The sequence below is a fragment of the Talpa europaea genome (assembly GCF_964194135.1).
Source record: "Talpa europaea genome assembly, chromosome: 3".
Lineage (NCBI taxonomy): Eukaryota > Metazoa > Chordata > Mammalia > Eulipotyphla > Talpidae > Talpa > Talpa europaea.
In genome coordinates, this window is record NC_140069.1 from 30,591,449 (window position 1) to 30,845,917 (window position 254,469).

The 254,469-nt window shown below is 40.5% G+C and overlaps 1 protein-coding gene across 1 annotated transcript; it reads right to left on the reverse strand.

The window, feature by feature from the left end:
* Positions 1-1,237: 1,237 nt before the first annotated feature.
* Positions 1,238-106,419, reverse strand: SDC2 (syndecan 2; the record flags this gene model as incomplete). The annotated part of the gene is made up of 5 exons (XM_084229362.1): positions 1,238-1,401; positions 2,766-2,901; positions 7,555-7,688; positions 14,598-14,709; positions 106,360-106,419. The coding sequence occupies 5 exons, from the start codon at positions 106,417-106,419 to the stop codon at positions 1,238-1,240; spliced, it is 606 nt and encodes a 201-aa protein (XP_084085488.1).
* Positions 106,420-254,469: the final 148,050 nt, after the last annotated feature.

Sequence of the window (254,469 nt, forward strand, 5' to 3'; positions counted from 1 at the left end):
TCTTTGGTTTTGATTTACGGATACTCTGGAACACACAGAAATCAAACCCACATCATCCTTGAAAGCAGACGGTCGTTAGTAAAGGGTAGATGTACATTTGATCGAAAATGTATAGAATTTATAACAGTGACATTTTCAATATTAGGCCACATGATTTATTCAGTAGTTTTTAAGTTCCCAAATTACAATTTATGTCTATTCGTAAGACTACAAAAGTTACCATTAGAATTGTCTGTGCTTATAAAATACCAACTTTTTAAACTGTTATATATACTCATTAACACCAGTCTGCGACGAGTTACATAGAATCATAGGCACTTCAAAGGCTTAAAAAGACGTTTACAACTTAAATGCATTTTTAAGAACAAAAACCAATTTTCCTTAAATCCATACTCGTACCTTCAAATTACAAGAAATTAACAAATACAGTGGCCAAAGGAATCTGCAGCAACTTCTCAAAATACTGTTAGCATCTTTGGGTTTGCTGAGGCTTGTCAGTAACTCACATCAAATCCTCCCAAAAGAAGATCTGATTAGATAGATATGACTAAACAGTTTTGTGGTAATAATCCAATTTTACACATTAACTTGCTATTGCAAATCTGTCTGAAGCTACAGGTAATGAAAAACAAAGCGAGTGTAAAATGGATAGTCTGACACTTAAAAATTTATACAAAGTGGAGGTTAAAGTTTACATATTTGAAAATCACATATACACTAAATTACCATTATCTGAATTATCCAGAGACAAATTGCACTGTAACAGCTACAAAAGGCATAGAGTTTTGTTTTGTTTTGTTTTTAAGGGGACAAGAGGTGTTGCAAAGGAGAGGGGAACAACAGATAAATTAACAGAGTAAGACCAACTTGGTAAGGTCAATTTGAGACATGCTGACACAAATGAAACAGCTTTCTTCTTGGAACCATTGAATAAAAACAATCCTTTTGTATTTGCGCATAAAAGCTTAAACCGATTCCATGAACATTGAGGATTTTTATAACATAATATTTTGCCACTGCTATTCACAGAACACTGCAGATGTTAAGTTTTTAAATTTTATGTTGTTCTAAAGAAATACATGAAAAGTTTTAAATACAATGGGGTTTTATCATTAAAGTGCCAGGATGGCTCTTTAATGAAAAAAACAAAAAAACAAAGATCTTCGTTATTCTATGCAAAAGCTTTATTTTTTTCAAAGTTCAGTGATCTCATAAATAGAGACACTAAATGGGAGTTTCACGCATAAAACTCCTTAGTAGGTGCCTTCTGATAAGCAGCACTGGATGGTTTGCGTTCTCCAAGGTCATAGCTTCCTTCATCCTTCTTCCTCATGCGATACACCAGCAGCAGGATAAGGAAAATTGCAAAGAGAAAGCCGATAACTCCGCCAGCGATGACAGCTGCAACACACCAAAGGAAGATTACTTTTAAAAGAGATTCGAGGGTTGCAGAAATTAGCTTTGTCAAGCCCAATCTATTTACACATTTTTAAAAGGCTTAATTTGAAAACCCAAGAAAATGTAAAAACTGCATTCAATGAAGCAACCAGGTAATTATGCAAATACGTCATTTCTCAGGAAGGTACAATACTCCTTTGATGAGTATTAATAATATCCCCCAAAGCCTCAATAAGAAAAATCTGGCCATGACCTCAACTAATTCCTCACTTTAAAATTCTCTAGTCTTTTCAGTACTCACATTTCATGGTCTAATCTTCTAATTGCTTTTTCAAAGAAAACACAAAACACACTATAATTGACTTAAATTTTGTCAGAGTAAATACGAAGAAAGCATGCAAATTTTTCTCTCAGTCTTAGATTTGGGACCATCCTTTCAAGGCTAACATGTTCTTAAATATTGCAAGTCTTGGGCCTAACCCACATGGTGCAGCAGACCTCTCCTGTCTTACCCACTGTTCTCCTTAGCAGTGTATTTCAGTAAATTCACCTGTTTTCTCCTCAGTCTATCTCTGGTGAATCCTCTCACCCTCCTGCCCCCACACCTCTGGTCTACACTCCAGTTCTTCTATGCATAAATAAATAAATCTTAAAAAAAAAATCTTGCGGGCCTCCCCAGTGGTGCAGCGGTTGAGCGCTGGGTTGCGAAGCTGCCCGCAGCCTCTGCAGCGCCGGTTTGATCCCCAGCTGCTCCCCGGCCACTGGAGGAGGGTCCCACATGGCGCGCAGACCTCTCCTGCCGCCTGCTGCTCCCCTCAGCAGTGTACTTCGGTCCTTCTGCCTGCTCTGCTCCCCGCTCTGGCTCGGTGAATTCTCTCACCCTCCCGTGCTTCTGACTGTACCCAGTGCTTGTATAAATAAATAAATAAATAAATCTTAAAAAAAAAAAATCTTTCAAGTCCTCCTCTTTAAAATCAAATGCTAATTCTTTCATCAAACTACAATTAGAGACAATCTTAATGCCATTGTGCATTATTTGTGTCAAATGCCCTCCTCCCTGAAGAGCTTTTCCTTCTCTTTAAGTTTAATTAGAAATCAGGGATGATTTCAAGCAAGACTGATTGATCTGCACCTCCTACCACACCACTCAGTTGTCCCCCCCAAAATGCCTAGCCATTTCTGTCAGGGGCCTGACAGATAATAAAAACATCTGTCTAAACTCTTGCCTCTGTCTGAAATGAAACACTCAAGCCTACTTTCAACAGGAAGGTGACATTCAGCAAGCTGGGCCTAGATCTCAGAATATTATTCAGGCAAACAGAGGCCTATTGAAGGCCCCTCCCACCTGACCCCCACCAGCTACCCACCTGCCAGCACTTCTGTTCGTTTAAACAGATTGTCTGAATGTTTCTCGGTATAAACATTTGTATCTTCTTCAGCTGGGTCCAATTTGCGTTCAGAATCAGAGGGGAGAACATTCTCTTTATCAATTTCTTCAGGTGTCTGAATAGGAGACAGGGAAAGATTATAAAGATATAAAAAAAAATGTGCTGGCAAGGAACAATACCTAATTTTATACCAAAGTTGGTTTTCTTCAAATAGTGAGTTTAGGAAATCATGGGGATCTTCACTGTGTGGTGTTCACACCGATGGGTGTGTCCTATGAAGGACCTGTGGAGCTCAGTCTTGCGTAACACCCATCACACATCTAGACAAGAGGGCTAGTTAGTGAGTTCACAATAATTCAAATAGCACGGTCAGGTGGTGTTAGCTGATCTCTACTTTTTAGCCACTCCACTGACTTCAGGCAGCACTGATGATTAAAAGAAGTCAATTAAAGATCTGTGTAAAGGGGCAGGAATAGACACAGTGCAGGTTTTCTGATCCAGCAGACCGGGTAAAGGAGGAGTCAGAGTCCTTAGTGGCTTTTGCAGGTCTTTTATTGGGGTTCACCAGGCATATGGCAGGCAGGGGTGCTGGGGGGCAGGGAGGCTGGCAGGCCTCCCAGCCCCCAGCAGGTCTTCACTCTGTGGGCTCTCCGGCCTTCGCTCGGCTTCTGCTGTTCTTGCTTCTCTCTTGGCTTCTCCTGGCGTCCCCGTGACGCCACCCTTAAAAGCCCAGTCTCAGCCCAGGTGAATCCCATCTACCTATGCCCACACCCTACTCCAGGTGTCCGCCATCAGGCATGCATTCAGGACCGCAAGGATCCATCATCTATCCTGAAGGCGGGAGGGCAGAAAAGCCTGACATTTTTCCTTACCCTACAATCTGTCACATCCATGTTGGGTTGTTTGGATGCCACTGAAATGTAATGGAAGTAAAATGCTCTGTTTGAACAAATAACTTTTTTTATTTTTTTGCGACATAAATTTACAACAAACAGGACTGACTATCTAGAAGAGTGACATAAATGCCATTATGAGACTAGACAAAAGCAAAGTCTACTTTAATGGTATCCTACAATGTTTAATTTAGCTGTGTCAAATAATTATAAAATAGAAAATTTAATTGCTATTATTTTAAAAATTATTTATTACCAATATTCATCATTATCTGTACCTAGAACAGCATTTGACACATTATGAGCAGCACTCAACAAATTGCCCATAAATGGATGAATTTTTTTATTATGACATTGAACGCAAACAGATACCAGGAATATAAATATATTACGGTGTTTTGGGATCCTTATTGTTTGAGTCCATCTACCAAACAATTTATCTTCTTTATCTTGAGCTAGCACAATTACTTCCTTAAAGTCAGTTTTTAAAAGCCTAAATCAATTTTCAATCCATTGCTAACAATTGACCAGACTCTATGTCAAATTAGGTTTGAAAGCCAAAACTCGCCTGTCTCAAGTGCGTGAGTTCTGATAGTCACTGACTACAAGAGAATAAGTTATGAGAAGTGACCAAATGCAAATGTGGTAGATCCAATGCCCCTTTCAACAGCCACAGAGAGTAACTGTGCCTCACACAGATAGTGTTCAGTCACCCTACCATCAGCGGCACCTGCCACTTTTCATGTCCCCCCTTCTCGCTTCTTTCATTCATTCATTCAACTTAATAGATGTGTGGAGCAGTTACTACACAGGGAGTCTGCTCATGCCAGATCCGTGCGCCTTGTTGCTCACAGAACTTCTCCTTTCTTCCTCAAGACCTGAACTGTGACGTTAGTGCACCACCACTGGTCACTGACTCTTCTTAGTTCTACAGCCTGGAGAGTCTTGACTTGACTGGCTCAAATCTGCAGAAACCCAGCCAGCCTTGTTACTCACCACCCTGTTCACATGCACTAGCAGAATGGAGGAAAGAGGAAGAGGAGGACAGCAGGGGAGCAGGAGCAGGAAGAAGCAGGTACTCTGGTTAAAGTGGGGTAGTTGCAAGTGTTCCTGCCTGCAGGGGGTGCTTCTTGCTGCAGAGAAGTCCTGTCTCTACCTTCAGGACATAGCCTTCCACATCCTATCTGCTGCTAAGGCTGGGCAGTGTGCCATTTGTCACCAAACAGATGGGTGCGCTCCAGAAGGAGACACTTGTGTTTCTAAGTCCGTAAGCAGCAGGTTACTCCTGCTCTGTCTTTGGCAAAGTCTGCCACCGCAGTTACGACACACGCTCATCTGGCGAACTGGATTGGTCTCTATTGCTTCAATGAAGGCTTCCAGAATGCTTCCTGGGTCTCAGGTGCCCTAGTATCTGGATTCACACTTAATCTTTTCAGTGACCCATGAGAAATAGGCTCAGAGAAGCTAACAAACTTGACCAGATCCAGGATTTGAAATGTAGGCTTTCAGCAGACTTTAATGCGCATTTTCAAACTTAAACAGCTTACCTAGTAGGGGGTGGTCAATTAATTGCAATATAATGCTAATAAAGCCAAAATCTCAGGGTTCAGAGTTTTCATTAGGTACTAGCTTTGCTCTGTTCTAAGGTCAAAAACTTTCTTTCTTATTAAGTCTGCCCTCAAAATGAAGATAGGGAGATTGTATCCAGATTCATTATTATCATTAAAGAGGCCCAAGTTTACATACCACTGGTGGAGAGCCTGAGGAGATTCTGAGAAATACCTTACTGAGACTAATACTTGGAGTCTCCTTATTTCATGGCTGTCAGCATATGTAAAGTGCACATTAGAGACAATTAAAGATCTGGCTTTAACTCTGAACAATTTCTTCATAAAATGAAAACAAACTATCTGGGCTGTGATTTCCTGTAAAAAATATGCAATAAGCTAGGCCTGGGTGATAAAACTCGTAGGTAGAATGAGCTATATCAAGGCATGAGAAGGAGGATTCCTAAATGCATATTACTCTGTGAAAGAAACCAATTTGCATAGGCTACATTCTACATGCTACTAACAATGTGACATTCTAGAAAAGACAAAATTATGAAGACAGTAAAAAGATCAGGCACTGGGGGACAGGAGACATAAATAGGCAGGGGCAGGGCATAGAGGACTTTTAGGACAGTAAAACTATACTGTGATACTATAATGCTGGATACAAGTCATTATACATTTTTCAGAACCCAGAGAAAACACTAGACCAATCAGGATGTTGATAGTAGGGGAGGCTGTACATATATGGGGCCAGAGAATGTATGGGAAATCTCTTCAATTTTGCTGTGAACCTAAAACTCTAAAATACATCTATTCAACAACAAGTAAATGTCAAAATAATCATAAATGGAAAAGCCATTTATAATAATACCATGAAAGACTAGTTGTCCTAACATTTTTTTTTTTTTTTGCAGTCAGATGCAAGAGGCTTTTGCACTTTTTATTTATTGCCTTCACCATGGCACAAGAGGACTGTTCATTAACAGTATTTAACTGACCGCTTTGGGCCACTCCATACCCTGAGCCGAAAGCATCTCGTTCCCTCCTGACCTTCCTTCTCTTGGGCTGAAGGTCCAGACAGTCGGCTTGGACCGGCCATCGCTGGCTGACAGCGGCGGACCGCCCCAGGAGCCTAACATAATTTTAAATGGTGCTCTGAGACAATAACAAAAACAAAGAGAAACCCCACTGACTGGGAGAACATTTTTGCACCCAACACTAATGATAAAGGACTGATCACAAAAATCTGCAAAGAGCTGATGAGACTCAACAACAACAAAGAAAATAACCCAGTCAAAAAATGGGCAGAAGAGCTAAAAAGAAACTTCTCTGAAGAGGAAATGCAAATGGCCAACAGGCATATGAAAAAATGTTCAACATCACTTGTAATCAGGGAAATGCAAATCAAAACTACCATGAGATACCATCTTACACCAGTGAGAATGGCACATATTAAAAAAACTAGCAACAACAAATGTTGGCGAGGATGTGGAGAAAAAGGAACTCTCCTGCACTGCTGGTGGGAGTGCAAACTGGTCCAACCACTATGGAAAGCTGTGTGGAGATTCCTCAACCTACTAAACATAGAGCTTCCATATGATCCAGCAATTCCACTCCTAGGTATTTACCCAAAGGACACAGAAATATCAATTCCAAAGAGCACCTGCACCCCTATGTTTATAGCAGCACTGTTTACAATAGCTAAGCTTTGGAAACAGCCCAAATGCCCAAAATAGATGACTGGATCAAGAAGATGTGGTACATATATACCATGGAATATGACTCAGCATTCAAAAAAGATAAACACATGCAATTTGCAGCAACATGGATGGCACTGGAAGGGATCATGCTCAGTGAAATAAGCCAAAAAAAAAAGAAAAATACCGGATGGTCTCACTCATAGCAGGAATCTAGAAAACTTAAATAAGGGACCAGGAAAATGAATAACTATAAGAAAGTGAAAATCAAAATCAACAAACTATGAACCAGAGACACTTTTTGGGGGGTGGGGGGCGGGAGGGGAGGGATTGGGGTCAGAATGGGGGGGGGTTGCAATTGTATGGGGAATATAAAAATAAAATTTATTATAAAAAAATAAAAATAAAAATATGATAACAAATGTGTGCATTTATGTATGCAAAATCCTGTCTGTATGGATATATGTGGAAACTGAATTTTAAAAATAAAGAAGAAATACAAACACTTCAATTCTTACAAAAAAAATAATAAAAAAATAAATGGTGCTCTGAAAAGGTCCATTCTGCACATTTTCAAAAAGAGCATTTACAATAATCTGATCATGCAATGCAAAACAAAACACACCTTCGTCTGAGCAGGTATCTTGTTCTGTACCTTTGGCGCTGTGGTTTCCACTTTAGGAGCAGCACTGGTGAATGGTATCTTTGGAAGTAGTCGAGATGTTGTCAGCTCTGGACTTTCTATGTCCTCATCGGCTCCTGGAAGGGGGAGCAACAATGAGCTGAGCACATGAATCATGACAGATTCCTGCATTATCAGACAACATGAGACTGACACAGAAGCAGCGAGTTCTCTCAAAATGTCTGCTCAAAAACTCAACACAAACCTTCCTGTAGTGTCACTGCATTGAAGAAGTGGTTTTGAATGGGTCTGTGGGTAGCTAGGCAAGTTTTCTATAATATTTTCCTGGACATTCTTGAGTTTCCCTGGCCTATTCAGTCTCTCCTCAATGAGATTTCTTCCTTTCTCCACTGCAACATATACTCCATTTTCCATTTTTAAAAACACAATAAACAAAAAAGGAAGAGGCCCCTACAGCTGACCACTTACCTGAAGGGAACTACTACCCCTTTTTTGCCAGAGTTTTCCAGTGGCGTTGGGTTCTCACTAGCTCCTTTCCTCACATCTACTCCATTCTCTGCTCTACTTCTTCTCTTTAGATTTTCCCTGTCATCACACTATTGGTACTGTCTTATTAAGGTAACCAATGTCCCCCATGTTGCCACAATCAATGACAATTTACAGAATGGTCTTCATCTACTCAAACCACTGGACACTGGCCCACTATCATCTGCTTACTGATATGCTATCTTCGCACTTCCATGACTGACTGCCTGGTTTCCCCCTAACCTCTCTGGATACTTTCAAGTCTCCTTTGCAGGTTCAGTCCCTTCTGCCTGGACACAAAATACCAAGTTTCTTAAGGTTAGGCTTCAGGTTTCTTCTGACTCTACTCTTTCTCCCTCACCCATGTTCATAGCTTCAATAACCATCTAAATACAAATAAAATCTAAGTTGACATCATTAACCTCTATCACTTCTCTGAAATTCAGACCTATATATCCACTGGCCTACTTGACATTTTCATTTTGAGTGGGTTGAAGGTATTCTACACCCCTAACATGTCTAAAGTAGAACCCATGGCTGCCCTCCCTTTCCCCAAGAACCTGGTCCCTCTGTTGCCTTGTAACCCTTCATTCCCATAAACCACAACTCTGACTTCCTCTTCTTTATCACCACATTAAATTTATCGTCCAGTTCTACTGATGCAACCCTTGGGTTTCTCCATTCTAACAGCTTAGTACAGTTCCAGGGCCACCACCCTCATCCAAGGCCCTGTAATCTTTCTATGAACCACCACATTTGCCTTTTTCCTAATGCTCCCATTCATCTGCTGTCCACAAATTGGCTGTGATCCCACCATCATCTTATTTAGAACTATTACAATGGTACTCGCCTGCTCTTGAGAGAAATATAAACCACTCAGCCCAGTTTTGAGGGGTCTAGTACAGGTCTACCTTTCCAGCTTCCTCCAGCCTCATTGTCCTTACTGTCCCCTGGACTCCAACTGGGGCTCCTGGATCTTCTGCCAGAAGCCCTTGCTTAGTTAATTCCCAATTTACCTCCAGACCTAAGTTCAAAGGTCACTGAAGGTCTCCCCTGCAAATTAGGTCAGAATCTTCCAAAGTGAATTTTTAGCACCTCCTTCCTTACCCAAACTGCATGAATCACCAGTTTGTGACGATGCATTTATTTGTGTAACTGCTGATTGAAGTCTGTCTCTCCTACTAGATTGGAAGCTCCATAAGGCTAAGGGATTGCATCTGTTCTGCTGACTGAGTGCCTGACAGTCCCAAGCATGCCCAGGCTCCCACCCAGCACTGGTTCGGATAATGACTCACCACCAACTGCCATCTGGGTACCTTTTTATTTTTTTTGCTTTTTTCCAAAATAGCATTTGAGCATTTCTGACATTCAAATATAAAATTTCAAGTCGATCATTTGTCAAATTTGTAACAACCCTAATACTTTCAAATTCTAAATCAAACTAACCTACTGCCTGAGAGAGGAACAAAAGATGACTAGTTTCAAATTCCTCACAGATTCATGTTAATGTAATAAGCAGTTTGGAAAGTTAAGAGGTGACACACTGGAAACAGTAGAACAGCTCTGGCTAGGGTTCATGTTTTAATAGATTAACTGTCTCCTTTCACGTCAGCATGTATACTCATACTATACAGAAGGAATGGCAAGGTAAATTGGGATAAATACAGGATTTGACATTAAACAAAACAGCAAACAAACCCAGTACAACTTAGGGTATTTATCAGATCTATGGTGTTGGGAAAATAATGCTTGAGCCTTAGTTTCTTCCTCTGTAAAATAGGGATAATACTAGCTCGCTCTCAGATGTATAAACATGCCATATTTGGTAACATAATGTGCACATCAGATGTGGTATGAAATTAAGTCATCAATCATGACAGCACCAAAAATACATTCTTTTTCATATCAGCCTAGCTGATTTTCCATCAAAGTTTTACTATGACCTACTTGATTTGTCTCTATAACAAACGATTTTCTAACAAAAAACAAAAGTTCCAGGAGAAATAAACACTTTTCAATTGAGGGTTTGTAAAACCACCTTGGTTCACAATAGGTACCAATATGAAACACCAAAGCAGAGGTGTGGACAATCTGTTGTGAGAGAAAAGAGATGTGGAAAGGCAGACTGTAGTCGGGAGGTAGCACTTCTTAACTAAGAGACAGACGAGTCTTTAGCTCATCATGTGTCTCTTTGACTGTATTTATTGACTATAAAAAAGATTTTACCCAAACCAGGAAACTAGGAACACTGCTGATCACCTCTCCCTCATCCCTAGCTCTCCTTGTGCTCTCCACCCGAGGCATCGGAGGCCCAAGTGCTCAGAGCTATGAGCCCATCTCCAACTGGGAAGCTCCTACTTATACTATCCCACCCATAATCAGTGGCATCCATTCTCTGAAGCTCTCCTTGATAGCTTAATTGTGGAAGTGTTTCTTTATGTTTTCATTGAATCTTTTCTCTTTATTTTTAAAATGACTTTTTCTTCTACATATAAAATAAATAATGTTCTTTTTAAAAAAAAATACAACTTCACAGATAAATTTGGACACAGAAATACACAAAGGAATAAAAATTATTCTACCACCAGATAGAATAAATACACAAAGGAATAAAAATTATTCTACCACCAGGGAAAGCATTGTTCAAATTTATTTAAGTATTCCTAGCACCTAGCATCCGGTACCTGTTCTGCCATGTAGTTGAGGGTTAATCTGATGAATCAATAAATATCCTCTCTGTATCTTCTCACCTTCTCTAGCTTTTCATCTCTGACATGATAGTTCTAATCTCTAAGGACTCTTTTGTACTTTCAAAATGTTCCTTTTTTATAGTGTCCTCTTCTTGTTTCAGCATTGAAGAAAACACCTTCCTTCCTATCTCTCCACATTTAATAAGTTTTCCAGTAAGTTCTCTTATCCCTGTGAGTTTCTGTCCTCTCCCAAACTGGGGATGGGAGTGGTTTTTAGTTCTATGTTCTGAATTTTTCCATAAATAGGGAACCTTGGGACATGTAAGAAGGTAATGCTGAAAAGCTGATAAGCTGCTCTGGGCATATAGGAGGCTTGTGAAATGTGGGTACCATCAGAGAAGAAAATGCTTTGTGTTCTGCTGGAGAGCTTCCAATGCCAGGATCTTTGAGTTGCTTCCTTTGAGTTTGTCCAGTTTCCCAGAGAAGGCAAAGGTCAGATTGTCAGTGTTCTGGGAACTGACTGGGAGAAGACAACTGGGGATAACTCAGCATTAAAGAACTCTTAATCTAAGAATGCGTTCTGTCTTCCATAGGGTTCCCTTACCCCTAGCCCAAAGACTCTCTATTTTATCACCAAATAATAATCCTCCAGTTTGCTTCCATGGTTGGGGGCATGAGTCTCTTTGCTGCATTATGATGGGAAGGCATCAAGGAATCTACTTACTTTTTAAACAGACTTTCAACCAATCACCCTGAATTTAGTACCACTCTCACCTTGGCCCTAGTGACACCAATTCCCGGGCCCTGGAGGGACTCCGCTATCTTCACTGGGTGCTCCTGACTCCCCCACTTCCAGCTAACTCAATTTTTCATGTCTGCCAGGTCTGTTACTATTAGACCATCTGCTTCCCAGCTTTCAAAACACAGCGGCTTTTGTCTCCTCACTGCTTTGTCCTTGTGAGTTTATGCCCAATTTCTTTAATGTTGGTTTAGTTGGATACTGGAAAGTATGTGTGTTCAATCTGCCACTTTAACCAATATTTTTTATTTATCTCTTAAATTTTTGTTGCACAGTACTTTCCTATGTTCTATCACCCATGACATGGTGTTATAATTTTTTTTTTGGTCGTTTCTACATTTCTCTCATCAAATTCTTATTTCCTTGAGGACAGTGACCGGGTCTTTCTCATTTCTGTATTCCAAGGATAGGGCAGGAGCTGGCACACAATGAATACCTATGAGAGACTTAAGTGAACGGTTGAAGTTTTCATGTCAACAATACTCATCCCTCAGTCCACACATAAAGCATGCCCCATTTCCTCATCTGGGAAGTACTCTCTGGGTCTTGACCCATTCTCCTCCTGTCCATTTGCTTTTCTACAAGATATTCTGAGAAGAGTGAGGACAGAGAGAACAACGGCCAAAACTGGGGGCTCCCAGTTTGCAGCTGGGCCTGGGCATTAGCGAGGTTTTAAATCTAGAGTGAGTTTTTATGATGCAAGGAGACAGTATAGCAAAGGCCTGAGAAAGAATCCACTCTCAAGTCCGACTTCCTGGTTCCTGCCCCAGCTCAATTACTTTCTAATAGTGTGATCGAGGCAAGTTACTTACTCTCTCTGTGTCCCAGGTTTTCTCACATAAAAATGGAAATAACAGAATCTGTCCTTATAGAAATGTAATAAGGATAGGAAAGGTATGGACCACACAGTAAACACTTTATTCAGTTTACTTATAACTTCTACTGCCTTTAAGCTGAAAATCAACATCCCTGGTGCAGCACAAGAGGGCTTCCAAAGTCCAAAACAATGCTCTTCCACTTTGAAGCAATGGGCTGCCCCAGGCTAGAGCCAAGGCAAAAGCAATCTGGGCTCATATTTAACCATTAGCTCCATCTATACCATTAGGGGGTTCAGGATTTCAAATGGCCCACCCCTAACCCATTTCACCTGAATTGGGGGGTATGCGGCAGCAGAGGGCCAGGACTCTGGACCTGCTTTCTTTGTATTCAACTTAACAACTCTGGCAGAAATCAGCAAGATGACTTGGATAACAAAACCCTACAAATCTCAAACATCTCTTAGAGTCTAAGAATTGTGAAATGCGGAACCAAAATAATATTCATATTTATTATATCCTGGGACATTTTGAAGATGACAGTTACAAAGCACTTTTGAGGTGGTAAAAAAAAAAAGAGGTGCCATGAGTGAGAGATATTAATAGAGTCGTGGGCTATGGAGAACAACTCTTTTCACACTCATTCTGCGTGTGTGATATATATCACTCTCCCAAGAATAACTAGGGTTATTTTTACATTAGGATGGCATTGTAAGCTCACTGTTACTAGGTCAATCACCACGTCTCTTGTCTTTCTCCAACTTGCTGTTTTCTAGCTTTTAAAACACTGACTTTTTTTTATTGTGAGATTGCCATCAAAGATATAATTTAATTTTTCTAGGTCATTCTGGAGCCCAGACCAATCTGATTGTCAGACATCTACATTCAGCATGAACTCTGACCATCTCTGGAACCTACAATGACTATTCTAAGCAAGGAAGATCTTGATAAGACTTTCCTCGCATTCTGCTTACCACAAATTCCTAATTTGACCACTAGTTAAGTATACACATAGGCTCTTGCTCTTTCTCGGCTTCTTGGGACCAATCCTAGTGCATGTGAAGCATTTACCAGGTAGAACAGATGGCAAAAATGGCCCAAACACTTTATTGCCTCCTTCTACATCCCCTAGTCACATCCCCTACAATGTGGCTTTGCAGCTCCTTCCATGAAGATGGGGACGCTGGGATGGCCACATGGCTTGCTTTGGCTGGTAAAATTTGGTAGCAGTGGTACCAGTTCTAAGCTTAGGTTTCCAGTTCTAAGCCTACCAGTTCTAAGCCTAGGTTTCCAGAAACTCTGCAGGATGCTTCTTGCTCTTCTGGGATCCCTGCCTCCTCCCTGGGAACAAATGGTTGGCAAATCAGAGAAGTGGTGTGGCCCAGAGCCACATCTGTGCAGTGGCCCTAGAGAAATGACAGCACTCTGCCAACATCAGCAAAGCTGCACCCCAATCTGCAGCTAACCACTGATGTGCAAGGGAGCCTGCTGACCCAGCCTAAACTACCAAACTGCAGCATAACAAGCTAAGTAAATAACTGTTGTTTTCAGTCACTGGGACTTGGAAGGTTTGTTATGCAGCATTTCTGAGATAACAGGTAACTGATACACCACGAGAGCTGCTATCACTACACCATCATTTTACTTGGCTGCTACATTTGCCCTCCAAATTTTGAGCAAGACACCATGAGTAAGAAAGTATAACTCTTCTTGGTCTCACCTACAATCTTTACCACATGGCTGGCGGTTTTATAAAATGCATGTTTAGGAATTCCTTTAAGCATGATTTCCATGACATCACTCTGAAAGCCTTAAAAATAAATTAAGAGTTACAGTTGACAGAACACTAACTGCAGCCAAGCACCAAACTCTAAGAATTACAGATCTGTCAACCACCTTAATCCTCACAACAAGCCCATGTGGGAGGAACTCCTATCATCCCTGTTTTATAAATGAGGAAACTGAGGCTCAGCCAAGTTAAATACTCTCCCCAAAGCTTATAGCTTAAATGGTGGAGAGCTAGAATTTGTACCCAGACACTTAGACTCTGAAGAGCATGCTTTTAACCACTGTGCATTCCGCCAGTTTCCTTGAAGTTCCAGCACAGCATACATGTGTGTATGTGAGGTGTGCACATGTGCACCTGCAAAAGCAAGCATGGAGAATGGATGCAAACATGGGAGTAGCCAGACTTACCTGAGCCTGATGCAGAAGCGTAGTCATCGTCATCAATAGGATACACTCCCGAAGCTTCTTCAATGGAGCTGTTGTCAAGGTACATGTCTTTATCAGACGTTAACTCTGCTCTCTGCATAGGATAGAGAAGAATTTGAGACAGTGAGTGATCGGGAACATGTTTATTTATCACTGTTCAGGTTTTTACTACCTCTTTTTCCTCCATTCCTTTGAACTACATTTCTGGCCCAACCCTTCCTCAGGAGACCCCGACAACTTGACTTAATGCAGAGGCTGACCATGGACGAATGCCCCCCAGGGGAAGTCTCTGCAGCCTAATCCAGTAGAAAGAAGACAACTCAGAGGCTCAAGCACCTACCATGAGGGTATTTTGTTACATTCCACTAAACCTTTTTGAGTTTCAATTGTCCCAGTGCTAGTTATAAGCCATCTCAGGCATTCTCTTTATTACAAAGTCACCGTGAGTCTCCCTTACTGGAAAAGATACAAAACACTGGAATCACTTAAGATTTTCTTGGGGATCTATACAAAAGTATTATGGTGCTTAGGCTAAATCATCACCCAGGGATCCATCCAGGTCCACCAAATGTTAGCATGAGCTAATAACTTTATCGCTCCAGTCAAGAGCTCCCCAGTTACACAGAGAGCCCAGAGCCTTCAGCCATAGCCCACATCCACGCAGATGCCAAGCATGGCACCCTGCGTGTCGCAGAGCCTACGAGGTTCATCTGCCAAGGGTGAAAGTCCACTGTAAGCCTGCTTCTAGGGCTCACTGGCTTAGCAGGGCCTTAATGACAAATGCAGATAAACCCACAAGAGCACATTCTTTTTATATTACTGGCACTGGGTAACAGCAAATCACACGCTTAATATGAAGAGGGATCATTTGCTAAGTATACCAGTTCCACAGCTTCTTAGCTGTTCAATAGACTTTTAGTATTAAAATTCAAGCTAATCCTGCCAAAAAAAGTAACTCACAGGAATTGGAGGCAGAGTAGATGTATAATTTTTTAAATGGTTTTAGTAAATTGATATTTTACCACCAGTATCTCATAAAAGCCCAGAAACAAACAAAGCAGACTGTCAGCTTCTAAACAACATTTGTGTTTGAAAACAGGCAATACTCATTATCGTCCTATTTTTAAAAATCAAATTGAATGTTTGTTCCGAAAAGGAATTATAAAAAATGTTTCCCTCACTCCATTGGCTTTCATTAGAGTTCCTCTTAAAATAAAACTTTCTGTTTCATCAGTCAGTATGACTGGAACCTTCCTAGGAGGACAGACGGGTGCAGCCTTCCATAACAGTACCACTTTATTCTCTCAAGTTTCAGCTGCTGGCTACAGAAGCTGAAGTATTTTAAACCTGAGCCCATAGTCTCCACCAGGTTTCAGTGCCAACTGACAGAAAAGTATGGGAACCCATTTTGTTTGAGCTAACACACTAGCACATTTTCAGAACTGAAACCTCAGGAGTTGGTTTTCCAGTGGGCAGGCTTGCAGGCATTGAATGACCACCCTGAGCCAAGAGTGTGCTGGAATTTTTCTGCAAGAATGGTCAAAGCTTAACTCTGCAATCTGAGGCCGTGCTGTATTATACGGTTTCCAGGGTTCTTATCCTTCTAGGCCATAATTCCCAAAGTTTGTGAACCGTATCAGGAGCGTTCCACAGCTCCACCATCCACTTAACTGACTTCTATCAGACTCATAGCCCCTTTAGGGGCAAAGACTATACCTCATCCATCTTTCATTCACCCCAACTCCCCGTAATCATGGTGCTTGGCTGAGAGGAGGTACTCAGTAAAGATTGCTTGAGCTGTTTGAGCTCCATCTTAAAGCAATTTGCTTTCTGCAAGTCTTGAATACAAATCTTGCTGGTATTAAAATCAGGGTCCTCTCATTCTCTCTCTCGAATACCATCTACTCGAAAACAGGCTCTGACTCCACTCTGACTCCACTGGTCCTTCTATGTCCCTTATTATAAACTACTATTTTGGATTTCATAGCATTTGAACAGTCTAAGCTATAAACTCTCACTGTTATTATTATTATTTTTTTAAGATTTATTTATTTATTTATTTGTTTGTTTGTTTATTTATTTATTTATTTATATAAGCACTGGGTACAGTCAGAAGCGCGGGAGGGTGAGAGAATTCACCAGAGACAGAGCAGGGAGCAGAACAGGTAGACCAATGAAATACAATGCTAAGGGGAGCAGCGGGCGGCAGGAGAGGTCTGTGCGCCATGTGGGACCCTCGCCGTCGGCCGGGGATTGAACTGGCGCTACAGAGGCCGTGGGCAGCTTCGCAACCCAGCGCTCAACCGCTGCGCTACTGGGGAGGCCCTCACTGTTATTTTTAATCATTCTGTGTGTCTTTACCATTCAGCAAGAATATCTTGCTGAAGGCAGGTCCTCAACGATCCCTGTGTGCTTGCTCCCTGCCCTCTCCAAGTACGTGAGTACTCAATAAATATTTGTCCATTAAGATTACCTAAAACAAATTGGCCTTGACTCAGGTTTCAGAGTGAGCACATGTCACAGGACCTCCAGGATTTCTATAGTTGAAGTCCCTCAATTTCAACCATCTATCACAATCCTCCCAACCAGCGTGTAGTGTATGTACTCAAGTGATCTAGAGTCTTAAAAATAGTACAAGACTCCCTTTACATATGAGAAACCTGTCTGCTTTTTAAAAACATTGAATGCCTTTCATTTTCCACTTGGCTCTGTCAAAGAAATTTGATGTGGCATGGGTCACACTGAGATATTTAATCCCTATGTGTAAATTGAGTTTCTATTCATTAGGTGACTCGGTTGTCCAGACTGACACATCTGTCACACTAATAGGCAGATGGGCCAAGAAACATCTCCCAGAAAATTCTGGCCTCCTGACAATTAACACAGGCAGCCTGACAAGCAAGCTCCCAGGACAGCCAGCTCCTTCTGAGGCAATTGTCAGCCCTGAGTTACTCTAAGAACTTGGGGTGGAGGTTAGGGCAACTCTGGAGAAACTGACTTGCCCTCTGCCATTTGGGGTGTATAGGACTCCACAGTGGCCCAGGGCCTGATGGGATGTTTAATGCCCTACGAGAGCATCTAAAAATATTTGTTCTCTGTCCTCTAGTATGGTGCAAATAGTTTTGATATCAACTGAAAGTCATCTCTGCTCTGATGTCAGGTGCAACAGGCACACAGGGGGGATTACCTGCCAGAATCTGATTGAATAATGATTACGGCCCTTTTCATTCCATAGCAGATAATGCTTGAAGAATACCACCCTTGTCTTTCTATTAAACAAAGATGCCTTTCCAAACACAAATTCCTTTTGCAAAAACTCCACACTCCATGCTGAAAGGATTTTTGCAGTTAACATGCCCGGAGAGGGAAATGAATTAGGCGCCAGCATTCCCTCTGGACAAGATGTACGTCTCTTGAAAGTCAGGAAAATGGAGACTCGAGATGAGTGCTCGTACACCTAGCCAAACTTGGCCTGCCCGCTGAGCAGAAGAAGCTCTCCACCTCCCTCCCGCCCCTGACATACACTCACATGCTCTTGCTCAGTGGGCAGAGCTGCCCAGAAGAAGGTACCTAAGAGGAAAAGAGGAAAGGCGCAAGGTCTAGGCCAGAAGTGCACACTGCAGCCTGGTGCAGGATTTCACAAGGAGGTTGTTTAATTTGGGACTGACCATTTCTGTGAGCCAGAGCCAAAGCTCTTGGCTAACAGGGCTCAGAGTACAAGCTGGAAGAAAAACAAAGCTGGTCTTTCAGACCTTTTCCCCCTTGGCTGATGCAAGAAGTGAATACAAGGGAGCAAAGGGAAGCTGTGGAAGGCAACCAGGTACCAAGAGAAGGAAAATCTGCAGACCAAGAGAAACAAATTCTGTAAGTCGGAAGGAGAAAGACAAACACCATATGATTTCATTCATGTGTAGAAGACAAAAAAACAAAAATGATGAACAAAACAAAGCTAAACTAAACAAAAAACAAAATGCTGGTCACCAGAAGGGAAGGTTGGGGGCGGGGGGGGGGGGTAAGTTAGGCACAAGGGTCAACTGTATGGTGAACATGGACGCTAGATTTTTGGAGACCAACACAAAGTAATATATACAGATGTTGGTATGTATGTCTGTACACCTGAAACCTATATGATTTTTTAAACTCATTTTTATTGAGCTAATATCACATAACATTATATAAGCTTCAGGTATGCATCATAAAAATCAACATGTGTATACATGACATTAAATTCACCACTGAAAGTCTAATTCTATCCTTCACCATGTAATTGTCTCCTTTGTACCAAAATATGTCCCTATCTCCTCCCCCTTTAATAGCCACCAATTGGCCTTATAGTCCAAATGGTTATTTTTGTTTTGTTTAGTTGATTTGTTTGTTTTGAAACCTAAATAATGTTATATAATGTTAACTTATGTAATATTATAAGCCAATGGTATTTCAGAAAAATAGAGAGGTCTCTTTTCATGCCATGTTCAGTTACAGAAACTGAAGCATTAAGTGGGTGGTTCTTCCCAAAGCACAATGCACCTGACTTGATTTTGCATCCCCACAATGCCTACAAGGAAAGCAAAAATACATATTTGCTGCCTAACCCCCTCCCTCCTTCTCTGGCCCCAAATTCCAGTAGCAGCAGGACATTGGGGCTGCACTACTAATAAGACCTCCTTACTTGGCACTGGTCAAGTCTTCATCTTTGAATCCATCCTGACAGAAGGACTGTTTTCAAGTGTCAACTTGACCACATCACTCCCCTGCTAAAAACCTGTTACTGTCTCCCTGTGACCTAAAGGATGAAATAAAAACTGAACATGGAAAGCTCTTTTACCACGATGGCTCACCTGGATTTTCAGTGCCAGTTGCTGCCACTTCCTCTACCCAACCCCCATGCTCTATGACAACTCTACCACCAGACCTGGTGATACCAATTTCCTTTCTATCAAATCTTTCAGAGTAAACAAACTCCTTTAAGGCTAGAAAATGGAGGAAGGCAATAGTGATCTAAAGCTTACATACTTGAGGATGATGGAAATTAGTATCTGACAAAATGATTTTGCCCAAACTTACTGTTTGCAATAAAAGCATACAGAGAAAATGTTGATCCATTTTGTAAAAGACCATCAACTATATCAGTCTAGGTTTTAGAAAGAAATATCACAAGCCTGTCCACTCTCTTAGCAAAGAAAATTTGTAAAATAGCAACTGAAGTTGTTGGATTTTTCTTGTGCTGGTAAAACCTAAATTGAACAAATACCATATTTCAAACTGTTGCTGTGTAATCTGTATTTAGATATCCAAAGTCTTCCCTGAAAAACACACTAACTTATCTACAAGATAAATGTCCTCTAAGTGCCCTAAAGAAGTGCAACCTATAAACAATGGTCAGGATAATTAAAGTTCAAAGCATTAGGCATTAAATTCACTGTGTGGCTTAAACCTGGGTTAATAACAAAGTCGGAAAGTAGAAAACCTATCTATGGACACATATTCCCAACCGCCCCCTACACCCAGCCTTCAGAAATAAAAGTAAAGTCCTTGTGTGGCCTGAGATTACCTTTCATATCACATCATAAAAACACATACCTAGATGATGCCTTAGTTTTAGGATAAAGACACACCCTTGTCCTGATATAGAGTCAAACATATATTGACTCTACAGAGGTGACTTAATAAACTACTTGATGACTAGCTAACACAAATTGTAAATGAAATAATAGTTAAAAATTTCTCCCACACAGTCGAGCAGAGATGATATAATTACCCTTAAGATGAACTTGCCAATTCTGGCTTAGGTATCATCTTAGGGCTTGACTAGATGTGATAGGCATCAACATCACCTATTTATTTCAAAAGTGAAGAAAGAGAACACCACAGTTGCAAAGTAGCTTAATATTATCCAGTCTGTTTGGCGGGCAAACTGGAGCCCAAAGCTCTCATCACCTAATTCTGGGGTTTCTGTTGTGTTGTAAAATACATGAAGATATCAGAGCCTTCAACCTGGGGTTCAAAAGGATTAGCTGTCACTAACTGTTAAGTGTTTATTATGTGCCAGGCATTTTGTGCTAAGTGTTTTATAAGCACTGCACATTTAATCATCTCAACAACCTCTACTGCAGACTGAGGAACTGAGCTTTGCCTGAAAACACAGAGAAGTGGGGAGCAGGATTTGTGTCCAAGTCTGTATTTCAAAGCTTGTGCTCACTGAGTACTGGTCATGCTGTGCCTACCTCTCCTCCCTTTGCTTGTGATTCACACATAATCATAATAAAAGCCCAAGAAGAACTCCAATAAAGTTAGGTTGAACTCTGCTTGATCCAGCACTTTTGAACTTTGGTTATGGAAATTCTGCTCCCAGAATATCTATTTAACATCTTTCAGAACTAGTATTCTCAGCATCACAGATGGGAAAAAAATGCACTGGGTTCGAGTTCAAGTTCCATAATTTCTTTCCTGAGTGATGTCCTGGAAGTCCCCCTACCCCAGCTCCCAACCCATCCCATGGAGGTTGCCTGGAGCCTGTGTGTCAGTGGTCCTGTCACTCATTTTAGTGATACCTTCCTATCTCTTAGGTGTCCCTTCTGAACCAAAGAAGAGAGAAGGCAAAAACCCTGTATTTATTGTTGGGAAAAGGTACTGTTGTCCTGGAATATGTGAGTTATGACTGGGTTATATAGGTTTATAAGCAAATACTGTTGTATTTGTATTTTAAGCATTTAAAAAGAACTATCACCTGTGTCCTGTCTACCAACCTGTATACAATACACACAAAAGCCAAGGGTAAAGGAGAGTCACACATGAAAGATAATTCTAAAACGCTCCACGTATATTCTTAAGAAAGGTCGTTAGCTCAGAATTGCTTCAAACATCTATATTAATCCTTGATTCATTAAGGAAAGCTAAGGTCTTTTACTTTATTTATTTTATTTTTATTTATTTGTTTATTTTTAAAGATTTATTTATTTATTTATTTATACAAGCACTGGGTACAGTCAGAAGCGGGGGAGGGTGAGAGAATTCACCAGAGCCACAGTGGGGAGCAGAACAGGCAGAAGGACCAAAGTACACTGCTGAGGGGAACAGCAGGCGGCAGGAGAGGTCTGCGCGCCATGAGGGACCCTCCTCCAGTGGCCAGGGAGCAGCCAGAGATCGAACCGGCGCTGCAGAAGCTGCTGGCAGCTTCACAACCCAGCGCTCAACTGCTGCGCCACCAGGGAGGCCCTAAAGTCTTTTACTTTAAGAAACATTTCAGCATACCTTCCCTAAAGTGGGGAATGAATTTAAATTATTGTGTTTTGATTATGCTCAGTGAAATAAGCCAGAAGGAAAAAGAAAAATACCAGATGGTTTCACTTATAGGAGGAATATAGGGTAACCAACTAAGGGATCGGGGAAAAAAAAACAATAATAATTAATAAAAAAAAAACAGGCAATTATAAATCAGAGACATTCTACAGGGGAGGGAGAGGGATCAAGATGGGAGGGAAGAGCACAAAGGACTATGGTTAAGGTTGCACGGGTGACTTGGTGGTGGGAATTTTATGGGGACTACACCTGAGAGGAGATAGCAAACATTGCACAAAAATGAACCATAATATAAAATACATATAAATAAATTCGAAAAAAGAAAAAGAAACCCAATCCTGAAAAGAAAAATCACGGTATTTTGAAGGTAGATAGAATCACATTTGGGTGTGCAATAAAAATTGCCAAATAAAAAAAAAATTAATTGAAGGTAAAATCATAGGCAACGATGGTAAAATCTGACTGATATCATGAGCCTTTTGAAATATACCAAGGCAGATGACAGAATTCCTAATTATCTCTTTTCATTCCTTCAAGTCTGAGCCACTCATTAAGGACTTACCACTAATACTGGATTTCCCTGTTGGATTTCTCATACAGGGTGGGAATCTTATTCTCAACCCTTAGTGCCTTCCTGGAAAAGGCTCAAGAATCAGGATCAGGTCTGGTATTTTCTGCAGCCCTACCAGGACTACAATGGAGCTCTGAGAGGCAGCCTATGATAAAGGACTTAACACATACTAAAAAGGTTGTAAGGCCATTTGGTGAGTGGACATAATCCAGCATCTTCAGGAAGTTACCTGGTTACCAAACATTTGGGAAAACTACATCAATGTTCTCTTATCTAGTCTCTTTTAAAAGGGCAATGAAGAGATGGCCACAAAGGTAAGTGTGAACCAAGAAGAAACTTCCAACCCCTTAGAATGCCTCTGATGCACCAGGCACAACACTAATCTTTGGAAAAAATGCAAAAGGCTGAAAAGCATTTGCAAAATAATTCTGTATTTGTGTCCTTAACAGTAGAAATTTTCCTTTTTTAAAAAACAAACTTAATGTGGTTCCACGCCTTTATAGATCCTGGCCAAACAAAGATGAAATAAAATCTTTAATAAAATGCTCTGTACAATAATCAGCATGTTGACAAAAACAACAAAATCTTGCTAAAGGATGACTTGGCCTGTCTAAATGTGTATTTATGATTCAATAGAATCAATATCATTTTCAGAAAAGGCACCTGATGATATGTATGTTGGTAGAGCTGGTGCTTCACAAATATTTTTCTTTCTACAGTGTTTACCTGTTGATTCTATAGAACAGAGTATATGCAGAGTATGGTGGGTGAATTTACAATCACATCTCAGATATGATGGCCCAGAAAGGTCGATGTGCTTATTTAACGGAATGGTGCATTACTTCCACACCCATAAACATTAGGCTACGTGAAACAGGATGTCTGTCCCTCAGTCCCATTTACTTTCAGAACTTGATTACAACAAACCCTGATCACACATGCTCATTAATCACCTACCAATAATCATATCATGGGCGCATTACTCTCCAAACTCCAGGGAGCCAAATCCCTTTGTTTTTATAAGCCACCACTTCATGAAGAGCCCTGAGCTAAATAAACAGAGGAGAAAGAAATCCAAACCTTATACCCAAATTCTTGACATACTTCATACTCTGTAACCTGGAGAATTTACAGAGAAAATTAAGTAAAAACTAAGTATTTCACCTGGAGAGAATTTCCACTTCCTGTCCATTGTATCTTTTGAATTTTGAAACATGAGAATTATAAATTTTCATCAACATGCTTTAAAAAAATTCTGTTCTTGAAACTGGTTTATTGCTAATACTAAAGGAAAAACAGTTTTCCTCCTTAGCAACAAGGGAAAAGTCAACTGAGCGTGTGGTGGGAAAGCAGAACACCCCAAAAACTCTTCTGTTTGCACAAAAGGTTTAGGATTTCTAATCTAGAGCGAAGGGAAGCAACCTTTGTCTTAAATTAAATTTGTTAGCAACAAAACCAGGGCTCTCCGAAGCAATGTATATGAAAGTGACTCTGAGACTCTGAGTGGGGTCCTGCTGAATATGTATGACGCACGGGGAAATGTTCATTACTTAGAGGTGTGCTCCAAGTTGGCCTTTCTTCCTTTTTTGGAATATCAAACAGAGGGAAGCAAGGGGTTTGTAGTCATGTTATTATAAGCAATGCTGCCTTTCCCCCTCCCAAACTAGAATATTCCAGTATTTATTTTGCTATCCGTATGACCACAGTTTAGACTAGAGTAAAAATAGAAACTGTGTGAGCCTAACCTGAAAAGTCCCATGTGCTCGAGCGGGTCAAGATTAATAAATTCTAACTGAAATAACGAGATTCTGTTTCCTGGTGGAGTTTGGCAGGAGAGGGGGGAAAAACGGGATTTGGAATTTATTTCTTATTCAGAAGTGTTTTGTAAAAACTACCATAATGGAACAGATTCCAAGTCAAGCACAGGAAGCCAACAGGCTCTGGTTTAGATTTAATAATTCATTCTAAGGGTTTTTTGACTGCTACAATTTTGGGCTCCAGGCACAACCACAGAGATTCCCCACCCTATACAGGGGCTGACAGCATGCCACAGCGAAGCCTCTGGGCTGGGAGAATGGGGGGAAGCTTAGTCCAGAGGGCAGACCACACCCCATGGAAGATGCAGAGGGCCTGTTGTCTGCAGAGTCCCTGTCCAAGGCTGGAAATACCCCCTGAGCTTGCATTTCAGAGGGCTCAGCCAGGACTCAGACAGCACTTAGCGTGACTATTAACAGGAATATGGGACACTTTAAAACTGTCCTGTAATGAGAAGCGCCGGTTCAATCCCCGGCTGCTCCCCGGCCACCGGAAGAGGGTCCCACATGGCGCGCAGACCTCTCCTGCCGCCCGCTGCTCCCCTCAGCAGTGTACTTCGGTCTTTCTGCCTGCTCTGCTCCTCGCTCTGGCTCTGGTGAATTCTCTCACCCTCCCGCGCTTCTGACTGTTCCCAGTGCTTGTATGTATAAATAAATAAATAAATCTTAAAAAAAAAATTAAAAAAAAAAAAAGATGCCAGGTAACTGAAATTGACACTAGACCTTCAGAAAACACACTGGTAATGTGTTTTAAGTACATAGGAAATATTTATGCTGTCTGACCAGTATATCTGCACTCAGAAATTATCCTAAGGAAATACTGTAAAGAGAAAAGTTGGGGTGTTTACTAATGCATTGTCACTGAGACAACCTAAATGCCAGCCCTCGAGGGGTAACAATATAAATGATGCATGATACATTAGCTTTCTCTATATAGCCATTAAAAATCATATGCCATAGAATAAGGAAAATGTTTAGATGACACACTAAATTTAAAATTTGATATTTTCTAATATTTCAACTCTATTAAATGTTTCATATCATTTAATGTATCATTAAGTGTCAGTACTTACCTAATGAAAAGGGGAATAAAACATGAAGAGAATTAACTGGTGAGAGTTGGTGGGCTTGTGAAGGATTTCTTTCCTAACTGATATTATAGCTACATATACATACATATCTATACCTATATCTACATTTATATGACCAAGGAGTTCTGGTCACGAGGCCAGGGGCCAAGTTCCAAACATCAACAGTACAAATGAACTATGTCAACAAATTTAATAATTATTTAACAGTTAATGGTTCCAAACACAGACAAGTATATATGTATACATGAAGAATCTAAAGAAAGCATGATGAAGGTAGATGGGTGTGTAAGAGACAAGCATTATTAAAAGGCTCACACTTTAGGAAAGTGCTACATCTAATGAACATATATGACAAAACTGTTCTTGACTAAACCTTTTACCCAGATAAAATAAGCAACGAGGGCTAAGCAGCTTTTAAAGAAATGATTTCCTTGATAGAGAACCAGGAAAGATTTAGAGGTATTAGTCTATTATGAAATGCATCATAGCCACTACATGAAATTCTCCAAGAAATGGAGGCTCCCCCTTGTGCCTCCCACCCCTGCCTGTACTGGAGGCAGGACCATGAACTCCCATCCCAAAGGGAGGGTATAATATGAAGTGGCCTGTGCCACTCTAAGCACAGATGGCCTGTGCCATCTCTAAGCAAACACATTAGAACATGCTCCTGTTGGTGTGCTCAAGTGCTGTGTGTGAGTAATTTGTCTGAAGATAACATTTACAGTCTTTCCAAATGATGAAGAGAGGAGACCTGTGGATAACAATATTTTTTCCAACAAAGATAAACATTGGATGTACAAAATGACATGTGGCCAAAGATTTAAAAAATTCAAAAGGTAATCTAATCCTCCCCAGCTCTGCCTCTGTCCTCCTGATCTGCCTCCATCAGAGTTTATAGATGAAGAACAGTCTGACATTCTGCTAGTAGAACTATATACACCAAATCCTCACTTTCTGTTAGTGACTGGTTTCTGGAAGCCGTGACTTTAAGTGAGGTGATATATAATGAAAGCATGTCCTCAATTTATGTCTTTTTGTCCAACGCAGCCTGGGATTTCTTTTCTCGTCATGTTATAATGAAATGCCATTGAACGAAAGGTTGTTGCTTAAAGGGCCAGCTCTGCTCTGATTCTTATGACGTGAGGGTGTGGAGTGTGAGCAAGAAGAGAGAACTTGCAAGATGGTAAAATTCCATACTCAATTAAAAAAATAATATTGAGTGATTTCGAGGTTTAATTGGAAAGGAGCCTATCATTGTTAGGTTTTGTTCCATGTGAGACTGATTTCACTGGGGATCTGTAAGTCTCCATACAAACATCCATCCAGAGGCATCACTGCATAAAAGACATAGCACTCAGTTTTCTAAAAACATGGAGATGAAGAAAAGCAAACAGTCATGAGTCAAAAAGATACCAGTCCATCCCAAAGAACTGTTTTTTCTTCAAGGGAATGCAGTAATAAAAGCAGCTTACTAGCTAGCTGATTCCACTAGCTTGCTGAAGCTAAGCCAAACCAAAGGCCTCTGTGGCAATTTAGCACCCCTGAGTACTAACTAAAAACTGAGGATGCTAAACCTAATACTGTTTTCCAAAAATCCTCACATTCCCCAGGATCTTTAATTCTTTCTAAATTAATGGACTTCCCCATTCCTATAAATGCTTTTTGTAAAGCAATCAAGAACAAGGTCGATTTAAAAGCCCTCTTTTTGGGAATAAAACCACCGAGACAACCTGTTATATCTTCATTTTTTAGAGAGCACAGATTCTGAGAACTAAAAATCCTGGAAGCTCACAGAAAGGGTCTCTCATTTGGATCCTGTAACACACCTTTGGAGATTGGATATTTCTACTGAACTGGAGAACAGAAACAAAGTAATAAAATCCTCAAATTCTATATAGACCAAACCATACAAAATTGCTGATTTTTCTGACCTGCAAAATGGTTGTTTCATCTGATGGAGCATAATATTGTGTCTGTAGTTTTGGGGTTTGATTATTTCACCAGAACATGCCCAATCTACTAGCAAAAAACACCCTTCATAGTTTTCTATTTATTTGTTCCTTGGTGGGTACTTAACTGCTCCAGGAACCCCACCTCCAGACAGCAGCTCTGCCCCTAGTGTAAGTTTCTTATTTAATTGGTGCAAGATCGGTATGCAGTTATTAGACTAACTCGGTCACAGCAATGCCCAGTGAAGACCGGGCCACTCCTCACAAGCCTTGGCCAATGAAAGCTGGGGAGTGATTTGTTGATTATTCCTAACTTTAGCTGGACATACCTACCTGCCTTTGGCCAGCGTCCTGGAACAAAGACATACTTCCAACACTCGCTGCTGTTTAACCTTACGCACCGCTTGTAAAAAAATTACTTGCTCCTCACTCCTTCTTTTGGAGGCTGACGAATGTGACTGAATGATTGCAGCTGCCAGGGCAACCTCTTTGGCATGCATGCCAACAACTCCCCACCTAATAGCCTTTCCCCTGCCTCGCTGCCCTGGCCCACCGGTGAGGACCACAATCCCTTCAAGTGGTCACATTGCTGTGCAGCCCCCATGGAAACCCATTTGGAACTGTTCAAGCTCATACCAAAGAATGATGTTTTTAATACAGATTGTTCTTTTTAAATCCTTTACAAAAGCAGCTGTAATCAATCGTGCTGGGGGGCTCTGTAAAAAAGCTGCTACTTGGAAAGCCCTAATATTGATTCTCTTCCCTTTCACGCCTTTTAAGAAAACAATCCCATGCTAAGAAACCATAATCAATTTCTCTAGACTTTGCTAACATGAAACAGTATCTAACTTAAAATGTATTTTTAAAAATTAAATTAAAACCGTAGCAGAGAGAAGAAATCCAACCGTAATCCTGCATTTCAATTCAAGGGACAAGTTTTTTTTTTTTTTTTAAAGAAAATCAGTTGGACAAATTCAATAATTATTAAATACTGATTAAACCTCAGCAGCTCCTGTAAGAGCTGTTTAGCAGGTGACACTAGCTTAAAGATTAAAGGGAAATCTGTCTTCATTTGAGAGCTGGCATTTCCAATTCTTCATTTGCAAGATAATAAACTATTTTCTCTGTGCCTATTCTTTGAGAAAACTATCAGTTCTAAGCTTGGGCTTACAGACAATTATGATTCGAAGTGGTCCCATCCTCCTGACTGAATTCCCAAATACCAGAATATTTTAAGTCTTTTCACAGAAATTATGGGAGATATATAATTCTGTCAAATTTGCCTGTCCACATGAGGTCTTTTAGAAACTCAGGCATTTCAAGACAAGAAATCAACATTTAAAGCAATATGGCATGTTTATTTAAAAATTATTTTAAAAATCTGCACCAGCATCAACAGTCAATTTTCTGATTAGACATTTAGCAAAAGCACAATTTATTGTAATGCCTGTTATCTGTGCTTCTGTTGAGAAGAAAAAAGCCCTGAAGACTTCATTAAAATGCCACACTTATAAAATGAAAACAGTAGTAGTCTAAAAGTAGAAATCTAAGTAGACTGACAGCCCATAATACTTTGTCAGCATGGCACTCACCATGTGAAGGAAATTAGAGCTGACCAAATCCACCAGAAAACTTAACTACCATTTGCTTGGCTCCCAAATGAGAGTTATTTTCATTTCAAGGGAGTGAGCTACAATTTCTGTGGCAAATATCTGATATTCATTCAGGTTTCCCAATCCTGACATCCAAAGACCACAGGAGTTTACTGACCGAATAAGTATATACAATTTGCAAATTTATTAGTTGAGAAGTTTAAACTCCCTCTCCACACCCAGCCCCAACCCCTCAAATTAGAGAAGACCTCTACTTTTTCACCAACCTAAATAAGCAAGATTTGAGAATTCTGTAAAACTCCTTAACACTTGCTGATCAAGGGCCTCAACCTTTGTCAAGGCGTACCTCCTGGGGCTGTCACACAAGGAGGATTTCACAGCTTCACTGGCTGGGGCAGCCTTTTTATCCCCAGTAAGTTATTTTAAGCAATCTTTCTCCAGCAAACAAATCTCTGGGATTAGTCTCTTCCATTGTAAAACTGTTGCAGCACAAAACAGCTAAGCATTAAAGAGAAAACCAGAGTAAATCTGGTCAACTAATTTCAGCTCAATCCTTCCATTGGAATGTTCTAGATGAGGGCTATCTGATGAAATTTTCTGTGACAATGGAAATGTTCTGTATGTATCTTGTCCAAAATGGTAGCCACTAGAGATATATGGTCACTGAGTACTACCACAGCAAGTGCAACAGAGGCTCTGAATTTTTTAATTGTATTTTCATTTTAATGAATTAATTAAACTAGCCACTTGGAGTGACTACTGTATTGGATAGTTCAGTTCTCGAGGGGATTTAACCTGCTTTTGGAAACGTGGGCTAAGCCACTGCAGGGTTAAAAGCTCTGATCTTAAATGCACATTGTCAGAAATCAGTGCATAAAAACCTAATTGCCTTTCTCATCATGACTCTTCCTCAGTGCTATCCTCCTACCACAAAAACTAAGAATTCAGTCTATTTTATCAAACATCTACTATGTGCTGAAATATGCTATCATTTGCTTAAAAATAAAACAGCAAAGCTTGTAAATGGATAAACAAAATCTGATACAGCCACAAGGCAATGTTGTTTAGTGATAAAATGAAATGAGCTAGCAAGTCACCAAAAGTCACAGTGAAATCTTAAATGAGTATTACCAAGCCAAAGAATGCAATATGAAAAGGCTACATATTGTATGATTTCAACTCTATGGCTTTCTGGAAAAGGAAAAACTATGGAGACAGCAAAAAGATCAGGGGTTGGAGGGAAGGTGAGAGTAATAAATAGGTGAAGTACAGGAGAGTTTTAGAACAGTGAAAGTCCTGTATGAAACACAGATAAGGTAGTTACATGGCATTACGTATTTGTCAGAATCTATAGAATTGCAGGAGTGTGAACCTGAATTATGGATTACAGCCAATAATAATATGCCAGTACTGGTTAATTCAGTGCAATAGATATAATAATAAACATATACAACACTAAAATCTGTAAGACAATAACAAATATCATAATAACAAGGGAAAGAGAGTATATGAAACTCTAGGTACTAAGTGTCTAATTATTCTGTAAATCTTAAAGTGTACAAAAAAAGGAAATAACATTGTCTATTAATTATCATGAAGTCCAAAATCCTGGAGAACTCCTGAGACCTGCCCAAATATTCTGCCCTGAGCTATGCTCCCTGCTAGAGTGACAACAGGTTTTTGGCAAGTCAGCGCACAAGAGATGGCTCCTAGTAGCTAACAGAGTGTGCACTTGGCTGCCTCACTCCCATGGCATCAGACTCAATTAGCTTCACCAAATAAATAAGACATTGCCGGATTTCTAAAAGTTATTAAGTGGCCCATTCACGGTGGTGATAGGTCTTATGAGTTCTCATTCATTCTTGCCCACACTGCTGCGTCAAGCAAGGAAGGAAACTGCCGGCAGCAGATAGGCAAATACAGGCTTCTGGGAAAATGGCTCATTTGTCTTCATGTATTAAGTAACAAGTTGCACCATTGTTCCTGTAAGTAACGATCACAATTGCTGGGATTTTTTTCTGATGGATTCATAAATTGCAGAGGGTAAAGACTGTAGTGTGCTCTGGTCTAAAAGAAAACAATTAAAAGGCAATATTGGGACAACTGGGGAAATGTGACTATGGACTGGCTACTAGAAAGCAAGATGTAATCATTGTTGACTTTCTTTGATAAGATATTGTCCTAACTCCTAGGGGATGAGCACCTAAGAATTCAGGATAAATCAACAGAACAATGATGAAAAATCTCTCTATGGGATAGAATACAGTAAATATGGTAAAATGCTACCAATAATTGAATTTAGGTGAAAGAGATTGTCCTACTCTTCCAACTCTTCTGTTTAAGAACTAACATAATTAAGAAGTTGGGGAGGGAGAGAGGGAACTCCAGCTGAATTGTCAGTGAAACCAAGGTGGATTATTAGGCAAACAGTTTGTTGGTAATGGAAAAGACAAAAAAAAAAAAAAAAAAAAAGCAACCTTTTCATGCTAGGCAGATGATTGAGTTAAACTACACTGGAATTATCCTTGACTTATTAAAAAGATGCCCAACAAGAAGTGCTGGTAAGGATGCTAAGAAAAAGGAACCCAATCACACTGTTGGTAGCAATATAAACTGGTGCAGCTATTTTAGAAAAAATCTGAATTTACCTTAAAAAGTAAAAGTGGAAATACAATACCTTTGACCCAGCAATTCCACTCCCAGCATCCATCCAAAAAGAACTTGAAACCATCAACTCAAAAAATTACATGTTCTTCAGTGGTTTTTTTGCAGCATTATTTACAATAGCTAGGATATGGAAACAACTTAAGTGCCCACTTGGGAGAGAGGACTGGATCAAGATGATGTGAGTGTGTTACAGCCACACAATAGAATACTATTTCAGCCATAAGCAAAGATGAACTATTGTCATTTATGGCCACATGGAAGAAGTTTGAGAGAATTATGTGTAGTAAAGTCAGTCAGAAATGCAAAGACAAATATTGGATGTGTATATTTTCAACAATATGACAAAACATAATACTTATACAAACTGGCGGATACTAATAAAGAAAGTGAGGTATGGGGGGGGCAGGCAGAAATGGTCAAGGGGTATAAGAGCTGGTGGTGGTGGGGAAAATAAAACAATAAATGCCTAGCTATCATCTAAACATATTTAGATTTCACATATCTTCACACTTGCGGTGGTCCTGGATGGTGAATTTAAATCTACTTTTCTCATAGATGGGAAAAAGAAAAGAGGATTAGGCTACCAGTTAAAAAAAATATATACCATCCTGTGTTTAACTGGCTTATAGTCATTGAGTCCACAAGTCTGCATAGGGCAGGGGATGATGATCAGACGGTGTTCTCAGAGAAGAGAGGTTGTGAACTCTATTTTTTTTTAAAGATTTATTTATTTATGCTTGCAAGTCCTGGGGTACAGGCCAGAGGTGTGGGGAGTGAGAGGATTCACCAGAGACAGAGTGGGGAACAGAACAGGCAGACTGACTGAATACACTGCTGAGGGCAGCAGCAGGCGAGTCAGAAGGGGTCTGCTGTGCCATGTGGATAGCTCCCTGTCCGGCCGGGGGATCGAACTCATACTGCAGTGGCTGCAGACAGCTTCATAGTGCTGTGACTTAACCCCTTGCACCACCAGGGAGGCCCAGAGGCTGTGAACTTTAGATACAACTTAGAGCCCTAAAGTGAGCAGGTTTCTCCTTTGAAGGCAGAAAAAGGTAGACACAGGGATAAGCAAGCAGAGAAAACAAATCGAACCAAGAAAGGAACTTCTTTATTAGACCACATGCAGCTAAACTCTTTGGCATCTTTCTCCTCGGCCAGAGAGACAGGTGAAGATCATTTTTATATGTGTGCAGCTTAATGGAATTTATGTATGTATTCAAAAGGCTAAAAAAAATGGAATCGGCAGCAGAAATTATGAGCTGTGAATGCCTTAGACATTATCACCAGGAAAACAAAACTTTGCCTCCTTGTATGTAAGAGGAATGGCTATTAAATAGCTATGTCAAGAGAACAAAATTCAGAATTTCACTCCTATCACCAGCCACACCAAGCCCTTAATTTAATTAAATAAGACCGTGGTGGTAGTGCCAAATCCCAATAAGTTGATTTTTTTCAATGATTTTTATTCTCCCACCATCATCCCTTACACTCCTTGACCCTTTCTCCCACTCTCCTTTCTCTTAACCTCAGAAGCCAAACTTCCTTTATTAGTGTCCACTAGTTTTTGTAAGTACTGTGCTAAGTCAAATCTGCTGCGTAAACATCCAATATTTGTCTTTGTCATTCTTGACTTGTTTTACTAATTCCCTCAAATTCCTTCCATTTTGCTATAAATGGCCAACATTTCATCTTTCCTTATGGTTGAAATAGTGTTCCCTTCTGTGGGTATACCCCATTGTCGTGATCCAATCCTCTCGCCTAAGTGGACACTTACGTTGTTTCCGTGTCCTAGCTATTGTAAATAATGCTGCAAAAATACTGTAGAGCACGTAATTTTTTGAGTTGATGGCTTTGATTTCTTTGGGTCAATGCCCGAGAGTGGGATTGCTGGGTCGTATGCTATTTCCACTTTTAGTTTTTTAAGGTAAATTCAGATTTTCTCCAAACTGGCAGCACCAGTCCCTATATTAACATATCATATATTAAATCTATTAAAAGGGCAATAAAGCTGTACACTTGTGACTGGTGTTACTTCTCTGTGTTGTATTCCACTGAAAAGTTGACTAAAACAAACAAACAAACAACATAACCTGAGTCTTAGTAAACAACCCTTTCCCTGGTCACTTTACATGGGTTTGCATTTGTGTGTATTTACATGACACACAGCAGGTAGGTCATGTGGTGCTCCTGCAGGCACAGCTGTACAGCTGAGTACTAAAGTCAAGGAGATGTTAACATTCAAGTATATTTAGCAGGCCTTGCACTTCATGGGAGGAAATTAAATACCCATATGCTCAAGTAGGAGAAAGGTTTGGATTTCCAGTTACTTAGAACATACATGAAATGTGATAATTTTTCCAAAGTTCTTGAATTTTTCAAAGAAATGAAAAGCATCACAAATATGGATGGTGTTAAATGTCTCTCACAGAACAGTAAGATTAGACTGGGCCACAAAATCTTCAGTGGAAGGCTGTCAGATGACTGTGGACAGGTGTGATCCCTATCTCTACAGGAAATCTGCAACCTGTGTGTGTGAACAGCAGGCCTGGCTTTACTGATTTACAGCTAATGCAGATTTTGCATCTGGTAACCACAGATAACCACTGTGTTGGTTGTTGCTTGGTGGGAAGGACTGTTGCTTGTGCAGGGAATGCTTAGGGGCAATTATGGTTTAAATTCTGAATAGCTAGCTAAATAGCAGCTCAAGATAACCTCCTGATGGAGCAGCTGCTGTGATCCACAATCCAACTCAGATAAATCATGTAGGACTTGTAGTGACAATGATCTTATTTCTTTTCACCCCACGTTCCCAGGTATAGAGAGTCTTCTGGTCACTCAGCTACCAATCCAGGGACCTGAGATCCTATTGGGTCCTGCCTTGCCACCCCCCAGAAGAGTTATAGACTTGAGAGCCCCCCTAGGTAAAAGATGCTGGCCACTGTGTATCCACTTAAATCAAGAATTAATGTGTGTACTTATGAAGCATCTACTAGGTATAGGATGCCCTACTAGGTGTGGGGTGCCATACAAGGGGCTAAGACCACAGTTCTAGGCTTAGAGGAGAAGATGAGCAGGGCAAGGGAAGGATAGGGGAAATTAAGACACAGGGAACACTAGCATTTATCAGGGGGTCAAGGGGGAAATTCAGGTGAGTGAGTCCTAGGTTTCTGCTCAGGGTACAGTGTGTGACCAGGAACAGAAATAGCAATGTGAGATGAGACTATGAAAGGGTCAGATCCAGAAGGACCACTGGAGGGAAATCGGGGTAAGCAAATGAGGGGTTTTCAGGAGAAGTTCAAGTGTGTGTTTTTGGAACTACTGGGTTGATTGCAGTGTATATAATGGACCAAAGGAACTGGGCTAGAATCAAAATGATGAGTCAAAATCTGGTATAGGAGCCTCCCTGGTGCCACAAGTGGTTAAGTTGCAGCACTGTGAAGCTGTCAGCAGCCACTGCAGCATGAGTTCGATCCCCCACCAGGGAGCTGACCCACGTGGTGCAGCAGACCTCTCCTGTCTCACCCGCTGCACCGCTCAGCAGTGTATTTCAGTCAGTCTGCCTATTCTGTTCCCCACTCTGAATTTGGTGAATCCTCTCACCCCCCACACCTCTGCCCTGTACCCCAGCTCTTGTATACATAAATAAATAAATCTTTTTTTAAAAAAAAACAAAATCTTGTATAATTACATAAGAAGTCTAAGGCAGAGGGATTAGAACTGAGAGCATGGAGCCAATAAAAAGTTGTGTTGACTTTTCTTTTATATGAAAATAGTAGCTGCTTTTCTTACAGAACATTTGTGTGCTGGGAACTGTTAGCATTTTACATGAATGAAACCCCAACATACTCCCAATGCCTAACAATGCAGGTATTATCCCGATTTTATGGCTGTGGAACTTGAGTCCTAGTGATCACATGAATGGCCCACTACCACCCACACAGTAAGTCTAAGAATAACACCAGTGTTTCTGATTTGGGTCCTGGATGAGGGCAGAGTTCTTCATTTACTCAGGAAGCAGGCGTGGGGTGCAGACAATGAGCTGTGTTGGAGACAGGACGGATGAGTTTGAAGAATGAACAGCAGGACATGGCAAGAGGAGTTACTAAAGCGAGACACAGAGGTAATATTTGATAGATGAGCATCCTCCCCCCTTATGATGAATGACTGGATTCTTGTAGCCCTTTTGACCACTTGCCAGAAAATTATGCATTGAGGTAGTTGGCAGGCGTGGTGAGAGATTCCAACCTGTACAATTCACCTAGACTGAAACTCTGAGGTTGAATCTCTTTATCTGTAAAAAAATACCAATCTCTCAGGTAGCACATGAAGACTAAGGGAAACAATGTGCGAAACAGTTAATGTAAACTGGGAGCTAAAAACCCAATATAAACAATTATTTATATTTGTGTAGCAGCATTTGCCTTTTTCAACAGGTCATGTTCTTAAAAAAAAAAATTGTTTCTCAAACTCCAGTCACCTCAAGGCTGGCACAGAGCTTTTTTATAGTCGGTCATAACTAACCCAGGTGGTCACAATAACTTGGTTAACCCTGGAAGGAACAAAACAGATAAAATGAAAATACAGTTGGTCCTCGGACAACACAGGTTTGAACTGCAAGGATTCAGTTATATGTGGATTTTCTCCACCGTTCCTTTCCCTCCTCTCAATATGAAGACTTAAAAACAAAGACCTTTATGACAATTCACTTGTGACTTTTTCTTTTTTTGAGATTTTTTTTTTAAAGATTTATTTATTTATTTATATAAGCACTGGGTACAGTCAGAAGCGCAGGAGAGCGAGAGAATTTACCAGAGCCAGAGCGGAGAACAGAATAGCAGACTGACGAAGTACACTGCTGAGGGGAACAGCGGGTGGCAGGAGAGGTCTGCGCGCCATGTGGGATCCTCACCCAGTGGCTGGGATCGAACCGGCGCTGCAGAGGCTGTGGGCAGCTTCGCAGCCCAGCGCTCAACCCCTGCGCCAACGGGGAGGCCCTCATTTGTGACTTTCTAAACATTTTCTTTTTTCTGGCTTACTCTACTGTACGAACACACTATAAAATACAGATGACATACAAAGTTACGTATTCACCAATAGCTTACTTATTGTTGAGGGTTGCAGTCAACGGCAGGCTATTAGAAGTTAAGTTTGGGGAGAGCCAGAAGTTAGCTCTTCAACTGTAAGAAGAGCCATCACCCTAACCCATCAGTTGTTTAAGGGCCAACTGTAAATGAAGAAGGATGTGCAAGTAAGCCTGACTCCACCTTCATAAAACCTACCAAAATTAAGGAATTCCTCCTGAAGTTAAAAAGTGTTGAGTTAATGTAGTTAATGACTTGACAATCAGAACAGATGACACAACAGTAACCCCCACTGCCCTCTCCAGAGATGGAAACAGCATATGTAGAGCTGAGAAACCTACTAAAAATTGTGGATGGTTTCTGGGCATGGATTTCTGATTGGTGGCTCAGATACCAATAATTACACAACATGGATAGAACAACCTTTTATTTTTTGAAAATTAACTTGCTTAGCACCTAGCTACCAGGAAATATCGGTCATCCCAGAGCAGTTGAGTCAACTTGTGAAATCCAAACAGCCTGGAGAAGCTGAAGTCCCTGTGCCTCTCACCACCCAAGAAGCTGAGAGCCACTAGAACAGTCTCTTTGGGGAGTTCAAATATGACATGAACACCCCCACCAAGGCAGTAGCACCAGACTATAATCATTATCGCTGGCAGAACTCACTGGTCTCAGCAGGTGGCCAAGGATGTTTCAAAGCCCAGAAAATGTTTTCACAAAATGAAAGATTTTAGGTATTAACCACCTTTCCCTTTAATATGAGCAAACATTTTCCACCAGGGCTCTAAAGTCAAAGACTATTAAGAAAAATATTTGTTTCACAGCACGTCCTATGGGGTTGCCTCTCATTGTCTCAGGCTCCTGCTCCGTGAAGGCAGTAATAACACACAATGAGGCCACCAAGGTGGATTCTGAAAACAGAAGGCATACATGAGATGACCCGAGACAGCACTGATGATGGCCTTTAATATAAGGATAAACAAACTCCAGCTTCCCTTTCTAACAACCCTACCCTACCAAGAAAGCCAACCCTTCAATTTACTTGTCCTGAGCCAAGACCTTTCCAGAAGGAAGTCTACCTGTGCAATAATAGTAAATGCCCCTGGTCACTTGAGCGAGTCAAGATCCAAAGGTGCTAATGATACTATTATCTCTCCCTCTGGGTTCCAGAAGTCACCAAGCTGACAAAGATGAAGGTTTATGAAATAGGAAATGTTCAAAGTACCGCCTTCAGGATTTTTTATTATTTGTGACAGTTTTAGTTTGTGGTCCGCTAGGTTTTCTTCCATCTCAACACAGATTTGTCATCAGGTATTGTGTTCTGCAAGCCAACAGGACCAGACTGTCCTCTGAGGTACCCACCAAGGAACAAATAAATAAAAAACTATGAAGTGTGTTTTTTTGCTAGCAGATTGGGCATGTTCTGGTGAAATAATCAAACCCCAAAACTACGAACACAATATTATGCTCAATCAGATGAAACAACCATTTTGTAGATCAGAAAAATCAGCAATTTCATGTGGTTTGGTCTATATAGAATTTGAGGATTTTATTACTTTGTTTGTGTTCTCAAGTTCAGCAGTAGTATCCAATCTTCACCACAGCCAACAGAAGTACATGATCTGCTCCTTACCTTCTTCCATCCTCACCTCATCCCACCACCCGAAACATGCAAACTTGTTTCCACCCCAGGGTCTTTGCACCAGCTCTGCCTGAATCTCTTCCCTCAAGCATGTATGTGGTCACTTCCTTCTCAAATTTGTCTTTTTTGAGGGTCCCCTAAAAAAAGCCCATTCTTGACCACATTATCCACCCCTCGCCATCCCAGTGCAAGTTAGATGGACATATAATGAGAGCCACACATGTTCCTCTAAATTTTCTAGGACTCAAATTTTTTTAAGTTAAATTCATTTTATGACTTCAAAAAAATGGTGATAAAATGGATGCCATATATTTTTGCCATTGTTGCCATTTTAACAATTTTTAGGTGTATAATTCAGCATTAAGTACATTTATACTGTTATATAACTATCACCACCATTCAACTCCAGACCTTTTTCATCAACTGGAAGTGAAAGTCTGTACCCCCATCAAACAGTAACTTCCCTGGCCCCTGGTAACCACCACTCTACTTTTTGTCTGCATGAATTTAACTAGTCCTCATATATGTGGAAATATACAATATTTGTCCTTTGGAGTCTCGCTTACTGAATTTAGCATTCACTTAATATACTTTATTTGATCCAATAAATTAAAAATTTAAGGTACAAACAATGTAAAAGAGATATTTTATAATTCTCTTTGTATTCTAAGTCTGAGAATTCCACTGTGTATTTTATACTTACAACACTACTTAATCTGGCCTGGCTTGCACTCCATTGCCTCCAGTAACCGGTCTAAATTCCCCACAAGGGTGAGCTAGAGGCAGGGAACAAGGTGGGTGGGAGCAACACTCCAAATTTAACAGGCTAGAGTTGAGTCTGGCTCTGAAATAAGCTGTGCAACTTCTGAGAACACATTCAATATTTTGTGGTTCCCTATCTATGAGATGAGATAATAATAGTATCTACTTTATAGATTGTTGAAAACTGCCTGAATTAATAACACATCAAGCACTTTTTACCAAACGTGGCATATAGTAAGCATTCAGCAAATATAAATTATTATTACTGGGTTCTCCACAATGAGAGTCAAATCTTTACAGCTTCATTTCATTTAGTAAATACTTAAGGACCTACTACTACTTGGCTCTTCCTCTCTTAGAACCATAAAGTCAGATGGGCGAGGTAGGTGAGGGGAAGTTATAATCCAGGGGTAGATGGTCTGCTAAGGATTGTACACTGCCCTCTAGCACCCCAAAACAAGGGAACCTAACTGATCCTGAGATAGGATTTAAGGGCAGGGTTTCATGGAAGAAAGAGTATCTAGGCCGAGACATAACAAGGAAGAAGCGGTGGTAAGCATTAAAGAATATTCCACCATTGTTTCCCAAGCACAGTCACAAGAAACTTCTCATCCTTCCCACTGTAGAATCACCTTTCATTAATCTCATGCCTCTTACTTGTATTACACTCTTACTGCTGTCTTCCTAACCCAAACAGATGTAGAGTTTCCCACGTCACCTGTTTCTGTGCTACTAAGCACAGAAAATATTCAATAGATGTTTACTGAATGAATTTACTTTGCCCCTATGTTTTCCTACTTTCCCTTATGATTAAATAGTTACATTTCCAAAGTCGTGGCCTAAGTTATGGTCCTGGACCAATCACCTACCAGCTGCTGGCTTCAGCCGTCCCAAGCTCAATTTATAGTATCTGACCAGCTCACATTCTACAAACTTGTAGATACAAGAAAAGATGGCTCCAACCCAATTTCTGGGATATTTATTTCCACCTACAAAGCATGAATTTCAACTGAGAGTTCCACCTCCAGCTTTTCCCTTAGGCAAGTCACTGAAGCCCTCGGACCCACTTAAAATCCCCCGCACACTCCAGCCACCTTGCCTATCAAGCTAATAAAGCCAGAGCTTCAGGGCTCCATCACCAAATACTATTGAGACCATTCTAGCTCTGAACAGTTTTTTAGAGCCCAACAGGTTTTAGTTATATTTTAGAGGTATATTATGAAAAAACAAAGCCCTTTCAAGCTTCTCCCCCTTCTCTTTAAACCAACTCTCTGGGTTGGCCAATTTTATTCATTATAGTTAACGTTCCATTCTCCACCCCCACAAGATGTATTCTTTCACCACAAGATGTGCCAAGAGTAATTAAGAACTTCTGAGGAAGAGAGGAAAAACCCACTGGTTTTGTTGTAGACAGAGGGGTTTACCTGGCTCCTACCTCATATAACTTTGCAAAACAAAGTTAAAAAAAAAACACACAAACACAAGACCATTTTCCTTTAAGTTCATTGATGCTAAAATACAAGAAAAGACTTTACTGGCATGTTAGGTAAAGAGTAATTATGTCTCTACAGGAAGCAGTAGGAAAAACATGGACTTTCCAGTATGTGGCACACCTGGATTCAAATAACAGCAACACTTTATAGGAATCTCCTTCTTTAAAAAGTGAAGATTACAACACCACCTTCAATACCACTATTTTCAAGGGTGATTATAATGGCCACCTGCACATAAAATATTTAAATATGCCTGGCACATAGTAGGTGCTCAAAAGATGTTACTCTCACTCCACTTCTTAGAATACTAATGGGTAATGAGGTTTTTATGTAAAAACAAGTTCAGGGAAAAAACTATCTATGACAAGTAAATTATTCTTCTGAACTCTCAATCAGAATAAAGATGTCAGAACATGCCAAAACTTCAAACTTTTATGATGACATCATTTTCTCTTCAAACTGTAACTGAGAAATGAGAATTCATCCCTATATTTTTGCTCCCAGAATTCTTAGACTTTGATGATGTTTGATAAAAATCATTTCATTAATAAATTACCACAAGTATAAACTTTAGAAAATAAATACTTCAACATATACACTCAAAGACACACAGAAATCATAAACACCCTGCCTAAATGTCAAGAATTATATGGAGGGGGGAAGCAAATATTGTTTAAAAATGAACAATGATGTAAAAAACAAATCAAAAATAAATAAATAAATAGAATTACATTGGTATTCAAGTGTGAAAATAATGCTCACCTTTCTCAAATTGCAAGGTCAGAGTGACAAAAAAAAAAAAAAAGACCGCCAATCGTGAGAAAATTAAGAACAGTCAGCAAAAATATTTTTTTGTTATACATATATGCAGTTAGTTGCATTTCACATAAAACGAATAAGCACAAGAGTTCTTTCAGACATGCAAAATCTGCCCAATTACAATCTGTGTGGTCCACATTTCATTATTTTCCCAGAAATGTGAGCACAATGCTTGAAAGCCCTTTCACAATATTCTCTGACATTAGAATGAATTAGCTGTAGTCTCTGCTTCCTGAGCTATAATATCATTAGTGGTTTTATCTCCACAGCATTAATGAATTAAATAGTCAAGTCACTCCTAAATAGTCAAGAAATATTTAAAAGCTGTGAGTTTAAACATTTCAATTCATGGATTTCCCAAAGTCAACTCCAATGTTCTTATATGAAATATTTTTAAATTACAATTCCATATTTCTTTTAGAGAAGCATCTACGAAACCCGTGATAGAGTCGGCCAGCATGATGCACACTGTAACGGCAGTGACAGAACATGCTGGATGTCTATGATGAACACTCAGGTCATCCAGAGCTAGCGGATGCTCGCTATACCACCGTGTGAGGTGGTTACATTTACTAGACCTCAAGTAGGGAGACCAGGCAGTGGGCAGCATCAACATCAAAAAAGATGCCAACCTAGGGTACAAAAAAGATGCCCAAGAGCACACAGCTAGTAAGTGGTATAAGGGGTAGTAAGGAAGACAAGTTGAGCTGAGCCTAGGTCTTCTGGGAGGCATGTCCTCTGTAGTTAATACTAATGGTATGAAGCTTCTGTAAGGTAACACCAACTAGATATTTCAGCTGGCTGTCGAACCTCAATTCCACCAAGTCTGGGCAACTGAGTCTTCAATTATCCATCCCTGGATGCTTCACCTACCCTAAGGAGAAATGCCATTACTTTCCAAATGTCCCCAATGTCTTCATGGCAGTTTTCTATACTGTCTTTCCAGTCAGACATATTTAGGGATGTCAAAGGAAATGCACTTTCCCAATCTGTGTGTGATGCTGGTAGGACTCGTGTAAGGGAAACTGAGACAGTCATAAGGTTACATCCCAACACCATACCCCTAAGAGACAACACTACATGTCGTGTAGAATTGGGATTGATCTATGTTAAACTCTACCCCAAACCCTATTAAACTAAGACTCAAACTAAATTCATGTCTTCAGCATGGAGCGACATCTTTTAGTATGATGAACCCATAAGACACTGAAATATCTTCTGTATCAAAGATGAAGTCAGATTGGCTTCAGTAATCAGGACCTCACTGCGCTCACCTTTTAAATGAGAGATTGCACTAGAACATCTCTAATAATACTTTAACCTCCAGAAAAAAATTGTGAGAATATTTTAAAATTAATAGTTTACAATAGCAAGTATACTCATTTAACCAGACTAACAGAAACCTCACTTCTAAAACAAACTTCAGAAATTAGAGTTTAGGGTTATTTCTGTATAGCATTTGTTCATATGATAATTAATTTATATACTATTATACACTATAATGGAAATATATACTTTTTTACTTTTAATGTACATGCCTAATGCACTGTAATTTTCCTAAAATGCACCTTCTTCAACATGCATTTTTTTTTTAGAGATTCTTTTTCTTTTTGATAATTTTTTTTAAGACTTATTTATTTATTTATACAAGCACTGGGTACAGTCAGAAGTGCGGGAGGGTGAGAGAATTCACCAGAGCCAGAGCGGGGAGCAGAGCAGGCAGAAGGACCGAAGTACACTGCTGAGGGGAGCAGCGGGCGGCAGGAGAGGTCTGCGCGCCATGTGGGACCCTCCTCTGATGGCCGGGTAGCAGCCGGGGATCGAACTGGCGCTGCAGAGGCTGCGGGCAGCTTCGCAACCCAGAGCTCAACCGCTGCGCCACCAGGGAGGCCCCAACATGCAATTTTTAAAAAATAAAAAAATATACCTGGTAGAAAAGGATATCCCATTGTTGACTTATCAAAGTTTATGAGGCACAGTAAAAAGTGCACAGAGAATGACTAAACCTCAGACAAGTTAGTTTTCTAAAAGATCACAAAGCTCAATCCCCCCCTCAAAAAAAATAGGCATGGTGCTTTCCCAAAGCACTGGCAGGGTTGACTTCATTAGTTACCTGTAGAAGATAATAAAATGTGTCTAATGAAGCCCAGAAAAATCCTGACTCTTAAGGCATTTCCTTGGAAAGTTTTATTTCAGGTTAGATATCAAAAGTCTAGAGGTGTAGAACAGAAGCAGTTTAGGTATATTCATTCACCAATCAGAGAGCACTTTTCAAGGTTTCACTTTAGAATCCTTCACAAAAGCAGCCCCATGAAATTAGAGGTCCTTTTCTTCTCTGTGTGAAGCTCGGCCACATGCAACCAACATGTAAAGCTCTACGTTCAAGGGACTGCAGTCTAGACCAGTAAAAGCAAGCGTAATGAAAAGAGAAAAATCTTCCATTAGATCCTGATTACCTTCTAAGGAGTTCCAAATGCCCTGCTCAATCACAGTCCTCTTGGACATGCCCTTGCAAAGTTAAAAGCACTAAAGTGCCTCTAATAGGGCATACACGTGGGCAGAGGCCGTGAACCCATGACCACAGCATCTGCCCACTCCTCTTGCCCTACCCTCACTGGTGGTACGCTCCCATTTTGAATGAGACAAGGAAATGATTTCCACATTTAAAAAGAAGAATGAAATGTAAAACCTCATCAGGACAACTGGAAACACCTGAGTCTTTAAGCGGGTCTAATTCCCAAGCCACCCAAACCATTAAGACTGCCTAGACCTGGTGAAAGAAGGAATAACCAGGATGCCAGCAGAGTTGGCAGAAACACTTCCAGAATACAGGCCTGCGGGTGGTAGTGGGCAGTTGACCAGCTGTAGGGACTGTTGGTTGGTAATGACAAAGCGTGGCCCACAAGGGCTTGGGGTGAATATAGCAAGTGTCTTCATTCAGTATGTAGAGAGGAGACAGGAACTACTCTCACTTCAACAGTGGCCGCACAGGCCAAAGTCCTGTCAGCTGGCATAGAGGAAGAGCAGAAAGTAGGGTTTTCCTTCAAAACTATTTTAGCACTGTTGGTCATAAAGTCTAACGCTTAGATCAAAGTCACTAATGCTGCCTTAGGAAACAAATGTATCTTTTAACCCCAAAATGGACCATCATCCTTCCACGGCACTCTGAACAGAGCTTAGAAGACTGGTTCTCAAGGCAAAAGGTGGGGGTCCCTGGACGACCAGCATTAGCATCACCTGGATCTTGCAAAGAATGTAAATTCTCAGACCCCATGCCCCACCCAAACCTACTGACTCAGACACCTGGGGGTGAGGCCCAGCGATCTGAGGTAACAAGTCTTCCAGCTGGATCTGATGCCTGTTAGCTTGAGGACCACAGGCTTAGAAGTCTGAACAAAGACATAAAACTGTAAAGGTATAAGATATTGACAGGAAAAGGGGGTAGGGTGGGGAAACACTCAGGTAACAAAGAACAAAAGGGAATGTACTAGAAATAAATTAGATATTTAGGTAAAAGGCAGGAAATTCAAGACACTGAGTGTTCACCAAGGACGCCGAAATTCTTAACTAGAAATTGTGAGCTCTTGTGAGCAAAAAATGACGCCCTGACAAGATGGGTTAGGAAGAGCCAGGAAACTACATTGAAGGCTGTCAAAGGCTAATCCAGAGCAAGGTAATACAATACGCAAAGGGGGAAATTTATGAACTGAAACTTGAACAAGATGTGGTAACAGAGACATCTCCCTGACACCATTTATAGAACTAGCAATGGAAAAGTTAAGTTTGTGAGAAAACAGGCAGATTCTACTTTTGTGTATCAACAGGATGTCCGAGGGGAAAATGTCGATCAAGTAGTTGGAATAGTGAAAAAGTAAAGGACACAGAGCCAAACAAAGAATTAGGGGTGATCTGTGTGAAATGGTCTGAAGCCACAGAGTTAAGTGATTTTGAGAGAGGGTAGACTATAAAGGAGAAAGAAAAAAAAGGGGGGGGGGAACTGTACTGTGAATGTGTCCTCTCTCACACACTCATTAAGTTATCACTAAATTAACCTCAGCTTCCATGGGAGAACCATCCAAGTCTCCAAATGGGAAAACTGAAATTTGGCTCAGCAGCAAATATATATAGAGAGAAATGTGGTAATTTAAGCATAAAAGCTCTGCTTGAAAACAACCCTAATTTCATTTTAGGTTTTGCCAGAATGAGGAATTGAAGGTGAGGATTACCAATTACGTTTGTTTCAATGGAATCCCTTGTTCTAGCAGTTACACAAAATTTTGCTCTAATTATTTTATCAGTTAAAATGAGTATGTAAGGAATGAGGAGCCTGCAGAAGAGGAAATGAGGATCAGATTCATTGTTATTCCACTAATGCAGAGCCTCTCACTTTCACTCTGATAACAATGAGTTCTTTCCTCAGAATCTCCCATAACTACAAAGACCCTGAGGGAAGAAATGTTCCTTGACAGCCTGACTCCACAGGATGGTACCCAACCATGTTTTTCAGAAATCCAGCCAAGGGCAAAGCAAAGGATCCACTCTAGCGAAAGATTCCATCTCTACTTATCATCAAGTCTCTACACTCTTATGGCCCAGAAATAAACACATATAAACATAGCCAACCGATCTTTGACAAAGGGGCAAAGACAATATGCTGGAGAAAAAGTGGTCTGGATATCCACATTAAAAAAAAAAAAAAAAAAAGAGCATCTAAACCCAGACCTTACAGCCTTCACAAAAATGAACTCAAAATAGACCGCAGATATAAATGAAAAATACAACTATGAAATTCCCTAGACGATAACATAGGGAAAAAATGTACATGTCCATGAGTACGAAATGACTTTTTAGACACCCTACCAAATCTACAATTCATGGAAGAAATAATTGATAAGCTAGACTTCATTAAAATTAAAAACGTCTGCAATGCAAAAGACACTGCCAAGAGAAGACAAACCAGCAGCTGAAAATACCGGCAAAAGACTTAATTGATAAAGGACTGTTTTCTGGGGCTGTGGAGCAAAGGATCCTCCTTATCTGACAGGGACCAGCCAGCCACTCTGCTCACTAGTGTCCCTCGGCCTGCACACTTTATTTCTCTCCCTGTCCTTACCCTCTGATTTATGTTCTTACTTGGATCCTTTTCCCATGGGTACCCAACTATTTTTCCACAATAAAAAATGTTTCAACTCAAGAAAAATAAAGAGGGCAGCCAGACTGGGTAAGGAAGAAATTTTCTTTTCAGACACAGTAAGAACTTCTAACAATCTATTGAGGGATGTTACCCCAATGTGCCATTTAACCACCCTGTAATAAACAACACTGGTATCAAGTGACTGATGAATAACAGCTACCTGGAGAATAAACTCAAGCAAGGCCATCCCATGTACCTTGTACAGTAGGGCTGCTGTGAATTCCCACCTGCCCCCGGGGCCATTGGGAATCCAATGCTTGTTTATACAATGGTTCTAAAATGGGCAGGCCCAAGGGGTACTGTTACAACATTAAAAGACACTCTGGTTGTTTGTTCTTCCTCTCACCAGCTCTGTCTTTCAGGGATAGCATCCTCCAGTCCCTTCATTTATTCTTGATGTGAGGTGTATGTATATTCCTATATGCAGAAGAAAATTCGCTTTCCTTGGGCAAGTACACACTTCACACACTTTCGCAGGTAAATTAACAACTGGAAGGTAAAGAAATGCAATTCAGGCTGATGGCTGTTGTGCTGCCAGTGCATAGGACCACTCACTATGGCCATCAGCTAATTCATCTCCTTTTAGATCAAGGGCTCTTAACCTGGTATCAGGAATGTATGGATGGCTTTAAGGGATCCCTGAATAGTCTGATTTTTTTCCAAATAAAATCAAATGTATCTGCAAAGTTTTCATCAGATTCTCAAAGGTATTTGTGATCCAAGAATAGCACAAGTGCTATCATACTAGAGTCCACAGGGACAACCAGAAAAACTTCTTCCATCTTAAAAGTCAAACCCTAAAGCCACATACACAATGAGACCACGGCCTTAAAAACACAAAATCTGTTCTTTCATATCCAAACATTTGTAATGCATTCTATTACATTCCAACTATTTTAAAAGAAGGTATCTGAAACTCCTTAATAGTTTCACATCTCCTGTGGAACAACTAACTCATACAGCACTTCACAGGACATTTCTACATAAATATTCTTTCACCTTCGCAAAAAGCTGTGAAGTTGGAATTATTATCCATGTTTTATAAAATTGCAAAGTTAAGAACATTTCTCAAGTTCAAGTAAGCAGGGGTTTGAACCTAGGTCTGACACCAAAATCCATAGTAACTGTCTGTAAAATATTAAATTAAAAAAAATTGACTATAGAGGTAGAAATTAGATTAGTAGTCGCTGAGAGAGGGAGAGAGAAGGAGAGCAAGTTACGAGCTCAGGGTAGGGAGATTGAGTGCAAATGTATACAGGTTTATGTTTTGTTTGTTTATTTTTGTTGTTTTATTTTTTCAGGAAGATGATGAGTAAGTTCTAAAATTAAATGATAGTGTTGGTTGCATAGCTCTGAATAAAACCAAAAAAAAAAAAAAAAACAAAAAAAAAACCATAATGAACACTTTTCAAATGGATAAACTGTATAGAAAATGAATCATATTTCCTTAAAGCTGTTAAAAAATCTAGCGAAAATGGGGATAATGCATTTTTGACATTGTCATCTTTAACATCAAAATGAATACCAATTGAAGAACTAAGAGTGAGTCTTATAGAAAGCTTTCAAGCTTCATATGGGCTTAAGAGTTTTGTTTCTGCCAAGTCTTTACAATGCATCTCGTATTGGGAAGTTCAGTAGTACCTGGGAGGAGAAAATTGGTTTACCACTCCTGGATTCACTGCAACGAGGTTAGAATTCAGCTGAACTTGTGTTTCATCTACCTTCCTTCCTCCAGTATGGGGCTCACACTATTATTTGCACCCTAACTAGGGTATAAACACTGAACAAAAACATAATACTTAGAAAGGTTTAGTCACTAAATCATTATTGGTCATTTGCTTTAGGCTAAAAAGGAAGGCACAAAACTCACTGGAGAGAATATTTGGCATATGGCTATACAAACAGCAAAGTCCACTCAGATCATGGGAGGTATTCATGGACATAGCAAATCAAGCTTATCTTTAAACCAGTTTCTTTCTTCCACTTCTCTCTTCAGAAACGCGCAATGGTTTCCTTTTTTTTTTAATTTTATTTTTATATTCCCTATACAATTGCAACCCCCTTATTTTGATCCCAATCTCTCCTTTCCCTGCCCTCCCCCCATAGTGTGTCTCTGGTTCATAGTTGTTGTTGATTTTGATATTTTCTTTCTTATAGTTATTCTTTTTCCTGGTCCCTTATTTAAGTTTTCTAGATTCCTGCTATGAGTGACACCATCCGGTATTTTTCTTTTTCTTTCTGGCTTATTTCGCTGAGCATGATCCCTTCTAGCTCCATGCATGTTGCTACAAATTGCATGTGTTCATCTTTTTTGATTGCTGATCAATGGTTTCTTATAATTTTTCTTATTCAAGTCCTAATTCTCAGCCTGGTCCTAAACTCCCTCTCATTTACCAACAAACTCTAGAACATGGGTCACCCTCCTCAATGTCCCACACTCAACTGTGACCCCAAATTAAGTGAGATCCTCCAGCAATCTATTCCTTTTTGTCTTCTAGCTGTCAAAATTGTAAATGCAATTTTCACCCAGCCATTTAGCCTTGACTTTACTCTCTCATGCCATCACACCCCACCAAGCTCCTAGTAGCCCTTGTGTGAAATGTGGCATCTCCCACTATTCCTTGGGAGATGCTGTGTAGCCAGCACTTAGCCCATATTTGAGTAAAAAGCAGGTATTAAATTACCATGAGCAGATTTATCCCCAATTCCAGCAAGACATGCAAAAACATTCTTAAATTAAACCAGTTCTTCTACTAGCAATACATGCCTTAATCTGGAAGTTACCATTACGTGTGAATTTTAAGAAACTGCATGATTTAAGAGTTTTCCATTGAGGTGCTTCATTAATATGTATCACATATCTTATTACAAGGTAACAATCAAATTTCATTTGACTTATGGAAATCTTTCCAAAAATGCATATTTTATTCATATGCACTTACCACATTTAAAATTCACATTTTGTCATTCATCCATTTAATAAATATTACCGAGCATCTACTACCAGGAACTTAGTCACAGAACCCTAAGTCAACCTCAGGAGGGAAAAATTCATGAGATTCTTCGTTGTTACGTTTGCATGGAAAAATTTCCTCTAATCAAGTACAAGGATGTGATTGGAGCCAACAACCCACGCAAGGACCTATAGTGACAACCACCTGCAATGGAGGTTGTCAATTGCTTGCCATGAAACCAATACCAGTCACCTCTTTTGCTTGAAAATTCATTCTTGGTTACCCAAATCTTGAGGCATAATCAAAATTCCTTTCTCCAGTCCCAAGAACCAGGGCAAATCCAGCTATTTTTCTTTCACGCCATCTCCACCCACCAGAAAAGAAAAACCCTAGCAAGCCCTAGCAAACCACTTCTAAATGATACACAGCTCTACCCTCCACTTAGACGCTCCTCAACCACCAAGAACAGAATGAGCCCTTCTCAAAGACAGGTTTCATGCAATTAGAACTGCTCTGACTACTCATGTGTACCAATTACAGGCTTTATTTACAAAGGACACCGAATGTACACATGGTGCAGGCACGCCCTGACATCCAGCCTCAGGATCAGTTTAATGTACTGTGTTCCTCCTGTACTTACGTATCTTCTTTAAAAAAATCAAAATAAAAAATCCAGCTCAGTTTTCCAGGAACTGCCTTTTGCACAACAAAGCTACTGCATTCTTGGGTTTGGGGCCAGCACCAAAAAGATAAAACTATTACTCGGTTATAAACAAGACTATTCTTATATAAAGACACCAACTGACCAGACAAATGGTAAAATATTTCATTAAAACAACCCTAAATTGGTTTATTAAAAGCGGAGTGCATGTGGTGAGAGCTGTGGGGTAGCCAAAAAGGAGAAATCATTTCCATGTTTAGCTTATTTCTTTTCATATAATAAATTTCTTACTGAAGCTATTTTACATCTAGTTAATTTATCAAATTATCAGCCCCAAAGAGGGAGACATAATGCTGAATTTGAAAAAACATTGACTTTCTAATTCAAGTTTGATTTCCCAGTATGTCACATAGATACGTTTGAATATATATGTGTATGTGGCATATTCTGAGAATTCACTCCAAACAAACTATAGTTTAACCACCAAATTCAAGAAGAAGTTGCGCAGGATAGCTTTCACTAAGTTTAACAATTTATTATAATTCAAGCTATTCTTAGGCCAAGACAAAATTTGCACCATTTCAAAATTTCTCTGAAGACAAAAAAGTTAGTATGTGGATTTGTGGATTTGTCTCGATGCTTCAACTTTCAGGGTCAATTAAAAAAAAAAGGTTGAAAAGATGAATAAAGGGAGGACATTGGTGCAGAAAATGCTATTAAATTTGAAGAGTAAGTTTTGTCAGAAGTAATTGAGAAGTGGCCTCATTTTCTGCAAAATTCCAAGACCGTGAAGTACTTATTATACACCAAAGGAAAAAATTTAGGTCTAGCCTACTTAATTAAATTCCACCAATGACATACATTTGTGTTTAAATGTTTGTGCAGTTCCCCTTAACCAATGTTAATATTTATTAACTACATACTTTTACCTGGTGCATTCTAGCAGTTACTGGAATCATTATCATTGCTTTGTAAACAAAGATATGGTAAGACAGAGAAATAAAGAAACAAAGATGACAGAGGTATAGCACTTGACGCTCTGTCTCATACCCGATATTGGTTATTTGATTGGAGTTGGAAGTAAACACAACAAAGGATTTCTAATTTGTTCAAATTTAACTGAATGCTATTTCAGTTACTCTTAATGGAGGCTAAAGGAATCCCATAGGATCCCTACGATTCTAATGGAGACAAAAGGAATGTGAGACCTCTTATGAGCTGGACACTGTGCCAGGGTGAATAGAATGGGTGTGCACGGCAAATTTTAAAAACTTCCTCTTTGACTCCACTTCCCTGAAAATAGGGTGTTGGCCCCTGCCTGATTCAGTGGGTTGAGACTGGTCCATGCTACAAGTTCTTCTTCTTGCTCTCCCCTAACTATGATCAGTGACATTCAAACACATTAATGGAAGCCCTTCAAGTCTCTTGTTTGTGCACACCACCCTGGTCCCAATAAAGGCACTATCCAGAGTCCTCACTCTGCTCCCATCTGCTGGGTCAAGTGCACTCCCTTGGAGCTCCTTCCATTGGGCCCTCTTGTGTGCCTCCCTCTTGTAGGACATGTAAATACAGAAGTCCTTTCATTCACATGTCTGAGTATAATATCCATAATTAGGTTGGAATGATTCTTCAAGACCCCACAAAAGGCACTTACTCCCACTTTTATGACACAGGGTACAAATTGGAAAAACTCCCCATGACTCCTGAGTATGATCTGGTGAATAGGGAGACAACCAAGTACCACAAAAACAATCTGGAAAAAGAAGTGTTTCCAATGAGAGATGAGCAGAGTTATGAGTGTGTAGGTGGATCACAGTGGTGAGTGGTCAGAGGCCAGAACTTCAGGGTCTACTTAAGGATGCATCCTTATCTTAACCTAAAGAAGGAAAACAAAAAACAAAAAGATTCCTGTGGCATAGTAGAAAGCGGACTCATCCTAAATCAGATGAGTGAACCTGAGTCAAGTTCCAGCTCAAAAACAGGTGGGGATCCTGCCACTGTGGCCTGGTCTGTGCCCCACTCAGTGTGACCACTGAAGACACCGACACCCATCTCTCAAAACACCCTTGTGAGGAAACAGCTTTGTAATGTTGGCAAATGAACATTCCAAGATGACAGATTTTTTTTTTTAAGATTAAATGCTGAAACATAAACCCTAACTTGCATAAAATCTTCCTTTCCTTTTAAAATCAGAGACAAATTAATAAGCATTTGCCCAAAGATATAATCAGTTCAGGTACGCAAGAGTCACATACTTGAGCCTCACTGAAGGGAATCATATTCATTTACTCAAGACTGCATTAAAATTCAGGAGTTAATCTGTATTATGACCCTTCACAGATGGAAGGCAAGCTGCTCAGATACTTATTAAATTTCAACACACTAGAATCTTATATTTTAAATAATCACCAGGTACCCTTCCTTAGGAAAAAATACCCCTGATATAAATCCAGACTTGCATGTCATCAACCAATCACCTTATTACAGAGCGAGCATGGAGCCACACCAGACAGACAGATTACGAATCTCTGTATAAAATTAAACACAAATAAGTTGAAACACAAGTGGCTCTCATCCGAAGGCAATATTCTAAAGTACAGCAATAAAGCATCAGGAAGAGAACCGCATTTGTGGTTCTTTACAATGGGTAAATTGCTGTATTATCTACTCTTAGTGTTATGTGCACTTCTCCCAGTGTATGTCTAAAATTCCCATTACCCTTATCTCTTCCACACTAAAGCAATCAAAGTTAGTAAGAGTAATAACTCAACAGACCAAAGAGAAACCCCACCAAAAAAATCCACAAAACCCTTTTTATATGTTAAAAAGTATAGTTTCATTTGTAATTACAATATGCTACAGGTATCTTCAAAAATTTTTGAAACCAAAATAAAACATCAAAAGCAGGCTGTTTGGATAGTGTATTTATATATTATTAACCTACACTGAATATATGATAATTAATATTTTCTGAAATTAGTATGAAAAATGGGTTTAAAGGGGTTAAGACTATTTTAAAAATATGCCTCACAAAACACATCTTTCTTTCAGATATTTACCAAATGAAACTTATTTTATGCTTTACAGCAACTTCTCCCTCAATGTACAAGAGCATTTTTTTAAAATAAGCAAGGGTATCAGATTTCTTTTTTTTTTTTTAAACTTGTATTACATACAACCCCAAGTTAAAACTGCTTTCTTTTCATCGGTGTGAGTATAAAATAGCTACTTGGGAATTCCTCAAATACCTGCAATTCTTTTTCATTCAATACCAGAAAACTCTTATTAGCTCAATGAATTGGAGAAACATTACCCCCTAACAAAGGCAAGATGCTTCAAGAGTCCAGAGGGATTTCATCTTTCAGTCTTCTAACCTTGGGGAGGAGGAGGCCACATTCCTATGAAAAGTTAACCACATACACTAAAGGACCATAAAGCATCCCTTCTAAGGAGCAGAAGAACCAAGAGAAAAAAATTTAGAGCTTTCAAAACAGCATAAAATTAGTGCTAATTATATGCTTTAAATTAGTGACCAAAAAAATCTTCCTTTGTCCCTTTCAGTCTTAAATGCAGAGGAAGACAGCCTGTAAGTGGGTCAGAAAATTTTGTAAAAAAATAATAACAGTACAAAACACAACAAAGCAAAAACGGACAATTATAAATCAGAGACATCCTGCAGGGGAGGAGGTGAGAGAGGGATCAGAGGGAGGGAGGGAGGAGCACAGGGGACTGAGGTGATGGTGCACAGGTGCATTGGGGAAGGAAACTCTATGGGGACTACACCTGAGGGGGTGGGAGAAGCAAATATTGTTTAAAAATGAACAATGATGTAAAAAATTAAAAAATTAATATAAAAAATAAATAAAAGTTTAAAAAGTACCTAAAAAAGAAAGGGAAAGAATTAAAATTAAAAATCAAAATATATTTAAAAAATAAAGAAGAAAATTTTGTCAAAGCAAAATGTAGACTTTACAATGATACTGAATCAGAATAAAGGCAAAGATACAGCAAATGCCAAACATACGGAATAAATGAAACCGTTTTTTAAAACGCCAAGTGTAAACTGATTTTATGTCAAAAGATGGTGGCTGGATATAATGCCTTTCTTCCCAACATTGGCTACATTTCAGACAAAGGTAGGATAACAACACGGAACCATTCACTTCTCTCAATTTTGAAACCCACATTTGTCACGATCAATAACATGGAATATAATTCAAGGACTTAATATATCAAAACAAAACAGGGAAAGAAGTTCCTCAGGGCCCCTGGATAGAACAGAATCCCAAGATGGAGCACAGAGAAAAAACAAGTTAGAGTTTTATATTAGATACTAGAATCTGTATTTCATTTCTCATTTTACTTGGAGGCTCTAGACAATACCTACAACAAAGTCTGGGTAAAGCTGGGGTGGGCCTAGCTAGAGAGGAGTGACATCAAATCAGAAGCAAGCCAAGCACACCAATGTGTCCTACTTCTGTTGAAGTATATTGTGAATTATTTCCCCCAAATTAGGAGACATTCAAGTCCTCCATCCAGGGAGGCAACAAGAACTGGCATCTCTCCCTGCCAATCAAGTGCCTGATTCTTGGGGGTACACACTGCCCTACCCTCTGACACAAGAGTAAAGTCAGGCCAATCTTGTTCAAAAAAAAGGAAGGAGGAAGAGAAGAGTTGAAGAAAGATGGAGATATCTGAGAAAATATATTCCAAGAACAAAAATGTGAGCATAAGAGGACTTGGCATGCAAATTCATGGGGGTTGGCATCAGAGTGGGGAAGGAGGGAAGAAAGTCCCTGAGCCGTGGGGCCTGCCAACTGCCCTGCACTAGTAAGGTCCTCTCTTGGTGGATCCCCATTGCAGACTCAGAAATTACCTACCTGATCTCATTAAGGATCAAACCCAATCAGCTGACAAGTGCTTCAGAATCCAAAATTAATCCCACTGAAACTAGCTTGTGATTCAGGTGAGTGGTTAGAGCTGAGCCCTGGAGCCAGATGGGCTGGGTTTATTCCTGGTTGCACCAGCCCTGATGACCTTGGGCAAGTTACTTAGCTGCTCCCTGTCTCTGGTTTCCTCATCTGTAAACTGGGCTAATAATAATACACCTGCCTCATAAGATGACCCTGAGGATTCAATGACTTACCAGGTAGGCTGCGTGGAATAGCTGCTTGACACATGGTAAGTAAGCAGTGTGTCAATTACTAGTAATTATTTATTGAGGAAGTGGTCTGTTTCATACTGTCCTATGAAGAGGAGATGGTTTTGATTAGGAAAATTATAACCATCAACATATTTTCTCCTTAATCCCATCTAGTGGGTGAGACATCTTGGGACTTTAGGAAAAATGTGATGCAACCTTTGGCAAGGGTGTGACAGGTATCTCTGCACCTACACCACCTGCCCAGGCTAGGTGGAGGCCAAAGAAACCCTTCCCCAGGCAACAGGACTTGAACCAAGCAAATCTCTCCAGGGAGAGTCACCTGTTTCTGCCAGCCCTCCCCACTGGAGACCTGGGTGAGCCTGCTATTCACTGTCTGGGCAGCAGGCAAGTTCCAAGTCTCCCTCAACAGTTACTTTCAAGTTGTGTACACCCGGTGACCTCTTCGACAGATGATCACAGAAACTGTGGGTAGGAAGCAAAAGCTGACAGTATTAGGACTAGGAAAAAAAAGATGAGGGCACCCATCAACAGGAATTGACTTGACGTTTGCCATCCCAGGAGTGAGACCTAGCCACACAAGCGGCTCCTGGGGGTTCTGGAAGCTGATGAAGAATAATCAAGGAAGGGAACTGGACTATGGGAATCTGCCAGTTTAAATAAGAATCACTAGAATAAGAATCAATAGAACATTTGTTATTTCTTATTAAAATGTGCCCAGAGAACAGAGATGAGGTGACTTGTTTTGAGCTGTTTTGTTATTTTTTCCACAGGGTTCTGGGAGGTCTGTGTTTTGGTTGGGAACCAGCCCAAGTCACAGTATATGTAATACATACATGTTGGCATTCCTTGTTTCAGGAGCATCTTTGACACAAGTGTTGTGTCAGTAGTGAGATTAACAGCCACTAAACTTCCCTTTTTAGTGCAATTTTTCTCTCTCGGAGTGGTTTGCAGCATTCTCCATCAAGTGCTTGGATTCTACACAAAATTCTAGAGAGGTTGTGACAACCATTCTTATCTTCCATTTGGAATTTCATTTTTATATTTTACATTATTTATACTTACTCACTTGTAAATAAGGTCTTTATAAACTTTTGGATTCACATTTCTGTATAAGCAGAGAGGACCACAGCCTCTCTATGCTGCCTATATTTGGAAGTACTGTATACTACAAGGGAAGCCCAAAAGACCCAAAACAGCCAAGTGCAAAATTTCAAACCTAAAAGAGTAAACATTCTCAAAGTGAACTGGATTTCAAACTGATAAATCAGAAAAATTATTTGAAAGAGTTGCAGCTCTTTTTTCATTTGCAGGATAGCACACATCACTAACAGTTTCTAGTCTCTGGTTCACCATAAACAGGTTTTGTTTTCCACAATGCTGAATAAATTAAAAAAAATCAAATCCAATAGTAAACATATACTGAGTCCCTACACAAAGGCATTTCAGGGCAGGCGAACATGTATGAGTTCTTAACCAGTCCTTGGTAGCGAATTTCATGAGTCCTTGTAAAACCGTATTTTTCTTTTTTTTTAATTTAAATTTTTTTGACAATATTTGCTTCCCCTAACCCCCTCAGAATGAGTCCCCATAGAATTTCCCTCCCCAGGCACCCATGCACCATCAGTAAAACCATTTTCTTGATAGGAGACAAGAACATAGCAGCGTGATGAATATACTTGGAAGAAGGAGAAACAACGAGCAAACCAATAAATGCCCCCCCCAAACTGCCGGCTCCAATAAACCTACCAGGTAAAGGACAAGTGGTTCTACCTCCCTACCTGCTGCATCAAAGCATCCCAGGTGACTGCAGGCAGGAACACATGTCACCCTTTCCCAGCGGCTCACAGGCCATCACTCCTTTCTTAAAACAAAGCTCAATTCACAGCAGTTGCTGGACAGTCCTCCAAGCTGAAGACGTCAGTCCCATTTTAGGGTTGTTTTTCTTATTTACACTCACTTGTCCCATACCTTGCAAGGGGACGGGGAAGCTCAAGGCCACCAGACCCACTTAGGGCTGCAGCTCAACAACAGGAAATATGACATTGAGGAAAGAAGGTTTTGTTTGGTTGTTTATCATTTCCAATGCCTCTAGATGGGGGGAAAACTAAGGAGGAAAACAAAGTTTGGAAATATACACAGTTGTTGGTTTTTTTTTAGATTTATTTATTTATACAAGCACTGGGTACAGTCAGAAGCAGGGGAGGGTGAGAGAATTCACCAGAGCCAGAGCGGGGAACAGAGCAGGCAGAAGGACCGAAGTACACTGTTGAGGGGAGCAGCGGGCGAGACAGGAGAGGTCTGTCGCGCCATGTGGGACCCTCGCCAGTGGCCAGGGAACGAACTGGTGCTGCAGAGGCTGCCGGCACCTTCACAGCCCAGCGCTCAACTGCTGCGCCACCAGGGGAGGCCCTATACACAGTTGTTTTTAAATAACATGGTTTTGTAAATTTTCCTGAGGAACTACGAATCTCAATGTCAGTGTGAGTATTCTGTTGAATACTCAGTCTTTAGATTCCTATATTCAGACTACCGAAGAAATGCTTCTGACAGATATAATTTGCTACACAAGAGATTAAAGGGACACAGGCACATTTGAGTTCAATTTACTAGAAGAGTGACAAAAGAGAATTTCGAACAACACAGAATATGCTGCAAAAAACCCATAGATGCCTACTTCATGCCACACTTCTTCTAGGATAATCTGGGAAGTTTTAGTTTTGTCTTACATACAGAGTCGGGGTCAGATCTGTTACTGCTCTGATCCCACTTACCACTAAAATCAACACCGAGACAGTAAAACAGGGGCGCCGGCGAGGGTCCCACCAAAAAAAAAAAAAAAAAAAAAGACAATAAAACACACTCCTCAAGGCGGCATATTCCTTGTTTCATGTTCATTGCAAAGCAGATTCTCAGTGTTAAAACTGGGGGTTTAAATAGAGGGCCCACGGCAGGGATTTCATTGACCACTTTTGGTCACAGCTAAGGCAGCTTCTTACTTCTCACGAATATTTCTGCAACTTCAAGAAGAAAAACAGATGGCACTGAAGTGATGGGGCAAAATACAGGCTGAACAAAGGTGAACGGCTGGCACTCCGCTCACTCTAGTCTGAAGACTGCCTACGAGAAGTCCCTGTCCAGATTAACCCTATCATGTGCCTGCAGCAAGTAGCACTTGTGATTCTTAGAACTTTCTGCCTCCTTGACCATTCATGTTTGGGGGAACAGAACCACCCCTATCTCCATTTCTTTTATTGTTACTGTTGGAAGTAATAAACATCGACGAAGTAATAAACATCAACAAAAGCCACATAGAGTTTTCATAGGAAGTCAAATGAAGAGCCATACCACCTCAGCAGACATTAAGCAAAGAGAGCATCCTTTAGACTCAGATCCAAAATTTTCACATGAGAGGCAATTAACATACTCTACCAGGTACACCAGGTCAGGTCTCTAACTCTTATGAAAAGCCCAGACTAGCTTCACGATCAAATACGGTGATAAGGCAAATGAACACAAACCCTATCAGGCAGGAGACACCTGACAATTGTTACTGGCTTCTTCTATAAATAGCCTGGTGGCGAGCGTTGGTGGGAAGGTGGTCCCCAAGTTTATGGGTGAGCTTGAGTCATAATTAAGCCTTCTGGATCCATATTTACTGGCGATGACTCACACTGTAAGTGGGGTTGTAGAACTTTGTTATAGCATAAGCTAGGAACCAGATTTTTTCACGTATAACCACAGGATAAATGCAAGAAGACCTTTCAAATGGAGTTGAATATCACTCCAGAATATCATCCCAGGAAGCTTGGCAATTTAAACCTTTAAGACAACGATAAATTAAAAATAGCCTGCTTTTTTCCTCAACTCAGATATGAGATCACGCAATCTGATACAAAAAGGTTTTGCAAATCAAAAGGTCATTTAGAAATGACCAGTTTTCATTCTAGCACTGTGACTTTTTAAAAAATGGTCACACCCAATATAGCAGCCTACAGGGTGAGTGGAAAGTGCTATTTCAGAAAAGCTTTGCTCATGGTAATGGTTAACCACCAGCAGAGGGAATTCACAGCAGGACGCTCTGCTGTGCCCATTAATCAATATGTGGAAATTCAAACAAAAGGCTTGTTTAGTCCCCTCTTCCCAAAACCACTTTTTAATTCCACAAAGGAATCAGAAGCTAGAGATCCCAGGAAGGTTAGAGGGCTGGCTGTTCTGAGGAATATTTAATGAAGCACTTGAGAAATCCATTCACACATAGTCCTGTTTCACACACCAGCTTTTTTCCTCAGCTCCAAACTTGAGAGTAATAACTAGTAGTTCACCACCTTGCCATTAAAACAGGCTTCTCTTGTACTTCAGCTGAGACCACTGAAATTGCTCCATGAAGAACAGAAAAATTCATACACATTCTACAAAGTTCCTCGACCCCTTTATCCCCCCAGTTAACTATTAATATGGCATGCCCACCCACACAAAAACAAGTGGAAGGTCTTCTGTAAAAAAGTCTAGGCTCCTCTTTCATTCCAGCATATGAACTGGGGCCCTCTACGTTCTTTTGGTGAATTTTTTCATTAAACGGAATTTGTTCTGGATTTTAAAAGAAGGAGGAGAAAGACAGCCTACCAATAAGAAAAGGACTAAATAATCTTACTCAAAATCCCAGTGAGGGCTCCTCTGAGAATGTGATGGAGCAAGACTACGGATGCTATCCCCAGAATACTGAGGTTCAACCACAAATCTGCAATTTGGGGAGTTGATTCATGAAATCCTTGTCTGTGCAGGGTTCATGGATTTCCAATCAAACACCAGGGATTAGACCAATCTCTAATCTTAGGGTACTTTTGCATGTCTATGAGGGGCCTTGGCAGGCACTTATTAAAGGGTGGATTAAAAAAGGTCACTTTCCAAAAAATGAAGAGATTATGTAAGTGGTAAATATCTCTGTAACTTCTTTTTTTTTTTTTAGGAATATTTTATTTATTTATTTATTTATTTATTTATTTATTTATTTATTTATTTATTTATTTATTTATTTATTTATACGAGCACTGGGTACAGTCAGAAGCGCGGGAGGGTGAGAGAATTCACCAGAGCCAGAGAGGGGAGCAGAGCAGGCAGAAGTACACTGCTGAGGGGAGCAGCGGGCGGCAGGAGAGGTCTGCGCGCCATGTGGGACCCTCCTCCTGTGGCCAGGGAGCAGCCGGGGATAGAACCGGCTCTACGGAGGCTTCGGGCAGCTTCACAACCCAGCGCTCAACCGCTGCGCCACCGGGGAGGCCCTCTCTGTAACTTCTTAGTTTACAGAAGAGTAAAGTGCTTTTTCGGCTGCATGTACCTCCTTCAGTGGAAAAGTTCTTACCTTTTATTTCTGACCCACATCCTCTCTGACCCCTCAGTGCCTGCATCACCTCACCAGGATTAGTCAGAAGCTCTGGTACTGATCTCCCAGCTAGAGCTCAGCTCCCCACCTGAAACCTAAAACCCTCATGCAAAATAAAAGGACTTATCCTCTTCCTCTGTAAAGCAGGAGTTCCATCACCCCAAGAAGCCAATGGCATAGGTCAATGGCATATTTGTTAGAAAGTCTCAGAACACTCCAACTGACAGAATTGGGGTGGGGGGAGTTGGAATTCAGGAATGTGAACGTTTGAGTTCCCTCACTGCACCCACTGTTTGCAAGTCATTGTTCTCAAGACATCTTCATGGAAGCTTGTTCAGGATCCTTCTTGCCTGCTGCTCTCCCGACCAGTTTGTGCTGCTCTCCTGGCCGGTTTGTGTGCGCCTGAAATTGTTCCATTTCTTAACTCTACATGGAAATATTCTCTCCACCTACCTAAATTTTACACATTTTAGACTGTCAACCTCAGAATCGCTCATTTTCCAACTTAACTATTTTGTGTCTTTCAAAGTGAATTTTTCTCTGATCCCACACATCAGAATTACCTAGTTCTTTAAAAATGCCAGTTCTTCTGGGGCCTCCCTGATGGTGCCAGGGGTTAAGATGCAGCACTATGAAGTTATCCGCAGCCACTGCAGCACTAGTTCGATTCCTAGCCAGGGAGGTGACCCACATGGTACAGCAGACCTCTCCTGTCTCACCTGCTGCTTCCCTCAGCAGCATATTTCGGTCAATCCACCTATTCTGCTCCCCACTCTTTCTTTGGTGAATGCTCTCACCCCCTGTACCCCAGTTCTTATGTGCATAAATAAATAAATCTTTACAAAAATGCCAGTTCTTCTGCCAGCCCAAGCTCCATAGAATTGGAAGAACTTATATTGAAATGTAAATATGTACTTTTACAAAAAAGTAAACATAAAACAGAGGGAGCACTCAAAACCACCAAAATTGTTTAATGAGTTTCCATTTTCCAAAAATCCTCTAGAAGCTTTCTGAAAGTGGGGCAGGCAGAGTTAAAATCTTTTAACAGATTCTCTCCGTTAATACAGTGAATACAAACTATAAGAAGAAAGCTAGTCGGGTGGGGCAGCAGTGCCAGGGCTGAGCCTAAGGAGAATCGGTGGCAGCTGCAGAAGCCAGCTCACTAGGCTTCTGAAAAAAAAAAACAGCGCTCTGCACCTCCTCTCCCTCTTCCTCACAGTAACATTCTAGAAAACACCTAGGCAATTTAATTAAATGGCAGACTCATAAACTCATAAACTGTACTACTTTAGTACAGAATTAAAACTGTACATGATAACTTACTACCTAAAAATATACAATTACTTTTTTAATGATGCACAAACCAGGATATAATTATACCAATAAGATTCCATAATGTTTTTTAAAATTCTGTAATCCACAAATCTTAAGAGTGGGCATAACCATCTCTAAACCCATTCATATATGCAAAAAATTAACTGCAAAATTTCCTAGGGATATGGCACTGTGCTGAGTGCTATGGGGACACCAAGATGTATGAAAAACCATCACGGCCCTTGAGGAGCTCAGCACAATCTTGCAGGGAGGAATATAATAAAGACAAATAGTGATAGTGTAAAGCAGTGTATGATAAGTGTCTTAAGAGAAACTCAAGGTATTAGAGGCACTCAAGAGAGAAAGAACAACTACTAGAATAAATAGAGAAAATTGCATTAGCATTTCACAGGGTTTTTGAGGGATGGGAATACATCTGGCAAGTAGAGTAGCATACATGGACTGTCACCAAGCAGGAAGGGCAGGAGCTAAAGAGCACAGATGAAATAATCCCTATGCCTGAATGGAATGAGATGTTGTGCTGTGAAAGGAATATTTAGATCGAGGCCCCTTAGCCTCTCTTGGCTACTCATGTAAGACCGCAACAGTTGTACACCAGTCACTTTACTGTTGGGTAAACCATACCCAGTTAGTCCAAGACACGCAGATTGTTTCCTTCCTAATACTATAGGGTGAAAACAAACTCAAATTAAGCCTAAGTGGAAAGGGAATTGTAAAACAGAATTTCTTTATGAAATAAACTGAGCCAGAAGAGGAAGCATCATGGTTAGTGTGATAAACAGAAGGTCAGAAGCCCTGGGTTTGAGTCCAAGTTCATCCTGCCAGCTGTAACACCTTGAGTAAGTCACACTTCTGTTCTTTCACATGCAAAATACAAATGGTAACTTTTTCACCCAGCAAAAGACTATTTGCTGATCCAATAAGAGGTATGTGATTCAAGGAGATGGATGAAGGATCTTTGTAAAATCAAGTACACAGGTGACACACTTACCACTCACTACACACACACACACACACACACACACACACACACACTACTTGCTACAATTCACAAACACATATTATTGTGATAAAAATTTCAAGCGATATGATACTGTCCACAAGTGGAGCACTAGGCTCTGGCTAAAGCAGAATCCAGAGATGCTGGAACTGGGAAATGGAAATAAACAGCATGGTGCTCAGATTGTTTGGGTGCTGGATAACCCTCCGTGAAAACACTCTATACCCAATTACCTATACAGATACATCTCCTTAACAGAAAGCCAGCTCAAACTCCTTAAAACCGAAAACTGCAACATAAAAAATTCCTAAATTACACTTCATTTAAAAAACACTTGTTCTGTTCAGATTATGTGATGTTTCAATAACAAATATAAATGAATTAATATGAATCTATCTAATTTCCTTCACTACCAGCTTAGCTTTCTTAATTATCAATCAATATTGAACATTCACTATTACAACTAAGTCAAATAATGCACATATAAAATAAAATTTCAATGAGACTAGAAAACATTTTCATAATTAAGGAAACAAATACAAGGTCCATGTACACATTTGTACATTACAGAGAATTCTTTTGCCATGAGCCATAAAAATGTTTGAAATTCTAATTAAATATATTAACCTGTTAACCTAAATGAAAGGATGCTATAGTATAATTAATTAAAATCAATCTCCCTTTGATTCCATGTAGTGTTCAAGACTGTCAAATTCTTAACATATTAGACCAGCAGATTTATCATTTAAAAGCCAAATAACTCTTTCTATCCAAAGAATATATCAAACACTCCAGACTACAATGCTGTACATGGGAAATATACATCGTTACGTTTATAAACCAGTTTGACGTCAATTTCTTTGAAAATAATAAAAACAAATAAGGATATACTTGAAAAGTCCTATGAAAACACAAGGGTGAAAATACAAAACAAAAACCTGCAACATGTGGTACGATTACTTACAATTATTATTCTGGGTAGAAGGGAAAGTCTATTCACAGAGGAGAAGAATGAAAACCTCATATTTACTAAGTTGAGCCAGTATGCAAATATTCAGTCCTATCCCAGTTCTGAGCTCCCATTTTTGAACAGTGCACAAGAAAGAAGCTTCCTTGCTGCCACATGGGTCTCTACTCCATGGGTCTCCTTACACCTCCATCTACTCCTCAATGAGGTGCAAAGTCCAGGTGGGTCTGCACTGGGCTAATACCTGAATGTAAATTCCTTGGGAGCACTGGAAAAAACTTGAGGGCTTGTTTGTTCTCTGCTGTGAACAGACTATCTTTCACTGCTAAAGAGGCATTAATAACCTTCAATTAAATAGGCATTAGCAATGTCAGCTTCCAACTTCAGAGGCTCATCCTCATCCAAAACATTCATTAAGTATGGTTTACTGTGCTGGGTGCTGCAAAGGTCAAAGGGCACAGCCCACGTCCTCTCTGAATTTATAGTCCAAGAAGGAAAATGATATGGACTGCACAATAGGAGATGCTCACACATCATATGAGGGAAATAGAAGTGCAAGCCAAGGAAGAAGAGCAGAGCTAGATGTGGGAACAGAACAGAAAGCAAAACAAAGAGGCTGCTTGAAATGATCCCACGATCCTGGCTTTTGGCTGCAGCGAGGAGGCAGCAATACAGATTGTGAGGGGCAGCTGGACAGAAGTGGGAATTACAAAGAGTACCATTTCATGTTTCTTTACATGACTAGGTTCAGGTTCATCTCAGTTTTGAACCAAAACATCCTCAAACATGATATGGTCTTATTCTAGCAGTACCTCAACCTCGGCTTTCCCAGGACCCCTGATACCTGGGAGTTTTGTGTCAGTCTTCAGGAGTATAACTGGCACCCAAAAAACCAGGTGTTCAATAAATGCCTTTTTAAAATTCTAGTAAAGTACATATAACATGAAATTTGCCATCTTAACCAGAAGGGTTAAGATCATTCAGAATGTTCTACAACTATCACCTACTGCCCACCTTCAGACTCTTTTAAAAAAACTCCCCAAACTGAAACGCTATACCCACTAAGCAACACTCCCTTTTTCCCTCCCTCGGCCCCTAGCAACTCCCCTCTTCTAACCTCTCTGTCCCTGTGAATTGGAACCTGCAGGTACCTTATATAAGTGGAAACATACATTACTTGGCTTTTTTGTAAATGGTTAAATTATTTAGGAAAATGGCCTCAAGCTTCATCCATGTTGTAGTATGTGATAGAATTTCCTTCTTTTTTTAAAGGCTGAATTATATATATTTGTATTTTTACACCACAGGTTATTTTTCCATAAAAAATTTTAGAATCCATGAAATAAGTATACCTCAGAGACTACAGTATAGTCTCCTCCAATTTAAAGGAATTTCAAGCCTCATGCTTGGATGGGAATATTTTAAATTTCTTAAAAAAGCAGAGATGAGATGGCAATTAAAAAAAAAATTAGGTAAGAAAACGCTTCCACAAGCCTCTCCTTCATCACCAAGGAAAATGTATGACTCAATAATGTATCTGTGTGAACCCAGCTCTTGCTGGGAAGTTGCATCTATCTTACCAAGTCACTCCAGGGTGAGTAAACATTGCTAAATCTTTCCAAATCCCAGCAACCTGCACAAACCACAGAGGTCTAAAACAGAAATGCTTGGGCAGGAGCCTCTGGGCAATCACTATCTCCACAAGGTGACCTTCCAAGGTGCAGCTGAGCACAGAGCGGGCCTGCTGAACGTGAGGGAGCATAGTTCTGGTCACCTTCATGGCACTGAACTTGTAAAGACTTTGCTTTTCTGAACAGACACCAAAAATACTGAAGCACAGATAATTTTCATAACTAACACTACATTTTTTCTTCTTTGAAACTTCTTGGAAGCTTGATGTAATTATCTCAATAAAGTCAAATATACACCTTGCATTAAAAACACTTCTTCCTGTCAATATGGCCCCATCTTCTCCATCAAGTTTATTGATCAGGACTTCTCTTAATATCTTTTTTAAAATTTATTTATGCATACAAAAGCTGGGGTGTAGGCCAGAGGTGTGGGGTGGGGGGTAAGAGGATTCACCAGAGACAAAGTGGGGAGCAGAACAGGTGGATCTACTGAAATACACTGCTGAGGAGAGCTGAGGGGTGAGACAGGAGAGGTCTGCTGCACCATGGGGGTTAGCTCCCAGGCCAGGGATTGAACTCATGCTGCATTGGCTGCCCATAGCTTCCTAGTGCTGATACTTAACCCCTGGCATCACCAAAGAGGCCCTTTCTCTTAATTTCTATCATATGATGTCCCAATGATAGGAAAGGGCTAAATTGGACTTTGCTCCTGGAAGGACACCTTAGAAAATTAGAAAACCTGAGCAGGGGAATGACATGTAAGACAAAGAATGCGAAAAACATTATCTAACATAAGAAAGCTGACAAATGAAAATATGACTGGAATGCACTGTAGTGAAAATCTAATTAAACTCACATCATATTGATATTTCATCACCAATAAATGGTCAGGAAATCAGTTCAGGCAACTTAAAAAAGGCAGAGACCGGTCCTCACATTCCCTTTTGATCCCTGTGGGAATAGTGCCAGGCAAATACCTGCTAGATTTGACACATGTTCTGATGCTTACTTGATTATGAGCAGTACAGCAAAATATGTCTCTTCCTTAAATGTAATTCAGTAATTTTTTAAAGATACAATTTCAGTCATAATGTGAGTGGACATATCATAAATCCACAAGTGCTAAAGTACTTTACCATATATGCAGCCCTACAAAGCACAAAATCCAGTTGAGAAGATCAATAAGAAAAAGTTCCCAAAAATGTCTGAAGAAAATACTTTTATATAATCTCGTTCATGCTTAGATGTGTTTCATCTTTGAAAACACAGGAGATGAAAGATCTTCCTTTAATGTCACTTCTGCAGAACTCTGATGGCGCATATAAGGCACATACATTCTATGGTCAGTACTTATTATTAGACAATGCCAGGTACTGCTTTGTCCCCTAACTTAAAAGGAAAATCAGAAAGTGATTACAGTAGAAATCTGCTCTTTTAGCCAACATTTCTGTTTTTCTTACTTTCTTGAGACATAGCACTTACAGATTAAAAGAGAACACCCCAATGATGTCCAGGCAGCAAACTCAACCAAAGTCAACTCAACTCGCAACTGCCTCTCATCGTATAAGACCCTCATAAGGATCACCAAAACAGACCCATTAAAAACTACACTTAAAGCCAATGTCTTGGTCAGTGGGCTGGCAAGGCTGACCCAGTTGGGGACCGTACAGACCCTGGGAGCTGAGGGCAAATGCATTTGTTTAGCAACTGCTCTTCACTTTCTGAAGACCTGATTGAATTCTTAATATTTCACTCACAGCTTAGTAAAGAAGATCCTTCTGAAATATCGCAGCAGTGGTGGCTGAAAAAGTTGCTGTGACAACTACCCCTTCTTGGACTTTCTGCAATTAAGAAACATAGCAGCATTTCAACATTTTTCATGCATGCACAACAAATTCTGAGGTGATAATCCTATTATGTAATACAATTTGAAGGTCCTGGAAGCACTGGAAAAAATACTGTATTTGCTTTAGGGAGATTTAATACTGGACTCAAACAAGCTGAAGACCATTCAGCCTAAGCAGAAAAAATTCCCCAAAAGTTAACATTCACAACAAAGTTGTTTTTCATTCTTTATTATCTTTGATTTGAAATATTTATTTGTGTAAAAAACAGTGCATTTGTATTTTTGATATATTTTTATATCTAGTTGTTATTTTTATATATAAAACAGACTTCCAGGAATGGAAGCCCAATATGTAACATAAGCTTTACATTTAACACGGTCTACAGGAAATAAGAGTTTGTATTATGGCCATGCCTCAAGACTAAATGTTCAGGAACCAATTAGGTCTGAAGTCAGGGGTCACTTGTAAATAAAAAAGATTTTTAAGACAAAGCTGACAGGTATTTTTAAATGCAGCAGCCCTTAAGGAATGGGATAATGAACTTTTCTCCTCTGAGTTACCTTTAAAATTCACGAGTACACATTCTGTAATATACTGGAGTTAATCGAATAGCGTTTAACACCAGTAAAAATGAATAAAATTTTCCAACAGCAAAAAATATTCCAGACAAAAAGTTAATTTCTTTTCCCTTCCCCTGCACACCTTAAGTTACTGACTTCTATGCAGTGTTTTTGACATGGTAACATTTCATTACTGCCTGATTTGTTATGTCCCCCAACAGAGACACCTACTAGCCTTAAAGAGTATTCCACGTATATATTTAAGCATACTGTCTTTAGGATTTCTTGAGGACTAAAATACCTGTTCACTGAAGTCAGGTAAACTTCTGAATGGAGTGCCCAAGCAACCCAAGAAGCTTCAAGAACACAGGTAACAGTCCAAATTTCAAAGGGTTTAAAATCAGGTTTAGTTTTTCTCTTATCTTCACCAAAAAAACTCTAACTGCCAGAACTACTGGCCTTCTTTCTTATTCTGTGCCATTTATAATTTCTTTTGGTAAGAAAAAAAAAAGTCTCACTGTCACAGTACAATCTTTGTATCCTCTTAAAATGGATCAAAATGTCATTAAAATTAATCAAGTTATACTATTTTTCACTACCCTACAAAGGTACTGATAAGGCACCAATATTAGGAGGTATTCTGATATGAAATGGAGTATGCCTTCATTACTTTATAATGATAGATAGACTGAGTAGCTAGATACAGCCTGCCATTATCAGGACTCCACTGAAGATGCTGGTATAATCCTCAGTGAGGGTCCTGAATCTGATGAGCTTTTCAAACAATAATGCACAGGCAGGTTTCTAGGATTCCAATAACAGCAGACTCTAATCACCCAGAAGGAAGGTTTGTAGGTTATCAGCCCCAAAAGGCAGGATTCTCTCTGACCTGGTACATATTTAGATTTTTAGCAACCACAGCCCCATGAAGCCAGAAGCTCTACCCCCACCATCTACAATCCTGCCAGGTACACCAAAGACACCCAACAAATATGAGGACAAAGCACATCCCACAGAAGTTCACTGAGCCTTGAGTGTGACCACCTGGGTGTATCCCCAATTTGGTCACCTTCCCTTGGATATTCCTGCACATATGTGTGGCAGACCCATTTCTATCTCTTAGGAGGGAAATTAAAAGAAGAAACAAAAGGAAGAAAAAGATAGGTTAGGATACACCATTTTATTTTCAAATTTCTCACCCATAAATTAAATTCTTTTGGGGTCAAGTCCATTCATCTGATAGCTTCGGTAACCGCGGATATTTATGATTTCCATACATGTCCATGGTTGACAAAAACAAATCATTCCAGTTTAGATTCTTCCCTTCAACATCATGCCTTTGAGCTGCATGAAAAACCCATTTCTACGTTTCATAAAACTGCCTAATGTACTACTTAACTGGCAAAAGACCATCTTTTAAATTGTGTTGATCTTTCATATCTAAGTACACGTGTCATAATTCCCTACCAACCGTCAGAATTTCCTATTAACCTAAAAGCATTTTCTTTTTAAGGTAGTCAAAATAAGGCTCTAGCAGGTACCAAGGAAGCCCTATTCTTGTCAGCATGCTGCTTGGGAGTAAAGATTATAACAATATTACTGGTACAGATATTCATGAAGATTTAAAAATAAGGGATGTCCAGCTTAATTTGAATTCCACATAATGATGTGTAATTTTCAGTCTAAGTATGAAGTGCATGGGATATTCTTATGCCAGGAAAAAAAAATGTTTATCTGAAATTCCATTTTAACTGTGTGTTCTGTATTTTATCTGACAACCCTACTCAAGTGGGTGTTTGTTTGGGAGGGGAACACCGAATCTATCAATGGGTGCGAAGGGAACACAAAGAGACTAGACTGTGTTGGAGCAGAGGAGACATGAGTGACAAAGAGGCTTAAGTAACTTAGAAAGGGGTTGACAACAGAAGAACTTAGAGTTTACCAAAATTGAGTTATAAAACCATGCCATATAACCAGTATAGTTTCCTATTAGTTATAATGGGTTTGAAGAGTTGATGGCTGGTACATATAAGGATGGATGTGGTGATGATTTGTTCTGATATTTAAATCTTTAAAATATTTTTTAATTTTAATTTTGGGGGTCAATACTCCGCATATTTAAATTTTAATCTCCTTTTCCATCTTCCTTTTACCTCACAATTCTTAAAAGTCAAGCAACTCCCAAGCACAAAGGTTTCATATTTTGAGTGCATCCTTGATTTGTTTAAATAAAATATTTTAAAGTGGCTTTGGTTGTTTTTATATACACTGCACTGTTTTTATTTCAGCGCCTTAATCTGTTTTGTACAGCTTTTTTATTCTTTGGGTCATCCAATAGACATATACTTCAAATTTATTATTCTTAATCATATACTTCTCCATATAAAATATGGCAAAGAGATAAATCTTGTGAGAATATATACCCTATAAAAGGTTTTACTGTCCTGAAGAAGACCATAATGAGGGATCTTATGTAAGAGGAGTCATATCAGATTCCAGGTTCTGAAATGTTCAAATCCTATCTACCATAATTCATCCTGTGTCCTTAAACAAGCTACTTCAGACCTGTATAGGTCTCGATGTGTAAATGCAGTATGCCTCATGTATAACATAAGAGGGTGGCTTGGATCACAGTTTGTTAAATGGGGAGCCCTGGCACAAATGTGTCAAGGTCCTTTTGCCCCTTGGCCTTCAGAGCAGCTGGTGGAGTGCAAACACATCATCTCCAGCTCAGAACAGCCACTGGTTTCCCCGCAGTGAGCTGTGCAAACCTTTTCAATGTGTGCCATGTTGTAAAAATGGCTGGGAAGCATGAGATTAGATGATCTCCTGGTCCATTTTGACTCTTTCATTTGTGACTCTAGAATTATCTGCCTCCCGAGCTACTGCCCAAGGCCAGCTACTATCTGGTTCTACCATCTGCAATGCAGACCCTGTGTTTTATAATTAGAAGGCACTCAAAAATGTGTTACAATAGCTTTAAATGCAAAGACACTACTTGTAAGAAATCAACATTATTTTAAACATTAACTGTATAATTACAGTGTTGTTTACTACCATTTATCAGTTGGAAATCTCTATTACTTCTTATCTTAGTTTATTATCTACACTCAAAATTTTAAAGTACATGGTAAGATCCTCAGGTGTTACATAAAGTATATTACCATAATTGTAATACTAATATTATTATAGCATATTCTAATTTTTATAACTAAGCACAACAGGCCATGGTAGGCTCACTATTAATCATTCTAAAATTCTCTTGAAGAATTATAATGGCACTTCTCTTGACTCCGCATGCATCTGCCCCCTCCGTCATTTAGACAAAACAATCACACTTTTCATTGGAGTCAATGAAAAGTACCTGTTTAAAGAAGTCAGAGAAAACAGAGTTTAGTTGCCGTTAATGTGTAGAGCGTTTATCCTCAAAATAAAGCAAAACCAATGAAGAAAAAAAAACCCATCTGCGCCACCCCACTCCCAAATCTGGTTGAAACTAATAGGTTGGAACGTTCTAGGCAACTCATTACCAGAAAGATGTAAATAAGTGGGAGGGAGCTGGGAAAGGAAAAACAATAATGACTAAGGCACTAGAAGGTTGGCTATAAGGGATAAGTTAAAAACAGAACTCCATCGCTTAGCTGAGAAGGCACGAGGGACCTCTAACTATACACACACAGGAGAGCAAGAAGAACAAAGGAAGAGAGAACTGATCAGTACCTCCAGAGATCATGAAGAAGGGGAGAGGAAAGAAAGCATCTCTGGGAGAAAGTAAGAAGGGTTTTGGAGTGAGACCTCCTGAGTGAGGAGAAGGCTCATTCTATGGACAGACCTTCTGCACAAAAATTATTTCTTACACCTGAAACCAGCCTCAAAAATAAGCAGGAAGCCAGAAACCCTGGGATGAAAGTGCCCCAAATTATTTACATAATGGGAAACAGGGCCAGGTCTGATGTTTTCTAACCACAGACAGCTATAGCAGCCACCTGGACTCACGGAGTTTTGAAAAAAGCAAGGGTGCGAAGTGAGAGTTGGTTTTTAATAACTCTTCTTATTGTAAACTTAAGCCACTCTAACACAGTAAAGTTGAAAGCAATCAATGAGAAATAAGAAAATAAAACTTACCTATAAACAAACTACCAGAGATAATTACTGGTAACATTTTGATATATTTTCATCCACTTACTTTGTAACATGCTCTTGAACACTGAGTGAGGATTATGAGTGGTGCAATATATTTGAAATTATCCCCTTTCTACCTTGCTGGCACCTCTTGAACCTAAAGGTAGAGCAACTCACTTCATACAGGTTTCATGCAGTAAGTGCTGCCCATGCTAGTATTTTCCCAGCCCACTGAAAGAAACAAGTGGATGCTCTTTGCTGGAAGCCAGGGATCCTTGGCCTCAGCTCAGGCTCTATCCAGCTACCTGGGGCTGCATCCAGTTGCACTGAGTGCTAAGGGCATGGGCATCCTGGCACAGCTGTGTTAAGACGTCCCAGTTAGGAAGAATGAACTAACCCAACTCTTCATAAGGACGTTGAGACCCAGGAATTACAATTTGAGCACATCAGAAACTGGAATTACAATTCGAGCACATCAGAAACTGGAATCTAAACTGACTTGACTTTTATACAGAATGCATCATTATGATCTTCAATGATAGTAAGGATCATAAATACCCCTTATAGCATATGTTTTCCCCAATGGTTTATCTCTTTGCTATTTTTTATAGAGAGAAGTGCATCATTAAGAGTAGTAAATTACAGCTATACCTCTTTCGGACAACACAAAGACCAAAGATTTAAAACAACAACAACAAAAGTAAGGTTAAAAAGAAGATTACAAAACCAAAATTAGACATTATTTTCATTTTTGAATAATTTATACTAGTTTTTAAGCAGCATTATTCCTCAATGCATGTAAAATTCAAACCATTTTAAAATATTTCAAACACTATAGTGTATATTTGAAAGTTGCTAAGAGAATAGATCTTAAAAGGTTTCATCACAAGAAAAAAAATATTATCACTAGTGATGGATGTTAACTAGACTTATTGAAATGATCATTTCACAATATTTACAAATATCAAGTCATGATGTTGTATATCTGAGGCTAAGATGTTATTTGTCAATAATAACTTCAATAGTAAATTAGATAATTTTACTAAAAAATTCCAATTAATTTCTTTCTAGAATGGGTTTCTAAACAGTATCCTAGTGAGCGATGCGTATTTGCATTCTCTAAATCTTTCCTAATATCTTGATAGTACAATGAATAACTTGGTTAGTTCTCATCTGTTTTATTCCAGTCATTAGTCATCAGTAATTCTACAGTAAAATGAATAATTTTATGTTCACAAGTTGAGCAATTACTGATACTTTCTGCCTTTCAGGCTTAAAAATAATCCTTTTTACAGCTCAAATATCCTCTATTTTTTTAGTTAGGTTTTTACAGTTTAGGTTTGTAAGAATATATATTTAATTCCAATTTGCATGAATGACTTTTTAATGCATGACATGAGGCAAAGCTCTAAGTAAGATTTTTAATACCCAATTTTAAAACTTCCTTCACCAAATAATCTATACTTTCCATGATGACTTAACATATAATTGTTATTCCACACACTGAAATATTTCTGAGGTGTTATTTTGCTTATATACATTTTGTTTATATATATCCACATCATCTGCTTTAATTTTAATAGCTTTATATGTTTTAATCTCTAATAATAGAGGCCTCTGTCCCATTCCTTTTCTTCTCCAAATTAAAAAATACATATATGTATATGTACATGTGTGCATGTGTACATTTACATGTTATATATATTTTCCAGATGAACTGCAGAATTTGAAAAACAGACTTCATATAAAATGATTTTTAAGGATTATAATCAAAGATCCCTTAATATCTCAATTTTCTCTGCTTATTTAACATAAATTATTGCACTCCTGTTCAAAACATTCATTGCCCTTTTTTAAATGTCCCTTGCTAACCCTTCTCAAATATTCCCAGCTCATTTGGAGATACAACTCAAAGCTGTCTGTTTTAAAATCCCCACAAATCTAACTCCCACCGGGTAGATTAGAGCTCCCACTTGAACAGCCTGCAGGGCTGTGCATGGAGGCCCTAGGATTGATGCAGGAGAGGCACTCAGGGCCAGATCACGGAACCCTGTGCCCTGGCAGCAAGGAGTATGGACTTCACTGGAGGCAACAGGAAGGCCCTCATAGGCTTGAAATAGGAGAATGCCATGATCAGATTTCTTTTTCAGGAGGATAAAGGTAACCTTGAGAGTGGACAGCTAGTGATGAAGCCCACAACAGAGGCAGGAAGAACAGTGTGGAGTTTCCTTTAGTGTCTGTTCTCAATGAGTAGGAGCAAAGATGGTGGGGATGGAAAAGAGAGAAGATTCAAGTGGTATTTATGATACTGCAAAAGTACCCCTGTTACTACAGAGGGTACTGCTAAATGCTCCTTAGGCAGAAATTATAAAGTTCATGAATCTAAACCTGAGCTGAGTCTCTCTCCTCACAGATCATCACCACACCTTCCCTCTTTCCCCTATGGAGCACATTCTCTCAACAATGTTTGCTGAGCACCTACTATAGGCCAGGCACCACGCTAGCTGCTGAAATAAATGCTAAATGGGTCAGTACCAAAAACCAGCAGGTGTCATAAAGAATGAAGAATATGACACTGATATCCAAAGACAGAGTCAAATATTAGGAATTGGAGTCACCCAGACATCAGGAAAAGACTGGTGTGGAACCACCACCTTCCAGAGGACCTGCCTTTTCCCTCCAGATTATGGTCACACCCCCATGCTATTCCTCCAGCAGTTCCAGAAACCATGGAGTATCCCTCCAGTCTTCCTTCAGTCACCCAAAGCGACCGTCCTTCAGCCATCATCCTTGTTAAACAGATGAACCAATGGAAGCAGAGTGAAATCATGCAGCCTGAACAAGGATACATGCGGATTGATACAGAACTCAGTTTTTGTTTCCCTGCTTGACCCTTCATGATGTATCACAGTACTTAGGAAGGGTCTTAGAAATCCTCAAAAAAAAAAAAATGGAAAAGACCTTTTTCCATGTTTTGCTCACAGTTTAACCTCAAAACACACTCAGTTCTTCCTTTAGGTGTTGGACTCACACCACACCTTCCACCCAGAAAGCCCTGCCTCTTGCTCCTGAACACTGGGTCAGTCCCCAGATACAGCCAATGGCGCGCTATCCAAACTGAGCCCCATTCACATCCTAACCTCAACCAAGGGCCACCACCGACCTCTATTGGCCAACTTGATGGGGGTGGAGTTTCCTCATTTCTCTGGGCACAATCTACCCACTAAGAACAGAAGACCACACCCTTGGCATCTCCAGCAATCTAGATAGTCCTTCCTCTACACCCCCAATGCATTGAAAACAGACTAAAGACATCTGCTCCACCTTTTTAACCTTCAAGGAAGGGAGAGAAGTCACTTCAGTTAGGCCATTTACGGGCATATGCACCATGACAAGAAACAAACATTGTCATGTGGGAATTGGATAATTTAACAACTGCTTTAAGGAGATCCCCTCTGTATATCAAGCATTGTGAAGTTCTAATTTTGGTCTTTTGCCTACATAAAATGACTTTTGATACTTCAGTTTTGCATTCCTTTCAAAGAAGCTTATGTTTAAAACTGGAATCACAAAATTTCAGTATATACTTGCTGAATTCTAACATCATTTAACCCATACCAAAAATAGTTAAAAGTCACTCTGGGGAAACCTAAAGAACCAAAACATCAGGAAATAACTATAGGCAAACACGCTTACCACTGCCTCACAATCACATCTTATAGCCAAGACCATCTCTATCATCTGATGCTTAACAAACTTCTACTGAAGGCGGTTTTGATAAGCCTCCCCTTCAACCCCTCTGGGATGTTACACTGCTCATCCTTGAAACAAGGTGCTATTATGTGAGTTAAGCCTGATACTGTGTGGAAAATACAACCTGTAGATTATAAAGTACTTAAGCAAACATTCTGGACCCATTTCTCTGGAAGTGCTCTGACCATCTGACCACCCCCTGGAGTTTATGAATTGGCGGTCTCACTCTGATTTTACATATGGAGAAACCGACACCCAAGCAAAAAAAAAAAAAAAATCCAACAAACCAAACGAAAGCCCTAAAACTCAAAAAAAAACTTAGGACTCCAAGTCTTCCACCAGGAACATCCTTCCAAGTTCCTTTTTTCTTATGTATCTGAGTTCAACCAACCAGTCTGGAGGGCAGACCAGCAAAGGAATACTTTGTCATGAGAGCTTTCTACAAAACAAAAACCAGAGGAACTGGGCGTGACTTCCAATCCATAGAGCAAGAGCCTTCTCCCTGCCCCTGTAGTAGTTCATAGGTAATGGCAGCCCAAAAAGGATGACGAGGGCAGGAAGGGGTGCATTTTCACTCCAATGGGAAGTAAGAGCTGATGAGGAGTCTGTCCAATGACCTAAATGGGCCACTCCACCTCCACTCCTACCTGTATTAACTGAATGGGAGGCTGGCTTTGGAGTGGGAGTGGAAAAGCAGCCACAACACCACCAAAGAGGGGTTACTACTTTTTTCAAGGTGACAAGCAGAAACACCTCCAAGATGATCAAGACAGTTCCATCTCCTGCCTCACCACTTTTGCCTCCAGATGGGCAAAGTTAGATAGAGCATGCCATGGGGAGGAGGCACAGCTAGCCCTGAACATTCAGGAACACTCGGGTTGAGGCTGACACTGTGGCTGGGATTTATACGAAGAAGGGAGGTAGAGAGTGGGGGTTTCTAATTGCTCATCTGGAAGGAGCTGAAGCATAGAGTACAATTTTCTATTATTGGCACCCGATTCTTCCAGTATCTCCCCAGCTCATATGGAAATCCACGTGGCCTATTAAATAACAGCTGAAATCTTGTCTCAAATCTAGTTCCATAAAAGACTGTGATTGTTGGAAAGTCCTCAAAGCTCACTTCTTTTCAAGACTGAGCAGAAAGCTGCACAAAAGTTAAGAGCCACCACCAACATGAACCAAAGACACGCTTTAGGTACCATTGCACAGCCTGATGAAGTCTGCAGGGTGCACTGGTTGGAATCATAGCAGGGCTCAGCCTTCTGGAAAGAAGGAAGAGGGAGAAGGAGTGACTTTTAAACATTAGTGGGGCTTGCTGATAACAAGCTGTGCTGCACTGCTTATTCCCAGCCACCCTGCAATCATTAACCCACCAGGAGGAGTGGGGTGGGGGTGGGGTGCTGGAAAACCCAAGGCCCTGCCCAAAGGGACTCCTGATGCTGCCATCAACACCAACTTTTAGGAAGCCATCACTTCTACATCTGAAACCAGAATAGTTGATACCCTAAACTGGAATATCTCACTGAAATTAGTTTGAACTGGTTTTCATTAAATCTTCTTAGCTAGTTGTCAATGTGCTGGTGTGTGTGTGTGTGCATGTGTGTGTGTGTGTGTACCTCACATGCTCAACAGATGTGGGTCAGAATCAAAGCTGAGCTGAGCCCAAGCTGCACAGACTGCAAGCAGCGGCTCCCCCAAACAAAAGGTCAGTCATTTATAATGACATCCCCAGAGTAATATACGTGCACATTAGAAAGTTAGATTTCATGAAAAGAATGTCCAATAAAGCCATCAATTTTATTTGGGGTTCATCTGGCTGCAATTTCTGCCCGCAGTCATTTTTGCTCCAGGAAAACAGTACCTTGCAGGCACCTGGATTCACTTCAGGGTCCCTGGTCCGTGAACTATGACATTCCACGCATAGTTTCCCAAAGCAAGTTCTGAAATGCCTGCTCGGCTACTTCTTAGCTCGCTGTCTGTGTAACATCCCCTACCCTTTGATGTGAAAGAAAAATATGCCACTTTTACAACATTACCCAGCACAGGGCTTTTCTGAATGCAGCTAAAACACTGCCATGATCCCGGCCACCCTGAGTGTCTGTAGCAAGGACTTCAGAATGACTCTTGAAAAGTTACAACACTTGGAGCAAAATGAGTTTACATCTACTCAATCCTGTTATCCGGGGTACTATTTTAAGGGAAGTGAAATCATTAGCAGAATTCCCCATAATTATCTTTGGAAAAAAGCCCACCTCTTTTTTTGGGGGGGGTGTGGGGGGTGAGTGCTTGTACCAAAGGAATTCCTCCATCCTTCTTCAAGTGCCAGGGTAATTAGTTATTAAATGCACGTTTAAACCAATGTTTTATAATGTTGCTGTTGTTTTGAATGAGTCTCCTCCCCTGCCTACCAGGCACTTTGGGCTATAATAGCCATCCCACAGTCAACTCCTACTGAATAATTATAATAGTGGGCCAATTAAACTAATCACCTTTCCATATATTTTTATCCGGCTTACAGATGTAAATCTCCCCCAGAATGTAGAGAATGAAAGACTCCTCTTTCAAAGCACCTCGGACTCAAAATACTACTCCTGGAAGAAGCCCAATCCACCAGGGGCAAGCTTAACTCACAACTAAAATTAGTAAGTAACATTTGCAAACATGGGAGACTCATGTATATTCACCATACATTCATCTTTTTTCTTCAAGGAAATCTAAATGCCTTCCATTATGATTCCTGAACCACTGCACTTCAAAAATCGGATCTTCATGTTAATATGGTTTAAGTTCAGGCAGTGAAACAGCACTGAATCTTCTTTTTAAAAAGACAAATACAGAGGATAATAGTAAAAAGGCTGTGATTTTTAACTCAGAAATCTACTGATTGCTTTTTTTTTAAGAAAAAAAATCTTTAAAGATTTCCAATTCAGAGGGCTGATCATTGCCATGTGAGCCATAAACTGTGGAATAACCGAATTAGTAACTCTTCGGAGAAATTTTTCCTGATGAATCACTATAGATTCTTCTGTCTCTGAAAGGAAGACACATTTCCATTCAAAGACCAAGTGACAAGCAGTGAAAAGGAAAAATTCCAACCCCAGGCAAGAGCAGCAGGTGGGAAACTCACTTCATGTGTGTAAAGCTAATCCAGAAATAGACACTCATATCCCCTTCCTAAGGAAAGCCACCACCTGCGGAATGACTTCTAGTGGAAATGAGGATTCAGAAATAGTACCTATACAGGACTTACCTTATACCTGACATCCTGAAACTTATTCTACTCTCCAAATATAGTTAGATGGTAAATGACTGCTTCAAATATAGATCATACATCCTTAAGTTATTTCTCTTAATAGTCTTTAATATCTATTACCATAATAGTCCAAACAGTTCTCCCAAAAGTTTTATAATATAGGATATCAACTAGAATAATTGCTTACAGAGAAAATCACTTTGCTTGTCTCCTTTGATATCATTATAGGATAATAATGCCATTCAGAATATCTCCCAGTGAAGTAAGGAGCCATTGCTATCAATTAAGAGAAACAAAGAAGGAAAGAATTAACCAACTTTGATACCGTCTTCTTGCAAAATACCCAAAACTGCCTTTGGCAAAGAACAAAAAGAATAATATATAGATTTTTTTTTCTTCCTGCCCTAAAACTTTCCTCCAAGGAGTGGAATGTAAGGGTAGGGGAAATTAGGGGGACATGGGTGGGGGTGGTGTCAGGTAACCAGTTGAAATATTCACTTTTAGGCAACAGGTATGTCAAAAGTTCATCATTCAATAAGCAGATATATGCAAGTCCTCATTATGCCATTAAGTGAAAAAATTTCCCAAGCTATAGTTCTAAAAGAAGACTCATATTTGCCTATTTGGGATGTGCTCTAGACCTCCCCTTAACCATTTGTTTACATCTATACATATATCCAAAATCTTAGTGAATAAGGGCAAAGAAAGATGTTCCACTGTAGCTTAACAGAATATGATAATGAAGAATTTTAAGTTTTGCTGACAGGATGGTGGGACACTCGCTTCATGCACAACTTCACCTTTGAAACTGAATAAAGCAGTACAACCCCCTTATTAAAAAGCTTAAAAATAGATTCTAAATCCACTAGAACTTTTAGTAAATACGATTAACCTGATTTTTTTTTCTCCAGCTTAGCCAAAACCCTTCAGGTCATCAGTGTAAAAATAAAATAGAGTCATTATACCAAACAAAATTCTTAACATCTCAACCGTTTAATTAATTAGGCAAGAAGAGAAAGCATCCACATTTTAGTGATATCCTTGAATTTATGTTTTATTTCCTACATGAAATTAGCTTCCCAACTTATAAAAGCAAAAAAAAAAAAAAAAAAAAAAAACAACAACGAGGATCTTGTTACAACCACACAACAAGGAAAATTTGATTTCCAACCCAGATGTGAAATAAACAGCACACATTCTTCTCAAAGAACTCTAGATAGCCATCTTCTTTGACAAAGCCTTTTGTTACCTGGACAGCCTGAGGCTCAAAGACCCTACACATGTTCTTCAGCATATATAATATGAGCCCACCTACCTCTAGCAGACTGGAGGTCATAAATCCTCAGGGCCTGCCGCCCCTCTGTAGACACCACCATCACTGAACAAAAGAGCCTGTTAGATAAACATCCTTTCTAGTTTTTAGAGCAAATCTTTCTAGATTCAAGTTTTCCCTCCTAGCACCTCTTTAATATGCCTGATCTGTCTTTAAGAACTACATACAGAATTTGCTCCAATGAATTATTTCAACTATTTCAGTCACTTATTAGAATTTACACACTGATTAAAAAAAAAAAAACCCTATTGCTTCAATGAAAAATCTGAATGTGCCCTGGCAGTTAAAATTGCTTAACACATCATTCCTACACACTTTTTAAAAGTTTCTTCTCTTTCAGCTTGATTTTCAAAAACACACAAAACAATATTCACTTTACCCTGAGAATCATGTCATCAAGGTGGCCCAACATAACACAACTCTAACCCGGGAATGAGAAGACCTGGCTGTCAGTTCTGGCCTGTTCTCTGAGCAAGTCATTTCTATAAGTTTCTGCTTCCTCATCAGTAAAATGAAAGGGTCTTAAATGGCAGTTGTAGTTCCGAACTTTTGCATTCAGTTTCTTCCCTGACTTGTTCTCTCAAATCCAGTCTTCCAAAAGCTCCACCTTCTTTTAACCTCCATATTATTTTGGCTTTTGCCCTTGGGTGTCCAAGGGAAGAGTCTTTTGTTTAAAAGGCAGCCCTGAAGTTCCCCAGGGGTCTGAGGGTTAATGCAGGTCTCCCAGAGCAGGATGTGCATAATCAAACTCAGACAGCAGCTGCTGAGCTGGAGATAATCCTAAAAGGACTGCTCAGACCTTCTCTTTCTCTCACAGTGAAATTGCCTGGCACCAGGCCTGTTCCGGCTGTTTGGACCTTATGTTTTCGGCACATTGCAAACAACATCTTCTGCGGATAAACTCTCAAAATGCCAATGGGTTTTTCTGTTTTGCTTTTTCAAGCTGGCTCTCCAGAAGCAAATACTTAAAACATAAGCATGCTCAGCATCCACATGCTGATGACATACAGACAGCTAGGGGTGGGAGAAAGGCCCTTGAGGGACAGGGCAGCAGCACTCCTTGTTAACAGGATGATTACTGCCTCTCTATTCACTTCGCCAAACAATACATCATGAGGAAGTCAAAGTGAGTAAAACAGCAAAAGTCACCCATTTGGAAATTGCTAGATTTACGAATCTCACACATTTCTAATACTGACCTCGTGTTTTCATGAAATCACAACTTCTCTCTGCTTCAGTTCCAGAGTCCTCAAAAGTAAAAACAATTCTACCTTGCTTTTCTGGAAATATAATGAGACTAACAGCTCAAATTTGTAGATTCAAGAGTACTTTTTCTAGACATACTTTAAAAAGTAAAAAGGTCCTCATGACCAAGTTTCCTTGGCAGATTCTTATATCCACTCTAACTGGCAAAAGTAATCTTATTACAGAAAGGCCTCTGAGAAAAGTGAAGCTGATGTGTTATGAGAATCACTTAGTTCCAGACTACCAACTACGGACTCCATCAGTCAAATTAGTGACCAGCATAAATGATGAGAAGCTATCAACTTGTTCATATAGTAATATTATACTGCTGCTTCTAAAAATTTTTTTTTCATGTAGAAAAAGTAAATTTAAGATGTTTTCACTCAAGTTATCCAAGGTAAAAAAGGTATGCTTTAATAATTTGTTATAAACACCTTTTCTCATAAGATATCTATTGTTATTGTTTTAAAGTTTCCCAGAGCATAACCTCCATGCAAATCATTTCTTCAGGAGCACACATTCTATTTTTTAATACTAATGTTGAATAAATATCGATCATTTTGAAACATTTTGAAAAGATTTCCCTAGGATGGAGCATTAAGAAACTATGGCAAGGGAACTCCCACCCATAACTTGTATTACAGCTTTGGAATACATAACTTATTAAATCGGATGATTTTCAGGACCACTATCCAGAGATTTTAAAGAGTTCTTTTTATCTCAATGGAGTAATGAGCAGCACACATGAGTTCACTCTCCATTCACAAAGGCTTTAAGCAAACTCTGGCCCCTAACAAGTCTCCCATCTCTACCAGACACCATAGTCCCAGCACAGAAGACTCCCACTCTTGAGGCTGCAACCCCTACCCCCACCCCTTCTACACACGCACCTAATAGGTTTGATATAGGCTTGGGCACCTCCATGCCTCTGCGCAAGCACTCTGCAGTCAGGACATCTGGGAGGATGTTGCTGCATATGGATGGGCTGGTTGTGTGTGTGTGCTTTTAGGAGGAAGACGGCTGACATCAAGCTATGAAAATCACTGCAACAAATCAGCAAGACAAGGTGGACTCCAGCACTTTCTAACCCAAAACTAGGATGGATCTCCTCCAAATATTCCACTTGAAGATTCTGCCAGACTTCAGATCAAAAATATTTAGTGGATTAAAACTAAATTTAAGAGGTGACCCATAGTATTCCTAATTATTATTACCACACTATTCAAGTTCCAGCTGTGAACAATTAAAAGCCTATATTTCTAAATCCCCACAAACCCAAGAATAAAATTAAGATATTTCTGAAAGAAGTCTCAGCAGTATCAGTAATTAACTGCTCCCAAGGTAAGGCATCCACAAGGCAGGATCACATGTGATAGCAAAAACTTGTGTTTTCCTTTGTCTATATCATGTTTTATCATTAAAAATTAAAGTAGCCAAGAAACACTATGAAGAGCACACAATTATTTATTTAAACTAAATAATTTAAAAGAACTGGTCTTTTCAATCCCACTATTTGTGGCTTCCTGGCCTCTTCTCACCAGAATCAGCAGTAAACGATGAGGGAATGAATAGACTGTGTCTTGATTTTTTCACATATATAGAGGCAACAGTGATAAGACATGCCATTTTTAAGGAGTGACCATGCACACACATCATGGTTTCAAGTTAATAAGGGGTAACCATTAGGATCTAGTCAGCTCCTTCACTTCCCAGATAAAGACATTCAGGCCCAGAGAATCTGGACATGCAGGGTGGATGGCATAAGCAACTCATTAACATCCCTTAAACAAGTCCTTACTGAACATCACGCCAAGAACCAGAGAGATCTAAAATACTCTCCACTCTAAAACACACGGTAACATATTCTATTTTAGAAGGAAGGGGGAGGCAGGGGGAATCTAACAGCAAACAACCCTCTACCACCTACTCTGTTCCCCAGGCAAGGAAATGCAACTGAGGCTTGAGGGACAGTATACGCCAAGTTTTCTGATATAGTTTAATGTCTTCAAATCCTAATGTTTAATTTGCTCCATTTCCTTACCAAAGGAAAGACACCAACCACAACCAAATTTGTTTACAATTCCTTCATCTGTATGTGTGTAAACACACACAAACATACACACATATACTTATGTATATGTACATATGGTACTGAACATAGCTGATATAGATAAACAGACTACAACTGGAATGCAGAAATAATGTTTTACAGTGAGAGCCAACTGATTTTCAACAAGGGCGCCAAGACAATTCAATGGGGAAAGAAGAGTGCTTATAACAAATGGTGTTGAGACAAGTAGATACCATTTGCAAAAATTGAATTTTTTTCTACTTGACAAAATAGGAAAAACTTAATTGAAAATGTATATAAACCTAAATGTAAGAACTAAAACCATAAACTGCTTACAAAAATACATAGGTATAAACCCCTGCAACCTTCAGTTAGGCAACAGTTTTTTACATGTGACACAAAAAGCAATAAATTAAAAAGATAAACTGGACTTCATAAAAATAAAAAACTACTGTGCTTCAAAGGATATAACCAAGAAAATGAAAAAAAAAAAACACCCACAGAATGGAATGGGAGAAAATATTTACAAATAGTCTGTCTGATAAGGGACTTGTATCAAGAACATACAAAGTATCCTTAAAACTCAATACTAACAAGATAACCCAATTTCAAATAAGACAAAAGGATTTAAATAAATATTTCTCCAAAAAGAAATTACAAATAGGAACACAGAAAAATTCTCCATATCATTAGTTATGAGTTAAATGCAAAACTGCAATGAGAAATCACTTCACACACCCTAGAATGGCTAGACTCAAATGGACAGTTGATAACAAGTATTAACAGGGATGTGGAGAAATTGGAACCCTTGTATCCTGCTGGTGAGAAAGTGAGCTGTTGGAAAACAGGTTGGAAAACAGTTTGGTGGTTCCCCAAAATACTAAACAGAATTACCTTATGACCCAACAATTTTATTCCCCAGACTAGAGCCCTGAGAAATGATGTCTACACAAAAACTTGTACATGAATGCTCAAAGCATTATTCGTAATCATCAAAAAGATGAAATAAGTCAAATGCCCATCAAATGATGAATGGGAAAACAAAATCTGATATGGTCATATAATGAAATATTATTTGGCAATCAAGAGAATTGCAGCCCTGCTACATGATGCAATAGAGTATCATATGAAATGAAAGAAGCAGGTCATCATAGACCATACTGCAGAATTCCCTCATGTGAACTTTCCAGAACAGGCAATTCTAGAACAAGCAATTCTAGAAAGAAGATTAGTGCTTGCCTAGGACTTATAGGAGGGGACTTGTGGGAGGAAGTATGAGAAGTGTCTGGCGGTGGGTACATGGTTTCTTTTGGGAGGGATGAAAATGTTCTAAAATCAAATTGTAGTGACTGTTGCACAACTCTGGAAATATTAAAACCATCAAACAATTTTAATGGGTGCTTTTTTGTGGTATGAGCTGTACCTCGAAAAAGTTATAAAATATTATGTATATATATCTGCACCTCAACTGCATGTAGCATAAAAAAATACTGTTTAACAGTTATTCTACTGCATGGCAAATAAGCTACTTTCTAAAAAATTAATAATTTCCAGATAATGCTAGGGATGTTTTGATCCTAAACTCAATGTCAAAATGTGCATTTTGCTCACCCGTATTCACCACATTATTTACAATAACCAAGAGCTGGAAACAACCTAAGCAGATGATTGCATAAGGAAGATGTGGTATATATGCACACTGGAAATCTACTCAGTTATTTAAAAAAAAAGATGAAAGAAATTCTGCCGTTTGCAACAGCATGAATGGACCTTGAGGGTATTACTCTTAGTGCAACAAGTACAGACGGAGAAGGACAAAGTATGATTTCAATTCTATATGGCAAATAAAGAAACAAAGCAGTGAACTAAGTAAAACAAAAATAAACTTTAGACTTAAGACAAAATTAGGGGTTACCAAAAGAAAAGAGCAGATGGAAGTGAGTAAATCAGTTAAAAGGGTTTAATTATATGGTAACCAATGGAATTTTAGTGATGAACTTAATATAGTATTTACAGATGTTGATTAATAATGATGCACACCTTAAACCTATATAATGTTATAATGCTATGTTGCTTCATCAGAATTTTTTTATTTTTTTGCATTTTTGTAGAGGACCTGGAACTAAAAACTCATCAAAAAGATGAGCAGAGGGGCTTCCCTGGTGGTGAAGGGGTTAAAGACAAGCTATCACTATCAAGCTATCACCAGCAACTGCAGCACTAGTTCGATCCCTGGCCAGGGAGCTGATCCATGTGGCACAGCAGACCTCTCCTGCATTGACCACTGCTCCCCTCAACAGTGTATTTCAGTAAATCCGCCTGTTCTGCTATCCTACTCTCTCTGGTGAATCCTCTCACCCCACCCCACACCTCTGGCCTACACCCCAGTTCTTGTATGCATAAATAAATAAATCTTAAAAAAAAAAAAAAAGGTGAGCAGAGAGGTAGGACTCATAGAAAGTCATTCCAAGCTTTCCAGCCTTACAGTCTAAAATGGTTATTCTGTAAATTCAATATGTTGGGTCTCATTAAAACACAGTCTAGAGTAGAAACTAAGAGGATGCATGCCACCCTCCCCCAAGAAGATTTTAATATAGTCAAGGACAGCACCTTGGGCAAGGAGACCCATCAGTGGGTCTCAGTTCTCTTGTGGGGCAACTGCTAGGCTCTCCTGGCAGTCCTGGGACCAATGAGCTATGAACAGGAGGGTGTGTCACGGTCACAGGCAGCATTTGTCACCTGCCTCCTGCTAATTCTTGCCATTCACATCATAGGCATTTAAGAGATTTTCAAATTTGAAAGTGTTTGGACCTGAAAGCATGCTGGATGAAAGGTTAACCTTTGGAAGATGAGGTTCATCAACTTTTTTGGGACCCCCAGAATATAATACTTTAAATACTCTCAGCCTCATAATCCTTTTAGAGTATGTTCACTGCCCGTTTTTAATGAAAGTATTAGACTGCAGGAAAACAAGGCAATATATCCGGGATGTAATATTCAGAGCCTAAAATGCAAGGGGGTGGGGGGCTGAGGGAGGTCTGCTGGGATCCGTCATCCACAGAACAAGGACAGCTGGCCTTCACATCCCAGTTGGTTCCTGTCTCTAACAGGTGGACATTTTTCCCCTACTGTGAGGATTTTAACTCCTACTCCAACTTCTACTTCCCATACTCAAAAGCAATGTCCATCCTCCTATCTGGGAGGAAGAAATCTGAGCTACAGCAGCTAGATGGAGTGGTGTTTCTGAGAGGAAATGGTTAGTCATGAAAGATTACTGCATTCTAAATGACAACTGTAACCAATTTATTTGGCTGGCAAGAAGAGAGAAGAATAGAGCACAATGTTAAAATGTGGACTGGAATTTTCAAAATTTTATTCCAAGGCAATAGGTAGAAAGTACAAAACATGATGCCCTTTAAAAAAAAACCAAACACCCCCCCCACACACACACACAAACACACACTCACAACCATTATAGGACTACAGAATGTTTGGCTGCAGAAATCAAATGATTTTTACAGTACTATATATGAACATTATCATGATAAAAAATAATACAGTTTAAAAAAGAAATCAACTGGTTTCACAAATGGGAAAACTGACGTAAAAGAGGTGGAGTGATTTGTCAAAGGTCACAGCTGAATACAACTGGCAGAGAAAGGCCAGTCTAGAAGAACCCAAGTCTGCTGACTACCAGGCCTACTTCACACGGAAGTGAACAAAAGTAGGAAAAGGTAAAGAGGTAGAGAAATGGTTTCTCTCTTCCACCCATCATTTGTGTCTGTTGTTTTTCACAGAGGTCACTTGGGGCTCGTGGAGAAAGCTCTGTGCTATGTCCCCTGCTCATGTTCGATGATGACACAGCCTGATGGTCCTTTCCAGTCTAAGAAAAATTACCTGGTACCAGTGAGAAAGTGGTGGAATGAACGCCTGGGAGATTAACAGAACACCTATCACACCTGTCAAAGGGACAGAAGGTCCCTCTCCCTTAGACTCTCATGCTGGCTTTGTAACAGTATCATATCCATAGAAAGAGAGGTTCCAGGTTCCCTGCCCCACCTAAAGAAGGGTACGGCTAAACAGGGATGGGAAGATGAAGAAGCAGAGAAAAAAGGAAAGGAAGAACTAGGAAGAAGACACATGGCACAGAGAAACATGTTAAGAAGAAGCTGCACTTGCTTCTTGACCTTAGACTTGTAGCAGGGACTTGGGGGATCTGGAAGGAGACACTTCAAAGAGACAGCCACGTGGGTAAGAAACCCATGGGGAGACTGACAATGGCAGCCTTTATCTTGACTTGTGGTTTAATGTTGCTCTTTTCCTTCCAGACTTGCCTGGCCCCTTCTGCCCTTTCCAATGGGTCTCCACCAGAAGGTGCCTTAGACTTGTGGCAAGCTTTCGGGCCTCAATGGTCCTGCTTTGGTCCAACCCTGTTTGGTTGGGCATTTACCCAGTAGGATATGGGTAACTTTGGGTATTTCATGGGGAAACAATTTTAACTATATTCTTTCTCTTCTCTTTATTGCAAATGAATTGTATTAAATTTCCTTTCTGTTGAAAGTCTTATACACTAGAGTATGTTTTGCTTTGATGTGGCGGATGGCAGAACCCATTTAGAGCAGGCAGGTTTGTGGGTCCTGGGGTAACTCTCATTCTGCCCACTAACAAATTCTAGATCCTCTGTCTCTCCACCTCTGGAGACTCTTGCTTCTTCTTCAGTGGCTGCTGACTATGCCTTGAATTTTCCTTATTTCCCCTCTACTGACTTCTCTGGTTCACACCAGTCAAGTTGGCTGTTTGACCTAATGAAGTACCTGTCAGAGCCACTTGAAGTTTGAGGCAATGTCACTTATCAGTAGTTATCTTGCCTACTAACTTGGCGAATAGAGGTTTTGCCATTAGTTTGATCTAAAGTTGGTCCCAGAATGCCAAGTTCCTTCAACTAAGGGCAACAAATGATGACTAGGCTAGTCAGACCAAGTTATCAAGAATGGAAGCAAAATATTTTTAAGTTGCTCAGCATTCAACTTCAAAATATAATAGCAAACAGCAGAATCTAAGGTTCGAAGAAAGCTCTAAAGATCAGCTTAACTCCCAGCTAGCTGATCTTGAAGATCCCAAATAAATGGACATCCAAATACATGCTTGTTTCCTTCTAGGCATGAACCCTTGATAATTCTGAAGTGCTCTGTTCCATCGCTGGTTGTCTTCTAGAAATGTCTTCCTTTCATTCAATCAAAATATGTCTCCTTGGAAGTTTCCACTCCTTTTATTTCTGATTGTCAAAAAGAATATAAGACCCAGGAACACAAAGGGTCAGATGTAAGTCATTATACTATATCTTCATGGTGCCTGTGAGATGATAATAGTTTCCAGAAAATGTTTTTATTATTGTTTTTTAAATTTCCAGTATAATAAAAACTGAACCTTTTGCACATGTAGAAAAGAAAGTAGTTTTATATTAAACGAAAAGGTTCTCCTCAATGAATACTAAACACATCTGTGAATAGTTTATGGTATGGAATTTGTTTAAATCTTCTAAGTTTTCTGTCTCTATTTATACCTCAAGGCAAAAAACAAGAGCAGCCTGGTAAAGACTCACAAGAGTAGTTAATGCCCAAGGAAAAAAAAGCAGCAAACACCAGGAGGCATCTCCCAAATGCTCTCTTAATATTTATTAAACCAACAAGAGTGTTTTGGGCAAATTTTATTAATGTAATACACAAAGTTCTGGGCAAATGAAAATTTAATTCATTTACAGCAGATGTGCCTGCAATCCACATTTTTATTAAAAGGACAATAAGCATTCAATTGAGAAGTGTGGAAATAGCATATTACTTTGAATATTGTGTATTATTTTCCTATCATTCAAGACTGTTAACTCTTTTCTTTAACAGATTACTAAATGTGCCTTGAGAATGCCCCAGTTGCATAAGTATAATTCAACGATTTACATCATCTCTTCGAAAGTTTGTAGAAAAAGTATTCAGTCTTGGGAATTATCTCAAATTCTTTGTGCAATGAATTAGGTATAAAAAATTAATCAAAGGAAACAAAACCTTGAGAAGAAGAGGGTAAACACAGTAAAATTCATCATTTTTGCAGCACTCATCACTGTTTGATGTACTAAAGTGATCTGTTTATACAATACTTAGCAGTGAAAGATGCAAAACATCTCATTTAGAACGTTAAAGGGAAAGAAAGTATTTGCCAATCAACCTAAGATAAACAAATTTATCTTTTCCTTTATTCACACTTACAGATCATTAAAATAAGACATCAAAAGTAGATTGCTATGGTCTACTATGTTTATTAAACTCATCAAATAAATTTGTTCTTTAATGTCTTTTATCTAATGTGTAAACAATCTTTACACATTAGATATTCTATACTCAACTAAGTTGACAGTAAATCCTCACCCCCACACCCCAAGTTCTCCACTTCCCTTTCTTGTCTAGGTCCAAATGCCAACAAACAAAAGTGCAAGATGAAGTTCACTGCTATTTCATCCTTCACCAAAGAGATGCATGCACATGAGTTTTCACCTGGATGGAAGTGATATTGAATCCAAGATCAGTTCTTAGGAGTTAGAGCCCCAAGACATACTACTGTGTGAACCAAACATCTTACCCTGGCAAAATCAGATAAGAGAAGGATGGAGCGAAAGGGAAAAGAGAAGTAACCATAGGAAGAGAATAAAAGGTGTTTTGTCTTGACAGCATTCCATCATCCTCCCTCAGGTAAGTCTCTCCATTTCTCCTTGGGGAACCAATCCTACGCAATCATAGTCCATGGGAATCAGGTGATGCTTCCTCCTTATAGTTCTAGGGTCATGCCTTTAACCCAAGCCAATCAAGAGTTAACAATAAGTTATGACTGGATCCTTAAGAAGAACTGTTAGGGAATTCTACAACTGTTAAGAAGACAGACTATTCATTACCTGGAGCTGCCAGACCCCACTATACCATCACAAAGGGCAGTATTTACAGTGGTGATCTATATCTAATAGCTTCCCTTCTTCGGTAATATAACCTCCCCAGATTTTTGTTGTATTCATGGCTGCCACTATAAAGACTACATTTCCCAGCCTGCACGTGGCCCTCATGTGGCCCTATGACTAAAGTAATATAAGTAGAGGTGATATGTACACTTTTAGTCTGCAGCCTTGAAAGGAATAGGTATGTGCTCCCCTTCACTTTTCTCCTGTCTGGGAGACAGTAAAGGTGAACAACCTCATGGAAAAACAGGTAGGAACTGCATAGAACACAGCACAGCCATCTTACCAGTCCTTACTCTAGACTATTAGGTCAAAGGAAAATAAAACATCCATTTTGACCTGTTAAATTGGGGCTCATTTTAATAATACTTTAGCAGTTACTGTAATTAGTATAAGGTCTGGGAGGGACTTTAACAAAGGAAAGTTGCACAGAGAGGTAGGTAAAACCGAGGCCTGATAACATTACAGAAGTCTATTTTTTTTAATTTTTTTTTCTTTTTACAGAAGTCTCTTGATGCAGCCTATCCTGAAGATGCACCCACTCCTCAACACCTCCATTACCTGAGTCAAAAGATCTTTTTTATTGCTTAAACCAACCCAAGAGTTTTGTTACTCACATCTAGAAGTGTCTTAATGGCTGTCATCCACTTGATGTTGGCTTATGGGCTCCTGTAACACCTTATGGTCCTTAGAGCAGTAGCTATGGAGCTAACCCTTCCTCCTGATGAATGCCTACTTCCCTAGGCAGAAGCCAAAGTCACCAACCTGCCAATTCACAAAACTTTTCAATTAGAGGAGTTCTAGGGACAGACTTCTATAAAAGAAAGGCACCACTTCTATAAAATGGTGTTTCATCACAAACTTTAGTATGCTTATGAGTCACTGGGAGTCTTGTTAAAATGCAAATTATAACTCAGTAGTCTCAGGTGAGGTTCAGGATTCTATATTTCTAATAAGCTCCCAGATGATGCCCATGCTGTTGGTCTGGTACCCACATTTTGAGTAGTAGGGTCCTGGAGCAGAGGTCTGCAAGCTTCACTGCAAACCGAAATCGCCAAGGAGACTTAAAAAGAAGTACAGATATCTGGGCTTCCCAGCCAAGGGCTCTCATTTAAGAGTACCCGTGGGGTCATGAATGAGAACTCTTGCTCAGAAATTCTCAGACTCTAGTATGCAACAGAATCACCCAGAGGGCTCTTTCAAACTCAGATTTCTGGGATATCCCTCCATTCCCTGCCCCAGCTTTTCTGATTAAGTTGGTCTGGAGTAGACCCAGAACCTACACTTTGTGTAACGAGTTCCTAGGTGATGCTGATGACTAGACCCCACTCTGAGAAACACTGACCTAATGCTAGAGTTAATGACTCCTATAATAAACCATGATTTGCACCAAGAACATTCCTATCTGCAAATTGCATTATATCCATGCTCTGGAACATCTAACAGAGAAATACCAGGAGAAGTGGGTAGATCCACATTTCCACTCTCTTAGTTTCTAAAATTAGCCAATGGGCACATGGAATGTTTGTAAGGACACATTTAACACTATGGCCACCAAAATAATGTTGAAATTTATCCTAGATATTACAGACATGTAATAAAAGCCTATGACTTTGAAAGCAAATGGCTCATTTTTAACAGCTCCTCAAATAATCCTTCCAACTCCACAGGAGGACAGTACATTGTTGAGTGGCAGTTTCTAAAGGGGCAATATTTTAATGTATCCTGCAGGGCAGATTTTAAAAGCTTTAAGAACTCAAGAATTCTTAAACCCGTTTTTTTTTTTTTCCCTGAGTCAATTAAAGATATCTCCTTTTATTCATAGGCTAGAAAATTGTGTTTCAGAGTTGAGTGAGGGCAAACATGTTCCCAAATTAGATATCTGAACAAAGTAACCTAGGAATAGATTAGATAATGGGCTGCTGCTTTTTGACTTAAGCAAGAACTAAAGACAACTCAGATGTTTTATTCACAGGACAGCCTAAAGCACTTTCTCTTCTCCTTCAACAGGAAACAGCATAGTTCCGTGGAATTAATTCGACTTGAACCAAGTCCAAGCTGCCGAACTGAAGTGCAGTTCCAATAAGAGGGCCATCGTGCACAGGGCATATACAAGATCAGGAAATTGAGACAAGTCCTGGAATACATTTCCAATCATAAAACATACCATTTCTCTGTTCAAAGGATGAGCTCAGGCATATCTAATAAACTGACCAAACAAGCTTTTCGGCAACCAGACCAAGAGGGCAAGCGTCCACTGTTCCACTGAGGCACGTTTTCCTTCGTTATGGGAAATATTTTGATGATTTTTAAGACATCCTGGGAAAAATTTCATTTGTACATATAAAATCTTTCATCTGAATAACTCTCAAATGTATTATAACCCACTAACATAATTAATAGAAAAGTGTGAGCCAGATGTTAAAGAGAAGGGAAGAAGGGGGGAGGGAGCAAGCACTTGCCAGGTTTATACCCCTCCATCCCCCTCAACCCCCACCCCCATGATGGGCAGCAGGTCAGTCCTTACCCAGCACTCAGAGGCTTGGTCACAAGCCACAGACAGCATACTTTAGGAAGACAAAATCTTACTTTCTAGACTTCCTCTGAGCTGGAGAAAACCAAAAAGTCACCTAGAGCAGTGGTTCTCAAATTTCCTGGAAATTAGAAGTACCTTGGCCTTGGCCGTGCTTTGACAGAAATGAGCACTGGGCTCCACCCCTAAGTGATTCTGATTTAACTGGTCTGGGATGGGCTTAGGCAAGATAGCTTTTAAAGGTTAAATTGGAATTTAATGTGCAGAAAGGGTCAAGAATCACTGATCGATGGAGAGTTGTCCTTCACTATCCAGATGAGAAACGAAGAGTTAGAGAGACTAAAAGCCCCTCTTTCCACCAAGACAGGAGTCACAAAAAAAAAAGAGGGGAAAAAATCAGCCTCTCCTTCAGTCTTTTCTATCTGGTCTGTGGCAGGATGGTTTTTCTCAATCTCAGATTCAAAACCTCAAAAGAGGATCCTTTGTTGAATCAGCACAGCTAATTAACCATTCATTTTTATCAGCATCAGCCTAGTGCTGGCTCTACACTGGGCACTCTGCTAAATGCTCAACATGCAGAGTCATTAAGCCTCCTAGAAGCTCTATGAGGTGGCTACTGGGACTCTCTTCTTTGCAGATGGAAAAACTGAGATAGAGGTTAAGTAACTGGCCCAAAGTCCAGGCAGCCAGATAACAACAGAGCTGAAATTTAAAGAAAGTTCCATGAACTCTACTCCTTAATTCTTCAATTACAAGATGAAGATTGTGGGACAAACAGGCTGAATGTTAACAACAACAACAAAAAAATCAGAATATCAGTGACCCCGACCATAAGGCAACCAATGCAAATAAAGGGTCTGACACGTCACTATCCTGACCTGCACCCATTAAACTGTATTAAAACGTGGTGAAACATTCAAATGCTTTCACTGCTCTCTTAAAAGATTATAGTATCCTATCAGAACTACTAAAAGCTGAAAAACTAAGGATCTAACTTCTGCCGGGTCACCTGCAATGCAGCCTTGGCGATTGTGAGACAATAACAATGAACAGAAAATGCCTATCATGCTCTAAGTGCACAGAAGATGAAAGTTAAGATTTTTAATGTTCTGTCTTTTAATAAAATCCATTTCTTAAAAATAACCCACAGACTTATTTTATGAAAAAACTATGACTCAAATATATTTATGTCATTATGTTAAGCTGTACACAAGTGGTGCTCAAGAGGAAAATGTTGGAAAAAAGATAAACCAACCTTAGCAGAAAGAACTGGGAGAAAAAGCACTTTTACTTGGGCCAAAGGTGTTGCAGACACTTTTCTCCTGGACTGCATTGACCCAAAAATATATAAAAATCCAAGGAATGCTCGTCTTTCTGTCAACTTACAATAGCACAGTTTTTTCCATGAAATGTGGTATTAATTCATGAGGATTTTGATTCTAGTTTTGATTTTTATCTCCTGGAAGCTTTTATCTCCTTTTCTGCCTACAAGTCTTTACAGACCTCCTAAGACTTTAAAAAAAAAAAATCAACCTTATTCAGTCCCTGGTATCTCTGGGTCTTCCAAATTTCAGTTCTCAGTTCTCTTTCCTCAATTGGCCAAAAGCTTTGCAAACAATAAAGAAGTTAGCAGGAGCAGGATTTTTGTTGAAATTGAGAAAGTATTTAAACATCACCTTAAGTATTCATTTTGCACAATATATATTAACTGGCATTAATGCAGTGTATAATATACAATGAATGTTCCATTTTGTATTTAATTTATTCATTGCACATGTGCCAGAATTAATGTGGGAAATGAGGAAGAAAGATCCAAACAGGAGAAGTTATATAGTAAGAAATAATATTAATAAATCAGATGGCCTAGGCCCAATTTACAACTCTGCCACTAAGAGCACTTGGACACATCACTTAAAGTTCTCTAGATATGTATCCTTTTGAAAGTCAATTTCAATTCTACAATCCATTGCTACATACTGAAAAGCAGAATCCAAAAGAATGCAACAAAAATCACCTAAACATTTTTGTATCTCTTTAATTCATCAGCTAAGACTATATGATATTAAAACCTAATATTAGGGTAGACTCTTAACTAAGAACCCAAAGCTTATCAAGTATAGAGAGTAAGACTGGATGAAATGCACAATTTCCTTTCCCCCAGATAAAAACATTAAAAAATTATTTAGGTTCTAATATCTAGCTTTTTTGTGACTTCTATACATTTTAATACTCAGAAATATTTCTTTGGTGAGCAAGTGGAGAATAAAAATCTGAACCTCAAGTATCTTCAAGTCATCAACAGAATACTAACATTCCTCCAATACACTGTGCCACTTCAGGGAAGGTTTTGGTTTTATTTTTCTGGGAAAGCAGTGGCTCCTCTTCTCTAAAGGATTCCTCTCATCCCTCTCAATTGTAGTTCTCTGGCAGTTTTGATTGCTAGATAGGTTTAACTAGATACAGACAAAAATACAATAATGCATATTTTATTTAAAAGGTATATATTAAATAAGAGCCCAACCCATCTTCAATTACCCTAAGTAATACAACACAGATAATAACTGCTTGACGGTAGGTATGATGTCATTATTTCTTTTTAACTTGCAAGACCAGCACAGAGTTTTACTCTTGGTAGGTGTGCAGTAATATGAGTTAATTAACTTCCTGACTTATCAAACACAAAACTTCATTCAATCACTAATCAGGACAATTATAAAATCTAATCAAATCTAGTATAAGCAAAATATCACTTCTATCTAAATGAGTTCAGAAGTGCAACATAAATGAAGTTTAATTTTCAATTCATTAGTAACTTTAGATAAATCAATGTTTGCAATGTAAGATTACAATTATATCATTATAATCCCAAGTGCTACCTGAGATTTTTGAGTCTTAACTAAATTTCCAACTTATGTGAAAGTCTATTTTGAGTTGATTGTAACATGAGTGTAACATGATTGTAACATGAGGAAACATGAGTGATGGGAAAAGAAAAAGATTCAGCATCACATACTTCCTGATAAAAAATAAACTGGCCATAAATTTGTCTCTGAGTGTCAAGGGTCAGAAAGAAAATGAGAAACAAATGCATGTGTATACATGTGTTTATATTCCAGAATCACAAGACTTAAATCTAGAAGGAAAGAGAAACAAATGTGTTTAAATTATCTATTTTGGGTCAGGTTTTCAAGTAGAACTTATGGTTATTACTGAAGCTAATTTTCAAAAGTAGTCAAAAAGCAAAATATAGTCCCCAATTTGAGACTGAGAAAACAAGCTTGGAGATGGAAACTTCCCTAAGATCACATGGCTTTTAGGTGGTAATACCAGAAACTGAACCCCAATATACCCTATTTCAAAACCTGCAAGATTATCTCCTACATTATTTCAATCTGGAAGTGCACACATCAGAACCTTGGCAATGTCAGAACAATAATTTCATATGAATTAGAATCTGTATATGTTATGACCCATAGTTTATTGCACTGTCACACACCTGTTATCCATGCAACCAGAGACTTGCCTAACAACTCAGTAAACAGAAGCCGCCTGGTTCCTAAACATGTCAAGTGAATTGAGCCATCAGCACAGATGTGCTAACCCCAATACAGTAAGCCTTCAGTTAATCAAAAATTGGAGATCCTTACATTAAAATCTTTGTAAACTTTGATCAGATGCCTTTCTGCATATGTTGCAATGATCACATTGTTATCTCCCTTTAACTATTAAAAAAATGTATTCTATTTCTGATGTTGAGGCATCCTTGGGCAAACCCTACTTGAGTTCATCATTATTCTTTTAATAAAATGCTATATTCAGTTTGATAATATTCTATTGTAAATGTTTGCTATTGTAAATGTTTGCATCTGTAGTCATAAGTGAAACTGGCCTGCAGATTTGCTTTCTTGTGCTTTCTTTGCCTGGTTTTGACATTGAGTAATGCTAACTTCATGAAACATAAAGAACAGCCTCTGTCATTCTTTAAACTCAACAATTATCTGTTCCATGAAGGATCAACAGAATTTATTTGTAGATCCATTTAGGTCTGGTGCCATATTTTTAATTGAAATTTTTGTTGAGATATTGTAGATTTACATGCAGTTATAAGAAATAATGAAGATTTTTTGTGCTCATTAACTAGCCTCCCCCCATTGCAACATTTTATAAAACTATGGGAATATAGTGAATATCACAACGAGGATATTGACATTACTACAATCAGTCAATCTTATTCATTTAAGTTTGTGTGTATGTGTGCATGTTCTTAACGCTATACCATTTTCTCCCATGTACAGGTTTATGCACATATGTATATATACACACATACATATATACACATATAAGCAATATGTATCTGTATTTAATAAAACCACTGTTTTACTAGAGTTTTATATCCAACTCTTTGTCTTACAAAGTTTCCAATTTATACACATTTTTTCAGATACATTTTTAATCATTGCATATTGAATGCACAAAAATAGCACCTTATTAAACCATTCTTCTATTACTATACGCTCAGGTTATTTCTAGTTTTTTAACTATTGTATATAAATCTGCAATAAATACATTTACCAGCTATGATTATTTCTTTCAGTTAGATTTGGGGAGTTCAAGTTACTGGAAAAGATGGATTTATCAAATCTTAACACATTTGGATTCATCCAGACGTTGGAAGAAACTTCCCATGGGCCAGAAATAGTCAATGGCATATTCTCTCATATCATCTACATTTAGAAAAAAGCTGAACACAAACATTATCCCCAATATCTCAAAAGTAGAACTAGGCCTTCCCAAGTCAAGGAACAAAGGCCCAGCTATAAAAATATAGGTTCTATCACGCATACAGTGGGCTACCTGCTGGGCTATCGGATGAGCCCATGAATTAAGCCAAGCCTCTACTTTTTAGGAAGGCAGAAACCAGGAATTATAATGACCTAACAACCTGTAAATGGAGCATGGATACGCCACTGTGTTAAAAAGCAAGTGTCTATTTGTTTCACGTAATCCTGAGTCTATTTTAGGCTATTCCATTTTACAGAAGAGAAAACTAAGCATAGAGAGGATCACAAACTTGCTCATGGTTACACAGTAATTAGATTTAAACCCTTCACAGCCCAAGCTCTGAGCCACTCTTCAGTATTACCTGCTCATTTACATTCTTGCTTGTAGTCACCCAGTACTACATTGGGCTCCAGTGCCACAGAGAAGAAAGAAGGCAGCAATAAGGACCTCTCTGGAAATGAAGTCTAGGCAAGAAACCAAATGAGGACACTGGTACTTATGCCTCAAAAAGCACTCCAAATCACATCAAGTCATGTTATTGTCTATCTAGAATGAAAGTGAACTCTCATCACATCAACTGGTTTTGATGTTACAATGACTGATCACAGCAAATATGAGAAAATACCAGACAGACATTAATTAGAACATGATAATCAGAGCAACATATAATCTCACTGTAGGACAAATATGCAGTTCAAGGTCATTGATTAGCGTCAGCTATTAGAAATAAGAATTTGAGAAACGTGAATGAGTTCTTTGTTTCAATAATAAATAGTAAGTATTTGGCAGGAGCTTAATAATTACTTATTGATTAACATTTCTCTAATCACACCCAAAAGCATATCAATAACTATTAAAGGCAGAAAGGTCCTCTAGTTCAACTCCTTCGTTTTATAGATGGGTAAGTTAAGATCGCACAGGGATTAAGATATTTAACTACATGTGTGTAAAACCTGCCCTCGATACCACACATTTATTTTTACTATTTCTATTTAAAAACAAAGCATACAAAATGCATATTTTTGCTCTTCTTTAGTAAAAACATGGAAAAATTAAAATAATTTTGAGTATCTTGTTCCATGTGTCATTCTTATAAGACAAACTCTATTAATTGCATCTGTTCCTTAAATTAAAGCACTATTTACATTTAATACACAATCATTTAAAAAAAAACCCAAAATGCTTTCTATAGGGCACATTTACTACATCTTTGTGACATCTTTCACTAAACAGATCCCACAGCAAAGGAAAAAAAGGTGAAGACCACCTTGTCCTTAACATTTTTCTGAAGTTCCAAGTCCAAGACCATGAGCTGGCTCTCACATTACCGACTACAGACCATTTGTCTAACTCTGATTTTAAATAGGAAATCTTGAAAGGTTTAAAGGCTTCTATCCTCTCTAAGTCCTCACGATTCTGCGAGATACCTAAGAAAAACAGACATCTGCAATTCTATTTGAGAGGTGTCCTTTCTTATCCAGAGATGGTCACCTCTCTAGCTTTGTTGCTAAAGCTAATCCTACCCTAGAAACAGACCTGTCAAAACATACAATGTAGATTTTTAATAGTAGGGCCCAAAGCTCAAATAGCTGCAAGGAGAAATTTCAGGCATTTCCACCCTTCAAAAATAAAAATACTCCCTTTTTCTGCCCCCAGGCTCACCAATATTCCCTCATCACCCCTGCCACCTCATTCTAGATGAGAAGCAGCACTCCAGCGGGCAATGTAGACATAACTCTCTCCTTTCCACATGCTGGAATCTCAGTGCAGCCCAAGGAATGGGAGGAAGCATAAATGTACAATATTCATGTGCAGGGCTTGACAGCAATGTTTTGTCTAGTCTTCCAATTAATACTGCAATGTTGATGAAAATGAAGTCCAGGGAGTCAGTTAACTGCAGTTTGCATTGCCTTCAGCAGTCAGAGAGACGCTGAGCTTCAGCAGGTCCATCTGGGCCTAAATGCCAGCCCAAGGCCACCTGCACTGAAATAGAGAGCTTCAACAGGTGTTTACCAAGCTCAGTGCTGGGCAGGAGTCAAAGGTCTGGAAACATGGTCTCTCTCTCTGAGAGCACCAATCTCCATGGGAGAAAAAAATCCACCTCTCGAGCACGTCAGCGGAATTAGAGGCCTTAAAAACATCTTGCACAGCTCCCTCATTTTGCAGCCAAGAAAGGAAAGGAAGGGGAAAAAAAACAAAACCCAGTGCCTCATGCCTCATTCCTATACTTCCTTATTTTATCCTCATAATGGTCAGGTTATAAGGGGATTCTTGGATGCAATTTATAGACACATATACATTTTTTTAAGTGACTCGAAGTTTCAGTATCTTGTCCAAGTCCTAACACACAGAGTGAGCAGCAGAGTACCAGCGCTGAACCCAGATTGTCCAACTCCCACAGCCAAGTCCTTGTGCTCTCCCAGACCCCAGTGCCATATGGCTACTTCCTGCTGGGCCCTAGGACTGATACATGACGGCATGCAAAAAGGTTCCCAAATGTGGCGGGTTCATTAGACTCATCTTAACCAAGTCATTAAAATACAGACTGCCCCCCTCTCTCTGATTTCTGATTCTACATGTCTGAGATAAGGCCTTGAAATCTGTCTTTTTACCAACTTCCAGTGACTCTGATCATCAGTTTGCCATACTATCTACAGAATGATACAAACCAGAGTTGGCTCAGTCATGAAAGGTCATGGAGCTTGGATTTGAATGAATAGAATTTCAACAGAGAAGCACTGAAGAGGTGGTTAGGTCCCTGCAGCGATCAAGACAGTGAGGCCATTGATCAGGGCTGGGGGATATCATGGACAGTGATCAAGTGGGGATAAACAGGAAGGAATAGCTCAAAAATCTGGCAATAATATTTATATTCCACACCATGACAAGGGGACATGGGTCTGGACCACAGGCAACACGATCAAAGTGGTACAAGGATACACCACACAGCATCTGGGCGAGAGAGAGCAACGATAAGGTTGTTGACTTAGAGTCAGGAGGTGGTATAGCCTAGAAAAAGAAAACTCTGAATGGGAAACTTATCTGGATTACTACAATGTGACCTCCAAGAAGGCTGGTGGTGGGGGGGTAGGGAGAGTTGCCTGGTTTCCTTACTGCTTTCTCCCAAGCACTTAGTAGGTACTGAATAAATATTTGGGGAATGCAAAATTAGTAGGTGGATTTAGAGGCCAAGTAGATATGGGTCAAGGACTTCCTAAATATTCATATCCAAAGACCAGAATTAAGATGATGGTACTGGCACAGCTGAATAAAACATTAAATGAGTAGCTTGTTTTCAGCAAAGACTTTTCTTCATTACTTCTTGCTTTTCTTTAAAACTTAATTTTGGGGCCTCCCCGGTGGCGCAGCAGTTGAGCGCTGGGTTGTGAAGCTGCCTGCGGCCTCTGTGGCACCGGTTCGATCCCCGGCTGCTCCCCGGCCACCAGAGGAGAGTCCCACATGGTGCGCAGACCTCTCCTGCCGCCCGCTGCTCCCCTCAGCAGTGTACTTTGGTCCTTCTGCCTGCTCTGCTCCCTGCTCTGGCTCTGGTGGATTCTCTCACCCTCCCGCGCTTCTGACTGTACCCAGTGCTTGTATAAACAAAACAAAACAAACAAACAAACAAATAAATAAATAAAACATGCCTCTATAAAAAAAAAAAAAAGAAAAAAAAAAAAAGAAAAAAAAAAAAGAAAAAAAAAAAAAATAAAACTTAATTTTGGCTTCAGGTCCATGAAAGAATTAATTGGTCTTATGATATTGGAATTCTACTGTCTGCTGTGGCATAAATGACAGGTCTTATACCTTGAAAAGAAGAAAATGATGGGCTAGATCTTCGAGTTTGATTTTTGGCAATGGAAGAGAAATAATCTCATGAGAATCTAAACTCAGACGGTATTCCTCATATGACCTACTGGATCACTGCCAGCTGATGCCAACAGCACAGTGGCCTGACTAGACTCCCTATAAACCTTAATGACAGAGCTCTGTGTGGCTGGGACAGCCTCAGGGGCCTTGCCAACCTAAAGAAACTCGAGGCCACCTGTGGCTGGTTCAGGACAATGGAGGCTTCTAGAGATATGAGAACTAGTCCCACCCAGGACAAAACTAAACAATCTTTTGAAGTCCTTTCTAAACACAGTAAACTCTAGACTTCCCTGGATCTACTTAAACTCATACTTTCTTGTAGACAGAGGAAGCAAACTTAAGGCACCTATAAATGCACTATACTACTATACATGTATTTTCTCTGACAATTTTCTTAACATTTTCTTATCTCTAGCTTACTTTATTGTTGAATACAGTATACAATAATTGACCATTTATGTACTGGTAAGACTTCTGGTCAACACTAGGTTAATTAGTAGTTAGATTTGGGGAGAGCCAAACTATAATTTTCTACTGCATAGAGCTTGGCACCCCAACTCCTGCCTTTTTCAAGGGTCAACTGTAATGAGTGCATAAAAGTAATCATGTTACTTGGTTCATGTTATACAGTCCTGCAAATGAAGACCCCCACTAAAACTAGATGTGTAGGGTCCCAGAATTAGGTGTTAATGGACATACTCAAATTCCTCTTACAACACCCACCTTCTGCTAGCCTAATCTTCTATCTTTCCTTCTTAAATGACATCTACCTACTATTAACATTTAAGGAACATAGAAAAGGTCCTTGTTTCTAACCAATTCTCCAGCTAAAGTAATTTGTTTCATTATTACAACAGCCAAACTATTTTTTAGAGACTGAAAAAAGATTATGTGGTTCCAATAACTTTTTCTTTTCTTTTTTTTATATTATTTTACTTTTTTAAAAAAGATTTATTTATGCAGGGCCTCCCCTGGTGGCACAGGGGTTGAGCGCTGAGCTGTAAGGCTGCCCGCAGCCTCTGCAGCACCGGTTCATTCACTGGCAAAGATTTATTGATGCATACAAGAGCTGGGGTACAGGCAAGAGGTGTGGGGGGGGTGTGGTGAGAAGATTCACAAGAGACAGAGTGGGGAACAGAACAGGCAGATTGATTGAAATACACTGCTGAGGGGAGCAGAGGGCGAGTCAGGAGAGGTCTGCTACGTCATGTGGGTAGTTACCTGGCCAGCTGGGGATCGAACTCTTGCTGCAGAAGTTGTGGCTAGCTTCAGAGGCTGCATCTTAACCCCTTGCACCACCAGGGAGGCCCGACTTTTTCTTTTCTAATACAAACTTTCCAAAGCCTGCTCTTCATAATATACTGAACAGTCATGCATGGGTCCAAATGACTTGACAGCTTCTTTTCTACAGACATCTAAGCCTATGTATAAAATCCCACTAGTTCAAGTGCTTCCTTTCCTTCAACACATTTCCAGTTCAAATTATGCATTTATAGTAGTCTACAATACAATATTTCCAAAGATAAAATTACAGAAAAAAATGGGTTAAAAAACCAGCAGCATATCACTACTGCCACACTCAGTCAGTCCTTCTCCTTGCACAGTGTTCCCTCAGTGAAGTGAAAGTCCTAACCTACCGGTGGAAAGTATGACTGCATCACCCCGAACACGCTGTCCCTGCTGCATCCACAAAGGCAGAACCACCAGTTCCTTTTCCAAGACAGCTTTGAGTGTTAGTTCCTAAGAACCTCCCCACCGGCACCCCCCCCCCCACCGCCCTTTCCATCCTCTAGAGCTTAGTATAAATCACAAGAATTCACTAACTGTAAACATTTTTCCTTTCTTCTTTTTAAAGAGAGGCTCTAAGTTCAGCTTGATCTCCACTTAACTCCCAGGAAACAGTGCAGTTTCCAAATTAAAATGGGAAGTTCTGGAAATAATATACTCTAATGACTACATGTTTTCGAATTAAAGTTTTCATTGTGACATATGAAACAAATTGAGACTGCATGGGAATTTAAATGAACTACTAGCCCATCCTGGCCTTTGAAACAGTTTCTGTTGAGAAAGACTGACTCACTGTCTAACAAAGACTCTGCTAGTCTTCAAGCTGACATTTTACAAACATCTAATCACACTTTTGGATGATACTCCAATCACTGAAAATAATATCAACCCCAGTAAGCCGCTCACTCGGAGAGCATTTAATTCTGGTTAGAAATGAAATATAATAGAATCCCAAAGGTAGCATTCAAGAAAAGGTGTCACCAGGGAGGATAGGTAGAGTTCAGTGGAAAAAGCTTCTTTAAAGGAGCAGTCAGACTTATGCAAAAATCCGGAAAGAAAAATGAAGACATCCTTTCTCTAGAAAACCTGGACAGTAATGCTTCCCAGAAAATCCCAGAAGGGGGGTAGGAGGGAGAGAGAGAGGGAGAGGGAGAGAGAGAGACAGAGAGACATCCTCAACCCTTTAAAGGCACAGATTTTAGGCAAACTGCTCTTGAAAATCTTTAGATGAGTTCTCCTCTTGCCCTGTTTTGCAACGAAATAAGCAATAATGTCTTTCTGAAATTAACAGAGAATCTCTCTCCTGTGTACAAGGAGGCAAAGTTCATGACTGCCTGGGCGATTACCAATCCCGGTGGATAAAACGACCATTTGCCAAAGAGAAATGCCGCAAAGGTTCGGAGTTCTATTTTACAGCTTCAGCATCCAAATACTCATTTATCCGTGCAGCTTACAACTCTACGTGCTCTTCAACCTCCAGCAACATCTGGGAACCTGCTAGCCCTCACAAGCTCCCACATGGATGAAAAATGCCTATCAGCTGCTCCGTGCCAAAGAGGATTCCCAGCCCTAAACTGCCTCCCAAAAAATAGAGAGGGGGAAGCTACACCCCAAGGGGGGGAGGGAGTAAGAGTGGAGGGAGAAAGCACACACGACTCACAAAACCCCCAAAGATGACATTTGTTTTCTATGAAACAGCTCAGTTAATTACAAATGGACAAGTTATTAGGTGGCAAAGGGAGGAGGGTGGAGGAGTAGAAGGGACAGAAACAGCTGCTTAAGCTAAACCCAACACAGCACCGAAGCTGCACACCAAATTCCGGGGGACTGGGCTCCCACCTAGGCAGACAAAGCCAGGAGAGCCCAGGTAGGGGCCGCACGCGCCAGGGGAAGCCCAGGAGGCAGTTCCCTTTAGAGGGCGCTCACCGGGCGAAGCCGGGAAACTAGCTCCAGCAGAGAAGAAACCAAGTTCCATCTGCTGCGGCCAGGGAGGAAGGCTGGACGCCGGCAGCCGACCCAGGCCAGGGAAGACGCCTCGGGACTCGAAAGGGTCCCTGTGGGGAGCGTGAGAGCTGGAAGCCTCCGTGTGCAAGTGGTCCGGGGACCCGAAGGCGAGCGAGCACAGGAAAACACGCTCCCCGCCTGGCCTAGGAAGCCCCACTCCAGTGCAATTCCTATTAAAATGTCCTCCTGCCCCTCGGGGTTCCACGGCCGCCCTCAGCACCTCAAGGAGGAGAGGGTCGTCCAGCCACTCGCGCCCCAGCATTTCCCGGCGCGTCCTGTGCACCCCCAGCAGGACCCCGCACTGCGCCCTCGCGGGTGGTGCTTCCACGTAGTGTCTACCACCTCGCCCCGGTCGCAAGGAACATCAAACAAAAGAACTTTACAAACTTTGCTCTCCCGACACTGGCGGATTTCTTAAATCTGGGCCCCACCTCACCAGAACTTGCATTCTCTCCAGTAGGAAAGTTGGCTTTGCCTTTTGGGGAGTGGGGGATTGGGGGTGGGGGGTAGAACCGTGGGCGGAATAGCAGACCCCCAAAGTTTCCAGGTCGTCCTTGAGTCTGGGGGAGCGCGCGGGAGGCACCCTTTTCCTCGCGGCTACTACCCTGGCTTAGCTTTTTGGCTTTGCTCTTTGGCTACCCTTTGCCCTCGATCCCCCCGGGTAGAGCAGCAAGACCCCAGTGGGTGAGGAAATTGGAAGTGACATCAGGAGCCCCTGCGGTCAGACAAAACTGCAATTCTCGCGCCCTCATTCCCGGGGACCTATGGACAACTCTAGTGAGCCCCGCTTTTCTGAAGGAAAGGGAGGAAAATGAGGTGCACGAGCAAGCGCATTTGCCCCAGCAGATTCCGGCGGGGAGGGGAGTTTGGGGGGGCTCTCTCCGCGTTTGGGATGAGGGTAAGATCCCCCAGGTGGCGCTCCCAGGTCCCCCGCAGGCGCTGCGGGCTCCACACGGCCTCGAGCACCCCGACAGCGCGCGCGTCCCCCGCCTGGCCCACTCACCGACTCCGCCGACACGCAGGCCACCAAGCCCAAGGTGAGCAAGATCCACGCGCGCCGCATATTCCCCGGAGACCAGCTGCTCCCAGGCGCCGACTGCAACCAGGACGCAACGCAGCCTCCTCCCAGCGCCCCGCGCAGCCCGCGCAGCAAGATCCGGAGCAGAGCAGCCGCAGCGACCGCGGCTCGGGCTCCGGGGCTCCGGGGCTCCGGCTCCGGGCTCGGGGGCGCTCGCTCGCTCCTCCTGCGCCTGCTCCCACCGCCTTCCGCTGCGCCCCGGGAACGCGGCGCCTTCTCACTTGTTGGTTTCTGCGCTCGCAACACCGAGTTACTGCTCTGGGGAGGCTGCTCTCCGGGGCTCTCCTAGCTCTGCTGTTGTTTTACTCCTCCGCGGACGCCTTCCCCGTATCGTGGCTCCGTTTCGGAATCTGAGTAATAAATTAGATGGCTGGAAATGTAGCTGCAGCTGAAGTTTGGGGCCAGCGCGGTGGGGGCGCGCGAGGCGCGCGGCTGGAGCTCCCGGAGTATCTGGCCAGAGCGCGTCCGAGCAGGGCTAGTGGATCGGCAGCTGCGCCCCTCCTCCTGCGCGCCACCGCCTCCCCGAGTGCTCCTCCTGCTCCGCTCCTCCCGCTCCCTCCCTCCCTGCCTCCCTCCCTCCCTAGCTTGCTTCTCTCCGCTCCTCCGGGCGTCTGGGGGAGAGGAGGCGGCAGCGTGACTCCCAGATAAACCCGGGAGAAATTCCTACAGGATTACGCCCCGATTGGCAGCTCTGGAGACCAGTGGGCGCTCTGCAACTGTGGCTGCTCCGGGTCGGCTCCTCCGCAAGCAGCGCTCCCGTGCGCCTTCATTTTCTCGCTCTCCCTTTCCCACTTACTTGCCTTCCTTTTTCTTTCTCTCTCCTTGATGCTCTTTTCGGCTCAATTTTGTTTTCTCTTCGCTTTCAGTTGTTTGGAGAAAGATCAGGGAAGCAGCCAGAGACCTCGTTGACTTTTCTGCCTGCAAAATTTGACCCGTAGAAAGAAACTGCTTCTTAGAGAGTTGGGGGAAACACAGAAAGTTTACAGATGCCTTCAAGCAATGCGAACTGTCCGTGAATCTTTATTTAAGAGAGGATAATAAAAGGGAAATACTGCATTAAGAGTATTTTCCACTTTCCCTAACAGGGCTCCCACCCACCCCCGTGGAGGAAGACGCCTGTAAACCCAAAATGCCACACTCAAAGCTCATAATTTCATTAAGAGCTTAAATGCCTTTTCTGCCTCACACACGATTTAAGCCCCTAAGGCTGCATTTCAGCAGAGAGGTATTAACTTTGAAAGTTACAAATAGGACAATTGATGAGAAATTAGATAGAATCTAAACAACCCCAGATTTAAGAGAATTTCAAAGAAAAAATGAAGTCACTTCTAGAAATTTTGGAGGAAAACAATAAGCATGAATTTCCTGAATGGAAATGATTAATCTGAAATGTCTTGTTGTGAATTTTATTTATTTATTTATTTATTTGTTCCTTTTTTTTTTTTTTTTTTTTTTTACAGTTCTGTCGGTGGTATACTACATACAGAACATGGCAAATGCATGTTCCCTTCCAGTTTGCAACCCTATTTTTCTCTCTGACTTATGGAGTAAATGAATTATGGAGTCATTTGGCTCTTGGCATGCCCAGTTTAGGAAACCAGGGAACTTTATGTCGTGTTCACACTGTATTTTCTTTCCTGTTACATAAAGACATACAATAAATATTTCTTGAATATATTTGATCTAAAATTCGGTATGTACTGCCTAAGAGTTGTGAGCCTTTAAGATATGTAGATGTCCATGTAGATGTAACTGTGATAATTTTTGAACTTAGAATAAAATACAGTTGTGCTCTCAGTGAGAATAACATTATCCTGGGAACCTTTCAATGACATAAATATCAAAGAAAGAAAGAAACTTAGAGAGCTGGAAAGGTACAACTCAGAGACATCCGGCTCTTTGATTTGAGTGCCAACTACCAAGTTCCCCGTGGGCATAGTCCATTTCAAGTGTTGGCAGTCCGCAAGGTAATATAGAGAAAAGGAAGAGTGGAAAGAAGAGAAAGAAAAGAAAAAGATCAGGAGGCTGGAAGTTGTAACATTGGATGCTTCTGATTCTACAGAAACTGAGTTGCCCCTTGAGTCAGTGTGGTCCACCTTGGTTTAAGATGGATTCTTTGTGGGCTGAAGAATGTCATGATGTGGGGACTCTTCTGAAAGGAGCTTCCAAAGGAAAAGCTGAAAGCAATGTGAAAGAAGTGGGAAGAGCCATAAAATGTCACCTCTTACTACCACTCCCTCCCCCCACCCCAAAAGAGACCTAGGCAGCCCCAAGCTTTGGGCAAGACCACACCCACTTTCTTCTCAACAATTAATTCATCAAATAAAACAGAATCCCAATAAAAGGGGGAAATGTACTCATTTGCTGCCTCTCAGTTATTTCTGTATACTGGGCCATCCACCTAACAAGCACGGTGGCTGTTCTCTAAATTTATCCTGGGAAGACTGTCAAAAAAATGAGTAAGCAGATACATCTGTTCAAGGAAGGTAGCTATTCGTGAACCCCAAGATGTATCCTTAATTTCTTGGTAGTTGTGAAAGTTTAAGTGACTTGGTTTTTATAAATGATAACATAGCACAGAGTATATGTCGTATGGGTATCCTATCATTTTGGGGATCACACATATTTGATAACAAATAGGTCTTAAAGATCATGTGTTGTAATCCACTGACAGTGTGACCAAAAAGGATAATATGATTGTGTAATAGTGAAAGCAGCTACAAAAGAGCTGACTATGAAATGAAAACCGGTGTCTTGGTTTGTTTGGGCTACTACAGGGAAAACAGTATAGACTGGGTGGCTTATAAACAACAATTTATGTCTCCCAGTTCTGGTGTGTCCGGGAAGTCAAAACTTCAGCTGACTCCATGGCTGATGGGAGCCATTATGGTTCTTAACGGTGGTCTCTTGCTGTGTTCTCAGTGGTGGAAGAGGCAAGGTTGCTCTCTGGGGCCTTTTTTATAAGGACAGTAGTACTGTTCATGAGAGCTACACCCGCAAACTCTAAGCACCTCCTAAAGACCCTACCACCAGATACCATTACCTTGAAGATTAGGATTTCAATTTGAATTTTTTGGGGGTGGGGCGGGATGGAAGGGAATATGAATGTTCAGTCTTTAGCAGCCTGTTTGTGTATTTTGCTAACTGGAATGTTTTTTAAATGTTTGAGGACTTAGTTTCCATGGAATTTTGTGGCGTATACGTAATACACTGTGTCTTTTGTGGCTAGAGCCAAAGGTTTCTCCCTAATAGTTCGGGGGCATCTGTTTGTGGGCTGTACTTTGAAGAGCACAGCAAATAAAAAAGCAAAACCAATCACTTCCCAAATAGCTTCACTGATTATTGCTGCAAGAATAAATACTCTATCTCAAGAATCTTACAAGAAAAGGTAAAAAAAAAAATTAACGGAATATAGAAGCTGAGCTACAGAAATATATAAAAAAAGTATTACAGAGAACAAAATAAAATTAAATAATAGAAGTAGAAACATATTTTTCTACTGGAAAATGAAAAAACATGTTTTTTCATACTGAAAAAATATGTTTTCTACTGGAAACATATATTTATTTTATTTTTTTAAAAAGATTTATTTATGCATACACAAGCTGGGGTATGGGCCAGAGATGTGGGGAGTGAGAGGATTCACCAGAGACAGAGTGGGGAATAGAACAGGCAGACTGACTGAAATACAGCTGAGGGGAGCAGTAGGCAGGTGAGACAGGAGAGGTCTGCTTCACCATGTGGTTTGCTCCCTGGCCGGCTGGGGATGGAACTCGTACTGCAGAGGCTGCAGATTGCTTCATAGTGTGGTGCTTAACCCCTTGCGCCACCAGGGAGGCCCTGGAAACATATTTTTAAGCCAAAGCTGACACATTAGACTCTGTCATAATGATAGCTAATGACACCACATTATAACCATGGAAAAGCAGGTGCTGTGTCCCAAGGTGAGCTGTCAGTAGGAAACTGCAAAGGGAGAAAGATGCCACCTTACTATCCTTGGTTGCTTTTCCACTTGTCATTCCCTGGAATGTTACCAGTGCCTAGGCTAGAAATCCATTTATAGGATCAGCCTCAACTAAATGCACTTGAAAGATGATAGAACCTGAGAATAAGAGTCAGCCAACTATTAATTACTTATGCTAATAATGGCAAGTGAGCTGAATCCATGACTAAACTCTACAGGCAATCCAAAAAAAATCCATTTTTAGTTTCAAACTTTCCACTGTTTTCTCCATTCGCCTCCATCAACCTTTGCCAGTGTTGTTGGCTGACTTGAGTTTTATAATTTGATTCGGTGCTAATGTTGAACAAAATTGTCACATTTTGGGCAGCATGACACAGGAAAGAAAGTTAAGGAACTGTATAATACATAAATTATTCCTTGAATAAAACAAGAGGCAAAACACCAGTGTTGGTTTCTCTAACACAGTAGTGTGGTTCTTAAGAAGTTTGCAAAACTTGACATCATTCATTTAACAAACACGTATGGCCCATCTGCTGCATGCCAGGAACTCTTGGGTGGGCACACGAATTTTACTGAAAGGTGTTAGGATAAATATATTTTTAAATAAAGAGTTATTTTCACATCACAAGTCTATATAGGGTAAATATCAGACTTCACTCCTAAAATCAGATATGAAAATTTTAAGAAAACATTATTTATAAAATTACATTATTCTTGGACATCAAGCAGCATTTCCTAAGAGTTATACTTAGATATATGAATTTGGGAAGGACGGTTCTACAAAGTTATCTTAAGGTAATTTGCATTGTATTTGTATATATCCAATTGAACAGAAAACAAATGTAATCTTGGCTGATTCTATACAAAGTGGTAATACTTGTGTTACTACTGTAAGGAGACTATCACTTTATTGGCAGCTAGCCTTCACCCAGCTCACCGCTCTTAAAGAACCATCTTATAGAAGGTCTACAAGGTGGGGAACCCTACGTACTACCTACTAAATGGTTCCATGCCTCTGCACACAGTTATGTAGAACAGGGCTGGATAGAGGGGGAAGCAATTTATTACTGGGTCAATGACCAATCAGATTCACCCTTCGGATCATTTAAAGCAAGGAATTCAGAGTCTAATTTAATTTTATGTTGACCTGGGAGTTATCCAAAACTGGCAAGGGGTCATTGTGTGCTGAAATAGAAAAACCTGGTCTCCAGCATAAAGAATGAAACAGGCAAACAGAGAGAAGCAGTCATATGTGTCATACAGCACATATGACTCTAAAATAGATTCTTGATATTTTTTTCAGTTCTTTTTCTAACCTCTTTTGAGATACAAATCAACTCTATTCCTTCAGGAATATGAAATACATTTAATATATTTTTAAGCTAGTTTAACAGGGTTTTGGTAAATGATCACAAAATCAGTGATAAAAATGATGCAGTTTTGACTACCTTCTCTTCATTCTCAACAGAATGGAATCCTTGCCATTTAGTGCTTTGTGGGGTATGTATAAAAAGAGAACGGTCTTAATGAAAACAAACTACCATAAAATTATTTAGATTAGGGGGAAATTGTTAAATTAAAAAATATATAAATTGTCAAATTACCTTGGAGGAAATGTTTTCCACATTCAATAGTTAGCTAACTTCAAAACTCCAAAAAGTAGCATAGAATACATAGATATTTCTCTGAATAAAATAATACTGTGATCACCTACAAGTTGGTGCTGAAAATCACGTCATCGAACATTTCCCCAAAAGATCTAGAAGACAAAGTGCTTAAATGTACAGGTGTAAAACTGTTACCAAATTCTTTCAGGCAGTGAAAAGTGAGACAGGTAGGATGGTCACACTTGGGTGAGTTGGTAAGAAAGCCAATACATTAAGGAGACTGAATGCAGCCACATACACCAGCTGTTAGCAGAGGTTGTGCACTACAGTGGGTAGTAGCTCAGGCTTTGGTAACAAACAGCCTGGGCTTTGAATCCCAGTCCCACTTCTCACTGTGTTCTAAGATGTCTTGACCTCTGATCAGACCGCTGAATCTAAGCCTCAGTTTCCTCATCAATAGGTCTGAGATTACAGGGTTAATAGGAGCAGTCTATGAACTAATACATGTAAAGTATTTAGAAAGTTCCTCCGAACATAATGAACTTTCAATAAGTGCCAGTTTTCTCAATAAATGCCAGTTGTTATAAATGCCAGTCATTGTTATTAGTGTTTCCTCTGCCTGGAATAATTTATCTGTACTCCCAGTTTCCTACCCAGCTAATTCCTACTTGCCAATGAAGTGACAGTTTAGAAATGTTCTCATTAGCAAATATTTAAGTGCCTACTTGGTGTCATGTACTCCTCCAGGTAGCCTTCCTTGAAGCCCCTCAACTGGATGATAGATTTTCAAGATAATTCTCCACCATTAATTATGGCCTAGGATAGAATACTTGAGTCATGGTAAAATTTGCTCATAGAAACATCTATTGTGGGCAAAAGTACACAGGAAAAAACTGAATAACATTAAGAAGGGTCTAGGAAACAAGAGTAGCCATTATTCTTTTAAAGAAAAATATGCACATATAACGAGTTTAAACCCAAAATAAAACCCAGAGAATGAGAACAAAATCCCAAAATTGTAGGTTCTGAGATGGAAATAAAGAAAATTGAATTATTAAAACAAAAGCATCAACAATCACCCTTTTGGCTTCAAATAGAAATAAGGAAAATGCTTCTGGGAAGGAAAAAAAAGAATTTATCAGGGCATCAGAACTCAAAATATTAACATTTTGCTCTATTTCGTGTAGCTATTAGTTATGCAAATGACAAAGGAAATGAGTTCTCAGCAGATCTCATTGCAGGATTGCATTGTAAATGCAGATCCCCCAACACACACCACACACACACACACACACACACACCTCTTCTCACAGCAGGCAGGCCCCCAGGCATTACAGTAATCTTTGTGGACAGCCCAATTTGAATTCTTTCCCCTTTCCTAACTCTCTGCTGACAAACTCTATATGGACACATACACACATGACATGTGCAAGAGTTTTTGTTAGTTTTTATTGTTCTTGTTTGTTTTACAAAGTGGGATCCCATTAACCACGTTGTTCATCTTATATAAATTCCTCTAAGTGACCTGACAGAACTTTCATTCATTTTTTTAATGGTTGCCTAAGTCCCTTGGGTGTGAGTATTGCATGCTCCATCCAGCCATTTCCCTGTAACTGGCATTCATTTGGTTTCCAGTTGTTTCCTACGAACAGAAGATACCTTTTATATATTTCCATAGTTAATGGTGATTTTTCTTTCAGTGGCTTAGATTCCCAAGAGTGGGATTGTTGCATTAAAAAGTAAATATTTTTAATTTTGTGATCTAGTGTTTCACAGTTTTACAACAACAAAAAGTTCCCACACCTCCACCAGTGATGTTTGAGAATATCCTTTTCCTTTCTCCAGCCAGCAATAGGTGTTTGCTTTCTTCTTGGCCAGTTTGATAAGTATTAAGTGATAGCTCATTCCTGAAGCTATGTGCATTTTTCTGACTGTTAAGACCATAGAGCATCTTTTCATGTGTTTGTTGTATTTGGAGTTGGTCTTCTATGAATTATCTATTCATTTCCTTTTTCCATTTTTCTACATGGTAACATTCCTTTTGCTTGTGAGACTTCTTATGTAATTGTTATTAATATATCCCTCTACAATATGGTTTTAATTCATAGTATATATATTCTTATAGTGTGAACAATTTCCAATTCTTTATTCTGTCTGTTGCTCTAGTTGTCTACTCTTATGTCATGCCGTATATATTTGATTACCTGATTCTCTGATACTTCTGATAATTCCAAAGCCATGTTCCAGCTCTCCCTAACCACAAATATTTTTCAATTTTTTAAAGTTTTTCTTGGACATTTGGGGGATAGTTTTTCATCCACATAAACTCTAGGGATATTTTAGACAGTTACAATCACTTTAGAATTCCATTTGGAATTGAGCTAAATTTATGGCTTGGTTTAGGGACAATAACGTTCTTAAAATTACATGTCATCTCAAAGCAGAAAATGTTACACTCAGCCTTGTTCAGACCTGTAAATACCTATTCATAAGATTTTATAGTTTTCTTTTAGAGCCTGTGAGTGTCTCTCTTTTATATATTCCCTTTATTTGTATATACTTTGTCTCTATTGTAAATAGAATTCCCCTCATTTTTAGTTAGGAACTTATTGCTAGAGGAAAACTGTTCAATCTCTTAATATTTGTTTTGTATACTATCATCTTACAAATTTTTTTCTTTTTTTTTTTTTAATACAAGAACCAGGGTACAGTCCAGATGCACAAGAAGGTGAGAGGATGCACCAGAGACAGAGCGGGGAATAGAACAGGCAGACTGATGAAATACACTGCTGAGGGGAGCAGAGGGCGAGGCAGGAGAGGTCTGTTTCACCCTGTGGGACCCTCGCGGGCCAGCCAGGATTGAACCGGCACTACAGAGGCTGCGGACAGCTTCACAGTGCAGCGCTCAAGCACCTGCGCCACCAGGGAGGCCCTTACAAAAATTTTTAATTGATCTAGTTAGATTTCCACTTGCGTCTCCTGTATTTCTAGGTAGACACATTTCTTCAGCAAAAAGTATGACTTTATATTTATTTTCTAATGTCTATGCAGTTATCTAATGACAAAAGTGTTGTTGAAAATAATGGCAAACACAAGGCATCCCAATGTACATAGCTCCTGATTTTAGTGGACACAATTTAGTGTATTCTGTTTTCTTTTTTAGAATGACAATAGTAATCAGTTTGTGGGTAGTTTTTAGTAGAACAAAAAGCCTCATTACTTGACATTTACTTGAAATTTGTTTTTAAAGATTTATTTATTTATGAATACAAGAGCTGGGGTGTAGGCCAGAGGTGAGACAGGTAGGTGAGAGGATTCACCATAGACAGAATGGGAAGCAGAACAGGCAGATCTACTGAAAAACACTGCTGAGGGGAGCAGGGGGCAAGGAAGGAGAGGTGTGCTGCACCATGTGGGTTGGCTCCCTGGCCATGCAGTGGCTATTGATAGCTAGATAGCGCTGAGACTTTAACCCCTGAGCCACCAGGGAGATACTTGAAAGGGTTTTTGAATTTTATCAAAGCCCTTCCTAAAGAGGTATTGATATGATTCTTGAGTTTTATCCTTTAGTTTGATGATCCCTGAGAGCAATTTTCTGATAAAGACATATTCGCATTTCTATTGGAAATCATTTTTATTATTGATGGATTTATCATTTAATTCATTAACTTATAGCTGGATTTGTGCTCTTCATGTATTAATTTTTTTTACATGTTTTCGTTTGTCACCTCTAGCAGCTTTATTTCCTTGTATGGGTGATCTAATTATTTCTGCTCTTGCTCAAAGCGGGTGTTCTATTTCTCTGTTGGCAGGCATGGTCTCAGATCCATTGATATGAAAGTATCCTTAAGATGAGGATCCATAGGTGGTGGAAGCAAAGGGGTTTTTGTTCCTGTGTCCCTGTGCTCACAGGTAGGTGTGCTGCTTGACCTCCCTTCCAGGTCACCTGAAGGAAGCTTCCCTCTTCCCCGGCCTCTGCCTCAGTAACAGGGAAGGCTTGCCCGCCTTGCCTACATGGAGCAGCAGTAGCTCTTAATGCACAGACACTCTGTGGTCGATTTCTCCTCTGAATCCTCCTCAAGGAAATTAAAAGCACCCATAGGTGGGAGTAGGGTGCTCAGAAGTAGCATTTTGGTGAACCCTCCTAAACTCTCTTTTATTTTGTTTTCCAAAAGGAGTTAACACTAAAATTATGGCAGTGTGACTGACACGGTTATGACTTCAGACATGCACATTGAGATTTGAAACCGACTTAGTGAGTACAGAGGTTTAAAGAGCAAGAATTCTTTGCAAGGTGAACATTTCAAGAGAAATTTCATGCACACCAAGAAATGTCTATATAAGACAGACTAGAAACTGTGGCTTGAGAAGTTCCTATCTTTTGCCAAAACTGACCCAGCTAGTGAGTTTTAGAGCCATAATTCCCAGGGGAGTGTGTCTGGAGTTTATAAAAGTCTTCTGAAATCTTTTCCATAAATTCTTCTTGGTTGGGAATTGGAGGCAATAGCTGCCTGTTAGCTTTAAAAACTGAAGCAAAATTAGTAAATATTTTATGGAGGGCGTTTTCAGTTTTGTTTTTACATGTGTTTTTAAAAGTTTCCATGATTGTAGTTTTTTGGAATCTCTTTATTTTCAAGGGCTAACTGAATTATATTGTCATTGGAGAACATAATTTGCATATTTTCATAGGTCTTCAATATGTGTGTCCAGCAAAAGAAAACCTCAAGGTGTGAACTCAGCAGCTCCTTGCTGAGTGATGTTTATTTCCTTTGTGTGTACACAGTAAGTCTAAACTTAATGTCTTTAATAGATTCTTGGAAACTGATACTTCAAACAAAATGACATTTACTTGAGTAATTTCTCCTTTCATTCAATGTCTGGGCAGGATTATTATTATACAGCCAATGTTATATAGCAACATTATAACAAAATGATTTGGAGAAGCTGCTGGATATCCATAGTGGATGCTTTCCTGGACTATCAGATGCAGCTGGAGTTACTATGTTTCAGAAAGAGACATAAAAGACATTTGCAGATCCTGCAAAAAAGTAATAAAACTGTCTATAGATTTAAGAGTGATTCAATGAGGAGAAACTAAATAAAATAGTTGGGTTCAGGCAGGATAAAAGATAGCAGGAAAGTGAGATTTATAGAACAGTGGAAGTTAACGTGTAAAGAGGGCACACATGTCTTCGAATCCTGGATTTGGAAATAAAGGGCATCACTTAGTTCTTGAAGGAAACAATTAGAGGGCAAATGAAAACGATAGATATGCAGACTTTTGGACATTTCTATTGTTTTTGCTGTGGCATTTTATTATGAGAAGTTTAAAAATACATAAAGGTTAAAAAAAAATACATATTGCAGATCTTTTCCCCAAATATGACAGAATAAAAATATAAACAGACTAAAGAAGCATTTTCATACAAGTGATGGTTGGACATTAGATTTTTAAGGAATTCAGGTTTTGAGATAAATATTCCAGAAGATGTGGATGATGTGGAATTCTGGGACAGTATGCTTAAATTGGACGTACATGCATCTGCAGGCACAGTTCGGGGTGGGGGTGGGGTGGAAGAATAGTGCGTAAGTGTCCCAGAGAAATGTTCTGACATGTGAGAGGGGAAAATCTTGTAATAGTTGAGGATGTGACAGCTTTGCAAAAACATGAGAAATTAGATCTCTGAACTGTTGGTGTAAGTCATAATTCAATTTGCTTTGCAACCCTATAAAAAATTCAAAGTTTTTATAAAAACAAAGTGAAAGCTTGTAAAGACCCAGTAATATCACTTCTTCTAGCCAGAATGGAGTAATTGCTATTGGATTTACCCACTCAGATCCAAATTATAAACAATTACAAAACTGGTCAAAATATATGAGATGCCTATTGTAGAGCACTCCATAACAGGCAGTGCAAGATTCTTAAGAAACGGAAAATACACAGAAGGTTACCCAGGGCTACCACCAGCTCTCTGCCTAGGGGAAATTTGCAGGAAGAAAATTTCAGGAAGGGAAAATCCAAAAGCAGGCTTGCTGAGATGAGAGACAGGTAATGCAGACACCTGAAATTTTGAGCAAACTACTAGAAAGGAGGTAGCAACACAGAAGGTGATCAAAAAGTCTGCATGGGCATTCACTTTGGGTTTATGGAAAGGTATAGAAGCCCAGGAGAGGACAGCTGCTTTCAGGCTAGAGATAGTATGTTTGCATTTGCTGGAAGTGTTGGAGCCCTGCCTGAGTCAGAGTAGAGAGATGTTACTGCATTCCGTTAAAATCAGAGAAAGACCACATCTTAAGAGTAAGGTCTAGCCTTTCCTAAAACTATGGATAAAATCAAAATAGATCCACTTCAACAGAGCATAAAACTAAATCTGACAGGAAAATTAAGATCTACCAGAATTGTAGCTGCCTGCCATGATAAAACTCAACACTTTCTGAAGAAAGGCAGAATAATCCAGTTTCCCTACAATATATCACTCACATCAGCCAGATTTGACTCCAAATGCTCAACAAATATTTTGTGGGGTAAATACAAAGAAAATCACACCTAGTCATATTGTAGTCAAGTTGTTCAAAAACAAAGGTAGAAAGAAAATCTCTTATTTTTTTATTCGTTTATTTTTAAATTGAGGTAATGTTGGTTTACATTGTATTTTTTTTAAACATCCTTGTTTATTTATTCACAATATAGGATTTCTCATTGTTCCTATTTTGTAAGTATAGAATTCCCCACTCCCGTTCTGGTGCTGTTATCAGAGCCTTCCTACCACCAAAGCTCTCATAGTCCATACCACAACTCACTGTGCTTCCTCCCCACTTTGTGCTGGTCCTTCGCTCTCCCTTCCTTTCTGAAAGCCTCAGTTCTGTAGTCTGCATTTCCGCCCCTAGGTATATACCCAAGGAGAAAATCTATTAAAGGTCAAAAATAACAGACACAGTAAACACAACTTTGGTGGCCAGGTGACAGAGGAAATTTATTTTAAAGTGCTAAAAGGGGTAAAAAAGCTATTGATATAGAAGTCTATGTTTAGTAATAAGATCTCTGAAAAATCAGAATGAGTTAGACATCTTCAGAAAAGCAAAAAACAAAAGTATTCATTGCCAATAGATGTTCCTATAAGAAATATTAAGGCAAGTTCTGCAGGGTGATGAGAAATGATGCCAAATAGAAATGCTCAGCTGGAATGCAGAACACCAGGAATGATAAATATATATACACATATATATTTTTAAAAGTTTTTCCTTCTTTCAATTTCTATAGAAAACAATTTTTGTTATTTAAAGCAAAAGTAATTACAATTTAGTTTGGAATTTATAATGTATGTGTAAGTAAAATCCATGGGAACAGTAAAGAATGGAGAGAAATAGTAAACGAAATTATAGTAAGGTTCTTTCAGTGTATATGAATAGGTACAATATTAATTCAGGTTAGGGGTTTACAAAGTACAGATGCATATCATGATTTAAGGGTTTGCAATTCTTACCATGTGCCTGGACCAACATGTTTCCCAGAATGGTTGATCACCTTCTCTCACATTTGAGGCAAGTAAAATAAGCAAGGTGGTAGAATTAAGCCCCCAAATAACAATATTTAAAATTCAAATTCAAATGGACTTGGCTCACCAATTAAAGGCAGAAATCAGTAGGAATACAAATATGAGTGGATAATAGGTAGCTTTTAAGAAGTGTATGTCCAAGTGTTATATATACACAATGGAATACTACTCAGCAATCAAAAAAGATAAACTCATACCATTGCAGCAACATGAATGAAGCTGGAAGGGATTATGCTAAGCAAAATAAATCAGAAAGAGAAAGATAAATACCAGATGGTATCACTTACACATGGAATATAGAAAAAATAAGCAAAAGGGTCAGATAAAAACAAACTTTAAAATCAACCCTTGAGGAGGAGAACAGAAGACTGAGGTGATGGTGTACAGGTGCCTTGGGGAAGGAAATTCTATGGGGACTCAACCTGAGGGGGTGGGGGGAAGGAAATATTGTTTAAAAAATAATTAATTAATTAAATTTAAAAAATAAAATAAAATCAAACCCTTGAAAGTGAACCACAGATTTGCAGCTTTCAAAAGGGGAGGGAGAGGGATGAGGATAAAAGGTTGGGGAGGGGAGAAGAACACAATGGACTAAGAAGACTATGGGTACTTGGGTGATGGGACCCCTACATTGACTACATCTACAGGGACACTATACTATCAAGACACTAGCAAGGATAACAATGGTACTTCAATAACAATAAATTTACAAACAAGAAAAGAAATAAAAGTCATATGTATTAGGAAAAAATAAGAAGTGTATCTTTATTTATAAAGATTCAAATAGGTTGTAAGAAAAATAGGAAAAAAATAGACCTGCTAAACGGTAAGCCCATGAAACCTGGTAGGAGTTCAAGACAAAATATATTACAAACAATAAAAAAATTTCTCTTGTTAAAAATGCTAATTCATTGGGAATACACTATAATCCAAAATATGTATGCTTAGTAATAGAGGGTTAAGAGACAGGAAACAAAAATGTTACAGAACTATCGGGAACTGGGTTTCTTTGTAGCTGAATATTTTAATGCCCCTTTCTCAGCAATTGATAAAATAAATTGATTTAAAAAATCAGTAAGGATGTAAAAGATATGAGCCAAACTACCAATCAGTGTAACCTTATTGACATTTACAGAACACTACTGCATAACACATACTCTTTTCAAGAACACACAGAGCATTCATCAAGGTGCCCCATAAACTGGGTCATAAAGTAAGTCTGCATAAATTTCCAAATATTTAAATATTACAAAATATATTTTCTGGCCACAGCAGAAGTGAATAGAAAAAGGTCCAAACATTTGGAAATTAAATAACATAATTTTAAATAACCAATGGCTCAAGGAAGAAACCACAAGATAGATCAGAAAGATTTTTTAATTGGATGAAAATGAAAATAGTGTTTTAAAGTTTGGGAAGTACAGGTAAAGCGGTGTTTTGACAGAAATGTATAATTTTAAATGCTTACATGAGAAACAAAGAAAGTTTTCAAATAAACTTGCTAAATTACAAACTAACAAAGCTGTAAAAGGCAAGCAAAATAAATTAAGTAGAAAGAAGGCAACAGTAAAGCCAGGATTAATTATACAGAAAATAGACAAACAGTAGAGAAAACTAACAAAGCAAAAAGTCAGTCTTATAATAAAAGCATTAGACCCCCTAGAAAACCTGATTAAGAAAAAAAGTCACCCCATTGGAAAAATGAAAAAGTCAAAGGGCTGTGCATGTCACTGCTGCTAATTATGGTGAAGTGTGCATGGCTGAATTGTGAGGACACTATGTTTACATGTACAATTCCTCATTTCCCCTTGAAGTAATGTGTAAGACATCTGGATTCTTGTCTAGCTCCATTTTTTACTTAGAACGAAAAAGGGTAAAGCAAAAGTATAATAAAACAAGACTGGAAAGTCCCAAAACATATATTACTCTATTTTTAAGAGAGAAATGAGAGGAATAAAGGTAACTTTCCTTCCAAGTTTTTTTATGGAACAGGGAGAGGGTCACCCTAGAACCCCCAAACCTACCTGCTTTAGATAGGTTTGGCCATCCGCCACATCAAGACAAAATATATAAGACCTCTAACGGAAAGGAACTTCAATATAATTAGTGAACAATACAGAAAAGACAAAGAATATAGTTTTTAAATTAAGCATCCAAGGCTACCCATCCTCTTGTGGGTAAATGTCTAGTCAAACAGGGTTGGCCCAAAGTAATGCCCGAGAGCCTGCCACAAGTCTAAAGCACCTTTTGGCAGGGACCCATAGAAAATGGTTAGATACTGTCAAACAAGTTGGGAGGAAAAGAGAAAAATTAAAATTGAGATAAAATCTGCCATTGTTAACCTCCCCACAGGTCTCTCACCCACATCTCTTTTAACCAGCCAGGATCAAGAAGTAAGCACAGTTTCTTTACATGTCTCTCTGCTCCATGCGCCTCCTCCAGGTCTCCTTCTGGCTCTCCCTCCTGCTTCCTTCCTTTTCCAGTCTCCTCTGCAGCTTCTTTTCCTCCCTGCTCAGCTCCACCCTCCTTTGGGTGGGGCAGGAAACCTAGAACCTCCCCTTTTCCTGGGGACCACCCTGTTACAGTTTCAACTTTTCTAAAATAACAAAAAACAAAGTATTAGATTGGACAATTTTGATGTCAAGGTGTCAAAACATACATGGCAGTGTATTTCTAAGTAAGAAGTAGATAAAGAAGGGCAGATAAAGAGTGTCTTCTCTTTTGTCCCTTCCAAGTCCCCTTTGATGTGTAAGCACCTCTGTCCAAGGAGGTCCAGGGTGGTGGAGCCAGCTGACATGGGCGGACTGTCCCCGCCAGTGGCCCAGCAGGGTTGGAAGGATCTTCTTGTTTCCTCATTGACAGCTTAGATACAGTTCCCACAGTATAGCGTATTTCTGTGTGGTTCCTGGTAACTGTCCAGAAAAGCTAAGAAGACTATGGATAAGAAGGAAGGGGATCAAAATACAAATGAGTAGAAGAGAGTCACTCATTACCTTTTCCTGGGCCTATTCAGTGGCAGATGATTGGCCATTGTGGCTATTTCCTCTGGACACTTTTATGTCTTCGGGAAGATACTACTTTTTTTTTTTTTAAACATTTATTTATTTATTTATTTATTTATTTATTTATTTATTTATTTATTTATTTATTTATTTATTTATACAAGCACTGGGTACAGTCAGAATCGCGGGAGGGTGAGAGAATTCACCAGAGCCAGAGTGGGGAGCAGAACAGGCAGAAGGACCAAAGTACACTGCTGAGGGGAGCAGTGGGTGGCAGGAGAGGTCTGTGCGCCATGCGGACGGGATCGAACTGGTGCTGCAGAGGTTGCAGAGGCTGCAGCAGCCTCATAGCTCAGCGCTCAACTGCTGAGTCACCAGGGGAGGCCCTGGGGAAGATACTACTCTTTAGCTTTATTATCTGCACCTTCTATAGAATATACTTTGTCTTTCTGGGTGAATCCTTATGATATTCCTACAAGCCCCAGAGCAGTTTGCCAATGGCCATAGTTCTTCTGTTTTAAAAAAAAAGCAACAGATCATGGGGAAAGACTTTGTATGGATGATGTGAGAGTGAAGAGTTTAAATGGGCGCAGGAGTTATCACAGGTAGTGGGGGAAGTCAGGAAGGAACATAAACATGTAAACTACAGAAAACGTAATGAAATAAAATTGTAAAGTACTGAGACACTATGGCAATAAATGTTTACGTATTAAGCAGTATATCACCTAAAGGGAAAATAAAACAAAAGATAATAGTATGAATTGCTGAGATATCTCAAAATTTAATGGCTTGTTTATTTGGTCTTTTCTTTTTTAATCTATTCAGGAAAAACTACAACCATAATTTTACTTGTCTTAGAAACTTTTTGCTTGGTTTCTAGGTGCAACAAAACTTTGAGCTCTTAAGATTTACTTTTATGATCGAGGCAGAAGGAAGCCTTAAGGGGTAGAAGTGGTACTGCTTTTGAGAAAAAAAAATGGATTTTTGTGACAACTAAGGTTGAGTTAGAAATAGCATTACACATTCTATGTACATGGATACAATGACATCTGAAGGTGGCTAGTAAAACAAAGCCTAATGGAAAGGTATGATTTTCCACTGAGTATGCACAAGCCAAATGTTGACTCAGGCCACTCAATGAGGCCTTCTCTGCTCCTCCAGCCCAAATCTCTCCTTCCTTTACAATTGTACAGTACTTCATGATCCTCTCCCAGAGCACCTATCATGTACTTTAAACAGTTCCTACTGTGCCTTAATGCCTGAGACCATGTTTTAGGTTAAGTTTCTTAGAAAGAAGACCCACTGGCCTCCCTGGTGGTGCAAGGGGTTAAGCACAGCACTGTGAAGCTATCCACAGCCACTGCAGCAGGAGTTCGATCCCTGGTCAGCCAGAGAGCTACCCACATGGCACAGCAGATCTCTTCTGTCTCTCCCACTGCTCCCTCAGCAGTGTATTTCAGTCAGTCTGCCTGTTCTGCTCCCCATTCTGTCACTGGTGAATCCTCTCACCCTCCAGCACCTCTGGCCTGTACTCCAGCTCTTGTATGCATAAATAAATCAATCTTTAAAAAAAAAGAAAAGAAAGAGGGTGGGTGTGGTATGCTAAGACACATCTGAAGAGGTGGGATCCTATACCATGTGGAATTGGATACCAATATTAACTCAATAAAAAATAAGAGAGAGAGAGAGAGAGAGAAACAGAGTTTATGATAGAACTTCAAACTTTGCGTACACAGAAGTTTTCTCAGGGACTATCTGTGGGGTTTGTAAGTGCTGAAGTTAAGGGAAGGGAAAAGATATGGCTTCTGCCAGATCCTCTCAAGTTCTGGACCATAAATCATGTCTGCTTTGAGACAAGGAAGCAAAGACTTTTACAGCCTACTCTAGGGTTCCTGACCTTGGATGAGGGCATTTTAACTGAGGAGAGGGGGCAAGGGAAGGAGGAGGCTTCTATTCCCTAGGGGAAAAACACCAGACATCATTGCAGGGGTAAGCCTTCAGTCAAAACACCCACAGAAACTGGGGAGACAGCCAATATGTAAAAGGGATCCCAAGGGGTCTGGATGAGACACCAACATCTTTTTTTCAGAATAGCGTGGTAGTTAGCATCATGCTTACAGAACATGGGAGCATTCTGGAACAGAATCAACTGAAATACAGCAATCCTGGGGCAGCCTAAAGTTTGGGGTGAGCGCTCACATGGCAGGAACCATCACAGACTAATCAAGACCTGAGACCAGATGATATTAACATGAGTAACCACAATAACATTGGATGCTCATGTAATGGTTCTGCATACCAGGTGCTGTTCTAAGTCCTCTACTTAAATGAACATTGTTAATCACCACATTTACACAACATAGTGGATATTGTTCTTATTCCCAATTTGCCAATGAGAATTCTTATTGTAAGTAGAATCATATAATATTTACTTTTTGTAATTTCCTTGTTTCACTTCTCATTATGTCCTCTAAGCTCATCCAAGCTGTAGCTTGTGTCAGAATATCCTTTTTTTAAGAAGACTGAACAATATCCCCTGTATGTATCTGCCACATTTTGTTTATTCCTTCATCTGTCAAAGGGCTTTTGGGGTGCTTATAAGTAATTATTTCAGAGTTTAGGGACTTTCTGTATAGGCAGAGGGCCCCACAGGTAGTATTTTAGTTCAATCTTTTATTTTTCTACCTCCTACTGACTCTCCCTACCATTGCTTTCTAATTCTGAAACCATATATTCAGGTATTTAGAGGATAGTTGAGTCAAAGTATGTACAGAAGCAAAATAAGGTTTTTAAAAAGCATAGGGGGTTTGCTAATACAGTTCCCTTCATATTTTTGTGTACCATGTTCAAATGACAAATCTACCCAAAAGTCAATTGAAAATTTGAGTACTGAAGGACAATACTATAGATGTGAAGCCTAAAGTTGACATCAAAACAGCCTATAATTTAGTAATTACTCCGAAATTTTTTATTTGCCTCATACAGAAGCACAGAATAGAATTTGATAGCTGTGTTATGAGCACAGATAGCTTTTTGATCTATTATCTCAAATTGAAGACTTACAACTTGTATCTCCTATCTTTAACCAAGATGATATTTGACTTCAGATAAAAGCAGGAAACGAAAGTTTCAAAAGTCAATTTAGATCAAAAGTTGGAGTTGTTTCATCAGCTCAACAATTAAGAAAGCTTGACTTTGGGAAGACACAGAAGAGGGGCATACTGGACTGTGGAGGAATATAGGTGCCTTGCTAGTGAATGTGGTGTGAGCACACACATGTGAGGTGTTGATCCTGTGCCTCTGAATCACATGCAGTGTTGTAAACTGTCGTCTCACGGGCCGGCAGTGTTGGAAGCGGTGTAGGATAAGGGAAAGATTACTCAAGTCCATGCAGAACAGTAAGAAGCCTAGAGGAGCTACACTTCAAGCAATGTGCAGCCCCGATCCAAAGGCAGTCTCCCATTTATTAGCTGAGTACAAAGGTGGGACAAGAACATAAGGAGCGTACATGCTTAGAGGAAGCAGTTATTGGGGATGTAAGCTAGGGTGGCGTGACCAGGGTACTTTTGCCTGGGGGGCTCCATTATTCCTGCCTGTCTAAGCATATTATCTCTGTTCTAATATCTGCCTGCTGTTATCAGGAGGTACTGGTTTCCTAGTATGTTCCTCTTACCAGGACTTTCACCCTTGGTGAGAGGACTCTGGGCACTAAGACAATATCCCCAAGAGCAATGGAGGCTGGGATAAATCCCATAGTAAACCAATGTTACCGCAATAAAAAGTAAAATAGCTGCATGGGAAAAAAACAACCATGACATTTATTTTGGGTACCCATCCTACAGAAACTTTGGCAAATTGACACAGGATATATGAACAAAGATGTTAATGGATTGTTGTTTGTATAAAAATAGAATAGAAATATCCTAAATGTCCTACAATAGAAGAATGATTATATAAATCATGTTGCATTAATACCACAGAATAATGTGAACTCATTTAAAAAATCACTCTTTCCTCACCTAGAAATAGCTCCAAACATATTAAGTTAAACAAAAAGCAAGGACAGGTTAATACATATAATTCTCATTTATAAAACTCATATTTGTTGAGAATCAACTACCTAATAGCTAGTTGTGATAACTTAATGAGGTATAATTCATGCAAAACTTATTTAGAACATAGCCTGGCACATAAATTAAGTGCTCCAAAATGTTCATTATTTTACTAGGTAATACTCTGCTTCCGTGAGAAGAATAACAAAATAAGCAGAATAACCTCCAAGAATTAGTCAACAAAGCACAATTCTTCTACTTCCTTAAGCAGGGTCAGTCTCTTGTGAAATTGTGGCCTTGGTCTCATCGTTCCCCAACCCACTTTGCAGACCTGCCTTCCTTCAAATTTCCAGAGTCCTAGGCTATAGTTCTCCCATCCTGTTAAGGCCCGTCACCACATCACTCCATCTAATCAGGATGCCTCATGTTCCCTTCATGCATAACTGACACCTCTGGGCAGAAAATAATATATTTAACTGTCCTATGTCACATGCCCAAAAAAACTGAATTATTAACTAATCTGGAAAAACTGGTTTACACCAAGTCTGTAAGTCTTTGTTATGGGTCTTCATTCTTCACAAAGTTGTCTCCATTTAGTGGTATGTTTTGGCAACACTTGCCTCTTAAGGCATAATGGCCAGATTGCTGCCACTCCTGGTTCAGAGTTCACGAGGATGTGGTTTGTATTCTGGGTTCTGCAGTCATGTGGCCTAGATGGAAGCCCAAATGCACCACTTATTCTTAGCTCTGTGGTCTAACATGAATAACTTAGGATTTCTTCATTTATAAGTTGATAATAATATGTTTTAAAGGTCATTGGAAGGATTATTAAGAAAACAGACATAAAGCAATTAGCAGAGTGTGGGGCATATAGTCTGTACTCACCAAGTGGCAGAGGAATAGCTGTCTGGATGAATGAGTGGATATCTAGACAGTCAGTTTCATGTGTCTGAGTCACTCTCATTCATGTAGGTGTTGGGTTCATCTTCTTATGCCTTGAAAGATAAGAATCTGCTTCCTACTTAAATTTATTTTTCCCATAAAGTTGCTACTTTGCATATTTTTCAAGAAATCTTTCCTGTCCTTTTTGAAAGGTTATGGTCTACACCATTCATCAACTGTCTGGACTGTACGATATGATCAACAGAATAACATAGAAATTGGGACTACACTCCAACAGCCTTACTTCTGCCACATGTTCATTGTGTAGTCTTTGACAGATTATTTAACCTCAAGAAGTCCCAGTCCTATAGATGTAACCTGACTAGCAATAATTCCCTCTAAGGGTTGCTATGAAAATTAATAAGATTATGTGTATTAAAAGTGCCTGGCATATAGTAAGTGCTGATAAATATTAATTGATATCAACATCCTTTTTATCTACTTCATCCTTATCTGAATCATAAAACACCTAGTGTTTGTGTTGAACATTGCCCTCATTCCTTCATATGGACAATTAATTAATGAGGGCCAATATGCCAGGAATTGTGATCAGCACTTTAGAATTTAAAGATGACTGAGTGTGCTCCTGAAGTCATGTTGCTCACTCAATGATGGAGACACATATATAATGTAGTAACTTAAGTGCTAAGTGTAGTGATGGCAGGGAGGAAGATAGAAGGAAATCAATACATTTTCTGGATGAATTCAATGGGTGCAAATGAGCTCACTGGAAAGGCTGACCCATCATTTCATTGTCTTTCCAGATCAGGAAAGTGAATTTTGTCCAGGGCTGGAGAAAACACTCTACCTTCACAGCCTGCCTCTTAGCAGAGTCTTCCTGGAAGAGCTTTCCAGGCAAGTGGGAGGAAAACATAACATCATGACTCAGGAAGAGAAGCTCTGAAATAAGCACAACTTTGTGTTTATCATCTGACTTCCCATACTCACAGTGGCAGCTTTGACCAGATTTGGGACAGTCCCTCATTCATTTATTCAGTCATTCACTCATTCAATTATCTCTGAACCTTCTCTGGGTCAGCTTCTCATTAGCGTGGGTGGTTGGCTCCTTCATAAACATGTGTATACCTAGCATGTTCCATGTTCACAAACACTCAAAACCTTCTGTCAACTATTTACTTTTTTAATGGCTTGTTATGTTGTCTTTGTTTACATATTGGGATACTATATACAGGCTTTCATGTACAGAGAAGGGAGCCCATGATCTGAGTCATAAAAATTTAGATTTCACCACAGCTCTGCCTTTGATGTCACTTTAACTTCTCTCATCTGTAAAATGGGGATGATATTACCACCTCTATCTTGCCAATTCATTTCAGGATTAAAAAAATGAATCACATTCCAAATTTAAGACAACTACATATAAGCTGGTGTTATCACTATTACTAAAAAAAGGATAAAAGAAAAAGAAAACCTTTAAAATTTGAAACTTTCTTTTCATAAAATGAAAGATCATTTTAAAAGATTAGTGGAGGAGAGGTCTTAATTTACCAGCTGCTGGTCAGTATATATGTATAAAAACACGCAAAATATCTTATACAAACTGAGATGCTTTAAAATCTTCAATGGGGTGCACCTAAGTATTAAAGTAAAGTGAGTTTTGCCTGTCAATGATAGGGTGCACCGTTTCTAGCACTTTATTACAAATATTAAATGGGAGCATTGATTAAAGAGATTCTGAAATGTGGTGCTTTAATAAAGCAGAACACAGCTGGTCTCTGTTAACCAGACAGAAGGACATGAGTGGATGGCGACTTTGATCTTTGAAGAAATTTCTACAGAGGGATAAGAAAGGAAGAACAGGAAGGAGCAAAAAGTATTAAGTATCAATTAACAAGGAACCAGGACAAGAAATAGCTTCCAAGTCCAGTCTCTTGTCTGCGTCTAGGGAGAGAGATCTAAATCCCATCACAAAAGCACTATATCAAACTCCCTAGAGCAGAAAGTGCTATAAAATTTCTAACTCTATTAACCTTGAGATATTTATTATTGAGTAGGAAATGGTTCAGTTTATTTTATATTTTTGTAATAATATAATTAAATTTAACCATGAGATGAAATTTGCCTTTGGGGAAATGATAAAATTTAGAATCAGACTGTTCTGGACTTGAATTTCTCTCCAGCATTCACACTAAGGTCACACTGGCCCTAGGCTGCTCCCATTTGATGGCTTAGCATGGTGAAGGATGAGCCCTGGCAATTCCTGCCCAAGATGGGACACCTCTAATAGGAAAGCTTCTTCCTGAATTTTCTCCCATAATCCTGGCTGCGATTTTCACAGGGCTGTGCTACCACCTAGTCTGCTCCTGCTCAAGCCCTCTTCCTTTTCTCTGCCTTTCATAGATACCAGACCACCATCACAACCTGAAGGCTTTCCTTGGTACTATTGCTCCCTCTTCCCTATATCCTCTAGAGTCATTTCCCCAGTAAACTCATGACACTTCTTAATCCACCTTGACATGTGTTTCTTGGCAGACTTAAACCGACATTCCTTCAAATGTCTGTTATGAAAATTAAGTGAAATAACGTATTGTTCTTAGCATGTTGGATTTATAGCAAAAGTTCATTGAAAATTGGTTGTTGAAATTTTTTATAGCTTTTTTTTAATTAATTAATTAGTTTGTTTATTTATTTATTTATACAAGCACCGGGTACAGTCAGAAGCGCGCGAAGGTGAGAGAATTCATCAGAGCCAGAGCAGGGAGCAGAGCAGGCAGAGCAGGCAGAAGTACACTGCTGAGGGGAGCAGCGGGCGGCAGGAGAGGTCTGCGCGCCATGCGGGACCCTCCTCCGGTGGCCGGGGAGCAGCCGGGGATTGAACCAGTGCTGCAGAGGCTGCGGGCAGCTTCACAACCCAGCGCTCAACCGCTGCGCCACCGGGGAGGCCCGGTTGTTGAAATTTTGAGAAAAAAAGAATAAAGTTGGAGGAATGACATTATTAGATTTTAAGACTTACAAAAGCTATGGTTATAAGATGGTAGGTGTATGAACAATGGAAAATAGACATCCAGATCAATGAAACAATATTGAGTCTAGAAATAGACCTACACAAATACAGTGAATTGACTTTGAAAATGGTACAAAAACAATTAAATGGAGAAAGAATGTTTTTTTAAACAAATGATGTTGGTAATAAAGGCCCTATATGACAAACTCACAGCACTGACATCATACCCAATGCAAAAAAAAACAAACAAAAAACAAACAAACCTGAAAATTTCCTCTAAGATCAGATACAAAACAAGAATGTCCACTTTCACTACTACTCTTCAAGTATTGGAAGTCCTAGCCAAAGCAGTAATAAAAAGTAATAAAAAAGGAAGAATTAACAGTATCACTATTTTCTTTTTTTTAAAATTTTTTTAACTTTTTTTTAAAGATTTATTTATTTATTTATTTATTTATACAAGCACTGGGTACAGTCAGAAGCACGGGAGGGTGAGAGAATTCACCAGAGCCAGAGTGGGGAACAGAACAGGCAGACTGACAAGGTACACTGCTGAGGGGAGCAGCAGGCAGCAGTAGAGATCTGTGCGCCATGTGGGACCCTCTCCTTGCAGCCGGGGATCGAACCGGCGCTGCAGAGGCTGCGGGCAGCTTCACAACCCAGCGCTCAACCACTGCGCCACCGGGGAGGCCCAAAAGTATCACTATTTTCAACTGATATGAATATACTTAGAAAACCCCAAAGACTCCATTAAAATACCACTAGAAACAATCATTTACAGTTACGTGGCAGGTTACAAAATTAATAAACAAAAATCTGTTATATTTCTAGATGCAAACAACAATCTAGAAGAGAATAAAATCAAGAAAGCAATCTTATTAACAATGACATCAAAAAGAATTAAGTACCTAGGAATGAAAGTAACAGATCTGTGCAAAGAAAACTGTAAGACACTGTTAAAAGAAATAGAAGATTCGAAGAAATGGATGGAAGAATTAACACTGTCAAAACAGTCATCTTAACCAAAGCACTATATATATTTAACACAGAATTGCTATGCATTCTTCAAGGAAATAGAACAAAAGTGACTGGAATTTGTATGGCACCACAGAAGATCTCAAATAGCTAAAGCAATTCTGAGAAAAAGAAGAGTGGAGGTATTACATTTAGCCTGGCATTCAGGTTCAAGCTCTCTGGCTGTTGGTCAAGGGGTTGAGCTATTTATGGCAACAGGAAATGAAAGTGAGCCGACTGGTGCTAACCAGACCAGTCAGGTGCTTAATTTTGAAAAACTGTCCAATCAGGCTTGTAGGGTGGGGAAGGGGGTGGGGGGAACACGAAGAGACTATAATGCAGAGGTAGAGCCAGCTTGAGTCAGTCAGAAGCCTCCAAAGAGAAAAGAAGCAACCAGCTTTCAAAGAAAGAAGCAGCATTCAGGGCCTCCCCTGGTGGCGCAGTGGTTGAGCGCTGGGCTGGGAAGCTGCCCGCAGTCTCTGCAGCGCAGGTTCGATCCCGGCGACCGGCAAGGGTCCCACGTTGCGCAGACCTCTCCCACCACCCGCTGCTCCCCTAAGCAGTGTATTTCGGTATTGCCTGTTCTGTTCCCCAATCTGGCTCTGGTGAATTCTCCGTTGCGCAGACCTCTCCCACCACCCGCTGCTCCCCTAAGCAGTGTATTTCGGTATTGCCTGTTCTGTTCCCCAATCTGGCTCTGGTGAATTCTCTCACCCTCCCGTGCTTCTGACTGTACACAGTGCTTGTATAGATAAATAAATAAATCTTTAAAAAAACAAAACAAAAAAACAGCATTCAGCAGATAATCTGTACGGGATTCAGCAGACTTCTGCAGACCCCCATAGATTTCCAGACTTCTACAGACCTTCGCAGAGACTCAGCTGCTGCACCTGTCTCTGTTCCTGTCACTGACATTGCCTGCAAGGAGTGCTGTCAGCCTCAGCCCAGTGTCTCAAAGAGTTGTTGGCTATTGGTTCAAACCAACAGCTCACAAAGACTTGTAGCACTTGTGTCTCTGACATCTGACAGGTGCTGACCAACAATACTGATCAGAGATCAGCATTTTCTCTGGCCACCTTTGAGCTCTGTCTTCTGCCTCTGGTCCTCTGGAATTGTCTCCTGGTGCTGTGGAATCCTTCATACTAGTCTGGCATCTGTGCTTCCATCCAGGCCTTCAGACTGCTGTTGTGTGCTCAGGTGCACCTCAGCAGCCCCACCTGTGAGAACCTCAAGTTGCCACTGTGAGTTGGACCCTGGTGTGCTGCTGACCAATGTGCCACCAGCTCCAGGCCTTCATTGACAGGGCATCGCCAACTGGCATGAGCTGCTTTTGCTTGGAACTACTCGACAGTGTGGACCCTATCTGGGCTAAAACAGCCAGCCACTTGTGGCCTCAGAAACTCCTTTTCCCAATCTCCTATTCATGAAATAAACCCTGTTGTTGTTGGAACTTGAGCCTGAGTGGTGACAATTGTGCACATGGGTGAGGACCCACAGTCTCCTGCACCCCTCCTTGGTACTGTTCCTTGACATTGTTGTAGTACTAAAACCTTTAAGGTAAATCTGGATTTACCTTAAGATATTAAAAGTGGGGGAATAAATGGAAATACTGTGCAACCTGGCAATCTCACTCTTGGGCATCTATCCACAGAATATAAAATCATAAAAAAAAATACATATGTTCTACAATATTCACAGTAGCATTATTTATAATAGGTAAGACATGGGAGTAGCCTAAATCTCCTTCAGTGGATGAATGGATCAAGAAGGCATGGGACACACACACCATGGAATATCATATAGCCACAAAAACAGAAGAAATGGATCCATTTTTCAACAAAATGGAGGGAATTTGAGAAATTAAGTAAACAAAGCAAGTCAGAACGAAAAAACAAATATTGGACATTCACCTAAGAAGCAAGTCAACAATGTAAAACACTTTTAAAAAGCCAGTGGACATTGACAAACATCTTGAGGGCTCTAAGGTTAAGAGGGAGGGAGAAGGAAAAGGAGCAAGGGACACAAAGGTAAAAAATGAGCAAAAGACTTGAACAAATATTTTACCAAAGAGGGTATGGTGATGGCAAATAAGCACACAAAAAGATATTCATGATTTACTATTAGGGAAATGCAAATTGAAGATACAATGAAATATCACCATATATCTGTAGAATGGCTAAAATAAAAACTACTGACAATATCCAGCACTGAAAAAGATGCAAGCACAATCACGTTGAGTGGAAGGAGTTATGTAAAGGTTATGTACTGTAGGCCTCCCTGGTGGCGCAAGGGATTGAGCACTGCAGTATGAAGCAATCCACAGCCTCAGCAACACAAGTTTGATTCCCTGGCCGGCCAGAGAGCAACCCACATAGCGCAGCAGACCTCTCCTGTCTCGTGCACTGCTCCCTTCAGCAGTGTATTTCAGTCAGTCTGCCTGTTCTGTTCCCCACTCTGTCTCTGATGAGTCCTCACACCCTCTGCATCTCTGGTCTGTACCCCAGCTCTTGTATGCATAAATAAATAAATCTTAAAAAAAAGGTTATGTACTGTATAATTTTGTTTATGTGACATTTTATAAAATATATACATATATAGTGCTCGAGAATTGATTAGTGGCCAGTGGAGGGGGGCAGGGGTGAGTTTGGCTACAAAGGGACAGCAAAAGGAAGTTTTCTCAGGTGATGGAATCATTCTGTATCTTGATTGTGGTGGTGGTTACATGAATCCCTACTTAATAATTTGTACTGGTGTATGCCAAAAAAAAAAAAAAAGGCTGATGTTACTATATGATAATTTATAAAAAGCAAACAAATAAGGCATTATTAGTCACTGATGTCATGAATAGTGATATTGAATGTTATGTAAATAATAGTTGCCAAATTGATTAAAGTACAGTTTTCACTTCTACATCCTGTTAAATCTCACATGAAACTCATGCTAACTCTTCCTTGTGGTGTCCTAAAATCAATAGGTGTCATTCAATCCTATAGTCAATCTGTAACAGGGTGGTGCCCAGGAAAAGGGGAAGTTCCAGGTTCCTTGCCCCACCCAAAGGAGGGTAGAGCTGAGCAGGGAGGAGAAGCTGGAGACTGAAGAAGGAAGGAAACAGGATGGAGAGCAGGAAGGAGACCTGGAGGAGGCACATGGAGCAGAGAGACATGTGAAGAAGCTGCACTTGCTTCTTGGTCCTGGACTGGTTAAAAGAGATGTGGGTGAGAGACCCGTGGGGAGGTGACAATGGCAGTTTTTATCTTGATTTTGATTTTGCTCTTTTCCTCCCAGATTAGTTTGGTTGTTTCTGATCCTTTTCTATGGGTGCCCGCTGGAAGGTGCTTTAGACCTGTGACAGGCTTTCAGGCCTTGCTCTGGGCCAGTCCCGTTTGGGTGGAATTTTACCCACGAGGAGATGGGTAACTTTGGGTGCTTGATTTAGAAACTATATTCTTTGTCTTCTCTGTATTGTTTACTAATTGTATTAAAGTTCCTTTCCATTAAAGGTCTTATATCTTTTGTCTTGATGCGGAGGATGGCAGAAACTTTTTAAAGCAGGCAGGTTTGGGGATTCTGGGTGACCCTCTCCCTGCCCTGTAACAAAATCAGGAAAACTTTGTTCAGAAAATTGGTTCAGCAAAGCGAAGTCATACAACACTATGAAGATGGCACCATCAGTTTGAAGTCAGTAATGTTGACCATGGTGACTCTGAATACGAGAACAGTATTCTAAAATTCTGGGACATTTTTCTTAATGGTTCAGATGTGTGGGAAGAGCATAATAGATATTAAAAGTAAGTCTTCCCATTGGCACGAACATTAGCAAATTGTGATGAGGACTTCCTGAGGGATGCCCAGAGTGACACATCAGTATGACTGAAGGATTCTTTTTCCTTCCTGGGAAAAATCTCAGTGGGTCTGTAGTGGAGAGTGGAAACTGCAGAAATAAACATGAGGCTTGATTCATTTCCTTTTTTGCTTGTCACTGCCTAATCAACCATGACTCTTCATCAGTGGCTGATCCTCTCCTCTCTCCTAGATCCCTGTGAATGGTTGGCCCTCATCCAGTGGTGGAACATAAATGCTGGCATGGGATGCTGGGATACCAGTTGTTTGTGGTTAGTGTAATCAGAGAACCCCTTCCCTCCTTCAGATTGTCAGTGTTTTTCCAAAGCCATCCAACTCACCTACCACCACAGGCCTGCTCTGAATTCACAGTTCCTGCTTAGGGTTAATGATTCTCAGGTGGAATACAGAATTCCATGAAACTTACTTATGATACACTGATAGTTCATCCATGGATTTTAGGGAAAGTTCACCAAAAGAAGCCTGACTATTGTGTGTACAGAAAGCACTGTGTGTGTCTACTTGATAATATTCTATCTGGCAGATGATTGGAGGGCTTTCTCAGTGTTTTCTCCAAAAGGTAAGTGATTAACAACACTAGTATCGAAGTAATAAAAATTAACAACACTGAGTTATTACCTTTTTTGGTACTCAAGTTGGTGAGAATAAGACATGACCTTGTCCTTGCCTTCACTCTGCAGGTGGTCTAATCCATGGGGCCCCAAGTCTGGTCAGTGCCCTCTTCCTGTGCACACAGCCTTGAGTTTTAATTTGCTATTATTTATTTACTATACTTAATTAACTTTATTGCTTTGCTATGACAAAATCAATAATTGCTCAGCATAGAAAATATATCAAATAACAGTATCCACCCAAGCAAAACCTGTTACCTGTAGTCTCAACCACTTTTAAAATGTTCATGACATTCTTCACAACTTTTTGGTAAGCACTATTTAAATAGAATTTGGACGACATTAAATATAGTATTCTATAGTGTTACAGGGCAACCCCGCTCTAAAACGGGCTGCCTGACTGTGGGTCCTCACACATGCACTTAAAAGGGACACTGCAGGCACACACAAAAGGTTAACAAAGGTTTATTTACAAGGAAAGGGGAATAAGGAAATGTACAACTCAGGGAGAAAAGAGGGAGATAAATTCTTAAATGTGTCCTACCTGTTCCGCCGACCTGGAATCCCAAATGACCTGCTGAGACCAAACCTGCCTGGCCAAGAGCACGAGCCAAGTGCCCCAGACCCCACTAACATGGCTGGTTTTATTTAAAAACAGAGAAAGTGGCTGCTTAACTCCACCCTTAGGTCCTTGCAACTTTCCTTTGGGGATCATGGGATTTGTAGTTCCCAATGTCTTGATGGAGTGGGGGTGGCATACGCAAAGTCTGTATGGAGTTTGCTCAGGTCATCCTTTTACCCTAACAACAGATTATTTTCATTTTCACTTAGCAAATCCAGTCTCCTATATATGTCCTAACATTCATTTTATTAAAAAGGGCATTACCCAGTTCAACAATTTCTTTCCGAAATCATAGTTTCAATGCCTCATCTTATGAGGCATTAAAAGAAAATCACACCCCTATGGATGTTCCACTTCCAGGCTCAATTCCTTATTCTGTCTAAACTTTGGTGTTCTCATTCTCAGTCCCCTGACACAGAGAATTCCAGTGAGAGAAAATCAGTGTTTATGTGGGGATTTCACTTCCGGGTGAGAGTTTTACTGCTAACAAACCTTGCGGGCCTTTAAAGAGCCTCTGGGGATCCCATTTTGTGTTTCTTAGAGAGCATAGTATGCGTTCATGCAACACCTGGCGTCTTTCCAGTAACTTCCCAACACAGAGGAAAGATACACATCTGCTTCTAGTGTTACCATCCTTATTAATGCCTAATTTCTTCTCTGGAATAACACCACCTGCCACAGTTGAGTTTTGTTTTCTAAAGCCTTGAGCAACGTTTCCTGGAATAACCAAAAAAAAAAAAAAAATGTCCATTTGCTACAATCTTTCAAATCTACCTCCTGTGAAATAATGACAACAGAAGAGCCTAACCAGTTCACAGTTCAGAAATGATATATACCATTTGAATTTCATTCAGACCTGTGCTCCAGAATTAAGAAGGAATAAAATGATAAAACTTTACTGCACATCCAAGGGCAACACGAAAACTAGGAAGCATCCTGAATTTACAAACAGGGAATTTAAAAGATCTTCAAGACCCAATCTAAGAATTCTCCTCCAGAGAAGACTTCCTGAAAGAGGTGCTCTCTGAGCAGAAGGCACAGGACTAAATAGGAGTTAGCCAGCATTGGGCTGGGAGGTAGAGTATGATATGAGCAAAGGCACAGGTCAAAAAGTAGGGAACTTGTTCAATATTCTGCTACTAAAGAATGAAGTGCCAGGTAAGGTTTGGAGGACAGAGGGAGAGTGTCAAGAATGAGTGGAGACCTACAGAGAGAATACAGGTAAAACCCAAACTAGTACAGGCGGAATATAAAATGTTATTAAATTATGGTGGGATTTATTGATCTAGTGTCTTTTTCTGCTTGCCAACATTTTGTACAATAATCCCTATATATAAATTGAGATACAGACATTTTTTTTTTTTACAATTTTTACTCCTAAAATTTCTCCCCCAATAAGAACTCATCTCCAAATGCTTTCTAAGTTTTCTTGATATAGAGGTTTGTGCAAGTTTAGATCGGTTGTAAAAGTTTCCACACTAACAGTAGAGATAGCATAGATTTGAATTGTGGCATATACCTATGTAAATGTGCAAGCAAGTGTGTGAGGTGGGTGTGGGTATGGACGTGTGTGTATGTAAGGTAGCACAATAGAGTGCTTTATCCACTTGTAGAGGGAGGAAGACAACAGTGCAGGTTTTCTAGGATCCAGCAGAATGGGTAAAGGAGGAGTCAGAGTCCTCAGTAGTTTTGCAGGTTTTTAATTGGGATTACCAGGTACACGGCAGGCAGGGGCACTGGGGGGCCGGTAGGCTGGCAGGCCTCCCAGCCCCCAGCAGGTCTTCACTCTGGGCTCTCCGGCCTTCTCTCAGCTTCTGCTTCTCTTGCTTCTCCCTTGGCTTCTCTTTTGGCTTCTGCTGGCATCCCCGTGACGCCTCCCTTAAAAGCCCAGTCTCAGCCCAAGCGAATCCCATCTACCTATGCCCACACCCTACTCTAGGTGCCCGCCATCAGGCATGCATTCAGGACCTCAAGGATCTATCATCTATCCTGATGGCGGGAGGGCAGAAAAGCCTGACATTTTTCCTTACCCTACACCACTGAACTTCATTCTTTAAATATCTTTTCATATTTCTGTGGCTTGGCCCATCATCCAGTTCCCCATGCCTAAATGTCTTTCTTCTTATGCCTCCCCACCTGATAAATTCTTTTTTTTTTTTTAAAGATTTTATTTTTACGTAAAGGAACAGGAGTACAGGCCAGAAGGGTGGGGGGAGGGGTGTGAGAGGATTCACCAGAGACAGAGTGGGAAACATAATAAGTGGATCTACTGAAATACGCTGCTGAGGGGAACAGCAGGTGAGACAGGAGAGGTCTGCTGTGCCATATGGGCTAGCTTCCTGGCCGGGGATCAAACTCGTGCTGCACTGGCTGTGACTAGCTTTATAGTGCTGAGACTTAACCCCTTGCTTCACCAGGGAAGCCCCTGACCTGATAAACGCTTGTTTACTCTTCAAACCCAGTGTCCCCCACATGAAATCATCTACAACGATCCAGGCAATATTAATTTTTGCATCTGCACTCCCACAGCATTTCCTATCACTTTTGCAGTAAAGTATAAGTTCTCAACTGTAACTATACATTAAAATGATTGGGATTGTTTTGTAAAAAATGTCCTTGTCCGGGCTCCCCCTTAAAGATTCTGACTGTCATCCATCTGGGGTGGGGCTTCAGATCTTTACAGGTGGTTCGAATGTGAATAGGTGGTGAGACGCACCACTTATCTAACACTAATTTAGTTTCATCCCACAAATTCTGAAAATTTGGTGTTTCACTTTAATTCAGTTCAAAGTATTTTCTAATTCCTCTTGAGACACTCTCTTTGGTCCATTAGACTACGAAGAAGTGTATTCTTTAATTTCCAAGTATTTGTAAAGATTCTGTTACATGTTTGTTATTGGTTTCTAATTTAAGTCCAATATGATTAGCAAATGTACATTATATGATTTAAATTCTTATGAATTTAAGATTTGCCTTAGAACACAAGATGTGGTCTATTTTGATCAGTGTTCAACCATTTGCATGCCTTTATGGTTGGGTGGAATGTCATAATATCAATTTGATGTAGTTAGTTGGTAGTGTTGCTCAATTCTACTATATCCTTGTTGATTTTCTGTCTAGTTATTCTACCAATACTGAGGAAAGAGTATTAAAGTCTCCAATGATAATTGTGAATTTTTCCATTTATCCTTTCAGCATTGTAAGTTTTTGCTACATGCATTTTGAAAGTTATTGCTAGTATCGTGCATATTTAGACTTACTATGGCTTACCTGGTAAACCGACTCTTTAAATGGTTGTAAAATGTCCATTTTTATCCCTGATAATTTCATTCCTCTTAAATTTACTTAGACATTAAAGTAGCCATTCTAGCTCTATTAGTGTTAATGTTTGTATGATATATCTTTCCCATTCTTTTAACTTACCTGCATCATTATACTTAAAGTGGTTTTCTTATGGAAACATATAGTTGGGGCTTTTATTCATTGCCAGAAAGAGAATTGATTGACATATTTAGACTATTTATATTTTATATAACAATATATTTGTATTTGGATGTAACATTTTATCATTTGTTTTCTGTTCCCTATATATCACTTCAACTAGTTAAGAAAACTTCCATACAAATCTCTTTATGCTCCCCCTTTTATGTTATAGTTGTCACATGTATAACATCTATATATATTGAAAACCCATTAGATAGCATTATTTTTTCTTTCAACTACTATATATAAATATATATGTAAAAGTTCACAGACTCTTCTCTTTACCAGATATTTACCATTTCTGTTGTTCTTCCTTCATGAAGTTTTAAGTGTCCCTCTGTTATCATTTCCTTCCCATCTGAAGAACTGCTTTTGGCAATTCCTTTAGAGCAGGTCTTCTGATAACAGATGCTTAGTTTTCCTTCTCCTGAGAATGTCTCTATTTTTTATTCATTTATAGATATTTGCACTGTATATAGAACTTTAGGCTCTTTTTTTTCCAGCACTTAAAAAGTATGAGATTCTTCTGACCTCCATGGTTTCTGACAAGAAGTCTACAGTTATTCAAATTGCTGCTCTTCTCTAAGTGTCATTTTCTGACTTCTTTCAAGATTTTTTCTTCTATTTTTAGTGTTCTGCAGCTTAACTATGATATGTATGTGCATAGCTTTCTTTGAGTTTATCCTCTTTGGACTTCCTGTATCTATAAGGTTATGTCTTTTATTAAACTTAAGAAATTTTGAGCCATTATTTCTTCAAATATATGTATTTGAAGAATATGTCATTGTTCCACAGATCCCTGAGATTCTGCTTGTTTTATTTACAACTTTTTTTCTCTTTATTGTTTGATTGGCTAATTTCTATTGTTCTAGCTTCTAGCTCATGGACCTTTCCTCTTTGATCTCTATTTTGCTACTAACCTTTTTGGTGAATTTTTGTACATTAGTGTTTATTTTAGTTAGAAGTGATTAGGTCTTTTTACATACCATCATTTTCTACTTAGACTTTTTTTTCTTTCCATTTTTTTAAGACTATTTGCAGTTATTTCTTGGAGCAATGTTGCTTTAAAGTCTTTGTCTGATAATTCCAGCTTTTGTATCACCTCTCTGTGGATTATAGTTTCCATATAAGTTATTAAATTTCCTGATTCTTTATATAATTTTGCACTGCATCTTAAATATTATGTATTTTGTACTGCATCTTAAATATTATGTATGATGTGAGACCCTGGGTCTTTTTATAAATTTTGTGGGCCATCCTGTTTTATTGGTTTGTTTTAGCAACTGACCTGTTCAATTCAGGACACAAAGTCCAATTTGTCTTCTATGAACTATGGTTTTAATGTCAGTGCAGTTTTCATAGTTTTCACAGTATTATTCAAATCTGTGCTGTGTGTGTATCAGACACTGGCCAGTCAGGGAAATAGACAGTAGTCTAACCCATAGTTCCGTTATTAAAGCTTTAGTATGTTTAGTGTCAGATTCATACATAACTTTATGTAATTGTTTTCTTGGTCTGCCTTCTTTCTATATTTTTTCAACATTTTCTACCATCCTTCCTTGACTTTTGGTTAGAAGACAGGGGGGTTTTATTTTCTCTTTTTACTAAAGAAAAAGATACATTAAGTTTCAGGAGAGGATTGGCGGGTGGCAGGGGTAAGGAGGATGGGGGAGAGAGAAAAAGGGGAATGGAAGGGAAAGAAAAGGGGAAGAGAAGATGAGAGCGCAAGGTGTAGGGGTGTGTGTGTGTGTGTGTGTGTGTGTGTGTGTGTGTGTGTGTTGAGAGAGAAGAGAAATCAAGCTGATGTTGGTGCACAGCTGCTCTGGTCAGAGAGAAGTGTCCCCCTCCCCACTTCCCATATACACTCACCTGCACCATCGCATAAAGTTTTTTTTTTTTAATAAATTTTATTGTTATATTCCCCATACAATTGCAGCCCCCCCATTCTGACCCCAATCCCTCCCCTCCCGCCCCCGCCCCCCTAAAAGTGTCTCTGGTTCATAGTTTTTTGTTGATTTTGATTTTCACTTTCTTATAGTTATTCATTTTCCTGGTCCCTTATTTAAGTTTTCTAGATTCCTGCTATGAGTGAGACCATCCGGTATTTTTCTTTTTCTTTTTGGCTTATTTCGCTGAGCATGATCCCTTCCAGCGCCATCCATGTTGCTCATCGCATAAAGTTTTAATGCTTTAGGTACCTTCCCAGCTGTTACTTTCATTGCCATCACTGATAGAGGATTTTTTGGAGCCTAGATAAACAAACAACAAAATCAAGGGATTTCCCTCACTCTCTGGGATCCTTTTGTGTTCCTTGGATCAGAAAGGAAAATACCTCTTAGAACTCTAAGAGTTGTTCACTTGGTGCAAAGTTCTGGATTTGAGGCTGCTTTGGAATCTAGACCAGGAGATACAGGAAAGTCACTGCTGGTTATACTTATATCAAGTTCTGGTTTTCTTTCCCAACCTGCCAGCCACTATTTACTCTTAGAGTTCTCAGATAGCTTCTTTGTGTGTTCTGTTAGGCTTTGAGCTACGTTCAGTGGGAAGGACATCGAAACCAGAGCTGGAAACAATAACACCAATTTTTAAATTATTTAAGTAAAAACTGAAATACTGTCCTCTCAAATGGAAAAAAAATATGCGGAGGCTAACTCACTCATTTACTACTCTGTTTTATATTCTGTTGTGGCCACAGTAAAACGTTATTCATTTTTGACCTGGAAATCCTGTGACCACTGATATTAGATGATAACTTTCAACATTTGTAATGTGACACTATGAACAAAATATCTTTCCACACAGTACTGAAACTCAAACTTTAATGAAGAATCATATTATTCCAATTTTTCGGGTAAGGAATTTGAGAAGCCAAATAAGTAACTAGCCTAATATGACTGACCTTGCAGAAATCAAAAATCAGGACTCAATCCAATGGATTATATTATAGATTACATATCATAGCTTCTTACTGTCTATGGGATTACAAGTTAACTAAAATTAGGACTCTGTTTTCAAGCAACATCTTAATATAACGCCAACATATAAGTGAATAAATATAAATGCTCTGGTTGATGGGCAGGATTGCTAGGACCTTTTGGTTTGAGGAACAGAGTGAGAAACCACTGCCCTGCATCACAATTAGGTATTGAGGAATGAGAAATGACCAGTGAGAACACAGTTTCTTCTCACCAGAGGTGAAGTCCATCTGTCATGTGTTCATTATTTCAACAAATTTCATCACAGTTCAATTACAGTGATCCCAGACCAAAGAAATAGCCTTTCACATCATACCAAAAAATGAATAAAACCTAAAATCACACTAACAAATAGTAAAAGGAGGAATATAATACAGGCACAATCTGTACAAAGATGTTCCCAGGGGAAGAGCTTGGCAGTGCCACTCTCACTGTTTGGGTATATGCTGCTTCTATATCAGCTGCTGCAAAACAAATGCTAGATGCTATTTTAACTAGAGGAAGTCTCTCTGAATCTCTTTCAGTTAACAAAAACAGGTACAGGTAGGCCCTTTGTAAAAGCAAAGTGGCGTAAAAGAAACTTTCAAAAAATGGAGATACCTACACTATTCTTTTGTATTGAAGAAAAATTTGCATAATAGAACTGTCATTTTTACAGTGTGCAGTTCATTGGTATTAAGTACATACATGGTGTTGTGCAATCATCCCCATTATGCAGTTCCAAAGCATTTCATCACTTCAAAAGGAAATCCCATCCTCTTTAAGCAGCGTTGCTACACTTTTCTCCCCTCTCTGGTTCCTGGTGACCACTAATCTGCTTTCTGTCTCCAGGTATTTACTTACTCTTGATATTTCATATAAATTGTATCATCTAATATGTGGTCTTTTGTGTTTGGTTTTTACTTAGGATGATGTTTTCAATCTACATGCTGTGGTATATATCAGTACTTACATACACTTTTGTGGCCAAATAATATTCCATCATGTGGATATACCACATTTCATTCATCCATTCATCCATTAATGGACTTTTGGGTTATTTCCACCTTTCTGTTATGTTAAACTGTGCTCTAATAAACATTCATGTGCAAGTTTGCGTTCAAATACCTATTTTCAATTATTTTGGTAATATACCTGGGAGGGCTTTGAGAGAACTATAACCATTCAGTGAAGGCATATTTACTAATTTTTCATTCTAAATTTGTGTGTAGCATATTGGATGTATTGGAATCCATGAAAGGCGAACCAGAATGTAGATTTCCCTTCACCACAGTCCCAAGTGAAAGTCATGGCAAGTGCATGAGTTCTGGTGAGCTGCATAGTGGTCCTAAGGAGCAGGTGTCTAGTCCATTGCTAAGGTCGGGGGCCAGTACTGCTGATGAGTGTAGTAGCAATCAGCAGACTGGCATTTTGAAGCACTGCTTTGCACTGATAAGGATTTGGTGATGGGGTGTGTTTGTGTGATAAGACTAATGGAGGTCCAAGAATCTTCAGAATGAGGATTAGGGGTAAGGGTTTTTTTTTAGGTTTTTAGGCATCTGTCAGTAGGCTTCTATTAACCTTATATAGCAGGCCTCAGACCACATCTGGAGATGAAGAGGGATGAAAAGTATTTGTGCTGCCCTCTATCTTGGCAGAACATCTCCCCATGCTGTTTATGACTCAGGGCTGGCTTAGTGGATTGATGGTTACCCTGGCAACAGATGTTGTATGGCTTTCACCGATGGTTTTGCTCTGTGTGTGACTACTTGGTCAGGAACACTGGGCTTTGCAATGTTCTTCTGAAACAATTGGGGCTCTCATCTGGGATTTGCTTCAAGTTGCATCACAGAGAGCTGATCCCAAAGTTACACCATATGGCCTGAATGTACCTTGACTCTGATTTCCTGCAAGAAGAATAAAATCACACACACAAAAAAAGATTGCAGGGATAACTCCCTTTATGAAATTGATAGAAATTCATTTACGTATTATTTTTTAATGTCATATATTTAAGTCCAAGGAGTCCCTGATAGGATATTACAAAGATATTGCAGCCAACAACAAACAAACACCTTAGAAATGATCATTCTTCTTAATGGGATGTGGCGATTAATCCCAATTGGGCACCAGAAATCAGCCAAGTGCTCAAAAACTGCCAAGGTCAAAAACATTGCAGGTTTTTAATCAAAACTCTTAAGGGTCAGAGTGATTTTCCAGGTTAGTTCAACTTAACTAACATAATGTTTCAACCAAAGATGGGTAGCCTTTCACATTTCTCCTTAACTACATTTAGAATGCTTTAATTAAAAAACTACATTTAGATGCCAAGCCAGCATCTGGTGTGGATCTGTTTGACTGCTAAGTTTTCGATGCTAAGGCCCAATTTGGGGTATTTCTTACTAAGCTTTCAGTACCATTCTACCGTCTGAATTGAAGGTATTCAACTAGTGTTTACCGGTAGCTAATGGGGAGATTTCAGCAGCAGACATAGAAAAGCTGTCTTGACATTGAACTCAGGTCCTGTTCCTAGAAAAAGCATTAGCCTTGGAGCCTCCCTGGTGGCACAGGGGTTAAAGACAGTGCTATCAAACTATTGCCAGCCACTGCAGTGTGAGTTTGATTCCCCTGCCGGCCAGCGGTAAACCACATGGTGCAGCAGACCTCTTCTGTCTCACCCGCTGCTCCCCTCAGCAGTGTATTTGAGTCAATCTGCCTGTTCTGCTCCCCACTCTGTTTCTGGTGAATCCTCTCACCCACCCCCTGCACCTCTGGCCTGCACCCCAGCTCTTGTATGCATAAATAAATAAATCTTAAAAAAAGTACTAGTGTCAACTTTTTAGTGGTAGAATTTCCAGGTTAAAATATTTTTCTCCCTTCTAAGGCAGCTGAGAACTTGAGAAAATTTAAATCATCTTTCCTGAATCTCTTAATCCTCTAGATCTATTATTCTAAGGCCACTTTAGGGCTCAGCAATAAATGATATCATGTGCCTGCTTTAGATAGGGAAGGGATCGCACCACCCCTTCCCATCTGACTTGGAGCCCACAGCAGTTCCCCACAATCAGAAGGTGATTCCTTTCACCTGAGATCCCATCCCCCACCCACATGTCCAGACCTGCCTGGTGTCTCAGCAGTGGGATGGGGTGGAAAGGGTTTGTGCTCAAACTGACTTAAAATAAAAACTTGGCGCCTATATTTATTAGGTATGTGACTTTGGTGAGAGACTCAATTGAAATAACATAAGTAAACAGTCCAGGAGAGGAACTGGACTGAATAGATGGTCTGAACATACAGCTCTTTTACAACTCAAATTGAACTTGCCTTTGGAAGCTATTTCTGACTCTCTTCCCCTCCCCCCATAGCCGCCCACTTACCCCTTTCCTGGGGTCTTTTCCCGCTTGGCTGTGATTGTCGCTATCTTCATGTCTCTCTCCCACTAGACTGAGTCCTTTGTAGTGTTTGTATTTGTTGTTCCAGAAATGTGACTTGCTGTAGTGGCAGGAAGGCACAGAGCAGGTTCTCAATGATCCAGGCAGACTGGTAAAGCCGAGTCCTGGAGCCCTCGGTGGCTTTTCAGGCTTTTATTGAGCTTTTTACACCATTTGTATTGAGCTTTTTTTACATGCAGTTACATGGCAGGCAGAGGGGCCAGGGGTCCTGGAGGCTGGCAGGCCTCCTAGCCCCCAGCTAGTTTTCACTCTTTCTGGGCTCTCTAGCATTCTCTCCTGGGCTCTGTTCTCTGCTTCTCCTTTGCTGCTCTGCTGGCTCGGCTCTGCTCTGCTCTTTCTGCTACTCTTCTACTTATTCTCTACTGGCATCCCCCTGATGCCACCCTTATAAGCCCAGTCTCTCAGCCCAGGTGTGCCCACCTCTGCATGCCCACACCCTACTTCAGGTGTCCACCATCAGGCACACATATAGGGCCACAGGGGTCTATCATTAATGCTAATGGCGGGAAGGCGGAAAAGCCTAATAATTTTCACTTACCCTGCACTTGCTTATTGGTAAGTGCTTCTAAACTGCTAATCCTAACAAGCTAGATCAGTTTGAGCCAGGAAAAACCCAGTTCATGAGTCTCCCTCAGCGGTGTCAAGAGCAAAGTAGCTCCAGCAGCATCTGCTCTCCCCAAACAGAAATGAGCCAGCAACACAAAATGTGAAGAGAGCCATAGTCCCTTCCAGGCATCAAACTACATAAGAGCTCTTCCAAACTGCAGATGGCCCGGGAAGTCCAATGTGTCCAGTGCCTATCCCCGTAGCGGCACACTGATCCAGGCTGTTTCCCGAGTCACTGGGATGATAGGACTTGCAATGCTGCTGGAATCAGAATCCCAGTGGGTGCCGAGGGTGAAGCGCCTCTCCAGCTGCTCCTCAGCAATGCGAATCCTCTGTTAAACCCTTAACCCTCCTAAATTAGACCTCAGGGGCTTCAGCTTGGCATTGGGTGACCTTATAAAGTCACAGAATGTCTGTTCCTCAGACTCAGTGAAGGGAACTAAACAGGAAATTCTTTAATATAAAGTAAAGTCAGGAATGGGCACTGTGCAGGTTTTCTCATCCCATGCAGACCGGGTAAAGGAGGAGTCAGAGTCCTCAGTGGCTTTTGCAGGTCTTTTATTGGGGTTCACCAGGCATATCGCAGGAAGGGGTGCTGGGGGGCCGGGAGGCTGGCAGTACTCCCAGCCCCCAGCAAGTCTGCACTCTCTCTGGGCTCTCTGGTGTTCTCTGCTTCTGCTTCTTTGCTTCTCTCATCGGCTTCTCTTCGGCTTCTTTCTCAGCTTCTTTCTCGGCTTCTGCTGGCGTCCCCGTGACGCCGCCCTTAAAAGCCCAGTCTCAGCCCAGGTGAATCCCATCTACCTATGCCCACACCCTACTCCAGGTGGCCGCCATCAGGCATGCATTCAGGACCGCGAGGATCCATCATCTATCCTGATGGTGGGAGGGCAGAAAAGCCTGACATTTTTCCTTACCCTCCATATAGCTTCTGGCAGTTCAACACTGTGCCCACTTGTGTCCTGCCCTGTTTTACCTTAGTGGAGAGGGATTGGAGTACAACACATATACAAATTCTTCACTGGGAATGATCGGTTTAGACTGCAAGGGGCTGGCTTATGTTATGGGTACCATACCTGAAAAATTTAAAAACACAGGCACACTTCCTTCCAGTCAAGGAATTGTGGGGGAGACCTCAGAGATGGTGTCCACCAGCCCGAGTCCAGGGGCAGTGAAGAATCAAGCTGGGAAGAGAGTGGAGATAGTGAAGGGGAGGAGGTCCAGGGGAAGGGGCTTTCTGTGTCTCTGTGTAACATTGTGCCAGCACTTGCTGACAAGTGGCCTAATGGGAAGATAAATACATATTTACACCAGCCTTTGGAAGCCACGTGTGTCTGATAAGCCATGAGTAAGACTGGATTCTGAAGTTTCATCTTTCTAGACTTCGGGGAGAAGAGTGGTGGCATTACACAGGCATATCTAGTTAAAAACAAACAAAAAACAAGTTCCTGATAGTTTATCCACCTGAAAATCTCCCTTTCTTGTCCCCACGCTATAACAATAACATTTCCTATAAGTCAGGTGCTGTCCAGTGTGTCATAGGTATTTAACACATTTAATTCTGTAAGTATCATGACTTCATCATTTTGCAGGGGAGGAAACTGAAGCAAGGACTGACTTCACCAGGGCCTGCGAGCTCATGTGGCAGACCTGGGCTTTGAATGAGGGCTGTCTGGCGTGAGGGCTCTGCCCCTCACCACTGGCCCACAGTGCTCTCCTTGGTCATCAAGCCCTTCTTTAAAAAAAAAAACAAAACATTTTTTTAATCTCTATATATTTTACATCATTGTTCATTTTTAAACAATGTTTGCTTTTTTTTTCTAACCCTCAGGCGTAGTCCCCATAGAATTTCCTTCCCCAATGCACCTGTGCACCATCACCTCAGTCCCCTGTACTCCTCCCTCCTTCAGATGCCTCCTTCAGTGCTACCAGGCTCGCCCACTGCTCCCCTCTCTGTGTTCTCACCTGCAAGAGCACCCTAAGGTGACTCTCCTGTTTCCTGGTGTATCTATGACTAATTCCAGACGAGATTATGAGATATTTACGAGCATGCACCTCCTCTTATAATTATTTGAATTCCTGCTATCCAGTTTGGTAATAGCCACAAAGTGAACATTGGCAAATGTGTAACAGATAAAATGAATGAAAAATGAATAACTTAGGGACATCGGAGAAAACTGAGGCCAAATGGGGCATTGTTGGACCTACTAACAATAGTCACGTATGCTTATTGACCACCTGCTATGTTCCAGGAAAGGTGCTGAGCATTTTTATGCATTATCCATGTAATCATGAGACCAACCTATAGGGCAGTTCTGCTTTAATCCCCATTGTACCTGTGCAGAAAGTAAGACTATTAAGATACTCAAGTTCCCACAGCTAGTCGTCTTAGAGCGAGGATCCTGACTTATATCTGTCTTATGCCAACACCATTGATTTTAACCTTCACAATCTTTGGTTGCTGTCCAGATCCCTGAGCTGCTCATCTAACCTTGCATATGTGTTATGGGAATATGCCAAAGGCTTTCCAGCTACCTTTTTTAATTCCCTCGGTCTTTGTGGTGTATCTCCCTGAAACAGTGCTGCACACGGTCATCCTGAAAAAGCTCTGCTTTTCTTGTTGTTACATAATCATCACATTCTTACTACTGCTGACTAATTCCTGCGGAGCCTTTGCTGTATATGACTCCATGCATTTTAGTGTTTTAATGCATCTAATCCTGTCAACAAGCTCCTAAGGAAGGTACTTTCATTAAACTCATTTTAAAAATGAGTGAATTGAAGCTCCCAAGAGGCAAATTAAAACATGCTCAAACACAGGTTGATATTTAGTCCCACCAGTCTGATTCCAGAGCCTGCATTCTCAACCACAGCACTAACCTGACTCATCAGCAAAGCAGAGGCCTCACATCTCTGCCTGGGGCTGTTGGCTTTTTCATAGCATGGGGTCTTCAGAAGCAAGGCTGTGGGCTTGATCTCTGATTGTGGTAGACTGTACTTTAATCCTGGCCAGATGTCCTGCAAACGTTGCACAGATCTAGGCCCTTGGTTACCAAGGAGACCAGGTGGGGATGGATCAGAGCGGTCTGCCAGCTCCATGGGGAAAATTGTGCTGCTGATAAAAGGTCAGAACTAGCTCCTTTAAATCATTAAAATACTCATTCAAGAATGTAACCCTAAAATTAAAATTAAAAAATTTACAAATGACAACCAGCTTGGATGTAAGCACAGAAACCAAATCCCTAACAGTTTTAAAGAACTAAAGAAAATCCCTTTTTGAAAAATGATAATTAAAAAAAAAACTACGTTAGTCGTTGTATCTGGCTTCCTCATGTCTCTAAGAGCTAAGCTTGTCCCCAACTGGCTTTGCATGCACAGAACGTTGACTTTCACTTCCATGATGTGTTGAAAGAGTCAAATTCCATGCTGGCTGTTTCATCAGAAGGGTAAATACTGTGTGTTTAGATATTTGATGTGCTTAGACTGAGAGCCTTTTCCAGTGAAAGCATCAGAGGTTTGCAGGCAGAGTCGAAGTCACGAGAATATTAGAGCTGCCAGGGGCTTTAGGGATCAAAGTCCAGAGCCCTTGTTATACAGATAAGGGAGGCCAGCCAGGTTGGCAGCCTGTATCAACTCAGAGAGGCTAGTAAAGGGCAGAGCAACTACTGGATCTCTCATCTGTCACTCTTGGACCAGCTGAGGTTGTGAAATTCTGTTTGCTCAAAACTCTTTTTTAGAATGTATTAAGGCCTCATTGGCAAAGCATGGAAGTTGGAAGTTTCATACTTGCAGAAGAAAGAAGGATATATGTGTATATTATATATGAGTGTGTGTGTGTGTGTGTGTGTGTGTCAATATATAGCATCTCTATAGATTAAGGAAAGTGAAAAAAATTGATCAACTTTCTGGTCAATTTGATCAATCAAGACAGTCAATAGAAAGTCATTTTCTTCTTTTTTTCTTAAGATTTATTTATGCATACAAGAACTGGGATGCAGACCCAAGGTGCAGGGTATTAGAGGATTCACCAGAGAAGAATGGGGAGCAGAACAGGCAGATCTTCTGAAATACACTGCTGAGGGGAGCACTGGACGAGACAGGAGAGGTCTGCTGCCTTATATGGGTTAGGTCCCTGGAAGTAATTTTCTCAAATACCTAGGTCCTATATTTGAATGATCCACTCCACAATGTTAATTCTATGAAACTATGTATTTCATTGTTTTTCTATAGATAGAATCATGTTGAAATTATATTTGTTTTGTTTTTTATCTTTGACTATTAGGAAAGTTATCACACCATTTAGTAAATACCATTTGTCTTTTACAAATATTTTCCTGCAAAAAAAAGTTTAACTTGAAAAAATAAATTTGTAGTACATTTTGGGGTTAGTTCTGGGACTAGATAAAAATAGTGGTTACATAATTTCATGAATGTACTCAGTGCCACTGAATTCTATACTTTAATGTGGTTATAATGGTAAATTACATGTCATATGTATTTTTCCATAATAAAAAAATAAAGGTATAAAGATATCTTATTGGGAATACGAAAAAAATAGTTGAGTTGCAAATATTTCACTGATTTATTCAACAAATATGTATGGAGTGCTTGCTGTGAATCAGGTACATATCTGAAAAGTATTTGAAAGGACTTGTTAACTGTAAGATGCTATGAAAAATGTAAGATGTGTTTGTGTACAATTGTGTACGTGTTTGTGGAGTGAGTGTCAGACATTGTCCATTCACTCTTCTCCTTTTCCCACCTTGCCTGGGGTTTTAGAAATCTCATTGGAAAGGAGTGTAGTATTAGACTCCCTTACCATTTGGCTTCCTGTTATGTTCGGCCTCTTCTCTTACAGGAGAAGAGGAGTGGGGAGCATGTGGTTAGGAGATTTATTCCCTCAACTGCCTTCCTGATAGATCATTGCAAATTGACAACATCCTTTACCAAGGGCCAAAGGTCTGTAGGGTCAGTCTTCTCATATAGCACCCTTCCCCTCTCTGGACTATAGTGCTAACAGCTTCTATTGTTGCTACCCCCAAATACTGCCACATTCCTTATTAATTCCCTTCACCCCCATCTACATAGCTGTAAATGATCCTTCATTAAGCAATCCTCACCTACCCTGTTGAGTGTGCTACCTGTGGGCATGCTGACCAATATAGAATGTGTTTGCCTATTTGTATACCTACCATCTTGTATAACAAATGGTAGATATTCTGTCTGTCCCAACTTATGGTACCTAAAACTATTGGAAGAACATGCAGTAAACTTTGCCCTGTCTGAGAAATCCAGAAACATTCAGAATATATAGAAAGAAAGTTTTAAAGACTTTCTACCTAAGGTTGCCGCTAGGTTTTGTTTTGTTTTGTTTTAATAGTTTTTTAGCATCATGTCTTGTGGTTTAAAAGGTGATCATACTCCAAATGGGTTAGTTTTTTTTAAATTTAGGAAAAAAATGGATTTTTAATTAACAGGGTTTTGGAGTATCCATTAGCTGTATTATAACACAAGAGGTTGCCATTTCATCTAGAGAATACTGATTGCCTTAAACTATGCACTTTTGAATAAACCTATATTAGTTTAATGATGTTTTCCTATGATTAGTATAATTTACTGGAATTGTATTCAAACCCTAAATTATGGGTTTTATACACATGAAATACAGTTCTGGTTTAAGGTATTAGTTTAATCATTTTCCTGATGTAAAGTGAACAGGGACACTAGAGGGCTGCCCATTAGCACATGATATGAAGAGGCCAGCCCTCCTGTTGGCCCTTGCTGAACAGATCCTCACTCTTTCATGACAGCCATAGCAGTCACTGCCCTTTTTTCCTACATCACATGGCATTTTACAAAATAGTACCCCATATAATGGTGCCTTGTTGCTGTTAATCAATATCCTCAAGCTATGTAGTTCAAGCTTTCCTCATCACTCACCTGGACAGTTGCCATCAAGCTTCTTGTAAGCTTATGCACAGTGTTCATTACATGAGGGTGTGTGGGTCATAGTGGTGTTTAAATCCAGCCTGCATGGTGCTCACAAAGTTTGTTTGGGTTACTTCTATGAAGAGGTGACTTTTAAAACTTTGCTCAGAAGTGACAATAGTCCCAGTGCTAGTGTCTCCTGATTGGCCTAACTTCCTGTGGACCTGCCCTTTTTTTACTCATGTGCCTACTAGAATAAACTTCAAAATTTCAGTTTGAAAACATTGATGAAAGAAATTGACAAAGACAAATTAGTGGTAAGATTGACTGTGTTCATGAATTGGAAGAACTAATATTGTTAAAATATCTATAATAGTCAAAATGATCTACCAGTTTAGTGAAATTACTACTTAAATTCCAGTGGCATTTTTCACAGAAATAGGAAAAAAAAAACACTAGCACTCCTAAAACTCCTAGGGAATCAAAAATAAAAACTCCAATGTTAAAAAAGAAGAACAAAGGAATCACACTTCCTGATTACAAACTGGACTAAAAACTATACTAATCAAAACAGGATGGTGGTTACTGGCAGGAAAACAAACATATAGATCAGTGGAAAAGAGTAGGGAATCCAGAAATAAGCCCTCACATATATGGTCAAATAATTTAAGCAAGGGTGCCAAGAAAACAAAATGGGGAAAGGACAGTCTCTTAAATAATTGGGTGCTGGGAAAACTGAAATATTTTCACGCTGAGGAATGAAATAGAACTCTTTTTCATTCCATATGCAAAAACCCACTCAAAGTGAATTAAGATTTAAAAGTAAGATCTGAAACCATGAAACTCCTAGCAGAAAACATACTGAAATGTCTTCCTGACATTTTTTCAGGAAGACTTTTATTGGATATGATCATTTTTTAGATATGATCTCAAATCATATGATCATTTTTTGGATATGATCTCAAATGTACAGGGAACAAAAGCATAGCTAGACAAACGGAATTGCATTAAACTAAAAAGCTTCTATAAAGCAAAAAAAATCAATAGAATGAAGATTAAAACCTGCAAAGTGAGGGGAGATGCTTGTAATACATCTGATAAAGTGTTAATATCCAAAATACTTAAGGAACTCAAGTAACTCACTAACAAGAAAACAACCTGATTTTAGAAATGGGCAAAGGACCTGAAATGAGATTTATCAGAAAAAGACATACAAATAGCCAATGGGTATATGAAAAGATGCTCAGCATTACTAATCATCAAAGAGAGAAAAATCTAAACCATAGTGAGATATCACCTCACCCTTGTTATAATGGTTATCATCAAAAGACAAAAGATAAGTATTGGGGAAGGTGTGGAAAAAAGGGAAATTTTGTGCATTGTTGGTAGAACTGTAACTTGGTGCATTTTCTATGGAATACAATATGGAGAGTCCTCCAAAACTTAAAAATAGAACTGCATATGACCTAGTAATTCCACTTTTGGGTATATAACAAAAGACAACGAAATCAGTATTTCAAAGCAATATCTACACTTCGTGTTCATCTCAACATTATACACATTAGCCAAGATATGGAAACAATCCAAGTATCCCTTTATGGATGAATAAAGAAAGGGTATATAGGGGCGGAGCAACATGGCGGCGAGGAGACCCTGCGAGTAAGATCTCCCATTAAAAAAAGTTAATAGGGAGGAAAAGCGGCAGGTCCCAGTGAGAACTGGGACACGGAAGATAAACGGACGACTCCAGCAAACTGCCCAAAGAAGAAAGTTGCCATAAAAGAGGACCAGAAGGGAGGGAAGCGCAGAACCCTGCTCCCCTCCCCCGCCCACAGAGGCGGCAGTCTCCGTCCGGCAGAGACGAGGGAAACAACAAACCAAAACGGCCAACAAGAACAAACAACGCAGCAAGCGGGACTGTGAGTGGAAAGGAACTATTGCAGCCACCACACCCCGTGAACGGGAGCTGTGGAGAACCCTGCAGGATTCGCCGCGGTGGGGAACGAATGGTTCCAGGCGCCATTAGAGAAGAACAAAGACTCCGGGAGACGCGCACACAGCCCGGGCTGCCGGTAAGCTTGCGCGGAAAAGCGGTGCGCTTGGCGCGCTTGAAAAGCAAACGCGGATCGGGATCGCTGCTGCCCAGGTCCCCGCGCCTGTGACCTAGGCTTGCGGGGAGACTCGTGGAGGCCCTCACTGAGTGAGCAGGAACCAAGCGCCCAGGCAGGGAGCGGGTGCAAAAGGCGCCATTCCTGCGCCACTGAACTGGGCTACAGCCCACCTCCTGGAACTGAGGGCTTTGGAACTGAGACCCAGGGCACGAAATTCGGGGTGTGGGTTCTCCACGACGGTGGGGCACAAGGCAGACACAGCACCCCAAAGCCGTTGAGGTTTACCCTACCATTCTCGCTCTGCTCCCTGTCCCACGGGGGGGGGGGGTGTGTCGAAAAACAGCCCCCCAAGGACAATAGGAGAGATCTCTGGCGCCACCTAGCGACCAGAAAAAAAAGTCACTAACAACCCATAGAACAGGGAAACTTCTTAAGAAAAGACTTGAAAAGGGCAGAAGGCTTCTGGAGGACCCAGTGGCCAGCTGGGAAGTTAGCCCACACCAGGCCCCTTCCGACCAGCAGTCTGAGCCCACAGAGGGAGCAGGCACCCACGTCCGGGGCAGACCGGGCACGCAGAAGAGTGTGCCTGAGACCGGAGGCGCAGGGACTGCATCCCGGTTCGCCATTTTAGAACAGGGACATTTCTTCAGTAAAGACTGCCTAAAACCAGCAGAAAGCTCCCCCACAAGCCAGAGATGGCTCCTGGAGGAGCCAGAGGGGAGCGGAGAAGTTCACCCAAGATGCCAGTCAGTCCGAGCAACACAGTGTCCCAACGCATACGACAAATCAGAAAACAGACAGTAGAGAGTAGAAGAACCACACGCAACCTAACAACTCCTCAGGAAAGAAGCACACCACAAAAAGAAAACCACTCCCCAGATTGCAACGACAGCAACTTGGAAGAACTTCTGAGCCTTCCAGAAAGAGAATTTAAAATTGCCATGATTAAAAAAGTGACAGAAGTCATAAAGGAAAACAATGATCAGAAGAAGGAAATTGAGTCCCTAAAGAGGGAAAACAATGGTCAGAAGAATGAAATTGAGTCCCTAAAGAGGGAAGTAAAAGAAATGCAGGAGATCAAAGAATTAATGGAGGAACAAAAGAATTCAGAGAAAAGCAATGAAAGCAGAATAGATGAAATGGAAGAACGAATAAGTACTCTTGACGACACAGAAATAAAAAGAACCAAAACAGAAAAGGAAAGAGAAGTACGAAGTTATTCGTTTTCCTGGTCCCTTATTTAAGTTTTCTAGATTCCTGCTATGAGTGAGACCATCCAGTATTTTTCTTTTTCTTTCTGGCTTATTTCGCTGAGCATGATCCCTTCCAGCTCCATCCATGTCGCTGCAAATTGCATGTGTTTATCTTTTTTGAATGCTGAGTAATATTCCATGGTATATATGTACCACATCTTCTTGATCCAGTCATCTATTTTTGGGCATTTGGGTTGTTTCCAAAGCTTAGCTATTGTAAACAGTGCTGCTATAAACATAGGGGTGCAGGTGCTCTTTGGAATTGATGTTTCTGTGTCCTTTGGGTAAATACCTAGGAGTGGAATTGCTGGATCATATGGAAGCTCTATGTTTGGTAGGTCCAGAAATCTCCACACAGCTCTCCATAGTGGTTGGACCAGTTTGCACTCCCACCAACAGTGCAGGAGAGTTCCTTTTTCTCCACAACCTCACCAACATTTGTTGTTGCTAGTTTTTTTAATATGTGCCATTCTCACTGGTGTGAGATGGTATCTCATGGTAGTTTTGATTTTCATTTCCCTGATGACAAGTGATGTTGAACACTTTTTCATATGCCTGTGGCCATTTGCATTTCCTCTTCAGAGAAGTTTCTCTTTAGCTTTTCTGCCCATTTTTTGACAGCATTATTTTCTTTGTTTTTGTTGAGTCTCATCAGCTCTTTGTAGTTTTTTGTGATCAGTCCTTTATCATTAGTGTTGTGTGCAAAAATGTTCTCCCAGTTTGTGGGGTTTCTCTTTGTTTTTGTTATTGTCTCTTTTGCTGTGCAGAAGCTCTTTAATTTGATGTAGTCCCAACTGTTTATCTTTGCCTTCACTATCACTGCTTTGGGTGATGTGTCTGTAAAGATGTCTTTGATGTGCATATCACGTAGTGTTTTGCCTATATTTCCTTCTATGTATTTTATGGTTTCAGATCTTATGTCTAGTTCTTTAATCCATTTTGAGTTGGGTTTTGTGTATGGTGTGAGGTAGTGGTCAAGCTTCATTCTTTTGCATGTAGCGACCCAGTTTTCCCAGCACCATTTATTGAACAAACTTTCTTTGCTCCAATGCATAGTCTTTGCTCCTTTGTCAAAGATTAGTTGACCATAAATCTGTGGGTTTATTTCTGGATTTTCTATTTGATTCCATTGGTCTGTGTGTCTGTTCTTGTTCCATTACCATAAAGTTTTGATGATTATGGCTTTGTAGTATAGTTTGAAGTCTGGGAGTGTGATGCCTCCATTCCCTTCTTTTTTTTTTCAGGAGAGCTTTGGCTATTCGGGGTTTTTGGTGATTCCATATGAATTTCATCAATAATTGTTCTATTTCTTTGAAGAATGACATTGAGATTTTGATTGGAATAGCATTGAATCTGCAGATTGCTTTTGGTAGGACGGCCATTTTAATAATGTTTATTCTTCCAATCCATGAGCAGGGGATGTCTTTCCATTTCTTTGTGTCTTCTTCTATTTCTTTTAATAGTGTTTTATAGTTTTCTTTGTATAGGTCCTTTACCTCTTTTGTTAGATTTATTCCCAAGTATTTGATTTTTTTTGTTTCGATAATAAAACGGATGTTTTTTTTTTATTTCTTCCTCTTCAGATTTATTGTTTATGTATAGGAAGGCTACTGATTTTGCGTGTTGATTTTATATCCTGCCACTTTACTGAACTGATTGATGAGTTGAATTAGTTTTTCTGTGGAGTTTTTGGGGTTCTCTATGTATATTATCATATCATCTACAAATAGTGATAGTTTGACTTCTTCTTTTCCTATTTGGATTCCTTTTATTTCTTTCTCTTGTCTTATTGCTCTGGCTAGGACTTCCAGTATTATATTGAAAAGCAGTGGTGAGAGTGGACATCCTTGTCTTGTTCCAGATCTTAATGGAAATGCTTTCAGCTTTTCACCATTGAGAATGATACTGTCTGTTGGCTTGTCATAGATGGCCTTTATGATGTTGAGGTATGTTCCTTGTATCCCAAGAATTTCAAGGGCTTTTATCATGAATGGGTGTTGCACTTTCTACCGACCACTTTGAATAACAAGGTTCTAGAACAGTGCTGTCCAATAATGGAAATGGTCTCTATCTGAACTGTCCAAAATGGCAGCCCATAACCTTACAGGACTATTGAAACTGGCTGTTGAGATATGGTTTAGGTGACTGAGGAACTGAATTTGAATTTTTATTTAATTTTTTTTCATTTACATTTCAATAACAACACGTAACTACTGTATCAAACAGCATGGCTGTAAAGAACCACATCCACTCCCCTCATTGTGACATACAGAGTCCTCTGATGATCTATCATTTGCTCACCTCTTGCTCCTCACTTCCTGCCATTTCTTCCCCTTATCTTATGCCACAACATCACAAAACTGCCATAATTTCCCAATCAGGTCAAATGTTTTTCATGCTACCACCTTGCATGAGCTGTCCCCTTCATTTGGAATGACCCTCTTTGTGTTTTGGGCGCAGTGATGTCATCTTTTCCTTCCTGAGCCTTTCCCAGTACCTCCTTCTCTGTGAATCCCTTCCTCACCTCCTCCTAACAGTAACTATGAACAGAGAATCAACAGGTATTACAAGTCTTTGATTCCATTCAGTCTGCACATTAAGCCCGGTTTAAGGAAATAGAAGCTTGAAGTGCCTTGCCTAGAGTCACAGAGCTGGAAAGCAGAAAATACGTTCAAATGTGCGTGCCTGATTCTGAAGCTCAATCTTGACCAATCACACCATACCACAGTGCCTTCTGCTGATACAGGACTATGAAATGCATCGTACTTCACAGGATGGTGAAATTGTTTGGTGAAAGGTATCTCTTCTCTACAGGACCATAAGCTCCCAGAAGTCCCAGACTATTATTTTTTCTGTATCCCTGGGGTCTGGCACATCATGCGTGCTTGGTAACTGGTGTTGGATCAATGTGTATGTTTCAGTTTTCCAATTCCATTGTAAAATCCCTGAGGGAAGGATCTGTGTTTCATTTCCCTGATGTGCTTGGTGCTCAATGGGCTCCCTAAAGAGTCTGATTAAATGAATGAATAACTCAATGAATATGCTGACTATGGGTAAGATTGGCAAGAATTTTGTTAGGAACCCAAGGGTAAGGATTCTTGCTAAGCAGCTTTTGGACTTCCAAATAAAACAATCATTTCATTCTCTTCATAATTTACAAAACGCTATTTTTCTTCTGTGTCACTCTTGCCACTTTCTATTGCTTGAGTTATTTTGGATCTGAATTATACATTTGAATTCAGTTAACTGACTTTATTTAACAAATATTTAACAAATCAGTCACAAGCAAGCTCTGTGCTAGGCCCTAAGGGGTAAAAAAGAATATAAAAGGAATCATACATATTTCTTAGCATCAAGCTAGCTAAGACTTCAATTCAGAAAAAGGAGGTAGGTCCCCAGACAATATCAAGGAGAAAACAAGGAGAGAGCAGAGGAACGTGAGAAAGCCTGAATGCGGTTTTCATATGTGCTCCCTTCAAATCTGCCTCATTAGAGTGGCCAGCATTCCCCTGAATTAACATCTTGTAAGATAGACTTTACGGAGATGTGAGAAAATGGGAAAGTTTATATGCCGCCAGCAAAACCTAGGAGTATAAATTGGCACGACCTTTAAAAAGGAAACTTGGAAGCCTATTCAAATTCTTTAAAAACATGCATACCCTTTGTTCCAGCAGTTCTACTTGTAGGAATTTATCCTCAGATAATCATCATGACTATGTACTGAGTTTGCTTAGCAAAGACTTCTTCATACTATTGTTTACAATAATTAAAAATGCAAAAAGACATATTCAAATTTCTAACCCACAAGGAATTAAATAAATTACTCTAAATCCGTATGATTCTGTCATTAACTGTTATTTAGTTATTAAAAGTGACATCATACTGTATTGCTATGAAACAACATCATTATATATTTTTAAGGGTTACAATGTAGAATATGCCATGTGATTTCTTAGTTGGGGGTGAAGTTTGAGGGTGCCGAGATGAAGGAAAAACCTTAAGGAAAGACCCCAAGAGTCTGTAGGGGCGATGTGGGTCATAGGACTTGATTACTTGTGTCTTTATGCTTTTCAACTGTATGAGTCACTTTTTATGACCAAAAAACCGCATTTTAAAAAATGAACACCAGTGCCTCCCTAGGGGTGCAGGCGGTTGAGCTCTGCACTGTGAAGCTATCCGCAGCCTCTGCAGTGCAGGTTCGATCCTGGTCAGCCGGGGTAAATCCCACATGGCAAGGCAGACCTCTCCTGTCTCACCTGCTGTTCCTCTCAGCAGTGTGTTTTGTCAGTCTGTCTGTTCTGTTCCCCTCTCTGTCGCTGGTGAATCCTCTTACCCTCCCGCGCATCTGGCCTGTACTCCAGCACTTGTATAAATAAAAAATAAATCTTAAAAAAAAAATGAACACCACTCTGTGTTGTGGTAACATGTTAGCCTGATATTTAATTTCTTGAAGACCCAGCACACCTCATAGGAAATCCACGGTGACCAACAGCTAGAACTGTCTCCAGCTAGGAGAGGCCACTTTCTCTCCCACCATCATTCAATGTTCTCATTCCTTGATTTTCAGTATCTGTTATTTTCCCATCTCTGCTTCAAACTCATCCTACATAACAGCGACCTCAGCCTTGTCGAGCCTTTTACTTGGTCAGCTTGCTAAGGGTGAGCCATCAGTGCTAGAAGTAAGACGTCAGGTGCCAAAGGCTGCTGGCCCAGGCACATTTCTCACTGGCCCTGTTTCTCTGTTTGCAGTGTATTTTGACATAAAACTTCTAATCCTTCTTGTCACCCTGATCTCCTACTCTTTGTTTGTGGATATTTTATGCTCTTTCCTCTCTTCTGCTGTCTCTTCCCAAGCTTCATAGATGGTGATGAGTAGGCGTCATTCACTAGACGCTATTATGTCATCCTCTTATCAGTTGCAAAGGCAAAGCAAATAACTAGAGCCTATTCTAGCATCTAGATGTTATTTGATCTGTAAAATAGATGATGTAAAAAGAAGAAAACAAGCTAAAGAGTAGTTCCTTAGTTTGTTCCAATAAACACAAGATAGGTCATAGCAGTGTTACACTAGCTCCTTCAAGAAAGTTTATGGTTTCATCCTGGTGAAAGCTTTGCATAAGAGAAAGATTTTATTTTTTTTTAATTTTTTTAAAATTTTATTTTTATATTCCCCATACAATTGCAACCCCCTTATTTTGACCCCAAACCTTCCTTTCCCCGCTGCCCCCATAGTGAGTCTCTGGTTCATAGTAGTTTGTTGATTTTGATTTTTTCTTTCTTATAGTTATTCTTTTTCCTGGCCCCTTATTTAGGTTTTCTAGATTCCTGCTTTGAGTGAGACCATCTGGTATTTTTCTTTTTATTTCTGGCTTATTTCGCTGAGCATGATCCCTTCCAGCGCCATCCATGTTGCTGCAAATTGCATGTGTTTATCTTTTTTGAATGCTGAGTAATATTCCATGGTGTATATGTACCACATCTTCATGATCCAGTCATCTATTTTTGGGCATTTGGGTTGTTTCCGAAGCTTAGCTATTGTAAACAGTGCTGCTATAAACATAGGGGTGCAGGTGCTCTTTGGAATTGATGTTTCTGTGTCCTTTGGGTAAATACCTAGGAGTGGAATTGCTGGAACATATGGAAGCTCTATCTTTAGTAGGTTGAGGAATCTCCACACAGCTTTCCATAGTGGTTGGACCAGTTTGCACTCCCACCAGCAATGCAGGAGAGTTCCTTTTTCTCCACATCCTCGCCAACATTTGTTGCTAGTTTTTTTTAATGTGTGCCATTCTCACTGGTATGAGATGGTATCTCATGGTAGTTTTGATTTGCATTTCCCTGATTGCAAGTGATGTTGAACATTTTTTCATATGCCTGTTGGCCATTTGTATGTCCTCTTTGGAGAAGTTTCTTTTTAGCTTTTCTGCCCATTTCTTGACTGGATTATTTTCTTTGTTTTTGTTGAGTCTCATCAGCTCTTTGTAGATTTTTGTGATCAGTCCTTCATCATTAGTGTTGTGTGCAAAAATGTTCTCCCAGTTGGTGGGGTTTCTCTTTGTTTTTGTTATTGTGTCTTTTGCTGTGCAGAAGCTCTTTAATTTGATGTAGTCCCAGCTGTTTATCTTTGCCTTCACTATCACTGCTTTGGATGATGTGTCTGTAAAGATGTCTTTGAGGTGCATGTCATGTAGACAATGGTGTCCATCTCAACACTGCTTTTCAATACAATACTGGAAGTCCTAGCCAAAGCAATAAGACAAGAGAAAGACATACAAGGAATCCAAATAGGAAAAGAAGAAGTCAAACTATCACTATTTGCAGAGGATATGATAACATACATAGATAACCCCAAAAGCTCTACAGAAAAATTAATTAAACTAATCAATCAGTTTAGTAAAGTGGCAGGATACAAAACCAATGCACAAAAATCAGTAGCCTTCCTATACACAAACAATAAATCCGAAGAAGAAGAAATCAAGAAAGCCATTCCTTTTATTTTTGAAACAAAAAAATCAAATGCCTGGGAATAAACCTAACAAAAGAAGTAAAGGACCTATACAAAGAAAACTATAAAACACTGTTAAAAGAAATAGAAGAAGACACAAAGAAATGGAAAGACATCCCCTATTCATGGATCGGAAGAATTAACATTATCAAAATGGCCATCCTACCAAAAGCAATCTACAGATTCAATGCTATTCCAATTAAAATTTCAATGTCATTCTTCAAAGAAATAGAAAAAAATATAGATGAAATTCATATGGAGCCACCAAAAACCGTGCATAGCCAAAACCATCCTGAAAAAAAAAGAAGGGAATGGAGGCATCACTCGCCCAGATTTCAAACTATACTACAAAGCCATAATAATCAAAACTGCAAGGTATTGGAACCAGAACAGACACACGGACCAATGGATCTAAATAGAAAACCCAGAAATAAACCCACAGATTTATGGCCAACTAATCTTTGACAAAGGAGCAAAGAATATGCACTGGAGCAAAGAAAGTTTGTTCAATAAATGGTGCTGGGAAAACTGGGTCACTACATGTGAAAGAATGAAACTTGACTACTACCTCACACCATGCACAAGAGAGAGATTTTAAAGAATAAAATTAGAAAGTTATTCATACCAATGTTTTTTCCTGCATAAGGATTGGGACTTAAGCCACCTGCATGCATTTGCATGGTACTTTTAAAACACATGTGGCTCCTGGATGACAATGCATTGCAGATTGTGTGACAAGGGGACTCAGGAAGCAGCCCAACACTGTGGGCATCAAAAGAGAGCTATGCATATAAGAAGTATCAACAAGACCTTGGATGTGGGGCCAAGTCCTAGGAGATCCATGAACTAATGAGAATAAATCAGCTGCTAATCATCCATTAGTTACTGACTTCCTGTAGCTCCAGCTCCATTTTCCATCTCCCTCCACATCTCTATTGTACATTCCAGCCAAAAACTATGCCATTTGCCTCAGAGACTTTTCATATTCTGTTCTCACTGCCAGGAATACTCCTTCCTTTTTATGTAGTAACTCTGCTCACTCTCAGACCTTAGCTTAGCTAGTTTCTCTCTCTCTTTCTCTTTCTCTCTCTCGCTCTCTCTTGCTCTCTCCCCCCACCTTCTCCTGCTTCTGGTGAAGAGAATGTTTTTATAACTCATGGGCTTTTTCTTATAAAAACCAGCTCTGCTCTTGAAAGGCCCTAGTAGTGTGCCTTAGGGACTGATTAAGGATGAGTTGCTCTTCAGTACCTGCCACTCCCATACTGTCTGCCTCTCAGTCATGCAATTACTGGGACCATACAGAAGTTGTTTGCTATATGCCTCCTCAGGCTCTCTCCCTCATTTGAGGGAAATCCTATGCACCTGAAGCTGGCTTAGCTGTGCTCTGAGAGATGAATAAAAAAGTAAAAGACCGAGTCCTTAGCATCAAAGAGTTTATGTTCATTGGAGGACATAAAATGTATGTACTAGAAGCAATTAAAATATAGCATTAAGGTTCTTCTATTTACAGGCAACAGAAACCAGTTCTTCCCTATAAGCAAAAGGGAAAATCACTGTGTGGAGACAAGAGAATGACATAAAATTTAAGGAGAGTTTGATCATCAGGATCTAATGTGAGCTTAGTACTAGGAATACAGACTTTCTCTGTAGAAGGCTTTGCTACAGGAGTGAGTGGAATGGAGTATAGCTTTCCCCATCTGGATTATAGAAAGTATATAAAGAAAATAAAAACTACGCCATATCTCACCCCCTAGAAACAAAGAATATTATATTCTAATAGATATTCTCCCAGCCTTATAATCTGTGAGTGTGTGTGTTTCTTACAAATTTGAGATCCTACACTTTATACCATTTTGTGACTTCTCTTTTCACTTATTGTTGAACTGCTGTTGAAACTTTTCTGAAAATTTGATTTTAGTGACTGAATAATTTTGTCATGTGACTTCTCCTAAATTTATTCACCAGTCCCCTGTTGTCAGACATTTAAGTAATTTCCAATTTTTCATTACTACAAACCATTACTACTGTAATAAACATTACATTACATTGAATCATTTGTCTAAATTTATGATTATGAAAAAGTCTATGATGAAGTATTCAAGATGGAATCCTCATGTGGGCTTGTATATACTGGCATAACTGGAAAGATTTTGCCCAGATCAGGCATTGTTCCATGAACTTGGTCATTTTACTTTCTTCTCTTCCATGATCAGGCCACCATTTTATAAATCATTGACTGCTGATTGTTCTAAATAGAACAACAGTCACTGGAAAGAAAGAGGAACTCAAAGTCTAATCAGTGTCAGGTCAATTATTTAGTCTTGGTTCCTAGAGATGAATCTTTGTTAGGGAGTGTCAATTGTTTTTATTCTGGTTTGGGCAGACTTGGCCATGAATCAGGAGAGGAAGGAGGAAGATATATGTCTAGGAAGGGAGATGAAATGTAAGAGACCATCAGGGACCACAGAAATAGCTAGGTTTTTTTTAATTGTTACATTAAGAACTTTTTTTTAAAGAATTTTAGCTCTATGTTTTATTTTTTTAATACAATTTTTTTTATTTTTATATTCCCCATACAATTGCAACCCCCTTATTTTGACCCCAATCCCACCCCTCCCCACCCCCCCATAGAATGTCTCTGGTTCATAGTTATTTGTTGAGTTTGATTTTTACTTTCTTATAGTTATTCTTTTTCCTGGTCCCTTATTTAAGTTTTCTAGATTCCTGCTATGAGTGAGACCATCCGGTATTTTTCTTTTTATTTCTGGCTTATTTCGCTGAGCATGATCCCTTCCAGCGCCATCCATGTTGCTGCAAATTGCATGTGTTTATCTTTTTTGAATGCTGAGTAATATTCCATGGTGTATATGTACCACATCTTCATGATCCAGTCATCTATTTTTGGGCATTTGGGTTGTTTCCGAAGCTTAGCTATTGTAAACAGTGCTGCTATAAACATAGGGGTGCAGGTGCTCTTTGGAACTGATGTTTCTATGTCCTTTGGGTAAATACCTAGGAGTGGAATTGCTGGATCATATGGAAGCTCTATGTTTAGTAGGTCCAGAAATCTCCACACAGCTCTCCATAGTGGTTGGACCAGTTTGCACTCCCACCAACAGTGCAGGAGAGTTCCTTTTTCTCCACACCCTCGCCAACATTTGTTGTTGCTAGTTTTTTTAATATGTGCCATTCTCACTGGTGTGAGATGGTATCTCATGGTAGTTTTGATTTTCATTTCCCTGATGACAAGTGATGTTGAACATTTTTTCATATGCCTGTTGGCCATTTGCATTTCCTCTTCAGAGAAGTTTCTTTTTTAGCTTTTCTGCCCATTTTTTGACAGGATTATTTTCTTTGTTTTTGTTGAGTCTCATCAGCTCTTTGTAGATTTTTGTGATCAGTCCTTTATCATTAGTGTTGTGTGCAAAAATGTTCTCCCAGTTGGTGGGGTTTCTCTTTGTTTTTGTTATTGTCTCTTGCTGTGCAGAAGCTCTTTAATTTGATGTAGTCCCAGCTGTTTATCTTTGCCTTCACTATCACTGCTTTGGGTGATGTGTCTTTAAAGATTTCTTTGATGTGCATATCACGTAGTGTTTCGCCTATATTTCCCTCTATGTATTTTATAGTTTCAGGTCTTATGTATAGTTCTTTAATCCATTTTGAGTTGGGTTTTGTGTATGGTGTGAGGTAGTAGTCAAGCTTCATTCTTTTGCATGTAGCAACCCAGTTTTCCCAGCACCATTTATTGAACAAACTTTCTTTGCTCCATTGCTTAGTCTTTGCTCCTTTGTCAAAGATTAGTTGACCATAAATCTGTGGGTTTATTTCTGGATTTTCTATTCGATTCCATTGGTCTGTGTGTCTGTTCTTGTTCCAGTACCACACAGTTTTGATGATTATGGCTTTGTAGTATAGTTTGAAGTCTGGGAGTGTGATGCCTCCATTCCCTTCTTTTTTTTTCAGGAGAGCTTTGGCTTTGGGGTTTTTTGTGATTCCATATGAATTTCATCAATAATTGTTCTATTTCTTTGAAGAATGACATTGAAATTTTGATTGGAATAGCATTGAATCTGTAGATTGCTTTTGGTAGGATGGCCATTTTAGTAATGTTTATTCTTCCAATTCATGAGCAGGGGATGTCTTTCCATTTCTTTGTGTCTTCTAAATAGCTAGTTTTTAATTTTTTATTTAACAAACATGTGTCAGGACTGTTATAGGAGGTTTACAAATATTCACTCACTTCATTCTCCTACCAACTCTATGAGGCAGGTATGATCATCACCTACATTTTACGGGTGAGGAGATTAAGTCACAGAGTTCAGAGTAAGGGTGAAGCCAGTGTTTAACTCAGGCAGACTGGCTTTCAACATTACACTTGTTTCAGGAATATATTGAAGCTTATATTTAGAAAGTAGGAGGTTTGAAAAATGCCCAAATTCTATCATCAAAGAGCATTAAGGCAATATGCATTTTCCCATTCTATTATTCAATAAATAGTTTAAGCATCTTCTAGGTGCTGGGAATAGGTAATGAACTAAAGAAAAAAATCCTTGTCCTCAGGGAGCTTATATTCTAATTGACATTTTTAGTTTATAACCCACCTGGCATATTAGGACAGTATATCAATTATAAAGAAACATATAGGCTCATATGCACAAAAGATTTATTTATTTCATAAGACTTATTGAAGTCTTATTCTTATTGAATACTTATTGAATAAGACTACAAAATCAGTATGGTGGGAATCCCTGTCTTACAAGATAAAATCAGTTGCCTTGGTGTGGTCATGTGGTCACCACTACATCATTTGTAGTGAGGCAACCAGGTGGTGGGGGAGAGAAGGGAGGTGGCTCTCTGGAGTTCTCTGCTGCTCTGCATCACACTCCACTGCATGGCCCTCTGCCATACCTGCCCTCTGTGATTTCATCCTCATAGGCTCAGTCTCTCGGCTCAGGTGTGCCCACTTACACACACCCATAGCATATTCCAGGTGCCCGCCATCAGGCACACTTATAAGACCACAGAAGTCGATCATAGATGCTAATGGCAGGGAGGGGAAAATATCTAATAATTTCCATTTACACTATACTCATCTTCCCAGATTCCCTTTAAGCTCAATATAACCTTGGGGTGCATTCTATGCAGTGAAATGTAAGTGAGGACTCCCTAAGGAAGGCTTTCCTTCCTAAATGGAGTCTCATAGAAGACATTGGCTTCTCCTTTCTGCATGGAATGAAGTACAGCAGACACTTTACAACAATTAGGATGGAAGCTGCATAGCAGAAAGGGCAGAGATGAAATATAGAACTCTCCATCTGCAGAGCCAGTATTGTACTAAGTTCTGAATAATCCACTGCAGAAGTTAACCCTGATCTGTTAACCTAGCATACTATGGTGTGACAGGTGAGATGAAAAATAAATCTAATAGATTTATATTTATTACTATAAATAAAACTAACATACACTTTACTGAATGCCAGTATTTGTTCTCTAGTGCTGCACAACAAAATGCCCCAAGACTACAGACTTAAAACAATGACCCCTTATGATCTCAGTTTCAAAGTATCAGGAATCCAGCAGCAGCTTAGTTGGGTGGTTCTGGCCCAGGGACTTTCTTGAGATTGTAGTCAAGATTGCTGTCTCTAGAACATTCAACCCCCAAAGTGTGAGCACATACATTTCTGCTGCTTTAAGTAACCCAGTTTGTGGTAATTTGTTGAGGCAAATTACTCAGAAAACAAATACAATTTTTTTTTAATCCTCTGTGTTAGCACAAAGTCTGGCATGTATTATATGTTTTAAAATAGTGAATTAATTAATAGATTAACATATGGGAATGATGAAACAAAGCTTTAAATTGTTTCCAAGTAACTTGAACTTTATAAAATTGTACTTGATAGATTTCCAGTTTGAGCATTATCTAGGAAGAGATCTAATATCACTCCCTTTTACATACTAGTTACCAAGTTTAGTTTCATTTGTAAGTTACATCACAGTGGGACTAGTAGAACAAATTATAATGGCAGTCAAACTTGAGCTCTGATTCTTATTAGCTGGGTGAACGTCAACAAATTACTTAAACTCTTTTGTCCAAAATTTAGAGATTCCTATCTCCCTGCCTTATTTTGAGGATTAAAGGATAAGAAAGTGCTGAACAGTGACAGCTGAAAAAAAACTCAACCCACATGAGTTGTTATGAGTGTAATCTGGGAATGGGTGTAGAGTGTGCTGGAACTGGGAACTAGCTCACCTGAGAACAACAGATGCTGAGGACTCTAATTCTAAAAGCTCTGCGAACTGCTGCTTAGGGCAGAGACAAGTCCTGGAGTCAACTGGTCCTGCAGAAGGTGACATAGCAAAGGCTTTCTTGCCAGTGTCCTCCCCAGGGAGGGCACTCTCAGCAGCAAGAGGCTATGTGGATGGGGGGTGGGGGTTACTCTGGCAGAGGGCTGATTTGGGGAGGATAAAATGAAGCCTGATCTCCACACCAGGGGCTAGGCAGAAGGCAGGCCCTCACACAGCCCTCCAAGAACCAACAAATGTGTTTCACAGGAGAGCCCGTATTTGGATGCCTGCCATACACTGGGAACAAATGGCCTGCTGGTGTCAAAGGAGAGGATTACCAGCTTACAACAGGCAGACAAGTAAGATGAGACCTGCTTCCTTTCTCCTCCCCCAACACCAGAGCAATGCATACTGGGAAGAGGGAGGTGTTGATAGAACTCGAGGAAAGCAGACCACCCTCTAAGACCCCAGCAGTATTTTCATGCCTGGCTGTACATCAGATTCTCTTGGGGGAACGTCTAAAAAAATCTCGATATGCCCAGATTTTCTGATTTAGCTGTGTGAAGTGGAACCCAGGCATTGAAATGTTTAATGAGCATCAAAGTTGAGAACCGCATCTCTTAAGAGAAAGCTGTAGCCTGTGCATGGGAGAAAGTGTAAGGTTGTCAATTAAGCTAATAAAAATATTAAAAATATCACATAAGACATACAAAAACTATTTGTCTAAAATTCTGATTTCACTGTTCATTCTGTATTTTTCTTTGGCTATTCTTAAAGGGGAGGAAAAGTATTTGAAATGGATAGATTGAAATCTTAAAATGAACAAGTCAGAATCTTATAGACCAAAAGTAACTGCTTAATAATAAAAGGGTGACTGACACATGGAATTGAGCTGAACAGGCATTCAAAGGAACTGTTACCCAGCAACAATAAAAGGGGGGGGGGTTGCCTTATGTACCATTTGGGAGCAGTTTCAGGAAAAATACAGCATTTCTCATTTACGCCTCCAGTGAGTAGAGACTCCAGTAAACAAGTTGCCTCATTCTGACCAACAGCTCAGTCCCGGAGATGAGCAAATCAAAACGTAGAGAACTTATGTCATGTGTGCAAGTGCAACACAGCTGGTAAGTGACAGAGTCAGGATTTGGTTCTAAGCTAATCTGACTTAAAAAAAAAAAAAAAGTGGAACATTCTTTCTACTGTGCCATTAAGACATTCAGAAGTTTTCTTTTTTTACTAATAATACCAGTAAATTGATTCCCTAAAACACAATTCACCTATCAAAATAGCTCAGGGCAGCTCACTGTGTGAAAGGAGCAGGGGGGGGGGGACACAGGACTGGAGTGGCAGCCTCAACACTGCAGTAGGGCCTGCCCCTTTCCTTGCCTTCCTCTCAGCCCTGGGCCCTACCCTATGCTTACGCTTGCAAAGGACCCAGCAGGGCCACGTCTGCTGCCTCCCTGTCCTCCCTGTGGCTGAGCAGCCAAATGGCGGTGACTGCTTGAGTGTTTATTTTGTGGCAATTGCTGCTGCTCCATCATGTTGGCTTATATTTCTGTATTTTAATTAAATGTCATCTCATTGTGCCTGTACTTGTTGTGCTTGAGCCCCAGGGCTGTTTTAGTAAAGGGTACAATTTTGTAAACCAAATGGAGAAAAATAAACAAAACCACCTGTTCTGCAAGACTGCATGCTGCCAAACTGAAGCTCTGTCCCTCCCAGCCTCCCCCGCCCCGCCGCTCCTCCAGGCTGCCCAGAGAGGGCTAGTGGTGGGAAGTGTACCCAAATCAGTGAGATCTTCCCTGGCCTCCTCCTAAAGTAGCTCATAGATGGGAGGACCTGGACTCCATCCACCGGGCCTTGACTTAGGGGAACAGATAGCAGCTGTCTTACAGGCGAGGACACTGACTCAGATTGAAAGGGGAAGGGTGGGGGGTGGCAGTGACAGGCTGCTGAAGGCAGCAGCTCCCAAAATTACCTTAGGCTCACATATGTGAAGGGGACTAAGCTTTCTAATGAGTAATACCAACCTTTCCTACCCCTATTCCCAGCACGTGTTAAAGGAAAATGTGTCTCTTCTCCTATTTTCCTCCTCCTCGCCCTTTCCCTAACCACACGGAGAATGCCTGCCTTCTCAGCCTGTGTCCTTGATTTTGAGACTTGGGACAGGGAGAATGGGTACAGATGGGACTAGAGCCCAGGAAGAAAAAGGGAAGGGAATAAAACGAAGGGGTTGTTGGGCTGGGCTTTAAGAAACAATTTTGGTAACTGAAAGATATAAAGGCAGTTTTAGGCTGGGGCATTTTTTCCCCCCTAATAAATCTTTTGTGGTGAAATTAACATAAAATCAGCCATTTTAAAATCAACAATTCAGTGGCATTTATTACGTTGACAATGTTGTGCAACCACTACCTCAATCTAGTTCCAAAACACTTCCATCCCTTAAAGTAAAATCTTGAGGAAGAATTAATAGATGTGAGTGAAAGTGGTAGTTTATTCTTAGTAACTTTGACTTGTGAACTTCCAGAGGATGTCGATCCTCCAAATCTAGGTCATGTGATTCCATGGTTACCCCCATTGCCTCAGGGCAGGAGACTTGCAGGTTTACTTCACCCTAAACAAAAAATTAATCCTTGCACTTCCCCAAACATGGCGTCCCTACAATGTCCTTGACATTGATGATGGCTGCTTTCAGGAGGTCAGATGTGGGAGGCAGGGGAGGCACTCTGTGTTATGTCCTACACCCACATGATCTAAGGAGAGTCTGGCCTTAGCACCCCCCAATGGAGGCCCCCACCAGCAGCCTTGAAGTGGGAGATTTGAGGATACCCAGATCCCTAGACATAGCCCTGAACTGTCATACAAACATACCCTGAAACTTCCCACTTCTTCATCCTCTCAAGTATCCAGTTCTCTCTCTTTCTCTCAGCCCTCTGCCCACAAATAACCAGATGCTAACAGCTCTTTAACTTCCTCCTTGCTCATATAATGATATATGTTTATATACACATGCTTAAGTATTATATATGTATCAATAATGTAAGCATTATATATATACACATAAATAAATATATAATCTCCATTTACTTGGAGTTTTGCAGTTTGTTGCTTTGGAAAAATTAAGTCATTCATTTTCTATATCTTCTCTTCTTACTCAAAATACTTTGTGGAAATCCCTCTCAGTCGCCTGGTGTGACTCTCATTCATTTTGTATATTGGCTACATAACAATTCTTGATGAGATGCTTTCATAATTTATCCATTATTTTCCTTTTTCTACTGATGGACATTTCCTTTAAGTTTCTGTCCCTACAAATAATGAAGAAATATTTGTTTGCCTATGTATTTATTGATGATGCTTATGCATCTACAGAATAGATTCCAAGGTTAAAAGCTGTGTTACTTTAAAATTTATTATATATTTTCAAAAGGTTGAAACATCATATTTTCAGAACCAAAATATGGACAGTAGTCTTTACCCACATTCCTACTAGCAATAGTCACTATCACTTTTGAATGTTTTCTGTTCAGACAGTCATAAAGTGGTATGTCATTGTAAACTTAATTTTTAACTTGTAGAGTGTTGGTGAGCTTGTGTAGCTTTTCAATTGTTTTTGGGCATTTGGATTTGCTTTTCTGTGAATTAATTATTCAAATTTTGGGTCCATTTTTCAATTGGGTTGTTTAGTTTTCCTTATTGATTTATAAGAACTATTCTACATCATTTACCTGTCATCTGTATATACCTTTCACCTCCAATTAATCGTTTTACCTATTTTCTCTTTCTAAGCATTTAAATATATCAAATATGTATTTTCATTCAGAGGTTCTGGGTTTTCTGTCCTGATAAGAATATCTTCCCAAGATAAACTCATACCATTTGCAGCAACATGGATGGAGCTGGAAGGGATCATGCTCAGTGAAATAAGCCAGAAAGAAAAAGAAAAATACTGGATGGTCTCACTTATAGCAGGAATTTAGAAAACCTAAATAAGGGATCAGGAAAAAGTCTAATTATAATAAAGTAAAAATTAAAATCAACACGCAACTATAAACCAGAGACATACTATGGAGGGCAGAGGGGTAAGAGCATAGGATCAAAACAAGGGGGGTGGGAATTTTACAGGGACTATAAACAAGATGAAAATGCATACATTGCACAAAAATGAAAAATGATGTAAAAATATATAAAATAAAAAAGAATATCTTTCCAATCCATGCATTTACCTAGATTTACTTCTAAGCTATTTACTGTTTAATTTTTTATAAATGTAAAAAGTTCTTGGTATGTGTACAATTTGGTTTTGTGTATGGCGTAGGATGTGATTCAACTTATTCTTCTAGAGAATAGTAAGTATAATTAGTATCATGTATTAAATAATCTATCCCTTCCTTGCTCACTTCAGCTATCAACTTTGTCATGTATTAAATGCTCTTACATACCAGAAATGATTCTTTCATCTTCTTTTCCATTTCTCTCACTAATTGGTCTCATTCTGGACTAATGTACAACAATTTGATTACAATGGATTTTTTGAAGGGTTCTGACATCTATTAAGGTTAGGGTCTCTTACTGTTGCTCTTTTTTCTTCTTATTGGGACATTTATTCCTCCATGTAAATTTGAAGCATATTTTATCCAGGTAAAACACAAATCCTCTTGGAGGCAAATAACTCTATGGTAACTTAGGTCAAATAGCAAATTCCCTGGTATAAGAGTCTAGAAAGCGGCTGGTGGGTGTTGGTTATATTTCTTTCTTTCTTTCTTTCTTTTTTTTTTTTTAATTTATTTATTTATTTCTACAAGCACTGGGTACAGTCAGAAGCGCGGGAGGGTGAGAGAATTCACCAGAGCCAGAGCGGGGAGCAGAGCAGGCAGAAGGACCGAAGGACACTGCTGAGGGGAGCAGCGGGCGGCAGGAGAGGTCTGCGCACCATGTGCAGCCGGGGAGCAGCCGGGGAGCAGCCGGGGAGCAGCCGGGGAGCAGCCGGGGAGCAGCCGGGGAGCAGCCGGGGATCGAACCGGCACTGCAGAGGCTGCGGGCAGCCCCGCAACCCAGCGCTCAACCGCTGTGCCACCGGGGAGGCCCTGGTTATATATCTTTATGAGGATAGTTATATAGGCACATATGAATTGTGAATTTCTCTGCATATAGGTTATATGTCAAAGCAAAATTTACTTACAACAACAAAAAGCCCACTGAGATTATATTTGGACTTTGTATTACATTCATATTTTTTAGAAGAATGAATTTATTTTTATATTAACACCTATGAACAAATGGTATGGTGTTAAAATTTATTCAGTATTTATACTTATTCATAAGATTTTTTTCACATAATCCTATACCTTTCTTTTATATTTATCCCTCAATATTTTATGGATTTTTGTCACTAAAATTAATTGAACATCTCATTTTCAGATGAGTATACTAAGGTATAGAGAAATGATTAATTTTTGTATGTGTTTTTGAAAATATTAACACCTTATGACATTATTAATTTTAATTTTTTTAAACTAAAATATCCTGAAATGTCTGAAAATGCAATCATGACATTTGTGGAAAAATATATATTGTCACCCATGTCAAAAATGCAGGCGGAGCAACATGGCGGCGAGGAGACGCTGCGAGTAAGATCTCCCATTAAAAAAAGTTAATAGGGAGGAAAAGCGGCAGGTCCCAGTGAGAACTGGGACACGGAAGATAAACGGACGACTCCAGCAAACTACCCGAAGAAGAAAGTGGCCATAAAAGAGGACGAGAAGGGAGGGAAGCGCAGAACCCTGCTCCCCTCCCCCGCCCACAGAGGCGGCACTCTCCGACCGGCAGAGACGAGGGAAACAACAAACCAAAACGCCCAACAAGAAAAACGGATGCAGCAAGCGGGACTGTGAGTGGAAAGGAACTATTTCAGGCACCACACCCCGTGAACGGGAGCTGAGGCGAACCCTGCAGGATCCGCCGCGGAGGTGAGCTCCAGCCGCCATTAAAGAGCCCCGCCCCCCAGGAGGAGACCAGCACCAGCACACAGCCCCGGCCGCCCGGTAAGCTTGCGCGAAAGCGGCGCTTGGATTGCAGCTGCCCAGGCCCCTGCGCCTGCGACCTAGGCTTGCGGGGAGACGGCGGAGGCCCTCCCTGAGTGAGCAGGAACAAGGCGCCCAGGCAGGGGAGCGGGATTCAAAAGGCGCCATTCCCGCGCCACTGATCTGGGCTACAGCCCGCGTCCTGGAACTGAGGGCTTTGGAACTGAGACCCGGGGCACGAAATTAGGGGCGTGGGTTCCCCAAGACGGTGGGGCACAAGGCAGACACAGCACCCCAAAGCCGTTGAGGTGTACCCTACCATCCCCGCTCTGCTCCCTGTCCCACGGGGTGGAAAATCAGCTCCCCAAGGGCTCTAGGAGAGATCTCTGGCGCCACCTAGCGACTTGACCCCAGCACAGGCTACTGAAGGAGCTAGTGGCCAGCTGGGGAGTTAGCCCACACTGGGCCCCTTCCGAACAAGTAGTCTGAGCCCACAGGGAGAGCGAGCACCCACAGCCAGGGCAGACCAGGCGCGCAAAAGAGTGTGCCTGAGACCAGACACGCAGGGAGTGTGTCCCACATCACCATTTTAGAACAGGGACATTTCTTCAGTAAAGACTACCTGCAGAAGGCTTCCTCAGGAGCCAGAGGTGAGCGGGGGAAGTTCGCCCACGCCAGACCCCCTCTGGCCTGCAGTCCAAGCCCAGAGGGGAGCAGGAACCCACCGCCGGGGCAGACCAGGCGCACAGGGGAGTGTGTCCCCACATCGGCATTTTAGAACAGGGACCTTTCTCCAGTAAAGGCTGCTTGAAACTGACAGATGACTCCTGGAAGAACCAGAGGGGAACAGAGAAGCCCACCCAAGATGCCGGCAAGTCCCAACAACACAGTGTCCCAACGCATACGGCAAATTAGAAAACAGACAGTAGGGAGGAGAAGAACCACACGCAACCTAGCAACTCTCCAGAGAAAAAGCACACCACAAAAAGAAAGCCAGCCCCCAGATTGCAACGACAATAACTTGGAAGAATTTCTGAGCCTTCCAGAAAGAGAATTTAAAATTGCCGTGATTAAAAAACTGACAGAAGTCATAAAGGAAAACAATGATAAGGGAAAAATAATCAACGATCAGAAGAATGCAATTGAGTCCCTAGAGAGGGAAAACAATGGTCAGAAGAAAGAAATTGAGTCCCTAAAGAGGGAAGTAAAAGAAATGCAGGAGATCAAAGAATTAATGGAAGAACTAAAGAATTCTGGGAAAAGCAATGAAAGCAGAATAGATGAAATGGAAGAACAAATAAGTAATCTTGAAGACACAGAAATAAAAAGAACCAAAACAGAAAAGGAAAGAGAAGTACGAAGGAAAAAGAACGAAGAAAGACTTCGGGAACTATCTGACTCCATGAGGAAAGGAAATATAAGAGTTATAGGAATACCAGAAGGAGAGGAGAGAGATGTAGGAACAGAGAAAATATTCAAAGAGATAATTGAAGAGAACTTCCCAAATGTGAAGAAGGAGCTGAAAATTGATATACAAGAAGCAAGAAGAACACCAAACTTCCACGACGAAAGGAAAAATACAGCAAGACACATAATAGTAAAGCTCCCAAGAATCCAGGACAAGGAAAAAATAATGAAGCTGGCAAGAGGGAAGAAACAGATAACATTCAAAGGAAAACCAATCAGGCGGACATCAGACTTCTCCGAAGAAACACTACGGGCAAGGAGAGAGTGGAGGGACATAGTCAACAGACTCCAAGAAAACAGATGCCAACCAAGAATACTCTATCCCGCAAAGCTCTCCTTCCTCTTTGAAGAAAGAATATGGACCTTCCCAGACAAACAGAAACTCCGGAATTTCATTGCAACTAAACCCCCACTCCAAAAAATACTACAAGGAGTCCTAAAGCCAGAACCTCAGAGCGACGAATAACAATGAAAGAAGGCCAAAAAAAAAAAAAAAGTTATTAAAAGAATAAATAAATAAAATCAAAGGAAAGACAAACACAATGGCAAATACAGATGTTAACATATCAATATTAACTCTAAATGTAAATGGACTAAACTCTTCAATAAAAAGACACAGAGTTGCAGCCTGGATTAAGAAACAAAACCCAACCTTTTGCTGTCTCCAGGAAACACATTTAGCTACAAAAGATAAAAATAGGCTCAAAGTTAAAGGATGGAAAACAATCCTACAAGCAAATGGACCAAAAAAGAAAGCAGGAACAGCTATACTTATATCAGATAAAACAGATTTCAAACTCAAAAAGATAAAAAGAGACCCCAATGGTCACTACATTATGATCAAGGGGACAATACTTCAAGAAGAAATAACACTCATTAACATATACTCACCAAACGAAGGAGCACCAAAATATATCAGACAACTGTTGTCCTCTCTGAAAACAGACATCAGAGAAAACACATACGTAGTGGGAGACTTCAACACACCACTATCAACAATGGATAGATCAACAAGACAAAAAATAAGTAAAGAAACCAAAGCTCTAAATAAAGACCTAGAGCAATTGGGCTTAACAGACATCTATAGAACACTAAACCCCAAAAAAACGGAGTACACATTTTTCTCAAGCGCACACGGATCATTCTCCAGGATCGATCACATACTGGGGCACAAGACAAACATCAACAGATACACCAAGATTGAAATCATATCAACCATCTTTTCTGACCATGAAGGCATCAAACTAGAAATAAACCATAAAAAGAAGGCAAGGAACTTTCCTACCTCATGGAGATTAAAAACCACACTACTGGAAGACCATTGGACTAATGAGGAGATCAAAGAAGAAATTAAAAAATTTTTTGAATTGAACGACAAGGAGGACACCAATATCCTAAATGTATGGGATGCAGCAAAAGCAGTAATAAGAGGAAAATATATAGCAATAGAAGCTCACATCAAGAAACAAGAAAGAACGCAAAGAAACAACCTAATCTCGAAGCTCAAAGATCTAGAAAAAGAACAACAAAAAAACCCCAAAACCAGTAGAAGAAAAGAAATAATAAAAACCAAAGCAGAAATAAATGAAATTGAAACTAAAAAAACAATCCAAAAGATCAATGAAACCAAGAGCTGGTTCTTTGAAAAAATCAATAAAATAGACAAACCCCTAGCCAGGCTCACAAAGGAAAAAAGGGAGAAAGCACAAATAAACAGGATCATCAATGAAAGAGGAGAAATCACAACGGACACAGCAGAAATCAAAAGAATAATCAGTAACTACTATGAACAGTTATATGGAAACAAGTTTAACAATCTAGAGGAGATGGACAAATTCCTACAACTCTACAATCACCCAAAGCTAGATAAAGAAGAAATAGAACACCTAAACAGACCAATTACAATTAGCGAAATTGAAATGGTAATCAAAAACCTCCCCAAAAACAAAAGCCCAGGACCTGATGGATTTACAAATGAATTCTACCAAACATTCAGAGACGAATTAGTGCCTATCCTTCACAAACTCTTCCAAAAAATTGAGAAGGAAGGGACAATACCAAACACGTTCTATGAAGCCAACATTACACTAATACCAAAACCGAACAAGGACAACACAAAAAAGGAAAACTACAGGCCAATCTCCCTAATGAACAATGATGCAAAAATCCTCAATAAAATTTTAGCTATCAGAATCCAACAATGTATCCATAAGATAATTCACCACGACCAAGTTGGATTCATTCCAGGGGCACAAGGATGGTTTAACATCCGAAAATCAATCAACGTTATCCAACACATCAACAAAAAGAAATATAAAAACCATATGATAATATCAATAGATGCTGAGAAAGCTTTCGACAAAGTGCAACACCCATTCATGATAAAAGCCCTTGAAATTCTTGGGATACAAGGAACATACCTCAACATCATAAAGGCCATCTATGACAAGCCAACAGCCAGTATCATTCTCAATGGTGAAAAGCTGAAAGCAATTCCATTAAGATCTGGAACAAGACAAGGATGTCCACTCTCACCATTGCTTTTCAATATAATACTGGAAGTCCTAGCCAGGGCAATAAGACAAGAGAAAGACATCCAAGGAATCCAAATAGGAAAAGAAGAAGTCAAACTATCACTATTTGCAGACGATATGATATTATACATAGAGAACCCCAAAAACTCCACAGAAAAGCTAATTCAACTCATCAATCAGTTCAGTAAAGTGGCAGGATACAAAATCAACACGCAAAAGTCAGTAGCCTTCCTATACACAAACAATAAATCTGAAGAAGAAGAAATCAAAAAGACCATCCCTTTTGTTATTGAAACAAAAAAAATCAAATATTTGGGAATAAATCTAACAAAAGAGGTAAAGGACCTATACAAAGAAAACTATAAAACACTGTTAAAAGAAATAGAAGAAGACACAAAGAAATGGAGAGACATCCCCTGCTCATGGATTGGAAGAATAAACATTATTAAAATGGCCATCCTTCCAAAAGCAATATACAGATTCAATGCTATTCCAATCAAAATTTCAATGTCATTCTTCAAAGAAATAGAACAATTATTGATGAAATTCATATGGAATCACAAAAAACCCCGAATAGCCAAAGCTCTCCTGAAAAAAAAAGAAGGGAATGGAGGCATCAGACTCCCAGACTTCAAACTATACTACAAAGCCATAATCATCAAAACTGCATGGTATTGGAACAAGAACAGACATACAGACCAATGGAATCGAATAGAAAATCCAGAAATAAACCCACAGATTTATGGTCAACTAATCTTTGACAAAGGAGCAAAGACTATGCATTGGAGCAAAGAAAGTTTGTTCAATAAATGGTGCTGGGAAAACTGGGTCGCTACATGCAAAAGAATGAAGCTTGACCACCACCTCACACCATACACAAAAATCAACTCAAAATGGATTAAAGAACTAGACATAAGACCTGAAACCATAAAATATATAGAAGGAAATATAGGCGAAACACTACGTGATTTGCACATCAAAGACATCTTTACAGACACATCACCCAAAGCAGTGATAGTGAAGGCAAAGATAAACAGCTGGGACTATATCAAATTAAAGAGCTTTTGCACAGCAAAAGAGACAATAACAAAAACAAAGAGAAACCCCACCAACTGGGAGAACATTTTTGCACCCAACACTAATGATAAAGGACTGATCACAAAAATCTGCAAAGAGCTGATGAGACTCAACAACAACAAAGAAAATAATCCAGTCAAAAAATGGGCAGAAGAGCTTAAAAGAAACTTCTCTGAAGAGGAAATGCAAATGGCCAACAGGCATATGAAAAAATGTTCAACATCACTTGTCATCAGGGAAATGCAAATCAAAACTACCATGAGATACCATCTTACACCAGTGAGAATGGCACATATTAAAAAAACTAGCAACAACAAATGTTGGCGAGGGTGTGGAGAAAAAGGAACTCTTCTGCACTGTTGGTGGGAGTGCAAACTGGTCCAACCACTGTGGAAAGCTGTGTGGAGATTTCTGGACCTACTAAACATAGAGCTTCCATATGACCCAGCAATTCCACTCCTAGGTATTTACCCAAAGGACACAGAAACATCAATTCCAAAGAACACCTGCACCCCTATGTTTATAGCAGCACTGTTTACAATAGCTAAGCTTTGGAAACAACCCAAATGCCCAAAAATAGATGACTGGATCAAGAAGATGTGGTACATATATACCATGGAATATTACTCAGCATTCAAAAAAGATAAACACATGCAATTTGCAGCAACATGGATGGCGCTGGAAGGGATCATGCTCAGCGAAATAAGCCAAAAAGAAAAAGAAAAATACCGGATGGTCTCACTCATAGCAGGAATCTAGAAAACTTAAATAAGGGACCAGGAAAATGAATAACTATAAGAAAGTGAAAATCAAAATCAACAAAAAACTATGAACCAGAGACACTTTTAGGGGGGCGGGGGCGGGAGGGGAGGGATTGGGGTCAGAATGGGGGGCTGCAATTGTATGGGGAATATAACAATAAAATTTATAAAAAAAAAAAAAATAAACTGAAATGCAGCATTTAAAAAAAAAAAAAAAAAAAAAGAAACCCATGTCAGACATACATAGGATTGACGCCAAGAAGAAAAGGCTTTCATGGTAAGCACCACAAGTGTGTGGTCATTGTCAGCTGTGTTTGGCTCCCTTCCTTGTTCAAGGAGAGCATCACATTGTCCGGGTTTTCCCAGGTTCCCAAGCCCTGAAGACATCTAATAATGAAGAGTGGCCCCTTCTGTCCCATTGTAATAATAATAAATTGTGAAAAACTAATAGTAAATTAGGACATTGCTTTAGATTTCTATTTGTAACTGTTGTGATAAATGAATGTAATAAATTCATTTGTGGAGATAAAAAAAAATATATATTGTCAAATATTTATGTCAGTTGCTTAATTTTATGTTCTTATTGTATTTCCTAAAAATCTCCAAGATTATGTTAAATGGCAATAAATCTGTGGGAAAAAAGAGAATAAATAGCACAAATGAAATATTCTAATAGCTTATTTTTTCTTTCAAATAATTTCATTTTCTTACCTAAATACATCTGTTTTAATCTCTAAATCACTAAGAAAATATTGACTTAGAAAGGCAATAGTGGGTCATCTTGTCTATTTCTTGATTTTTAACTGAAATGTTTTTGGTATTTTGCTGACTAGAATGATATGAATTATTGTTATTTGATAAAAAGAATTTATTATATACAACAACTCATTCTATTCTTATTTTTTTTAAAGTTGTAACAGAGATAGTTGTGGAATTTTATTAAATTTTTTTTTCCAGGAACTATTGGTAGAGTGATATGGTGTTATACCTTTAAATTATTGATAAAAATATTTATGGTAATAGATTTCTTGATGTTATGTTTATAATCCCAGTATAAATTCCACTTTATTACAATGTATTATTCTTTTGCCATATTATAAGATTCTATTTGTTGATATTTTATTGAGAATTTTTGCATCTATGGTTACAAGTAGAAATGGTATATAGTTTCTCTTTTTTATGTTATTTTTATCAGATTTTAGTATTAAAATTATGCTTGCTTCATAAGATAAACTGAGAAAGCTTTCCATTTTTTCCATGGTCTAGAATAAATTAATTAACATTGATATTATCTAGTCTTTGAAGTTAGAAAACTGTGGGACCCTCTGTTCTAATACTCTTTTGAATGGTCTATCTTTAATAATCTTTCTTGCTTCTCTCACTATAATTAGTTTTCAGGTTTTCATTTCTTGGGTTAATTTTGGTAATTTCCTCTAGATCAAATTTATTGTCATATAATAAATTACTATAATAATTATAATTGCTTCCATATCTGTGACAATGATTCTTTTTGCATTCAGAATCTTGTTGATTTTTTATTCTCTAATCAGAATTAGAAGGGTTTTGTCCGTTTTGTTGAATATTTTAAGAACGAATTTTTGGATTCATTTGGGTTGTCTACTGTTTTTGTTTTCTATTTAGTTCATTCAACTTCCATGTCTACTAATTCACTGTTAGAATACTTTCCTTCCTTACTTTCTTCTCCCTTCCCAGAGGGGACTTTCTGTAAATCTCTTGGATTTACTGTTCTGTGCCTCTCCCACTTTAGACTTTGCTGAGAAACATTATTACTACTAGAATTTCCTTGCTGCATTCCTTGTCTGTTCAGGAATCCTTATTTGGCTTCTTCTTCTTCCCCTATCTTGTGCTCTGTTCTGAGTCCATTGTTGTTTAATTAGAGTTCTTTCTCTAGTGTTTTCCCTAGGTAGGGCACGGGAATAATATATTTTCTGAATTCTTACATATCTCAAAAATCATCCTTTCTCCCTGACAGATGAAGGCTATCTTGGCTAACACAGGAATCTGAGGTTGCAGTCTTTTTTTTTTCTTGTCCCAAAAGACCGTATGTAAATACTGCTCTCCTAGCTTCCAATGCAATAGAGTTGAGTAGTGCCAATCTGATTCTCCTTCCTTCACTTTTTTACCTGTGAACATGAAAGATTATTACTTTGTCTTTGGAAATTAACAAGATAGGCTTAGGTGTAGAATTTGGTGGAAACTTAACACTTGCTGTTCCTCTTTCAAATGCAGGAAATTTTCTTCCAATTATTGTTTTCCCTTATGGTGACCATCTTTGTATTGCCTCCGAGGTTGGTATTTTTTCATCCACTTGATTCTGGAGACCTTGAATTGAGTCTCCACACTGACTATCCCATTCTTCACCTAATTCAATTTGTTTTAGTATGAAAGTCATATTTGTTTGCTTACATTCTAGGCTCTTGAAGAGTTCCATAAATCTCTTTATTTTCTCTTATTATTTTTGGCATAGGTTGTAGTTTATCTTCTTCAGTAGGACTAATTTTTTGCAAGTCTTTATTTTTTGTGTCCTGATTGCTTTGTTATTTCTCATATTTCTCTAGCTGTTGTCCTTCTCTAGTCTATTATTCTTCTGTTTGCTCCTTGGGCTCAGGTATAAGCTGCTCAGAACCATCATGGTGTCACTTCCTGGAACATAGAAAGTTCATGGTCTCTGCCCCAGACACCAGCAGCAGAGCAAACAGTGGGTTGTCAGACCCCTTTAAAGACACCACAGGAAAGGAGTCTTCATGTTCCCATCTTTTTATGAGCTCTTAATCTTAAGGATGAGATAGCTTCAGCCTCCCTTTAGAGTCCTTGAGGATATACCAGTAGATAAATTCCTTTGTGCGAGCTCCCTCAGGACATTCTGTGTTCACAGCCTCACCTGAGTCCCTCAGACACTAGTGTCCAGGCTCTCAAGCAACCCAGAGGGTAAAAAACTACTTACTAGCCCAGGTGCCCCCTTACTAGTCCCTGCCCTCTTTCTGGATCAGATAAGAGAGACAGTCTGGAAATGCGACTGGGAGGGAAAGGAGCCAGAACATCTTCCCGTATTGCTGCTCATGTCTACCAGTCAAAACTCTACCTATCCTCAAAGGGTGTTCCCTTTTAAACTATTTCCTTTATGAATCTTTTCTTAATCCTCCTATCCCAGTGGACTGCTCTGGCTGAACATTGGAATCTTCTAAGGAACTTTAAAAAATATCAAAGCCTGGGTCTACCCACAAAGACTCAGATTTAACGTAAGGGCATACATGGTGAGCTTTGAATTTTGCAACCCTCCAGATGACTCTCCCATGTGGTCAGCTCTGAGCATCACTGCCTCACAGCACTCACATATTTCTTGTGTTCTGCCTTCTGTGTACTTATTTTATTTTTCTATTGGTAAACTTGGTGACACATTCATTTATTCACTCAGTAATTCAGTCTTTCACTTTCTCACTTCATTGATTCATTCAACAAACATTTAGTATCTATCAAGCTGTAGGTGGCAGACCCTGGAAGATTCAAGGATAAATAAATGTTTTTTTGTAAGTGTATTTACAGACTTGTGTGGGTTTATTTAACACTTTTAAATGATGATTTTTTTCCCCTTGTACTTTTCTCTAAAGTAAACTAAGAGAAAAAACTGCTATAGAGTGCTTAACTACCCACCCTGAAAAGTGCTTCTGTGAGGAAAGGTGCTCCTGCAAATTCAATTTTCAAAAATCCAGATGAATAAAAACTGCAGTGTCAATTGTTGACAGAGACGAATGGGAAAAATCAGAGAGATGCGTGAATAGGGAAACCTCAAAAGTCACATAGCATGCAGGCTTGTATTGCTAACATCTGTTACTTACTAACTTAGAATTTAAACTCCCCAAAGAAATGGATGGCAAAATTCCCTTTTCTTGCCACAAATTTCTCTTTTTTCCAGAATTAAGTATATTCATAGGTACTGCATGAATAATATTTGCTCTGGGTCAAGGGAATGAAAATTCATTTCTAACTACCAAGTTTTTGGTGCAGTCTAATGTTTTCAGATCACTTGTATATGCTGGTTAGGAAGCAATGCTATGGGGAAAAGGGCACGGGAAATTGGCTTCTTTAATAATGAATGTCACAGAGTTAGAGTAATTTCTTTCTGCCTTCCTCTTTCTGGGGCATGTGGAATTTAACCAAATGATAAGCTCTTTACATAGACTCCCTTTCCTCTGGCATTCCATTTGTACATATTGGAAAACTTGTCCACACAGATAATCACTCAGGATTCAAAGAGGCCCAGAAGTGTGTAATGGGTATTCATAACATATGGAATGCATGTCAAAGGGATGCCAGGGCACCCAATTATCAGGATGATGGTTCTACCTCCATAGTGCCATACCCTAAACAGCATCCACAAGTGCTCTGCAAACATTAATGAAACATTTAGAGTTACAGCTCCCCTACCTGGAGTCTAGCCAAGAGCCAAGAAAGTAACCCAAAATGGCTCTCTGCATAGTTGGAGATGAGAGATGATCTACTCCATGGACATGTGGTCTCCTCATCTCTAAGACCTGGTTCTCATTCAACATCTATGTTCTTGTCATTACACACAGTTTTAACAGATTTGAGAATTTTATTTCCAAACCCACAAAGATGGATTTCACACCTTGGAAGGGATGTAGAGGATGTTATAGACACGCCTGTGACAGCCACAAGAAGCAAGGAGACAAAAACAAAAGAAAGAAAATGAGAATACAGAGGCAGTTATCTGTTTTTCCTACTCATTCTGCTTTCAATAACTAGGAACATTTTGACTTCTTCTAGAGTTTCTGATCCCTGGTTCTAGGTCAGTACATCCTCCCTATCTGCCTAAGGTTGAGTTTCCTGGAAAGCAGACTCTGAGATGGAGGTTGTCAAAGAGGATATTTACTGAAGAGTGACCATGGCCTTTATGCTGTGAAAGAGAGGGCGAAGGAAGCAGGACGGAAAAAGAGAAAAGTCACAGCATGTCCAACTCCCTTGGCCCACACCATGGGAAGTTCTGAAGCTGGAATAGTACTTCCAAGTCGTCCTCAGCTGGATCAAGGTGAATATGCCTTTATGTTCCTGCATCAACAATCTTGCCATAGGCTATGTAGGCTCCTTGGGCAAGAAGACTTTTTCAAGGAGCTGACAGATGAAGATGCTCTGTCAGCAACATGCCCTATAACTGGGGCAAAACTTCCTTCAATGAAGGGTAACTGGGTGGCCTGTCACAGTGTCCTCTGTGCTTCTTGACACATACTGTAAAGGATTATGGTACTCTCACCTTCTCTGTGCTTCACTTGATTGATGGCTGTGTCAGAGACAGCTCGTTATCTAGCAAATGTCCCTTCCAGATTTCCGGAGACATGACAGATGAGCTCAGCGACTGTCTTGGACAATGAGTCAACTTTAAGGATGGAAACTATGCACTAGGAAAGTATGGTGGAGGACAGGTGGAGACCGTGTCCCTGGTAACTTTGCAGCTGCCATGCCACACCTGAACTTCTCTCTCTGGATTTATTAAGAACAATAAACATCCGTCCTGTTTAAACCATTGTTATTTGGAGTTTTCTGTTTTGCAGCCAAATTTGACCCTAACAGATTCAAATGCCAAGTTCTATTGGGAATTTCTTACAATTTGTATGTCCTTCATGATCCTGGAATCCATCTTCTCTCCATTACCATTGTCACTTTAGTAGAAGACCTTACTGTTTCTCCGCCACTCTTAACCCCCTACAAGAAATTTTCTATGCTGCTGCCAAAGGATCTTCTAAATGACAAATTTTATGTCATGCCCATTGTCAAAAAACCCTCTCATTGATAAAATCCAGCTTGTTTGTCACTGGATACTTGGTCTTATGAGTTGAATATTAGGACCTCAGCCTGTTCTTCTCCATGTCTGTGTTTATTTTGCTGTGTTGTTTATAGTGTGTGTCAGTACCCAAGGAAGCCACTAGCTGACACTCTGTCTCATGATAACCAATGATAGGACATTTTATTTTGTTAATAAGATGGAAGTTGGACACATCTAAACCCACCTCTCACAGCAATCTTACCCCAATCACATAATGTTCCTTAATAGAATTTCATCGCTATCTGGATTATTCCATTTTCCTCCCTGTGCTGGAACCCTAAGTATATCCATTTCTTCAGTGAAATGCAGGTTACAGCTCCATCATGAGCCTCTACCCACATCCAAAGGCCCACAAGACAAGTTGCTATCTCGGGTTTATAGAAACTACCGCAGGTTTCCACTGTGTTGAGCTACTATCTCAGTACCCCCGTCCCGCATCCTGTGTAGATATCTGATTTTTCTCTGTGTGCACAGAACACATTTTCAAAAAACTTTTGAGATCTTTGTTGATTCACATGCAGTTGTAAGAAAGAATAATATCCTTTATATATTATCCCCAGTGGTCACATCTTACATAAGTTGTGTACCATATCACAACCAGGACATTGACATCAATACAAGCCTGCATCAATTTTTAAAAAATGTTATTGTTTTCCTTCTTTTTAGATACATTATATATTTAAAAGGCAATGGCTTTCATATTATGAAGATATGCTAAAAGATGCATAATGTACTCTTTTAACTGCTACATATTGTATAGAGTCTGTATGTTTTTTTGTGAGAATGTTAAACTTTTTCTTTGTTAAAAAATAAAAACTTCTCTAGAACTCCTGTTTACCATTGGGACATTCTGGTTCTTTACATGCCCTTTATGTCCCTGCAAGTTCTGACCCTAATTACCCACCCTTCTCTATTTTCACCTCTCACCTGTTTCCCTCAGACCCAGACTGCAGAGCTACCCTATTGCCTAGAAAATCCTCTCTAACTGGGTGTAGATAAGCCCTATCTATCTTTCAGATTAAGCAAAGTCTGTCATTCCTCTTAGATGCTTTAGTTACCGTCTTTCTCAGTCTGTGTTCTTATTTTTTACTTCCTTAGTGCCTGGCACACAGTGATGCCCAATAAAATATTAGTTGTATGGATGAATAAATGGATGACTAATCTCACCAGTTATGAGGAGGAATGCTGTTTATTTGCCTTTGAATGGAAATCACCTAAAGCAAGGCATGTATTAGGTGCTCACTGTGTGATGATGGGAGGTGGGAATAAAATAAGAAGAGCAGTGTGAGGGCAGGTTTGGAGATAGCGTGTTCCAGGACAGTGAGTGGACTGTTTGACTCAGAAAAGTCATTTTGCTGGCCACTTAGTCAATTTGAGAAGGAAGTATAGCTTGTATCACTGGGCTATCAGTCATATCTCAGAAATAGGCTTTTACTGTGTCCATCCTGCTCTTGTGCTGTTAAAACAATTTATAAAAGAAACTGCAGCTTCTGCAACCTTCTACTCTGAACATCATTAACACCCATGAGCTCAGTAAGTGCCTATGTGCATCAGTAGCTATTCTGGAAACCTCTGGGATTCAAAAATCAAAGGGTGTTATGTGTTAGATCTGCTCCATTCACCTTCAGAAAGATAAGATTTGCCTGAATGCTCATATGAACTTAAAATGAGCTCCTGAGTGGCGATGTTATCATTAGTAATGTAAGAGAGTCTTATTCTTTCAGCAGAGTATTTTATTTTAGGTTAATATGGAACTGGTGAAGCTGTGTATCACATGCCAGTTTTGCTGCTGGTGGTTTTTGAATGCCTACAGCAGTGGCACAGGTTCCTGCCCATGAGACATTCTTTCTCAGGGAAGCACTCCCAATGTACCAGAGAGAAAGTCATGGGAAACGGACACCCCCACTTTTGAATCCTGGTTTTATCTCTATCTTACAGATTCACCATTTTTATTTCTACATCTGTAAAATAAGGAAATATGATAGTCCTACCTCACAGGGTAGTTGTGAGTCTTCTGGGGACATGCGTAGGAACTTACAAAAAGAGCAGGCACATGATGCTGGATAAATATTGGTTCTCATTATCTTTATTCTAAAGGAATCACAGTTGATAACAGACAATATCTGGGGTGCTCAGGAATGAAGGTGGGTATTCTCACAGACACCTCTCAGATTTGTATTAATTTAGGTGACTGGCACATAGACAAAATATTTAGGTTGACCACCTGTGGTAGGCTGAATGAAGTCCCTCCTAAAAGAGATCTATGTCTCAATCCCTGTATCATCTTCAAGCAAACAAGGACTTTGTAGATGAGACTAAGAAACGTAAGGCACGGGGATTAACCCGAATTATCCAGGTGAAACATAAATGCATTCACATGTATCCTTATTAGAGGGAGGGAAAAGGAGATTTGACACACAGAAGCAAGAAAGCAAGGTGACCACAGAATGATGAGGTCACAAACCAAGAAGTGCCTTCTACCTCCAGAACTTGGAAGACACAAAGAGTAGATTCTTTCCTGGGGCCTTTGGACAGAGGAATGGCACTGTTGACATCTTAATCTCAGCTCAGGGCAACTTATTTTAGACTTCAGACTTTCAGAATAGAGAGAGAATAAATTTCTGTTGTTTTAAGCCACCAAATGTGGTAATTTGTTATAGTAGCCAACCAGAAACTAATTCACCATCTACCTTAACTATTTGGTTGAATTACTGCAATGACTGTGCCTGTAATTTTTATCTTTGCTGTTTGCTTTTAAGGTTATTTCCCTCATCTTTTATGTCCTTTTAGGAAAAAAAAATCATGCAAAATTAATGGACCTAAAATTCAAGTTATAAGTAGCAAATTTTGATGCCATTTTATTTGCATTTACTGAGCAGCAAGGAGTTGTTTTGCTCAATATTGGTCCTCTAATGAGTTCTATGGAGCTTCAGTAAAATTTACATTTTAATACTTAACTTGTACTTTAATTTTTAATAAAGAATTTGAATTTAGAGTGTTGCAGATCTGAGGACTAGGTAAGAAGTTTTGTTTTTCTCATAATAAGTTCTTTTAAAAACCTATTACTTATTAATGATGTTTCTAATAGATTTAAGTGTTTGAAACAATTGCCTTTTACTTTACTATGATGGTTAGATTTTCCACAGTAAAACCATAGACCGGAGAGTGATAAGACACTTGGTTGCTCTTTTTACTTTTCTGAACAAAGTTCCAGGACAATTAAGTCGGATGTTCTAAAGTGTGTATACTCGCTGGGGGAGTAGGAGCGCAGGGACCCAGAAACTGGCCCCTCTTTCCATAAGTTTGTTGACTGAATAAACCCACTTTTCCATGGTGGTCAGAAGATTTCTGTAAAGAGGCATTTTCTTCTTATAAAATGCAAATTCAGTTGATTCTCATTATTCACAGTAATCATGTTCCATAAAGTCACTGCAAAATACTGAATTAGCAACTACTGAACCATGCTCCTGGGGAAAATGCGGGGCTAAATCCCTGCAAACCTCTGATCGCGTTTTCATCAACAGATCAATACAAAGCCTTAATTTGTGTGTGTTTCTATTTAAAGAGATGTTATTGAGTATATAGTACTGTTTAGTTAACATTGAGCTCGCAGACAACAGCACAAGAATGCATGCCTGGATAAAGCTCCTCTAACCTATGTCTTTTCCACAACGCACACCTTGCACTGAAGAACACTAGACAGCACTTCAGGGCTGTACTTCAGGATCCTTTTAAACAATGAAGTTAGCAATTAAAAGCACAAAAATGTAAAAACTGTGATAAAAAAGACAATTGTTTACAATAGGAGAGCCAAAAAAGAAGGCCCAGAGAGCACCAGCTTGCTGGACCTCAGCTGGGAAGCTGTGTCTTAGTAACTCAAGTTTTTCTCCCCTCTGCTCTGTGCATGTCTGTGAATGACCTCAAAACTTCCCTGAGGTTAGAAATAAATTTTAGTGTGTAGGAAAATTAGAAAATACAGAATCCATGAATAATGAGGATCAAATGAATTTCATAGTAAGCTAACTAACAAAGCAGGTTTTACCAGCAATGGACACTTTGATGTGCTGAGCCTGTGCCCAGAGGAAAATGTGGTTCTTGTCAAGAAGTTTAGAGTCTAGTTAGGGAACTGGGAGTGGAAACAGATGTCCACCACTGGTGCCATTCTACTGGGTCCGAGCACCTCAGGGCACACCTGAAGGAGCCATATTGATTCCTCACGTACTGGGAGAAAAAAGCAAGTATGTCCTGGAGAGCTACAGAGACCCTTCCTGCGGCAGGTCTTTATAAAGGAAAAAGAGTAAATCTCAGGTTCTCAGCTCCCAGGAGACAGAAGCTGTGGAAAGGAAGGGAAAGAAAAAAGAAAAACTGCAGGACAACAAAGGGATGTTTGTTCCCTTCACGGTTTTCTATTGTTGTTGTTGCTTATGACAGAATGTTGCATTATAACACAAGTCTCAGATGTTCGTTGTTGAGAATCAGCGTGTGTATATCCCTCATGAAGGTCACTGCTCAGAGTCCGAATCTATGCTTCACCATAGCCTTGTCTCCTTTCTCTCCATTTACATATCCCTCACTCTCCTTCCTTTCTGGTAACCACTAATGGATTGTACAGTCCAAAAGTTTATTTTTATTTTATTTAGTTCCTTGGTTTGTTTTCTCTGTTTACCACATATGAGTGAAATCATACAGTGTTTGTTTTTCTTCATCTGGCTTATTTCACTAAGAATAATACCCTTTAGATCCACCCATGTTGTTATAAATGGTAGGATTTCATTTTTTGTTTAATAGTTGAATATTATTCGATCATGTATACATATACACACACCACATCTTCTTTATTCATCATTCAGTAGACCCCCATGTTTTGTTTCTTGGCTATTATAAACAGTGATGCAATTAACATGGAAGTGCACGTATTTCTTTAAATTAGTGTTTTTGTATTTTTCAGGTAAATACTCAGAAGTTAGATTAACAGATTAACTGCATGATATGGAATTTCTATTTTTAATTTTTTGAGGAATTTCACAGTTTTGTTTGGAGTCTGTGCTCCATGTGCTGTTAACGATTGTAGAAAGGTTTTAGACATGACTATAATCTGATTAATTTTTCTTGACATAGTCACAGGGAGAAATTAAATATAAGAGTATTCAGTCTGGCAAAGACAAAATGTTTTGTGAAATGATTTAAGTTCCTGAATATATTTTTTATTACACAACATCTAGAGCTCAAAGGGGCAGATGATTTTTATTAAGTCTTTAAGTTCGAGAAAGGAGTAATTTGCCCAGATCTTTGCGTGGCAAGGCAAGAACTGATGTCTCCTAATATCCATTCCCATGGTGCATCAATTTTCAAAAGAATAAACTAATATTTGAGCATTTTAAGTTCATGGCTGACCAGAAAGTACAACGAGTTCCATATACCCCAGGCTAGCCCCAACCCTCCCTCGCTATCCACATCCCACACTGGAGTGACACATTTGTTACAATTGGTAAACCTATACTGACACAGCTTAATCACCCAAAGCCCATAGCTTACATCAGGTTCACTCTTGGTGATGTATTTTCTATGGGTTTTGACAAACACATAGTGACATGTAGCTACCATTATAGTATGCAGAGTATTTTTACTGCCCCCAAATCCTGTGCTCTCTCTACTTATCTCCCCACACCACACCCAACTCCTGGAAACCCCTGGGCTTTTTACTATCTCCATAGTTTTGCCTTTTCTAGAATGTTATATAGTAGAAACCATATATTTAGAATATATCCTTTTACATTGGCTTCTTTCACTATGTAATACACATTTACATTTCCTCTATATTTTTTCATGGTTTTCCTTCGTGGCTTTTTGTTACTTTTTAGGGCTAAATAATATTCCACCATCTAGATGGATGTTCCAGTTTGTGGATCCATTCACCCACTAATGGACTCCTTGGTTGCTTCCAAGTTTTGATAATTATGACTAAAGCTGCTATAAATATACATGTATAAATATCCAGGTTTTTGTGTGGACATAAGTTTTCAGCTCCTTTGGGTAAATATCAAGGAGCATGATTGCTAGATTATTGTTAAAAGAATATTTATTTTATAAGAAACAGATGATCTTCCACACTGACTGTACCATTTTGAATTTCTACCAGCAGTGAATGGTAGGCATTTCTACCAGTAAATGAATGAGATTTCCTGTTGCTCCACATTCTTGTCATAATTCAGTATTGTCTGTGTTTTGAGTTTTGGTCATTCTTAAATGTGTGTAGTGGTGTCTCACTGTTTCAGTTTGCATCTCCCCAATGCCATAATATGGGCAGCATCTTCTCGTGGGTTCATATGCCATCGACACGTCTTCTTTGGTGAGGTGACTTTAAGGACTTTGGCCCATCTTTTAATCGGTTGTTTGTTTTCTGATTGCTGAGATTGAGTTCTTTGTATATTTTGGATAGCTGTCTTCTATCAGATACATCTTTTCCAAATATTTTCCCCTGGTCTGTGGCATATCTTTTCATTCTCTCGACTCAGCACCATTTAGCACAGTATAGATGATTAATGAATATTAAGTTACTTGAACGAATTAGTTAAACTAAAAAAGAAGTCTATGGTTCTGTTCTAGGTGCTGGTTACACATGGGTGTTCATTCTATTCCTTTGTCAAGATGTATACATTTTTTCTCTATGTAAGTTACTGGAAAAATAGAAGTCCATAAAAAAAGTATGATTTGAAAGACAAATTTCCAACTTTTATGAAATACCTACCTCTCTGATAGCAAATTTGAATTTGAAGAGACCTTAGAAAAAAATCTAGTCCAGTTCTCACATTTTACAAATGACGACTTAATTATAAAGGCACGGTCTGCAAATTGGCCAATAGCAGCAGTGTCCCAACAGCCCTAGAATCTGGTAGCTGCTATTGGAGCCTCTAACCCACAGCCCTAGAATCTGGTAGCTGCTACTGGAGCCTCAAATTTCTCCTCTGAAAAAAGGTGGAGATAGTAATACACTGCCCTCCCTGGGCTAGATTGTTAAAATCCTAGGATTTAAAATCCTGAGGATTAAGTGAAAATAACATGGGTGAAAATATGTATGTACTCCTGTGTTCAAAGCAACATTATTCATAGTAGCCAAGTCATGGAGCCACTAAGCGCCCAACCACAGATGAGTGAATAAAAAGATTGTGAACTATAGACTCATTGGAATACTACTCAACTATTAAAAAAGGAGGAGATGGTGTCTTTTGAGACAAAATGGATGGATTTTGAGGTGATTATGTAAAGTGAAGTAAGTCAGAAAGTGATAGACAGGTACCGGATGGTTTCACTTATTTATAGAATACAAGTAACCAAAGAAAACAAAGCACAACAAAGCACAGCTGGTAAAGCACAGCAAAAATAATTATTTTACTCTATGAAGAAAATATACTTGCTTCCAGAGGGAGCGGGTGGGAACAAGGAGGACATAGAGGAAAGAGGAGGTAGAAGATGCACTGGCTCAGAAGTCTTGGTGGAGGATGGTGAAGCATGTGCACATATAAAGGTGTGAAGATGTACCCCCCAATTATATAAATATGCCAACAATTGACCAAGTAATACAATATGTGGGGAAAAATGCTTAATAACCATGAAAAAAATATCTAGGAAGTGCTAAGTCTGGACTTGTGCAGTGTAAGAACTCTGTTAATGGCTGTGGTTTTATTGCCACTGCTGCCGTCTCAGCCCCTAGCACAGGACTTGGTATACAGGATCCTCTAATAAATAAATTCTATTCTATCCTGGCATTTGAAAGAGAGAGGGGAAAGATGGAGGTGATTTTAGCATTGGTATTCAAGAACAAATAGAATAGCACCTGTCCAAAAAATTTAAAAGATGTGCTTAGAATGGAAAACAACAGCCAGCTACAGGAGTGTGCATTTGTAAGCAAATGAATGGCATGTTTCCAGCATCTTAAAATGTTAATTAATATTTATACTATGAATGTTCAGCCTTTCCTTTGCACATCAAGTTCCTGCCAGTCAATTTCATGCTCTTTCCCCCAAACCCAGCTTGTAGAACTCAAGCTGGGGGCAGCTCAAGTCATAGCTCTAAGACAGCTTCAAGCCTCTCATCCCAGGCCCTGACCCTAAGGCTGCTTCACTGGGTAAGATCTTGAGAGAAGGCAGGAGATTCCCACCAGCCTCAGAGGGAAACTCAGCCCCGGGTTTATCTCTTGGTCTATTGTTTCAGAAAGCATTTCATTTTTTAAAAAATAAACATTTACCAGTGTGAATTTGTTAAATATAAACATTTAAAATCCACTACATTTAAAAAAAAAACAAAAACAAAAAAACTCTGCTTTGACATTTCCTTATTTCTACCAGAACTTAAAAAACTGGAAGTGGCTTAGAGCTTCCCTTCGTTTCAGCCTCAGAGAGAACCTGGTACAAAGCCAAGAGTAACATGAGAGTAGTAACAGGAGTAACAACCTGCACTTACTGAGCAGGAGAGCAGAGGGGTGGTGAGGAATATGGGCTCTGGGACCTATTACCCACATTCAATGCTGGTCTGGTTCTGGCTGGTGACCTTGGACAAGTTCCAGCATTTTTCACTGACAGTGAAAAAAGTAACTTCTTAATAAGGCAGTTATGAGGACCATGTGTATTAAAATGTAGTGCATTTAGAGCAGAGCTTGGCACCTAATAAGCACATAATAAGCAGTCAAATATAGATTTTTAAAATACTTCAATGTGATTTCTCTGAACTCAGGAGTTAGGTACGATTATCATTCCAATTTTATAGAATGAAATTTAGTCTTAGCAGGAGATTAAATAACTTGCCTGTGGTCACCTCACTGGTAAATAGCAGAGACAAGACTCAAATCCAGGCCTCACGGATGGTCAAGACCATGTACATCACGACTCTGTTTTGTTGTGTTATTTGGAATAGTGAATAATTAAGAAACAACCTAACAGTTCAATAAAAATGAGTGGTTAGGGCCTCCTTTGTGGCGCAGGGGTTAAAGTCTCAGCACTATCAAACTATCACCAGCCACTGTGGCATGAGTTCTAACCCCAGCCAGGGAGATAACCTAGTAGACCACTCCTGGCTTACCCACTGTTCCCCTCAGCAGTGTATTTCAGTAGATCTGCCTGTTCTGCTCCCCATTCTGTCTCTGGTGAATTCTCTCAACCCCCGCTACCTCTGACCTACACCCCAGTTTTTATATGCATAAATAAATAACAATAAATCTTTTTTTTAATAATAAATTTTATTTTTATATTCCCCATACAATTGCAGCCCCCCCATTCTGACCCCAATCCCTCCCCTCCCGCCCCCGCCCCCCTAAAAGTGTCTCTGGTTCATAGTTTTTTGTTGATTTTGATTTTTACTTTCTTATAGTTATTCATTTTCCTGGTCCCTTATTTAAGTTTTCTAGATTCCTGCTATGAGTGAGACTGTTATAGGACAGGAAGAGGGGCAGCCCAAACCCCACAAACCTGTCTATTCTAAGTGGGTTCTGCCATCCGCCGCATCAACACAAAACATAGGAGACTTTAATGGGAAGGAACTTTAATAAAACTAGGAAACAATACAGGTAAGGCAAAGAGTCTAGTTTCTAAGTGAAGCACCCAAAGTTACCCGTCCCCTCGTGGGTAAAAGTCCATCCATATGGGATCGGCCCAGAGCAAGGCCCCAAAGCCTGCCACAAGTCTAAAGCATCTTCCAGTGGGGACCCACAGAAAAGGGTCACAAACAACCAGACAAGCCCGGAAGGAAAAGAGCAAAATCAACATCAAGATAAAAGCTGCCATGGTTACCTCTCCACGGGTCTCACCCACATCTGTGTCACCCAGTCCACGACCAAAAGACAAGCACAGTTTCTTTACGTGTCTCTAGGCTCCATGCGCCTCCTCCAGGTCTCCTGGCTCCATCCTGCTTCCTTCCTCAGTCTCTTCTGCAGCTTCTCCTCTTCCTGCTCAGCTCCACCCTCCCTTGGGTGGGGCAGGGAACCTCCCCCTTTCCGGGGGACCACCCTGTTACAATCCCCCCTTTTAATTTTTATTCCACCATATGTATGGTGGCACAGATGTCATGGTGTAATATTAGGAGACAGTCTTTTTTCAGGGTTACAATGTGTGTAAGAGAAGCAACAATTAGTCAGCAGCATTGTCCATGAATGTCCAGTATGAGAGATTCATTACTTAAAAATAGTCCATTATCCAAGACAAAAGAAAAAAAGTTGGAGCATTGGCTAAAACAAGATAGCAAATATATCAAAATCACAGGGAAAAAATGTTAAAATGGTTCAACTTATGCAAAAACGAATTCTCTCAACCTTGATCCCAAACTTTAACAACATAGCAAAAGTTTGCAAATTAAATGTACTTTTAAACCATTTTTCCTATTTTTGCATAAAATCACAGGGTAGAAATAACTAACAGCAATTTTTTAGCTGGCTTTGTTGAAATATTCCATACAGGATCAGAGCGAACCAGTGGCATCCAGTCGATGTATGCTTCAGGTATAAAGTTGGTCTCATCAGACTCCACCTGGGCTTTCCTCTTCTCGAGGGTACCAGGGCATTTTCGTTGGCCGGGTTGTCCAGTCCTGCCAATGGAGGCAAGCTTCCTCACCTTCCTTGGAGGTCTCTGGAACCCTACAAACAAGGGAAACAGGTTCTCCTCTTCTTGGTTCAGCTCTTTTTCAATTTTTTGGAAGAACTCCACACAAAGCCACACAATGAAACTTATGTCCAATTTTTTTCAGTTTAGACAAAATCCCTATGGAAGTTATGCAAAAACAGACTCTGAGATAAGTAGTAAAAGATTACTACCACTATTTTTATGCTGTGTTGGTATCAAGGGGAGAGAAAATGCAAACACAAGTTAGCTTTGTTGGGAAAAAAAAAATTACAACCTTGCTGCAGATCCTGGTCACCAAAACAAGAAAACTTTGTGGATTTAGAACAAAATGCAAAAAAAAGCATGAGTATTATGTCAAGGAAAACTTAGTAAATATGAGGTGTATAGGACAGGAAGAGGGGCAGCCCAAACCCCGCAAACCTGTCTATTCTAAGTGGGTTCTGCCATCCGCCGCATCAACACAAAACATAGGAGACTTTAATGGGAAGAAACTTTAATAAAACTAGGAAACAATACAGGTAAGGCAAAGAGTCTGTAACAGGGTGGTCCCCAGGAAAGGGGGAGGTTCCAGGTTCCCTGCCCCACCCAAGGAAGGGTGGAGCTGAGCAGGAAGAGGAGAAGCTGCAGAAGAGACTGAGGAAGAAAGGAAGCAGGATGGAGCCAGGAGACCTGGAGGAGGCGCATGGAGCCTAGAGACACGTGAAGAAACTGTGCTTGTCTTTTGGTTGTGGACTGGGTGACACAGATGTGGGTGAGACCCGTGGGGAGGTGACCATGGCAGCTTTTATCTTGATGTTGATTTTGCTCTTTTCCTTCCGGGCTTGTCTGGTTGTTTCTGACTCTTTTCTGTGGGTCCCCACTGGAAGATGCTTTAGACTTGTGGCAGGCTTTGGGGCCTTGCTCTGGGCCGATCCCATATGGATGGAGTTTTACCCACGAGGGGACGGGTAACTTTGGGTGCTTCACTTAGAAACTAGACTCTTTGCCTTACCTGTATTGTTTCCTAGTTTTATTAAAGTTCCTTCCCATTAAAGTCTCCTATGTTTTGTGTTGATGCGGCGGATGGCAGAACCCACTTAGAATAGACAGGTTTGTGGGGTTTGGGCTGCCCCTCTCCCTGTCCTATAACAAGTCTAGTTTCTAAGTGAAGCACCCAAAGTTACCCATCCCCTCGTGGGTAAAACTCCATCCATATGGGATCGGCCCAGAGCAAGGCCCCAAAGCCTGCCACAAGTCTAAAGCATCTTCCAGTGGGGACCCACAGAAAAGGGTCACAAACAACCAGACAAGCCCGGAAGGAAAAGAGCAAAATCAACATCAAGATAAAAGCTGCCATGGTCACCTCTCCACGGGTCTCACCCACATCTGTGTCACCCAGTCCACGACCAAAAGACAAGCACAGTTTCTTTATGTGTCTCTAGGCTCCATGCGCCTCCTCCAGGTCTCCTGGCTCCATCCTGCTTCCTTTCTTCCTCAGTCTCTTCTGCAGCTTCTCCTCTTCCTGCTCAGCTCCACCCTCCCTTGGGTGGGGCAGGGAACCTCCCCCTTTCCTGGGGACCACCCTGTTACAAGACCATCCGGTATTTTTCTTTTTCTTTCTGGCTTATTTCGCTGAGCATGATCCCTTCCAGCGCCATCCATGTTGCTGCAAATTGCATGTGTTTATCTTTTTTGAATGCTGAGTAATATTCCATGGTATATATGTACCACATCTTCTTGATCCAGTCATCTATTTTTGGGCATTTGGGTTGTTTCCAAAGCTTAGCTATTGTAAACAGTGCTGCTATAAACATAATCTTAAAAAACAAAAAAAGAGTGGTAAAATAAACTCCGGTGTATCTGCATGAGGATATGCAGCCAACAATACCACATCTGTAATCTGGGCAGACTGATCCTGAAAGCCCTGATCACTGGCACAGCTATATGCTGCCCCTGGCATCACCAGGTCTGAGAGCCAACACTAACCTAAGCATTAAGCTCTGTCTGCGAGAAGCTGCTCCTTGTGCTGAGGTTCTGAGAGCAGAGATCCCTGATAGGAAATGCCTTCTTCCCTTCTTTACCGGCATAGATATTCTCTGAACTCTTCTCCAAACATCCCCAGATGGAGGACAGAAATAGAAAAAAAAAAAAAAAAAACAACTAAAAAGGAGGTGCCACAAGACCAGAAACCTGGCTCACCCAAGGAGGTGGGGGCAGAAGAGACTAGCATAACCATCCACACAGTTGCGGAAAGTAGTATCCTTAGGCACAGACTATAAATATGGAGATTGAGCCCATCATAGAATCTCCAGTCCCTTTCAAATTCTATGTAGTTACCCAAAATTAGCAACCAACTGAGGGCTCACAAAGATGAGCCCCTCCCTACCAAAAGAAGCTGATAAAACCTAATGCTGCCCCCTCAGAGGGGCAGTTCTTCCTGCCCTCTTGTGTCTATGCAAATGTACTATACTTTTCTGTCCCTTTTCCTAATAAACCTGCCCTTTAAATACAATAACCATCTCTGTCTGGCGGAGAAACTCCCAGGAAACTAGCTGCGTGCCGCTGACAGGGAAGCTCTGGTGAAACCTTTCCCAAAGTGAACCCAAGGACCCTGCACTAACTCACACCACATCATCCCCTTCCAAGAAACCTCCAGAATGACCACAGCCCAGATGTACCTCTGCCAAGGTTCTATTTGAGCAGCTATTGGATGCATTTGCAATTTACTCAAGTGCAAGTATCATGTCCCATTTCACCCATCCCCACACTAGAATGTAACTGCTTAGAAGGCAGAAACTGTGTCTTACTGACATGGCCCATGCCCAGGACTTAATATAGTGTATTCAATAAATACTAGTCATAGCCAACATTTGTTAGCAGCTTACTATGCATTCAACCCTCCCCTGAGCATCTCAGTGTTTTCAGAAAGTCAGGGCAAATGGAAAAGAAGAGCCTCACCCTCCCTCAGCCCCCACCTGCCCTGCCAGAACACCAGATAAGGAACAATAGATTCAAGCGAGCCCCAGGCTAAATGTGAAGGTGACAGGGGAGCTAAGACCTTGCTATGTCACCCAAAATCCCTAATCCATACTTAACCTCACTTGTAAAATGGATGAAGTATTAGGACCTACCTGGAGGGCATCTTTGAAGGAATGAGAGAGATAAAATCTGTGTTTAACTTTTGGGCAGGGCCAAGCTAGGTTAACAAACACTAGCACTATTCTGGGGGAAATGGGTCCAGGCTGCAGGGCAGAAGCAGTGCCTGCTATGCTGTTTCTGTAGTCTTAATACTGTAACAGGGTGGTCCCCAGGAAAGGGGGAGGTTCCCTGCCCCACCCAAGGGAGGGTGGAGCTGAGCAGGAAGAGAAGAAGCTGAAGAAGAGACTGAGGAAGGAAGCAGGATGGAGCCAGGAGACCTGGAGGAGGCGCATGGAGCCTAGAGACACGTAAAGAAACTGTGCTTGTCTTTTGGTCGTGGACTGGGTGACACAGATGTGGGTGAGACCCGTGGGGAGGTGACCATGGCAGCTTTTATCTTGATGTTGATTTTGCTCTTTTCCTTCTGGGCTTGTCTGGTTGTTTGTGACCCTTTTCTGTGGGTCCCCACTGGAAGATGCTTTAGACTTGTAGCAGGCTTTGGGGCCTTGCTCTGGGCCAATCCCATTTGGATGGATTTTTACCCACGAGGGGACGGGTAACTTTGGGTGCTTCACTTAGAAACTAGACTCTTTGCCTTACCTGTATTGTTTCCTAGTTTTATTAAAGTTCCTTCCCATTAAAGTCTCATGTGTTTTGTGTTGATGCGGCGGATGGCAGAACCCATTTAGAATAGGCAGGTTTGCGGGGTTTGGGCTGCCCCTCTCCCTGTCCTATAACAATACCAGTAAAAGGAAACAAGCCAGTCTCACCAGCTTCCAAGTGGTACTAGAGGGAACAGTGGTCAGAGCTGTCATAGTCTCCTGAGACTCAGTGATCCCGAGCAAGATGCAGAGAAACTTGATGACAGATGGGAGGAACCTACCCTTGTGGCACAGGTGAGGACACGGTTTCAAACCTGGGTAAGAAGGTGGGGTGCCGGTAGCCTAGGACACCAACCTTTCTGTGACTCTGGTAGAGCAGCCTGAGGACACCTGGCTGTTGGGGGGGGGGGTTTATTGGGACCAGGTTGGAGAGGACAAGGATAGGAGAGTAAGGAATGGAAACCTTACAGTTTGGTGGAACAAACACTGACATCTGACTTACTCTCTGCCAGGACTAACTAAATGCTTAACTCGTACTGACACATTTCATCCTCCTGGCAGCCAGCACGGGACATCATTTCCATTTGTGTTGTTTTTGGAGGAGGAAATAGAAGCTTAATAACTTGATCAAGATCATCAAGTAAGTAGTAAGCGTGTAGCCAGGATCTGAATCCAGGCAGTGTGGTGGGGAGTCTGTTCTTCCGCTCAAACACTTTTTTTTTAATTTTTTTTTTTTTTATAGAGGCATGCTTTATTTATTTGTTTGCTGGCTTGTTTGTTTTGTTTATACATGCACTGGGTACAGTCAGAAGCGCGGGAGGGTGAGAGAATTCACCAGAGCCAGAGCGGGGAGCAGAGCAGGCAGAAGGACCGAAGTACACTGCTGAGGGGAGCAGCGGGCAGCAGGAGAGTTCTGCACGCCATGTGGGACCCTCCTCTGGTGGCCGGGAAGCAGCCAGGGATCGAACCGGCGCCGCAGAGGCAGCGGGCAGCTTCGCAACCCAGCGCTCAACCGCTGCGCCACCGGGGAGGCCCTCAAACACTTTTTACAAATCACAGAACCCTCAGGACAGAAGCCAGCCGAGAGAGGCATCTAAGGCAGGAAGGCAGCTCACCCCAACAAAGGTGAGCCCCCAAGAACAAGCCAGCCACGCTAGGAGCATCTTCCCCAAGCTGTGGGCTTGTGTTAATTGTGAAGTATTTTGCCAAAATGTAGCCCATTTGATCTGTTTGGGCTGTTAGGACAGTGGGGAGCCAGAGAGAAGTGTCTGGGGTTCATTTACAAGGGGTGTTGGTTGGTCTAGGTTTCCAGCTGTCAGAAGCTCAGCAAATTCCCTGCTAGCAGCACCAGCCTGGTGGGCCAGCAGCTGCAGGATGGTTCTCCTCTCATCACTGGGCAGGGTTTATTTTCTCTGGTGACTCTGTAATCTCTCTACGCCCTGCCTGAGTAGGACCAGAGGGCCGATGGGATGATAGATTTCAGAAGTAGACTTTGTGTTGACAACTTATTATACAGCTTATCATCAAGAGACAAATAAAATGCCCCAGTGATTCATGCTGACATTTCCCCCCTTGACAGCTGCTGAAAGACAGGTATACTGTGTGTGGTGTGGAGGGGAGACAGAAGGCAATGCAGCTTGTGCTTGAGGCCCTTCTGGGGTGGGGTGGGCAAGTCAGTTTTATTTGTCTGCTGTGATGTAAAGATTAAAAGCCCTGGGGTTCCTTCTAGACACAAGAGTAAATGTAATCTCCATTAATGCCTACCTTAGAGCTAAATTTACATCTATTTAGCCAATCTTTTCTTTTTAGTCCTTACTCTTGCTAATTCCCTACAGGAGCATGAGGGATCTTGGCCCTTGGTGCCCAGGTCAAAAGACAAAACAGCTTTCAAACTTCTTGATCTGAATCCTTATTCATTGTCTGTTGAGCATATGCCCAGGGAAATAGAGAAGTGGCAAGGATGCTCAGAATTCACCTGCCACTTCTAAGGCCAGCAAGGGGAGAGGAAACCCCCAAAACCCTGGGAGCCTCTGAAACCCTGTGTGGCAACTCTTGTAAGTTGGATCCGCCACCCCACATATAAAGTTTTTTTTATTATGAAATAGTTGAGACAGACAAAAAGGCAGAGACATTACTATGATAGAATAACAATTTACCAACTATCTATCTTAAGTAATAAGCTATAATCAGGATGGTCCAAACCCCTGTGTACCACCTTCAGGTCATCCTCACTTCCCTCCACTCTAGAGAAAGCCCCCAAATTGACTTTGGTGCTTATCAGTCCTGTTGATATCTTTAAATTTTTCTTACATCTATAAGAATCCCTACACACCACATTTTGTGGGTTTGTAACAGGGTGGTCCCCAGGAAAGGGGGAGGTTCCCTGCCCCACCCAAGGGAGGGTGGAGCTGAGCAGGAAGAGAAGAAGCTGCAGAAGAGACTGAGGAAGGAAGCAGGATGGAGCCAGGAGACCTGGAGGAGGCGCATGGAGCCTAGAGACACGTGAAGAAACTGTGCTTGTCTTTTGGTCGTGGACGGGGTGACACAGATGTGGGTGAGACCCGTGGGGAGGTGACCATGGCAGCTTTTATCTTGATGTTGATTTTGCTCTTTTCCTTCCGGGCTTGTCTGGTTGTTTCTGACCCTTTTCTGTGGGTCCCCACTGGAAGATGCTTTAGACTTGTAGCAGGCTTTGGGGCCTTGTTCTGGGCCCATCCCATATGGATGGACTTTTACCCACGAGGGGACGGGTAACTTTGGGTGCTTCATTTAGAAACTAGACTCTTGGCCTTACCTGTATTGTTTCCTAGTTTTATTAAAGTTCCTTCCCATTAAAGTCTCCTATGTTTTGTGTTGATGCGGCGGATGGCAGAACCCATTTAGAATAGGCAGGTTTGCGGGGTTTGGGCTGCCCCTCTCCCTGTCCTATAACAGTTTCACTTATTTAAATAGGATTATGTAGTATACACCTTCTGAGATTTGCTTTTATTATTAAACCTTTAAAAAATAAATCTCTCATGCTCATCCATGTATATGGTTTGTTCATATACATATTTTATTGCTATAGTGTATTGCATTGTATGACTATCTTATAACTTATTTATCCAGTTTATTTATATTTCTATTGATGAACAACTCTGTTGATAACATTATGCTTTTGCTTGTTTGCTATGCCAGTCACTGCTTTGTGCTGCACAGAGGTGTAAGGGTTGCCCTAGGATGTGTATCAGGAATTGAATTTCTGAGTCAGAGTTTGACCATCTTGAGTTTCATAAGCTATTGTCAGGATGACCACAAAAATGACTGAGACTCATGGGGAATCCCATCAACAGTGAGGAGGGCTTGAAGTTTTTATATCTGGCCAACATTTGATGTTGCCAGATATTTTCATTTTTGCCAATATGCTGAATGTGAAATGGTATCTTATGAATTATTTATCTATAGAGAATAGGTAATGCAGGTTACTGCCATCTTACCTAACTAGCTTGTGTCCTATTAAGTTGTTGTTGGATGTTATGCTGGGAATAGCCTTTTTGTTTTGTTTGTTCATACTGTATTTTTGTATGCCTTTTGCAAATGGAGTTGTTTTTGTACAAGAAAGAAACCCTTGCACAATTCTTCTATTGCAAGAGGCTGATTTATTTTGGAAGGCAAGTTTACCTGAAATTTTGTAGTTAGTTGTAATTATGTATTGCCTGATTTTAAAATCTTGCCTTCTAGGAAGTGTTCTATCTAATAAAAAATTTCTCAAAAAAAAAATACAGCTCTGTCATGACTAGTATGTGTGAGCTACTTTTATGTACTTGTTGACCATTTGGATTTTCTCTTCTGTGAATTGCCTATTCATCAATCTTGCCCATTCTTTGATTTCGAAATCTGTCTTTCTATACTTTTTTTTGTATAATTTCTTATACAGCATGGACACTTGGGAAAATAATTTTCTTTCAGCCTAGAACTTGTCTTCTCACTTTTTGATAGTGTTTGAGACATATTTAAGTTATGGTAAAATACACATTTTGCCACATAAAATTTACCATTTTAACCACTTCTGCATATACAGTTTTGTGGCATTAAATACATTGACATCAACCATCATCACATACACCCTCAGAACCTTTGCATCTTTCCCAGCTAAAACTGTGCAGTTTGAGATTTTAATGGAGCCACAATTATCAGTCTTTTGCCTTTTGGACTGAACTTCCTCTATGTTTTTGAACTCCTTTATATTCTCGAGTATTGTCTCTTAAAGACTTGCTTTTCACTTTTATGTCTTGACCCCTCCTGAATTAATTTTAGGGAAATGAATGAAGTAGAGATCTATTCTCATTTCTTTCCATACAGACAACCAATTGTTTCAGCATAGTTTTATTGACTAGACCTTCTTTTCCTCTCTGACCTTTAATTTTCATCTGTCAAATATTTCCATATATGCAAGGAGCTATTTCTAAGCATTTTGTCCTTTTATATTGGTCTGTTTTTTCTCTCTCTGTGCTGGACCATGTTGTCCTAATTGTCACAGACAATTGCAGGTACTTATTTCCTCTATACTTTCACTTACCATTTGATTCCTTTCCAGGATTGTCTTGGTTATTTCTGGGCTGCTGCTTTTTCATAAATTCTGGAACCAGGCTGTCAAAATCCATGAAAATTTTTCTCATAAATTTGATTGGAGTTGTATTGAGTTTATAGATTAATTTGAAGAAAATTAAGTATTCCTGTTTATAAATATGGTCTATTTCTCAGATTATTTAGGTCTTCTTTAATGTCTTTTTATAATGCTTTATAATTTTCTCCATGAAGACCTTTTGCTATATCCATTTGTAGATACTTGAAACCTTATATTTCACATTGTTATTATAAATATATTTTTAAAGGTACATTTCAAATTATTTGTTGCTAGTGTAAAGCAATGCAATTTTAGCTTTCGTATGTTGAGCTTATATCCAGCAATCAAGTGGAACACCGATCAAGCTAATAACTTTTATAGTGGAGAAATAGGCTGTGAGATATTAATTAATTTGTTCCATGTCATATACCCAATTAGTATCTACTTTCTGTGGGGGAACAAAGATAATGTGAAGATGATAACTTACATAGTATTTAATTCAAGTTTCATTTTCAACTTTGACTCATTTATGCATTCACAAAGATGTATTACAAGATCCCTATTACATTTTTGATTTACAGTATTTTCAATGCACTCAGTACTGTTAATCTACTGCACATCATAACTTCAGCTAGCCTACTTTAAATGTATTTAAAACACATTTGCCTATGGTTGGGCAGTATCATACAACACAAAGCCTATTTTCTAATAAATGTTGAATATCTCAGGCACAGATGAGTGTTTTATAGATGTGATTGAGTGTGAAAATAGAAAACACAATATCCAAACAGCACTGGTAGCACAAAACAATGCAGACCCCTGGGTTTTTAGCCTTGTTGACCGCACAGCTGACTGAGAATGATGGCTCACTGCGGCTGCCCAGCCTAGAAGAAAGCTAGCCCAGGAAAGATTAAAATTCAAAATTTGAACTAAGGTTCTACTGATTGAATATTACCTCTACATGTCAAAGTAGAAAAATTTTAAGTCTGTTGTTCTTTTGCCTCATTCAGAGGTCTAGTTGACAGACTGCGAGATGGGCTAAAGTCTCTGATATGCATTTGAGGAACTAGTTCATTTTCACATGACCTCTTGCCCTCTTCCCAAAAAGATGCTAACTAGTCCTAGAGGACACAAAGAAAAGAAGGCATGTGAAAATACAGGGCTTTTTAGATGATCCAGGAAAGTTATAATGAAAGTATACAAGTGAGCTTTGTCCTTTACCTTATCGCCAAACCATATGGCTTAATTTCATTTTTCACTAAAAAAAAATTCTTATAATTTAGGGCATAGGATTTTATTTGAAATTTGACATGTTGAATAGAAAGGTAAACTTTGGGGCAGAGTGTAATAGTAAAGAATGATGGAGAAAGTTTCAGCTGACTTTTATGGATAATGGAAAAAAGTTCATTAAAAATATGTGATGCTGTTTTCCAATATCACCTCAAAATGAGTTTCTATGCTTTGAAATTTCAAATTTAATGCCAGAGTGCTTGATAAAATGAATGTGTTGTCTATGTCAAAAAATAAAAAGTGAGAGAACTCATTCCCTTTTCTCATTCAGAAAATTCCTTTTTTTCCACCTGAATTTGAGAAGGGTACATTTATTATATCTAAGGTGGGAATACTTCAGGTGCTTTTTATTTTTTTTATCACAGAGGCTTGCCACAAATCTACTAACTAGAAACCAAGATATTTGATTAGATTTTAGCCCAATGGAGTGCTTAGGTTGTTACAGATGAGGTGTACATAAAGCTCACTGTAGTAGCCAAATACATTTTACTACAACATAAACGCAGATACAAGTAATGAAAAATTCCCTCTTGCTTCATTTCCCAACATGCTGTCTTCATATTAGTAGATTTTGTGTGCACTTTCTCTCCTCCATTGGTAGCATTATGACATTTCCTTTTCCATGCATTCAAGATTTAATAACTTCAACTATAGTGAACACGCCAGTACTGAGAGCTCAGGCTCCATGTCATGTGATCCTGGCTTACAGACTATTTCTTGAAGGGAATGCCAAAAATGTGTGATACTAACTCAGTTGAAATAAAACAAGATGGAGTTGGAATGCTTCAATCAGTCCTACTGGCCTTAGCAATTCCAATTATATACCATTGCTTTTGGAGTTGGTTTGGGGTAGCTTGTATGCTTCAAGGTGATCTTCTCTGCACACTCCCAGAAAAGGGTTCATCAGGGAGAGAAAAGTAAAGCTGCATTTCAGATGACCTCAAAGCCAGGTGACCCCATTTCACCCAAAAGCATGGTCTCACCAATAAGTTGGGTACTGGGACTCATGCTGCATTTTTCCCACAGAAACATCGGGGCTAACTGGCTATATCATCAATTAATTAATGAGTTCATTCAATACTTATAAGTAATATATCATGGTCATCCTCTCAAAGCCTATGACCCACAATGCATCTCAACCAAAAATGGAAGGGTTTTCAGAAGCTGCTGTTTCCAAGTCTACATGGCTACTAGTTGGCTAAATCATTCCAGGGGCTGAAGTGATATTTGAATAAAGCTACCATGTTTCTCTTAAATCTTCACAATACTAAGTTAAACATACAAATATAATTAATGTGAGTGGTTTTCAGGTGCCTCTCTAAGGATATCTGTTTTAAAAGGTCAGAATTTTTCACAAAGCTCAAAATGCCCTCTATTAGTGCAGAAAAAAATACCTGGCCATTAATTTCCTTTCTCCTGGGAGTATGCTCTAAGAAGGAAGTCTAAAGACGTATTTGCTTTGGGAAATCACATTAGACTGTAGGGTCACATTTAGTTGGGTAACCCACACTTAGGGACACATTAAAAGCAAAGTATCTGCTGGACTTACTAGATATTTATATACGATTCCACCCCAGAACACCAGAATACACATTCTTTTCACATGCTCAAGAATATTCCCAAAGACAGAAAACATTTCGGTATATAAAACAAGTCTCAATAGATTTATGAAGACTGAAATTATATCAAGAATTTTGGAATCACAATGGTAAGAAACAAAAAATCAACTAGGAGAAGAAACGGGAAATGGGTATTTCAAGTCCAGAAAAATCAGGGTTTTATTGGAAAGGAAAAATGGGTAGTGGATATGAGGTAGGAGATCAGAACCTGCCTGTCTCTGGCACAAATGAGAAATCAGGTGCCCACACAGCTGGAAAATGGTTGACCTGAGATTTGAGGCCAAGCGCCTCCCAGTCAAGCTCTCCCTCTTCCCACCAGGTGGAATGGCTTTTGAACACAGTGCGAATGTGATCTCCCTTCCTAACACCACCAGGAAGCAGGCATTTTCTTACCCAAAGTCATTTTACAAAAGAGGAAGTGGAAGCACAAAGAATTAGGTCACCCAGGGAACAGGATTTGATCCCGAACACTCACTATTGTAGGGGAGAAGTGAAGGTTCCCCCCTGCCTTTCTGGGTTCCCCTCAGACTTGCTCAGAAATCAAATTAACATCAAACAGATTGGTAAGAGAAAAGAACAAATTTAATCATATACTTACAGAAAATCTATATGGTTGTTGATTCTAAAGTCAAGGGGATGAAAATGAAGATATATTATATCCTAAGCTGAGGAATGGAACAGGAGCCTGGGATTTCAAAGAGAGAGGAAGGAGACTCACATGACAAAGACCAGATGCTCCATAATTATGTTGCTGTGCCATATAGCTAGATTTCTCAGAGAGAAAGTTTATCAATGTAAAAATTCTAATTCTGGGTAGTTCTATAATTTTCTTCTCCTAGGTAGTTAAGGGAGTAATAAATGTTTCTCAGAGCCTGCAGTCTCCATGGACTTCAGCTTGAAATAATCCATATGCCAAAGTGACACATCTTAGGAAGGCCTGTTCTGGACATCTTGGGGGAGGCCTGTCCTTTGCTATAAAGAAGAAATGCACCCATAGCAGCATTAGCCTGAAAGTTTAATGTCTCTAGTTAGAGAGAGAACCCAGAAGAAAAGAAAAGAAATAAGACAATAGACTGGAAGAGGATAAAGACTATTCACCTGGGCCATGAGCCACTGTCTACGAGTGGGGAGGGGATGACGTGATCCTCAAACTGGGTCTTGTCAGGAAAGGTCGATACCAAGATTTAGACTGATATGTTAAATATACATGTCAATAACTGAAACTGAATGGTTTCAAAGTTCTTTAGATTCTGCATATCAAATTATTCTGACGGAAACCCATTTTGGTGAAGTGAATTCCCCCCGAGTGGAATGGAAGGGGCAGGGATGGGACTGTAATCTAGACCCATCTGAGCCCCCACCACCAATGTCCCTGTCTGCATGGGAGGAGGCAGCAGAATGGAAATCAGGGCAAAGTCCAGAAGACTTGCAAGTAGATTACACCCTAAGCCACTCAGGCAGCTGAAGTTTTGAAGCTGAGCAAGGGATGTTACATTCCTCTCCTCATTTGTATTTTAATTCAGTCCAACATTTGAGCCTGTTGAGATATTTTTAGACTAGACAACCAGCACAATTCTGAGGATTAAACTACTTTAATTCCTTTGCACTTCCGTACATCTGGCAGACAGGGCAAACCTCTATGTAAAATTATAAGCCAATAAAGTTAATGCTTTTTTTTTAGTTTGGCAGTAGAATTGCTTTCTTCCAGTTGTTCACAAATGAAACACACTGTGCTGGTTTCTGAAAAGCAAGAAGCCTGGAGAGAAATGTTTGCCTTCAAAACAAAATTTAGAGGCTAGGGCTAGGGACTTAGTAGTTTGCTAGGAACACGAGCTAAGCCTATGAGAAAGGCTATTCGAAATGTTCCGGCCTGAAGTGCCAAGGTCTCTTTCAAAAGTCCCTAAACAAGCTCTTAGGCATCCGAAAGGGCAGAAATGAGGAGGGAGTATTTAAGACATCATTCCATGGGGAGCGGTGCTAGCGAGCCCATGCATTTTCCCACACAATGTGCTTGGCCGTTCTGTTAGCCAGGCATTTCCTGCGTGCAGCAGGTTTTGTTATCCTTTTTTTTTTCTTCTCAGGGAATTATGCAAGATTTGTAGCCAGTAGTCTATGCCACATTTTCTCTCAGTTGTTAGTCACACTCCCATATATGGAAATCTTTATCACACAGCTACCTCCCAGGCTAGGACATTTTATAGAAAGTATTTAGTGATTGTGGTCTTTATAAGCTAAGTATTCCTAAGGGTGGAACAGTAACGATATCAACAGGCGTGCGTGCATGTGTGTGTGTGTGTTTCAATAGCCTTTAGGCTTGCTAGAGCATATTTTACAAATTTAAACCCAGTTTCACCCCTTCAGTAGTTCTTGTGTAGCAAAGTGACTTAACTATTTAGAGGGAATCTCTACTTATTGTCTAGAAGCCTTGAAAGGCATGATGGAAGATTCTTCCCATGATAAAGGACTTCAAATCCCCTCCACATCTGGACATTCTCTCTGCAGAGGTAGCAATAGCACAGGGTTGGAAAGAATTACTCAGTCACAACGTTAGTCCAGCTTGCATAAACAGAAATAAAATTAGCACTTCACAGAGTGGTCTTTTAGCAGATGTTCTCACTTTGCAAGGAGTTTAGGGGGGGCAAACTTGAAATCTTATGGCCAGCACACATTTACACAATGAGTTATGCTGTTCAGAGAACTTCCCTGTCATTTTGTCCTTGTGCGACCTGAATCTTATTACCAGAAAGAGGTTCCAAAGGGCAAGAATTTGCTTCAGAATACACAGCTAACACTCCCCATTCAAAACCTCTTATTGGCTCCCATTGTTCTTGTGCAAACTCCTTAGAACAGAATTTAAGGTTTAACCAGCATTTAATAAGCATTTATAGCCAGGCACCTGTAGTTAAGCACCATCAGGAGCAAAGGCGAATAGGACACGATCTGGAGAGCCTGTAATATAAGTGAAGGAATCCATCGTCATACAGATAATTGCAGTAACGTTAAGTGTCTTAGCTCAGTCAGCTTTCACAAGATACCTTAGACAGGGTGACTTAAACAACAGGCAGCTCTTACTCGTATTTCTGGAGACTGGGAAATTCAAATTAAGGAACAAATTTGACTCCTGGTAAAGGCCCTCTGTGTGAACAGACACCTTCTAGCTGTGTGCTCAGTGGCCTTTCCTCTGTACATGTGTGTGGAGTAACAATGCAGAGCACACAAGCACCATCCTGTCCTCATGGACCTTACAATCATTGACTAGTAATAGTTCCTCTTTGGTAAACTTCATGCTAATCATTTCTTGTTTGGGTTTAGGGTTCTTGGCATTTTTCACCTTGAGTTGTTAGAGTGTTTATATAACAAAGCGAGTGGTTCTTTGTTATATATGCTGCAAATGTTTTCTCAGTTTACCTTTTAATCTTAATTTTGGTGATGCTTTCCCTTTTTCTAACAGAATGTTAAAATTATCTATTCATATTAATGGCTGTATTCCCTTATGATTTCTTCCCTTGATTTTAAGCTTACAAAATACTAAAAAGGTTATTTCTGAATTTTTGTAACAATTTTTCTCTTGCTGGAAACAATCTTGTGCATCTATTCATACTGTATGATATATAAACATTATATATTATTTATAATTATGATAAATACAGTGTTCTGCTGATGGATACACTTGTAATTATATTATATAGCATATATGTGTGTGTATGCTTTCTCACACGAGAAACCTTTTAAAACTCAGAAATATGTTTATCATACATTTGCACTCAAAAACATGTTATATATACACAGAAATACATTTATGATATGTGTACGTGTGTGTGCTTTATATATATATAAGGTATTATAATATAAAATGTGTTTCTCACAAGGTGGTTAATATAAAAAATACGTATCATATATACAACTTGAATTACATATTTTTTCAGTATCTAAGAATCTAAGATTCCCTATGCAAATTATGAGCATAAACGTCACTCTATAGACCCCATGCCTTCCCACTTCTCCTGTTAGTTGTATCGTTCTCCATGTGGGGATCCTATTCGCTAACCTCCAGTTCCTCCCCTACAGTCCCATCATACTTTCCTTTCAACAACCTATCTCCTTTGTAGTATTAACTCACAAGAAACAAAAAGGTCACTTCTCTTGGGGGTAATTGCCTTTTAATTGGAGTCTTCAGTTCCTTAACTGAAAGGGATTAATTTTTCAAAGAAGAGAGATATTTTGAACCAGGAACAGCTGACTTGTTTTCTTCAAACCACATTGGGTTTACAAAGTGAGCCTCATGTGGCACTGACCACAATCTTTTGTTCTTCCCGTAGGCTGACATTAAACACAGAGCCCAGCTATTGACTGCCTGCCCTCTACAAGGATAACTCCACTTGGATGGCCTCTACTCCTGTAAAATTATTTATCTTTTTCTCAGAGAGTAACTCCCTTTCTGGACTACCTTACTTAGGCAATTAACCCTGGTGCCAAGGCTCAGATTCTCAGTCTTCTAGCCCCTTGCTTATTTCACAGTCCTCCAATACTATCCGGACATCCCTGTCCATTTCTGTTCTCTGGAATGCTGTTCCATTTATCCAGAACCCTGCAGGCATAGCTAAGAGCAATAGTAGCCCTTACTTTCTGAGCTCACAGAGGATCTATTTTTATGCCAGTAGTCTCCAAAGTGGGTATCTGCAATAATCTTTGGGGGTGCAAACGATTGGAATTTTGCTTATAAAATCTCAGCCTCTGCAGAGTTGAGGTTATGGGAGGAAGAGAGCAGAGTTTGTGGAGGGGACAAAATGAGCTATGGTGGAAGACTATGGTTGCCTTGGTGTTGGGTGTGGTAACATTGCTGAAGAGGTGTGAAGTTATGTCTCTGAATCATTTACAGCTTGAAGCCACTGTTACCTTTAAAAAAAAAAAAAAAACCTCCCATTTTGTGTATGTTTTTCCATGGACATTATTTGTTCCTTTAGAAGTAGGGGACACATTTTCATCAATTCTAAGATACACATGGTCTCCCATTTTTAACATCTCTCATATTCATATGCATTTTGTAGTTGATTCCTAAAGAAAACCTTGTCACAATTGAAATGGCAATGATATTTTTCTTTCTTCATGAGACATAAATAATGATGTTTGACAGTATCTTGAACTACATAGAATATACATAGATTGACCGTGCTTGCTCAAGATGTTTTAATTAATAGGGTTGCAAAGTGAAAAACATTTGAAGGCCACCCTATCTACACAACTCATTCGTTTTTTCATTACACACTGCCTTGAATTAATGATTAACTCTGCATAGGTGTGTGATTCTGTGTAGTTATGCATTCTCTATTACAAACTGGATGAATGATAGCTCTTAGAGAATCTTCCACAATCCAGGCCAGTAGCTCCTCACTCTATCACACCTAACCCTCCTTTTAAAATTCCTGTCCTCTTTACTATATTAAAATTAAATTCAGCTATATGTATTTTTAAAAGAAGATCACATTGTCTTAGTTAGGGTACACTGATTACTAAAATAAATAAATCCTTTATTTAATGTCTGAAATATAAAAGATATCTTATTTTTTGCTTGTTCCTATCTTAGGACTGGGCACAGAAGTAATTGTTGGGGAGGGGACATGTAGGAGGTTTTCATGGTATGAGTTGCTTTTGCTCTGGTGCCATTGGCTAGAATTCAGTCACACGACCACAACTAACTTCAAGGGTGGGTGGAAAATCTAGTCTAGTTGGTAGCTTAGAAGAGGAGAACTTGGATTTGGTGAGCAGCTAGCAGTTCTGCCACAAATACAATGCCCTCTTAAGAGAAATAAAAGAAAAATAATCTTAATAAATGAATATGATTTCATAAAGTCCATAGGTCAGCGTGCCCACATTAGTGGACGGGAGTCAGGTACTGCTCCTATGGAGTGAATCACATGAATGCGGAGACCTTACATACAGTTTCAGGCAGATGTGTTGTATTAGTGACTAACATAGCCTTCCCCACTGGACCATTACTATGCAACAGTATTGAGAGTTCTTGAAATGGTGAGCAACCCTTGGTAAAATTCTAAACAAAATACAACCTTCTTGTAATTTACACAGCTGATACATTTCTTGAAATTCCTCTCCATATCAGAACTCTACAAAAAGAAAAAAAAATTGCATTTGTGAGTAAAATAAAATTGATCTCTAGTTTCAGATCATTATGAAGAGTTTTGTTTCGTTTTGAAACTCACATGAATGCCCAGTGGGACACTAGGAGGACAGGAAGGATCACTCATTGTTCAGGGCTCTTCTGTATATGCTGGATGTCTGGCATCTTTGGCACCTTCCTGTTAAAAGCCAGCAGTCCCCTCTAAGTCATTGCGACAACAAAATACACCTCCAAACATTTCTAAAGAATCCCCTATAGAGTAGCACTGATTCCCCTGAGGGCCTGTTCCATTCAATAAATGCTTATGCAATTCACTGAAGGGTGAAGGAATAAATGAACAAATGAGCAAATTCACCTTTCCTGCCATATTGCTCTAAAGTTAAAACTATGTACATTTGGAAAGCCAGTCTTGTGCTGTGTTTGGGGAATTCACAAATACTATCTCATTTAATCCTCATAGCAATGTTGCAAGATAGTTATTACTATCAAATGAAGAAAGTAGGGCTCACTTGGTGAGTAAGTATGTGTAGAACTATTGCTGAGTCAAGTCTGGGCTTGACTCTAGAATCCACGCTGTTCCCACTGTGATTACCACATTTCAGTGTAACTTATTGTCCTGGAATAATGATTATTTGCAATCCCTTCCACTCTCATAAGAGTGCCAGTTTGGATAATAAATCATGTGGTCACTGTAAATAGTATATGCTGCTATTGTCATCCTACATATTGTCATCTCATATATTGGACAGGATACCTATAAACAATATCCTTCTGTCTCAGACACTAGTAGCATGGCTCAGGATGCAAAATGGATTTTCTCTTCATAATTCATGAGCCACGCTCTTCTAGCTTTGATTTTTTTCATTGAGGTATAATTTACATATAATATTACACTAGTTTCAGGTGTACAACATAATGATTTGATATTTGCATATGTTGTAAATGATCACCACAATCAGTCTAGTTAACATCCATCACCACATAGAGTTACAATTTTTTTTCTTGTGATGGGTACTTCTGACATCTACTCTCAGCAATTTTCAAATTCAATGCACTGCCTTTTTAAAAATAAATTTTTATTGAGGTAATATTGTTTTATAACACTATGTAAGTTTCAAGTGTACAACATTGTAATTCAACATCTGTAAACACTACATCATGATCACCCCCAAAAGTCTAGTTTCATTCATCATCAAAATACTTCTTAAATCATCCATGGAGATTTGTATGTTGATTTTTTGGTAACATAATTTTTTTTTCGGTAAAATAATCTTTTAAACAGTAGGAAAATGAACACTTCCTAGATAGTCAATCTTTGCTCATCACATAGGAGGTTGTTTTTTACCTCAAGTCAGATAGACTGCCCAGTGAGAAAGTGAAAGATTAAACACACCTAAGTCTGAGAAAGAGCCAATAACAGTGTAGGAAAATGAGTCGAGACAGCCTGAGCAAGGAGCTGCGTTGATGCTTGCTTTGTTCCTAAGAATTGGTCACATTACTGAGTCAGAGAGAATCCCTCCTCTTCCATATTTGAAATTTGGAAGCCAATGTCTATCTGCTTCTGTTTCTGGCAGGTTTCCAAAAATTGCTTTAAACAAAGTCACAGTTTTAGACTGATCACATGCATGTTCAATCTCAGAGTTATGGGGAAGTACTAGAAAAAAATGTACTGGTGAAGTGAACATCCAGATACAATATTCAACACCAGTACTCACTGTTCAGTCTCTGCTGCCTCCCCCAGCTCACATCTTCCAATAACTCCTTCCCCCAACTCTGGCAGCCATCCCACACCTGTTTCAGTTCTCCATGGCATTTATTTTTCTCCCTCTGCATCCGTAGCCCACTGTCAGGGGCTGGTGAGGCTAAGAGGATCAGGTTATCCTCTATCTCCTCTGCTAAACATCCCCATGTTGGTTCAAACACAACCCACCTAAACCCTCAGCTGCTATGACCTGCAGGCCTAATGTGTGCTCTCAAGAGCCTTCTTGGTTTGGCATCAAGAGCTCCAGTATAGAGATGTAGATGCTGAGCCAGCCGCCCAGCAGGGCCCGTGGGAAGATGTGTTTCAGACCCAGGTACAAAGGGCAGAGACGGAACATCTGGACTGTCCCTGGGTTATCCATCACCATTGCCGGAGCTTGACAAAATGCACAGCATCCCATTAAACTCACATAATAAATTTCTAAAAAATGATCTAAGAAAACCACTCACTGCAGTTGCTTCCTTCAGTTTGTTATATCACAGAAAAATCACATCAGAAAGTGATACAAGATATTAAAATATCTCAGTCTCCAAGTATTTCCAGTGGAGTAGAAGACATGAAGACTACTTAGGGAAACCTTAAGTCCTTAAAAGGTAAGGTATGAAATAATTCCCCTAAGTGTGGGTATCAGAAGTCTTTCGTTGTATAAGCAGGTGGTCCTATTGAAGACATAGGCAAATATATTCTAAAATGTTATCTTTCCTCTCTGCCACCCTGCTCATTGATCATGCCTTTCTTCTTGCTAATTCTCCATAGAGTGCTTTAGGAGAAACTGACAAACATCACAAAGGAGATGAAAACTATTTTCCTTTCTGACCTAGAATAAATGAACAGTCCTGAAGAAGTAGACATTCCCAGAATCTATCACCCAGGGAAGACAGTCTTTCATGCAGGAGTCTGGAACCTTAGAGAGTGAACTTAGACTACATGACGACAACCTCCTAGCTCTCTCACTCTGTGGGTCTGTCTTAGGAAGGGTAGGGAGTAGCGTACCAGGTGGGAAAGGAGAGGTATGGAGGTACGCCAGGCATTAGACAGGGAGGCCCTGGAAAGGAGCACACGGTGCAGATGAGTAAGTTATATTTTATAAGCCAGAGTCCTTAGCTACACTGGCATTCTAGGCTGTTTTCTCTTTTGCCATCCTTGAGTTTGAAGCAAAATCCATTCATTCAATAAGTATGCATTAAGCATCAATCCTCAGGGTCACTGAGTAAGATCTAGAATATGGGGATGGGCAGACCAGTAACAGCCACATGTGCTCACTGATGCTCAAATGACCATTTATGCCATTAGAGCTGGGACATGCTGATACTAAGAGAGAACACAGCAGGGCAGAGGAGGCTGTCTGGAATCTAAGTGCTCTAGTGAAGGGGTGTCTGTTTTCCAACATGCTCTCACTGGGCGAACTGTACACAGAGAGTAGAATTATATGTAGGGGTTGGGTAAGAAGGCAAATGAGGCAGCTGTTTCATGAGAGCTGGGGCCATGAAATCCAGGCACTTTATCTACATGGCAGTTCTTCCACTGTCAGGCTTGGAGGACTGGATGTGATATTAATAAAGGCTTAGTTTTTATAGGTTGTCATGGGAACTTGGCATAGAGCAATCTGCAATCTGCTGTTGTCTTTCCATTCCCTCCCAAAGGTGATTTCTACTCTGAAGACCCTTTGTTCATCGACCAAGAGTCTTAACCACACTGAAGCCACTCCTTTCACCATTGACATTACCACCATTGTCTGTGACACATAAGATCAGAAGATTCAAGGCCAGAAGGTCATCATGGTCAACAAGTAAGCAGACAATAATCAGAGGCAAGCAGAGTTGAGACTGGAGAGGAATTCCCTTATAACTATTACAAACAGAGATCTGACAGGTTGAACTAACAACCTGGGGCTAAAAGAAGGGAAGAAGGAATCAAGCAGAGAAAACACTGAGAATGGATGCCTGGGCTGTGAATTGACAGAAGGGGACTTAAAGAGGGCGTAGGGAGCAGATCTGAAAGGACGATACTGAAGGAAGTTAAAAACTCAGTCTTTGGCTTTCAGAGTTTATTCTGGGGACTGGGGATGGTGATGGACTGGATCAGGAAACTGGACGACTGGAATATAACCTTGTATTCTTGGAATAACTTCCTGAGGGCTTCACATCTAACCAAACATTAGCACTCATTTACTAAACAAATACTTCTCTGTCCCTGGGAAGCAAGGACTGGTGTTCATGCTCCCCACCCTCATTACAAAGGCAGCTCAATCCCTGCCCCTAGACTGTTACAATCTAGAGAGTGAAGTGTCCCCAAGAGTCTGGCATGATAACCCTGGTATATGTAGAGTCAGTGTCCAGGGGTCCTGACAACCATATAATGGCCAGAGCTATTCCATTTCCCATAAGCCTGAGGCCAAGTAGAGTAAAACAAGGAGAGGAGAGGCCCTTTCTAATATTGAAGTAAGTAGAAACAGGGAAAAGAAAAGTCCAGAAATGCTGATTAGATTATAAAAATTAATAAAGCAATAACCTGACTGAACTGCATTCACTTCATAGTGAGTGCCCCCCTGGGCTTATCTTGAACTAGTCTGATTTAAAACACGGCTATGAAAGAAATGAGCAGAGTTGAGGTGGAGAGTGGACTTGCTAACGAGAAGGTATCTCTTCAGACCTAAAGTTCTGCCCTGCAGATGGATGCCCTTGCTTTGAGGATCCCCTAACAGGTCTCATTTGATTTCTCTCAAAGACCTCCTGGATAGTTCCTCTATGACCTCAGTTCTACACCCCGACAGAAGCCTGTTCCACTCAACCCAAACCAAGTAGATCCTTTCTGAAGATTTTATAGAGAAATAGATGTGATTTGATTAGAGCAGGGAATTTCAAAAATGAAAGCAGGGAAAAGATGCGAATAGATCAGAGGTGGAGAAAACACAGAATAAGGGGCCAGTGAGCAGAATAGGAATGCCCCAGGCGAACTCAGCTAGTAGCAGTGAATAGAGCAAAGAGACCAAAGGGAATGAGGACACAGGGTTTCTATGAGCGGGGCAAGCCGACTGGTTGGATGTGGAAGACAGAGAAATAAGACTTTGACATGACCTGAACGAGTGGTAGAGTAATGGATAAAGAGAATCAAGGGGCTCTGAGGATGCGTATTTGAAGAAAAGAAAATGAGTTCAGAGACTGTGGTAATAGAGGACTTGGCCTTCCTTTCCTGGATTCCTCCTAAAGTGTCCCTGTTGGTTCACCTTCTCTAGGCTCAGTCCTGCAGTGCCCTTCTCATTGGGCTTCTAAGAGGCAAATTTTATTGGCTCAGTCCCCATATCCTGCCTCACAGTGATTGCCATCACCTTCAAGTGATGGACCAGCATCTAGAACATAGCATGTGCACTTTTGGAACTCTGTTTTGCCAATATCTGAGCCTCATATTCTGCCACTCTCCTTCTTGGACTCTATTCTCCAGCCTGAAATACTTGCATTTTCCCCCTAAGAAGCTGGTTTCATGTCTCAGTGCCTTTATATGCATTACACCTCACCCTGGAAATTCTTTCTCTCCCTGACTGCTGGATGAACTCACCACTCTTTATCAGATGGCATAAAATCCAGCAAAGCTCTCTCCAAAGGTCCTCTCCATCCTCCCAAGGAAAACTTATTCCTAGATTGCAAGGCTGGGTCTATATTTGAAAATCAATCCATGTATCCCACCATATTCAATGCTAAAGGAAAAATCACATGGTCTTATCAATTGATGCCCCCCAAATTAACAACATTCAACATACATTCATGATAAAGACTCAGGCAGAAAAAAAAAAATAAAGTGCAACTTCTCAATTCGTTAAAGAGTATACACCAAAAATTCTACGGCTAATATTATATTTACTGGTGAAAGGCTGAACGCTTTTCCCCTTAAGATCAAGAACAAAACAAGAATGCTTACTCTCACCAATCTTAGCCAACATCTATTAGAAGGTATGATGAACAGCATGAGGTACAAAAAAAAAAATAAAATGTATACATATAAGAAAAGAAGAAATAAAACTGTTCCTGTTTATAGATGACATGATTGTCTAAATAGAAAATCATAACAAATCTACAAAACTAAGAAAAGCAGCCCAGCTCATAGAACAAAATAAGTGAGTTCAGCAAGGTTGTAAAATATAAAACATACCAAAAATCAATTGCAATTCTATATACTATTAGTGAACAGGTAAACATCAAAATTAAAAATATAACACCACCTACAATTACTCAAAAAGAATAAAAGAAACACTTAAATGTAAATCTAACAAAACATAGGATTTCTGTGCAAAAAACCCACTAAATACTGATGAAAGAAATCAAAGATCTAAATAAGTAGAGACAAGATGTTTGTGGATTGCAAAACTTAACCCAGTAAGCCATCACTTCTCCCTAATTTATATACAGATTTAATTTTATTGCCTGCAACATTTTTTGGGAAGGTAAACACAAAATTATTTAAAAATCTACACAGAAATGCAAAAGACCCAGAATACCTAAAGTGATTTTGTGCAAGAGCAAGCAAAGGGAGTAAGACTACCTGATTTCAAGACTTAAAGAATTGTGTTGTTTACGGAGAGAGAGACAGATAGATCAGTGGAACAGAATACAAAATAAAGAAAATAAAATAAAAATAGACCAACACAAATATTTCCAACTGATTTTTTTTAAAGTGGTTTTGTTCACTTTTTTTTTTTTAAGATTGATTTATTTATTTATACAAGCACTGGGTACAGTCAGAAGCGCGAGAGGGTGAGAGAATTCACCAGAGCCAGAGTGGGGAGCAGAGCAGGCAGAAGGACCGAAGTACACTGCTGAGGGGAGCAGCGGGCAGCAGAGAGGTCTGCGCACCATGTGGGACCCTCCTCCTGTGGCCTGGGAGCAGGCGGGGATCGAACTGGTGCTGCAGAGGCCAGGGCAGCTTTGCAACCCAGCGCTCAACCGCTGCGCCACCGAGGAGGCCCCCAACTGATTTTTTTACAAAGAAGCAGTTGAAGGGAGGTAGGTTAACCTTTGCAATAAACCTCAACTTAAATACCACCTCTTATAAAAAATTAACTCAAAATTGATCATGGGCTTAAATGTAAAATGAGAAACTATAAAACTTAAAAAATGGAAACGGGAATATCTTTGTGATTTGAAGTTAGGCAGAGAGGTGTTAGATTTGCCAACAGAAAGTACGATCTACAAAGGAAAAAATTAAGTTAGTGTCATTAAAATTTAAAACTTTTGCTTTGCAAAATACTGTTACAAGAATGAAAAGACAAGCTTCAGACAGAAAAGTATTTCAAAAGCCAGTCTCAAAATGTTACATACCTTATTACTGCCATAAATCTGACCAACAGCTATTTCTAGAACATGTAACACACACTCAAATTTCAACAGTTAAAAAAGAAGAAGGAACTAAGAAAAGCAAATGGGAAAACGGCATGAAGAAAAATTTTACTGAAGATGATATACTAATAGCAAATAAACACAAGAACCATTAACCAACATTAGCCATTGGGAAAAGTCCATCAAAACCACAGTGACAGATCAGTCTACGCCTATCAGAAAGGTCAAAGCGAAGACATAGTGACAGTTCTAAATACAGAGAAACTCTAACGCTCCTACACTGCTGGTGGGGATGTAAACGGGCGCTGCCACTTTGGAAAAATTCAGCAATTTCTTCAATAACTTCAAGTGCAGCTGCCACGTGACACAGAACTGCAATCCCAGGTATTTATTGGAGAGAAATGAAAACATCTTCACCAAAAAATCTCTACATAAGTGTTCTAAACAGCATTTCTGGTAGTAGCCCCAGACTCAGATGTCCTCCAGCAGGCAGGGGCTCAGCTCTGCAGAGCTCTGACATCATGGAACTCTTCTCAGCTCTAGTGAGAAGAAAACTGCTGCTGCACACGCTGTCGGTGAATCTCCAGAGAATCCTGCTGAGTGAAAAAAGCCAGCCACACCTATTACCTGCTGGATTACTGCATTTTAAAAAACATTCTTGAAATGGCAAAATCATAAAAATGGAGAACATTAGTGGTTGCCAGGAGTTAAAGATGTGTGGGGGCAGGGGATGCAGAGGCAAGAGGGTGTGGCTATAAATAGCTAACAGGAGGGATCTCTGTGGTGATAGAAAATGTTATGTATCTTGACTTTCTGAGTGTCAATATCCTGTTGTGATTTTGTACTAGTTTTGCAAGATGTTACCTCTGGTGGACACTGGGTAAAGGCTGCACAGGAACTCTTGATACTGTTTCTTACAACTGTGTGTGTGAATCTATAATATCTCAAAATTAAAGAATAAAGCAATGTGGTGTGTAGTGTGGTAACACTACAACCTGAAGGGTGTGGTCCTATACCTGCAATAAATAAAATAAATAAAATAAAACAAAGCAAAAACCATACCCAGTTATTGTGTCCTGGTCTGTAGGTCAGTTCAGGTATGGCAAAACTGAATCCCCTGCTCAGGTCTTTTTGGGCTGAAACCAAAATGCCAGCCAAGACTGGGGTCTCATCTGAGGCTTGGGGTTTTCCAAGTTCCATCAGGTGTTGGCAGAATACATCTCCTTGTGATTATAGGAGTGAGCTCCCATTTCCTAACTGACTGTGGACCAGGGACCATTCTCAGATTTCTAGAGATTTCCACTGCCTCAGGTGTACTGTCCCACAGTCCCTCTCAAGCTTTGAATCTGACTTTCTAGAAGATCCCCAGATCCATTTAGAAACTCACGGGATTAGGTCAGACCCATCCAAGATGTCCTTTTTGATGAGCTCAAGTCAACTGTTTATTGACTTGCCCATAAGCATGATATCCCATCCTATTCAGCAGCTCTGCCCACACTCAGGACAAGGCATGGACACCAGAGGGTAGGAATTTTTGACATTTTAGAATTCTGCCCACCACAGAGCATCTTGGCCCCAAGACCTATGGAATAAGCTGTGGCCTTTGTTGGGACTGCATAGATGTTCAATTCTTCCCTCTGCCCAACCCTCCTTCCTTCTTTCCCCAAAGATGGTAATTCCTACAGCACTTGCCAATAAACTTTCTGCACATGAACTGTCCATGGACTCCTGTTTCCCAAGAAATGTGACTAAGGACAGTAGTACTACTGTACCACTGAGCTAGCGAGCATGGAGAATGGGTTGGGAATATTTAAATTTCTGAGCCAGCGTAGGGTAAATGGTTTTCAGGCTTTTCTGCCCTCCCACCATTAGGATTGCCCTGCATGATGGGGCATCTGCAGTTGTTACATTGTTGTAAGTTGAGTTGTTAACTTCTGTGGGCCATGGTTGGGGTATAGAGAAGCAGTAAAGGAGTAGAAGAGAGGTAGGAGAGAAAAGGAGAGAAAGAAGGCCAGAGAAGCCCAGAGTGAAGACTTGCCAGGGCCTTTGAGGCCTACCAGCCTCCTGGCCTTACCACCACCCCCCTACCCCAGGCACCCCTGCCTGCCATGTACCTGGTTGCTGCACTACATGTAAAACCTCAATAAAAACCTGAGAAACTCACCGGGGGCTCCAGGACTCTCTGTTACCCCATCTGCTTGGATCATAGAAACCTGCTCTGTGCCCTTCCTGCCCCTATAGCCAGGGGCTGTACTTGAGACTATTTAAAAGTGATATTTACAGATTTAGGTTAACAAGGCTGTTAAGACAGGGACAGTACAGGGGTGATCATGGGCAATCAAATCCCTTAATAGTTTCTTCCAGATGTGCAGGTTTTAAAATTCAATCCTCTTCCTTCATCATCATCATATCATCATCATCATGAGACTTCACTGTGTTCCAGTAACTATATAAGAAACTCACCTACCATCTAATAAGACATAAAAGAGTAGAGTAGTTAAGCATACCAGGAGTTAGATTACTTCATGTCAAATGCCAGCATTTCCATTTCATAGCAATATAGTTTTGTCTACTCAATCTTCCTAAGCCTCCATTCCCTATCTAAGACAGGATGGTATCTGCTTGCTAAAATAATCCATCATATAGAAGAACTCTTGGCACATGCTTAGTATAGAGCTAGCATTCCATATATGTCAGCCATTTCATAGTCTCATTTAATTCTTATGACAATCCAGCAAGAGGGTTTATAGCTGAACAAGCTGAGGTAAAGATAGGTTAAGCAGTTTCCAGAATCCAACCAACAACCAAGGAGTGTCAGAAGTAGGATTTAAGCCAAATTAAGACCACAAAGTCATAGCCCTTAACCATTATTCTGTCCTCACTCACCATGTGGACTCAATGGGAGCCATGAAGCCAACACTGCCCTAAGAAGAATCCGAAAGAAAGGGTGAAAGCACACAATCTTAAAATCTCTGGGAAGGACTTGCAAGTGGATGGGGTTGCCACAGGTACACCTGAAGATATCAGATTTTTGCATCTGAATCTGTGTGATGTTTTGTCGCTCCTTAAAGGGAAAGAGTCTCTCTTCTCAAGATAGCTAAGCTAGGCAGCAGCACCTCTAAGCATGATTATAGGTCCATGATCTCGTAATCAAAAATTGTGATTCAGATAACTCTGAACATCAAAATTCTTCTGAATCCATTTCGTACAATACCTGACCTCACTTGAATGAATCATCTTTGTGCCTTTGTGCCCTTGGGATGAGCAGTCATATATTTGCTGCAGAAATACAATTTATTGAGGTGTCAGCTATTCAGGAGTTCTTCCTAGAAAAGTACTGAGTTACCTTCCTAAAATCTGAAAAGTTCTGAATTTCAGATGAGAACATGAGGATCTTTTATTATTATCTCTAACCATTTTTCCTACTTACCAGGACAAATAAAAACACCAGATTTAATTCACAGAATAAAGTTCACTTAATGAACATGTGTCCATGAGCCCTTCAGAGGATCCTTTGTTTCCCCACAAGGAAGAATAACAAGCCCCAGGCCCTTGATTGAAGGCAAGTCCAGGGATTCTTAGTGGTTGCTGCCCAACCTACTTCCTAGCACTATGGTTTTCAACTCTGTGTCGTAGATTTTTCCTTCATTGCTCTTGAGCCCAAAATGGCATGATTTTGCGGTGTGTTTAGGGCTAACAGGGCAGTGGGTAGGAGAAAATGTTGGACCTGTGTGTAAAGGTGCAGATGAGAAACAGGAATTATGCCCCTTTCCAGACTCCAGTTCCTTTCCTGAAACCTCCAGTAACAGCAATCATGCTCAGTGTCTTCACATATTTCAAATGCATAAGCGTTATATATTTTGCATGCCTAAATGCCACATCAGCCTCTCTCCTTCTGCACTATTTATTTAAATGAGATGAAATGCTCAATGAGATAGAGGCCTGGTCTTATGTGAAATTACGGGACCAGAGCTGCATTCCAAGGAAGAGTAGCTCTGAATCAATGGCCTGTATCTCAATATTTCTGCTGAGTCTATTTTCTAACACTGAAAACCCCATTTAGCCACTTTGGTATGGGCTGAATAGGTGGAGCATCGTTTTACCACCATTTGTTTAGCTGTACTTTGGCAAATGTCAAGTCCAAGTCTGTCTATTTGAACTACAGTGGACAAAATGAGGTCAGCATCCTCCTGCTGGGCTTTCTGTCTGGCTGACAGTGCTCACAGACCTTCACTCCACTGGGAATTGCACAACTCACAGGGAAGAATCAACTGAATAAGGTTTCTGGTTGCTTTCTCCTCTTTAGGATAAATATCAGAGATCAGTCAACACAGAGAATACTTGCCCTACTGCAGCTCCAAAGCTTACCCTAAGAGGAAACTTAATGACAACTTAGAGCATTTAAAGTGAAAGCAAACTAAAAATGTTTCTAAGCTGGGTCATGCCCAAGTTGTTCTCCAACTTATTGTGTATTCAGAGCTCTGTCTTTTCCATGCCCTCCTCATTAGTTATTTATCTTTGGCCAATCAATCAATATTGGCGATGTCTCTTTTAATACACAGATGGAAAACAGGGAGGAAGGAAAACAGAATTGGGAGCTTTTGAGCTAAAGTCAACTTTACAAACAAATTGAGTGCCTATTTATCCAGTTTTCCAAACACCGTTTATTGAAAGAACTATCCTTTCCCCACTGAGTCTTTTTGGCTCTCTTCTCAAATATTAGTTCACTATTAGTTCACTTTAAATGTGCAGATTTATTTCTGGGTCGAGTCTTAGCAGTCTTTTGTCTTTAATCAGGCCTAGAGGGTTTTTTCATTTATTTAACGGGTTTAGAAATGATTTTTCATGGGTGAAATGAACGGTACAAAAGATATGTGGATGATTAGACATACAACATGGGTCCTCCAGCCTTGCATGAAGAGAGTAAGAATTTTGCAAGCTCAGTAGCTCACAGCCTATAGTCTGCCTTATACTGTAATTGTCTAACTAAGCCTCCATCTGCTCCAATGTGCTGCACTTAACAGATGAAGCTGTTGCAGGATTCTAACTGGTAGCACAGCTGAATTCAGCCACTGGAATGTCATCTCATCATGCAAGGTGTGTGTGTCAGAAATCAAAGTTCATCAACTTCGAAGGAGTTGTGCATTATAGTGCTTGCCTGTTAGCAAATGTTTGCATGTGTAACAGGATTTGGTCTGGGGCTTGTTTTCAATGCAATCCGCTACATCCCTCGGTTGGCAGTTGTGGTTGAGGCATTCTATAGTCTTTACCGTCTTTTAACTATGGTAGGCTATGGATTCCCTGCACAAAGAATCTGATAATTACAAGCAGCCAAATTGGCTGGAGTAAGTCGTCCACAGCATGGTTCATTTGCTTGTTTTTAACAGTGCTAGCCATCCTTCTCCACCACTCCAGGAGGGGAGTTATACAAGGTGGCTCAAATCAACTGAGCAGCAGGAAGGACAGAAACGCATGGAATGGAGGCCAAGTTCTACCAGAAAGATAACACCAGCTACTACAAATCTGTAGTGTGACACAAGGACAAAAATAAGACTACTTGGCTACTGAGAGCTGAGAGCAGAATGGAAAGAGGTGTGAGGCTCAAGACTGAGGCTGTGAGCAGCAGGCAATTGCTAGAGCACTCCTTGTCATGGTGCCAGAACATACCATGTCAACTTATAGGAGTCACACAAAGCTGGACATTCATCAACCATCTGTGGCCAAGCTTGTTACCTATTGCTTCTCCGCTCACATCCCTGCTGTCTGCTCTGCCTCTTTATTTTCCATTCAGCTAATGGCATCACCATCCACTTGAGAATCATCTTGGGCACTTCCGGATCATCTCCCCAATTTAATCAATCACCATGTCAAAAAACTTTTACCAACGAAATATCTTAACTACATTTCCAATTGCCTTGGTTCCGGTCCTCTCTTGATGGGACATTTGCTACAGCTAATGCTGCAAGAAGTCTTGCTGTAGTCTGCTACAGTTTCATGCCCTCCACCCCTGCCTCCCCATGGTGCCACAGCTGTATCTCCAAAATATACATTAAAACCCTTTAAAGGCTCCCCATTGTCTTTAGCAGACCAAGTTCCAGAACATGGTGTATTAGAACAATTTTGATCACATATGGTAAAACTGGACTATTTTGCATGAAAAAGGGAAATTTGATGACTTACAAAACTGAATTGTAGGCATAGGGTAAGTGAATTTGTCAGGCTTTTATGCTCCTAATGCAGAAGGCACTTGGGAGAATGGGCGTGGAGCATGCATTCCTGATTGTGGACACCTGGAGTATGGTGTGGGTGTGCATAAGTGTGCACATCTGTGCCTAGAGGTCAGCGATATTAAGGCAGTATTAAGGCAGTTACTTAGAGACAGCTGGGGCTATAAGAGGGTGAGCGATGGCTGTGCGAGGAGGCGACCATGAGCAAAACCCAGAGAAAGCCCAGAGGAAAGAGCATATAGAGATATGCAGGGGGCACAAGCTGCTGTCTCCCTGCTGCCTTGTTTCCCCTGCTTACCATTAAAATCTGTCGGGATGATGCCAAGGGCTCAAGTTTCTCTTTTAAGCCATCTGAACTGACAGTGAACTTACCTGGCCTGGGAAGGTTGCAAAACAGTAGGAAATACAAGGATTGTGTCTCAAGGATTTGAATCAGGGACTCATTGGACATTCCTTCCTTCTGTGTGTGATCTCTTCGCTTTTCTCAAAAATCCTAGACCAATAGGTAACAAGCTTGGCCACAGATGGTTGACAAATGTCCAGCTTTGTGTGACTCCTTTAAGACCCATGGCCATTTAGAGCTCACATCTACCTAGTTGCACCACTGGAGTCAGAAAGGCCTCTTTTTCAATTTCAATTTGCAGATTCCCAAGGAAGATCCCCTTTTGATCTGGCTGGGAAAATGGGCCCTGGGCTAATGCATCCAACTGGGGTGGGAGTGGTGGGAATAAACGCCATGGCTACTGCTCCTGGTCAGGGGCCAGATCCTGATGTTCTATCAATAATGATGAAAATGGGTGTCCTTAGAATCTGCCAAAGTTCTGGTTATGAAAATATTGCCCAAATAATTCCCTCCTTGGCCAGCTAATTCTTAGCAGTATGGAATAGGGATTCAGCACTTAGGTTGTGGAGTCAGAGAAATGTGGATTCAAATCTCAACTCTCCCAATTATGTGAGTTGGGTGACCATGGGTTATGTGTATAACCTCAGGAACATCAGCTTCCTGACCTGTGCAGATGGGGGGAAACTATCATGAAACCTACGTGGAAATTGAAGGAGCTAGGTATCAAAAGCACTAAGAACTGGGCCTGGCTCACGGTGGGAGCTCAGTCAGCACTTCCCGCTCCTCATAGTGCTGGCATGAACAGGCAGCCTTCGGAAGGCAGCAGGGCCTCGGGCTACTGCCCGTTGCCAACAGAATGAGATCAGGGTTAATCTGAGGAACAGACTGACCTGATTCACAGCACTCCAGTGAAGTGACCCATCTGACACCCCAGAGGAGACAGTGCCAGGAAGAGGAATTGTTTGGCACACAGTATTCTCCATAAAGCGGGAATAAGGAATCCTTTCAAAGTACCCTGCTTCCCTGCCAGAGAGGACAACATTTGGGAGGAGGCACTTCTCCAGTTCCATGGTTACAATGCCACAAGCCTTGTGGGTCACGGCCTGGAATCCTCTCTTCATTAGATAATAATTAAGAGGCTCCTGTAAAGGGAACCTGGGTATAATTACCTGACTCATTAAGCTACCCAGTCGAAACTGGGAGACCATTTTATTCTGGTGGTCACACTTTTAGGCAATTTTCATGTTTCTGGAAGCAACAAGTGTAGTTTTACCTTTCTGGTGGTAAGCTTAAGTATATACATCTCTCAAGAGGGCTCCTGTCATGCTCCAATCTATAGGGCAAGTCTCCCACTTTCCAGTACTACAAAATCTAAATTGGTCTTGGAACAGAGAACACCAGGAAGGGCTGAGGGACCAGCTGGGCAAGGAGTCAGCTCATTAGTAGCCTCTACGGAGGTGTTGAAATGAAACAAGTTAAAAGCATATTAACTTAAATGAGACTTTTCATCAATGAGGGGAGGTGTTTAGGTAGGAAGAAAATGTTATCATTGTGTAATGGCATAATTTGATAATTAATGGGGAAGTTGTTAGTATTATCCTGGGGAGTCCCAGGAAGTGAATAAATCTGTCTTTATCATGGAAAACCCAGGAGAGAAAAATTATTGGAATGCAGACAATTCACCAGCCAGGTCTTGACAGCAAGCCGGTATTCAAAGCATCATCAGTCCTTCTGCCCCATGTGGGTGTTACTTTGATTTGTCGAGACGCACTCCTCCCCTAATGGTAATGCAGAGAAAAACCAAGAACATCGCAGGGGCCTGTGCAGCAAATACAGGTTTCCTTCAGCTTTCAGAGGGTCTGGCCAGTGCCTCTACCACGCTTCTCAGGAATGGCAGGGAGAAACCAGCCTAATGTCTCCCTGGTGGGCCAGCCAAGCTCCTGCTGTGCTAGGGCCTGCACAGTTATTCTGGCCTCACTGAAGCAACTCCCAGCATCCCCTGGGAAGAGGGGCTGCCAGAAGAAGTCTTAGGGAAGAGGAAGAAGTCTTAGGGAAAAGTCCTACAGAGGCTCCATTGCACAGTGACTAAAGCAGGACTTAGGAGACAGCACACCTAGAGTTAACTTTCTATTTGGAACACAGCAGTACCTAGCCTTAAGCAAACTACTCAGGCTCTCCGAGTAATCGGGACAAAGAATACGCCTATCTCATAAGGCCACTGTGAGGATTAAATGTCATTCTCTGCGAAGGATTCCCAGCAGTGTCTGGTACTTAAAGTCTGCTCAACAAGTGTTAACTATTATCTAGAACCTCTTTGCCCAATATGGTAACTACTAGCTACCAGTAACCAAACAAATACTGAGCTCCAGAGATGTGGCCATTCTGGGTGGATATGTACTGCAGGTGTAAAATACACAATTTTAAAGATTTTGTATAAGAAAAAGAATATAAAACAACTCATTAACAGTTTTTATATCTGCATACATATTAAAATAATAGCATTTGGGGTATATTGGGTTAAATATAAATAAACATGTTATTAAAATGAATTTCATCTTCTTTTAGTTTTTTATTGTGGTAAAAAAGCACATACAACTTTAGTATCTTAACCACATAAGTATGCTGTTCAGTGGTGTCAAGTATATTCATGTTGTGTGATCAATAATTCTTTCATCTTGCAATTTTTAACTTCTATATTCATTAAATAACAACTTCCCTTTTCCTCTCCCCCAAACCCAATTCTTGCAACAACCATTCAACTTTATGTTTCTAAGAATCTGACTTCATAAATTGCTCATATTTACCAGAACTGTGCAGTGTTTGTCTTTTTATGACTGGTTTATTTCAATTATCATAAAGTCCATGAGATTCACCCATGTTGTAATGTGACAAATTTTTTTATTATGGTTTCATAATATGTTTTCATAAAAATTCTATCCTTTTAACTTTTTTTTAAGGTGACTCCTAGAAAACTTAAAATTTCATTTGTGACTCAAATGCTATTTTTATTGGATTGTTCTAATGCACAGCCAGTAGTTCTCAAAGCCATTAATTTCAATTCCCCCTTATTATAACTAATTTGTAACTCTTCCTTCATTCTCTTGAAATGAAAGTTATAGATATCACTCATCTACATGCATAATTTTTAAAATGAATATAATTGTCTAATTGTAGTATGAAAGATAATGTTTTTATAGGAAAGAAATGTTTATAAATAGACTTGAAGACAAAATAATCAGATGGCTGGATGCATATGCAGAATCACCATTAGGGTTAACTATTAATACAGAGTGATAACTCAAATTCTAGGAATGGTGTTGCCATCACAGATGTGATTTTCTGTAGTACAACGGCTCAATTCAATTTCAACAAAACAAAATATGATTTCCTACTTACATGGCTACATTCCTGTGAAACTAAATATAAATTTAAATGGCCAAAATATCTATGTACATATGAAAGTTGTAGTTACATTCTAGGCTCAGAGACATAGGTTTTTTTCATGTAGATAATGGTCCAGTGGGATATTTAGAAATTAAGAGGACTCCAGAGTAATTTTCCATTGTGCTGAACAGTCCTATGCATTGTAGGATACTGCATATCCCTGTACACCCTATGTGCCTAGAAGGCTGGTGACAACCTACAGCTACTGGGAAAACCAAAGTTCCCCCCCATTTTCTTTCTTTTTTTTTTTTTTTATTTTATAGAGGCATGTTTTATTTATTTATTTGTTTGTTTGTTTGTTTTGTTTATACATGCACTGGGTACAGTCAGAAGTGCGGGAGGGTGAGAGAATTCACCAGAGCCAGAGCGGGGAGTAGAGCAGGCAGAAGGACCAAAGTACACTGCTGAGGGGAGCAGCGGGCGGCAGGAGAGGTCTGCGCGCCATGCGGGACCCTCCTCCGGTGGCCGGGGAGCAGCCGGGGATCGAACCGGCGCCGCAGAGGCCGCGGGCAGCTTCGCAACCCAGCGCTCAACCGCTGCGCCACCGGGGAGGCCCTCCCCCCCATTTTCTTTTTTTTTTTTTTAAGATTTCTTTATGCATACAAGAACTGAGGTGCAGGTCAGAGGTGTGGGAGGTGAAAGGATTCACCAGAGAGAGTGGAGAGCAGAACAGGCATATCTACTGAAATACACTGCTGAGGGGAGCAGCAGGCGAGACAAGAGAGGTCTGCTGCACCATGTGGGTTGCTCCCTGGCCAGGAATCGAACTTGTGCTGCAGTGGCTGATGATAACTTGATTCTGCTGTGTCTTTAAGCCTTGTGCCACCAAGGAGGCCCCATATTTTCTAATGTTCTACCTCTGAAGCAGAAGAACCCCCCACTGAGAAGCAGTGATAATATATTGGGAGAAACACAGCAGGGTGGTGTCCAGAGTTCAGCCCGTAGCAAGCTGATCTGCTTCCTTGGTTGAGGGTCTCATCTCATCATAGCCTTCAGCAACTCCCCCTGAGGCTAGGCCTCTTGTACAGCACTAACCACTCTCTGGCATGGACCAGAAGCCTGGAATGTGGTTCTTCCAAAACCACAAACACAGTGGGCTCCGCATAATTCCCTTCAAACCTGTTCCCTTCCTTGACATCCAAGTTTTTTTTTTTTTTTAAATAGAGGCATGTTTTTTATTTATTTATTTGTTTGTTTGTTTATACATGCACTGGGTACAGTCAGAAGCGCGGGAGGGTGAGAGAATTCACCAGAGCAGGGAGCAGAGCAGGCAGAAGGACCGAAGTACACTGCTGAGGGGAGCAGCGGGCGGCAGGAGAGGTCTGCGCGCCATGTGGGACCTTCCTCCGGTGGCTGGGAAGCAGCCGGGGATCGAACCGGTGCGGCAGAGGCCGCGGGCAGCTTCGCAACCCAGCGCTCAACCGCTGCGCCACCGGGGAAGCCCGACATCCAAGTTTTAATGGAAGTAATGCTTCTCAGGTTGAGATACTTCTTTTCCTCACCCTCCAGCCCCATTATTGAACTTTGCATATTACAGAGTCACCAAAGCCTATTCTTTCTTTGCTCAAGGTCTCGTTCATATGCCCTGTTCTAGCTCACCACCCTTTCCTTTTATCTCCAGGTTTCTCAGTGGTGCCTCATTGCTCTCCCTGACTTTAATCTTCACCCCTCTTCCCCATCCAGCTTAACCATATGTTGGGTTTCCACCCAACCTTCATTCCTTATTAGCTGCCTTTGGGCAAGTGAGTTAGCCTTTATGTAGCGCCTTCCTCACCAATGAAAGGAATCACAAAACCTGTTCGAGAGAATAAGCTCAATCATGTTTGTAAGATGCCAAATACTAGACCGGAACAAGACAAGAAAAGAAGCAAACGCTGCTTCCCAAGACCCTATTTGCTCTTGTTTCTTCCTTTTCTCTAGGCAGTGAGTCAAATATTTGCCTATTATCTGACATCATCCTGGTAAGGCAGCTGTCCCAGAATAGACCATAAAGGGAACTAAACCATCATTAGAAATGGAATGAAGAACACAGGAAGAGCATTTTCAACAAGCTGTAAGATTCCCAAGAGGCAACAGAAACTACAACTGATGATCACTGAGCAGGCCAGATAACTGGGTTTCTCGGTCCGGGGGGTGGGGTGTGGATGAGTTTGGGTGGAGTGGAAATGCAGAGACCATAGGCAGCATAAGCCCTGCTGCCCTCAATTCTCAGTCTCTCTTCCAGATAAACAGCAAGCAAATTATTTTTAACCCATTGGTTTGAAGGCATGTCCAGTGGACACCAGAGCAGAACACCTGCCTCTTCATCTGAATATGGCCTTGGCAGTGCTCAGGCTGTCGTTTTAGGTCCCATCTACCCTGGGACACTTTTCCTGTTCTTCTTGTCCTTGACCATCATTCCATTTTGGAAGTTCTGGAAAATCCACTAAATGCATGCCTGATAGATTTCTCACTCAGGCTGCTTTGTCTTCTAGTGAAATTAGCAATCTGGAAGGGGCAGAAGCCATGTCTTCTACTTCTTATCCTTCACAGCCTTTGGACATAGCTATGCTATGAAATACACACACAAAAAAATGTAAGAGGAATGAAGTATAGAGTGCAAGAAAGAAATTTCTGAATGTGGGGGGTGAATGTATGTGGAGCCCACTGGCTCTGGGATGGCTGGGGCACAGTCCTGATGGACAGGTGGGGGCAGTGGCTCAGCCTTCTAGTTCCTTGGTACATCTTTCATCAAAGAGCTTTGTTTGTCCCAATCCCCAAGCTGGAAATTTCCAAAGGATGCATCTTTCCCTGGGCAGCTTGACCACAATTTATCACCTGGAGATCAAAATTAGGTAGAGTGTCTAGCTAAAAAACTGAAGACCACTTCAGAATTCTTTTAGGATATGGACTCAATCTATCTAATGGTGCCTACCAACACCGAGAGGAAGTTATTTGGGCATGAAAATCCAAGCACCATTTGAAGGTCTCCCCTAAAGAAATTCAAAAGAACAAGAACTCATCCCCAAAGTTCTTTCTTCTGAATATAGAACCTACTTGGAACAAAGTTTAACCTTTCTGGAGTTCAAGTTCATTTATTCTTTGCATATACAACTTCAGCAGCTTCTTTATTTCTAAGAACAAAGGCTTGGTAAAAAGAAAAAGAGTCTCTAAAGTCTCCTTGAACATCAAATAGTTCTGCAGAGGAAATGCTTTGATGAGTTAAGTGTAAATGAGTAAGAAACATACGGATTAGATTTCTCATATAATACACATGGATTTTAGAATTAAGAGGGAAAATCTTTTCAGAAAATATGGTTTGGATTTGGATTCTGCCTACCCCACAGACATTGATTAAGTTAAAGAATATGGATTTTTCTTGCATCTCCATACCTACCTTCAGCAGTCGGCTGAAGAGTAATGTCAGATAATAAGATCAGAGAGTTTTTTTAGTAGGAAATTCACAGGTTTCTAATAAGAACCCAAGTAGTTGCAACAGATTCTCTTCCCGTCAGGCTTGTTTAAATACATTTGTCAGAAACCTCTCTGTTGGCAAAGGCAGCTCACTAACCAGATGGAGCTCCCAGCCCTGTGTTTGGTGAACAGAGAATACCCCACTCTGGTAACCAGACTCTGGCTGGTAATCCCATTTCAAAGAGGGTAGATGATTTTGCCAGCGGTGGCCTTGATGTGACATTTTGCTTACACTGCAAATTGTGTTCCATTGAGAATATTTTCTTTGATTCAGCAGATGCTTTCATACAGTGTAGATAAGAGATTAAATGGGATTAAAGATGTGCAAGCAATTGACACTGTATATGGCACATGGAAGTCACTCATTATCCTTTGGTTCTGTCCGAGAAATCTGAACCATGAGAATGGCTCATTCTGCTAAGGGGTGGCTGTAAGGACCAGAAAGCCCTCTTTCCCTGACACTGACCCATGCTAGGCGAACAAGTCAAACAAATCCATTTGGTTAAGGAGATTTCTATTGTATCTGCACAGGAGCTGTATGGAATGTGAACTAAACCCTAACAGCCAGTTTTCTCTTGTGCACAGAGAAAGCTCCACCAACAAGAGGAATGGGATGAAGCAGAAGCTCAGAGCAAATAGAAATGACAGGTTGTACCCTCCCCCTCCAAATCAGCAGCAGGGCCTGTTAGTTCTGCTTTCCAAGTGTGAGTCTTTTTTTCAATAATAGTGCTATTGATTTATAATTCACATACCATACAATTCACCCATTTAAAACATGTAACCCATATTTGCAGATATGTGCGATCATCTTCACAGTCAATTTCAAATTTTCATCATTGAAAAAGAACCTCACCCCTCAGCTATCACCTGTCCTCCCATTAGCCCCTCTCCCTAGACCTGGGCAACCACTAATCTACTTTGTGTCTCTATAGAATTTCCTATTCTGGACTTTCATATGAATGGGCTCATACAGGATGTGGTCTTTTATAATTGGTTTCTTTCATTGAACCAATGCTTTTAAGGTTTAGCCACATTCTAGCATGCATCAATATGCCCTCCTTTTTTTTTTTTTTTTAATCACTGAATGCTATTCCACTGTATGGATATACCACATTTTGTTTATTCTTTCATCAGTTAATGGGCATTTGGGTTGAATAATATTCTCCTTTTGGCTATTTTGAATAATGCTGCTGTGAACACTAAATGTATCTTATGTCTTAAATCTGGCTCCTTCTCTCCACCTCCCATCTCGAGGGCTTAAGCCAAGAATCCTAAAAATCCTACCCTTACTACCCCAAACTCCCCACCTCCAAGCCACTCTCCAACTGATCTCCAGAACAGTCTGATAGAAATGTAAATTAGACAATGTCACTCCCTAGTTTAAAATTTGTCATTGGGTTCTCATTGCATTAGAAAAGAAATCCATTCCATGGTCCACAAGGCTTGGTGGGATCTGGTGCCTGCCATGACATTGCTTTCCTTCTTGTCTTCACTCCTCGCTTCTTACCTCCAGGCTCATCTGTTGCTTCCTTAACACACCATCCTCTATGCTGTCACTTCCAGGTGACTGTCCCCTCCTTGTCCTTCAAGCTGCAGCTTCAATTTGCCTCCTCAAAGTAGCAATCAGTGATCCTCTGAGGCAGCCAGACCTATCTCTCTCCACCTCCACTATATTCTTTCTCATAGCACTTGCTTTTGTCTTCATACAATTTATAGAACTAGGAATTTATTTATTTAATCATTTATTATTCATCTTTTCCAGTATAAAGTCTGTTTTGTTATCAGTTGTATCCTCTAAGCCTAAAACAGTATCTTCTGTTGACAGAATGAATGTGGGTTCTGTTGGGATAAAGAGAGGAACTTTGGTTCTTAACTCCAGTTTCTGGATCTAGCCTTTCCTGAGGCCCCACCTTGGATACCATGACACATCCGTGTGTTCTTATAATAGGCTCTTTTGAGCTAGTTTAAGTGAATTCTGCTCCTTACAATTCAACAATTCATGAAAAACAGCTTTTTCATATCAGCTGTCCACTGTTCTCCTTTCAAAACTACCATTGTTGGGTATGAATTGCTTTTGAGTTGCTTTCTTGTTTATACACATTTATTTCCCTAAATATCTCCTCCTCCACCTTTCCAAACTCTTACACATTACAAAGTAAAAAATAATTGTAAGTTAAACCATTGTAAGTCTGGGACTCTCTCTCAATGTGTGTGTGTGTGTATAAAAAGAAAAAAAATCTGTGTTTCTTTATCTCTAATGGGATATCATATTAGTCATCCTTATAAAGGAAGGAAATCCTGTCCCATGCTACGACATGAATGAACTTTGACTACATTCAGCTAATTGAAATTAGTGACAAAAAAGACAAACACTGTATGATTCCATTTATATGAGGTAGGTTTCTAAAGATGTCATATTCATAGACACAGAAAGTAGAATGGTAGTTACTGGGAGCTGAGTGGAAAAAAATTTGAGAATTTTTTAATGAGAGTTTTATTTTTGCAAGATGAAAAAGTTTTGGAGATCTGTTGCAAAACAAATGTGGACATACTTAAGAATACAAAACTGTACACTTAAAAATAGTTAAGAGGGTAATGTTTATGTTGTTTGTATTTTTAACACAATTGAAATCTCTTTTAAAAAGCATCTCTACTTCATTCTCTTTCTCTCTTTCCTCCCATTCCACCCTTCCCTTCCTGGTTAAGTATCTGTAAGTTGAGGTCTGTCCTAAGCTAGCTGCCAACCCAGGTGCAGGCCCTGTCTGCGATACTTTCAGAGCCCCCCAGGGCATGTTCTTTGGACTCCCCTCTTCAGTAGAGCATAACAATGAGAAGCAGGACCATTCCCAAGTGGCCACAGCTGGTGGCTGACTTGCGGTCCAGCAGGCGCTCATGGCACACCAGCTGTTCCCCATAAGGATGTCTCAGACCAGCTCTGGCCTTGTGACAGATTTTCCTGGCTGAGGCTAAATAGCCCTCACTTCAATGTCTCCATTTTTTGCTTATTTCCAATTAATACCTCATTGTTCTCATCATGAATGCTGCTAGAACTAGAGTAATAGACTTAAGTAGGCTTTGGGGCATAATAACCAAGAACACTGCTTAGGAGAAAATATTTTGAAATAAGTAGCTACAGGAAAAAACAATTCATCCCTAAGCCTCCTCTTGGATAGTCAGAAAACCCCTCGATAAGTATTAAGTAGATTTAATTGACTGTGACAGCAACTACAAAAGTAACAATATTGATAATTATTATACACTTACTATTTTCCTAAGACTTACAATATTCTATTCACTTTTCTCTCACAAAGCTATTATTATGATCTCCATGTTAAGATGAGGAAATGGAGGCCTGGCGAATAACTTGCCCCAGATCCATGCCCAAGAAGCAGACCCCCAGATTTGAGCACGTGTCTGTATGGGGGTGGTGGGGGGAGGGTGTGTGTGTGGTCACTAGACACCCCAGATTCACCCTTACTAGTCCATGAATGTTACTTGCCCACTTAGGACAAATCTCCAAACAAGGCTGTAATTGGGGCCCCAAAATAGAGGAGAAAGAATCATAGAAAGGAAATGCTAAAATTATTTAAATAAGTATACATAAGTATCTCTTCAATATCTATGAAGGGTGAATGTATTTGAGTTCAGTGCATATGGAAGAGAATAGTAAATAGTCTAGCTGAGTCTTTGAATATGGAATCAGAGTTGGAAAAGATCTGGGGTCATCTAAGCTCATTTCCCTCCCAAAGCAGAGATCTGTTCTATAAAGTCTGTGGTGGTTTCACAGCCAACTTAAAACCTGCTGAGCCAATGCCTTTGTTTTCCAACCTTGCCTTTGATGATTATAAAGTTCTCACTTTTCATCAGCCAAATCTACCTCCCTTTGGGAAATTCTTCCATTGGCCCCAGTTGCTCCCCAGATTTACACCAAATAGAACTCTTTTCTCATAGCCACACCTGACCTTTTCACATAGAGATAGGGGAGGAAAGCTTGTGTTGATCACCTGCTCTGCTCCAGACCCATCACACCAACCTGGTGAACATCAGTGGACTCTGAGCCAAGATGTTAAGAAATTTGTCTAAGGCCACAAGCCTAGGAGCATCAGACCAGAGATTTGTGCACCAACTCACCTCTTTTCTCCAGAGTAAATTGCCTCCTGACATCAGTTATCAGTGTGTTCCTTATATTCTTTAACAGACCATGGAAATATCACTGGTTCCTCCAGATTTTCCTCTTCAGAGCACATGTACTCCTGGAACTCTCCTGGTGCTGTTCTTTCTCTGATATTCTAATCTGTTGATGTCCGTCTGGAAATGCAATGTAAGACCAGGATACCATGCCAGTGTGACCAAGCCACCTTGCTGCCTTGCAAAGCATCTCGCCTGCTGTAGTGGCAGGAAGGGCACAGAGCAGGATCTCTATGGCTCGAGCAGAACACGTAAAGGAGGAGTCCTGGAGCCCTCGGTGGCTTTTTCAGGCTTTATTTTCCATTTTACCAGGTACATAGCAGGCAGGGGTGCTGGGAGGTGAGGCTGGTAGGCCTCCCGGCCCCCAGCCCTCAGCAAGTCTTCATTCTTTCTGGGCTCTCCTGCATTCTCTCGTGGCCTTTGCTTCTCCGCTCCTTTCACTCTCTTGTTTTCCCCTGGCGTCCCCATGACGCTGCCCTTATAGGCCCAGTCTCAGCCCAGGTGAACCCACCCATGCATGCCCACACCTACTCCAGGTGTCCACCATCAGGCATGCATTTAATTTAATGGTGGGAGGGCTTAAAAACTTGATACTTTTTAACTTACCCTACACCAGCCCAGGAATGGCTTCCCTAACTTTAGATGCAACCCAGCTCTGTCACACATTGAACTTGGTGTGAACTCAGGACAGAACTTGGTGTGGCTACAACCCTCGGTCTTTTTCACATGAGCTACTTTCAAGTCACAGCTCATCTATCCTTCACTTATACTATTGATTCTAACAAGCCCCTTTGCGATTCTGTTGATTCCTTTCTTAGTTTTGTCATGGTGTTTCAATTTGCTATCTAGCAGACCTCTGTCATGCTTTAAGTTATCAGAAAACGTATAAATTTAAGTCTTCAAGGTTGTGACAATGTTGAGCATGCCAGGAGCAAAGGCAGAGCCTTGAGATATTTCATTCAAGATCTCTATAGGGTGATTATTCATCAATTATTTTATGCTTTTTTAAGTTCATTGTCTATCCAGCATTGATTCCAACAAATTACTTTCACCCCCCATTTCTCCACCTTTTTCATAGTTCATATAATAAAACACTTCACCAAATACTTTGCTGAAATTTGTACAAAACATCCTCCCCTTAAGTATGCTCTGTGGGATAATGTTAAATAGGCTTCTTTGGTGCAGGACTTCTCAGAGCCTTTAATGTGCTAATGGGCACTGTCACTCTCCAACAGGAGTTATCATAGCATACTGGGTTTCTCAAAGTCGAGGTGGATTTTTCTTTCTTTCTGTTCTTGTTTTATTTTTGCTTAGGTGGAATTTGCTCTGAGATTTGCTCATCTGTAACATTCCCTTGATCTTTCAGTATGGTAATCCCGTGAACAAGGTCACATTAGCCCTGCATGACTTATTCCTAGTGAATCTCCACTAATGCCCAGTGATTAATATTTGCTTCTGTGAGGAAGGGCACTGACCACTTTTCACAACCGGCTGTGACATTTGCCCTGCATTAACGCCAAGACACCAAGCTTGTCAATCTGCAGTTTTCAAAATCTTTCCTCCTTTCTCCTGTGACATTTTCTTGCTTCTCAGGGCTTAACCAACAGTGGCTCTGAAATTCAGCAACATGATAATTACATGGCATTTACTTACAGATGTCATTTTTAATATATTTAGGCACCATCTTCAGCTTCAACTCCCTTCTACCAATATATATTCCAGGTTGAATACGATTCTGTTGGAGGATGATACATAAATGAAATCTATAGAACTCAGACCCTTGGTCAAGGCAGAGTCCTAGCTGATCTTGCCTCAATCTGTCCTGCTTCTCCTACTGCTCTCACTAACTTCCTAGATTCTTTTTGCTAATTCATAATATCAATACTTTCTTTCTAAACTTAGGCTTAGCTAGACAATCTCTCCCTTCACCCTAATGTCATATATATATACACACATATATAGGCTATATATATAGGCTTGTAGTGTCTTTTCTAGCATCTATGCATTAAAGAATTCATATTGAGCTGAGTACCTAAAAGTCAGGTGCTTTTTGGGCCTCCCTGGTGGCGGAGATGGTTGAGCACAGCACTGTGAAGCTGTCCGCAGTCTCTGTAGGACTGGTTCGATTCCCAGCCGGCCAGGGAGATTCCCACATGGTGCGGCAGACCTCTCCTGTCTCACCGACTGCTCCCCTCAACAGTGCTTTTGGTCTGTCTGCTTGTTCTGCTCCCCTCTCTGTCTCTGGTAAATCCTCTCACCCTTTGGCAACTCTAGCCTGTACCCTAGCTCTTATATAAATAAAATAAATCTTAAAAAAAAAAAAGCCAGGTGCTTTTGAGAGTGGACCAGCCAAAAGCAGTCTTGGAGTCAAGACTGGCTGGATGGCTGATATTGAAGAGGAACAAAGAGTTACAAAAGGAGGTGAATGGTGCTGTGGGGGTGAAATGCTAGTCTGGGCATCCATGAAATTCTTCCTATAGAAGTGATGTGCTAATTGAGAAAGAACAGGTGCAGTTTAGTTTGCTAGGAAAATGGTGGGGGACAGGATATAATGAGGAAAACCCTGGTGAATATTCAGCTCATGAAAACAGGTCAAGATGGTGGCAATACAGAGGCTTGGGGAAGACGTTACACAGGACTTGCGGGCCATGGCAAATAGCAAAGAGAAATCACAGAAGGATCTGTAGCAGGGAAAGGCATAAGCAGGCTGAACTCTCTCCAAACAGTGGACACAATGTCTCTGTTTTCCCTTCTTGTCATGTATGTGACTTTCAAAAGTACTTAGCCTTTTCCAAACACCACAGGTCACCCCGGCTTTGGCCACTCTTGCTGTTCTGCTTTTCTGGAGCTTTGCCACTCTTTTACAAGCATCCTTGGCTTGTATATGCACACTCTGTGTTTGTGTATGCCATTTTAATTTGGCAGTCAGTGGTAGAAGTCTTCCGAGTGTGAAGCTGGGCTCTGAAGGTGAGAAATGTACAGTGAGGGACACGGGGAGAAAAGAAGTTTGGTAAAAAAAAAAGACAAATCTCCAAACACATGACATCTTGGAGGCTGCGCAAGCAACACACAGATTCCAACACTCTTTGGTGACGTGTAGGAGGATGTGGCAGACCAGGGTAGGAATGTTGGGGCAGGGATCCGGAGGCAGGCTGAACCCTGGCTTTGGTACAGCCAGCTGTGTGTCCCTGGCCATGTTACTTTACTAATCTGAGTCTGTATCTTTTTTCCCCATTTTTTTTATTGTGGAAAAAATACACATAACTTGAAATTTACATCCTAACCATTTTTAAATGTACAGTTAATGTGTTATTATCACCAACCCCAGAACTCTCTTTATCATGCAAAACTGCAACTCTATGAGCCTTAAGCAATGATTCTGCATTTCCTCCTTCCTCTCAGTCCCTGGCAAGCATCATTCCACACTCTGTCTCTGATGTTGACTCCAGGTATCTCGTGTAGGTGGGATGATACAACACGTGTCCTTTGTAACTGGCTTATTTCACGCAGCATGATGTGTTCAAAGTTCATCCATGCTGTAGCTGTGTCAGAGCCTCTTCTTTAAGGTTGACCAAAGCTCACTGCAGGTGGCTACCACACTGTGCTCATCCCTTCATCGCCAATGTGTCCTTGTGTTACTTTCATGTTTTACTATTGTGAATAACACTGCCACAAACATAGGACTTCAAGACTCTGCTTTCAATACTTTTGGGTATCTACCCAGAAGCAGAATTGCTAGACCATACGGTAATTCTATTTTTAATTTTTAGGAACTGCTGCACTATTTTTGCAGCAGCAGTACCATTTTATATTCCGACCAAAAGTACGCGAGGGCTCCAATTTCTCCAGACCCTTGCCAATACTTATTTCATGCTTTTATTTATTTTTTAATAGTAGCCACCTATTGGCTGTGAGGGGACCTTGTCTATGAGCTATAGGGGTTCAATCATAGTCTGACCCTGTGCTCCCCACACCCCAAACATCTCATTCCCTCTGCCTGTTCCTGTGTTACAACATGGAGGTTGTCACGTGGGCTCCTTGCCATCCAAGCCACCACCTCCTTGAATGGTTTGCAAGTCAAAGCTGGACTGCAGAAAGCACATCTGGGAGTAACTCTCTTTGGATCCAAAGGGAGGTGAAAATGTGCTGTTCAGTGTCATTATCTCAGTCATCTTTTAAAACAGCCCAGTCTTCTGGCTTCGATCAGCAGAAGGGATTGGTAGACTGATTACAAATTATAATCTTGCAGAACAGCAGGCCGGCCTCTCTCTGCAGCCAAGTGGGTGATTCATTTTTGATCCGCTACCCCCAGAAAGAAGTCAGATGCACACACACGGAAGCTTAGAAGAAGCGATGTAGCACGTGGAGGGTGGCTTTCTTGGGGAGACACATTGGCAGAAAACTCATAAGTGCTTTTATTCTGAGGATAAAACATTTTTTTCAACGGTCTGCCATTGCCCATTTGGAAAACTTGTGGTGAGCAGATGCGAGAGGGAAGAACATTTACGTTCAAAAGCAAAAATAGTTCCCCCAACTAAACCGGTCACAGCAGGATGAAGTTAGCAAAATGAAAGATAATTAGTTCAGTTTGGGCAGAACCACCAATAGAAGTGCCTTTTCTTTGGGGTTCCTTTCTCATTAAAGCAGTAACCAGGTTTTGCAAGACAGAAAAGAAAGATTGTCTTCCCTAGACACGGGTGGAGACAGCCTTCGCAGCCCAGACCCTGCGGCTCTGGGAAGAAGTCCCGAGAACGCAGCTGCCATCTGCAAACCAGAGGGGCTGCGGGGCTGTCAGGAAGGAAGCAGCTTCCACAGAAGCAGGAACTCCTGTGTGAACCACCAGGGCCCATGAAGCCCTTCCAGGCAGCTCCTCAGGAGGACAGAGCCATAAATCTGGGAAACAGGAGCCCACTGCAGCAGTCTTTTAGTTCCACTTCCTGACCTGGCAAGGCTCCCACTTGCCATACCCCTATGGGCCAGCTTGCTCCCGGCAGGAGGTGACAGAGCTGCACAGAAGCCAGGGGCAGGAGGGGTCTGGGGGCTCCACCACTTGCGGGGGGCGGGGGAGGGCTGGGGGGGACGCTTGTCATCTCCTGGGTGGATTAGCTTTGTCCTGGCAGTAATGGCAACAGAGTGCCTAGCTGGTGAACTGGGCTTGGGTGGGTGGAGGGCTGAGAGTTGGATCTGGAATGCGCTGTTTGAAGCTTGAATGTCCAGTAGGCCTCACCCCATATTCTAGCCCCCAACCCCTATAGTATTGTGCTTTGGGGGTGACTTTTGGGCATGGTGCCACCTGACTGCCCAAGCTGTGAGATGGTATAGGGTGAATGAATCAGACTTTTTACGCTACTAGCTATCACCTGAGGCCTTGATTGTGTTCATGCAGAGGACACTTGGGAGTGGGGGTGCAGGGCACGTGTGCCTGATTGTGGACACCTCGAGTAGGGGTGTCCTACTCCACTTAGGGGTGTCCTACATGAATGTATTAAGTGTGCACACCTGAGCCTAGAGGCTAGGCTAAAAGCAGTAGCAGTGGCGGCAGTGAAGACAAGCAACGTGACTGCAGAAGAGGTGAGTGCCCAGAAGAGAGCCAGAGAGAGCCCAGAGGAAAAGCGTAAAGATCTGTGGGGTGCTGGGAGGCTCAGTTGCCTGCCTGCCTCCTAGCATCCTCCACTCCAAGCTCACCCAGCCCGTGCCTGTCTCCTTGCATGCCAGCCTCCCTGCCTGCTGTATCTATGTACCTGTTTCCCTGAGAGAGCATCAAAGCCTGAAAAATCCACCAAGAGCTCTGGACCCTATTCGTCTGCCCCAATCGATAGTGAATGTCCCCTGTGCTGCTTGTACTACAGATGGGGACTGGCAAGAAGTGCTGGAGCAGAGTGGACAACTGGTCGCTGCATTGCGGGGCACAGCACCTGAATCACAGGAGCCCATGGTTGATGGGGCTGCTCAGTTCTCTAACTTCAAGGCATGGAACAAATCCCTAAGGTTCTCAGGGAATGTGGGTGGAATGGAAAATAGCCTGGGGGGTGGGGTGGGGATTGGTGTTTGGGTGGGGGGAGGTTACAATTCCAGCTGATAATAGTATCCGGAGTTTGAGCAATTAATTAGAAGAATTCAAGCTATGACCTGTTTGAGCCCTTCACAGGTGAAGTGAGTTGGAGAGGATAGAGCCCCACCAACTACCTGAGATGTTCCTAAAATACCCTTCACTTGCCCCGGCTCTTCCCAGCCTCCAGGAGGTGGTCTAGCATTAGGACCCAGTGGGAATTTTTATAAAAATTCAAGAATAAGAGCTTTGTATAGTATTTTTCTTAGAAAGGCTCTCTAGAATTGTGAACCGCAAATGGAGAGTCCACACAACTTGGAGTTTTGAGTGACACCCATGTACTGACATCTAAGGGAGGGAAGTGGAGCATTCCTGGGGACCTGGCAATAGCAATGCAGGTGCGGGGGAAAGAGTGGATGTCGTTGGCATCAGACCCATCCCAAGTGCCAAGAATCAAACACTGGACCTCACTCATCACCTTCAAAGGAGGAATGTTCTGAGAAACCTGAAAAAAAAAAAAAGGGGGGGGTATTTTCTCCATCATACGCTGTCAGGAAAATGCAATTTATTTTTTTGAGTTTTTTTTAAATTAATTTTAGGAAAATGCTATTTAAAACAACAATGAGCTCCTCTACACAACCATCGGAGTGGCCAGGCTGCAGCACTGTCAACACCCAATGTGGGTGAAGATGTGGAGCAACAGAAACTCTCATTTGTTGCTGGTGGGAATGCAAATGGCACTGTCACTTTGGAAGAGAGTTTGGCAGTTTCCTACAAAACTGTTAAACTCTTACCATATGACTGAGTGATCACACTCCTTGGTTTTTACCTAAGGAACTGAAAATTCATGTCCCTACAAAATCAGCACACAGATGTTTATAGCAGCTTTATTCATAGCTGCCCGCACTGAGAAGCAGCCACATCGTCCTTCAGCAGGTGATTGAATAAACTGGTACATCTGTACAACAGAATATTATTCAGTGTTAAAAAGAAATGGGCTCTCAGCTATGAACATACATGAAGCCTAAATGCCTGTTACTGATTGAATGAAGCCAATATGAAAGTTACCTACTGAGTTCAACTGCTCCTGGGAAAAAGGCAAAGTTATAGAGAGAGCAAAGTGACTAGTTGTGGCCTGAAATTCTGGAGAAAGAGAGGAAGCATAGGAAGAGCACAGAGGCTTTTTAGGGCAGTAGAAATACACTGTAGAACACTATGATGGTGGACACATTTGTCCAAACCCATAGATTGCACACCACCGAGAGTGAACCCTTGTGTGAACTGTGGAACTTGGGTGATAATGTCAATGTAGGTTTCTCAGTTGCAAGAAATTCACCTCTCTGGTTGGGGGTGTCAATAATGAAGGAGGCTTGTGTGAGTGGGAACAGGGGTCTATGGGAAATCACCATATTTTCTGCTCAGTTTTGTTGTGAACTTAAAAACTCTTCTAAAAATCTTTTAAAAAGTGAAGGCAGCAGGACCTAACTTGTAAGTCAAGGGTGGGTGGGCTTGAGGACTCCATGCAAGAGTTTTGGAGAGTTGGAGAAAAATGGACAATCCACATGCTGAGGATCCTGTTCTGGAAGGTTTAGTCCCACAGCCTCACTCACGCAAGCACTCATTCAAAGGACATTTATTGAGCACATGCATGGGCTATGTGTTTGGGATTCTGGGCAGAGACCTGAGACATAATTGCCTTACAAGTGAGTAGCACACACAAGGAAGGTGCTTCACAGACCATGGAATGAGATTTGTAGGGTGCATGAAGTCACCAGGCAGAATGCCAGAGGTAGATGTTCCAGTCCCAAAGACAATGAGAAACCTGGAAGGTTGTGGGAAAAGGCCAGGGGTTCCATAGTAATAAGTATAAGTGGGGCGGGGTGAGGTGTCCAGGTGTAGGGGATGAACAGAAACTGATGCTGGACATAGACACAGCTGGATTGGATCATGCTGATTCCCGAGATGTCAAGGAGGGTGTCAATTTGAGCCAGTTTCTCTCTCCTTGGGAATCCAGACCATCTGCTTCTCTCTATAAGCCTTCTCCTGTCTGTCCCTTCCTCTCCATCCTATGGCTGCCCTAGCTCAGGTCCTCACTAGCTCCTGCCTAGTAAACTGCAATCACAACTTTAATGGTCCCTGCCTTTAAAGAGGGAGTCAGCGTAATAACGACAGTAGTGCAATCTTGCTCAGCATTTATGACAGATTGGACACTGTTCCTGTTCTACTTGCTTTTAGAAGAATTAAATTTATTTATTTAATCTCATTTGTTAATTTTTTTTTAAGATTTATTTATTTATTTATTTATTTATTTATTTATTTATTTATACAAGAACCGGGGTATAGGCCAGATGCATGGGAGGGTGAGATGATTCACCAGAGACAAAGTGGGGAGCAGAACAGGCCGATTGAAACACACTGCTGAGGGGAGCAGCAGGTGAGACAGGAGAGGTCTGCGCGCCATGTGGGACCCTCGCTGGCCAGGTGGCTGGGATCAAACCGGCGCTGCAGAGGCTGCGGACAGCTTCACAGCGCGGTGCTCAACCGCCTACGCCACCAGGGGAGGCCCTATTTATTAAACCTTAATACCCCTGTGAGTTGTGTGTTATCAGTCCCATCAGTCCTCCAAAGAGGAAACTGAGGCATGGGGAAGAATTAATTTTTGCAAGGTCATCCAACTTGCAAGAGTGGTGGTGTTGGAGGCTTTGAAACAGGGGGTCTGGCAACCCGGCCAGAGTTATTACACTACCACCTTTCAAGCAGAGGAAACAAGATTTGCATTCTGAAATTAGATGACCAGCATCTTTAACTTTTTCAGAATTCTCATTTCCCCATCTGCAAAATGGGAGCAATACCAGTGAGGACCTTGTGAGAGAACAGATAATCCATGGAAAGCACCAGCCATGGTGCTTGGCACATAGTTAGCCTTTGTGTTAGTTTTTAAATATTATTTTGCCAGATAGGGCACAAAACATCACTTGCCAATCACATTCATATCTCAACAGAAGGGTGATGTCAACACACTAAATATAAAGAAATTTATTTGGAAAATCAAAATATTCTTTTTTCCTTCTCCCTGTCCAAGCAGCTGCACATGAAATGATCATCTTAAACAAGATACAGCTAACTGTTGGCAATCATTTTTTAAAATTCAAAAATTCAGATAGGACCAATGGGAAAGTTTGAGGCAGCGAGGCCAGCATATGATGTGGACTTGCTTTTTTCCCCAGGTCTCTCTGTCATCCCCATCTGGGTGCAATGTCACGCCGGCAGCCAGTGCTGCAGCAGAGCTGGAGCTGTGTAGGTCATGGTTCAGAACTTGAAAGGCAGCTCTGCTGTTCAGAGCAGAGCTGTCTGAAAAACCAGTGACTGTACAAGTTCATTTACACGCCAACAATCACAGTTGGGAATATTCATTACTCAAGAACTCAGGTTCTGTCATTTCCCTTTATAGATTTAGCTTGTAAACTAGTCCAAATATAGGGCTGGCTGTATTAGGGTGCTCCAGAGAAACAGGACCAATAGGAGATCTATGAAAAGATAGAAATGTGGATCTAAATCAATTAGATATAGTTATCTATATCATCTAATTTAGCTTCCCTATAGATACATCTACACATAGATACATCTGCACATGTACGTGTAGATGTATCTACATCATCTACATCTATCTGTCTGTCTGCCTGTCTAACTGCCATTGATTTGTTATAGGAATTGGCTTATATGTTTATGGGGCCTGAGAAGTTCCCCAATCTGCCATTTGCTACAACCAGTAAAGTTGATGTATCAGCTGATACATCAGTCTGAGTCCAGTGTCTGAGAAATGGGGGAAATCCAGAGGTGAAGGTATAAATCCTGGGTTGTGTTTGAAAGCCAGAGAACCAGGACCGACAACGTCCCAGGGCAGGAAAAGATGGATGTCCCAGCTCAAGCAGAGAGAGAAAGAGCCAGTCAGCCTGCCCATCCTCTGCCTTTCTGTCCTACTCAGGTGAGGGTGATGCCTGCCAGTATCCTGAGGGCTATCTGCTTTGCTCAGCCCACCGACACAAATGCACACCTCTTTCAGAGATACCCTGACAGGCACATGGAGAAATAATGTTTCACAACCTGCATGGGCATTTCGTAACCCAGCCAAGGTGACACACACAATTCCCATCATACTGGTGGGCACATCTCCCTTGGGCATCACTGCTAGGCTCATCTTTACTTCCTGTTGAAATGACCTGGAGGAACAGAAACAAAATTCTGGCAGAGACACGATTCCTACAAGTGAACCTGCCACTGGGGTTATCTGGATATAGCCAAAGCGCACATACCCACTCGGATGTTCTTGAGACCCCTAGTTTTTCCCCCCATGACCTATGTGTGGTCTGGCTAGGCCCACACTCAAGCTGAGCCTGGCAATTTGTGAATCAATTGTGGTCCAAAGAAAACAGCAGGAAGACAGCAAGGGTGAGTGCCGGAGTGAATAGGTGCTTGTGAAATGATAAATTTGTGGGTGGACACGTCTGTGATTTTAAGCATCATATTCTCACTCAGACTGCTCCACTGTCAGCAAACTTGCTGACCACACAAAGAAAAATACAATCCTACAGGCTTTAATAGATGTTCTGGCAGATTCTGGCTGTTATTACAGTAGCTTGGGAACTTCAAAACTCAGGGTGTTTTTTCAGCTTTCGCCCATCACGTTGAGCGGGGATGAGGTTGGGCTTAAAAGGAAAAATGCTGAAGCCGAGCACAGCGATCCCAGACAATGATTCTGTGGTCTGAGAACGGCAGCCGGGATTCATGCGGGTGACCAGAGGTTCCTTCCAGCCTCAGCAGAGCAAGGGGCTGCTTCTGCCCAGCTTGTGAAATCTAAGCCTGAAGCTGACCCACCACTGGAATGAAAATTCAAACCCACACGGCTTTTGGTCTCCAGGATGACTTTGCGGCTGTCCTTGTTGCTTGCGGCAGCAGTAAGGAGCCTGTTCCCAGTTAGTGAGCAGAACCTTGACTGATAAGAGGGACAGGGAAAGAATTTTAAAAATCTTACAGGAAAACCTCCTTCTAGGAAGTTAAAAAGGGGGTGGGGGTGGCTGGTTGCTAAGTGAGAACACAGGGTGCGGTTGGGGTGGAGTGACGGCAGATCAACAAGCTGACAAGTGTGGGGATTGTCAGGCCCTACTCTCCCATCCCTCCAGGAAGAGGAGCATTTCAAAGTGTTTGGCCGCCACAGAGTCATTAGAAAAATGCTATTTCTCATTGCTTGGAAAATACTGTATCTCAGCAGGACATTTCACTGTTATCTGTTCTCCCTAGAAATATAGTGGTCGTTGGGGGGGTAGAGGTGGGAGTGGGGGAAGACCCAGCCCCTTAGAAATTAAAGCCATATGCATATCATATTATAAAACAATAATGAAAAAAACCTAGGCCATTACATTATTGCTGACCATAGGGATTCAGTATTTACAATTTACATTCTTTCCCTACTTTGCTGTTTTCCAGAAGTGAAGAGCAGAGGTTTATGGCCTCCCTAGATCGTAAATCAGATTCCTGAGGGCAGAGAGGGCTGCTGCAAGTGGAGGAATTGCCTTCTGACAGTTTGCAGAATGTGTCAAAATATCAACAAAAGAACCCAAACAGAGCTGGGACCCTGCTCCACAGGGCAGCACCCTGACTCACCCCAGGCCACAGAGACAAAGGGGTGGCTGGCGCGGCCGCTCTCAACAGGCGAGACTCCCGAGCCGGCACCAGTGATTCCCCCCAGCCCTCACACAACCACCTGAAATCCCATTTCGACCAACTTGGAGGATTGGCTATCCCCACGGAAGGGAGCACCCGAGAACTGAGTCACCGTGGGTCTCCTTCCAGGGGGCGGGGGAATACTGAGGTGCGGGTGCCCCCAAGGAACAGGTTCCTCATTGTCTACTCACCCAGTGAAGTGGGGGTCAGCGGAGGCTCTGGTCTGGTGACAGATATGACATGTGCACAAGAATCAAGCCCAGGAGTATGGGGGCAGGGACACAAGAGCATTGGGTTCCAAGCAAATCTCACGAATTCTGCTCTCGGGTCAAAGCACTCACACTAAGCCTTATCACCCTGGAAAGTGGGGATACCACTCCCAAGCTGTGCATTCAAAGTGGAAACACATACATCTGGTGTTGAACACAGGGGTGGGGCAAGAAGAGGGTGCTCCGGGATGCCTTTTGCCCCAGAAATGAAAAAGCCACTCACTCTGGCACTGGGCTCAATGGCAAGGCCAGCAAGGCAGAGGCTGCTGCTGGGAAGATTCAGGGGAGGGAGGGGGTTCCATGAGCCCAGTCTGGAGGTCTTTGAAAGTTCCCCATCCCAGCAATGGCCCTAGTGAACTCATCCTCCTGCTCCTGGTCTGTACTTCATCCACTCTAGAAGTTGGAAGATTCGAAAATTTTTTGAAAGCTAGAGATCATTCTTAAGCCTCTCCCAGGTTGCACCGTAAAATACTGAATCAGTCCATGATGTATACCGACCAACGGCAATGAGCCAAGGCAGCCCTTTGTCGGGCAAGTGGGAATAGTAAGCTTTACAATCCAGATTTTCCAGTGTGGATTCTTAGGCCAGCCCTGCCTGCAATTTGACACTGTACCTGTGGCGACTGTATGTGTTACTTCAGATATGAAAATTCATTATTTGGTTCTATAGTCTCAAACTTCTCTACTTTTCTTTTAGAGGCAAACAAACTTATTTCCTGGTATTTCCAGACACAAGTCTCTATTCTGCATCCAAAAAGGGTGCACCTGCCCTAGAAACATGCGTATCTGTGGCCCTGGGGAGGTTGCATGGAGGGGCAGAAGGCCAGGCTGCTCTGAGAGAACCCACAACATGCAGACCCACAGAGCAGGAGGTGTTTGGAGCATTCCAATACCAAAGAAAAATAGCTAACAATTGAGGCACAAAAGATACAAGCATGAGCCTGGGATGGCTGCATCAGCTGTGAAAGCAAAACTCTGGGGCAAATCCTATTTTTGGAACGTTTCTATTTTCACTGGGTTCAGAAGAGGATGAATTTGCCAATATGCTTCTTGCTTAAGAGGACAATAATGCTGGGGACATGAGTCCCTTTTGCCAGGACTGTGGACACTTACCTGCCACTGAGCCTGTGGAGAGCCAGGTGTGCTGCACAGAGACCAGGTGTCAACCAGTTTCATGAAGCTGCTCCTACACCGACCAGTCGCACAGCCTCAACTGGGTTAGATCATGACAACAAACACCTCAGGGAACAGACAGCTTCCCAATCCACCCAAAAAAAGGCAATGTCAAGGTGGACAAAGTCACAGATAACTTTTTGAAAGGGATTAGAGGCAGTTTTCCTAAACACCAGAGACCAGGAAAATCGTCTTACAATTCAGCATTCCTACAAACTGAAAAATTCATGTCCCAGTATTTTTTCCATTTTTGAGTAGACAACAGCAAAATTAAAAAAAAAAAATCCTTTAAATTCAGAGATTTAGAAGCCCTAATTATTTATTACATAAAAGATACCACTAAAGTTCAACTTAAAAAAAAAAATGGTAACCTTCCTCTGTGATAGTCCTATCATCAGATTTAGGATAACATGTGATAAAGGAAAATATGGTAAAAATCTAATTGTTATGGGCTAGCAATGAGACGCTGCAGACCACTGGTCTCAGCCATCACTAATCCTGGCCCTTGCCAAGAACCAAATTTCCGCTATAACCCTTGCCATGTACACACACACATGAAGGGATGCCTCTGTAATGAAACACTGATAAAAACAGTCTTGGCGGGCCTCCCCTGGTGGCGCAGCGGTTGAGCGCTGGGCTGCAAGGCTGCCCGCAGCCTCCACAGCGCCGGTTCGTTCTCCAGCCACCAAAGGGCCCACCAAAAACAAAAAACAAAAAAATCCCAGAGTCTTGGCTCTCCTTACATCCACATTTCAATCATGTAAGTGGGAAATACACTGAAGATTGCAATAGTCTACCTGTGGGAGTGCTAGTTTCCATGACAATAAGAATGCTATCAATGAAGCCCACCTGCAGAACTGGGTGTTGCCGTGGGCCCAGGATCCACAGCGGTCACTGAGCCTAATTCAAAGAGCATGCGAGTTAAATGCCCTTGTGTAAAGACCTACTTCAGTCTGGTTTCCTATGGATACATTTTTCCTTTCTACCCCATGTTTAGCGTCCTGCCTGTCAGAGCCTGACCAAGCACACTATTTTAGACAAATAAAACACTCCTATGTTCTAACTGCAAAGGTGAGCCTTGACAAAAAGAGGTATCACACAGAGATGCTGAGTTGCAGCTTCGGGAGGGGACCCACAGAGCCAAACCTAACACATTTGGTAAAGGATTTTATTTCTCCTGGGTGAGTACTTGACTCACGAGCTCACTATAGAAACAGTCCTAGTGAAAATAAGGCTAGGGTTTATGGGATGTCTTTTATCATCAAAATACTTAACGGGTCAATGGATTGTCCTAGCATTGCTGTGGGAGCGTTCAGCCAAAGCTTTTACAAATGGTGAAAACAGACATAAGAAAAGTGGGAAAAGGCCATGGAAAGACAATGGATGACAGTAAGGGAAAAGGAGTGGATACACAATACCGTGCTACCCAAGGAGAAAACACATCCTTGCACATAAATTCTGAAACAATGGTGGCTTTTCAAGGGTGGTTTGCAAATGGCGTGAGGTGAACATGATGTTCAATCATTCCCCATATTAAATGACGACTCTGAAACCTGTTCCCTATTTCCATCAACGTGAGGTCCCTTTCCACAGAAAGGGGTGGGAGA